The sequence below is a fragment of the Alosa alosa genome, chromosome 17, assembly GCF_017589495.1.
Source record: "Alosa alosa isolate M-15738 ecotype Scorff River chromosome 17, AALO_Geno_1.1, whole genome shotgun sequence".
NCBI lineage: Eukaryota > Metazoa > Chordata > Actinopteri > Clupeiformes > Clupeidae > Alosa > Alosa alosa.
In genome coordinates, this window is record NC_063205.1 from 10,477,241 (window position 1) to 10,765,598 (window position 288,358).

Consider the following 288,358-nt stretch of genomic DNA (forward strand, 5'->3'; position numbering starts at 1 on the left):
AACCGCACTATGTAAGTTTGCCAGATCGGGTAGCGGGTTTGTAGTTCGATGGAATGAGACATAAGAAACTACAAATTTGACTTGCATGATGTCGCAATACATCGTATACTTTCATAAAATCATGCAACATATTCTACCTTGTCTATGGACATCGTTATTTGAAAAGCCGTTGCTGGATAAACAAATAGCGTGCGACAGAGGAAAAGTTCTTTGGTGTTGCTTTAACAGCCTCTGCTATTACCATTTAAGGCCAGCAGACAGCAGTAGGCTAGGTAGCCTAAATGCACACATGACAACACCAAGTGACAAGTGTATTCCCAACAGTAGGCCTAACAAAACACGTACAATATAGGTACTTGTTTTTAGTCTTGCACTGGTTTTATGATAAATTGCCATTATTCTGTTAGTTTGTGGGATGGTGGGGGACCGTATAAGTGCTTGTTCAGCTAGCCAAACAAGTGCAATCAATGAAAACAGTATACCTCCTGTAGCACCACGAACATGGCTCTCCCTCCAGCTGAGGTGAAGGTGCAGGGCGCGTGTAGCTATTTAACCATTCCCATGATGTTTGCGGTGATGAATTTATGTGGGGGTTAAAGTAAGTTTTGTGTCTTTGTATCTGGTTCCCTCTACTGTCATGTTCCATCTCCATTTCCATGTCATACTGGGAGAAGGTACTCTGCATACAGGGAACATAAAACCTCCCAGTGGTCATGCTTTTACAGTACCTCTCCAAGACCTTTCAGTCTTTTAAAGCAGACCCCCCTTTTTTTTTCCAACATTGACTGTATGTCTGGTGTTTTGCAACATGAAATATAATGCTTTTTTTATGTGTGGTAGGATAGTGAAATACTATGTATCGCAGTTAAATTTAGGCTCTCATTATACTTTTACTTTGGTTATTGCACCACACTTAAACTATGATCATTAATCTGGCTGCAAGTACTGTATTCCTCTATCTCTATGGGGAAATCTCTTTTGTCAAACACTGGTATCATGGCACGATCACAAACACCATGATCAGTCTCTGTGCAGACGCACAGACCCTGTTAACACACCGCTTTAATGGGACAGACCGGAATAGGACCCATCGGTGGGGCTAAGAATAGTATCATGTCAATTGCATGCACGGAGTGTGCTCTAAATCTAAGCAGTGAAATGGAGAAAGAGGGCATGTGAGACATGTGATCTAGCTGTGCAAGGCTTTCAGGACTCATAAATTGAGCTTTGAATCATGCTGGAGAGTGTATGCACATGGCTAGGGGGATGGAGTCACTTTTGCTGTTTTGAATCTCCATAGCCTACATTCAATACAGTAAAAAAAATAAAGTGAGAGAAAAGTGTGTACCATATGTACTATTTCTACCCCGCTGTAGCTCAGTGGTTAAGGGATCCCAATGGAAGATGATTACGCACACACAGCGGTCCCTAACTTCCAGGCACAGTGGTCCCACTTGCTTGCCTGTTTTATCGGTGATTTAGAACCGGGCCTTGGTTCCCCTGGGATCCTCGACTTCAGTCTGAGAGTGAGGAGTATGCAAGGTCTCGTGGGGCCAAGTGTTTTTCCTCTCTCCTCTGCCACCTCGCTTTTTTTAAAGCCATATGCTTAAGTGGCTTGTAAACCCTCAGCAAAGCAATGCCACGCTGTTTAGCAAACGCCTGCGTCAAGTCTTCGTCAAATGAATCTCAGATGTGTGTCAGTTTGAGGAGATGCATATGTGTGTGTGTGTGTGTGTGTGTGTGTGTGTGTGTGTCCATGTACAGTATGGTGTGCGTGAGAGTATCTGTGTGTGTGTGTGTCCATGTATAGTTGGTGTGTCCATGATAGATGTCTTGACAGAGTGAGGAGGGTCCACCCCTGCTGCCAGCTGTTGAGCTTTTTATTGGGGAAGGGCTAAAATCAGCCAAAAGACTGCAAGGACGCAAGTCAGTTGCCAAGACAACCGATGAAGACAGCCAAGGCATTGGGAAAGTGTAAGGCTGATCTCTTTTCATGTGAAAAAAAACACAATGTTTCAATGGTACTAGAGAGGACAAATAAATCATACAAATGTGCCAAACAGGAACTGATTCAAATCCTTCTTCATCATTACAGTAGCTCTGATTTCCATATGATCAATTTTCATGACCATCAACCCCCCAACCTCTTCCATCTACAACCTGTTCACAGATCAGACATGACACTATGTTACACCGTGTGTGTGTGTGTGTGTGTGTGTGTGTGCGTGCTTGTGCGGATGCGTGCAAACGCAGGCGTGCACATGCATGTGTTGGTGACGTGTGTTTGTAACACAGATTATAAGGTAGCACAAGCTAGAGAAGGGCTAATTGTAGTGCAGAGAGTTTTTAACACTGAGTGCTTTGAGCACACATTGGCACATTTGCCTGCACACTGCATCTGACACCCGCGTGTGGCTGCCAAGCGAATGCACCGGAGGGGACGGGTAAGGCCCGCTTGCAGCAGCATATAATCAGTTCTGCCTGGCAGTGCAAGCTCTCATGTTGCCCTGACTCCCCCTCTGTCTTTTTCGGCTTTCCAATCCAAGCCAGCTCAGTGGAGGATGAGCCGTAGACACTCCGTGCTCGGTTGGCGATGGAGTGGAGGGTGGAGGAGGAGTCGCAGTTTGTTGTTGATATAGGCTAATCACATGGAGCGGAGTCAGGCTAGTTTTTGTTTGTTTGTTTGCTCGATTCCTGCTTAGCACCTTGGTTGCTCCAAAAGCCGCGGCTAAACATGGGCCACCCCAGCTGTTGAAGCGTCCGTTTTTGTTGGTGCCTCCTGCTGCCATGTTTGTGAATGTGTGAATGCTTGTATGCGTATATGTGTGTGTGTGTGTGTGTGTCAACCAGACAGAGAGAGAGTGAGAGATAAAGAGGGGGAGAGACAGAGCAAGTAGCTCTGAATTGTAGCGAGAGATGCCAAGCGGTTGGCCTGGGAGTGAGAAGAACTGCATAATGCCTGGCCTTGACAAAGTCACACTCTGCCAAGCATGTGTTCTCAAGCACAGTGCTCGCTCTCCAAACACAACAGTAAGGCCTGACTTGTCACCCAGTGGTTTGGAAAAAATTAGGGCATCTCTTGTAACTGATGTTGCAACAGTAATGGTTGCTGCGAAGAAAAATCCCACTCAGTTTTACTGTTGTGCCCTTATAGTAATCCTCTGGTTTGTCCACATCAACGACGAGCAGTTTTTAGTGGGAGAGAGGCTGTTTTGTTGTTTACATTGATGGGTTGATGAACAGCTTTTGGGGCGAGTTCTGGAGCCAGCTCTCTTCGTCTGCAGCATGAGAGGACCTGAGCAAGCCTTTCCCCTCCTTCACCCGCGCTGGCATCTCCACACGCTGTCCAGCTCCCCCGCTGATGGATCAGACTTCGGTGAGTGATCTGAGGGGATGTGTTTGTTCTCCAGCCGAGTCTTTGGATATATGTGGGCCGACTTTGAAAGAGTCTTTTTTTAGATCCGGGATGTTCTGCTCCAATTCCCTGGACAAATCAAAAGCAATATCCAAAGGTCTTGGAAAATGTATGAAGTTAGGGCTGAATGGGGCATTTTCATAGCCTCTGGTTTACATTGCCTCTGTTGAATATGTTTTTTACCAGTATGAAGTATGAAGTTAGACATTTTGTAGAAGGGTACTCAGAGCAGCTGAATAAAAAAATACAAACAACAAATAGAATTGGAATATTCGCCACGGGATGTTATGTTATAATCCAATTGGAGTTAATTTACAGTAGTGCTTTGAATGCCACAAACAACTAGACAAGTATTCCTCTGAGCTGAAAATAAACAAACACATTCCAGTCTGCGTTCATTTACTACTCATGTTTTGCATCTGGCGATGGAGTTGAGCATTTGGAGTGAGAGAATAATGAGGCTTGCTGTCGCATACTCTTCATTGATCCCTCGGGTAGAAAAAGCTGATGTCTTTCCTTAAAGGGGCACCAACACGAGTGAAGTTGTGGCTGCTGGACATTTTTGTTGACCCTTCTGGCTCGCCAACCTTCACCCAAGTCACCTCTCTCTCTCTCTCCCCCCAGACTGAGAGTGTCAGGGCCCCGAGTAGGGCTGTCGGCCCAGAGGGTGACTCAGCCTTTTCTCGCAGACGCGTCCTCTCTCTCTGCTCCTACTTCCTCTATTGCGCTAAGCACCTGTCACCACAGCGCCCGAGCCCTCCGCTGCTCCCGTCCAGCAGCAGACCTGTCAGCCGTTGTGCGGAGAGGCACAGTGACAGGGGCAGTCTTCCTCTCCACCTCCTCCCATCCTCCTCTTCTTTTTCCTCTTTTCTCTCTCTCTCTCTCTCTCTCTCTCTCTCTCTCTGTCTCTGTCTCGCTTTCTCCCTGGGCCCCGAGCCAAGGCAGGACCAAACCCTGACCTGAGCTGTCCCCCAGAGCCCCACCACCCCCTCCCCTCGGCTGTTTAAAATTCCGCTTTCTCCTCCCTCTACCTGCTCTCCCGGTCAGTGCTCCGTTGGGGTGGGGTTGAAGAGTCCGCTGAACACGGCCACCCTAAATGGCACCTTAAGTATTCATTTGCCCTGTCACTTAGCGTGCCGCGCAAAGTGCACCTTTTACGCCTGATATCGAGAACTCTTCTGAGGAGAGGAAAGGAGGAGGAGGGGAAAAGCATTCCTTCCATCTACTCACCCTTTTTTTCCTTCTTTCCTCCCCTCTTTGACAGGTTCAGTGGAGTGGCATCCATTTGATGTTTAAGCTGTGAGTGAGTGTGTTTCTGGTGCAAAGACTTTCCTTGCACTCCCCCTCATTGTCTCTGTTTAGGATGCAATTGCGAGCATTTGTTCTACCCACAGCATTGACAGTGAAGAGAAATCCTTCCAGGGGAAGCGCTTTTCACACCCAGTTGCAAGACACACCGGCTCGCTTCCTCCCACACCCCCACAGTGTAACTTATTCATGTGGCTTAAATATGTGTGGTCAGGAATGTAATCAGCTTTAGTTAACAGCCTCATAATAATTACCAGGAAGAAGCCATTTCAGCTACTAATGCCCTGTGGGCACTTCAATAGTGGTTCAGCAGTGTTCAGTAGTGTTAGCATATGAAAGCTGGAGTAGCTACTCCATAAAATCAAAAGAAGAAATGTAAACGAATAGAAGAAAAGACTACCATCCTCCTCTTTCTGTGGAGACTCAACAGGGAGCCAAGGAGTGCAGTATGGCACAATATATCACACTGTATAAGGGCAACGACCTGTAGCAATCAAAGTCGCGCCGTCAGAAGGCAATACGGCTCCACGCCCGGGGTCACATCTCAATGAAAAGGGACGTGAGAGCAACAGCGCGCCGGCTGGCATTCGCAGCCTCCAAGTGTTTACTCCTTAGAAATGAAAAGAGCCCAGGGAGAGATTGGAATTGAAGCGTCAACGCGCCGACGAACAAGGTGTATTACCTGTCACTCTGCGGCTGCAGGAGAGGAGGTGAGGGAGGTGAGGAGGATCGGGGGGGCTCAGGGGCTCAAGCGTTGCGTTGCGTTGAGAGGAATTCTAATAGGTCGAGTCGGCTCGCCGGCTTCCCAAGCGGGTCGTGCTCAGAGGGAGAGGAGGGAGAGAAAATGAGAACATGAGGTATGACCCGCGCAGCCAGATGGAGCCTAAGTTAGATTTTCATTAGTCCTGGTGCTTTTTTTCTTCTGTCTCTTGCCTCTCTCTGTATGTGTCCTGTCTTTCTGTTAAAATCTCTTATACACACACACACACACACACACACACACACACACACACACACACACACATACACAAAAGCATACAGTATACACACATTCCATCTGTCACTCTCTCTCTCTTAGTAACTACCTGTCTTGTTCTTTCTAGATTTCTCACACTATTTGGCCTTCACAGTACCTTCTAAAAGTATATAAGATACACACACAGGGACACACACACACAGATACACACACACACACACACACACACACACACACACACACACACACACACACACACAGATTTCATCAGCCTTTCTCCTTGACTTTCTTGGTCTCTCTTTAACAAACTCTTCGTTCCTCTCTCTCCCTGTATCTCAATCTCCCGTGAACCGATAAGGCCAAGGCTTTCGATGGCGGAAAGATGGATCGGGGACATTGTGACTGACAGCGTTGCCCTTTTCGTTCTTGATGAGCAGCAATCAGGCCGATCTTGTCGCCCGCCCCGCGGTCGTCTACGTGTGCTCAGGGCCCCTGAATGGCCCCAGAGCAGCCGGTGCCAGGAGTCCCCCAAGCTCCCGCGGACTGCCTCTCAATCATAACCACAGATGGCGTAAGCCCCATGGGGGCAAGGCGATGACTCAGCCCTATTTCCTGGATGCGATCGCTCCAGGTTTTCTCGAGTGAGTGTTTGGTCGCCCGAGACTTCTGGTGCTCCACCGTTGTGCCGCTGCCGTGCTTGTTAATGCTGCCACATGATGATGTTGCCTTTTAATAACGTCTGATGCTCTAAATAATCCACTCCTCCTTCCTCTCTCCCCAGCTGTGTGGATGCTTTATTGTGTGTGTGTGTGTGTGTGTTTGTGCGTGTGTTTGTGTGTCTGTGTGTGTGTGTGTGTCTTTTTATTCTCAGCATGCCTTGTGCGTCGGGGGAGTGATAATCTAGCCATTAAAAGTTAGCCTGGCTCAGCGGTCTTCTGCATGCAGCTCCACGGCTGGACTCTGGCTGGCTGGAAGCTGGACTTTGTGTGGCTCTGTGATGTGAATCCGGAGCTGGGGGGCCAGGACTGAGTCTCCAGTTACTGCCAGCCTAATGGGCCAAAAACCTGTTCATCAGAGAGAGAGAGAGAGAGAGAGAGAGAGTGTGCCATGTACTTTTGTATTTGTGTGTTTGTGTGTGTTTGCATGCATATACTTTTGTGTGTATGTGTGTGTGTGTGTGTGTGTGTGTGTGGCAGAGGTCAGTGGATAGGTTGGCTGGGACGACGAGCCCTCTCTGGAGTATTCCATACCCACGCTAGCTTTTCTAATCCAGACGGGTCTCTGTTGAGCAGAGCTCATGAGCGCCATGTTTAATGAGAGCTGGTTTCATTCTAAAGTCTGCAAACATGAAAAAAAGAAGGGGATGGCAGATCTTTTAATAAAGAGCCATAGCCTTGGGACACGGCCTTCTGATAGTGCTGTACTAGCCACGGAAGAGCAGTCAAGAGAAATCTGCTTTCATTGATATGCCAGCTAAGACCTCCATCTCTTCTCTTCCTCGTGTCTGCTCAACGTCTCCTTTTATCTTTTCGTGTCTAATAGAAAATACGTCTGCCCATACGTCTGGTACATTCTGTTGCAACCTCAGGTCAATGCCCTGGGAGATTGGAGATAAACACACTACAGAGACATTTTTGGCAGTGGGCAAAAAAACTACCATTTTAGCTCTGGCTTTCTTCCAGTTTGCCAAAATCTAATATACTGGCACTACTGCAAGCAAGGTTGTTTTAATATTTATACTGAGTGAGTGCTTGAAAAATACAAGATGTTTTGGCCATTTTTTGGCACATCTTAACGATAGTTGTGGAAACTGGGGCATCCGTTAAGTTGGGTGGCCAGTACATGCAGATCATTCATCAACACTTTCATCAACACAGATTGCAATAATAGTCAGTTCTCTACGACTCAGATATAATTTAGATATTTAAATGCAGACCGAGGACAAATTGGCTCGGTTAATCCACGGCTTGGGCCATGAATTAAATATAATTTAAAAAAACAGGAATGATCTAATGAGTCTTTGAGAGATCAAAGTAAAAGCAGTGTCTCTGACAGAGAGAGAGACGTGCATTTGTTCAGACACACACACACACACACACACACACAGTACCTTACACATACATAGTGAAAGTTAGTCCCCAGACACAGAAAAATACCATCAAATTGCATTGGTGATGTATAATATCTTGTTGCTGGTGCTGCTCTTGTTGCTACAGGCTGAAGTCGTCCCTTATCACTTGCAGGCTTGTTTTTAATCTGAGACCAGAGCAAGGCCACCCAATGCCTCCATCGCCTCCTGATAGAACTCTGAACTTACTTCATTTGCTCTCTCTCTCTCTCTCTCTTTCTTTTTTCATCAAATGTTCTTGCTCCCTCTTTTTATTCTCTCTATCCTTTCCTCCACATTCCTACAATGAAACCCCACTTTCCCTTCCAGCCAAATGAGTTACTTTCACTCCACTCAGTTTCTCCCTATACTCTCCACATTCCTTTTCTTCCTTTTTGTTTTTTTGCTATTTCTTTTCTTGTCCTCCTATTCCTCTCTTTCCTCCCTTTTCCACCACTTTTTTATGCTCTTCACTTACTTCTCCCATCAATCACCCACTCCCTTCTTGATTCCCTGGAGGGTTCCCGTCCACCCCGTCTCTTTCAGGCAGTGCATATTAAGGCTGATACCATTACGCCAAGTCCCAGACTGAAAGGCACACTTTACCAGCGCTTTTCTTCTCAGTGTTTAATCTTGTTAATTAAAAGGCCACATTTATCAGACATTAACTGCACACACTGACTTAATTCCAGACACCCTTGTCCCAATTTGTGCCCCCGTTCATCAGCGTTTGTTTTCTGGGGGAGATAGCTGTGGAAGGTGGGGGGCTTTTCACCGAACCAATTTTGCTGTTTGGCTGTGGTCGGAGGAACTCTCCCCACACGTTGAAATAAGCTTCATTCGCCACGGAGCTGCAAGTGGCTAAAAGCTCCTCTGGGCTTGGCCAGATTCTCTTTAAAGTTGCAGAGCCAGTGCCATCATCTCCTCCAGGACTTTTATGTGCCATCAGGAGTGCTTAATGCCAAGCTCTGACTTAGGAGAGTGGGGAAGGAGGTTTATGATCTCTTCTGAGTGCCTTGACCCCACTACGAGGGTCGCATTCACCAAACCTGCAACAGCTTGTGCCATTTTCACAAGTGCCCCACTCTGTCAGGCTTTTCACCATCTCCCTGTCCTCTTTCTTTACATCAGATTCATAATTCATAAACAAGACGCTGTGAAGAGGAGGAAGGACACATTTCCCAGAGATATGGTGAAGGCATCAAGTCATGAAAAGTGCCACCAGTGGCAGAACAGTACTGGCACGAGATGCCCCACTCTGTTATCGCCTTGCTCTCGTGTTGACCTGCGGCCAGGAAATTAAGACTTCATTCTCTCTCTTGCCGCAGGCACTAGTCGATTAGCGCATCCAATCTGATCCTAATATCACATAAGGCACCAAAGCAAGCACTCGGCGCGTGTGTGAGGGCGTCACTGTAATGTCTTCAGTCAGATTTCCGACGGAAGAGGAGGAGCAGGGACCAGACACACACGCACAACCCGGTGAGAACGGCCCCCCTCGCTAAGGCCGAAACTGCCAGTGTTAATCAGGGAGATGAATCACTCGCTCTTCCTGGCGCCTAATAGACCCACAACGAGGTTGCCAATGGACAGAGGAAATACAGTAATCAGTAATCCGGCCCAGTGACTATGCAAGGAGAAAGAGTGGGGGAGGGGGCTGGGGGGGGGTTGGTCAGTGCTGATGAAAGTGGAGAGTTCTGAATACCAGAGCTGGGTGAGGTGGATCAACAGACCAATAGATAAGACCAGTGGGTTTAGCATTGATCCACTGATTATCATGACATTTCTTACAAGAGTCCGAAAACAGGAAAAGTGAGAGGAAAATGTCTCCATGTGTTAAGCAGGTTGTGGTAATTAAAGTGTTCTCAATTTGGCTGGTTTACCTTGCAAAGAAACTGGAGGAGAGAGAGAGGAGGGAAGGCTATTGGCAGCAAGCCTTTGCTTTTAAAACAAGATGGATTTCAGCTGAGAGCTGAGCGGAAAAGCATGGTGGTGAGCAGCAGCCCAGCCTCTGTGGTTTGGAAACACACACACACTCTCCCCTTGTAAAGAACCCTGTTGACGCTTGCTCGGCTGAATCTAGTCCATCTCTAGCCGTCTAATGCAGCCTCTGCGTGCTTTGCAAACACTGCAATAGAGACATTTGAAAGTGCCCCTGTCCTACATAATGTTACCCTGTAATCTAACACAGAGGACTGTGTTTTTTCTCTCTCACACACCTCTCCGTTGTTTTGAATGCAGGCAGCACTAGCGTTGGCCACATGACTAGCGGCCAGTGTGTTATGTGGGGTATGGGAAGCATATAGCAACTGGCCATGTCAGTGTGGGGGAAGAAACTAGAAAAGGCTCTGCAGAGCATCTCCCATTCCAGTTGCCTGGTCAGATGACTGGGCTGCTCTGTTGCAACATTGCTGAGATTCATGAGGGCTAGTGTGACTGAGCATTTGTTGGATGACCACATATGTATGTAGATGATTTAAGTGTGCAAGGCTGCCATCTAGTGTTGGTTTGAGGTAGTGGTGTATGATGGAAGATGTGCTGATGGGTTTCAAGTGAGATAGAGTTGCCTCAGAGTTTGTTGTTGTTTCCCGTCCCAGGGATAAACATGACTTGAGCATGGCCTAGCCCAACAGGAAAAAGCTCTTCCATCTAAAATATGAATGAAGACTCCCCCTTTGTGTTTTTTCTATTTTTTGTTAGCTCCATTTATCATTTCTTGTTCCCTGTCAGAGCTACTAAGTGACTGTAGGTCATGATGTAACACTGAAGCTCTAGGGCAGCACAACCTCGAGAGGTATAAATATTTGTGCCACGAGTGAATAATTCAGCCACACACTCTAATTGTGACCTAACAACAGTGACTCATGAAAAACAGCACAGTGCAGCAGACTTTTTTTTTCTACAAAATGTTTGCCTGCACAAAAGTGACAAGATTCAGGATAGTATTGTGTGCATTGAGAGCAGATAAAAAACAAAGCATTAGGTCTTTGTCTGCAGCAACATTCAGTTTTAACATTTAGCAGTTGCAATTGGCCTGTTTTTAAACAGATCTTGTCTGCACAAGTTCTGTATATGTAAACCGCTATGACACTGGCTTTGAAATATGGATAAATTAATATTTTTGAACACATGTATTTATATTAATTGTATTCTGAAGAGAGCAATATATTGACATGTTACAGTGTGTTTTGCTCAAACACTACATGATGGAAGATGGTGCTGTGTGCCAAAAAAACAAAAACTCTTGACCTTTACATTCAAAACCAGAATATCTAGCAGGTTTGTGAACTTTAAAAGGTATTTTGCTGATGATGGTTTCTGGGGATTAGTCTGTCATTCACTCAAAATGGTCCTTGGGGTCTAATCATATACAGATAGTGATCTCAGACATAATACTTTTCATGCAAAGCTCTTCTGGTAACGGCAGGCCTACAATGCCTTCTGGGTCAAACATGCTCACCACACACTTTGTAATAAATCTAAGCATTGAGGCCCAAGAGGCCGTAGGTTCTAGTGATCTAAGAACAGTTAAGGGGCGTTGTTAGGCACAATGTGAAGCTGATGCTCAGTGGGAGAATGTCTTGTGAAAGAATAAATATTCCATGCTCTCTTCTGCTATTAAGGTTTTGCACCTACGTCATAATGTCATGTGACCGTTTGTTTACAACTACAGAGGTAGGCAAGAATGGTAGGCAAGGCACTGCAGAGAGTGGTAGGCAAGCCTACAACAGTCGGGTTGCATAGGCTACACATAGTTACAAATAGCTTCAAAATTGAAATATTGACTGGGATGCCGACCACTTGTGTAGGCCCTAACAATTGGTTTTACAATAAGAAGCAAAAGGGCTACGAACGACCGTTTAGCCTACCTATCCTCGTGGTTGTGGGGGATGATCATTAGCAGCTGTGAAGTCTTTTATTCTCAAGATAGCCTAATGGTGTAGCCTACTGTCTACGAAGACGTAGGCTAAAATACAAATCTACAGTAATCCAAAAATTAATTGCCAGAGATAGGCTATGAAGGGAAAAAGTGCAGCATTTTAAACATGGCAAGATTATTTTTACCGGAACAGTTTGTTCTAATTTGTCTCGTGAAATTCGTGCTTGTGGACATCAATCACCTATCTTCTGTCCTTCTATTTCAAGTTATCATGTGTCATTTGATTATATAATCACAACAAATGCTAATAAATAAAAACAGAATAGGCTTATGTGCTATAGGCTAACGTTACAGGTCACAGGTCTACAGAGGCTAACTCCCGTATGTCAAAATAAACTGATTTGATCCTAATTGTTTAGCGATCACACACAACAACTTAACACAGCAACCTCAAGCACCACTGTTGAACCTAGGCTACAGCTTCAGTCATGTAAGAAATAAGCAGTTTATGAATTATCTTTACCCGTTTAATCAAGTCCACATGACCAAAATAACAACATATTTAAAGGCTGAGCTAGCATAACAGCCTAACTAATAAAAAGTTTCATACAATTAACCCTTAAAGGTGTAGGTTTTTGAACGTTCTAAGTTCCGCAACAATTGAAGGTTCTAAAATTCTATGTTGAATTCAATGAACCCAGATATTCTTTAGAACGTTCATTTCCCAACATTCCCGTCACACCGGTGTGACGGTACTCCTTTAAGGGTTAATGAACTCACTCACATCACAGAGTTTTTCTGGGTGGTTATATATCCATGCAGATCGTCTTCGAATAAGCCATCGCTGTTATATGATATAATATGTTACAGGATTCATGACTAACGCCATTAATGTTACATGATGCTGACTGACGCTGGCTATAACATAACCTAACATTTGGTAGTCTGCCTACCAAAACCTGTCGCTGTTCAGTTGAAGTTAAATGATCAAATATTGTTTGATTTTGTGTCAGCTTTCAGAAGGAAGACATGTTCCTTTCTGGTCAAATTTCACAGCTTCTAAGAAAGGCTATCGTCTTTGTGTAAACCGAGTTTTGAACAGAGAAAAAAAGTTAGGCTACCATTAAGCTACATGCAGGTTCTCCCATAACGTTATCGATACAGATCAATGCACCAAATCAGGGCGATTTTAGCGAAACAACGTTCCTGTGACAGGCTATCAAATATTGAACAATGGGATAACGTTTCATCCTCACCTTTATTGATGCCTGAAATGTTGACATTGCTGAAATACAGAGATGTAGCCTACTGAGAGGCAGCTGCAGACAACGATGTTCAATGGGTTCAACTTGTCCCTTGCCTACCAGCTGGATGTAAACAAAGCTATAGAACCTAGAATACGTCACATGAAAAACGTTAATAGGTCATACCAGAGCCATATAAAGGTACCTTTATATGGCTCTGGGTCATACCCTTTCAAGAGAGTTCCATTATCACATCATAGTTGGCTCCACAAGGCTTCCGTTTTAACATTCCATATGTTATCTTAATGCAAAGGAAGTAGATTGGGAACCAAATAGAACGTTCAAGCATTGTTTTTGTTTACCTTGTTGCAGGGCTGCCAACTTTTCAAAAAACCTTGGAGTGAGATTTGGTGGGGCCAACCAAAATTTTGCTGCGGAAATTTTTGTTTGGCTCGTTCAGCATTATACCGTACAGTAAAAAAAAAGTACATTGGTTCTCAGGTGTAGGGACCAGGGTCCCAGAGTTAAATTAACATTGGTATCAAAGGGATCTAGCCTAATGCTAGGACCATGGGCGATGGAGGCATTCTGAAAGTGGGTGGGACATTTCAGTGGGGGGTATGGGGGTCCTCCCCCAGAATTTTTTTTTGGACTAGATGCAATTTCCTGAATTCTGGTACATTTTACCAGGTTATTTAGATACTTCTATATAACAAAATAAAGCCAGCCTACGAAATTAATAAAAAGTAAATCATGCATAATTTAAAAATAACTCAATATATAGGCTACTTGGCTACGCAATAAGGTTTCCATTACAGCACTGCAGACGTTCAATGAACGCATGCAAGCGGATAAAGTAAATTAAATATCAAACTAAAGCGAAAATGTCATGCTTTTGAAGGCCTACCATTGTGCAGTCTAGCTGTGGTTAGTGACGGATGCTGTTAATGGGGAGTTTTACATAAACCTATAGGTTATTATTTATTTGGCGCATAAAACAGCACTGGTATTTCGCGACGGCAATAGTGGGGGTCCAAACTAACAATTTTAAAAAGTGGGTGGGTGTTTTGTAAGAATTTAAGAAATGTTTGTATATTTTAACTTTTAAATGCATCAATCTGGTGCACTTTTAAAAATAAATTCAGAGGTCAGACTTGCTTATTTTTATGGAAATATTTGTGCTGTAGCCTAAGCTATTTTGCACTTCAGAATTATAACCATGCATACACAGGTGGAATAGTTATGGTGATATTGCAATAAGTTCACAACCACAAAAACATATGGTCCATTTCACAGTTCAGAAATGTTCAGCACTCCATGAAATTATGCAGAAGTGGTCACCTGTGTTTTTCAGCTAGTTCATTTAAGATAATATATTGGTCATTGTAATGGCCATAGCCTACAGGCTATTCCTTTTTCAGGATGTACCCATATCTGCATGATGTGAATGTTTGCATATGGCTTATGTCAGGCTTTATATCAATATTTGTGTCTCCTTATTTGATTTTCTTTATATTTTTGCATTAATGTCACTAGAAAGCATGGCAATATAAATATATTCATTTATCTGTGTAAGTGGGATTGGCTGGAACCTGACAATATAAGAACCATGATAGTGGGATAATCTACTGAGCAATTTACAAAAATGTATGTAGGCCTACTGACAAATAGTTTACATTAGAATACATTATAATTTCGCCCCAATGAGGCTATGTAGAAATGTGTTGCAATTTCAAAAACAGAGGCATGCTTTATATCCTTGTATTCGGTACGGTTTGCTGTTTATTGTGATATTAGGTTTGCCACATGTTGTGTGAAGGGTTAGTGAGATATTACAACCGAGAGTAATGGGTGTGCACTGTGTGCAAAATGCAAATATGATTAGCCTAAATTGCACGTCGGTTTAGATTCCGCTCGTTCACATGATGTGTGATATCATGTATAGGTTTAGTTTAGTTGAACCTCATCTGCCAGGTATTTGACCTACCACGTTGACACTTCAGCGTGAAAAATACTCAAAGCATAGGCCTACCTGAAGCCGGGGGGAATGCGCCTGGGATGGCTTTTGAAGTAGCATCGCAAATGAGAGAAAATTTAGAAAATTCCACAGACAGGGGGTGCTCTTGAACCCTCTCACCGTCTCTGAAAGCATAACCATGGCTCAACAGGTAGATCTATAGGCTAAACTCATTTTTCAAGCATCTGACCGACCGGGTTGACACTTCAGCGTGAGAAATCGTGGGTGTGGCGTGTGAGTGTGTGAAACTAATCACATGCGTGTGTCTCACGGCCAATGCGTGAGAGTTGGCAGCTATGTTGTTGAAAGGGTCTATACTTAACATTCATAGGAGTCTACCGTACCTCCAATGTGTGGTGCATACATCAAATACTTGTCAGGGATCTCTCTCTCTCTCACACACACACACACACACACACACACACACATACTGTCTGTCAGTCTCTGAAAGGTGTTGGTGTATGTGTGACAGAAAGAAAATGGCCACAATGTATGAAAGTAGTGTGTGTTTGGTTTTGGATTTACTTCCATCATTGCTGCTACAAGAGATATATGGTACCCAATAAAATAAAAGCCTCAGCGTTTCTTTTTTCCAGTGCAAAACACTGAGGTCCCGAGACGATGCAGGTAGCAGGAAGTTACGTCAAGGCGGGGACTCTGAAATGGGTGAGACCTATACGGTGAAGTAAATTTGAATAAACCAATCACATGCAACCAGTGTTAAATTCTGATCTATCTATCTATCTTTTATTAATTAACTTCGGCCTGACTGCCCACTTTGTGTGTCTGACTTCGCTCTGGCCACAGTGTGCGTGCGCTGTCGGCAAAATACGCTGTCAAACTCGCACCCTGAGTCATTCTCATGCTTTGAAATGTAAAGGGTAATATTTTTATTTCTATCAATGATAAATGGATAACATGTCCCATCATATATCAACATACACTCCATTGGTTTGTTTTTCTTCTGTTTTGGTATTTCAAAACAAAAAAATTATATATAGAAATCACTTTATTCCTGTAGGCCTAGTGTTTGAGCTACTTACACCACTGTGAGAGTTCTTCATGAAAATTCTACACATCACCTGTTAACTCTCCAGCTATTTCTCCAGCGAGCCACAAGATGGTGTTGTAACTCCTCTATGAGATTGAGCAATCGGAGGAATGGAGATAAATCCCTCCCGTTAAAGATAAAATGTAAGCGTAAACTAGATTATACCATGGTCTAGGTTAAAAAGGGTGTCGTTTAAAAAGTGATATACTACACCTATGAAGTAGATCTGGTAAAAAAAAAAAAGTTTAATCGCCGTTCCATATCAATGCATGAATGGTAACTATAACAACAATAGTAGGACAAAGGTCCAAGCTCCAAAAGTCGCTAAATGTCGCTAGATGACGTCACGCACTAATTTGCATATCAATTACGTCACCAGGTCGTGATACCACCCCCCCCCCCCCAAAAAAAACGGTGATGGCCCTTTAATTTCCCTTTACACCTGTTTGCTTTTCTCCTAGGCCTACTCAAATAGGCAACTTTAAGAGCCTAATTTAAATATATTTTATTTAAATATATTTTTAAATATATATATTTAATTTAATATATATTAGGGTAATTGATACACTTTACACTTCTGTACATCTTGTATGGCTACACCAGAATGAGCATTAAGTGGCTGAAAATCAGTCATTTCCAACCTATTCCCAACTGCTGCATTTGCTTTGCACAGCTTGAAGTCTGAAGCCTACTTTCCTTTGTTGAACAGTGCTGGAAAGCGTCTCCCTGTTTCCCTGTCATCGCTGCTCTCGTCTCATTGACTCTGGTTGTAATCTCACCCGAAATTGCTGCACCTTCCAATAACGTTGTCTGAGCTGTTAGATCTATAGAACATCTACTACCGTGGATAACATGGGCTGATACTACATAGGCCAGTCATTACAGTGCATGAAAATGCACTGTACTGTTCTTCCTAGGCAACTTCTTATTATTATTATTCCGCTTACCACTTTTTCCGTACGCTATTTCTCTTGAACAGTTTAACTTAGAAATGTCATTCAAACTTTGTTACGTAGGTCTTCAAACAGATCGGGTTGGTATGACTTTTCAACTTTGAAACTTTTATACTTTTTAAACTATTACAGAAAAACTTTTTAAAAATCCCCATAGACTTAACATTGCCGATTGTGACATCATAATATGGCCGTTAAGCAATTAGAATCCTATGGCAGGTGTTCAGGCCACCTGCAGCCTCAGGCTTTAAGCATACAGTCTGGGTCAATTAAGACTACACATCCTATTCAACTGTTTCCTCTGCCCAAAACTGTTTCAAAATAAAAGTCCTCACTACAATAATCCACTGTTAAACAATGTAACCCATTAAACTACTGAACTTTTTACATTCAACTTTTAAACGGTCTACTTTTAAACTATCATTAAACTATCTATCTATTAAACTAGCTGTCTATCAACAACTTTTAAACTATCTACATTCAACTTTTAAACTTTTAAACTATATACATTCACTAGCTGTCTATCAACAACTTATAACTTGTCATCAACTATGTCAACACTTTTCATCAACTATGACTCCCACCCACTGTAGCTAGTTAGCATGGTTAGCAAAGTTAGCATGTTAGCATTGCTAACATTGTTAACATTTTTAACAAAACTGCTAAAAATGATTAGCTAGGTTAACTAAGTCACATGGTTAGCATGCTAGCATGTTAGCATGCTAGTTAGCATTTTTAGCAAAACTGCTAAAATTATTAGCTAGGTTAGCTAAAGTAACATGGTTAACATAGTTAGCATGCTAGTTAGCATTTTTAACAAAACTGCTAAAAATGATTAGTTAGGTTAGCTAAAGTAACATGGTTAACATAGTTAGCATGCTAGCATGTTAGCATGATAGTTAGCATAGTTAGCATAACTGCTAAAAATGATTAGCTAAGTTAGCTAAGTAACATGATTAGCATAGTTAGCATGCTAGCATGTTAGCATGTTAGTTAGCATTTTTAGCAAAACAGCTAAAAATGATTAGCTAAGTTAGCTAAGTAACATGGTTAGCATAACTGCTAAAAATGATTAGCTAGGTTAGCTAACATAGTTAGCATGCCTACTAAAAATGATTAGCTAAGTTAGCTAAGTCACATGGTAAGCATACTTAACATGTTAGCATGCTAGTTAGCATAGTTAGCATACCTACTAAAAATGATTAGCTAGGTTAGCTAAGTCACATGGTTAACATAGTTAGCATGTTAGCATTGCTAACATACTAGTTAGCATAACTACTAAAAATGAAAACATTAGCTAAGTTAACTAAGTTAAGTAACTTGGTTAACATTATTATCTTTGATAACATAGTTAGCATAACTGCTAGCAAACATTAGAGCCATTCCAACTGTCAGTTATCGTCAATTATCTACCTAAATAATTTAACCATTTAAATTATCCACCTATTTAACCGTTCAATCATTCCAACTATATTAAACCTTATCTACCAAGCAAATCATTTAACTATATTAACTATCCACCTATTTAACTGTTCAGTCATTCCAACTATATTAAACCTCATCTACCTAGCAACCAATATAGTTTGTTTTTACTCTGTATGATATTTTACATCATATTTTTTGCATTTTCATGCACTGTATTTCCTTCAGGAAATGCTTTTCTAGTTACTTTTGTAATCATTGGGCAACGCTTTGGGCGAACTCGATGTACAGTAGGGTAGGCCTAATTCACAAACGAAACAGCACTGAGACTCTTACACAGCACAGTCGAACTCACTGCTCACTCAGAAGAGTAAAAAGGGACGTTACATGCCATCACATAAGAGTCTCAAAAAGTCTCCAAGAACGCCAGAAAAAGTAGCTAGATTTGTCGCTAGTCGCTTTTCACAAAAAAGGTCGCTTGGGGGGTCTGAAATCTCGCTAAATATGGCGACAAAGTCGCTAAGTTGGCAACACTGGCCATTTCCTGTCCCTGGAAATGTATGCAAATAGGGTAGCAGTACACGCCCCCGCACATTTATGCAGTGATCGGGCTCTCTTTTTAACATTGAGGTCTATGGCAGAATCCAAGAATTTCCCAGAATTTGTCAAAGTCTTATTTTTCTGAGCAATGGATGCACATTTCGGACACGGTATCATGATCTCCAAACCCTCCTCCCTATTTCAGTAGAATGTCGTGATAGTATGACCCTCCAGTCGGGAGAAAATCAACATTAATGAAGGTGTACACCAAGTTTATTTTGTACTCCGGCTTGTCTGGCGGGAACCGAGGTGTTCAAACGTAAGTCATACGTCAGTGACACGCCCCTGTGCAGGCGGGAACTGAACCAGAGCCCGTCTCTGACTGAACTCCCTGACATGAACCAGGATGACCCATCTTGCTACGCATTCATTATCTTTGCCTCGTCGGGCATTATCCCTTATGTACGCTATGCATTACATCACACACGTTAACACCTGGGGCACTCCACTGGACTCACATGTCAATCCATCATAAAGACAACTGACAACACACAGCATACAGATGTCTTCTGTTTAATATGATTTCATTTACCTTACATAACTTTATTTCACATTTTTGTCCTGTTTATTTCTGTTTACACTCTTTTCTGTATGTTATACTTTGTTCTGTACAGGTTGAACTTCTGTATAGGTTGAATTTTGATACGCGTCTTACTTTGTCTTTCGTTATGTAGGGGAGACCGGGGCTGGCTGGAACACTTTTCACTCTCGGTTATAATTCTCCGTCTTACAATGCGTTGAAATGGTCAAATTGTGATCAACTGAAAGCTTGGGATCTCAGCTACAAAATGTATACATTCAATGTCAACAAATGATCCCTTGTTTTTAGTTATTTATGATTAAAGTGGTGTTGTGCATGTGTGCCAACCTGCCCCATGCACGGGGTTGGTTGGCACATGTAGTCGGGGTTGGTTGGAACACCTACACTGTAAACCCTAATACGTTCAATAAACATAAAATTTTCGAGGTAACACGTTGCCCTAAATATTTTATGTTATGTATTGTTCAATAAACTAACAAATTTACGTCAAGTGTACGATGTGCCAAATAGTAATGCCTTATGAATTTTAGTACAATAAACTAGTTTTGCATGTTACAACAACGTAAACTTGCGATGAAAGAATACCTTCAATGTATGTTTATGTAACTTATAAATACTTACTATTTTAACTTGAGCTTTTAGTTAAGTGAACATAAAATGTCTTTTTAATTTAATTAAAAGTTCATTAGACATTTCTTATAGTTAAATGTGTTTTAAGCTGATTAAGCTATGAAAGTAAGAGAAACAGTTTTTATTCAGAACACTTAAGAGTTTATTCAAAATCACAGAGAATAGAAATAAGCTCTATATAAACTCTACATACACACAAGATGTAGAATACATCTGCATTATCAATGCAATATCAAGAACACACTATAAAAAACATGTCAGCTTATCTAGACCTTTCCCAAAGTGGGAAAAGGCAAAATGGGCCAGACCCCACACACATCCACAAAGAAATTATATTACAGCTCATAGCATACTATGAAAAGTAACAAATAATCAAAATGCACCTTTATGCAAAAAAATGAACATGGGCATTAACAAGGCAGTCAAAAAGTACCACTCTCAAACACTGGATAGATGCACACACACAAACACTGAAGAGGTGTACACACACAAACACTGAGGTATTATTATAAACATTAACATCCACCACAATACCACCCTTCAAAAACCTGGGTACACAATACAATTGCTCTCTCCCCATCTCACTCACATTCACTCAGACACACTCACTCACATTCACACTTTACAGCAAATTTGTCAGTGTTAATACTTACCTTTTTAGCATCCCCACAATACCACCCTGCAAACAGCTAGGTACACATTACAATTGCGCTCTCCCCATCTCACTCACATTCACTCAGACACACTCACTCACATTCACACTTTACAGCTGATTCGTCAGTGTTAATACTTACCTTTTTAGCATCCCCACAATACCACAGCTAGGTACACAATGCAACTGCCCCAACACACACACACACTTTACAGCTGATTTGTCAGTGTTAATACTTTCCCTTTTAGCTCGGTCTTCTCAATGCTCAACAGGACCTGTTGAATGAAACGGAATGTGTTGGTCATGCACTTAGGATAATTTAAGTGGAGTGCATAGGTCAGGCCAAACAGAAGGCACATGGCATTTGGAATGTCCAGATTGTCCATCACAAGAGTCCCCTCCAAGACGATTCCTACAGAAGATGGAGTCAGAGGATGTGGTGCAACATCTTCCTCAGTGAAGCAGAGGATTCCTATTCCAATGTGTTTGTATACGTCCTCGTCATCAGTGACCTAAACATAACACACACACACACACACATATATATATTTATTTAGAAATACAACACATTAATATTACATCATAATTGGGCATTGTGCATTGGCATTACCAAATACATATTCAGACTGGAAATACAAAAAGTCCAGGTTGAAAATTGTGACCAGCCACCCTCGTGGTCATGTTGGGCTTATAGGTACAAAGGAAAATCAGAGCACACAGTAACATATTTGAGTACTGATTTAAGATTATAAAGTGAAATGAAACCTAGATTACATAAGGAATGGCATGCTGATTTCACATTTTATATTATAATATAAATTGTAATTTCGTGTCCCATTAGGATGAACCACAAATGTCTTACCTAAAGCAAATCTTCATGGCATTATTGGCCTTAGTTATATATCTAACAACTGAAGAATTATCCTTCAGTGATGCTACTTACAAAGCAAGTCTTGAAGAAATCAGCTGAGTTGTCATCAAAGAGTATTGGAAGCCCTCTCAGGACAAGGCATCTGATGTCAGCAGTGTCCGATGTCTGGATTGCAGTGAAAGCAGAGACAACACAGTAACATTAGAGACAGCTGTCATTCAAGACATCCATACACCAAAATCAGTAGTATCACTTCAGCTTACAAACCTTTGTTTGGCGCAACAGACCATCCAGAAGTTGTCCCTTTAGACCTCTCTTTGACCTGATGATTTCAACCAGTTTAGGGCAAAGACGATCCAGAGACTCATAGAATTCCTGTTTCAGGTTTTTTTTTTCCTACCACTCTGCTGAATTCCTGGGAGACCTGAAACACACAGAAATAAATCATGTTTATCAAGACACTGTGAACAATCATTTATGTAGTTCACTTGACACTTCATATTACAGGGCTCTACTCTGTTTTTTGTCATGTACACATAAAAGGAATTGGGGTGATGAAATGATGGAGGGGGATGTACCTGTGTGTGTGTGTGTGTGTGTGTGGGGGGGTGTATATATGTGTGTGTGGGGGGTAATGTATATCAAAAGCTACAGTAACATTATGTTAACTTCACATGGCCGCATTATATTAGGCTTTTACAGACATTAACAGAGACAATCAAACCTTACCTGATTTTCAACAAAGAGTGCCGGCCAACGCTGTATCATCTGGCTTACAGGAGGCTTGTCCATCACAACCTCCTTTCTTCTAAGAGACAACGTGAAGTCCATCTGCTGATTGATGAAGACTGCATCTGGGTTCTTCTTTTTCATCTCATCCACCAGTAGTTGTCGGGCCTTTTCAAGGCCTCGTGGGCATCATGTCCGCCTGGAAAATTGGGTAGGAAATTGACTTCTCCTTTTTTCGGTTTCTTGATGCTCTTGTTTGGTGGCTCCCCACCAACAGAGTGTCTTCCACGTTTACCAGAATTCACCTTGACATCTTCGTGTCCCAGGGCCCTCATTTTTGACCTGTAGTTACCCATCTTATCCACTAGGCTCTGTATCCACCCATCGTAACCAGTTGGCGATGCCGTTTCTTGAAGACAGGGATGAGCTGCAATTAATGCCTTCGCTACTGCTCTAAGGTCCTTTTTTTGGGGGTATGCTTTGAACCTTGCATATAGGGTTTCAGCTATCTTGTGGAGAATGTCATGTTTCAACTCTTTTGAAACGGTCAAGTATGTTCCATCCTTGAGGTAGCTTAAATTCCCTTGTCGGAGTCTAAATTCTACATCTACAGAGAACTTGGGGAGGGAAAACTCATCAGGCCATGGCTTTCTCATCTGCTGTGATGACGTGGACAGCAGCACTGTATCGGCTGTACTTACACTATCATCCAAATTTTCGCTTGCGATCTCCACCAATTCAAGCACAGGAATTATCTTCACAGTTGGTTTATCTGGGAGTTCAGACACATCAGTGAGGTTGCAAAGTTCATTATCAAATTCTGGGTCTCTAAACTGTAAAGTGAAATTGTACTGAAGTGAGAGTGTGATTTTCAGACAGGTGATCAAATCGTCCACTGAACTGGGCCTTGAAGCCAGCATGAGCTTCCTGATGTCCCCGTCGCAGAGGATAACACGCATAGTCATTGTTTGGGAGGCCATCTGTGGAGAAAAATCAAAAAGAACATTCAGCAATGAATAAAATGTCTCGGTGTCACCATTTGTCTCCCCTGTACATTATAAGATGAAAGAGGGAAATGATCATTCAGGTCTGTAAGCTGAAGCACACAAAAAGACGGAACATCTGCACTGCAAAGCTCATATGACCGAAGGTGTTCAGTGTACCATGCCGTCATGATTTTGCATACAAACATTATTTCTGTGTTCACAGCAATAACATGAGTGATTAGATTAAATTCAGGAAGACATGAACATGATCCTGCTGAAAGTACCATCTCTGCTTTGTAGTCAATTCCATCAATACAGACAGAGGGATGCAACAAGAACTGCAGCTGTATTGGGGAGTTTTTGACCAAGCGCTCTCTGAACGTTCTCTGGTAAATCAGCAACCTGTACAGATGTAACTTTAGCCATCGCCACCTGTGGGCTGTAAAAGGAACTGCAGTCTAACTGGTAGCTGACAGCTTTCTGGTGTCTCACAGCAAAGCGTCATTGGTACATTCTTAAAGTTCTGAGCATCCCGAATAACCTTTTTGAAGAACTTATGTTTTCCTTCAAATCGCATTGTCCACACTTCACAAAGTGGACCATACAGCTTAATAAGCTGAGGGTAATGCTCTAGGAAGTGGTGTTTGAGTGGTAGCCTAAATTTTGTGAATGTGCTCTGCAGAAGTTCTCTGTGCTCAGCTACCTTCAATTCAAGGATGTACAATGACTCGGTGGTATGTCTTTGGGCAACAACCAGTGCAACAATGTCCTTAAGGAGCATGAGTATTTCCCAAGTGTTATCGCCCTCAGGAATGTAATGGCCAATGAGAAGAGGAAGGAGTCCTTAATTAGGCACCAATTCTCATGGCCATTACCTCCTATTGTTTCCTTGGTGGAGAAGCCCTTACCAATCTGTTGTGGCCGATCAGTTTTGTCTGTGAATGAGTATGGAAAAGATCGGATAGCCGCATTCAGTACATCTAGAGTGAAGTACTTCTTTGCCACCAAGTCTGCAATGCAAAGAGACATCTCTATGGGAACTATGCCCTCAAACACATCATGTAAAAGGTCAGGAGGATAACCACCTATAACATGGAAATACTCCAATTTTGCAGTGAGTGGACCAGCTCTTTTCACACCTGTATTTTTCCACAATGTTAGATCATGCAAAGACTCTTGTACCTGCACGTTATGTGTATCTTTATCTCTGATTTGAAATGCACCAGAGCGTACCTGTTGGAGTTGAGTGTCAGTCCTGGATGCCATACAGAATCTGCAGAATTTTTCCACTGAGAAGCTCTCAAAAAAGCCTGCAAGAGAGTGTGCACCCAAGTTATCTGCAGACACAAACAACACAGTTCCTTTGACACATGCACCAAGGTGCTCAATGTAAACACCTTGTTGCTCAAGAGAGACTAAATCACAAATGAGTGGGTACAGTACTTTGTCATAGCCATACTCTTTAACTGTTGTTGTATTGCACAAAAGTGCCAGCTGAATTGAATTAAGTGTCGATCTGTATTTTGCTGGTATGTTCGCAATGGTCCAGTATATCGCACACATCTTATGCTTCCCCTTGATGTCCCTAATGGATTAGCAACCTCAAAATCATCTATATACAGGGTCAGGGCAATTGTAAACTCATCACTACACAGAAGGTCATTTCCTCTGAAGCACCTGCCATCTCTACAAGTATTGTACTCATCTGGGACATGAGCTGGCTTTGACATAGCCTTCTGTAAAATGTCTTGCCTACCAAGCAATTTTTGAAGCATTTGCAGGAGAGGAACATAAGCAACTGTTTTGCTGCCTTTCTCCACTACATATTCAATAGGCATTACCACTGGAAATTCACGCAACACATAGGATGCTCTTCTTTTTATGGTCACAAGACATCCATCTTTGTCACAGCAGGTAGTGACAATGTTGCTTTCTGTCACAGCCTCAACCACTTCTTTTACAACTGACTCATCAATGTCAGGATAATAATTCTGGAGAACAGTTTTCACTGTTTTGTATATAAGTGGATGGGACAACTGAACTAACAGACAGAGTTGCTGAATGACTTCCTGGACAGACTTTTCTGGTATGTGCAGCACTGTTAGCATTTTTAAAAACAGAGCTGCCAAGTTATGCTCCAAATGTTCTGCTAAATTGTCAGATTCTGCTTCATATGTGTCTTCAGTGACGTCCTCCAAGCTATCTGTATCAACCATAACATTATGGGAAATATCATTGTCTGTGCTTTAGTGTGTTCTAAACCAGCACCAGCTATTAATTCTGATTTAAACATCCTCCAGTTATGATTTCTGTGCTGCTTACTTTTATGTGCATTGAAAGTTGAGTACACACTGCTCTCAAAAATCACAGCCTTTAAAAAACGGACACTGGACCTTTTGGTGATCTCAAGATGTCTGCTACGAAGATGGGTGAAATATTCCGTTTCTTGGCAAGATTCAAGGAAATCGCAAAGCTGACAACGTAACCTAATTGGGAAAGCTGGGGCAGATTGTTGCGACTGACCTGCCAAATGAAATCGCGACATGTGAGTCCTAAGCGTGCCAAAGGACCTAAACGTGCACAGACACTCCTCTTAAGGACAAGGAAACGGTTAAACTTCTAGTACAGCTACCATGCTTCAGCCTGTAATGCTTTAATATTTGTCCTCTCTTCTCACAATTAAATCGCCAATATTTGCATTTCCAATTCATGTTCCTTTCTTTATTTTAATGTTGCTGCATAATAATTTAGCATGTCGTCAGGAAGACGGAACGTTATTACATATTAGCTAGCGTGAATTACGTTAGCATTCTCACACACAGGCCTATGTAATAGCTAGTGTAAAATGGCGAATGCTAACTTATTTACAGTTACTGGCTAAACTGCTACTTAGCGGAGGCTATCTAATAGCAAACTTATGTTGGTAATCGGATAACAAGATAAGAAACAAAAGGGGGTAAATACCTTGGCTTTTTTTCTGTCTTGCTCCTATTTTAAACAGTCTGTGTCTTGCTCTCTTGTGTCATGAACCGTCCGTGACTTCTATCTCTGTCGTCTGTGGGATGAGCGGGAAATCCCCAAGTTTAGGAGTGGAAAAAAGTGCATTTTGGCGGAATCCAATCAAATCTTCTTTCCTGGGCCACCTGTTGCTCAGAAAGTTGATACAACTGAAAGATCCCAGTTGATTCTACAAATTCATGAAAACCATTCTCCACACTCAAAATTGGCGTGTAATATGTGGGATATTCTGAGATTTGTGTGCAATATACAACTTTTTATAGGTTCAAACAAAATGTGGGATTACAGTGTATGTTATAGTCCTTTGCAGTACTCCTTTTGGTTTTGTTTGAAGTGCTCATCTATATCACTGCCTGTAGGGCTTTGCTGATGTCTTTCCTGTGTGTTTTTCTTCAGTAGGGCCCACCGTCAAGACCAATTTGGTCCCTACCGATTTTTTTTAACTTCAAATGTTTAAAAATGTCTGAAATGCTTCCAAATGTAAAACTATGTTCAGTAATTACAATAACAATGTTAAAATAAAGATTGATGATGTTTTTATGTATAAAATACAAAGTTTATAGATTTGTCACAAAATAGCCATAGGGAATGTATGTGCCAACCAACCCCAAAATCAGTATGCCAACCTGCCCCGCCCACATTAGGTCAAACTTTTTTGCACAAATGCTGTTAGCCTGCTAATATCAGTCACCTCAGGTTTTCAAACTTCATTTAAATTATAGATGAGTCCCCTAGCAATCAATTATAATCTATCTTTTTTTTATATCCCTAACTATTACCCTTCTAGGATGTATTTAGTGGGAGGTGCATATTCTAAGTTTTGACACTACAAAATTAAAAAAAAGTTGTTCTCACCTAAAGGGTGATTTTAGTGTTGGAATTTTGTTGCAGCTCCCTCTAGTAGCCTGGATATTAACAGTGTTTCAACCTGCCCCTGTTCCAAACAGCCCTGGTCTCCCCTATTTTTCTAGGAACTGTATTTATCTAGGAATTTTATTTTTCTAGGAATCGTTCAAACTTTGGATGAACTTGGTCACCCAATACTCTATTTTTACCTGTGCACACACTTATCAACATAGGAAACCATTGCACCAATTAAGTGAAGACAGAGTCAGATAAGCCTACATGGGAGCATCTACACACAGGCAAGTCAGCATTTATGGGTCTCTGTAGTTATACAGTAAACCTACCCCTCCTTCTAATGATCTTAATGATCTGTACAGGTCAGCACACTCTCTGACGCTTGAGGCTCCTGTTTTCTGATGAAGAGAAAACTACAGAAAACGTTCAGACCACAGTTAGAGGGACTGCAGGTGTACAGGGAGAGAAGGACATACAGCGAACAAGATATATTCATACTGGATGAGCATCAAATCTGAAGACGGTGAATATCCCATGAAGGACCTTGGTGCAAAGATGGAGATCAGAGGAGTGAATGGATGGTCCTCTAAGCTGCCCAAAACTCTGTCCCACTCCATTGAGGAGATCCTGAAGAAACCATGCAGACTTTCGGATCCAGGGATACCATCACTGACAGACTATGGAACTACAGATGTGGAAAAAAAGACGAATGATAAATCTCAGAAACTAAAAAAGTGTACAGGTATGATATTTTGGTCTGAACCTTGCCATTTAAAATCTTTTGTTCTATTTACAAATTCATCCAAAGTAACGTTTTGTAAAGTTAGTTGTTAATTTTATGTTTCAAAGATATATGATGCTTTGGACAAACATACTGTAAGAGAAGAAAGAAACAAGTAAAAATAAGAAGACAAGAGTTATTCAGTTCAGTTGATCTACTTTATCCTTGTAAATATTACGAAGTGGTAGCTTTCTAACATATAAAGCCTTTGTTAAGAGACAATTTATTTGAACAGTGTCAGCTGTGTTTACCTCATTTGGCGGCATTTGTTTGGCAGAAAATGTACTTATAAAGAATTTGTACTTTTGTTTGTACATTTGTCTTTGTTCCCACCAATTCCCTTAGTAAACTTAACATGTTTCTTTGTCACATGGAACAGAGTATGTACATACTGTTTAAATTATTACAATAATTAAACAGTTGATGTGAATTATTTCTGAAAAATTAAAAGTTGCCACATAAAAATGTAGTAAAGTTTTATACGGTTTGTCTTCTAGGGCATCAGGTGAGCCACCGACGGATACGGACAGCCTTCACGCCAGCTCAGCTAGAGGTGCTGGAGAAGGCGTTCCAGGAAACACTGTACCCGGACGTCCACACCAGGGACCAATTGGCCTCCCGCACACAGCTGTCCGATGGCAGAGTTCAGGTAGGGGCAGAGCCACAATGATGACTCATCCAGAGCAGAACATAAACAAGGCTTTGATGTCTGTGACAGTTCAGACTTCACCAGAACCTAATTAATGTGGGGAATTTAATTTAATGTTTTGTTCCCATTATATTATTATCAAAGATTCAATATGTATAAAACCAAGTCTCTCTTTTTTTAATCCAGATCTGGTTCCAGAATCGACGAGCGAAATGGAGAAAGAGTGAGGCCCAAGTCCACACCAGAAGTGCACCCACATTACCGGTAAATACAGTTAAATGTAATCATCACAGCTTTTCACATCACAAATGTGCTCATGCCTAAAACTCCCTTATTTTAGATATTGGTGTTTCTCAAAATACCACAGTACCATAGAACATTATAGTCTTAGTAGGGCAATAATAAAAAATAAGCCTCTGAAGCACACGGCGAATGAGTAAAACGTGTAAAACGTGCGATAGTGTGACTTGAGTTTTCTGTCTGGTGTCACACAGTCGGAGCACATCCTACCTCTGTGTCCTCTCACTGGACCTGGGCACCAGCTGTTCCACCCCCCACAGCAAGTGCATAAGCACTTCCTGCTTGAGACATCTCCTCCACCTCTCATTGGCTCATCCTTCTGCACCTCACTGAAGTTCTACCCCTGCCGAGCATCAGGCATGCTACTCGCTCAGACTCCATACCGTCTCTTTATCTCAAAACATATATACAGCTGACAGCTGACAAACCGATCTCATCTTCAACCGCATCTTTGTTTTTGTATAATGTGAGTTGTTTGTAAATATGGTAATGCAATGTAATATTTTTTTTTAGAATACAAATAATAAATTAGTGTTATGTATTGATTGTATTTAGTCACACACTGCATGTATGAGATGCTTCATACAGTAATTATCTGAAGAAGCTTTATAAAGTTACAGTTTATATTGATTTTCTTGCTGATTCTAGCTGAAATTCAATTGAGCTGTAGCTGTTTCTGAACCAAACTCAGTTCCACTATACTACATGCAATTTAGGATTGAACTTATTTTTAGAGTAGAAGATGACAGATGTGAAAGTAGGCTGTCTGATCAATTCTCTTCAGGGCAGTCTAGGAAGTGGTGATACTGATTGTAGCTTGGATGTGGTAACAGGGGTGAAGATAAGTTCAGTTAGGTGTGTGTGTGTGTGTGTGTGTGTGTGTGTGTGTGTGTGTGTGTGTGTGTGTGTGTGTGTGTGTGTGTGTGTTTGTGTGTGTGTGACAAGCCCAGGTATTACTAATGACATTAAGTCTGATTCTGCTACACTTAAATTGAACAGAGACTTCATTAACCATTACCACACATTCTGCAAATATGTGAGGTGAAGTGTGCATAAGTATTCCTCTGTGTGTATGTAACTGGGTGGAAATAATCTCTTCCATCCCTCTTCTAGACCTGGCACTCAAGTAGTACTTATTACTGCGCTAACATGTCATGTCCTTGTTACACTGTATTTTGGTTGTTTTTGTTTCTGAAGTTTGATTGTTATTGTCTTTGAAGTCACTTTAGATAAAAGTGTCAGTTAAATTACAAAATTAATGCAAATATAAATATTTGTCTACATTTAGTTAAACTCAGGACCTTACATCTATTGTAAACTGGCTTGCTATACACAAATGTCCCAACTGCAATTAATGTTATCTCATGTCAGGATAAGGATAATTTTATTGCTTGTTATGCTTAGAAGTGGAACATTTCGTTGAGATCCCTAATTATCGCTGAATTTTTTTATTGCCCTTTCAACGATATATTGAAGCCTTATCTTAATTTGGCCGAGGTCATTCTTCGGTCGGCAGGTTACACATAGGGTAAATAGTGGAACAGTCATCCATATTCCTGAAATAGACGGACCTTGTCAGCTATAACTACTGATAATCAGATGATTTTCTTCAGACAAACAGGCATTGGTTTCACCATAGTATACTTTTCAGTTCATAGATGCGTTCAGTTCATAGATTGAGTTCTTCAATAATCTTCAGTAAGGCAAATACCGAGAATGTATACACGAAATAAGAGGGTATGCATGGTAGCCCTTTCCCAAAAAATCTTTTACCGTTTATTAAACATAGTCTGCCTTTGCTTTTAATGTAGTATGTTATCTCGATGTAGGCTAACGTATTCCTCATAGTGTGTGGTAGTTGTGATTGCAGTTGTGTTACCCTGTCATGGTTGTTGACTTTATATCTTAGCTAACAGAAAACTTAAAATGGAGAGCCAAATGCACACAGAATTGAAAAGAGAAAACAAAAAAACATAATTCTCCTTCTACTTATGCAATCAGAGTCCTGCAATTTAAGTTTAGAATTATCTTGTTGGGTGAATACTTCAGAAATATATTGTCAACCTTTACTGTGTTGAGTCAATGGTTTCAAGACTACCTCTCTGATAGAACACAGTGTATAGATGTGACCGGATTAACTTCTTAGTGTTTAAGGGACAGTAAGGGTGTAGATAAGAAGGTTGGGCTAATGGTAAAAGGTAGTTTGGAGTTGAGGAGTTGGACAGCCACAGGCACAAAGGTTGCCTGCCTCCTCTTTGTTCTGCTGCACAGGCTGCAGAGTCATCATCTGAGGGAGAGGCATTTAAAGGAATGGAACAGGGCATGTGAGGGGTCATATAAAATCCTGCCAGCCAGCCTGATCATCTGCTGCTAGCACATAGAAGAATTATTAATTACTTATGCGCTGTCTGTAGAGCAAGTCATATAAAATCTTCCATGTGTATTTGACTGTGTGCAGAAATACTTGAAAAATCTGAAACTGGTTCCTAATGAATCAAAACCTAAATTTATGATATTTATTAGATCAAGAAATTCTGATCTTAGTGTTTATTTGTTACCTGAATGGGACCCAAATTGAGCAAATTTCTCATTACAAATATCTAAGTGCATGACACACATGCTTGAAGTAACAAAGAAGGTGAAAAATAAATTAGGATACAGGATCAGGACTTGCTTCTCTCTAGAAAACAGAATGACCATTGTTCAATCATCTATAACATCAGGCTATGGTGATATTGTGTGTAAAGGCAGTGCCCTCCACATTGAAATTACTAGACGAAGTTTACCACAGCACTCTTCACTTTATTACTTGGGATGATTTTAGAACTTATCATTGTAAACTTTACGAGAATGTGGGATGGTGGGAAAAACACTGCCTCCTTTTTGTTTATGACAAGTTAACTTTCTACCTTACTTCTCTTCTATAAATTAAATCAATTTGTATTCTCACTCACAGGGATTTATATCCCCTGAACTTCCTCAGATCAAATCTGAGTTTGGAAGATGTTCTTTTCATTTTTTGCACACAATAAATGGAACAAATTACAAGAGGTATTCAAATTAGACCAGTTTGTGTCAGAAGACAAATGTGAGGGTATGATAGACAATATGGTTTTACAGCTGTTTTATTTAAGTTTCAAATTAGATGTGTTGTTGTTTGTTTGTTATTTGATTGTTGTATGATTGTGAACTCAGGGGGTTGCTGAAAAATCTTGCCTGAATAAACAATGGTTGATGATGATGATGATGATGATGATGAGTTACCACACACTCAACTCATAGTCATAATCAAATCTTATCATATTTGGGAGAAATTGTAAGACTCAGAATTCACAGAAGTACGGTTACATGGTTTATTTGAGAAAGAGTTGATGGAGACGCATTATCTGGATAGTTATCTGAGTCAGGTACATAATGTGTGAGGGGGTGCATGTGCATATAGTTGTGATCTTGCCTTGAGACAGTACATAAGTAAGTAGATAAACTTTTCACCCCATGCCTTATCACTGTTTCTGACCTCTGAGCGTGAACCCTGTGTTATTGAGTTGATTGCTTATTATAGGCTACACCAGTCACCAGCTAGCCTGACGTCCAGGCTAGTCGCCAGCAATACAACTACAAAGAATGTTACTACCTCAGTGCTTCTGGTATCTTACTACCAGCGGTGTAGTAGTAAAATAAGAGGTGGGTAAACCATGAATTCTGTGATCACAGTAAGGTGAACTGCATCATGCAATATCAGATTTTTAAAAAAGAACATGTTTGATTGTTTGATGATGGTTGAGGAGAAATTGTAAGACTCAGAATTCACAGAAGTACGGTTACATGGTTTATTTGAGAAAGAGTTGATGGAGACGCATTATCTGGATAGTTATCTGAGTCAGGTACATAATGTGTGAGGGGGGTGCATGTGCATATAGTTGTGATCTTGCCTTGAGACAGTACATAAGTAAGTAGATAAACTTTTCACCCCATGCCTTATCACTGTTTCTGACCTCTGAGCGTGAACCCTGTGTTATTGAGTTGATTGCTTATTATAGGCTACACCAGTCACCAGCTAGCCTGACGTCCAGGCTAGTCGCCAGCAATACAACTACAAAGAATGTTACTACCTCAGTGCTTCTGGTATCTTACTACCAGCGGTGTAGTAGTAAAATAAGAGGTGGGTAAACCATGAATTCTGTGATCACAGTAAGGTGAACTGCATCATGCGATATCAGATTTTTAAAAAAGAACATGTTTGATTGTTTGATGATGGTGGAGGATAATATCCAATTTATAAAAAAAATGAGTGTTGATGAGTGTACATATTATGAATGTGGATAAAACAATTTTTTTAATGTTACGTAAAAGTTGCAATTGGTGAACTCATTCCTATTAATCATGAGGCATCACAGCTACACTTAAATATACTTTTTAAGATTGCTCAGAGTAGTTTTACATACTGTACCTTGGGATATCTGTTACGCACTCTTTTAACCATCTCTTTAAGGCTAATTTTGTCAAATTGTTAGAGCAAACAAGACCTTTCATAATGGTTGCCTCTTAATATGACTTTAATTGGCCGTATCAATTAAAATTAATGTTCTTCCCAAGTATTTTTATCTGTTCCAGTGCATACCAGTTCTTGTTCCTCTATCTTTTTTCAAATCTTTAGATTCTATCATCTCATCATTTATTTGGAATGGCAAAAATCCTAGACTGTGTAAGGCTTTTTTCCAAAGGCCAAAGGACCAGGGTGGAGACCCATGGGGAGACTGTCCTGGGTCTCCATGGAAAATAGTGTCTGTAAGCAGACCTCTCTGACAGGATTTGTTTGGGTGCTGCTCTTTCTGGGATTGGTCATAGGCCTAAGAGAGAAAAACACATCCAGAGGTGCCCAGTGGTGAATCGTTCTCTTAGGGGGTGGGTTCAGTTCAGGAGGACATTTGGCTTTCAGAAATCTTCTCTTTTAAGCACAATAGCATTTAATCCCTTTTTTGCACCATCAATTCAAGATAAAGCTTTTCAAAACTGGCATGGTTTCATGACCTGTTTATAGAGACCACATTGTGTCAAAGCAGTTTGACCTGCCTACTACACATTGTTTTTAGATTTCTCCAAGTGAGGCACTATGTACAGTGTCAGGTACCAATTTTCCTATCTTTACCAGTTTGAAAGGGTCTCAAGGTTATATAATTTAATATCAGGCCTGGACTTCCCACCTTTAGTCACAATCCGGGCAGCCTGGGAGCAAGACTTAGGTTTAGACTTCTTAGACCATGTCTGGGAGTCTATTCTGAAACAGGTGCATGGATCTTGTGTGCACGTCACTCCCTAATTCAGTTCAAGGTAATACATTATGTCCATCTGTCTAAAGTAAAACTTTCTAAATTGTATCCAGATATTTCCCCAATATGTGACAAGTGCAAGAGCACACATGGTTCCCTTATTGATATTCTGGTCCTGCCCCAATCTACAGTAGAAGACTTTTGGTGTTCAGTTTTTGACACTCTTTCTGAAATTCTAGAAATTAGGGTTGAACCAGATCCTCTTGTGTCACTGTTTGGGGTTGCCCCAGAAGAGCTTCAGCTGCCTGTAGCAAAACGTAAGACCCTTGCCTTCGCCTCATACAATACAATTTGGGGCCCCTTTCTTTCTTTTCTTTTTTTATTATTAATGTTTTTGGCAGACAGCAGAACATATAGAGCATAGACATCAGGTTAAAATTACAAACATACAGTCAGTTCCCTGTCTTTTTTTTTTGATAAAGCATAGAAACAACAACACACACACACACACACACACAAAAAAACACAAACAAGAACAAAGTGCCTACAAACTTACATTAACATAGACCTCTGAATATATCAAACAGTTACATCCAATAAAATACCAGTATCAGTTATCTATCTAAGCAGACATATCCTCTAAATAATTCAGAAAGGGGCTTGGGGCCCCTTTCTTAATAGCATTACAAACTCTGACAGTATAGTCGATGAATAGTTGCTTGTGCCGTATGGTTGTCCTTTCTATTTGAATATTGTGGGGGGTTATATGGATTGTGGGCTGGAAGATTGTGTTGAACTCTTAATGTCTTCCTTTTTTTGTATTGTAAAGAAAAAGTCAATAAAAAAGACCTATGAAAAAAAGTTGCAATTGGTGAATAAACTCTTTTGAGAGGTGGATAAACTCTAATAAGAGGTGGATAAAGTCTACTTCTGAAATTTCAGAGGTGGATAAATTGTATTTACCTGTGATTAGCCTCCACTACATCCCTGTTTACTACTGAATAAAGGATTCAAGGGTGACAGTTAAAAAGATGATCTAGGAGAACTGAAGTCTTCAGACAGCTAGATGTTGTTCTAGATAGTTGGCAAGTAAATGCAGGATCTGTCCTCTTGAAAATTAAACTTAGCAATGCTGAAGATTTATTAATCTAGCCTGTTAATTAAAACATAGATGATGGAAAATGACAGCTCCATGTTTGGACATTGGTATTAAATATGATTTGGAAGACATTTTGTTTATTATTAAGCTTGACAGTCAGACTCACGTTGTAAATCACAAGATAATGCCAGAGAGTTTCAATAAGACGTTTTCCAAATCCTATGTAGATCTTAATTGTATGGTGTAATTTAACTTCATCATGAAGCTATGATTACGACCGTTGGTAATCTTACAGTAAAGAAGGTCTGTAGGCCTCTCTCGCAAAATAAACGCCTTATTGCCCCCCTTTCTTCAAATAATATTTTCATAGATAGATAGATAGATAGATAGATAGATACTTTATTGATCCCCAGGGGAAATTCAAGATCAGTACCACATAGTGCCACAAGAGGAGGCTCTATACAAAAATGATTCTACATTGCTCTAAACACATTTAGCAGCAACACTAGGTTTTGTTTTAAGGGGATAGCTTTAAATAGGCTTCTATACATGGTGCAGGCAATGTGTCGATTAATAAAACAGTTGGCTAGCCTGTGTGACCAATGACATAGATCATTTGAGAGATACACTGAAGGTTTATAACATAATGCATTTGTAGAACTGTAGGCTATTGCAATACCTTAAAATACTTGTAATACACCTTAGCCACCATGGTTTTATTGTAAACAACTCCATAGTCTGTAAACTTATTTTTGTTATCGAAGACCGCTAGGCGTCTACGCTTGTCACATCAGTAGAGACGATGTAGTGACGTCACGGACAGAGGGATGAGAACAAGTTAGTGGTACCTCACCTTACGGCAGGCAGAGAGATGGCGTCCGAATCCATATGAATAAGCAAAAAAAGAAGAGGAAGAAAGGATGCTGGGTGGTTCGACTGTTAGGGATAGGCCTACGGTTACTGTAATACGCCATTTATTTTAAAAATGATTGTAATTATTTAGCCTGTGTGTAACTTTCATCAAGATGGAAAGATTCATTTGATTTTAGAAACACTCGCGTTCAGTCTACATAGCAGTGTTGATTTGTTGTCGGCCACAGCTGTTTTCTGCCTCCGCCTCCCTGGCCAGCCAACGCAGGGACGGCGGGAGACGGAAGAGGGCAGAGCGAGAGAGACAGGCGATGGCTGCGGGGGGAGGATGCGGAGAATCGGTGGACCAGTACCGGGCCGAGGTGGAGCGCCTCACCCGAGAGCTCGCGGAAGCAAACCGTGAGAAGATCCGTGCGGCAGAATGCGGACTCGTGGTCTTGGAGGAAAATCAGACTCTGAAACAGCAATACTCGGACCTGGAAGCAGAACAGGAGACGCTGAGACAGGAGTTGGAGCAATTGCAAGAGGTAGCCTAATGCGGTTTCTCCCCAACCCAGAATATGCTGAAATATTCTGATTTCATGTTGGCTAGTGCCGTTTAAACGAATGACATCTGTGCAGCTGAATCTGTAATGTGTACATCCCTGAGGTTGGGGATAGCCTACAACGAGCAACAAGGAACTCCTTTTTAGGCTACATGTATAGTGCCAGGTCGCCTAACAGATTGGGTTGGGTCAAGGAAGTTTTCTACCACAGGCGGCTTAGTAGGCTATCGGCCCAGTGTTTTGTTTAATGTAGGCTACAATAATTTTTGTACATATGATTTCCATTAAACAGACATAAAATCTAGCATTGAAACTCAGTAGGACGCTAGGCACACGACTGTCAGGTACGCCGCTGAAATGCGCATTGTGGTGCAGCGGATGTAACTAATAGCCCACCAGTGCTGGGTGGACATGTCATGTGTCCATGTGTTAGGATGTGTTGACACCCAGTAGGTCCTATATGCTGAGGACTTTTTCTTTCCTGATTAATAAAATGTAACATCCCAGTAGCCCTAAAGAAAACTCCTTTTAACTCCTTTTAACTATTATGCAAGTCACTTTGTTGTGTGGAGGTACAAAAGAAAAACATAAAATGACAAAGTCATAAAAATAGACCTCATTGTGTGGCATGCTCTGCAGTGATAAGCTTTCATCGTTTCCAGCTTTTGTAGTGGGATGACAGCTCAAAACTCACAGCCTAGCCACTTTATAGGGAATTGTCAACACCCTGTTGTGGTTGATGGTGCTTTTGTGTGTATGTGTGACATTGTGTGTTTTGGGGATGGGGAAGATGCACACCCATTATGCACTCCTTTCTGTGCTTTACTTCATGGTGAGAACTTGACCTTTCATACACATGTACTTCATTATAGTGAGTGACCAACCAGCAATGGTTACATTTTTATAATAAATATAACAACCAATACGATAGACTTTCTGGCCCGATGTTACAGTTCATGATTTGTCCACTGGGCAGTCCATTCAAACAACTTCTGATTTTCTTCCATTCTGATCCTTCTTTAAATCTTTTAAGACTGCCCCACCCCATTACTGATGCCCTTGCCTTCACCCAGATGGCGTTTTAACTTTGTTTATGATAATGACCCACTGTATTTATTCATTGAGTTATTACCATATACTTCTGCTCTAGAGGAACCCCTGCGGGTGCTGAGGTGCAAAGTATGCATTTTTTCGAAGGTTATGATAGGATGGCAAAAATTGAAGCTTAAAAACACAGGGGTGTATCTCTGTTGGCCTACATCCAGGTTCAGTATCCATTTTTAGTCTGTGTGTCATGTGATGAACCCACTCTTAGAAATGGTGATAGTAATCCAGACAAGGAAGTTTGAATTGCCATGTAGACTATAACAGTTTACTGAAGTCGGCCTAAAACTTACATTCAACAGAGTTAGCTTTTGAAACGGGTGTTTACAATATGTGCAACAACAAGTATTGTATGTCAGAACTGCGTCTGTTATTTCATTTACATTATGTTGCATAGGAAAAGGAGCATACTTCAAAATGCTGCTCCTGCAGTTAAAGAACAGTCAGGGCTTCCTTGTGTTAATATGCTTTATTACTTCAGCCATCCAAGCGCTCCCCACTTCCCTTGTCTACACAGAAAGTCCTCAACCAGGGCCTCTTCGCCTCCTACAGCAATCACAACTCTTCATTTAATCTGGAGGAACTGTATTGATCCTGGTGCTCACGGATCCATAGACTGACAATGGGCCACTCAGAGTATGGCTCTCAGACACAACAGAGCTGTGTGTTTGTCATCGTGGTCTTCAGTATGTACCTTTATTTCACATACTGCTGTATAGCCTGGGTGGGACAGGCAAGCTGACCGGGGTGACCATGCTGCATGATCTTCCTCTCTGTAGTACAGAAGAATAGCCACGGTTTTGAGTCTTGATTTGAGTTGAGCTTGCTGATTTATAAGCTCCTCTGATGTAGCAGAGCACATCCACTTCATCCAAGATGAAGGCAAGACACCAAGAAGTTATTCTGATCTTGAATAGCAATGTGTGCTAAAATAGTGGCAGTACAACACTTGCTTGAGAATGGATGCTTTGTGGTTATGTCAGTTGATGCATATAAGACTGTGTTGTCAGTCAACTAATGGTGGTCTTTGTCTAAATGTCACTAAATGCTACTAACTAACCTTTGTTGGTTATTAGCTACTAATAACTGTGGAAATGTCATTGAAACCCCATGCCTATTTAGCTATTTAATTAGTATGAGGAAAGCATGCTCATACATTATTTCCAGATCATTTGATAACACCATTCCTTGGTGCTAAATTCAAATTCCCATTCTCTGAAAGGTGAAGCAAGCTCTTTTTGCATTCTCACAAATCTCTACAGTTTTTTGTAATTTAACAGTGGCAATAGCTTACTGTAATCTTGTCAATTTTCTGATATGTTTTCCTAGACAGACTATTTCATTTTGGCGCACTGAAATCTAATACAGGCGGCGTTGGCTCTGGGAATGCTATTTTTAAAGTGACACTGAAGAAGAAAAGGAGGAGCTGATTCCTTGTCTCTCTCCCTGTCTCTCATCCAGTGCATGCTCTGTTAGTATGGCAACAGAAGAGGCCCCTTGGTCCAACCTTTGCAGAAGAAGACTGGCTTTCCCAGGCCCGTCATCACGGGACATGTTTTTAAGCTCATTCCTCGCTCCCTTAGAGATGAACCTGGTGGGTTAGATGAACAGTATCTGACAGAAAAGACACCGCTCTGCTCCCTCCAAAGGAAGTTATATAAAGGCCAGAGAAAAAGGGCTATAATAGTCTTACAGTCACAGAAGAGAATAACCTAGGAATGACAACACTGACACTGTCATTACTCAAATTTATATAGTAATAGTCATCAGTTCTTTTTTGTGGTTTACTCACCATACAACCCATTCACTTTCAATGTCTTCACTGTCACTCTAGCCAACCCCAGGACCTCTTGCATACATCTGGGAGATTTTACTGGCAGTTGGAAATACATAGTTCAATACAAATTAGCGTTGTGTCTGCCACATGTTGGCAGGTTTTCCTTCCATCAAAGGACTCATAGTTATTGATATTACTTCCTATACATTACCATGCATTATTGTTAAAGTCAGTAGAACATTGCTGTCTTGTAATACACCTGTATTCAGACCTATAAAGATGAATGCAGTTCTGTGAAAGGGTTCTTAAGGTTTCCTGCAGCGTTTTTCTCTGTGTGATTGACAGGTGTTTCACATGCAGTGTGATGCATGTAGGCAGTGTGAAGAAGCAGTCATTTGTCCCAGCTGGTGTCTGCTTGAATCCTCTATGACAGACAGAATTGTCTATTGGCATCATACTTAGGGTTGTAGCATGGAACCTTGGAAGGAGTCTCTTTCTCTCTCTCTCTCTCTCTCTCTCTCTCTCTCTCTCTCTCTCTCTCTCTCTCTCCCCTCTCCCTCTCTTTCTGGCTCTCTGTGAGTACACGTGTGTGTGTGTGTGTATGTGTGTGTGTGTGTGTGTGACTGTGTGTGTGACTGTGCACTTGGCAAGGAAGAGCGCCTCATTGCGTAAAAGGATGACAGTTTCTGGAAGGGGTGCTAGCTTATTGCATTTGCCAGCACACTTATTTTCGTCTGTCTAATCGGAAGGACAAGAACATGCGGCTTCTCCTGGGATATTGGATCCTACTAACACAATTTGCAAGCCAGTTAGTCCCATACATATTATCCCAGTTCCTAATTATTCCTATATTATCCTTAATTGATCAGCTCTTGTTATGATATGACTGTTCAGAAATAAGTGCCCTGTAATAGCCTAAGTCATTAGTGACTGCCTGAAGATTAATAGATGACTTCCCCATATGGTGGAGCTGTTTACATCCATTATAAGACCCCAGCCCATGGAATGAAGTCTGTACTGTTTATTTGGAAGGAAATGCATTGAAGGCTACTCTGCCGTTGATTCCTTCATAACCTTTAAACCCAGCTGCTAATATGATCCGGCGTAATGAGCTTATGGGGGGCGCCTGGATCAGTGCTGCCCGTAAGTCCTGAATCATTCATCGGAGACCGGGGGGTGGAGGCTGACTGACTGACAGAGAGCGGGGAAGGTGGGTTGCACTCTCGTGCGCGCGTCAGAGGCTGAGAGCGATAATGAAAAATGCAGAGACTATGCAGTCGTTTGTGCCGCCTCCTCTCTAAAAGCATCGACCGTGCCCTGCCCCCCCCCCCTTCTCTTCTGCCCCTTCTCTTCTGCCCCTTCTCTGACAGCCTGGGTGGGGGAGGGGGGGCATGTGATGTCAAAACACCCACCTCTAGGGACCAGAAGCAGGTGGTTGTGGGTGTGTTTTGATAAGAGATAGAGGGGGAGGAGGGGGGAGTTGCTGTTAACACGATTATTATTTTCTCATTGAGGTGGAGTGTAGTGGAATGTCTGAGCTCCACCGGGTGGCTGGAGGACGATGATGAAGCAGTCTGATGGAGGTGTGTGTATGTGTGTTTGTGTGTGTGTGTGTGTGTTTGTGTGTGTGTGTGTGTATGTGTGTGTGTGTGTGTGTGTGTGTGTGTGTGTGTGTGCTTTGCTGTGCTGTGCAGGCCACATACAAAACAAGCAACCTCATCAGTCTCCAAGGCTATTTCTGAGATGGGAGCACATATGGGAGCAAGTCCTATGTGCGTGTCTGTGTCTTTAAAAATAAAAACACTCGTCCCCACACAGGGAAAAGGACCTCCAGGCCCTCAGTAGCTCTGCGTGCAGTGGGATAACGCCTTGCCTGCTCGGGCATCCTATGAATTATGGATCCCCAGCCGAGTCACATGCTCGCTGGCGCTTTAGGGACGTCTGGAAAAGCCACTGTTCGTCAAGGTGCATAACCTACATAACAAGGAGGCGATCATTGAATAATTGACTAGCTGGTGTTGTCATGCCTTTTCCTTTCGTGAGGGCAATGGTTCCCCAAAATATTTAGGTAAAAGCACCTAGACAGCATTGCCTTGTCTACTGTGGTCTGCTTTTACTACATGGGTGTAAATCTTTCAATAGGAGCATGGATTGAAATCTCTCAAGATGGTTGTAACTCACAATGGCTATTTTCCTAAAGCCCGCAGTGCATAGAACAAGAAATCTATTGCTGTGTGAGAAATGTATTTGCCACTCTATGTATGTGAAACATGATGAGAAATAGGAACAGAAACAGGAAGAGATGGATAGACGAAGACAATGAATGAGAGAGTGAATGTAACAGCAGAAGAGAACGCTGAAGTGGAGAACAGTCTGGGAGGACTAGACTGATTTATTTCTCATTGTCCTTCCATAGTGTGCATGTCTTGGTCTGATCCCCGTGTAATGAAGTGGCAGGAGAGACCTGAGGGCTGAGGCCCAGCTGAGCATGTGGATGGGGGGTCAGTAATCTGTGTTTATGGCCTCAGGATGAAAGCTGCCTGCAGCTCCCACATGCCTCCAGTGGACGTCACTGATTGTTCTTCAGCTCAGAAGAATGCTATATATTTATATTTAGCTATCCTTGTGGGAACAGACACACATAATATCCCCCCTCACACACACACACACACAAACACGCATGCTTACACACTCATACACACATGCACTCATCCATCCACACAAATGCCCATACACACACACACACATACACAGTAATTTAGGGGAAAGGGTTCAATTCTCTGAGGAACAGAAAAGAAGATGAAGTGGTGATGTGATGGAGTGCTTTTGTGTGTGTGTGTGTGTGTGTGTGTGTGTGTGTGTGTGTGTGTGTGTGTGTGTGTGTGTGTGTGTGTGTGTGTGTGTGTGTGATTTAATTAATGTGTGTACGGTATGTGTGTGTGCGTATGGTGTTATGTTTATTCTTCCTATTGTATATTTGCAGTTTTAAGTGTTTTGATTGCAATGCACCGTTCATTAGCCCTGTGTGGTTAGGCATGATATTGGGTATGATTATGACTTTATTCTACAGTGGATGCAGTTGGAGTCCCTGCAGGCTTCTCCTCCCATCTATCCCAGGAAGCCCAGCTCGCTCACAGCCCCCAATCCCAGCTCACTACGGAGCGCTGCGTAAGCCCATCTCAGCCCCCTGTTCTAATGTGGATTTGTGGAAACAGTCCAAGGTAATGTTTAAGAGAGAGAGAGAGAGAAGAGAGACAAAGAAAAGGAGAGAGAGAAATGTGCCGTAACATTGCAGAGGGCTTCATGTGTTTTTGCTGCAGTGAAGATTAGACATGAAAGTGCAGTGGGGCTCCCACGCCTCCCAGGCCCGGTATTGATCAGTGTCTCTTTTGAGCTGCATCCCCCCCCCCCTGCATCTCAACTTACAGGGAGGTGGTACAGAGCGCCCCACTAAAAAGAGATCAGCACATGTCCTGCAGCTATGGAGCAGTAGTCTGGCCCCCATAGTCACAGCGGAAGCAGGAAGCCAAAGTCAGGCGGAAACTTCAAAAGATGGCGCATGAGATAGAATTAGATATTTCATACGGTTTCTCAGCAACTGTGCTTGCATTTCAACTAGTCAACATATAAGTATGACTGGTGGTTACTATAGCAAAGGATATCTCACTGAATTTAAAGCCCAGAGTTCAGAATTTCATAATTGAAAACATCAGAATTTGTGATCAAAACCTACTTAAAATATCATAGTTAAACTACTACTACTAATGTTGGTCCCTACAATGACCAAAAAACCCATCACGCAAAGAGACAGGAAAAAAACATTTGCAGTTTGTTGTTATTAATATGCTCAGTCAGGTAAATGAAGCTTATTATGACCGCCGCTAGCGAAGCTTTTTTTTTTTCCCCGTCATCTACTTCCTGATTTTTTGGTCAACGATACCCGGGACACCGAAACACCGGTGCACATGAAATTTGGTGGGTGTAGACTTTTACGGAAAAATTTAGTTTCGTTTCGGGCCACTCCCCCCTCCGTGCTGGGCCCCCCCGAACTGCAAAAAAAGCCGTTTTTCCTAAATAACTACCTGAAACGTGGCACTGAGGATGAAGAATCTTTTATGGTATGTTGGTCTCAAGGGCCCACATCAACCTGGCCCATAATCACTCATTTGTGATTTGCACCCCCCCGGTAAAAAATGAAAATGCAATATTATTCTGCTTTAATCGCCCCTATCTTCAGTTAAGATGTTCAGAACTGCACCAAATTTTATGTGTATGATTGACCTGGCATTCTCTGGGGCTATGCCAAGTTTCGTAGAATTTCATCCATGGGGGGGTCTAAAAAAAATTAGGTTATGTGTACATTTAGTGACTGTACACTCATTGGCCTGTAGATGGCGGTGCACACATATACACATGCACACACACACACAGGCACCCACATACTATCGGTATTAGAACGGCCGATACATAATTACAAATTCAGTAGGATTAAAAGAAAGCCAAAATAAATATTCATCATCATCATCATGGCTGCATTTCCAGTATTGGCGATAAGTAGTCGTTTGTCCACTAGATGGCGCATCGTTGCAGTGAGACGTAATTTTGTTGGAAGTTAAAATTGGGTTGGAAAAACAATGGACGCTTCCTACAAGGACTGTAGTTTACCGCAGAGAACATCTAATAAGGATAGGACGATATTCACATGAAATGTAATTCCCATTTCTTCTTGAAGCCGAAATAAATCTGAGGATGTTTATCGGACATGCTTGGTTTTTACTGCTAGCGTTAGCGTTGGTTGAGTGATGGAGGCCAATTTGATTGATTGCATTTGTAGAAAACTATAAATGCGGTTATACCAAGCAAATTGATAGCAGCACTGTAATTGTATCTTTCGACTCATTTGTTGCACGTGCTACAAAAATCATTCTGTGCAATGGAAGATTTACCAACGTTACACCGGTCTGATACAGTTTTGCCTATACATGCGTGAGACTGAGACGCCTATTTATTTTGTTTTAAGTCCCATGTAGAAGTGGCTACTTCATTCGCGCTTTCCTTGACTCATGGAGCTGCGTGAATTTTATTACAACTTTTCGCCACGATATGGCAGTTTAAGTAAGATTGTGGCCAAAACTGGTACTGCAATCACTTTCAAATTACTGTAGAGCGGTGGATCCCCTCCCCCTCTCCCCTGACTCGAGGTTGCCAACCCGGATGCCAAAACACTACTGACTTCATGATTAGTAGATAGGTGGAGGGTGGCGCATCAGGCCAAAACACAACATGACATGACAAAACACAACATCAACATCAGTTGAGGGCTGCAACTTCACTTTTTAAATGACAATATCCTGGCCAGACTACTGTTGTCAGTGATATAAGTATTTGAAATGAACATGATTTCTTAATGTCTAGTGACATATCAGGGTCATTTTATGATTAATTGAAATACATTTCTTACATACGGTTCCTTTAAGTCCGCTTGATACTGTAAGGCGTAAGCCATTGGTTTCCAAAGGAGATTTTATTTGTGTCGCCAGCATAGCCTATTGACAATTTATGTTGTAAATAGGCCTACCTTATAAGCCTACCTGTAGCTTAGGGAAGCTAACAGCTTTCTATTAGGATCTAGTTTGTTAGTTAAGTTTTGTCATAACTCCCTGATGCATTTTTGCATTTAGAATAGCCAGAGCGTGGATATCTCATTCGGAAAATTAAACAATATCGGGTGCCTATGGACTAGGCTGGGTGAACCCAGCCTGATCTGCCCCCGCTATTTATTTTTTGATTTCTTAAAGATTGAGCTTGGTCTGGTGAAAGCCAGACTAGCCATGGACCTCAGTTACACAATGCAAGGGAACATGAATCAGCCTATATTTGCAACGAACAATAACGGACAACAGCTCTTCAACTTTGGCCCGTTAAAATGTGTATGAACAGTCTAGCGGCGCATTTCATCAAGGCCCATTTGGACATGTCAGTTATTTGCACCACTGGTTAGATGTAAAACAGCATTTCGTTTCAGACTACTGTTACTTAATTTGTGCATTAACAATAGATAGATAGATAGATGGATACTTTATTGATCCCAGGGGAAATTCAAGGTCTCAGCAGCATACATACAACACAAACACATTCTTTAACAGCAGAAAGAGTAATTAAAATATATAATATAAAAAACACAACTAAGCAATAAGGACAGTAGAAGATAAAGAATATGCTAAATATACTAAAATACAAATTATACTAACTAACACTTAATACAATATATAAAAAATATACTAAAATACAAATTACAAAAATACAAATTATACTAACTAACACTTAATCTAAATCAATTCTAAAAATAGTATCCACATAGTGGTGATTAATCAATCAGAGGCTTGCAATGACTGAGGGACACTGTGATTCTCTGTGCATAAAGGTATGGTAAGGTGCAGGTGCTCTGTGTGAATGAGTGTCATGGTGGTAGTGCAATGGTGATAGTGGTCATGGTGATAGTGCAAATGACCAACAGTGCAACAATGCAGAAATAAAGTAAAGTAAAGTCTATATATCTATATATTTAACTATTTAAGAAAATGTATAAGTGTGGCCAAGTTGGCATGGAGGGGGTTACATATGTGCTGTGTGCTAATATAGCAGAAAACAGTGAGGCATAAAGACAGTGGTACAAGTGGCTAGTGGACAGACAGTCCAAACATGGAGGGGTGAAGAGGCAGACAGACTACTGTATGCAGAGCTCCTCTTCCCTTAAGTTTGAACAGTTCAATGGCCCTGGGGACAAATGACTTTCTCAGTCTGTCAGTTGTGCAAGGCAGTGAGCCAAGTCTCCAGCTGATCAGGCTCTTCTGCTTAACAATAGTGCTGTGTGAGTGGGTGACACTCATTGTCCAAGATGTTGATCAGTTTGTTCAGGGTCCTTTTGTCAGATAGTGAAGTGATGCACTCCAGTTCAGCTCCCACTACAGAGCCAGCTTTCCTTACCAGCCTGTCAATTCGCCCCACATCCTTCTTCCTTGTGCTTCCTCCCCAATAACGTTTCAGACTACTGTTACTTAATTTGTGCATTGACAAAAAGTATTACATGAACTAAAGATGACTAAAATCTTATGTAGAAGAAGAAACATTCACAAAAATCCATCCATCCAAAATGACCTTTGTTTTTGATAGCTGTTGAAAAACGGCATGGAACTGACAGAGATGTTTTTGTTTATAAATAAATAAATAAATAAATAAATAAATAACATTATGCTGATACCTTTTGCTTTTACCAAATACAATGTAGCCTACAGGTGTAAGTGACCTTTCATCAATCCAGTTGCAATGGATGAACTGTGATGAACTGCCTTACTTGTGATTGTTTAGAGATTTTAAAGGTTTTATAACAATGCTACATCTTCTTTGGCTATTCTACAATCTATTCACCTTTTCAGCACCAGTAGGCTACTTTCTGTGCAGCCGCACACACACACACTCAGGCATGCAAACAAGCATACACAAAAGTTTCAAGAGTGGGGGATGGAGTAAAATATGGAGACAAATTGAAGTGTGATTTATTTTCGCGGAACGGATGTACAGGACTGAGCGGCGGTCATATTTTGTACCGCTATGCGGTACATCTAGTTTATTTAGTAAGCCATGTACCAGAGTTAGCCACACACATGCAAGCTAGTTTTCATCTGCAGTCCCTGGCAAGTTGATGTTAAACAAAGAAGTGTAAACAGAGATAACACACAAACATGTGTAAGAAACATAACAGCATAAACACTGACACTTAAGCACAAACAATTGCTGTAGTACACCAGTAACACACTGTACCTACAGTATATGGCAAATGGAAACAGCGCTCTGCCTTTGTCTCATGAGGAGTACTGCACAGTGCAGATAGAGCAGTGAACCCTCTAGTGTGTGCTGGTATATTGCACCCGTAGTGTCTCAGGCAGGAGGCTTTACTCAGACAGTGATGAGGCCCTCCCTCCCCATCTCTGCTTGTGTAGACCATTGGGTCCCCCTCAGGGACTGTGTGAAGGGATCAGTGTGTGTGTGTGTGTGTGTGTGTGTGTGTGTGTGTGTGTGTGTGTGTGAGAGAATATTGTAACAGAGGGAGGGGACAAATGGAAGGAGTGGAAGTCTGTGGTGACATCACCCTGCTGTTTTAGTTTGGTTGCTTCCGTTTGTTGTTGTTCAAAGCAGACTAGTTTAATTCATTTGAGCATGTCTCTGTATACTATGCACTTTGTGTGTGTCTCCATTGTTTTTGTATGTGAAGAAAAAGAGAATGAGAATGCATTTTCTATATTTATAAGGAGAGAGTGAGTACACGTGTGTGTTAAGGAGGAGAACAGTGCATATTGTACAGTATGTTTGTGTGTGTATGTGTGTGTGTGTGTGTGTGTGTGTGTGTGTGTGTGTGTGTGTGTGTGTGTGTGTGTGTGTGTGTGTGTGAGGGTGTTTTATGTGGGGACACAAAAATGATATCATGTATTCCATAGCATAATGTGTGCTGGTCTGCCAGCAAAAAGAGCAAAACTGAATTATAATGTGGCCTTTGAGAGAACCCCTAACTCAAGAAAACTGTTTTGGAGTTTACAGCTCTATTCAAAAGAACATGGTTGCAGGCCAAACTCCCACCATTTATTTCCACCATGGACAACAGAGAAGAAGTCTCTATAAAGAAGTAGTGTCCTTTTTCCCCTCTTTCCTTCTCTCTCTCTCTCACTCTTTCCATTTCCTCTGTTGTTCTAATTCCTGATAATGGAGAGGCAATTCAGTCCTCAAACAAAAGGATGGCAGCCGGTTGGAACTGGGTAAAGTTGGCATCAGTGGGCCCATTAAAGTCTTCTGAAATTCCCTGAAATGTACGGACACACCTTTGTGTGGTTAAAGGATGACGGGCCAGTAATGGACCAATCAATGGCTAGTCTTTCAATGATACCATGGAATACATGATGTCACCCCTTTCTCTGTCTTACCCTCCCTCTGTCTCTCAGACTTTGGTCTGTTGGTCTGTCCGCTGTGTAAATCAGAGTCGGTAGGGGCATAGTCATCAGGGTGCTGTGGCCGTGTCATTTATTAACTGGACTATAAAAGTGCGCTCTAGATCTCCCCAGAATGACTCCCACGGTACCGCTGAGTCACCCTGTGACCGGCCGGACGATGTTGTCTCTCCGCGCCGACCCAAAACACAGACTGGGAGGTCCTCTGGCTTTCTTCAGGAGACGTTCATCTTCAGACACACCCCCTTCCGTCCTCTCCTCTCACTGTCTGTACTGTCTGTGCCCCTGAGGTACAGATTTGATCTGGTGCAGTGGGTCTGCCCCACAATCCTTCTCTAGTGAATGAGAGCAGAGTAATAGAGAGGGAGGTGTCCACTTGTGAATGTTAAACACTGTCCTACAGACCGGTGACTCTGGTCATGTGACGGGGGCTACATTGACCTTTATTTATCGCTCTCCGTGGTGCTGAAACTCCTGAGGTTGTTTGCCGCTATTTATAGACTGTAATATATATACACTCTACTTCAGCCAGGCACTGGGTCCACGTGGAGTCTGTAAGACATCCAGAGTACAGGTTATGAATTTAGAAAGCTACAACACAGTCCATCTTTCCTTGTAGTCCATTATTTACTGTGGGGTGATTAGTAGCACTGGCCAAACTTGGCAAGCAGCTGTGAATTGTGATGGATTAGCATTGCAAATGAGTCACTATAGCAGTTGAATATTAGGATGAGGAGTTGCCTGAACTCGTGTGTGTGTGTGTGTGTGTGTGTGTGTGTGTGTGTGTGTGTGTGTGTGTGTGTGTGTGTGAGAGAGAGAGAGAGAGAGAGAGCAAGAAAGAGGAGAGAGGAAGAGATGTTTGTTGAATCTGATGTAATGTTTGCTATGACAACCTGCGGTTTCTTCTCCCTGCGTGCCCAGTTTCTTTTGGAGGGTCATCGGTGAACAACAAATTGCATTAAATTGTAATCTCATCTCACCAATCTGATTATAAATCCATAAGTGATTTGCCAATTACATTGAAAGTGCATGACGAGTGCAAAGGCATAAAGCTTGAATGTGTTTGATTGTGTGTGTGTGTGTGTGTGGCGGGGGGGGCGCTTATGTTTGCCTGATTGTTGTTTGTATAGAAAATAGAAATTGTGTACAGATATGACTGTATGTTTCTTTGGAAGCATACTGTAGATGTATGAATATGTGTGTGTGCGTGCGTTCGTGCGAGCATGTGTGTGTGTGCACGTGTCTGTGTGTGTGTGTGTGTGTGTGTGTGTGCGTGTCTGTGTGTACACGCACATTGTAAATAAAGCAGCCCACCACACAGGATACGCCTGTAACGAGAGCAGGGCCAGCGATGGCAGCCCGCCGGTGTGCAGTGTCAGCTTGGCCCTCTCTCCTCCCTGCTGTGTCCTTGTCTACAACACACAGTGGGAGGCCTATCCTATCCCACGATGCCTCACTTTAGCCCTCCCTGGATGGAGAGGGTGGCTCAATTCAGACACAAATTCACCCCCCCTCCCCCCTCAGGACCGCTGAGCCAATAACTAGACCTTCCCATTCACACACATCAATCTGTCCCCATCTCTCCAGCCCCAGGGAGGACAGGTCTCGTGAAGGCAGGTCCAGTGGAGCCCCCTGTGACAGACTCAGGTTGGGCGTCAGAGTCAGTAATGGGATTTGCATTGAAATCAAGTGCTCCTCCAGTGGCAGTTGTGTGTGTGTGTGTGAGGGGGGGGGGGGGGGGGGGGGGGGGCTCCATCTGTCTCCAGTGAGGCAGGGAGAATGGAGTCTACTGAGAGGGAAAGAGATGAGTGACCGCTGCCTCTCGCCTAAGCAGAAGGGGTAGGATATAAAGAAGAGGACACATTAATGGGCACAGTCCTGAAAGATAGTTTTGATAAAAGTTCATTTTAAATGTCTAGACATTTTAGACGTCTCATTATACTATCTATCACTATGAAAGTTGAGCCTATTAGTGGACTCCATTTTCAAGTGTGTTCTCCAAATATACACTCTGATCAACGTTTGAGAGAAGATAAAAACAAGGGACAAAACAAACAATGCTATTAGAGTCTCGACCATGTCGTCCTGTATAAAGCATTTGTTGTGAAAGGCTGTAAGGTCAGGAGAATTGATGTTGATGGCCAGAACAGGGCTGGAGGCTAGCCTGCTCCACGGCTGTGCTCCAAATGGAACTCCACTCCGTTCCGGCCGCTGTGGTTGAGCACTATGCCACCTCGTGCCGCAGCACTGTGTGGAGAAATCTCTCGATTCCAGCAGGAGAAATACAGGGAGAGGGAAAAGCTATTTGCACCAGTCCCTCACCTTCTCTCTCTCTCTCTCTCTCTCTCTCTCTGTTGTTCTGTCCAAGATCCCTTTCAATGCTTTCTCTCTTTGTTTCCAGAGAGGCAGGTTCTTTCGCACCTCCGATTGATTTCTTCACTCCATAATATTCCCCGTCTCGCTTCACGCTAAGAAGGCCATCGATTGGTAGCATCGCCCTCCAATGTGAGGCCTCCCTCTACCAGCCCTGTCGTCCATTCCAGTCACGCCGGGGGGATAATGAGCAATGTTCGCCTCCGTCATTAGGGGAACTGACCTCTCCTCTTGTCCTACACACCTCCGAAGCTTCTCTTGTTTACAGTTTATTTGTGTTTTTCATTCTCTTTGTGTGGTTTAAGTGTCTCTATTGGGCAGGATAACAACTCTATTGTCTGAGGCAAAACATAACTGGATTTGGTTGGGTGCTGGGTAACATTTCTATTGTGTGAGGTAACAGATTACATATGCTGGAAGACAGCTCTTTTGCCTGCAGCTGATACTCTCTTACCTCTTCTGGATTGCCACCGTTTAAATCTCCCATTCCTCTTTATCCCTTGACAAGTAAAACACATGTATTCTTCAAGAATGACAAGTTCTATGCTCTCTCTCCCACTCTCTCTCTCTCTTTTCTCCATCTATGGTAGACTTTAAAATCCATTTCCTCAAGTCTGACAAGAAAATAAATGAAATATCCTGGGCATGAAAATGAAAATAATCCCTCACTCTTTTCCTTAATGAAATAGTCGAGACTAAATTCCCCCCCCCTCCTCCTCTGTCCTTCTCTATGTCAGGCCTTCAGTCAGGCGTACACCACCCAGCGGAAGGTTGCCGAGGATGGCGAGAGCAACGAGGAGACGCTGCTGCAGGAGTCGGCCAGCAAGGAGGCCTACTACATGGGCCGCCTGCTGGACATGCAGGCCGACCTCAAGCTCAACCGCTCGGTGACCTCCAACACGCAGGCCGAGAACGACCGGCTGGCCGCCCTGCTGCAGGAGCTGCGCGAGGTGAGAACACACACCTGTGTGTGTGATACGCCATGCAGTCTGTGGTCAAATATACTATGGTCATCATGAATGAAAAATTATTGGTTAAAGGTACACTATGCAAGATTTTCACCTTTACGAAGCCAATTTGATGGTAAATGAACTTGTAACAGGCGAATCGTTCACCTAGCACAGCTATATATCATAGACGTAGCGAGAAAACCAGCCAACTTCAAGAACGACGGCCCAAGAAATCTTGCGAGAATCGTGAAACATTACCTTGTCAGTAGATATAGCTCTTTGGAGATAATTTTTGCCTGTTGTTAATCCTTCTCCTCCACAACAAAAGCATTTTCATTGTGTACAGGGGGGATAAGTCACAAAAAGTTTGCTATTTACAACAGAGTAAAATATAAATATATCGCGACTCCAGAGGGAGCTCTACAGTTGCCAAAAATATGTATACCTGCATAGTGTATCTTTAAATAAAATAAAAGAAAGCACCAGCAAAATGTCATTGTCATTGGAATCATCTTACGTTTCCCCCACCTTAAGGCTTGCATCAGCATCATGACAGCAATGAGAAAACCTCAGAGAGTTTGTTTTAGCCAAGTGCTGTTCCTTATAATAATTATAAATACAGTGTATGCATAGATCTATTATTAAAGGGTGGTGCTAGGAGGGAACTGGAACCCCTTATGCCATAGCAAATGAGCTAGAATTTAGCCCTCAGACATGCAATGGTTTACAGAAGGAGAGCATGACCCTCACCGCAGGGGAAATTTGTGCTGCTCAATTGTTGTGGTGCTGATGGTTTGCAGCAGCTCTCTGTGAGGGGAAGACGTGGATGCCCTGAGCAGAAGCTGACCCAGCAGTGGCTCCGCATGCAGAGTGACGGCCACTGTGGCTTGAGCCGCGCTGTGGGGCACACAGTATTAATCAACTGCATGTGCTTGCACTACCGAGAGAGAGAGAGAGAGAGAGAGAGAGAGAGAGAGAGAGAGAGAGACAGAGAGCGAGAGAGACTGCACACTAGACTACACTAGTGACGGCTATATTTCTTTGCATATGAACCTTGTACTGTCTTGAGAGATGGTGTTCTCTAGATGGGAAGTCTGCTTTTGTTAGATTTGCCTTATTATACAGCAGCAAGGTGCCATCATTTGCTGCTAATGTAATAATGACTAATGTTTAATTATGTTTTAATCATTAATTGATTGATGTTGATTAATGTTTTCTTTCCTGTTTGTGTTTATGGTGTTCTGATGCTTTTAATGATCTGTCAAGTCTAATCTTCCTTCACTCTCTCTATCCCTTTTTCTCTCTCTCCCTCTTTCTCTCTCTCTTTCTCTCCCTCCATCCTTCTCTCTCCCTCTCTCTCTCTCCCTCTCTCTCTCTTGCCTCTCCCTTTCTCTCTCTTTTTCTCCCTTTCTCTCTTTCCTTCTCTCTCTCTCTCTCTCTCTCTCTCTTTTCCCTTTCTCTCCCTCCCTCTCTCTCTCTCTTTCTCTCTCTCTCTCTCTCTTTGCTTCTCCTTGTTTGTCTCCCTCTCTCAGGGAAATGAGATGCTGGAGCTGCAGAGGAGCCGGATGCGGGAGGAGATCCGGGAGTATAAATTTCGGGAGGCTCGCCTGCTGCAGGACTATACGGAGCTGGAGGAGGAGAACATCACTCTGCAGAAACTCGTGTCCAGTCTCAAACAGAGCCAGGTTCGGTCATAACTCAGGCCCTCCTCTGTTAATCTGCCATGCAATTCCAGGAGGCCGTCTATACTGTGTTTCCACTCTCCACCGGCCAGCAAAATAGTAGTCTGTGTACTTACACAGATCTACTCCCCCTACATCATTTACAGTTGTGAAAGGGTTACATTGCCTTACTCAACATTCAGTGACATTCTCTTGACAATTAAGGTCGAACAGCAGAATTACATAAATAAATTTGCATGGTTGGCTTGAGTGACAGTGGGTGTTTTAAGCATCAAAGATGTATACTGTGTTGGTTAAATTCAGTCTCTCCACTATATATTTATATGCTTTAGACTTATGTTCAGTTTAGTTAATGACTTTATTATTTGAAAGTATTGCTAAGGAATGATGCTACAAACCATAGCAACATTGTAGCTACATAGAGCCTGTGTCAGATCCATGGTCTATATAGAGTTGTTAGTATTTAGCATGAACAACATATAACATGTAAAAACCTATGTAGATCCCTTATTCTCTAAACTGCTGGGTCATCCTGGCATGGGCATGCAGTACACAGTGCATGGTCCCGGGTTATGAGTGAATGGTGGAGTGTTACTCCTCACTGCCCTCTGCAGGTGGAGTACGAGGGCCTGAAGCACGAGATCAAGGTTCTGGAGGAGGAGACGGTGCTGCTGAACAGCCAGTTGGAGGATGCTCTTCGGCTGAAGGACATTTCCGAGGGCCAGCTGGAGGAGGCGCTGGACGCCCTCAAGAGCGAGCGCGAGCAGAAGAACACCCTGCGCAAGGAGCTGGCCCACCACCTCAGCCTAGGTGAGGGTGGCTTTGTCCCTGGCAGCACCGGCACCCACCTCTGCTCCCTGACCTCGGCCCCGCCTAGCGGCAGCGCTACCCCCACCGCGGCCACCTCGCCGGGCAGCGAGGAGGGGGGCAAGTGCAACGGGCACCTGCTTCAGGGGGCGGCCGGGGCGCTGCTGCTGACCAGGGCCAATGGGGAGCTCCGGCAGGCTACCGCGCCGCGCAAAGGAGAGCAGCCGTCGATGCCACCGCCGGACCTCTTCAGCGAGTTGAACCTGACGGAGATCCAGAAGCTCAAGCAGCAGCTCGTGCAGGTAGGGCGGCTAGTGCTACCTACTGACCAGGGGTCGTTTACTGTCATTAGTAAAAATGCACTTTAGATCAAATAAGGATGGCAACTAAAACCTCAAGTGAAGGAAGATTTCCCCACCACCTCCACAAGATGTTTACTTATCATACCACAGATGTTTACCATATATTACAGTAATTTTTCTGTGTATTAGCCTCATTGTGTATAAGCCGCAGGACAGTGTTTTATGCAAGATAAAAGAAACAAAACCATATTAATACCATATTAAATGCCCCGTGGAAATGACAGTATACATTGATTGCATCTACACCATACAGTGGTCACTGCAAGTCTTTAAGGATTCCATAGGGCAGGAGCTGTGACAACCTCTATGATTTAAGAGCTGCCCACCCGTATATTACTAGTGTGCTAACAGCAATTTTATCGATAAATAGAAAAAACAGCTATTTTATGTGCTTTTGGGCCATTCCATGAAATTCTTGAGCAATATCATTCTCTTTGTTCAAAGAGGGAGGGGACCTGCTGATGAATTGCTTGCAGCTTGTATTGTGACACTGGCACTGCAAGGACACTGAAAGGTTCTTCTACCAGTAGAACCCCTTTTAATAGACGCCATGCTGGAAGGGAACATCCCAGAAAGAGAGAGAGAGAGAGGAACCAGTGCCGCATTAGTGAGGGGTGTTTACGAGTTAGATACTGCAATGTCTACAGATGAAACCTGACCCTTCTCTCTCTCTCTCTCTCTCTCTCTCTCTCTCACTCTCACTCTCACTCTCTCTCTCAAACACACACGAACACACACACACTTCCTGATGCATTTAGCTTATTAATAACCTCCATGTCTCCAAGACTATTGATTGCCTATTGTAGTAATTAATGTTTGGGATGCTTGGGAAGATCATGCAAGCTGTTGCTGTTCTTAGATACTGTATGTAAATCATGTTTTGTTGAAATAGAACATTCTAGTGCCTAGAGTTGGATAGTGATCAGTCAGAAGTATATACAGCCCTTTTTGTTATAATGTGTACTTCCTCATATTTGGTCAAGAATTACGTCACATTTCAAGTGATAACAAGTGATAGTGGCTTGCACAGAAGGCTTTACACACAAAAACCACTAATTCGTTTGTAAGTTTAACAGGGTGACGTGACAACAGATGAGAGAACTCAGATACAGGTAGTTAGGATACAGGTAGTAGCCTCTGTAAGCCTTCACATTGAGGAAGTGATACATTTAGCTTAAGTGCGAGATTAAGAATAAGCGATGTGATACCCTGATGTGAGAAAGCAGGAAGTGATGTGTGAAAGTCCAGAAAAACCAACATCACTGAAAACAAGAAGAAATGACCTGAATGAGCCCAAGCTTTGTTCCAAACCTCAGTCACTCTAGTTACTGATAGTTTGCATGACAATAATGCGGGTGATTTTCTGCTATGAACGTTTTTTTTTTCACAGTTCCATGGTGTGGTCTGTCTCTGCTTCTACCTCTGCCTCTGTTTCTACCTTATATACTTAAAAAAATTAGCATGTTGTGGTTTGTGCACTAGCAGTCTATAGTGTTGCTTTAGCACAGACCACTCTTTTAGCCTTAAGCCCAATTCACACCAATGATTCGCAACGAGATGAGCTGCAACATTCTATAAACCAGCAACTTGCTGCAACGTTCTAAAACCTTGCAACAGCGACTAGACATGGTGAATGCTTTGCGACGGCTTGCAACAGTTGGCAAAGGCGTGCAAAATTTAATTCACACCACTGCAACACCTTTCTGCAACGGTTTCGTCTGGTCGCAAATCTTTGGTGTGAATTGGGCTTTAGTTGATTGTGGTTGTCTCACGTGTCTCTGGTGCAGGTGGAGCGGGAGAAGTCGACTCTGTCCACCAGCCTGCAGGAGTGTGAGGCCCAGCTGCAGCACACGCAGACGGCCCTGTTCGAGCAGCACACCCGGGCACGCCGCCTCCGTGAGCGCCTGGGCTCCATCCGTCGACGCCAGCGCAGCACCGGCGACAAGAAGGCCCTGGAGGACGAGGAAGAGGAGGAGGACGAGGAGAAGGACCTGCTGTCGTACGCCGAGGGCCCCAGCGTGGAGGTGATGCGCTGCAAGTACAAGGTGGCGGTGACAGAGGTGGTGGGCCTGAAGGCCGAGCTAAAGGAGCTGAAGGAGCGCTACAACCAGCGGGTGGAGGGCGAGGCAGAGGTACGCGGCCAGGGTCAGATGCAGCAGCAGGCCCTGGAGGGGCAGGTGGCCCGGCTGGAGCGCAGCTGCCGCGAGGGCCGCGAGAAGGTCGCCGCCCTGGAGGCCGAGGCGAGAGCAGCGGCCGGCGCGGCCAGCGACAGCCAGGCGCTGCTGAACAGCGCGCAGGACGAGCTGGTGACCTTCAGCGAGGAGCTGGCGCAGCTCTACCACCACGTCTGCCTGTGCAACAACGAGACGCCCAACCGCGTCATGCTGGACTACTACCGGCAGAGCCGCTCGCCGTTGCGCGGCGGGGGGGTGCTCAAGGTGCCGCAGGGCCAGGAGGAGCACCGCGCGCTGCTGACCCCGCGCCTGGCCCGCCGCCTGGCCGCCATCAACGCCGCCACCAACGCCTCCAACTCCTCCAGCGAGTCGCGCAGCCCCTCGGACTCGCCCTCCAAAGACCCGCCGGCTGCCAGCAAAGCCGCGGGCGAGCGCAGCCCGGCGCGCACCACCCCCAGTGCCTCTTCCTCTTCCTCTTCCTCCTCGCCCGCTCCCGACACGCCCGGCGGTGGCGCCAGCAGCGGACCGGACCCGCGTCGGGAGCCCACCAACATCTGCCACCTGAACGCCATCATCCGCGACCAGATCAAGCACCTGCAGAGGGCCGTGGACCGCTCGCTGCAGCTGTCGTGCCAGAGGGCTGCCGCACGTGAGCTGGCCCCGCTGCTGGACAAGGACAAGGAGGCCTGCATGGAGGAGCTCCTCAAGCTCAAGTCCCTGCTGAGCACCAAGCGGGAGCAGATTGCTACGCTGCGGCTGGTCCTCAAGGCCAACAAGCAAGTGGGTATCACTGCACTAGCCACAGATTTCTGGCTAAGGGTCATTCACACCAGGAAAGATAATGCTAAAAATAAATGTAACTATAATGATATGAGCGAGCACGCTGACCAACGAAGGACAGTCTCCTTGTGTTGTTGAATGTTATGTTTAAATGTGAATGGAATCTCAGGCTCTTTTATAGTTCTCAAAATCACTCTGAATGTGATCGCCAACGTTATTGTTCTTCATGTCGTTATCGTTATAGTATAGTATGTGTTGACATCGTTATTCATATTAGCTAGAGCGATATGTTTTTGCCGCTATCGTTATAGTCATCGCTCTTAGTGTGAACGGCCCTTGAGTACTCAATGTAATACTAAATACATACAGTATATGCTTTGCACTTTTGTAGTTTTACTTTTCTACACTTATGTGCTTATTCGCCTTATTCACGCGGCAGCCATTGTAAACCAAAACGAGGCTACAGGGTACACAAACCAAAGGATTGTTGTGTTCTCTGCATTTGCCAGCAGATGGCGAAAATGCATTAATGATATAGTCAGTGTACCCTGTAGCCTCGTTTTGGTTTACACAATGGCCGCCGCCTGAATAAGGCGAATGGCAACTATGTACTGCAACAGGGACTAGCTAATCAAAATTTGTTTATTTCACTCACAGAAACAGTCATTGCCTGTGTGTTCTTCACTAATAGTGAAACTAGTGTAGTTTTCTATCCTATTGAGTAGATTCCTAGAGTAGAGACCATGTAACTTTACACTGATGTTTGAGATCCTTAGGTGCAGCATTGGCCTGTAGTGGGGATGTACATTGGGGAGGGTTAATTCATCAGCATTAGTGCGGTGTAAATGATCTTGCTTGCATGTTGTGTTTTGCTTTTGCCCACTTTGTTTGCCCATAATAAGGGAAATCATTGGACGCCCCCTTTAATCAAAGTAATGCAATCTGATTCAATGAAACTCTTTTTTCTCTTCCTCCAGTTTTATTCTTTGGGATTAAAAGCTCAGACCACGCCATGGCCTCTCTCGGCCCCTTGTGATTTACAATGGAGCGCGTTTATAGATTTCCGCACTGATGTGAAAGCGCTGGGCTGTACGGCTGCAGTGCAATTACTACTCTCATCATGGTGTGCTACACACAGTCCAGTCACTCCCTTCCCAAGCCTACATACAGTACACAGGTCATGCCAGCTACTGATGCCTGCAGTAGTCCTGTGTCAGCATGTTCTATAGGATCCCAAGCCCAACGGAAAATGTATTATTAAAAATAGTGTATGACTTTGGGGTATGTTGTCATGTTCAGAGTGTAGAAAGTGGAGCCATTAGCAGGAAGAGAAGGTTCATTCATCATTCGAAAGATCTGTTCTATTATCCATAGCTGTGGCTATGCCACAAGCTTCAACCATAAGTTATGAAGCTCATGTCACATTTTATGCCTGGTCTGAGACCATTACTCTCCTCAGAGCTTGAAATTTCCTTTGTCTTGACTTGAGTGGATATAATGTACCTTCTAAATGGTATCACTCCGATATGCAGATGCTGATTCATATATGCAGGACATATTTTAGGTTTATGTGAAAAAACAAAATACACAATATTTGAATAATGTTTATTTATATGTTCATTCAAATACCGTTTGGAAGAATGGGGACATTTTTATTCATCATTCCAATAAATACAAAACTAGTGTTTTGTAGAAGGATAAGGGAATAATAGGGAATATGTTGCAGGTGGAATTCTTTTGTGTATGTTTGCCTGACTATTTATATCTCCATCAACTAATTTTAACCATCTGAAGGAAAGCTTAGACCTGCGTTTGCATTGTCATCAGCATAGTCAGCAGTTCTATGGACTAATCAGGCGTTTGATGATGACGATGATAAATGGCTCCCATGGTTCCTTCAGACTGCAGAGGTGGCTCTGGCCAACCTGAAGAGCAAGTACGAGAATGAGAAAACCATGGTGACGGAGACCATGATGAAGCTGAGGAACGAGCTCAAGGCTCTGAAAGAGGACGCCGCCACCTTCTCCTCCCTCAGGGCCATGTTTGCCACCAGGTGAGAGAGGCCACACACACATACTCCACACACACACACACACACTCACACATACACATGTCCCCCTCAACTATAAATCATCCCTCGCTGACAGCTAACTGTAGCCTGCTGGGAGATGCCTTCCCCACCACTGTGTGTCACTCACTGTAAGGTCAAAACAGAAATAGCCAGCAATAGTATTGTGGGAACACTCAAAGAGATGGTGGCAACATCTCTATGGTGGCATTTCTTTGACACCCCTTGGTCTTTCTGTCTTCCTTTAAAAGCTGATGTCTTACTTCTTGACAGATTGTCCAGAGGGCCAGAATATGACTCACCTCTCACAATCTTTTTCAGGTCTTTGTGACTTTTCACTTGTGTCTCTTTCCCACATCACTTCTGTCTCTTTTATGGCTCTGTTTTTTCCCTGTCATTGTTTCTTTCCTTATTGCCTCTCCTCCTTCCAAATGTGACTTTTTCTTGAAATTGTCTTTCTTTCAACCTGTCATCCCCTCTCTATTTTCTCCCTAAATTATGTGTCTCTGTGTTTTCTCTCTCTTCTTACTCTGCCCTGTCATCCCTCCGTTCCTGTCCTCCACCCCCTAGGTGTGACGAGTACGTGACCCAGCTGGACGAGATGCAGCGTCAGCTGGCGGCGGCCGAGGACGAGAAGAAGACGCTCAACTCGCTGCTGCGCATGGCCATCCAGCAGAAGCTGGCGCTCACTCAGCGCCTGGAGGACCTGGAGTTTGACCACGAGCAGTCGCACCGCACGCGCTCGTCCAAGGCCTCGCGTCTCCGGAGCTCCGCGCCCAAAGTAAGTGGACTGAGCTTGGCCGGCCTGGCTGGCTCACCCCCCGGCTCCCCGGCCATGTCTTTGGCGGCTGCGGCCTTAGCCGCGGGTCTCCCATCCCCCACCACTGTCTTCGCCGCATCCTTCGGCAGAGCCCCCCTGCCCCCCTCGCTCTCGTCGTCCGCCCCCTCGGCGCCGAGTAGCCCCCCCTCCCTGGAGGCGCCGGCCTCCCCGGCCTCTACGGCCTCCACGTGGACGCCGCCGGCCACGCCGCTGCGGCTCAGCCACTCGCAGTGGTCCATGGGCGTGCGGACGTACGTGGTGGAGCCCCGCTCGCTCGGCACCCAGTACCCCCACCTGAGCCGGGCGTCCGCCCTCACCCGCCGCTACAACGCGCCCGAGTCGCACGCGGCCTCCTCCGCACCGCACCACAGCCCGGGCTCGCTGCCCTCCTCCCCCTATCGCTCGCCCGCGCTGGACACCCAGCGCCTGTCATGGAGCTCCCTGCGCACGCGTCCCCACCTCCACCCCCTCATTAGCCTCTCCCGCTCCTCCGTCTCCTCTGCCACACGCTACACCCCCTCCAGCAGCTACAGCCAGCTCTACTCCCGAAACTACACCTCCAATCACCACCGCTACTAAGACTGAGGCCAGGTTGACATAGAGAGGAGGACTGACTGGTTTCCTGTTGTGTGCTGTTTGTTTTGCGTGTGACAAGCCTCTTTGCTTTTCTGAATGTAATAGTGACTTTTTCTATTTCATTGTTTTGTTGCTCAGGGATTTTTGTATTCGTAAGGCGCACTGGTGGCCCTGCCTTCCCCCACAGACTGTTGATCGGTCTTCTTGAGGACACTGTGTATTGCTGCTGATTCCTCTCTGTGTGTCCCACTCTCCCTATCCTACTTGAAAACGATGAACATTCTGAGAATGTGGACTTTACAATGCAAGCCTCCACTGACAGAGAAAGCAGAGAACATTCAGCACGGACACTGGCCAGGCGGCTGAGGCTATGACTATGCTTATGACTTTACATAACGGTGAACCGTACTAACACCCCTATAAAAGTGTTCACGTCTTAGTTCAGTGTCATACTACTACACACCAATACTGTATATGCACTGAGGGATCCAGCACTGTGCTCTCTGACCCATCCTATCCTATCTAGTTACCTTTTCTACTGATGAGGTTTTATAACAAGAGTGGTTCACACTGAAATCCGTTTGAACTTACTAGGATCGTTTTCAGTCTGAAATTCAGGAGAATATGCTGGAGACATCATCTGATTTTTTTAAATATTACACCCTTAACACCTTACAACCGTTCAATGCTAATCTTTGCAGTGTAACTTTGAGATGCTCATTCTGGTTTGTCATTTGATTATTTAATTTTCAGTGGAATTTCCCCGGCTAGCACATCCCATAAGGAAAATAGATTTCAGTCATTGATTCAGAGGGACTATAGTATACTAGCATGTTACATAGTATACTACAGTTCCCAGATTCATTCAAGACAGTGATGTAGGCCAATTAAAAGTGATCGTCCAAGATATGGATTTATAGAGTGCTGATTGGTGGATCTCCACATTATCAGTTGTAGCTTACTCTTAGTGTGGACAGCAGATCGTCCCTCTGTTGGCCAGTCCCTCGGCTGGTTCTGCTGTGCTAAGAAGGGGCAGTAGTTTTTGATTGAATGTAACTTTGTGATGGAACTCTTCAGCGACATCCCACACCACAACTCAGGGAATCTCACACATGTTTGAAAGGTGTGTGTTAGGAATGATGCAGTAGTGCAGACTAGCAATGTACAGTCAGTCAGGCTGACACCACAGGAAGGGTTATATGCAGTAAAGACCAGTGAGGGTCACTAGCACACATAGAATGTGTCTGACACATATTGTTTACGTTGATTTTCAGTGAGGAATTAGCCGTCGGTTTAGGGTTGTTTGGTGTTAACATTCAGAACTTTGCTTTCATACACGTTTTTTTGTTGGCTGGAGCATACCCTCTCGAGTGGACAGCCAAGTGATATCTTGCCAGACAGGACAAATTGCTGTCAAGGGCACTCTTTATATGTAGGGGCAGATTTGTACGACAAAATAGTTGGGTAGAGTCCCGTTGACCGTCCATGGTTTTAATTGTCCCGTTTTTTTGAATACCAGTATTTTTGTTGCATTGCAAAAAACCTATTTGGATGAGTACATAGTAAATATGTCTGTGCCGATCACTTGGAATTGTATTCCATATAGCAACTACAGTGTAGCATACTGCAATGTACACACTGTTACAGCCAACTCTTAATAATGCCAACATATGCCTGAGCACTGTTGTACTCTCACTTAGAACTGCTGTGCATTTTACATGACAATGTTTTGAAGTCGGTCCAAACTGACGTGGAGCCACTGAGCATTTGACAGTCAATTCCCTCATGGGCCCCTTCATTCTTCCATTTAAGACATTCAAGGCTGCTACACACCTCTCAACGCTATTGTCAGACCAATGGCACTGGGTGATGGTTTAACAATAACAGAACCAAGACTTCTCACATGCTGTTGCTCAAACCTTGCCAAAGTCACCAACTCTGGCCCTTACACAAGCCTTAGTACATGCAGTACCATTGCAGTACAACACTTGGCCTTACTGAAATCACTGGCCTTAGAGAATGTGTATTCAGCTATGTTAATGCACATCACACTGTTCACCTTTTTTTTACTCCAACAAACGCAACACTGGCCTTAGCATGTTCACTACATATTTTTAGACAGACCCCCCCCCATATAACCAGTATTTTTCCACTGACCTGATGGAAGAAATTCTAAGTGATTCCTTTTTAAAAAAAATGCAGTATTAATGTACCTGAGGGAGTTGAAAGCCTGCAGTTTTTACAAACGTAGGCAGCCTTGCAATCAGCCCGTATGTTTGGTGGTGGTTGGAGTATGGCTTGTTTGTGGTCCACTACGATAGGTTGGGCTCAAGATTGGGTGGAGCTTGTAATCTGGACAGGAAGTGTTCTAGACGGAAACCAGTGAAACCTCCTCTCTGTCAACCCTTTCTCCGTAAGGCCTCTTCCTCATACACAAACACACACACACATACAGACACTCACATACACTGTCTCAGACACACACATTTACAGTATACACACACACATCCACACACACACACACACACACACACACACACACACAGCAAACCGTCACCCAGTGTTCCCCTACTCAGACCCCTAAACCGCAGCTCATCTCCATCTGATCCCAATTCATGACGTGCCATAGCATCTCAAACCTGTCAAATGCTCTCAGGGTCCCTGTGGGTTATAAAATGTGTCAGCTCTATTCAATGAGCCGAACTTTCATCTTTTATTTCTTGATTTCTCATGCTGGGTTGAAATGAAAAAGCATTTACTCTGTTTCAGTCTGACCATCGAACAGGGTGTATGTTTGAATGTGCTGTTTTTTATATCTATAAATTATACATCAGACCACTTTTTGTGCTAATGTCTCACAGTCATCTTGGACAGACTGTTATTTCCCTCTATTCACTGAATGTGTCAGCCTGTTAAACCATACGCATATGCATGTATATAGGGTACAAAAAAGATATAACTCAATTGTGCATAGTGTTGTGTTAATCCACGTATATTCTGTAAATACCTGGTAAAAACAGAACTACACTTTTGTCTTTGTCTTTCTTTGTTGCTTTTGTCTGCTTTATTTACTTATCTTTAAATTAGATATAAATCATAGAATTTGTTTAATTTCTGTTTTACAGCACCTCCCGCTAACAAATTATACTCCGCATTATTGCTTCCTCTTTGACAGATTAGTGTTATCTCCACAGTTTTATCTACCCAGTAACATCTAATCTGTCTACTGTATCTGGACTTGGCATTTTACCACCCTGCTCCATTGTGTCCACAGCAGTGCACGTTCACAGTCCCTGCCCGACAGAGGTTTTGGACAGAATATGTTGAGGGTTTTGTGTCTCCCACATGGAATAAATCGACAGGAAGGGAATTTACGATAGACAGTACCAACGACCAGAATGCTTATGGCAGGGTTATAAACAAAAGTGAAGGTACAGAGGATTTAGATAGATAGATAGATAGATACTTTATTGATCCCCAAGGGGAAATTCAAGGATTTAAAGGTGTGTCATGTGACAGCTAGTGTACAGACAAGAATACACGTGAAGGCACCTATAACCTCTTTACTGACCACAAGCAGGCCCATAGTGTGTAGTCTGCAGGGGTCTCCTGCTTAAGCTCTCAGGAACCTTGTCAGTTATATAACCACTCACGCTCTATGCACTGTATAGTGGCTATTTAAAACAGCAAGCAATGTTAAGCATACAGTTTTGTTAGCGACTATATACAGTAACCACACTATATAACCACGTTTACATGGACATTATTTTGTCATTCCGATTAAACTTTTCAGATTGAATATGACTCGCTCCAGTCTCAACGGCACGTCTACTTTCTCCATACGCATATCAGTTCTAAACTTCTCTCGCTTTCTCTCTCATCCCTGCGCACAGGGCTCTCTTAAAGGAGCCACACCATTTTACAACATAGGTTATAGGCTACCCCAAACATCTAAACTTGATATCAGAATGTTTTGTCAAGTGTACGCTTGTAATTGAAAGTAGCCTAATTATACAGTAAATGACTTCAGTCATTTTTGGAACTAGATATCTGTTTGAATTCAGTTGTTGTAACCCCAGTGTCTATTACGTAATGGCCTATTTTAAACTTCCGTGATCAATTTATATTCCCGTAACAGTGATCAATTTGTGCCCCCCTTGGAAAAATGTAATGCTCGTCCGTGAATTGGTGTCTTCCGCCGGGTCTGATTGTTATTCCAATTGAGCCGTTATTCCGTTTCTTATCAGATTAAAAATGTCCATGTAAACGTGGCTACTGTTTCCATAGTGCTTGCTGTGTTAAATGTTGCATAATATCCACGTAAGTTGCGGTGATCCATAAAGTTCTTGCTCTTGTCCTCCACATTATCTCTGTCCCCGCCCTGCTTGGTGGATCGATGTGGTTTCATGTCTGCCCTTCTTCCTACAGCGCTGTATGCATATCTAATCTCTCAGTCTCTCCTAGATCGTCAGCAGCCTTCTGCCACCACAGTGCCGCCATACCCCTCACAGCTAAGACGGAGCCGGGCCCTGCAGCTCCGCAGGTAACTCCACAACACTGACTACAAATGGGAGTGAAAAGTGTCAGGACCCTTTTATGACACTTTGGCAGAAGCATTTTTGATACAGATACAGATATTAGTTGTCAATCTTAATAAAAAATGTTGTGGCATTAGCAGGGATATTTTCGAAGGAGAAAGTGGTAGAGGAAGGAGGAGGTAGAGGAGGTGCATGAGAAGTGCATGGTAGGTGTGTTGGGTTGTTAAAAGTGTTAGGAGAAAAAGTACCTGTGGAAGAGTTGGGGCTTCAAGAGCTTCTTGAAGATAGAGAGGGATGGCTCCTTGTCAAGATTTTGCTGAAAATAATGTAAACTGTAAGTTGTACTATTTACAACCTTACGCAGAGGATGGAAGTGTGGGTAACATACAAGCAAACATACTTGTGTATTGTGTTTATGGAAATAGCATTGTGTTGACATAATGAAAATAGCATTGTGTTGACATAATGAAAATAGCATTGTGGTTGTTTTGTCAAGTGGAACATGTTTATTTCCACCTTTTCTCCCCTCGTGGCCTGTCCCATGGGCCTCTCTGCAGACGCAGCGTCGCCGTCGCTCTCCAGGACTCGCCAGGCCGCTGGTCAAACAGTAGTAGCAGCCGCAGCCCTCCCTGTAGCCCCCGCTACTGCCTCCCCCAGTTGCACCAGTTCCGCCAGCTGCCACGGCCCCTGGGCCCTCGCCCTGCCTTTGTCCCTCCCCCGTCACCCCCACCTTAGGCCCTCTGGATGACCTACCTTTAGAACAAAAACACACACACACACACACACACACACACACACACAGCAGTGCCTACATTCCTCATCCAGCCACGCTGGTTCCCAAACCCCCCTCACCCTGTAAGCAACAGCCAGTCGGTTGCTGAATGTGGTTGGATGAGTATCGACTCTGCTGAAGGTGGAACAGAGACCTATAACAGGCAGGCAGAGTTGGCTGGGTTTGGGAGTAAGGCTTGACCTTTGAATCTGGCGTGTCAGGCCAAAGGACTTTCCATTGCTGGAAGAGAGAGGCTATCATCACTAACCTATTCATATATTCATGTATTCCCATTGTTGTGTACTCTTATTTATTCATAACAGAACATTAATTGTTTACACGGTTGGACACATTTTTTGGACCACAGTTGTGTCAGCTGAATGTATAACTGTACAATCACTACCGGTTGAATGGATTAACCAACTATGGCAATGCACCAATTAAGCATGTGATGTTATACCGACAATGAAAGCAATCCAAAAGGCTCAATTTGGATTTAGATTAGTGAATGGGGCAATGGGGATCAAGATTCATTGTGATTAAACATAATATTTAGCTTCTGTGAAAGATTTGGGAAGTTTCATTTTGGGAAGTTTATATTTCTGATTTTATATGACAACCATATTGTCTGGCAAAGTTTTTTGTACAACTTTCAAATAGATTGCATTGACTTTATTATTTCATTCCATATTATGCTTCATTGTCAGCAGTAATCAATGTCACATTTCAGTGAAGTATTACAAGTTACTTAAATGCAGTGAACTACCTCTTTAAGTATTCTATTCTCTATTCGCCTCAGCCTCATTCTTAATGTCTCTCTCTCTCGCACACACAAACACACAAACGCGCCTACACACACACTTGTAGTTTCTCTCTGTTGTGTACACCTTCATTGCAAAACAATTCCAATAGCTTTGCTGACACACTTGAGTTGGTTGTTAGATTTATCCTTCACATGACTTCAGATTGAGCCATGCCACATGCCTGTTGGTTGTGAACGTAATGCTTTTGTGTTTTAATAACAATCCACCATGGGGGAAGCCCATAGAACAAGCACAACAACAACAAAATAAAACAACCGTAAAATGCATTCCAGTTCCCAGTTGTGATATTGACTGTTACACTTCAACCACAATTCAATGCTGCAGATGGATATCTCCCCAAATTTGCACCATTCTGTCTGAAGACTTTCTTCTTTGATTATTGAAAATCTTACTGAAAGATAGACTTCCCTAAACAAATACATTGTTTAAAAAAGACACTTAAATGAGTGAATATGTATAAAAGCTTATATCAAACCTTGAGACAGTTATGAGGTCTGAGGTGGAACTTCCAAGATATATGACGTGTATGACCAGCATACACCAAAGCATGACTACAACTGCAAGAACAGATGATAAGATTGCTTGCTCCCTGCTTCTCCTTGCCTGCAACAGACAATAAACGTGACAAACTGCCAAAGACGCTGTTAAAATCCCTTTTAATTGTGTATTTGGTGAAAGTGTCGACATTCAGCGTTTTTTGTTCTTTTTGATTGATTTAAAGGTCATCTGAATCCTTTGGCCAACATCAGCACTGTCCTGCTAGATCATAGTCCTTTTTTTAAGGTGCCTGTCTCCCAAATATCACATCTAGTATTCATTTGTATGTTTCACTCTTTTTTAAATGTTGCTATGAGTTTTTACTGATAATCATCGAACACCTGATAATCATCATGTAGATCAAATAGAACAAAATAGTAATGTACCAGACTGAAATCTGTGAGAAACACAAAGATTATTTGCACAACATTAGCCAGCCATGGCGTGGACTGAGAGAGATTAACTTCACAAAGGACAAGGGATGCCATTTCAATACAAACCACACAGGAAATAAATGTAAAAAAAGAAACACTGGGTAAGCAATACAGTGATACTCTTAGACTACATCCACCGTTTTGTATCTCACATTAAAGTATAATGCCTTGAAAATTAAAAATAAAGAAAAGTAACCATAAAAGTGAGTCAGTTGACTTTGTGTGTCAGTTTCATTTTAGAAGATGTCATGTGGTTGTGTATTTTTACCTGCTGATATTTTACTTGAGTTCAGGTATCAGTAAAGCATGTATTTAAGAGCTAAAGGCAGAGGGCTACCTGTTGGCCTGCAACATGGCATCACCCACACATCTTTGTAAAGGCTGTAAGAGCAGGGATGGGCAGTATTTCTGATACATTTCTGATGCGATTTGTGTAAAAACCAGAGGGGGGGATGATTTTGAATAAGTTTGTAACCCCCAAAAAAAATAAAATAAAAAATGAACAAACAATTCATAGCCTAGTAATGTCATGGCTAATAATACTATTTTTGCCACCTTTGTAACATTTTAGTTTTAGTTTACCGTGGTGTAGGACTTTAAACAGCGAGTGTGCTTGGTATGATGATCAGCTCCTCTAATGCAGGGTAGGACTACGTTTTGACAAGCATACAAATTCACCTTGTTCTTGCCCCATCTGAAATGACTTCTCTACTTTTGCTGCCTCCATCCTTTCTGTATTTGTTGTGTAAAAAAACGTTGTATATGATGGCACTGAAGTCTTAAGTTAGTGAATTGGCTAACAGTGTTAGTTGGTAACCAAATAGCCTACACATTGCGCTACACGCTGCATAGGCTATGTGCATTCTCTCTCCCGCTGATTTGCGTTCAGTAGCCAAGTGCGTAATATTGCAAAAGTTGAAAAAATAAATGTGTTTATTGTAGCCTATAGAAAAAAATAGCCTATCATACTGTCAGTTAATTGCCTACAGTGCAGTGAAGAGTTTGGAGAGTAAAGTTATAGGGCAACTTGAAGTTTTATGAAAATAATTTACGAACCAGAACATAAAGACCATGAAGCTTCTATTTCTTGCAGCTGTTAAAACACCCGCTAGATAGTTTAAATACCCACCAACATTCGTTTTTGAAGTACAGATTATTTCTAAAAGTTATTTGTCTACTACTGGCTGATTTATCAAACGAGTGCTTTCTCGTTCGTCATCCGCAAACTACATATTGAATAAGCGATGCCAAGCAATTTCTGTAACACTTTTTGTGACATTCAGCAAATATCTTCTCATTTAATGTAAGTTCCTTCGGACAATAGGCCTACGTTCTACTCTACGTGCAGTTGTCCTCCATCTCAGGTTTTTCTAAAACATTATTATGCTTCACTGAATCCTTCTCGTTTTTTTCATTTGTCCAGCTAACTTTTCCATTGAACCTAGCCATTTATGATGGATTACACACTCGACATTCTGAGGGACATTCCAGAATTAGAGGACATTTTGGCATTTACACTTTTTAAATAATTATTTTCTATTTTAACATTTTATGTTGAATATTTAAGAAATATAGGTCATAAACTACTAAATTATATGATTTGTCAAGCTCAGGCATCAACGGTACTTTTTCCACCTCATATGTTTTATTTGCTGTGTACATGTAGTTACGCAACCCTGTAACAAATACAAAATAGCATGAAAAAAGTATATATTTTTAAATATTTTTCAGTAAATCCTTTTTCATTCAATAAATGAAGTAATTTTACACTGAATAGTCATATGATTTCAGGTAAGATTGTTAATATATATTATATATGTTAATTAGACTAACTATCAAAGGCTTAATTATCTTCCATTTGAACAGTGACATGCAGTTTTTTCAATAATTCCAGTATCTATTCTCAAATATGCTCAGATACATTGTGCATATAATCATATAAGCTAAGGACTATAGATGTAATTTTTTGTGTGATAGCAAAATTACTTACCATTATTTATCCTTATTTTAATAAAAATGTTTTTGTAACAGGGTTGCAAATTGAGTCATAACATCATAAATCGGTATAAATCCATTAGAAATTCTGATATTAGGCCTATCTATTGCAAATAATCACAAATATCTAACCACAATGTGTTTATTTTCAGATGTAATTTAATCTCAACAAGCTCAATAGCATTGTGTTGACATAATGAAAATAGCATTGTGGTTGTTTTGTCAAGTGGAACATGTTTATTTCCACCTTTTCTCCCCTCGTGGCCTGTCCCATGGACGCAGACGCAGCGTCGCCGTCGCTCTCCAGGACTCGCCAGGCCGCTGGTCAAACAGTAGTAGCAGCCGCAGCCCTCCCTGTAGCCCCCGCTACTGCCTCCCCCAGTTGCACCAGTTCCGCCAGCTGCCACGGCCCCTGGGCCCTCGCCCTGCCTTTGTCCCTCCCCCGTCACCCCCACCTTAGGCCCTCTGGATGACCTACCTTTAGAACAAAAACACACACACACACACACACACACACACACACACACACAGCAGTGCCTACATTCCTCATCCAGCCACGCTGGTTCCCAAACCCCCCTCACCCTGTAAGCAACAGCCAGTCGGTTGCTGAATGTGGTTGGATGAGTATCGACTCTGCTGAAGGTGGAACAGAGACCTATAACAGGCAGGCAGAGTTGGCTGGGTTTGGGAGTAAGGCTTGACCTTTGAATCTGGCGTGTCAGGCCAAAGGACTTTCCATTGCTGGAAGAGAGAGGCTATCATCACTAACCTATTCATATATTCATGTATTCCCATTGTTGTGTACTCTTATTTATTCATAACAGAACATTAATTGTTTACACGGTTGGACACATTTTTTGGACCACAGTTGTGTCAGCTGAATGTATAACTGTACAATCACTACCGGTTGAATGGATTAACCAACTATGGCAATGCACCAATTAAGGATGTGATGTTATACCGACAATGAAAGCAATCCAAAAGGCTTAATTTGGATTTAGATTAGTGAATGGGGCAATGGGGATCAAGATTCATTGTGATTAAACATAATATTTAGCTTCTGTGAAAGATTTGGGAAGTTTCATTTTTAGGAAGTTTATATTTCTGATTTTATATGACAACCATATTGTCTGGCAAAGTTTTTTGTACAACTTTCAAATAGATTGCATTGACTTTATTATTTCATTCCATATTATGCTTCATTGTCAGCAGTAATCAATGTCACATTTCAGTGAAGTATTACAAGTTACTTAAATGCAGTGAACTACCTCTTTAAGTATTCTATTCTCTATTCGCCTCAGCCTCATTCTTAATGTCTCTCTCTCTCGCACACACACACACACAAACGCGCCTACACACACACACACTTTGTCTCTGTTGTGTACACCTTCATTGCAAAACAATTCCAATAGCTTTGCTGACACACTTGAGTTGGTTGTTAGATTTATCCTTCACATGACTTCAGATTGAGCCATGCCACATGCCTGTTGGTTGTGAACGTAATGCTTTTGTGTTTTAATAACAATCCACCATGGGGGAAGCCCATAGAACAAGCACAACAACAACAAAATAAAACAACCGTAAAATGCATTCCAGTTCCCAGTTGTGATATTGACTGTTACACTTCAACCACAATTCAATGCTGCAGATGGATATCTCCCCAAATTTGCACCATTCTGTCTGAAGACTTTCTTCTTTGATTATTGAAAATCTTACTAAAAGATAGACTTCCCTAAACAAATACATTGTTTAAAAAAGACACTTAAATGAGTGAATATGTATAAAAGCTTATATCAAACCTTGAGACAGTTATGAGGTCTGAGGTGGAACTTCCAAGATATATGACGTGTATGACCAGCATACACCAAAGCATGACTACAACTGCAAGAACAGATGATAAGATTGCTTGCTCCCTGCTTCTCCTTGCCTGCAACAGACAATAAACGTGACAAACTGCCAAAGACGCTGTTAAAATCCCTTTTAATTGTGTATTTGGTGAAAGTGTCGACATTCAGCGTTTTTTGTTCTTTTTGATTGATTTAAAGGTCATCTGAATCCTTTGGCCAACATCAGCACTGTCCTGCTAGATCATAGTCCTTTTTAAGGTGCCTGTCTCCCAAATATCACATCTTAGTATTCATTTGTATGTTTCACTCTTTTTTAAATGTTGCTATGAGTTTTTACTGATAATCATCGAACACCTGATAATCATCATGTAGATCAAATAGAACAAAATAGTAATGTACCAGACTGAAATCTGTGAGAAACACAAAGATTATTTGCACAACATTAGCCAGCCATGGCGTGGACTGAGAGAGATTAACTTCACAAAGGACAAGGGATGCCATTTCAATACAAACCACACAGGAAATAAATGTAAAAAAAGAAACACTGGGTAAGCAATACAGTGATACTCTTAGACTACATCCACCGTTTTGTATCTCACATTAAAGTATAATGCCTTGAAAATTAAAAATAAAGAAAAGTAACCATAAAAGTGAGTCAGTTGACTTTGTGTGTCAGTTTCATTTTAGAAGATGTCATGTGGTTATGTATTTTTACCTGCTGATATTTTACTTGAGTTCAGGTATCAGTAAAGCATGTATTTAAGAGCTAAAGGCAGAGGGCTACCTGTTGGCCTGCAACATGGCATCACCCACACATCTTTGTAAAGGCTGTAAGAGCAGGGATGGGCAGTATTTGATACATTTCTGATGCGATTTGTGTAAAACCAGAGGGGGGGGATGATTTTGAATAAGTTTGTAACCCCCAAAAAAAATAAAATAAAATGAACAAACAATTCATAGCCTAGTAATGTCATGGCTAATAATACTATTTTTGCCACCTTTGTAACATTTTAGTTTTAGTTTACCGTGGTGTAGGACTTTTAAACAGCGAAAGTGTGCTTGGTATGATGATCAGCTCCTCTAATGCAGGGTAGGACTACGCTTTGACAAGCATACAAATTCACCTTGTTCTTGCCCCATCTGAAATGACTTCTCTACTTTTGCTGCCTCCATCCTTTTCTGTATTTGTTGTGTAAAAAACGTTGTATATGATGGCACTGAAGTCTTAAGTTAGTGAATTGGCTAACAGTGTTAGTTGGTAACCAAATAGCCTACACATTGCGCCACACGCTGCATAGGCTATGTGCATTCTCTCTCCCGCTGATTTTATGCTCAGTAGCCAAGTGCGAATATTGCAAAAAGTTGAAAAATAAATGTGTTTATTGTAGCCTATAGAAAAAAATAGCCTATCATACTGTCAGTTAATTGCCTACAGTGCAGTGAAGAGTTTGGAGAGTAAAGTTATAGGGCAACTTGAAGTTTTATGAAAATAATTTACGAACCAGAACATAAAGACCATGAAGCTTTATTTCTTGCAGCTGTTAAAACACCCGCTAGATAGTTTAAATACCCACCAACATTCGTTTTGAAGTACAGATTATTTCTAAAAGTTATTTGTCTACTACTGGCTGATTTATCAAACGAAAGTGCTTTCTCGCTCACATCCGCAAACTACATATTGAATAAGCGATGCCAAGCAATTTCTGTAACACTTTTGTGACATTCAGCAAATATCTTCTCATTTAATGTAAGTTCCTTCGACAATAGGCCCACGCTCTACTCTACGCAGTTGTCCTCCATCTCAGTTGCATCAGTTTTCTAATTTTGAAGGTTCTAAAACATTATTATGCTTCACTGAATCCTTCTCGCTTTTTTTTTTTGTCCAGCTAACTTTTCCATTGAACCTAGCCATTTATGATGGATTACACACTGACATTCTGAGGGACATTCCAGAATTAGAGGACATTTTGGCATTTACACTTTTAAATAATTATTTTCTATTTTAACATTTTATGTTGAATATTTAAGAAATATAGGTCATAAACTACTAAATTATATGATTTGTCAAGCTCAGGCATCAACGGTACTTTTTCCACCTCATATGTTTTATTTGCTGTGTACATGTAGTTACGCAACCCTGTTACAAATACAAAATAGCATGAAAAAAGTATATATTTTTAAATATTTTTCAGTAAATCCTTTTTCATTCAATAAATGAAGTAATTTTACACTGAATAGTCATATGATTTCAGGTAAGATTGTTAATATATATTATATATGTTAATTAGACTAACTATCAAAGGCTTAATTATCTTCCATTTGAACAGTGACATGCAGTTTTTTCAATAATTCCAGTATCTATTCTCAAATATGCTCAGATACATTGTGCATATAATCATATAAGCTAAGGACTATAGATGTAATTTTTTGTGTGATAGCAAAATTACTTACCATTATTTATCCTTATTTTAATAAAAATGTTTTTGTAACAGGGTTGCAAATTGAGTCATAACATCATAAATCGGTATAAATCCATTAGAAATTCTGATATTAGGCCTATCTATTGCAAATAATCACAAATATCTAACCACAATGTGTTTATTTTCAGCTGTAATTGAATCTCAACATTTATTGTAGCACACTATGCTGCAATGACGCTGTACTAACAGAAGAACATCTGGCAATTTGATTAAAATATGTAAATAATGTTTAATTATACAAATAAATTCATTTTTATCATTTAACTGAGCATATTTAATTATAAATATATCATAGTTAACAAAAAATACCCTGATAACTATGATAATAACCATGTTACTTTAATTAGAGTAACAGGGTTGTGAGTAACAGGGTTGCGAATTAATGCTAATATAGCATCTACCTTATGAACAGAAGCTAGCTGTGAAATTTTGCTATTTTACCAAGGTCAAGGACCAATGTGGTTATACAAATACAGAAAATAAAAATTGTTCAACATTAATCTTAAAACATGAGTAACAGGGTTGCATGGTTAAGCTTTACATACTCAATTATCCCAGAAAATTTTGAAAAAATATTAAAATTGGAAGAGGACACTCACCTTTGGTCTACCCATGTTTTTTGAAAATGATTGGATGATGTCATTTCTTGTTTGTAATATGACATAATATTTTAACCCTTTATCAGACAGGCAAAAATGGTATTGGTAACAGGGTTGCGTGCACATTCGGGGACACAACTTCATGGCACAATAAATAGTATAATAGTTCAAAATATGTTATAATCAAAGAAATTATTTTTTACAGATACAATAGATGCGTATCCACAAAATACTGCAAAAGATAATATATTAAAGACTTATTTTAGCTGTTCAATTTGGTTTAAAAGTTGGTCATCAGGAGCCGGGGACAGGATAAAAACCCCATTTTAAGGGGTGTTCCAGAACTAATTTCAGAACTTCAGAATTTCAGAATCCAGAACTAATAAATCGGTATTTTTAATCATGTAAAGGAACTACTTTTCCCCAGCAGATTATTATGTTTTGCTTTATGACAGTTTCACTTGCAGGTTATGTGAACATTTTTGTTATTTTGGACTTGAATATTTGAAATATCAGGGGGGGACACCAAATGTCCTCTAATTCTGGAATGTCCCCTGAAATGTCCTGCACGATCAAGGCCAAATTAAGTTATCACGCAGCCACTGTGTCAGCAGCATCAGTGCTGACGGTGACGGTGCGTTTCTGATGTCAGATTATTATGTAGGCTAGCCTACTAGACTGTTCTCATGTTGCAGCGCTTTACTTATATGAAGTAGCATTAATCAATCTGAGGGGCAGAGGGGGATAAATGTTGTCCCCCCCGACGATAAAAATGATTTAGCAGAGGTAGGGATAGGAAAACCAGAGGGGGGGAAATCCTCACCATCCCCCCCTACAAATCGCACCCTGGATACATCTATATATAAATTACAGGAACGTATGTCTGTCTTTGGGCCCTATTTTGGCGATCAGAAACGAATGGTCAGATGCGCAAAGTTTATAGACATTAAAGACGTGGCCAGCCCACAATCACTCATTTAATGGCGTGATTTTATGATCAACATCCTTTAAACCAATGAGAATAACATCTGTCATTCCTTTTAACAGCAAGCAGCGCAACTTCAAACAGTGCATTGGTATTTTGATAATCAGCGGCGCATTTGAAGGAATCGGCACACAAAACCATATGGAACACAGGGATTCACCGTGGTCTCAATGACATAACAGTTCTACACAGCTAATTACTTTCACTATTGACTGACAAGTAGTTACTATCGAAAACATAGCCTGACAAAAGTAACACTTACCCTACCCTTACCTGCACTTACCCTGTTCAAATGACTGAATAAAAATACAAATCCTAAGGATATTTATCCTGCAGAGGAGTTGCTGCTTACATCTCGTGCGTCTTCAGCTGTGCTTTATATGCGCCTTTCGTTATTCGCCACCCGGCAGCCAGAACGAGGCTACAGTGTACACTTACCATCACACTTCAGTCTAGCAGATGGTGGTAATGCACTCCTGCACTCCGTTTGCAAACTGCCAAAAAAAAAAAACCTTTCAGAAGAGTAAGAAGGGTTCGCTGGCCAGCCAGAGTCGGCCAGAGTAACCTTCTTCTTCTTCAGTGAGTTTTTTTTTTTGGCAGTTTGAGGGTGTAAGATAGCGATTTGTGCTGGATCATGCGCCAGACCACACCTTATGTCGTTAATTGCCACACCTCTGGGCACCAGGTTTAATAAAAGTGGAACACATGGCGAAAAAATCCTTACATTATTGAGTGTAAGATAAGAATAAGCCTTGCGTCATGGTTTGCGCCACCTTGCACAGGGTACACGATAGGGCCCTTTGTCTGTTTGATAGTCTGTTATTTGCATATCTCTCGAACCGTTTGTCCGATTGTTTTCAGACTTGACTGGTGTCTCGCTATGGTCACGAATAAGATCAGTACCAAATTTAACGTTGTTTGGATAAGAAATGCAAAAGATATTGGTAAATATATTGGTAAAAGAAGCACACATTGGCTTTCACCGCTTTACTGTAGCTGCTCCCTCTCTCACACAGCAGAGGATAGAAGCAGGGCTTTGGCAGAACTGGATCAGTGTAGGTTGCACAGGTAAAGTTTCGAATGGACCATGGTACAATGATAACTGCCCAAAATCTTATGCTAGCGTCAAAAGGTGTTGTGTTAGCTTGCTAATTGTTTTGTTTATTTATGCACTATTTTGATGTATCATTTCAAGTGCCCTAGTTGTGTGTATTTGCACTGTTTGATCACTACGTAGATCTCTAGTAAGCTTGTTATTGTTTGCTGTGCTTCACGTGTGTCGAGATGTCATGTAAACACACACCTGATGTCTTTCCCCACTAATGATTCCATTAGCCAGCCATTGGCTAAAGCACTAATTCCCCTCCCCATAAAAAAGCCATAGATGTAGACTCACGGCGCCCCGGCGATCGAATGGCTGCCTTGTCACTACTCTGGCCTGTGTGCAAGCTGTATTGTGGACTGAGCGACCCCTAGTGGCCCTGGAGTAGACTTTCTCCTAAATTGATGCAGCTCCTTAGATTTATTATATCCCTGACTCCCTGATAAGCTTACTAGCTATTTATTACTTGCTATTTCAATTCTACTTTTATCATTGAATATTTAATGATTTTATTATTGTTTACATTGTAATAAATTAGAAATATTCTAAGCGAGTTCTAAATATCTTAAAAACTCGCTTCAGTGTTTTGTGTTTTTGTGGCCGGGGGTTCCAAATTGACCGGTGACATAACTTTTGGCGTAGTCCGGCAGGACCCCTTTCCACGACAATACAAAAATGAACACTAACTCAGGTAGCACGGCTACCCCATCTTTGGTTAATACTATGGTAATGCCCTGGTTTATAGGGATGCCGTGGGTTCCGAAGTTCTCAGGGGAGGGAAGCCAGGTAAAATATGGGGATTGGAAAATACAAATTGAAGCTATGCTTAGGGCCCAAGGATTGACTGAGACACAAAAAACAGATTTCATTATCGGTGCATTAGAGGGGGTTGCAAGGAGAGAAGTGTTACTGTTGGAGAATGAGAAAAGAAACACCGCAAGTGGAATTTTAAAGGAACTAGACACCCTTTATAGTAAAACCGTGCCCCTAGCTCAGATTAGAGTGCAGTTTTTTAAGTGTGTACAGAGTGAGGGGGAGAGTATTGGGGCTTTTGCGCTTCGCCTCCGTGAACTGTTTCTCAGGTGGCGGGAGAAGGAACCTAGGGGCTCTGCGCAGGACGAGACAACAGCTCGGGACCAATTCATCTTGGGCCTTAAATCAGTCACCATCCAGAAGGAGCTACAGCGCCTGGTGAGACAGGAGGAGAATTTTACTTTTTCAGCTGCCTGTGCGGAAGCCCGGGCACTCAAGGCTGACCACTCGGGGGAAGAAGCCATGGCCTCCAGGGTGAGGGCCCAACATCAACGGGAGCCACCGGGAAGCGACCTGGAAAAGTGGAAAGAAACCTTCAAGGCCGAGGTACGGATTCAAGATCAAATATCAGCCCTTGGGAGGAGCATAGCTGAAGAAGTACGACATCAGCTGTCACCAGCTCCATCGAGCCCAGCAGCTGGAAGTAGAACACCTGCTAGACTTCCATCAGCTGGGGCCAGATACAGTACCCCGCCAAGAGCCCAACCAGCCTTTCACTGGGACAGTCAAGGTAGGCCCATTTGCAACCTCTGTAACAAAGCAGGCCATGTAAAGAGAAATTGCCCTTTAAACTAGAACCCCCAGCTACCGTCAGGCAGGTGGCTGGGAGGTGTCTGGAGAGAAGAGAAGAGGAAGTGCAAAAGCCTGACATTGTAGGAAGTTGCCCTGGGGTGGAGGTGGAAGTAGCTGGGGTTACGTTCCCATGTATATTAGATACAGGCTCCCAAGTGACACTTTTTAGTGAATCATTCATTCAGAAATGGCTAGGGCCAGGGATGGATTACTGCACGGGCCTACCGGGCCCAGGCCCAGGGGCCCAAGGGGTCAGGGGGCCCTGAAGCCCAAGCCTTTGCATGGAATCATTGCCTCAATATCAACAAATCAGGATGTAGGCTATGAATCTGATTGAATTTAGTATTGGCCTTCCTGTGAAAAATACGGTCCTTGCGGTCCGTACCCACACGCAGGATGAGCGGCTAGGACTCACTGAGGTGAAGTGATGATGGGGTGAAGACACAGCAAGCAAACGAGGATTTTGATGGAGAGTGCAGATTTATTTACAGTGCGAAAACAGTGCAAACAAATAGCAAACAAAAAGACTTGACGACAAAACAAAACAAAACAAAATTAACCAACCGGTTTCTTACTTCCAATTGCGCAATGAATTCAGCACTTCATCTACAACCTCACTCCTCAGACTCTCCCACAAGACGCTCTTGTGTGTCAAATGAGCCTGTCTAAGTAGGCCAGCCAATTATCCAATCAGGACTCGGGCTAAACCAACTTAGAGGGGTGATTGATGGTCTGTACCAATGTCTGTTAAAATCTTCCCTTTGATCAGGACACATAGATACACAAGACATACTGTAGACGTACCCAACAACAAAATTACATGTAAAAATGACAAGTAAAAGGTGAGTGCATGTGAGTAGTTGCACAAGGCAGTCTTCTAACAGTTTAAAAAAAGATACATATTTAGGTGAAAGGAGAGGTCTCCTTTTCACACTTCCCCAAAATGCACCAGAATACAGAAAATTACATCAAACAAATTAAAAATGTTCTGGGGGATGACCCCCAAACCCCCCCTCCCACATATACAACAATAAGTGGGGGGCCCTTAATACATCTGGGCCCAGGGGCCCGAAAGTTCATAATCCGCCCATGGCTAGGGCACATTAAGCCACGAGAAGCAGGAGACTTGAATTGGCTTATCCTCAAGGCTGCTAATGGCCTCTCTATACCATACACGGGCTACGCTATCCTGGATTTTACTGTAGCTGGGGTTTAAGTACCTGGGAAGAGGGTTGTGATCGTCAAGGATGAATGTTTGGGTGGGGATAAGGGCGTCTTAGGAATGAATGTCATCACAGACTGTTGGAAGGGCCTGTTTAAAGGGGGGCATCCAGGACCCACCTCTTTTAAAGCAACTGTGGCACCGGCTGCAAAAAGGGAATGGGAGCTGGCGTTTGTAGTATGTCATCGCATATCCCAGGAGGAAACGGGTGACGGACGAATTGGGGTAGCCCGCCTCAAGCGACAGTGCCCGGTGGAGATCCCTCCAGCCACTGAAATGATTCTGTGGGCCCACATTCGAGAAGGACAACATCCAACGGCAAACTGTGTACTGGTGGAAGGGACAGGAGAGGAGTCCGAGTGGCAGGTGGCAAGGACCTTGTGTTACAGCAAAGGAGGTAAGGTCCCTCTAAGAATTAAAAACATTAATCCATACCCTGTCACTGTCCCCCAGTGCTACCCACTAGCCTATGTTTTTTCAAGTATGCCCCCAACAGGTGCATGGTGGGCGGGAGCTGGCTGTAAGGCTCACAGACCCCGGGACAGTTGAGGTAAATGTACACAATGTTGAGGCCCCACCGACAGTCAACCAGTCTTCCTCACACTTGCACTGGGGGGAAGGCCTCTCAAAGGAACAGCAGGCCAAAGCAGACCAACTACTTAAACGCTGGAGTGCTATCTTTGCAGCCAATGATGAAGATTTTGGCCGGACAGACGCGGTTCTCCACACAATTCCTACGGGAGATGCTGCCCCCAGCCGGGAAAGGTACAGGACCATTCCTCCAACCTTGTACTCAGAATTAAGAGCCTTGCTGGATAATGGGGTGATAAGGGAAAGTGCAAGCCCTTGGGCGGCGCCGATAGTCCTCGTAAAAAAGAAAGATGGGGCTTGGAAATTTTGCGTGGACTATCGGCGGCTTAATGCTCTAACTCACAAAGATTCTTTTCCCTTGCCAAGAATCGCAGTGTCTTTAACCTGCCTCCGGCAATCCAGCTGGTATTCCACACTTGATCTGGCCAGTGGTTACTGGCAAGTGGAAGTGGATGCCCGGGACAGAGAAAAAACAGTGTTCACCACCCCACTGGGCCTATATGAGTTCAATAGGATGCCTTTTGGACTCTGCAACGCGCCTGCGACTTTCCAGTGCTTAATGCAAAGGTGTCTGGGTGGTATGATCAATGAGTCTTTGTTGATCTATCTTGATGATGTCCTTCTTTTTTCCCCAGATTTTGACACCCATATAAAGCATCTCGAGACTGCCTTTGAGAAACTGTGGAAGTATGGCCTAAAACTCCAACCACATAAGTGTAAGTTTTTCCAACGAAAGGTCAATTTCCTAGGCCATGTAGTGAGCAAGGAGGGAGTAGCGACAGACCCTGAAAAAACTGCCGCCGTCCAACAGTGGCCACCACCTGCAACTGTGAAGGAGGTTAGGTCATTCTTAGGGTTTGTAGGCTATTATAGAAGGTTTATTCCAGCCTTCTCTAAGATAGCCGCCCCCTCCATGGGTTGCTGGTTGGCACAGCTACCCTAGGAAAGAAGGACCAGCCAGTGCAATGGACTCCTGAATGTGATGCAGTCTTCAGGAAGTTAAAAGATACCTTATTGAGTGCCCCCATCCTGGCTTTTGCAGACTTCTCAAAACCGTTTAATCTCTACACTGATGCCAGCTTTGAAGGGCTGGGAGCTGTACTCGCCCAGGTACAGGAAGGTCGGGAGCGGGTTATAGCCTACGCTAGTAGGAGTCTTCGCCCCCCAGAAAGAAACGATAAAAACTATAGTTCTTTTAAATTAGAACTTTTAGGTCTTAAGTGGGCGGTAACGGAAACATTTAAAGATTACTTGTGGGGTGCCACCTTTACTGTCTTCACCGATAACAGCCCCTTGGTCCACTTAGATACTGCACGCCTGGGAGCAACGGAGCAGAGGTGGGTGGCTCAACTTGCCAACTTCCAATTCACCCTCAAGTACCGTCCAGGAGTTGCAAACCGCAACGCAGACGCACTATCTAGGTTGGGACCAGGCCATCATGCACAGGCCAAAACCCTGCTGGTAAGTGAGGAGGGGCCAAAAATTCCAGGGGCCACAGACGATTGGCTGGTCCAGCAAAGAGCAGATCCAGCACTTCAGGAAGTTTGCATGTGGCTTCAGCAAGGAAGGCAGCCTGACCGGGCCACTCGTCAAGCCGCTCCCGAGATGGCACGTCGTCTCCTTTTGGACTGGGGTCGTCTACATCTGGGCATGGAAGGACTCCAACGGGAGGTGAAGGACCCAGTAAGCGGGCAGATCCGCAAGCAGATGGTAGTCCCGCAGTCACAGGCGAGGCACCTGTGGGAACGTTACCACGCAGCGCTTGGCCATCTAGGGGTGGAGAGAATTGAAGCAGCCCTACGACAAGGCTACTTCTGGCCCAGAATGGGCAAGGATCTGAAGGACTGGACAGCCGAATGCCCCACATGCACCTGCAACAAGGATGGCCCACAGGTGAGAGCCCCGATGCACTCAATCACCACGTCTTACCCCTTAGAAATTGTGGCCATTGACTTCTTGTCCCTGGGGAGGTCGGCAGATACCTATCCTTACCTGTTAGTGGTGACCGACTTGTTCTGTAGGTATGGCTGGGCCTTCCCAACCAAGGACCAGACAGCGGAGACCACAGCCCGAGTCCTGTGGCGGGGGTTGATTCAGACATGGGGGTGCCCAGAGAAGATCCTTTCAGACCGCGGGGGCAGCTTTCGAATCCTCATTAATGGACCACCTCTGCCAACTATATGGCTGTATAAAGCTTCGCACGACCCCTTACCACCCGCAGGGTAATGGGTCATGCGAACGGTTCAATCAAACGTTGCTGTCTCTTTTAGGCTCCCTGGAGGAACGAGAAAAGGCCCATTGGCCGGATCATCTGCACTCCTCTTGGCATATAACACCACCGTCCACGCCAGCACAGGTATGACTCCATACTTCATCATGTATGGCAGACACGCAAGGCTACCAGTGGACATAGCCATGGGAACAGCACCACAGCAGCCTAAATATGACTTAAATGACTGGGTTTATGCCCACCACAGAATATTGACTAATGCTTTCCACCGGGCCCAGTCCCATAGCCAGAGACGGCATGAGCAAGACAAACTGCGTTACGACCGCAGGAGTCGAGCGGTACCCCTGTTACCAGGTGAAAGGGTGCTGGTGAGAAACTTTCAAAGACGTTTTCAAGAAAAACTGGCCCCCCACTGGCAACCAGCACCCTTCGTCATAGTTGCCCAGGTTCAACCAGGTCACCCAGTCTATAAGGTACGCCCGGAAGGGCGGCCAGGACCGGGAAAAGACAATCCATCGTAACAATCTGCGCCCCTGGACCTGGCAACCAGGACCAGCACCCAAAGAGGGAGCCCCCACTGCCCAGCCCCCTGAGCCCAACCCGTTAGATCACTTGAGTCATCCTATGTACGGTCAAGAACAGTCCAAGCACCAGAGCCTCTGGGTTCCAATCAACCCGGGCCTTCCACTGCATCTATCGCACCCCAGGGTGAGGAAAGACAGACCCCCGGCGCTCCCAGCGTGAGTCCAAAGGCACATTGCCAACAAGGTATAGGGAGTAGGTCCTTAGCTGTCAAGGTGTTTGGGACGACCACCAAAACAGGGGAGGGGGAGTCAAAGAACATTATGTTGAGGTAAGACTGAACGTCTTCTGGGGTGGTTAATGGGAGTCGAGTGGCCACAATGCACATGGGATACAGGGGTTAGTCCTTTGGCTATTAAGGTGCTCGAGATGACCACCAAAACAGAGGGGGGGAGTGTCAAAAGGTTTTGTGTTAGCTTGCTAATTGTTTTGTTTATTTATGCACTATTTTGATGTATCATTTCAAGTGCCCTAGTTGTGTGTATTTGCACTGTTTGATCACTACGTAGATCTCTAGTAAGCTTGTTATTGTTTGCTGTGCTTCACGTGTGTCGAGATGTCATGTAAACACACACCTGATGTCTATCCCTACTAATGATTCCATTAGCCAGCCATTGGCTAAAGCACTAATTCCCCTCCCCATAAAAAAGCCATAGATGTAGACTCACGGCGCTCCGGCGATCGAATGGCTGCCTTGTCACTACTCCCCACCAGCGTCGGATCCAAGACGCCTCTCCCTTGAGCACGCTACCTCCTATGCCACGCCGTTTGCCTCCTCCGGTTGAACCTGCTGCCACCTGCCTGCCATCGCTCCTGTGCTGCGGTTCCCTTGGCTACCGAGAATCATTACTGCACGACTGCATTCCCTACTGGAAGGGCCGTAAGATTTTTATCTGTGTGAATGCGTCTGAAGTTTGAATAATCCCGCGGTCTCTGGTTTATTATCCTGTTCTGTTCTCCTGCCAGCAACGAGAAGAAGACATTGGCTTGCTGAACGACCCGGAAGTTCCAGAGTGGATCGCGGGCCTTGGAGGCGGATCTGGACTGTGTGCAAGCTTTATTGTGGACTGAGCAACCCCTGGTGGCCCTGGAGCAGACTTTCTCCTAAATTGCTGCAGCTCTAGCTACTAGCTATTTATTACTTCCTTGCTATTTCAATTCTACTTTTATCATTGAATATTTAATGAATTTATTATTGTTTACATTGTAATAAATTAGAAATATTTTTATCTTAAAAACTCGCTTCAGTGTTTTGTGTTGTTGTGGCCCGGGGTTCCAAATATACACTGGTTTGGTTCACCGGTGACACTAGCACATATGGATATTAGCTAATATCTACTATGCTGATGGAAAGATCCACATCAAACCTGGTATCTTACTCACTATAAGGGCAAAATGCACAAATACAATGTTTGCCCTGGACCTCCTAAGCAGATTGATGGATCTTCATTAAAGCACAGTTATTCATTAAAGTCCAGATTAACTGATAGGTATTCAAGGTCATGGGGTCAAAGGTTAAGGTCTAATTATTTGCCTCATACAAGGCTATGGCTGACAATCAACATGTTAAGTCCAATTAGTGAATAACCTTATCTTACTGAAGTGCAATGTTGTTGTTTTAGGTTTTTATTTATGTCATAGATGCTGATGCTGATCAGTCTGATTAATAGTGTGAGGCTTGAAATGTAACTTCTAGTGATACTTCAAATAAAAAAGTAAAAGGGGAGCTAGTGTGCAGATATTTTTTGAGATTTTCTACGGCAATACTTTTTTACCCACCACCTGCCCCCACATAACAACACTGTGTGATGGGCTTTCCAAACTCACAGCTGAAGATTTCTACAGCCTGAAATGAATGGGATTTTGTGGATTTAGGTGAAAAAGGTGTTCACCTAATATATTTTGGACTGTACCATCAAGGGAAAACTGATTTAACCCGAACCATATTTTTTTCTGAAAGCTTATACCCTCAGAATGTGATCTATCATGACTTGAGACTTGTCCCACCCTCCTCATTAGTATGCTGTCCATGCATATCATGACTTAGAGCATCACTCACAATGGCTGTCCCAGCCCATTTGGTCATGATGGCCTCATTCAAGTATGTGCACCCCCAGGAATTTGGTGCTTTTCAGTGGCAGGTGTTGGGTGTGACCTGAAAGTCCATAGGTTTTGTGATTGTTGCTGTAGGTTGCATAGTGTGATGCTGCCCCCAACACGCATTACTTGGGGCCTCTGACAGAGGGAAGTCCAGTAGCCAGTTAATACATTGGCCCTATTGCAAACTGGAAGGGGTCCAGGTGGGGGAGAATGGCTTTGATATGTGACATGACAAGCCGCCAAAGCACTGGTGGGTGTCAGTGCCACAGGGCGTAGTCAAAAGCAGGATGGAGCAGTTTTCTTCGCATGATGGTGGCAGCTTTGAAGTCTTATTATATGTCTGTGAAGACCCAGTGAGTCCTTCAGCGCCGACCTGAACCTTTGCCTTTACGGGTTATGTCCTCTTCACCACAGGGCTGCATCCAGAGGGATGTTGCTCAGGGCCGTGGCCCTGCCATAGGCTTTGTGAGTTCCATTTAGGTATTCCTTTTTTGCTTCCTTGAAACAGGTTGATTCAACCACCTAAACCCCCTGTCAGCCATGGCTTCCAGTTTCCGAAAAGCTTTTGTGTGGGTCAAATCTAACATGTAAGAGGACATTTCTCCTCTCTATGTCTGTCCCTGCCTGCTTAAAACATTTCCCAGTCTGTTGTGTCAATCTTGAAGAGCATCGAGGCTGGCCCGCTCATTTGTTCGCTTTTATACATAGGGATATGGTCTGAAAGTCCAATGGGGGGGGGGGTGGCTTTGTATGCTCCTTTGTGTGTACCAGGTCCAGGATGTTATCTCCTCTTGTTGGAAAATCAACATGCAGCAATACAGTTTTAGATCAATGGTCTTAAGATGGTGAAACCGCCTTATACACCCAGTTCACTAAGTGTTGAACTTTTGTATTATACCTTTTGCATCCAGGGTGGTGAGCAGTGTTTGCATACTACTACAGCACCATTTAACAACATGAGGTGTGGGCTGCCGCATATGATCCATGGTGCAAATCGCTACCTTACACCCTCTAAAAACCCTTACGCCACTGACCAAGAAAAACCTGGTCTGTAGCGATAGCACAGCTAAAGATGCACCGTGACGAGATGCAAGCAGCCCTTAACAACCACTCCCAAACAACAACGATGACAGAACAGATTGTTGGGTGTGTTTGAATTCCATTTCTACATTCCACAGTGGGGAGAAGTTCACCTTGTCTAAATTTGCTTGAATCTGCTTGCACGCAAGACGTCTGTGTATGGAACACAGGGATTCCACTAAATCTTGCTTTACTAAAACCTGTTTGTGACTAGCCTACATGCACCTGCACTCGCCTATTATTTAAATCTCATAGGCAAAGTGAAACTATCTTCACCGTGGTCTCATAGTCAATGACAGAAAACAGTTCTACACAGTTAATTACTTTCACTATTGACTGACAACGAGTTACCATGTGTGTCTACAGCTGTGTTTTATATGCGCCTTTCGCTGTAGACCAGATTTTTCTTGGTCAGTGGTGTAATGATATTTAGAGGATGTAAGCAGGGGTGTCGAACTGGGGCTGAAAGTGGGATTGATTACCAGGGCCCCAAAGGGGGAGAGGGCCCTTGAAAAGTCTGGAATATATTCATGAGGGGGGACATGGGTGCCCATCAGGACTGCCTATGCATAGGGCCCAGGACCTTGTGCTACACCCCTGGGTGTAAGATACCGATGTTAATTGTCATGCGCATGGCAAAAAATTCCTCACTCTATTGAGTGTAAGATAAGAATAAGCCTTGCGTCACACCTTGGACCGGGTGCACGATAGCACCCATTGGGCTCTATTATGATGGTCAAAAGCGCTATTCTCATCATGCCCCCGTCTCTTGTGGGGTGTGGCAATTAACAACCTAAGGTGGGGTCTGGCGCATTATCTAAAAATCGCTATCTTACACTATCTAAAAAGCATTACGCCACTGACCAAAAAAAACCTGGTCTTTAGTGAAAGGCGCATTTGAAGCACAGCTGAAGACGCACTGTCACGAGGATGTTTAAAGGATGTTACGCCTAAAACACACCCATGACTGATTAAGAAACATAAGAAACATGCCACCTGTATAACACAATGATGTTGAAATCACATGAATATTTCATGTAAACTTCGACAATTTTATTGGAATTACTTGATCAAATTTGTTAATCACAGCATGAGTTGTGTAAACTGAAAGATGCTGGACTAATTCTAGACATTAATGTGCAACAGATGTACATGATAAAATCAAGTAAATGCAGAGATTTCTTTTCAGTGTTTGGTCCCTAAATCTTCTCCATTGGTTTAGAGCATGGGTGGGTTTGTACCACTTGGTTCCTACCTTTACTTGTTTTCTGTTACTTTTAAAATAATAGAACATATTAATCATTCCATAATTATTGGCTTCCCAATTGTTCAATGTACCAATTGTACCAAATGGTGTTCAACTACGTAGCTTAATTGATTAGGTCTACTGAATGATTGTATAGGATTATAATAGGATAGGATAGACAGACAACAGACAGACTGAGGAAGTCATTTGTCCCCAGGGCCATTGAACTGTTCAATGCTTCACTTAAGAGAAGAGGAGAGATAGACTTCTCCGCATAGTCTGTCTGCCTCTCCACCCTCTCCATGTTTGTGTACTGTCTGTCCACTTTTTTACCACTGTCTAAGAGCAGAATAAATATGTCTATGAAGAATGTATGAACAACATACAGATATGTGCAATGTAGAAGCAGTGCCATTATAGTGCATTAGTAGTGGCAGCACCATTATAGTGCAGTGTAGAGACACTGATGATACTTTGATCACAGTTTCATTGTGAGCCTTCTTAGTGTTTTAAAAATAGCGCGATCATGTATCAAAATAGTAGTGCTGCCAGGATTCCAATTCAAAATGTAATTTCACCCGAAAATGACAACGCGGACAAGCTTAAAAGTGGCGCTTCGGACGTAATTGTGCTTTTAAACTTAAGTTTGACTCAGGTACATTCACAAAAACACCGTAGGATGTATTTTTGTGAGAGTTACGCTTTAATTAACACAAACAGTTTACCTTGACTGGCAATTAAAATAGGCTTCTCTCACGTTGCGCTTTGAAAGTTGAACTAAGTTCAACGCTCAGTTTGTTCAACGCTAGCCGGGTTCACATTGTACACAGCATGTGCTGCGCCACTAGGCTGCTCTAGGTTGCACCGCAGCAGACGCAAGAGCGGCTAAGGCCCATTTAACACCGGGTGCATGGCGTGAGCGTATCAGCTGCGTGGCGTGTCGGTTTTTATTTAGGCTCCCATGTTAACAGGTTAGAAGCTTGTACACCGCCTGCGTGACACGCACATCTCAGGCGCCGCTCGAGCTGCGCAGTAAACGCGTGCATGCTAGGAATAGGACTCACGTCTATTTTTCATGGAAGCGTTTCCATTCAAAAGAGTGAAGAAAAAAAATGATGTGAGGAAAAAGAGACGTTTTAATTGGCAGAGAGGCTGCCGCAGCACCGCATCAGACACGCTTCTGGTAAGCAAAGACATAGAAAACGCCACGCAACCGCCACACAACTGACACACACGCCTAAAGGCCCATTCACAGCAAGAACGATAGCGATAACTATAAATAAATATCGTTCTCGTTAATGTGAATGAGACGTTCACACATAAACTATAACGATAACGACATGAAGAACGATATTTTTGGGGATCGCTTTCAGAGAGATTTTCAGAACGATAAAAAGCTAATAGACAATCAGAACTAATCGAATTTTAACATCACATTCAAAAGGTGCTCTAAGCGATGCCACACGTTTTTTAGGCTAAAACATTTTTTGTCACTTACAGCAAACATCACCTCACCATCCGCTAGCTGCCTGTGTCCTGAATACACTGTAAAAAACGCGATCTCTGTGGACAGCCCAGGCTCCGAAACGGCAACAAAAACAACCTGGGCAAACCTAGCCCATAAAAACATAACAAACTGTTCCAGCAAATCACAGACGAGATGCTCTTTAGGGGAGTTTCAATTGCACGGGAGAGAGGGGGAGAAAGTAGCGAGCTAGCTCTCTGTTTCGTTTGAATGTCAACAGAAGTGACGTTACCCAGCATCACTTAGAGCGCCTTTAACACAAGGAGAGACTTTGTTTATCGTTGTTCGGTGTGAATGCTTTTATCGTTATCTTTATGTTCTTGGTGTGAATAGGCCTGCTTGCACTACGCTTTGCAGGCCACTTCTTGCGCGCAAGCCATCGAAAATAATGGATTTCATAGCGCAGCACTGCTAGCCTGACAAGCCAGACCCACAATAAAATGTAGGGTCTGGGCACTCACTGTTCGCAGTGCTCAGTCCGAGGGGCGGGATAATCGGTTGACTTTCAAATTCCCTTTGCACGCAATAGGACAGCGCTGAGTCCCATGCGTTTTCAACCAGTGGAGCTAGTTGGCTAGTTCAAACTTTTGCCAACTTAAAACAAGCTTAACTCGCGTCACACTGTTAGCCAACAGCAACATCCATCTTCTTTGTTTTCAAGTAGCAGGGAATTCAAGCCAAATGGTTGCAACTCTGCCATCAATCATTAGGCTATATTAAGCCCGTCTAACGACTCTATAAACGATTTGATTGGCCTGATAGAAGTTTAATTTTTCGAGCTCACAAGCCAACGGAGAGTTGCTAGACTAGCACTGGAAGCAAATGTAATTTGCTGCCGCTAGGGTGCGTCTAGATTTCTAGGCTACAACACTGCCGCAATGTGAACCCCCCTTTACGCCACTGTACCGCTGCCGAACCATAGAAAACAACAGGAAACCGCGAATTCCACTGTTGTAGAAAGAAATGGCTCTACATTGCCAGCAACCATTCATCCAATGTTGCAAATGCACATTCTGTTTAGTAATCTGATATAATTTTAAAAGGCTAACTGAGAAAACATAGAACCCTTTTGCAATTAAAGCACATAATGTAATCTGAAAACTGCTGCCCTGATTAAAAAAAAACAATGCAAATGAGCTGGTATTCTCTATAATGGAGTGGAATGGAAATTTGTGTCTCCAAAATTTTGACTGGTAGTGTATTTTAGCCCACCCCCTAAGTAAGAGTAATGTTGAACGATGTTTGCTACCTGTTCCATAGGCTATTATCGAGTAAAATGTCTCGTTATAGCCTACTCTATGATGTACAATGAACGGAGGCGTGGGGTGTGAAATTGGAATGGGCGGTAGTTACCTCTCCTAGTTAATCTCAGGATCTGCAGGCGTTCGTGGTGACACTTCGATATTTACGTTTGGAATGGGCTATTGACGTTGGTTCTAGGCTAAAGTAGGGGAAAACACTCTAATAGACTACGGCTTATTGCTTACCTACCTAGAGGTGTGAATCACTTCGCAATGTTTGACAACATGGAGAAGCCGTCTGGGAAAAGTTTGCAGGATGGGGAAGATTTCAGACGGATGGCACTCAGGAGGCGGCGACTAAATGGTGAGGCTATAGCATAGCACCAGTATTTTGTGCTTAAACACACTCAGTATTTTGTACAGGTGAGCAAATAGCCTTCTTGCGAATAGAAAAGTATTGATGCCAAACCTCATGAATGATCGCATGTCATGAAGAAGGTTGTGTATAGACCTTGTGACACTATCCAGTCCATAAGACAAACGAATTTAAAGGTTTATTGCTTAGCTTTAGACGCACACAATATATATAGAAAACTGCAATCTCTGGGCGAGAATATTAAAGTAGGCTAATATTGTAGCACTGTTAAGAGGAACACAAAAGCGTGCTTGTATTTGGGTGTCATGGCACTGAATTTAATAGCCTTAGCGTTCTGTAATTGTGCGGCTAGAGGCGCCCCGATGGTACTGCGTTACCCTTTGTTACTGCTTATGATTAGGACTGACTGAATCCCCTATCTGTCCAAACAGAGTGGTACAGTAATCGGTCAAGCTCATCATATGCTGATAATGATTGATAAGCTACTTATTTTAAAGGATTGCTCCAGAAACTGTGGCTATACTGCTTCCACAAATTAGCCAGGTTTTATCCAAAGATCACTTTGGTTGTAATTTGGAAATGGATAGATCTGAGTCATGTTTAATTGGAGTGACATTTCAGTGAGACACTTTGTTTTGTATTTTAAGCTCAGAGAATCTAGGCCATTTAAAGAGCCACTCAGTGAAACACTGGCCTGAGGCTACACATTCTGATTTTCTAAACTTCAGGGCCTCTGTTCAATCCCTTTCCCCAAGTGTGCAGTGTCTGTGTCAATCTATCAAACTGGAACATTGAATTGGTTTCAAAAGTACACTCAACATGTGTGGTTTTCATGGTGGAGCAAATTACCCCAGTGGGGTCATCCACAACATTTCAACAGTGCCACAACATCTGCGTACAGTTGAGCATCTCAAACAGAATGTCCTCAAACCTGTCCCTCTGGATTTTTGCTGACCCTGTTGGTGTTGCAGAAAAGTTGACATGAGATCTGTAAATTCTGAAAATTAATTTTATGCAGATACCAGTACAGACTCATTCTGGGTGTGGGGCACCATTGGGGCCTGTTCCTCCATGATCTTTGAATCACAAGAGTCAGCTGTTTGGTTTTACTGCAAGTATAACTATTCCCAGATCATCTTTCAAAAATATTTTGTCAGACACTGACTTCTACATAGGTAATGGTTGTAATACACATGAGAAACTGTTGTTACTCTATAAAGCTATAGCATCTAGTGGTGAGGTTGCTGAATAGCAACGCCATACCGCTTTGAATAGTAGGCTATATTCCATTTATGCTTTTTGCCACCACCTACACATAGTAGCTTTAAATTGTCACCATTTCCTCAAGATCTTATACAAATGCTTAATTGGTTATATAAAAGTTATTTCTATATTAGAGGCATCATAATGACCACAATAATTGTTTTCTACCTTTTTTTAACCTTTCACATAGTATGTAAATAACTTAGGGCTGCACAATTAACGCAGTCGTAATCACACCAATGCAGTTACCTAATCGCAAACACTACAAATAATCGGCCACAGTTCATTTTGTCACATGTTTTACTTTTTATCCATTTCATCATCCTTGACTGTGCCTCTTCTGGTTGGTGGATGTGTGTGCGTGAGAGGCAAATACATTTTGATTGGTGAGCTTCACAGTCATCAGGGGTGCTTCTTGTGCTCCGGGCGTGCTCACCAATCAGGGGTGGCACAAATTAGAGAGACATCAATTCATCAATTCATTGATATTCGCAATATCTGTCAGAAAAATCACAATTACCGGTAGATATTTTCCCAAATCTTGCAGCCCTATTGCAAATCAGCTCTTGATTGATTTCGTCTGAATGAACTTCCCCTCAAACCCTCAAACTCAGTGGGCACAGGCACCATTTACATTTCACACTAGGCTATTAAAGTTTCCTCTGTGTCAGTAATAGCCGATGCAACATCCTGTTCTAGAAATAATGGCTCTATCGTTCACGTCAATGGTGGCTGAAGTCCTACCAGTGAAATGAAAAAAAAAAGTGCCTGCTTTCTCTTTAGATAATACTGCCGTTGAATCAGTTGAACAGAACTTTAGTTTGAAAGCTATGGATGTGTTTTGCACTTTGAAACGGTTGGGTTTTAACCACCGCTGACCTGCATAATAGGAACTAGTAGTCGTTGTGCATCAGATATGTAAGAAAGAACATAAGATGTATAATTATGTCTATGACTTTATTGCTTTCCTTTATTTACTTAATGTCTATATTTGAGCACTACTTACCCAGGAAATGAGTACATTACATTACATTACATTTGGCTGACGCATTTTTAACTAAAGCGACTAACAACATGGTAACAGTTAAGTTTTAAAGCAATTCTCTCAACAATTTTAGGACAATTTAAAAATGGTAGAGTACAGTAAGAATAAGTGCATCAGTGAGTGCTGTTTATAAACAGTTGAGTGTCAGTTCAAGACGGCTGGTAAGTGCTAGGATCAGCAAGACTTGTTGTAAGTGGTGCTATGAGAGGAGATGTTCTCTAAAGTGCTGGGGCCGTATTCACAAAGAATTTTAAGGCTAAAAGTAGCTCCTAACTGGCGAATTTAGGAGCAACTCCTAAAAATAATGGGCGTGTCACTCCTAACTTTAGGACTCCTAATTTTTTTCACTAAAAGTAATTCACAAAGCATTTTAGACCTAAAAGTAGCACCTAAGTCTGGGACAGCTTAAAAGAAGTCGAGAGGACTCCTAACTCACTAAGACCTATTCACAAACCCTTTTTGTGGCATTTCACGTCGCAATCCGCATGTTTCATTAGGCTACTAGGCTATTTGTTTTGCCTTACTCTTTATTTATTTAGGCTAGGCCTTTTTATTCAGTTCAGTTTATTCATCATCTTCCGTCCTTCGCACTACCTGTGTAGCGCACGCATTCTCAGACCTGTCACCTGTCACTCATCATCGCAAGGGAGGTGTTTGGAATCATTCCCGCGTTACAATCGTCAGCCAATCAAGGTGGTCACTTCAGTCAAGCTCGTGCATGAGTAATGACGTCATCCATAGCAACGAAGGCTCACTCTTAGTTTAGGAGTTGTCATTTTTCCTTACTAGGGTTAGGTCTGAAAGGCTTTGTGAATAACTTTTAAGAGAAAACTCCTAGCTAAAATCTTTTAGTGCGATTTAGGAGTACTCCTAGTGGTAAGATAAAAGTCTTTGTGAATACGGCCCCTGGTCTTCAGGAGTTTTTTTGAAAATGGAGAGGGATGTCCCTGCCCTTGGCAGTGAGCACACACACACACACACACACACACACACACACACACACATACAGTATATACACACACACACACACACAAACAAACACAGACATACACAGATACTGAGAGGAAGGGGGGGGGTAAAAAGGGAACTAAACTGTTAATATCAGTGTAGAGGAGGGTTGAGGTCAAGTGGCGTAGATTAGAGTAAGTGCTTTGGACTAGAGCACACAAAAGGACTGCAGACTCTTTAGTGGCTATTTCTTTGTGACTGAGAGTGACCAATCATACAATCACCGGTTAGTGTCTTTTTGTTTGTTTGTTTTGTATTATGTTAAGGCTTGTGAACGGTGTGTGTGTGTGTGTCTGTCTGTCTGTGTGTGTGTGAAATTAATACAAAATGAAGGTAACACTGCTGATTCTGTCTCTAAACATTTTTCTTTCTTTTTGTTCCTTGATATATTTCTGTGACATGCATGTCTGTGTTGTGTGGTTATGATATGGCTTAACGTGTGCATTTCTGACCCTGTATTTGTTGTGTTTGATGTATGATTTAACTGATAGCTGATTCTAAAGGTTCCCCTTGTCTCTACCTTAACATTGTTTTAGAGTAGTACACAACACTGCTGAAACGTTGAAGCTTTTTCCACTCCTACACAGCCACTTGTCTGACATCAGTGTGGTTATTAGTGCTGTATATTACAAAAAGTCTATTTGTAATTTATCTAATTGTTGTAATAGATGCCACTATTATAGATGCTGCTGCGATGATCATGCATTATATTTTCTGGGGATTTTCTGTGAATAATTGTGGCTCTTCATAGTGTTTTACAGCAGAGAATTTTGTCCAGTGGACTTCTCATTTTTTTAGATGGTAACTCAGTTGCAGAAGTGAGATTAAGGAAGTGCTCTGTCAATAAATGACTAGCAAGATGCACTGAACTAAATGGCTTTTTACTGCTCTGGGCCTGTGAACCTTAGCGATACTCCAGGCTGAGGTTTAAGAGAAGACATTGTATCAAGGGATGGTGATTGGAGAGCAAGGCTCACTGGCTCCACAAAGGAATGCAGTGTGCCTACAAATAGACCATTTCACATTCTGTTAGTGGAAAAATGTGCTCAGATGCACTTAGTTAGCACACTTTGAAGCACTGTTTAAAGCTGTTGTACGGTACTGCGGAGCTTAAGTATTGGGTCGCGCTCCAGGGGCCAGGGCTTGCATGTCTTGCTTCTGGTTTCACATTGTAGTGTAGGTGTTGTGGCAGTCACAATTACAGAACAAAGGCGCATGAGCTGAAGCGAAAAAGACAGTCGGCTGAAGATCAGTCTGATTCTTGGATTCGGTTCCTTTCACGCCCTAAAGGTCATTGCATTCATGCTTTGCATTGTTGCCAGCTAAGTGGTTGGGCTTCTCTGTGTAGCTTGAAGGGGGAGATAATTAGAATTTCATACAGTGAGTCTTTTTTTAAGAATTAGTCAAGATAGAGAACATTGTGAACCTCAGGCCACTATTCTCTCTCTCTCTCTCTCTCTCTCTCTCTCTCTCTCTGAGGATGTGCAGGTGCGATGAGAGGCAGGGAAATGTGCACATAGCTCAGAGTGTGTTCTAAGTTCTAAATGTGCAGTATGTGTAGGCTGAGTGATTTGTCTAACTCTGTGTGATCACCGTGTCCTACAGGTCCCAGCAGTGGAGCCCCCTGTGCCGCCCCCCATAGCTGCACCACTGGGAGCCATGGAGGATTTCTAGATGGATTGGGGACCCTCACAGGTGGCCACCCACAGCTCACAGCTCAAGGTAATAATGCCTAAAGAGCTCCTCAGCACACATGTAAGTTATAACTGCTGTTTCATCTGGCCGAGTGTCAACTAGTGAACAGGTTCAGGTATGACGGGTGAACATAAATAGTTCAATTTCATGCCTTATGTTGACTGTATGGACCTATACACTATGTCTTTGGACAGTTCAGTTGTACTTCAGTTGATTTGACTAGTGTTATGTGATATTGTGCTATTGTGGCTGTCATGATATGCAAAGTAATGATGAACCTAAGATGTGTGAGTAGGTTTTAAGTAAAGTCATTTTTATTTTAAAAACACATTTGTATTTATATTCTGTGAGAATATGAGAATTATTTGAGAATGAGAGTTATTTGACCTGATGGTTTGACCTCATTATAAATTTGTTAATGAGATCTTTAAGTAGAATTTGTATCTTTAACTGCAGAGTAATCCTCTTTATATGGAGACTTGAACATGTCATCTGATTTTAGTTTTACTAATACTATACTTTTGCTACTCAGGTCAAAATGTCTTTTACAAAACCACAACATGTCCACTAAGGGGTGCTAGAATAGCATGAATGAGTGGGATTAATGTGTCAAGTCATGTAGAAATATAGCCCTTTATCATGAAACTACATTGTACATATTAGTTTCTCTCTTTTCAACATACTGAGTTGCACCGCAGTACAATTAGTAAACTGCACAAATCAATTGATAAAAGTAATGTATTGATCCATGTGATAAACGTTTACTGTTGTGGCTTTGACTGAGGAAATACACCAGAGGCCAGTTGCATTCATTGCACACTGAGTCATTTGTCAAAACTGTTGTGACACGCCATGAGGAAATGTTGCGCCCTCTTCTGGAAGTATCTGTTAATCCGGTAATAATGACCACTACAGGACAGCATTGTTTTAGTAAATGAGAACTGCATTTCCCTCAGTTAATTCATCACAGTCCAGCAGTATTCAGTTTGCTCTCTCAAAACATTTCAAACATACAAATGCCAGACAAATAAAGTCTTTCTAATCTCAGAATCCTAGAGAAGAATGTAAATCATTTTGGAATTCAATAATGTGCTGGTTGTTGTTCAGAATGTTACTTGGAGATACTGTAGAAGGGCATGTTGAGCTGTAGAACAGTGATGTTGATATGTATTCTTACTTGCAGTGCCATCAGTGCCAGTGAGGCTAAGGAGACCTCTGAAAAACCAAACCGAATCCTGGCAGAGTGATACAAGGAGCCCTGGCACCAAGATGGAGGTCGAGGAAGATACCAACGAGGCCAGTCCCTCCAAACTCACCAATATGTCAGACCTCATCAGCCACTTTGAGGAAACCAGGTGTGAATGTGTGTGTGCGCACATTCGTCTCTCTCTCTCTCTGTTTGGGTGTGTGCGTGTGTGCACGTGCGCGTGTGTGTGTGTGTGTGTGTGTGTGTGTGCATGCTTGTGTGTGTCTGCTCATTTACTAATGTGTCCGTCTGGTGTGTGCCCATTCAGAAGTAGGGCAAAGACTGTCCTTGGGGAACTGCTGTAGCACTGGTCCACAGACAGAACACACACACACACACACACACACACACACACACACACTCACATACACTGACACACACACACTCTCTCTCTCTCACACACACACACACACTCTCTCTCTCACACACACACACACACACACACACACACACACACACACACACACACTCGCCCTCTCTCTTTTTCTCGCTCTCTCTTGCACACTAGACACACCCCTTCGCTGCACTCAGCTCAGCACAGTTTCACTTCCTCTAGTGGTTTGTGTTTTCTGCCATTTCTCTTTCTCTCTCTGCTCTTGTCTGTGTGTCGCTCCGCACTGACTGTTGACGATCTCTTTTGTTTTCCTGCCCGCTCGTCTCCCTTTCTCTCTCTCTTTCTCTCTCTCTCTCTCTCTCTCTGGCCACCACTTACAGCCTGAACGCCAATGGCTCGTCCCTGAAGCCCTGCGAGGACGCCAGAGGTGACCCCGACTCGGAGGAGAGCCCGCCGAGACGCTCGCAGCCAGGAACTGGCCAGTCTCAGGATGCGCACCAGTCTCCGGCCGGCAGCAACGACGACAACGACGACCTCAACTACGACGACGCACTAATGCAAGCGGAGGAGGTGAAGGAGACGCAGGAGGCAGCGGTGGCGGCGGCAGCGTTGGTCAAAGGGGCCCCAGCCCTGGTGAATGGGGAAGCTCCTGAGGGCCAGAAGAAGCAGAGGCCCAGCGGAGAGGAGGTCCCAGCTCCACCAGCTCCTGCAGCAGCAGCAACAGCAGCCACCAACGGCCCAAAGCAGGAGCAGGCTGCCCACCAGCAGCAGGCCTGCAGAGAGGAGCCAGCCCCCGAGATGAAAGTGAGTAGACCCAGAGTCAGACTCCACAACCACGCTGGTTACCAATTGGTTAAATGCTTGGTCGAATGCAATGTGTTGTTCAAATGTTATGTTATACTATTATTTTATTTTATTTTATTTTGTATTTATTTTCTGGGGTGTTGTGTCTTTTTGTTTTTGTCTGACTGGGCTGCTGTTAAGAGACAGTATTATCTCAGTCGTTTTTGTTGAGTTCATAATCTTATAATTTTACAAGGAATACTTCTTTGTAAGTGTCCCAAATTAATTTAGTTTAGTTTATTAGAGGTGTTGAAAACCACACATTTGCCCTTTCGCATTTCACAGGAACTCACAGTTAAAAATAGCTGACACAACACCTCCGTTTGTACTTTATGGTGCTGTGCAGACTGTACAGCATTTTCACTGAGGGCTCAGCACAAAATTAGGAGTTAGCTTTTGTGGTGTTTTTATCTATTGTTGGGGTATGTCATTAGTATGTCATTGGTTTTGCTGCTGCTTACCTCTTTCTTTCTTTCTGACTTTCTTTCTTTTTTCTCTCTCTCTTTCTTTCCCTCACTCTTTCTCTCTCTCTCCCCTCCCTTCCTCTGTTACTCTCTTTTTATCGTTCTCTCTCTATCTCTTGCTCACTCTAATACATTTGTCTGGCCCTAATGTTTCCACACCCACCCACATAGGAAACCAGAGAGCAGAAGCTGCATAAGATAGCCAATGAGCTCCTGCACACAGAGAAAGCCTATGTTACACGGCTCCACCTGCTGGACAAGGTTGGTACCTACCCTCTTACATGCATGTGTTGTGTGTGTGTGTTCTTTATTTATGTTAAGTCTCCTCATACACTATTTTTAAAATACTCATATTCCCATACCCATATTCTCTGGTTGCAGCTGAATTTCCTGGACCAGTAATTCACACTTTGTTAACTGATAGTAATGCAAATAGTAAAAATGTATATGTGATTTGTTTATTTGTTTGTTTGTGCCAGTTGTGGGAGAAAGTGTAGTTTTAGTTTGTTTTGGTAGTTACATGCTGACATGCTTCATCTCATCACTGCTTTATGACTTGCACGTGTGCAGTTATTCTGTGCTAGGCTGACTGAGGAAGCTACAAAGGGCTCATTCCCAGTAGAGGTGGTGAATAGCATCTTCTCCAATGTGGGCTCCATATACGCCTTCCACAGCCAATTCCTGTTGCCAGACCTGGAGAAGCGCATGGGCCAATGGTGAGCTCTGCTCTCTGTGCTTCAGTCTTTGTCTGTCTGTCTGTCTGTCTGTCTGCCCCTATGGGACTCTTACTTGGTGATCAGAAAATGGGTATAAGATGTTTGTTGTGTGTGTTTCTACACATTACTTATGTTCGTGTGTGTGTGTGATCCTCAGGGCTTCCACTCCACGAATTGGTGACATCCTTCAACAGCACGCTCCTTTCCTGAGGATGTACGCGGAGTATGTGAAGAACTTTGACAGCGCCATGGAGCTCCTTAAGCAGTGGACCGAGCGCTCGGCAGCATTTCGAGCGGTTCTCCAGGAGGTGCAGGTATGACAGGTGCCCTTCCTAGAAGCAGAAAGACAGGATGAGTGTGGAGGTGTGTGGAATTGATGTGCACTCGTTGTGCACTGTTGCAGGGTCTCCAGGAGTGTGGGAGTCTCACTCTGCAGCACCACATGTTGGAGCCCGTTCAGAGGGTTCCACGTTACGAGATGCTGCTGAAGGACTACCTGAAGAAACTTCCGGAAGACGATTCGGATCGTAGAGATGCAGAAAGTGAGACAAGTCAAGAGACGCAGAATTTCGCCACCCTCTTGAAGTTTCTTTGTGCTCTCTGTGTTGATCTTGTTTGCTAACATTTTCTCCATTAAACTGACCCTATAGAATCGCTGAACATGATCTCCATGGCTGCCACTCATTCCAACAGTGCCATTCGCAAGATGGTAAGAGCCTCTTTTATGTCTTTTATAACCAAAGCTGATTAGATAAAGACACCCCCCCCCACAATGATGCCATGTAGCTGAAGTGGTCTTGTGATATCTTGATCTCTTCAATATCTGTTTTCTCAGGAGAACCTCAAGAAGCTGATGGAGATCCATGAAATGCTGGGTGGGGAGGAGGACATCGTGCACGCCTCCAATGAGCTCATCAAGGAGGGACACATCCTTAAGCTGGCAGCCAGAAACACCTCAGCCATGGAGAGATACCTTTATCTGGTGAGAGCTGCTTTGGTTCTGCTTTGGTTTGGTTATGGTTTTTTATTTACCTTATATGTGAGGACAAAAGTAGCCACATGGTATACAGAGGCCAAGTAGTAGTAGGTCCTGAAAAAATACTTACTCCGTGTTCATGATGTGTTAGAACTGATACTTCTGCATTTCTTTAACTCCATTTTATTTCATGCATATGATAATGCTGTGACAGTCATGTGATGTGAGGTGAGATGAAGACAGTCCATATAAATAATGTTGTGCAAAGCAGAGTGGTTAGACCTCTGCTAATCTCAGTGCTGCATCTAAAGCAGACATTAAGCGTCAGACGGAAGCGAAGGCAGCTATTGAAACTTTGGTTCCATATTTAACCTGTTTGTTGCTGTAAATGTTGCTTTCATTTTCACTGTGCTGAAAACACTACTTTGTCTTTGTCTGAGACTTTGTATCTAAAAAAACAATAATGTTAATATCAACTTAGTTTTTGGGCTTTCTATCTTTTAGTCTGTCTGACACCATGAAATGTCCAAGTTACTGTCACATTTTTCTGAAGAATTTGTGTCTATTCTTTATTTTTTCTGAAGAATTTGTGTCTATTCTGTTTTTTCCCTCACAGCTTGCGGCTCTTTTTAATCATAAAATCAGTCATATACTGGACCCTTGAAACTCCCTCATCTCACATTTTTATGTACAGTGTAGTACATTTTAATGACTTTTCCCCCTCACAAACATTATTCCAGCAGGCATTGAGAAGTCTGAGATACTATTTTTTATGAGGAATAAGGTGATTTGATTATGATGTGTGATTTGTTGTGGTGTCTTATGACCCAGTTCCCTCAGACCCATAGAGAATGTGTTTTCCCTTCCCCTGTTGTCCTCCCCAGTTCAACAACATGCTGCTGTATTGCACTCCCAAGTTCAGCTTGGTGGGGCAGAAATACACAGTCCGCACGCGAATCGGAGTTGATGGCATGAAGGTCGTGGAGACCTCAAACGAGGGCCACTCTCACACTTTCCAGGTGTCCGGCAAGGAGAGGACTCTTGAGTTGCAGGCCAGGTCAGTTTGTAGTCCTGCTGATTTCGACTGCTTTTTGACTGGCTTCAATGTTTTTCTTGATGTTTGTCAAGCTTCAAAGCTTGTTTTTATCATTTCAGGTCAGAGCAAGACAAAGAGGACTGGATAAAGGTATAAAAGCATTGAATTGCTCTATGTTCATGGAAATGTGCAACAATTCTGTCTCTTTGTACTTAAAAGTGAAACTGTTGGTTTTAGGTCCTCAATCAGACCATAGAGATATTTCAGCAGAAAAATGAAACGCTGAAACGAGAAGCGGATGAGGATGAGGTGTCGGTACGTAGACCATCTTAACACCTGTGAAACTTGGTTACATAAAGGCTATGGACCCTTTCAAGAGTGTTCCATTATCAGCATCATAGTTGGCTCCACAAGGCTTCCGTTTTAACATTCCATATGTTATCTTAATGCAGAGGAAGTAGATTGGGGCCCAAATAGAATGTTCAAGCATTGTTTGTGTTTACCTTGTTGAAAGGGTCCATAGCTATATTTAGTGTGTATGTGTGTGCGTGCGTATGTGTGTGTGTGCGTGTGTGTGTTTGTCTATGTATGGTGCAGAAAGAGGAGCTGGGGAGACGTGCTCCACGCTGGATCCGTGACAATGAGGTGACCATGTGCATGAAATGCAAGGAGCCCTTCAACGTTCTGACCCGCAGAAGACACCACTGCCGTGCCTGCGGCTACGTACGTCTCAGCATACCCTACACACACTCTTTCAGCTTCAAAATAAAACCAACAAACCCCTTGTCCTCCACTCCATGCATATATCTTCATTTAAACACACCTGATCTGACATCAGACTCTCCTACTGTAGTTCGGTGTCAGTTTAGATCAAATATGACTGTTTTCGTTGTAGGTGGTTTGTGCCAAGTGCTCAGACAACAAGGCACCTCTTGAGTATGACAGTAACAAGATGAACAAGGTGTGTAAAGACTGTTACTTTGTCCTGACGGGGCGCACGGAGGGAGAGGAGAAGACTGAGTACAAGAGGAACGATAGCAAGAAGAAGGGCATTCTGGAGGTAAGAGGAGAGCATCTACTGTAACACCCTGCTCCCCATCAGTGGTCTAACATTAACAGCTCAAGTGTAGTATAATATAATAAAGATCTTGGTGAACCATCTCTGAGTATACTCCTTATGCAGACATGGCTTTGCACAATGTAATCACGGACATACGCATGGGTGTCTCAAAAGTATACTGTTTATGCTGTTATGGACTCGTGTCTGCACACTTGGTGCACAAAAATATGTACAGTATGTATGTGTTGACAAATATTTTTGGTGCTGCACAGGCAAAATTGTTCACTAAAGTACTTGTTGAACAAGAATAACAGCGTACCAGTGTAACTAAGTTTTTTGGTTAAGTTGAAGAAGTGCAATTTTATTAAGATTGGTTCAGCTAAGGGGAAGCAAAGAAAGGCCAGTGTGTTACCTGTTAATCACCATTCTACCTCAGTCCACTATATACCATTTGAATGGTTATGCTATTTAGCAGACACTTTTGCCCAAAGTGACATACAAATAACATCAATACAATAGTTAAATTTAACAGTAGACAATTAAAAAATATTTTGTAATGCTTTTTTAATGCTTGAATGTGTGTTTGTTCTATAGATTGAGGCTGCTCAGTTTTCAGGCAACAGCCTGGTATGTGGCTTCCTGCATCACAGTGAGAAGGCCAAGCCCTGGCAGCGGGTGTGGTGCATCATCCCCCAGAAAGAAGCGCTGGTGCTCTACCTGTACGGAGCCCCTCAGGTAAGGCTCAGAATAGCCCAGGCTCAGCCCCTGATGAGACTATGACATTACACATCAGTTTGTGAGGATGACCGTCAGAGTCGCACAATGGGAAATAGAAACGAACTGTGTTAAAGCACCTCTTGTTCAATCAATTCAAAGATTATAGTTAAGACAATGAAGGAAACCCATACTGATACAATGTGTCTTTCCAGCACTGTTAATACTGCATAAAGCAATATCTGTGAATGATGGTTATTTGAAATTTGAGCATTCACTCTTCTTGGTTGTAGAACTTACATGAAAAACCTTTGCAAATCATTCGCATCATACAAATACCATGGCATCTAGTTGGCGTTATGGACATGACAGTTTTACATGGAATTGCCCTATTCCATCTCTCTACTGAATCTGCCCTTGCGTTGTAGGATGTGAAGGCCCACTCCACCATTCCTTTGGTGGGCTACAGCGTGGAGGACAGCCCCCGGCCTGGGGACCCTCTGTTCAGCTTTCGTCTGTGCCACGCCAAGTCCGCCCACAGCTTCGCCGCTGAGAACGAGGAGATGAGGCAACGCTGGCTGCAGGTGATCCGGCTGGCGGTGAAGGGGGAGGTTCCCGAGAGCCCCCTCCCCAACAGCCCGGGTACGCCCAACGGTGCCATGGAGCTAGGCTACGACTGCTCTGAATAGACCGGCAGTGGCACGCTATGGCAGTCTCAATTCGCTGTGAATAGACAATGTGTGAATAGAGCATGCAGTGCTGTAGCAGACCAGCTATAGCTTGGCATGCTATGCACCAGCTCACATTGATGGGACAGAGTAAGGTATCTCAGACAGAAAGGACCATGGTAAAATATGGGTAAAAATACCCCAAAATCACCCACACTCTCTCCCAGATATACTCACGGTTGCACAAAGTAACTGAGAGGATACATTACATACACACACACACACACACACACATATAGAGGAAGACACTGCAAGATATCGAGCTTCAGAAATGCAGATCTCAACTGCATGTGTGACACGTTGCAAAACTCAATGTCTTGGCTTCAGGCTTCTACTGTATGATCCAAATGGAAACTATGTCAATCCTGCGCCAAAGATCTTTTAAACCAACTTTGTTAAAGGGCTCTCCGTTTGAGAAAAAGGCTTACAGTGGCATAGCACTGAAGTGGCCACTGGGCATTTAGTGTCACAGGATGTACTTGTTGTTGTTACACAATGCTACTAGGACACTGATGACAGAAGTTGCTGTTTCCACTCTTTCTAATTTGACACCTCAATGCCACTTCCTAAAATGTTTTTTTAACAGTGATGTTCAATTCATAGTACATTTTTCTAGCTGATTGTTAATACAAATTGAACCAAATGTATAATATATGCTCTGTAATATATGCTGTTTTAGAGGTTGTCAGTAATTTTAATAAAAGTTTGTTCTAAATTTGTTTTTGTAGCACAGGCAAGTAACCCTGTATACAGTTTAGACATCTACATAACTTACTTCAGTTCATGCAGGAAGCAGGAAGTCTCTAGTTGCTCTAGTCTCAAAGCCCTTTCCTGACCTGTGCTCTTAGTAAACTTCTGCTGTGTGTGTCTTTTATAGCATTATCTTTTTCCACCATACAAATAATGATATGGCATAGGCAGCATGTGTTATAGTAGTAATCTAACCATTGTTTTTGTTGGGCATTCAAGTACTGAAGTTACGCTACGCTTGTGTGTTTGTGTATCCTGTTGTGCAAAGTTAGTGTGGCTGGTTGCACGACTTGACTGCAACCGTCCCTGAAAAAAAAAGGAACTTGCAGTTCATGAAGGTGGCTTCCGTCGGACCGTTACCCACCAGCAGTTTAGTTTGTAACTAACCTGCTATAGTCTGTGCTTAATAACTATGCAAAATCTATTTGCTAATTTAATACTATGGGAAAGATCCTAAGCACAAACAGCGCTGGGTCAGCCAGAAGCTGTCTCACGCCATGAGGCAGTTAGTTAATGCAAGAGAACTTTGCTTATAGACTTTGCTCAGCATTTAAATTAGGGCCCTCTGGTTTCATGTTTTCTATCATTGGTTAACTTGGGTACTCCATCTTCTACTCAAAATGACCTAAATGCTTACAAAAATACTTTGAACCAAAATTGTATTATCAATTAAATATACAGACAATATTATACAATACTTTCACTGAGGAACATTGTGCAAAAGCACGTTATGCCTACCGTAAATTATCCTGTAAGCCATTTCACAACTCTAAAAATATTTGTAATGTCACAAAGAATAAGTAGTAAAACTATTGCTTAGTTATTATGTATCCTATCGTTATCTTATTGCATTAAGTTCAGTGCTTTAAACACTTTAAAATCTGAAGTGGTATATTTACCGTGATCAATTCAGCATTGTTTTTATATGAGGTTTACACTATAAAACATGACCTCAGAATAATATGAAGGAAATTAAAAAATAAACAATAAATAAACCAACTGTTAAATAATATATTCACTAAAGTCAAGCAGTTCTTAACTATTTAAAAAAAGCATCCATTCTGACTGATAATAAACATGCACAAGAAGCTTACTGAAATGAAAATCAGCTACTCATCTTGTCATTCACTTGAATAATATTGCGTAAGTAAATTAAGGCACACTGCGCATGTTTATCATTTAAGACAAATCACTGTTCTTGCAGCTGCATCCAGAGATGCTTTTAAGTATTCATTAACAACTAGTCTCAAATAGTATTCAAACAGCAAAGAATTCTTTCCCTATTCTAAAATCATTCATCCAGAACAGAACAGAGGCCAACAGTCTTCTGATGGATGTCACAGGCTTCTGATTTTTCGACAGGACTTAAGGTCATAACGATCTCAAGCACTTGTCCACTGCTCCTGTAACAAACAAAATCACCTTTCATCAATCCAGCACTTTAACCCAGAGCATAAAGGCATTGTTGGGGAAGGCGAACAAACATCTATGACATTTGACTGTCATCGTGAGGGTGCTGGGACGTACCAACCGGTTCAATTTTCACTTCCAGGTTCCACAGCCCTGGTGGTGTCGGAGGAGGTGTTGGTGACACTGTCATTGCTCTCCAGAAGGCTGGCAAAATGGGCCTCGTAGATACTGATGTTCCTCTTCATGATCTCCATGCACGGACCCAGCAGCCTCTCAAAGGCCATCACATCCATGACTGCAGCATGAGCACAGAGCAAGGCAGTAGGCTTAATGAGTAATGCACATGGGTACAGGTTGGGAGTAAATGTGTGTCTTTACTCTAAAAGTGTACTCTCTGTGTATTTCTAAAAGGCTGCAATCAAAATAAAGGTCATGCACAGGGATGGATTACTGCACGGGCCTACCGGGCCCTGAAGCCCCCTTTGCATGGAATCATTGCCTCAGTATCAACCAATCAGGATGTAGGCTATGAATCTGATTGAATTTAGTATTGGCCATCCCCAAAATGCACCAGAATACAGGAAATCACATCAAACAAAATATTTTTTTTCTGCGGGAAGACGCCCAAACCCCCCCCTCCCACATATATAACAATTAGTGAGGGGCCCTTAATACATCTGGGCCCAGGGCCCCGAAACTTCATAATCCGCCCATGGGCATGCAGTGTGAAGAACGTAGAAAAAAAGTATCTTTCTATGGGCAACATTACACTGATGCACTGTAATATATAAAAAAATATATTTGACAAACATCCCTGTCTGACATGAACAGTCTGAAGAAGACCCTCAAGGATTGAAACGTTGCTCAAATAAAGTTGTCTAGGAGCTTTTAAAACAGTGTGCAGGCCTCTATCCTCCTTTCACAAACATCCCTTAAGACAGTGGTTCTCAAACGTTTTCGGTCATTCCCCACTTTGGAGGTGGGGAATTGTCAAGCCCTACCTGACCCTAGCAACTCTGCAAAATGGTAATGTTATGTATTTATATGTATTTATATGTTTTTTATTTATATGTTATGTTAAAATATTCTGTTGCATTTTGGTTCCACGTTGCTTTTCCCTTCTCAGTCCGCTGGATAAGATGCTATTTTTAATTCAAATGTCGGTCTGTTTATGACTCCTATGTTTGTGTGTGACTATTTTGTTTTGAATCTATGATCTTCCTTTTCAAAAAAAAAAGAAGAAAGGCATAATTATAGATAGAAAAAACACATTTCCTCCTGTTCATCGCGCCCCACCTAACATGTCTCTATTGCTCACTAGTGGGGCCCCAAACCACTGCCTTAAGACATAAATGAAGATGCATTGAAAAAATAAAGAGATATTTCAATACACTTGAATCAAATGTAAAATCTTGAGCGGAAAGCCAAGTGAAGTGAAACCCTGTGTAAGCCTCACACTAGGTGTCATGGAGGGAAGTGTCAGAGCAAACACACTGGGGAGCTGTGTGAGATACCAGAGTACAGCACCTAAGCACTTGACGTTCCCCACGGCATACGCCGACGCCGCTCGTGGTTTGTTGGTGACCAGAGCCAGCTCTCCAAAGTACTGCCCTCGCGTACATGTGGCAATCTCCACCTCGTACATCTCACCCTCCTGCATCACATGACAGGAAACACAGAACAGCGAGTCATCACTGGGGTAAAGGGGTTGCGGTAAGGCTGACAGGGCTACAACTATGCTCCTGAGCTCTGAAACAAGAGTTTGAAAGAGGACAAATATTACCACGTGGGGGTTTTGTTATGTTTTTTTCCCCGACTAAAGTAAATGCTCACTTGCTGTGTAGGTCTCCTGATTGTGATCCTGACCTGTCCAGACTCAACTATGTAGAAGTCGTCTGCACTCTCCCCCTGGTGGTTACAGTGAATAATGTTGCATAAACGTCATATTTATTTTCACTATGGGCCATCATTGAACTGAATGACTTTTAATCCAGAGAATATCTATATTATGTGGATGAGTGGATGTGTGAGATGAACCCACCTCAGCAATGATCTGCTGCCCGTCTGTGTACTGTCGTGGGACAAGCACATCCACCACTTTCATCCGTTCATATGTCTACAGAGAAGGAGAGAAGCTGTGGGTATTCTGTATTCTCTTTAGGAGCTCAGTAACAATTTGCTCGAGGGTGAAGAGGACAGCATTCGTGTTTACCTCCAAGGATGACAGCAAAGGGACTGTCTGGATGAAATCATCGTACATTTTCCTCTTCTTGGCATTGTTTTTCACAATTATCCGCCTGAAGGTCTGCCTGTCCTGGAACCACAGAGCCGCAGTTTGCTCAGCACAACTTCATAACTCAGCAAAACCCCTTCCTTTAGTGAGGTGAATAATTCTGGATATATCCACTCTCTCAACCCCTGGGTTAACATCTCAGTAGAATAAACGTTTGCTCCGCATACTGGACAAAGCAACAATTATCCCTCAATTGACATAGATCTAAAAGTCCAGCAGAGGGTGTCATTGCTCAATATACACTATTCAGATTCACAAATGACCATGATCATAAGGAAGAAATGGCAAAGTTTCAGAAAGGAAATGAAGGCCTGTCCCTCACCAAGCACCACAGGGCTCCAGAAGTTCTGGCAATGATAGTGGTGGCTCGCGGCGTGTTGTACATCAGGGCGAGCTCCCCAAAGCTCCCGTGGTTGTCGTAGGTGCCAACCAGGCGTGTTATCCCGTTATCCATTACATGGACATCATAAATCCCACTAATATATTCATTAGTATATCCATCAACACAAGAGCATATTCATTATAGTCCGGCAGCCCAGAGCCTTTTAATCAAACGAAAAAGAGTACCAACATTTGAGCACAGGGGCATCCAGGGGATGATCTCTCATATGCAGATATGGATGTCTGCCGGAGCCCCACTGCTGCATTTGGCCCCTGGAGGCCTCCAAAAGGGCTGAAAAAATGTGTTCGATCAAACATTCAAAAGTAACATCTCAAACCAATTTGATATGAACAGGCAGGTCACACAGAGTACTGAATGGCCCCTGCCAGACATATCCACTGTGAAGGGCCCGGCAGACACCAAAAAAAGGCCCCTCAGATTGCCTGCAAAGGGAGGTACTGAAACCAGACACATCCCACAAATGTGGCCCCGATATTCAATATTATACAAATGACCTAACTTAAAATGTTGAGAGTACCACTTCAAACAGTTTCTGAACCAATTGTGCACATCCACAAAGTACAACAATCAGCATACCAGACAAATGTTCTGCCGCTTAAGGTCCACCAGACACCCCTGAAATGCAGTCCCCTCATACTATATCGATTCACCTTCAGTACATAATGAAAGAACCACATGACACTAAAAAATTTGAACATTCACAGAGCACAAGTGCACCATAATTTAGGTTAGTTCAAACATTGCCATTAGACTTACAACTCATTTAGAGTAATTGATTAAAGGGCTATAGCTTATGGCCTGGGAAAGAAAGATTAACTGCAAAGTTCAAAGTTATATTGTATGTGTTACTGTATATAAGTATAATTATATAGCATAGTTACTGTGCTAAAGTATAAGTATAGTAAGTAAGTTCTAGCTATTGTATTTATCATGGAAAAGTAATTTTTTCTCCCTAATTTATTTCAAAAAGTGAACCTTTCATATATTATAGATTCATTAGAAATAAAGTGAAATATTTAAAGCTATTTTTTGTTTTAATCTTGATGGTTAAGACTTACAGCTCATGAAAACCAAAAATCAGTATCTCAAAATATTAGAATAAAGAGGTTATAATTCAGAATTGTTGACCAATGGAAAGAAATTAAATAATCTGGCTAATTTGCCTAATCTAAAATAGTTATTTTATACAGTCAATACTTGATAGGGCTGCTTTTGCACAAATTACTGCATCAATGTGGCTTGGTATGGAGGCAATCAGCCTGTGGCACTGCTGAGGTCTTAAGGAAGCCCAGGTTGCTTTGATAGTGGCCTTAAGGTCATCTGTATTGTTGGGTCTGGTGTCTCTCATTTTCCTCTTGACAATAAACCATATATTCTCTGTAAGGTTCAGGTCAGACTAGTTGTCTGGCCAGTCAAGCACAGTAATACCATGGTAAGCAAACCAGTTACTAGCAGTTTTGCCACTGTGTTGTGGTTTGTATATGTTTAAGGCTATTGCCATTATTCTTTCTTTTGATAAGGCTTCATGTTATAGTGTAATGTTTATTGACGTCATTGGAAGTCACTTTTGACAAAAGTGTCTGCTAAGAACCATAAGCATAAGCATGTACACTCTAATAACGAAGGTGTTGAAATTTCTTAACACATCTCTTTCCAGATAGGGACAACACATTCATTTTAAGACTGTAGTGTTGCTTGATTTTTTTTTTTTTGTTAGGAACAACCACACCATTTTACAAACTGTAGTGTTTGTACACACCCGTCAAATGCACAAAGAATCACACTTTAGTTGAGGTGTGTGTGTGTGTGTGTGTGTGTGTGTGTGTGTGTGTGTGTGGTGGTGTGTGTGTGTGTGTGTGTGGCATTTCTTGATAACTAACAGGTACAAACAGGTTACTCTAATGTCCTTCTTACCAAGAAACGAAAGGAGCTCTTAAGTCTGTGGTTGAGGAGTGTGGAGTGTGTCTACTTAAAGAAACATGCCACCGTTTTATAAACTATTAGTGTGATTAAGGAGTACTCCAAACGGTAAGATAAAATGCTTCGTCAATACAGCCCCAGATTCAGATTTTGTTTACAGATTTTACACAACATCCCTACTTTTATTAGTTAGTATCTTCTTTTTCATTTTTTTGGCCTTCAGCATCTTCAGACTTTTGTATATATACACTGATTTCTGTTTGATCTTTTATCTACCTCTAAATTGTGTTTTTCCACCTTTAAGTAGCATACCATTCCTAAACAATTGACTTTTTTACATCCTGACATTTTTGTTCTCTTTATTGTGATTTAATAAACTTTACAGACTTTAACCATATTTATTTCTTCTGGAGTTAACAATGAACTTGGATTAATGTAGGAATTAAATAGTGATTGTGTGGCCTGAGGGAACACCCAGTGATACCCTTGGTACCATCAAATGGTAGCCTATAGCGATGTGGTCAGGATACACACTGGTATACCGTGGTCTGCCTTACCAGTGACCATGTCATGGTCTGCCTGATTACAGAATTTATAGTTTACCCACCTCTTTTTTTTTACCACTACACCCCTGTTTGTGGATGTGCACAATTGGTTCAGAAACTGTTTGAAGTGGCACTTGGGGTTGATTGGGATGTGCTTTTTCATTTCAAGGTGGTTTCATGTGGTACCTCCTTCATTTTATCTAGGCCATATCTGAGGGGCCGTTTTTGTCTGCCAGGCCCTTCACAGCGGATATTTTGTCTGGCATATCATGTTCATATCAGATTGGTTTGAGATGGTACTTTTGAACACATTTTTTCAGCCCTCTTTGAGGCCCCCAGGGGCTAAATGCCGCTGCGGGGCTCCGGTAGACATCCATATCTGCATATGAGAGGTTATCCTCTGGATGCCCCTGTGCTCAAATGTTGGTACTCTTTTCGTTTAATCAAAAGGCTCTGGGCTGCCGGACAATTAATGCAGATGTCAAATAATGCTAATTTGGCAAATTTTCCCTATACCCACAGTTCTGCACAAATTAATCCCATATAGATATGGACAATTGCTGAGTCTGTTCCTTCTGTACCATCAACAATGTGTGAACTCTACCTTTGAATCACATAGAAATTATCCCCATCTTCATGCTGCTCAATAATGTGCTCCCCTGCAGCCACAGGTCTTTCAAACATGGCATCCAGGACCCTAAAAAACTCATCCTGCAGAGATGGGGAAACATATTTCTAAACTTATTTCTATGTTGCATTGACCCCGTAGACAATTTGCTGCAGCAGGTTACAACAAACAAGCACTACTTCCTTCAAAGAGCCTGCGGGCCTAGACACATTTTCACAAGTTAAGGATTTAGGCTTATCATAATTTATTGAGTTGGGTAACAACATTTGGGATTTATTCAATCAAGTAACCTTATCAACTGCTCCGAGACACAGTGTCTAGTAATGCTGCTTTTCTGTAGCGTACCTGCTCCAAACTTTTAAAGAGAACAATATATTTGCAGGCCTCTAGCAGTCTTTGCCTCTGTTCATCTGTTTTAAAATGAATGACCTGCAAATAAAAGTGAGATGTTGTAATTTGTGCATTGAGTTTATCGGTAGGTATGGAATAGGCTGGGTGAAGAATCACTGAGACATGGTGATAACTGACACAACTCAGATGGTCAGAGTAAAGATCTTACCATTGGCTCTCTGCTCTCTTCTTCATTGTCAGGGTCATATGACTCAGCACACACTACAAAACAGAGGAAACAAGGTAAACATATTCACAGAGTAAGGGAATAAACATATTGCTGTGTGAACCTTATTCGCCTTATTCACCCAGCGGCCAAAACGAGGCTACAGGGTACACTTGCCACCACACTTCAGTCCAGCAGATGGTGGTAATGCACTCCGTTTGCAAACTGCCAAAAAAAAAAGGAAAAAGAAGAAGGGTTCGCTGGCCTGCCCATAGATATGAGAGTATTGGGCTCCAGAACGTACGTAAATAGTGCCGCCATCTTGGTGGGGGCAACAATAACTGGAGGCCAATGGAGAAATATGTGACTCTGACTGGAAATCCGGCAAATCTCTCTGATTGCCGGCAAATGTTGCCCATAGACAGTAAACGTGTAACCCCCAGCAATATGGCGGACGCGTTTACATATGCCACCTAATAGAACTTAAGCCCAATGCGGTATCTAGCTTTCTAATATCTATGGGCCAGCCCATAGGGCCTGCCAGAGTAACTTTCTTCTTCAGTGAGATTTCTTTTTTTGGCAGTTTGCAAACGGATTGCATAACCACCATTTGCTGGACTGAAGTGTGATGGCAAGTGTAGCCTCGTTCTGACCGCCGGGTGAATAAGGTGAATTCTTACCATTTTATGATCCCTTCAGGCTTAAAAGGTTAATCCAAACTAGAAAACAACATTGAGGCAGTAATTGGAAGTATGACAAATAAAAGTTCACAGTAACATTAGTTAGGCCAATTGACGGTATAATGTTTTCACACTTTCCTCTTAGTCTAAGCGAATTAGCCCGGAAGAGGGTCAAAGGTGGCAGTAAATAAACCAAAAGCATATTTGGTATCATTTGAATCATTATTTTATGTTGATTAAAAAATTGGTGCCTACAACACCAATCCTTACAGGAAAAAAGTTACAGAGCTTCGAATGGACCATGGTACAATGATTACTGCCCAAAATCTTATGCTAGCACATTTCGATATTAGCCAATATCTCCCATGCCAGTGGAAAGATCCACATCAAACCTGGTATACTTACTCACTATAAGGGCTCAATAAACGGATTGTGTACTTGGTCTTGGGGTGAAAGGTCAAGGTTGCATGGGGTCACACAAATTCACATACAGTGTTAGTGCCTGGATCTCCAAAGTAAATCGATGGATCTTAATTAAACCTTACGCAGTTATTCATTATAAAGTAAATTATATTGACAACAATGTGTGGTGGACTTTCCAAACTCACAGCTGAAGATTTCTACAGCCTCTTACGTAAATTCTTACTTTTAAAATCAAGTAATCAGTAAAGTAACTACGGAGTAATCAGTATTCCGATTACTTTTTCAAAGTAACTGTGGCAACACAGCACATAATATATTTCTGTATTTGTACCAGGAAAGTAAAACAGATTCAACCATTCATCAGTTTGACTCTGCCTGCTATTCGGTTATTAAGTGATGACGCAATAATGGGATAATAAATCTCTTTACAGGTCCAACGGCTTTCAGAGCCGCTCTCCATAGACAGTAAAATAAACATTTTTTTCCACTATTCAGAGTAACCTTTAAGAAAATTGTCACTCTCACTAAAGCGGAGGTGATAGTGACAAGCAAAGAGCAAAGTGGAGCGCTCTATAATCTTTGGTGGAAGTTGCGAAAGGCTGCCTGCGCTAGTAAACATTTTTTGAAGGAAAAGGTCTTGGGCCTTTGACTTGGGACTTAACTGAATAGCCTCATATAACTTTGAAATAATTTGACCTTTACCTCTGACCCCATGGCCTTTAGTGCATGTAGGCTTTATTAACTCATTGAATGCCAAGCTGTTTTCGGGAGCTTTGTACTAGAGTGCCAGCAATCTAGACCATTGTTGATGGTTTTTGTAGAGCCACAGCATATTCCGTGTTATAGCTATGAACACATACAATAGCTCGATTAAAAGGTGAGACTTTAAGCTCTCGGTGGGTGCAAACCGTGTATTTCTACACGCCTCTGTTCCTAAGAAATCCCAAGCTAAACAGTGGCTAGTTTTCATCAAAATCGCTGTTCTTTTTCTAGAAATGGAGATATAACGTCTTTCATGAAATATGAAGTGTTGCCTGTTACTTACTTGTGTAAACTTTCCGGGAAGTGATCAGCGAGACCTGGCGAGACTGCCACCTAGTGATAACCTACGAAAATGGCCTGGTTTTGACCTGACGTGCATCGTCACTGATTAAACCAAAGCGGCAACCGAGTTATAATAAAATGTCTAGATAAAATGTCCAGATTGTGCATTTTCATGAGTTTTTGATCGTCATATATTTCATTTCCATTCATCACAGAGTTCCCAAAATCACATATAAGATGTGTTAGAGTGTCTAGTTTCGTAATCTACATTATCTGGGGGTTTGTTGTGCAAAAAGTGGAATTATTGTCAAAATTAGAAGAAAATGTGAAAATCACTTTTCAGGCTATAGTCTGAAAAGTGATTTTCACATTTTCTTCTAATTTTTTGACAATTAATTCCACTTTTTGCACACAAAACCCCCAGATAATGTAGATTATGAAACTAGACACTCTAACACACCTTATATTATATATTAGCAAAATATGTAAAAAAAAATCAAATTTTACATGAAAATCCAGCGGGACCCTATTTTCCAAACACAGCGTACTGTACTATTACCATTAGAAGCTGCTACCAGGAGCTGTTAACGTTCCTGCCTAAATTAACGTTAGCCGCTAACTTATGTTAGAGTTCTAGCCCTTTCTACCGGAGTATGTTTAGTTAACTTACCACTCAAACCCAACCCTGGAATAAACTTTAAGTGAACTCAACCTACCTGACACTCGTCTTGCAAACCTGTTGATGACTGGGGCTAATAAATAAATAAAATTAATGTTAACGATCATGTTACATAGAATCAACATTGGTGTTTGGGTTCATATTAACATTAGCTTCTAACTGGCACATTTCTTGATGCTAACAGTTGTCTTATGCAAGCTAACATTTAGAATTACGTTACGTTACCAACAAATTCCTCGTCCTCATCCTCGGAGCCGATCTGCATAGCTTCGTTGTTGAACTTCACCTTTTGCCCCTTCACTTTACTTTCGTTGTTCTTCAGCTCGGCGAAGTACTGCAGGGCGAAGTCGCATATATTCCTTGGATGATTTCGGATCACTTCAATAGTGAAACCCAGCAATATCTCCTTTAGCCCCTCTGGGATTGGAACGTTACTCATTGTGAAGGCACGGTTAACGTATCCCTAGTTAGAGTTCTAACGTTAATCTCGTTAACGTTAACGTTAATCACGGCTCTTCAGAGTGCTGCAGAAAGTTCCATTCACATGAATGGGCCTTCCCAACGTTCGGGCCTAGAACTATGTTAAATCTATATCACCGGCAAAGTATATAATCACCGCTGTCAATGACAACGGGTTGATTAACGTCTTTTATATCCCTCCGCAAGAATTCCGTTGTGTTATTGCAATGGAATTTCATTGAAAGGGAAAGTAAGCTAGTAAGACGTTGCCACGCCAAACTGTCAAGTTCTATCTGTGTGGCTTAACTATTTATTTTGTCAGCGGAAGACACCGCACCATTTTAAACATTCATTGTGTTAGGTTTCTTTTCGGTTTTGGCAAAAGGCGTGTAATAAAGCGGGATAATGTATTGTCCGCCGGTAATTGTCAGAAAATAAGTTCCTTCAGGTCGGGACCCTTATTTTCGTGGGTTCTGTTCTCCCTGTCGGGACTTATTTTCTGGTAATTACCGGCGGACATTACATTATCCCTTACCTAGTACACCACCAAGTAGAATTTTAGTAGCAGCTAGGCCTACTTTAAATGAACGCAATGTTGAACTATAACGTTAACTCTTATTAACACTATATTATTTTTTGCTAGCACCACAAACTGGAGGTTTAGGAAGTTCTACTGAGGTAAATTATTGCCAACAAAAAAAGAAAGAAAGACTAGCTAGTTGGAGTTTTAGGATGAGTAGGCCTAAACAAAAACAACTGAGAGACCTCGGTAAAGACAGAGAATGTCTAAGGTAAAGATGATGGACGTCAGAGATTCGACACATTCACAAAATCCATGTAGGCACATGCAAGGCCTTACAGTAAATCATTTAACAACTTTTGCTCATGATTAATGATTTATGGTAATAAATAACATCCATTTATCCTAGCCTACTTGGCCAATGTAAATCCCAATCCAAAATAATTATTTTGGTTATGGGATTTGGCAGATGCAGCCACATAGGCTATTTGTAAATACAAACAATACAAAAGATACATTTTACAGTGAACTGTAAAATGTTGCTAAGACGACATTAAGGAGAATAGCAATGATAAACAACAATGTCAATTCAATAAATAGCATATTTAAATATTGACACAAATACAAAAAGAAATACATTTATGCTTAATTACCGGTAACTTAGTGCATGTTGAACAGATAGACCCTAGGTCTGATATAACAGAAGACCACTTTTTGACCGCATTGATTTGATATATTTCATTAACAAATAATCAAATAAAAGCATAAATACCTTTGAACTTTTTTTAAATGTCCAAACACTCCTGATGCACACACAGAAATATTCTCCACATGGCATAAGGCCAATTTTAGCAGAACATCCACTCCGTTCTTATTATAGAATTTACAATATTAAAAAATCTAATAATTCTAAGAAGCCACCTGACCATTTGGCCTTCTCAAACACATGTGATGGGCACAAAACACCCACTGTGATTATATAAAACTTTAGATATATAAAAAAAGAATCCAATAAACCTATGGAGCGAACATGCAGTCTATTTGGCTATTGATGTCATGTACAGAGAGGAGATATATCCTCTCATCCTCTCATCTAACTCTGGGGTTGATTGCAGATAAGCTCATTTTTCCAAAGTGTTCCTTAAAGTATAGGCCTACCTTTTTTCGGGTCATAGTCCACAGTCACATATGACCACATTTTATGGCAATGCTTCATGCTTCTCACCTCTACATCACTAACATCTGCCACAACTAGGGTGTGCTGTTGTGAACCTTGTCACAATCTCCATCTGCAAGAGTGTAATTCAATTCAAGGCCAAAAACTGTGTCTCTTCATCTACATATATACCAGCTATCTATGGGGAACACCAACCCACCCAATCTATAACCGTCACCAAAATGTCACCAAAATATTAACAATAGTTTGATGATATATCACTGCGTCGTGCTAAAATTCTGGATTGTTCAAAACATTTCTCAGAGTCAGTAGTCAGTCAGAAATCTCAGAGAGCTTTATTCACAGTACCGGAGACCTACGCCGTGTCGCTAACAAGCGCAGTCTAAAGATACAGAGAAGTCACACCCCTTCAAAGCACCCCTTGTTGTATGTCAAATATTCACTGACCCCATCACCCAAACTCATCCAACATTGTACAAAAGGATGTATCCCTTAACAGCCGACATCAGTGACATTTATCCAAACTTTGACTTAACATACATGCAGGCGCCAACCTCCTTAATGAAGATGGCAGCTCCATCTCAGGGCCCCTCCAAACCAGCACATAGGCCCAATCACCTTGAGAAAGATTATCAAATGCTAAACATCTCTCATCATCCCAATTTCTGTTCACTTCTATGAATAACTTGCTCACAAACAAAAGTAAAAGAGCACATGAGTAAAATATACAGAACACACATGTATGGTTTTCTTGCACACATATTTGAAAGGTTAAAATGTCATATTTTCAATTTTTTGAGCTAACCACTGTACTGACTCAAGTTATACCTCAAATGTTGTTGAGGGCAGCAAGGAAGTTTCCCAGTGGTGTGCCCCAGACTGGATAGTGTTTACTGAAGCCGCTTCATCTAATGTCTCACTTCAGTAACAGACAAAATAACATCAACAAGCAGCACTTCAGGAGTGTACTCGGGTTAAATATATTGTCAATAGAACATAGAACATATTCAGGTCAGTTGAATAATATCGACAGAAAGTCAGCCTTTAAAGATGGGCCCCTAATTTAAATGCTGCATTGGCAAAAAGCAAAGACAGCCAGTCTCATGCATGAACTGAAACTATCACGTGACATGTGGGAACATTTAGCTGACCCACCAATGTTTGAGTTTAGAATCTCACCCATGATGTTCAATCAGCAGATTTTGCCCTGCTATTACATTAGCTTTAGAATTTGTATTTTGCCCGACATTTAAATTAGGGGCTGATTTATGGTTGAGCACAATTAAACATAATAGTTAAAAGTGAACTTTATGACAACACGTTTACCAAGCTTTTTATACACCTGACTGGGATTTAAAACACAGGCTTTCTCCTGATAAGTCTCTGTGTGAGTGTGTAGATTTGTTTGAATCATGTCTGTGTGAGAGATACAGAATGACAAATAAACAAAAAAACCTATTTGTTGCACAATTGAAGTTCATGGAGCATCTGTAAAGCATTCACCATGCAGATTCAGTTCAGATCTTTGGTAGCCGGCAGAAAATAATACTTTTGATTCACCCTGTTGATTTTGTTCTCCAACTCCTGGCTTGTGAAGAGCGATGACCCCCTTCCATCGGCCTGGCAGACAGATAGGTGACAAGGATAATGTCTCTAATACAGGTGTTTGCATTTTGTTAACCACCTGCAAACATTAAAAATAGATTTCACAGTTTTCAAAATCCTTAGTGAAACAAACTCAGAGGGAAATGTTGCACCCATAATAATGACAGGTTATCACATCTTTAGTTGTGTAACTAAGTAAAACAAAAAACAGCTTGTTATAGCGTATGGTAATGCCCATTAAAAACAAAACGATAACCTCACCCAGTGCCATCTAGTGGCAACACTCGGGTGGATTGATGAACTATATTTGTAAAAATATAATGTAGGCCCCTATACTGTTTAATGTGCAAAAAATAAATACATAATGAAACGTAGGCCTATTATTGATCATTCATCACTGTGGCATCTTGGTGAGACTGATAACCGTATTATCTATGGGCGGTAGGTGCTAAACGCACTGATATGCTATTGGATTTCCTAACAGGAAGTACATGTCATGTGACAGTAGTCGTCTACTTGACTGAGAATCAGCTGATCAGTCCTGGACGTATTCGTGATTCAATACTGCGGGATTTGGTGCCTGAATAGCACGGCAAATATATCAGTAGATTCAGCGTTTTACCCAAGAATTACTACAGGCAATTGGTGCTTTGTGTTTATTAACCGTTTTAACACTAGAAATTTGACATTATCTATCAAGAACCATGGCGCTAAGCGACGCAGATGTCCAGAAACAGGTAAGCGAGCTAGCTGACAACGTTAGCCAGCGATGGCTTGGAACGAGACATTTAACCTTCAGAAAAGGATGCTTGAAAGCTCCGTTATCATACAGTGTCCGATGGTTAAATCGCTGCTGGCATATATATATGTTTAATCGATATTGTGGCAAGGGAGGGGTAACGTTATGGTAATGTAGCAGATATGTTTAAAAACGGCAATGCCTTGTAACCAGCTAGCTAACGATATGGCAGTACCGTCAAGTCAGTGGGCCCTTCTGTAACGTTAAATATATAATGTTTATTTACCCACTCGTATAATCACTCCTACCCATAAAGCGGCATTGAATAGGATCTTTACTATTAGTACTTAACTGCCCTTTGAAAAAAGTCACATGACTCGCTGTTGTGGGTTGGCCTCACTTGATCATGGGGTGGTCAGCCATAAGATAAAGCATATTTATCTTTCTTTTTCGTGAATGTTAACGAATGTTTTTGTGTCAGAATTCCTCCAGGAATAGAAAAGGAATAACCAGGAATTCTTTACCACATGTGATAATTACCTCTATAACCCCAACTTTCAACCTAGTCTTTAATCTGGCATAGCACACTGCCTGGATGATTGTCGTAAGACTAGCAAATACTACACCTTAGTGAAAGGTGACCGAGTTAATTGTATGGTTAGGTATCAGATTCACATTCATGTGCTAATTTGCAGTTTGAAGATGTCTTTCACCCCAGGTATCTCAAGACATTTCAACAACATGTTTGATTCATAAAAATGAAGTACTATATTTGATGGCTGATTGTTTTTTTTCTCTCAAATAGATCAAGCACATGATGGCCTTCATTGAGCAGGAGGCCAATGAAAAGGCGGAGGAAATTGATGCCAAGGTAAAAAGCAGCACTCCCTCATGAGTGATCTCTCTATCACACAAACACTGGTAGAGGGATTCCTATTTCCATATTTTTTATTTTGAACAACAGTTTTGAGTTTTCTGGACATTGGGCCTATATTTTATGTACACAGTTCCTTGGCTTTTATCAAGCTAAAGAGAATGTCTTCCATTAGATGTTGTGTATCACCCAACCTTTACGTTGTGTTGTTGCAGTTAGCACTCAAATTTGATCATGTTAAGAAATAATAATTAATTTGATGGTGCACTGTAAGAAATGCCGAGGGTGAAATCTGTAGTGCTGCCCAGATGACTCACACACCCCAATGTCCCCATCTGCAGGCCGAGGAAGAGTTCAACATCGAGAAGGGACGTCTGGTCCAAACGCAGCGCCTAAAGATCATGGAATACTATGAGAAGAAGGAGAAGCAGATCGAGCAACAGAAGAAAATGTGAGTCATACACAGATCCCCAAACCCCTCCCCCAGCCAGCACCACCCCTTATGCCTCCCCTTACAGCAAATGGAAATTCTCACTAGGCCTGAACTATAATTAATAACTTCCTATTTGTCACACTTGGCCAGTTGAGTTGTTGAGTCTTTGCTGTTTCTCAGGTCTGTGTTGTGTTGAATGACCAACATTATTCCACTCTCTCACCTACAGTCAGATGTCCAACCTGATGAATCAGGCCCGCCTCAAGGTCCTGAAGGCTCGGGATGACATGATCTCAGTAGGTGTTGCTCATAGTACATCTGAGCTGCGATAACTTCATGTCAATGATGAGCTGTTATGATAAGGCTCTCTTTCTCTCTGTGTGTGTAGGACTTACTGAATGAGGCTCGTCAACGACTTGGTAATGTGGCAAAAGACCCTGCCAGGTACCCAGCCCTGATGGAGGGACTTTTGCTCCAGGTGAGAAGACTGTCTGTTACTCTTGCGTAAAAGAGATCTATGAACATACAGATTTATAATTAAGATTTTTGTTGTCTTTAATTGTGACTTCTTAGATATGTCAAATCATTTGTACCTTATTAAATTATTTGTATCTGTTTCCTGTACCTTATCAGGGCTTCTACCAGCTACTCGAGCCCAAAGTGACCATCCGGTGCCGTAAGCAAGATGTGGCTATGGTACAGGTCAGTGATACTGGTCGTCACATTACTTTTTCTTTTAATATCCATTGGAATATTTCACTAAAGACCTACAGGGATAAAGGGAAGGAGATGTTGAGTATACAGGGTTTTTTAGACTGTCTACCTGGTATGGAGTAAGTCTGAAATGATTATTGCTGATATGTTTGTTCTCAGGCTGCTGTGCAGAAAAACATCCCCATCTACAAAAATGCGGTGAAGAACAACATTGAGGTCCGCATTGATCAGGATCACTTCCTCTCTCCGGAAATGTAAGGGATTCTTCTTCATTGTAATATCATAATTTTAAGACTCTGTTTACTGTAATTTTGTGTCTTTGAATGTAGTGTGTCTGTTTGTTTGTGTGTTCACAGCTCTGGAGGTATTGAAATCTACAATGCAGATGGGAAAATCAAAGTCTCCAACACCCTGGACAGCAGGCTTGATCTTATGGCCCAGCAGGTAAACCCTACGGCTGGCTGTGGAATCTAAACACTAAGGAGCATCTACAGAATTCCATTGGCTAAATAGTATACATATTACTCAAAACTCCAAGACTTCACACATGTTAGACACATTTAGGATGGGTTATACTCCTCTTGCTGTAAGTTGCTTTGGATAAAAGCATTTGCTAAATTAATAAATGTATGTAATGTAAATGTATACCATACTTGCTCCAGACTTTTACATAATTATATAATACTGTTTTTACTATACATTATGTAAGACAAATGAAACTAAGGCAATTCATATTTAATGATCAACTGTAGAAAATGAGTATTACATGTTTTCTCTGTGAAGGTGGAGTAGTTGACCTGATGAAGGTCCATGCAGCTCTATTTTGCAGTGTCAGTGGCAACTATACTGTAGACTGTGCAACAGTCTGTAGGAAATCAAACAAACATGTGACTCTAAACGTGGTCTCTCTTCTTTCAGATGATGCCTGAGATCAGGGTGTCGCTCTTTGGCCCCAACCAGAACCGGAAGTTCATGGATTAATGTGTGGTACTGCCCAACAGAGCAGAGCAAATGACCGCATACCAAGGGCAACGAGTCCAGTATTTGGTGTTGTGTTGTTTGTTTTTGATTTTTTTTATTATTATTATTTTGGCTGTGTGAAAGACCTCATCCTCATGTCTGTCTGTGTGTATGTATATAAATGTTGATGTTCCTTATGAAACAGAAGAAAAGACCAAATGTGTTTTAGTGCTACTTCTACTGTTTTTCTTCTGGTCTGTCCACTTCTGCTCAGTGATCAGCTTATGTTTACACAACTCATCAGTCCAGTGAACAGTGACCATTAGACACAGAGACACGCTTATTCTGCTGTTGAGCTTCTGTAACTGTTGCCTGGATACCTCCTATTCAGACACACTCACAGCAGTGCAGAATCCCAGTGCTTCAATTGGTCATATTGAGATGAGTACATTGCAAACCTTTCTTGCCCTTGCTGTAGCCACATACACATAGCACTTGAGCAAGGCATAGAAAAAAACCTTACAATTAGGTCTAGGGCAACGAAAAACAAGAACCATCTTGCACAGGGAAACTAATTCTCTTGTATCAGTTCCCTAATTGCAGCATAGATGATTTTACACCCCCAAAGCATGTACACTGTGCACTGATTGTGTTCAATGGCGGTAAGATGCATTGTAGAGAATAGTTGGTTATTTCTTTGTTATGGAGATAAGATGAAGAGCATTACATTTTCTTGGTCTTGCACACTTAACTGAGTCAGTCCAACTGGATGGTTCTGTCATTCTCTGTAATACAAGGTATGTGCTGTGTCTCAAAATTGGGTATGCATATTCATATATTTAAGGCTGTGATGTTTTATTTTTCTTGGTCTAAATGCTTCCGAGTGGATTATATTGATGTTCAAGAAATATATATAATTAAGAGTAAAAGTTTTGTGTTGTCATTTTTTTTTTTGCTACTCATACTCAAGTGTTCTATATCCAAACTGAAACACACATTTGCACAATGTTGGGGAAGCCTGTGATTATAAATGCCCATCCTATTTCCCCCAAAATTGAGTCATTTTATGGTGTAGCAGTGGTCACAGGCTTGATTGTTGTAACATTTTTTGTTGACCCGTCTCCAGCTAGTGGAGGAATTCAGCTGACAGATGACTGCTTGAAATGAGTTAGTGTTGTCTATACACAAGAACATTGTTTGCCAGCCAGACTAGGAAAAGCCTACTATGGAGCTTACTGTTTGCCAAGGGATAGATTTGGTCCCTCTAAATTTTAGGCAGGAAGTATGTAAAGGGAATGCCTTTTAGCCGCAGCCTATACTCACTCCATTCCAACGTGCAATGAATGAATAGAGTTAAACATGGAGTGAATTTCACTTCTCATTCAATCTTCACTTGAAGGTCCTTGGAGACGCATCATGGTAATGGTAAGTTTTACTCTGAAAGCTCAGGATTATAACTGGGTTGTACTCTGCAGTTTTTATATTTAATAGTGTGTTTTGAAATATTTTCATCAACATGTTTCAGTATGATACTTGCTGTGTATAGGATATACAGTTTTATCTGATTTTGATAACTCGATAGCATTTTTCCTATTTGCCATTCACTAGTAGGCTAGTACCTTTGGATCTGTTTGTAACTCTACAGTGCTGCCTTTCCAATGAATGTTAGACACATCTGTATGTAGGCCTGCATGTGCTATAAGTATTGTGGGTGCACTCTTGTGACGGGCACGCACACACAATCAGAAAATTCTTAGGAGGAAGCACAGCTGCGAATTAGTAGGAGTATTCATGATTAGGCTACCCACCTGGCATATAGTCTCTTCCTTTTTAAAAAACAATTATTTATGTTTGTTTTATTAGACACCACCTATTGTTTAACAAGAGCATATGCTCATCTTCCCAATTTACACTACCATTATGGATGTAGTGGAGGCTAAACGCATGTAAACACTTTACGCACCTCCTGAAATTCGGAAATAGCGTTTACGCACCATTGCGTTTATCCACCTTTTAAATAGTATACCGTTCATAAACAATTCTAAATTAAGCTTATGTCGTTTTAGAATCGTCTATAGTTTTATATTTCATATTGTTGAACCTGGCCTGCGCAACACAGTTTGTCCATATTGCTCTGCATTATGTTGTCAGTGACCAATCGTCTTGCGGCAGGAAGCAACAACGATTAGTCACACCGCATGTCATGTGGGCCTAATTGAGTTAATGGATATAGGCGTACATTTCTGAAGCGTCAAGACAGCATCCCTCATACTGATTATGCCAGAAAACGGCCTCGACTACAAGCCAAGTGAGTGAGTCCCTGAAACAATACAAAACTGAGGTTAGGCTACTTTTGAGCGGTAGATTTAATTCATGCCACTGAGTCAACAAGGCACGGTGTTGACATTATTAGCAAATATGATTACTAGGTTACAGTAGCATATGTTACAAGTAAAATTCAGGATTTAAAGTCAGATAGATAACTGGTTCTTATGTCTATCTCTTGGCATTAAGCCACTGCTCCCTTTGCTAGTAATGTTAAATAATATTGACCAACCACGGGAAACCGCGTTTGCGATGTAGCCTGGAATAAATTTAATTTCTCATAATTAGCTCACCAATAAAATACAATCTTTGGTAGGCTACAAAGTCATCACAACTAATTGTGGATGATGCTACATGGCTTCACATCCCATGAAGTCCTTAGAAAAATAACTGAGCAAGTTTACTCTGACTGGCTGCCATATGAAACTAGAATGCATGTTCAAGGAACTGCAAGAGTGGGCTTGATCAGGTGTAGTTTGACCAAAACAATGTTTTAGTGGTTGCCAATCTGCTGCTAGAGTAGTTGAGATGGTTGCTAGGGTGTTGCTAGGGTATATTTAGTGGTTGCTATTCCAAATAAAGTGGTTGCTATGCTGGTTGCTAGGGTAATCATGTTGGTTGCTATGGTGGTTGTTAGGGTCACATTATAGTGGTGGTCGCTAGGTTGTTGCTAGGGTAGTTAAGATGGTTTCTAGGGTGTTGCTAGGGTACATATGGTGGTTGTTATGCGTAATAACGGGGTTGCTATGGTGGTTGCTAGGGTAATCATGTTAGTTGCTATGGTGATTGCTAGGTTGACATTATAGTGGTGGTTGCTACAGGGTCCCCGTGGATCCTTAAAGTCTTAAAATGTCTTATATTTCATTTCTGATAAGACCTTAAAATGTCTAGAATTGTATAAGGGCAGGCATTACATTTTGATCTGGAGGATAATGATTGTTGTTTAGCTTATATTCATATGAAGACATGGGCCTACTAAGGCTAACGGCTTAGAGTCCATATTAACAGGGTCTAAGCATAAGCATTTGTTAGCCTAAGCATGTTACAAAAAGCTACTTTTGTGTTTACTGATTCTCGCACAAATGTATGACTACTCAGGTTGTTGCTTATTTTATGATATGTGTCCTAATACCCCTGGTTAGATAATTGCGTAATACCAGGACAACAACATGGCCTTCGGAATCCTCAGGCTCCCACTCTTCTCTTTGATGGCCTTGGCCCTAATGAACCCCTGCACTGGTGCCCCTGATACACGTCAAAGGGAGACGCTGATGCGACAGGAGGCCTCCAGGCAGACAGGGGGCAGTGTGGTTTTGACTCCTGCTGAGCTGCAGGTGGATGCATACCTGCATAAGTTGAAGGTGAAGGAGAGGGCATCTGTTCCGTTCCCTCCTTCCATACATTTCTTCAAAGCTCGCGCACGCATCCAGAAGAGTCCTGTCTTTAAACTCTTACAGAAAATGCCAAAAGGTATGTTTATCATTCTGTCTCCCAGGTGGCCTAGTCTATGCTCACCACTGTAAACATCTCAGATATAAGGTGAATGGGAAGCAACTGTTTGCGAGTTATTGTTGTTTTTTATATTCCCTGGCCTGTACTGGCATTGCTATGGTACCAGCATTCATGATTCATCGTCCTCTGTCTTAATTTTTGCCACCTTCCAGTCATATCACACCTCAGTGTTTGTGTTTTTTTGGAGTATTTAAAACATCTGCATCAGTGTCCTTGGATCTCTTGTGCTCAGATTGCACCTGGAAAAATAAAGTGTGACCTGGTCTGTTGTTTACCAGGCGGAGCTCTCCATGTGCACAGCACAGCCATGGTCAGCCCTGAATGGCTGGTGAGGAATGTCACCTACAGGCCCAACTGCTACATCTGTTTCACGTGGGGTGGCTCAGTGCGGTTCCTGTTCTCAGATGGACAGCCCTACCCACAGTGGGACTGTCTCTACTGGCAGCTCTTACAAAGCCTCAGAGCCAGCATGGTTGACCCTGCTAAGTTTGACAAAAGGTTCAGGATGGATGGATGAATGCATTAATTAATGGATTAGTGAATGGATGAATGCATTCATTAATGGATTAGTGAATGAATTCATTTATGAATGAAAAGAGATGCTTTTCTGAAACTGCTCTAAAAAATGCAATGCAGTCAAGTAAAATACTATACTGTACTGACATATACCTTTCTATTCTGGAGGTTTACTTGTTATGTTCATGTTGGATGGTTTCTCATTCTCCAGCCTGATCCAAAACCTCACCCTGTTTACTGAGGACCCAGAGTCTGCATACCCAAGTGACGACGCTGTGTGGGCGAGGTTTGAAGATGCTTTTAGGATCATCTCTGGACTTGTCACCTATGCAGCTGTGTTTATGGACTACCTTTACCAAAGCCTGGAAGAATTCTATGCAGACAATGTTATGTATGTCGAAATCAGGAGTGGTTTGACCAGGGTTAGTACATGATGGCTAATTTGTAATTATTCATCATGCAAGGCTATACATAGTTTCTTTGGCCAATCAAACCAAACACTAATGCATAGTAACTTGATTGCAGACTTATGAGCTTGATGGCAGCATCCATGACAAAATTTGGTCCCTAAAAGCCTATAGGGATGTGAGTGCAAAGTTTTCAACTAAACATCCAGACTTTTTGGGGTTAAGGATCATACTTTCTACACACAGGTCAGTGAAAGATTGTAATTAAATTAATAATAAGATTTTAATCAGATTTTTTTTCATCTCAATGGATAGTGTATTTTAACGGTCATGGAACACAGGTATGGAAATACACTTTACACAAGTCTAAGTCTTGCCACTTCATCAAACATTCAGTAGATTTGGCTCTGGAACTAATAGAGGCAGCATAATTAAAAGAGATTTAGGCTATTCTATTAAATATGCAGTCCACAATTTTCAGAAAAAGGGTTTTGTTAGTTGAGCCCAACAGCCAATCAAATGGCACCTCTCCCTTAGGCGCACTTGAGGCAACTTGCTAATTAATTTGCTAGATGTTTTATAGTTCATTCTGAGCCTCTGTGTTTACCACTGTGTGTACAAACTCACATGCGTCTAAGCAGTGAGCACACACAGAGGAGCAATTCACACAATTCACTCAATTTGACAAAAACTGGATTGGATTAGGGTTGTGGACTGTGTCTTTTAAAGAGATACATATTCATTTTTTTAAAAATTGTTCCACCGCGCTTCTGGAGTCACGCCTGGTACTTCACGTGAGAGGACCGATCATGTGGAGAAGGAGAGGGTTCGGAGCACACAGAGATGGCTTAAATTTTTTATTTTGGTGCAGTAATTGATTGCTGCACCAAAATAAAAGAACCTTAAGGAAAGAACCCTTTCCTTCTCCAGATACATATTCATATTGTGGTTGTTTGACTGACTTGATTTAGTGTACTGTGATTCTGTACAGGATTCAGAGAGTATCTACAATCAAGGCTGCAATCAAGGAGGCTATTGAAATGCAAAAGAATTTCCCAGAACTAATTGCAGGGTTTGACTTGGTGAGGGGCACCACCAACGGACTACCTGTAGAATTTGTTATTTAGGCTGCTGCATTATTCATGTTCATGCAGTATATAAATTCAAACTAAGACATGGTTTTGTCGTACACATGGTCCAACAGGTGGGGAGGGAGGATGATGGGAGGCCTCTCTGGTACTTCAGGGAGGCGCTGTCTCTCCCTGCTGAGCTTGGTGTAAAACTACCCTACTATTTCCACGCAGGAGAGACTGGTGAGTTGGTCTTTATGTGCTGAATCATCCGAAGCTGAATCAGTGACTTGTCTATGTATGTATGTGTATACTGTATACATGTACAGTGTGTGTGTGTGTGTGTAAAGACTTGGAGGGTACAGATGTGGATGCCAACTTGATAGATGCCCTGCTGTTCAACACCAGTCGGATTGGGCATGGTTATGCACTGCCTCACCATCCTTTAATCAAAGAACTTTCCAGAAAGAATGGTGTAGCTGTAGAAGTATGTCCGATATCAAACCAGGTAGGGGAGGAGTTCATCCTAAAAATCCTTTCATTGAATTTCATTTAATTAGAATTGTATTTATTATAAGTTTGCCTCACATTTAATGACAGGTGCTGAGGCTGGTCTCAGATTTCCGTCATCACCCTGCTGCAGTTCTTATGACTGAGGGATACCCAGTGGTCATAAGTTCTGATGATCCCACCCTGTTTGGGAACCCTGGACTCTCCTATGACTTCTACGAGGCCTTTGTTGGGATTGGAGGGATGAGAGCAAACTTGGGCACCTTAAAAGAACTCGCTATGAATTCAATCAAGTAAGCACTTCAGAGTTTACTTGAAGGCTCTAGTTTTTCAGTCATGGAATGAAAGATGAGACACATAAAACTAACCAACTGTTCCTGCATGTTTGACAGGTACAGCTCTCTGTCCCCACACTTAAAGAAGAAATTGATGAACATGTGGCAGGATAAATGGAAGAAATTTATTTCTAACCAAAAAGATTAAGAAACTGATCATTGTAAAGACCCAGATCCGCTCTGACCCACTCTGAGGAGGTCTTCCAACCATATGGACCCTTTCAACAAGGTAAACAAAAACAATGCTTGAACGTTCTATTTGGGCCCCAATCTACTTCCTCTGCATTAAGATAACATATGGAATGTTAAAAAGGAAGTCTTGTGAGGCCAACTATGATGCTGATAATGGAACTTTCTTGAAAGGGTCCATAGACATTCCATATGTTATCTTAATGTAGAGGAAGTAGATTTGGGCCCAAATAGAATGTTCAAGCATTGTTTTTGTTTTTATTGATGAAAGGGTCTATACTGCAAAATGTGAAATCTAAGGAAGAATAAGGCAGCATAATCTTTAATTAAGATATGTTCTTTGCCTGACATGACATTTCTTGGTTCGTCTTATGTTTGTTTCAAGCTGTTTTGTTCTTCTTGTAAGTAGAAATGTTCCTGTTCCTGTTCTTATTCATGCCATACACATTTATTTTATGACATTGCCTGAGATGCTTTTGTCAAGTCTGCAATGCTTTTTATAGATGATATTCTAGTATGCTCTGAAAACTTGATGATTGAAAACAGGTGGTGATGGGGTGAATGACACAGCAAGCAAACATGGATTTTGGTGGAGAGTACAGATTTATTTACAGTGAAAGAAAAAAGGAGTGACCTGGGCCCGGCAAACAAAAACCACTATGACTTAAGGAGGAGGGAGGTCTATAACATTATTATTCATAATTAAATAACAACAGCATTGCAATATAATAATTTAACAGACCGCACATAGCTAAAACCCCTGCACAAATTAATAACTTTCCCATGTCCCAATCAGGGAGTAAATTACCCAATTTCAGGGTGCCCCAGTTTCATGAGGGAAGTGAAAGTGTGTGTGTGTGAGGGTGTTTCTGTGTTTATGTGTGTAGGAGAAAAATAGTCAGTTTAATATTACGGGAAGGGTTAGGCAGGTTGGTGAAAAGGAGGGACTACCTTTTCACAACATGTAATTGTTTTATTTTACTTTGAAAATGTATTATTTTTACTGTCTGATTGATTTTGCTGCTTTTGTAACTTGTTTTTTTTTTTTTCTAAATAAAGATTATTATTGTATTGTTATCATAATCATTATCCTATAGAGCTGGCACGTACCTGAGAGATGTAAGAATAACAGTGGAGTAAAACCATTGCAAATGAACCCCAGAACTTTTAATGCAATTGCTCCCAGGACATCTTGTCTATAGTAAAGCTTAACCCCAAACCTGCACAGCTAAAGTCAAATAAAGAACTACCTACACTTGTGACAGCAACACATTCTTACCCTCTTACCCTCTCTCTCTCTCTCTCTCTCTCTCTCTCTCTCTCTCTCTCATTAACTGGCCACTCTAGTAAACAAAATAATATGTTCTTTATTCACTAACATAATCAGGAAAAAAAATCAACACACCCAACCCAAATCTCCATGTGCACTGATTGGACTGGTGTGAGGCTGGGTAGCCAAAGGCAAGCTTCCTGCCCTTCGTACACAGTTCCACTATAGCATCTGATTGGTTGATCATTCTTTTATCACGTTGCTTAGTGAAGGGGCCAACTCAAGCTGGCTTCTCTGCTCTGAAGATGGCAGAAGTGTAACCAGAGGCTTTCTAATAAAGAGACACAGCACTCAAAAAATCCTCCATAGAAATGCATGGGGTTAGTTTGTAACACCAATATGGCAGTTGTCTACGCACATCACACCCCTTCTGCGGTAAAACGTCAACATGTGAATACATTGAGCCAATCATGTGCTGTGTTGTAAATACATTGAGCCAATAATGTGATGTGTTGTGAAGACGTGCCAATCATGTGTTGTGATCTCACCGCTGGAGCAAGATTGGTGTCGTGAAGCCTTGCGCACGCGCATTTCTGTCGAAACGGATGCCCAATGAGTGCCCAAAAAGCGTTGCAATATGGCTGCTGAGTGGAGGGACTCATATATATAATAATGGCTAGATGTCTCATCCGCGCTGCTGGCCAATGGAGGTCGACGTCCGCACCTCGCGGCCATCTTGCCACAGTCAGCTCGTTAACTCATAACGTGTTTCAATGGTGCATAACTTGCTCAATTTTCTACTGATTTTCAAACGGTTTGGTTTGTTATAAACGTCAGAGATGAAGTTATGACACTGCATACTTATGAAAATTATAACTTCAAAATGTTCAAGCATCCAGATTATAGCTATGTTAATGTTTGTAAGAAACCAAACCGTTTAAATCCGTCAAGATTTCAGCGAGATAAGAGTATTTGTGTTCGTGCAGATCACTCACCTTACATCAGGTACCACAGAACCCACCAGATAGCTTGCCTGTGACAAGATGGCCGTGATGCCGTTAGAGACTCCACCATAAGACACATAGCCTTTATTGTATATCTATGGAGGGATGGCGCTGTTTCGCTAACTAAATGAGGGGGGAGATTTTAGCGCAACTAGTAGCGGACAGAACAGGGCCCTTGGCCTCTTGGAGAAAATGCCATTGCAATTTTCAGGGGATTAGTCCAACCTGTAGGGAGAATGCTTCCAATATTAAGGTGCAGTTGAAAATTACTGTTGCACCAATCTGGACATCTTGCCGTGCCAACATTGTGATAAAGGTTGCCTAAATGCCATGTATTTGCTGACAGCTTACTCATTTATTATGCGTTGTGTGTAGATTTGGACTTTTTATTCCACTTTGTTTAAACAGCGAAGAGGCCTCATTCATCTGTTTGGAACTGGCTGGTGAATGTGACACGCGTACGCCTGGCTAGATACACCATGGCCCTTGTGTGCATTTACGTAGGCTAATGGCGTGATTGCGGTTCATTTGGAGAGGCAGACTGTAGGTGAACACTTCCTTTGATTCCTTTAGGTCTGCCCTGCACTCAATAGCCTAGTTTGGAGTTTACTTACTTTGCCTTTTAGTTGGGTCATCTATGACAGTTCCGTGACCGTGGAGAGTGAAGGTTCGTTTCTCACTGGATTTATCATCTATAATGGTTAAAGAAAAAATTTAGCAGGGTGCTCCTTAAAAAAATGTGGGGAAATTTTGTGAGAGCCCTATATCCAAAATGGCTGCTGTCAGCCAAGCTGGAAATTAACTTTTTAACGGTTTTGCCCAGTGCGGCATAATACATGATTTCTGATTTCTTTTCAAGAAATTCATATATGATGTAGATATACTGATTTCACCTATTTTTGACCTTCAAATTCAAGATGGCCGCCAATTTTTGGCTCTTTAAATGTCAATTTTTCAAAATGTATTATGATTTATTTATTTATTAACTAAAAAGACCCTCCATCTGAATCTGTTGAATCTCCACACTGACTCCTCTCATCATCACTGCTACTCTCATCTGAGCAGTCATGAGGTGTGAGCTGCTAGGGTAGTGTGACACACTGGTCGACACTTTCCGTTCACTAGTTTCCAGCCGTGACCAATGGAAGAAGGATTCTCTTGCGGGTTGTAATGGAGCTGGCAATATGTAAGGTAGTTTGTCCTTCCCATATGAAGATTCAAAGAGTCATCATCAGGTGGGAGATGGATTGTACACTTATTCTTCAGTTTGTGCCATTTGGAAAATCTGGCCTGCACGCAGCTCACATCTGCACTCTCAGCATAAATGATAGAGGACAAATGCCTTCATATCCGCTCCGACTTCATGTTTTAATTCCAGACTCTCACCCACTCGTCCCAGGAGCTCTCTTGCCTCAGAATTGATCTTCACCTTCTCCAACACCTTCTTCTTCCAATGCCCATAGAACCCTGAGGTGTGGTCACTGCCAGTAATCGATGATATCTGCAACCTCTTCCTAGAGCATGGCACGGCATGCCTGTGTGTGTGTATGTGAGTGCGTATGTACATATGCCTGCATGTCTACTGTGCGTGTGTGTGTGTGTGCGTGCGTGTGTGTGAGTGTGTGCATGCCTGTTTGTGTGTGTCTGTGCTTGTGTGTGTGTGTGCATATTTTGAATTGCGGGGGGTACTGAGGGGTACCCCCAATGAATACCCAGTACCCCCCAAAGAGACAGATATTTTTTCTCAATATCAGAAAAATTATCATTACAGTTACAATACAAGTCAACTCCTATTTCCACTGTAGGAACATTTTAATGTAAAGCGATTTCAGACACCCCTATTGTGGACCGTCCTATTTTTAACCACCGTGCCGCTAGAAGCAACGGAGATAGAGAACGACTTCAACTTGTAGCACAACTCAAACCTGGCATATCTCCTATGCTCTTGTCTAGACCAGAGATTATGAATCTGTTTCTGAATTCTGTTGTGTACAGTCACTCTGAAAAATCAATCTTTGCAACCGGGGTACAGGACAGTTGTCTAAATATGTTCAAATATGCTCTACAGGAATTCAAAACTCTTTGACCACATTTGTAATCCTCCAGTTCTGACCACTGCATTCCTGCATGACAAGTTCAATGTCCTTTACCTCCAAACATCTCTTTGTCTCTCTGTTCTGTATGGCAGACCCCTGCATGGTAAAGAAAACATATCCAAAACCAAATATATGTTGCATCTTGTTCATGGATGTCTCATGTATTCCATTTGAAACTAATACAGCTAATAAGAAATCAATCATGTTCAGGTTTATTGAGAGCCTCACCTGTTTGAAGTCCCAGTGCATATTAAGGCCTGTTTTTTTGGCCTTCTTGCATTCATGTAGTTGTGGCAATTCTCCCGAGCCTGGATCCACCAGACAGCGGTTAGTTTGGTCCATGTTGGACTGGATTTCTCCAATGTATATCTTGCCACTTGAGTGATAGTAGCAAGCCTGCAGCAAGATATGCGTGAGATGGTGTTATAGGCCTCTCTTCATTGCATCTATATTAGCATATTAAAAAAATATACTGATCTGCACATACCTGAGAGGTGTAAGAATGACATTGGTATAAGATGGGGGTGTGTCCTGGAACAGGGCCTTGATCCACACATGCATCTGTGTTCATGTCATTCTGCAACTGACATCAGAGACAAAGGTGGTGACTCCTTCACAAAAGCCTTTCCAATAGTCTCTCTTTTAAAAATAAACTGTGTATGGTTGTATACATTATTACACAGTCTAAACATAGTGCAAAATCTGTGAACGTCAGTGCAAAAATCTACCTTTTAGAGTAAGAAGTGTAACATAATGCTTACATACAAAACTTACATTGCCATAGCCGAGAATGTTGAATGGCTTTAAGCTGGTATAGACATTGTCGAGGTACCACTGGAAAGGCTTGCACTTCAGTTTTTCCCTCAGCTTTTTTCTTTCAGACACATCACCAATATCTATACCATGGTTCTACAGTGAGACAGAAAATATACAGAGGGCAGCAAAACACTAAGTATATACATGTATTTCAATCAATCAATCAATCAATCAATCAGTTAAATGCATAGTATATTTTATTGATCAATTCCATTTTCAATTTCAAAAGATTCCATTTTGTATTTATTTATAAAAATAACTTTATTTGGTCATTCACATCATAGTATTTTTCCAGCCCTTATGTGTTTTGTTTCACCTGTAGAGGGAGCCTCCAGGCAATGTTGACATTGTGCTTGTAGTCGTCCAGCCACACCTCAGCCACCCGGAGAGCGTTTCTCTGCATCAAGTATTTCAGCTCTGGCATGTAAGGTTTATGCGCTCTCTCCAGGTGAGCAATCTTGGAACAGGGAATCACCTCAATGCTACCACCACACGACCACACCTGAAATCAGTCATTCCCATGAGATGAGTTCAGGGCCAACTCCTCAGCGTTCGCACAGTATTTTGTCTTTGTTGTCAGAGTAAATCATGTAATTATCTCCGTTTTTTCATTTGGCACCTGCTGAAACTTACTCTAAGTCCGAATTCAACATTTTCTCCGCCATACATTTTCATGCCTGGATCCAGAGCTCCAATCTCCCCAAAGAAAACACGATCTGCCACCAGTACCCCCATAATGGATGGACTCCTGTTAACACAATTTTGGAAGTTATGTAAAACCATTTTATACCATACCATAACACTTTAGTTTAAATAACACATGTTAGCCATTAATATAAAGTAATATGTGTATGTATTAGTGCTTAATAGGGTATGAGTTAAGTGTCATCCCTCATCACACATTTATTATATAATTATTCAGCTACTTCTTATTCTTAATCTTACTGAATAGATTAATCCTAATAAACAACTAGTTGGTCTTGATCTAAGGTTATTGAAATATAGTATGGATCAAAATAGACACTTTAGAGCCTTCTAATACATTGGCATGCTATATGCTACTATTCTGTCAATATAAGTCACATATTCATAATAAACACACATATTCTTAAACAATCAGAATACCTGTGTGAATTACTGGGGTATCGGACATTTTGAATTGAGACTTAATAAGATCAATTTGATCATTGAAAGCACTACACATTTATATGATTATGCTACATAATTTATGATGCATAAAAATGACTTAGACTGTTGGGGGGAGATGAGGGAGTGGGGTAACTGTTCCACATATGGCCGCCATGTTCCCTAAACCAAAGATCCTTAATATACTTCATCAACCGTCTCTGCCTAAACTAAAGTGTTATCTATGAGGTAACAGCTGGTTATTGAACCATGGAACCCTAGATGGAGGTACTTAATGCCTATTGTACTTGTGTCTGTTTTTGTTAGGTTAACAAGGTCAGAATTCTGGGTCATTGTAGGGAGCACACTGGATGTAAATGGTTGATAAAACAAGAACTCACTTTCCAGGAAGTGTCTCATCATTTCTGGCATACCACTGTGGGAGGAATGCCTCGTACTTGCACCACATTGCCCAGTCAAAGCCTTGGGCTGATGGCTTGTAGTTTGTCAACTTCAGATCATAGCAGCTCACTTTATCAAACACAGGTGATAGCACCACAGTGTGGTCTTCCTTGATTCGCGCCAGGAGCGGCTCTGCCCTAAGTACACAGGGGGGAAATATATAGATGCCGCTACAGAACACAAAGAAATAGGCCAGATACTTAGTGAATGGACCAACAATGCATCACAATTCAGTGAACTGATTATAAAATTGTTAGAAGAATGTCTCATAATGCACAACATAAGCGAGTACATGAACTCAGAAATGGACATCATCACATTTACAATGACATGAGTTTAGTTATGAGTAAATGTGGCCATGGCCATGTAGGAATAGCCTGGTCCTACCAGACTCTCGTACATTTCGTAATGTACTGAGAGTCTGGCCAGGTCCAACTTTTCGTCCAGCTCCATTGTATGTTCGCGGAGAACCACCTCCTCAGACTGTTTACGAGTGTTCGCAAACGTTTGGCAAAAACCTGTTTGCAAATGTTCGCCTGTGTTTACTAATTTGAACGCACCTCTGGTTAACCTACCAGCCCTTGTTGACCTCAATATGGGCATCCAAAATGGCAACCACATCACCACCGGCAACCTTCCACCCCGAAATTCTCGTCTGACTTAGGCCTAGCTGGCTGGAGTGCCTGACCTGTTTCACCAAGCCAGGCCTAGTCACATGAATGAGACTCACAAAGGCATTTAATGGCTCTTTCAGGTCACCTGTCAAGATATATGATTTTACAGTTACACATACTCCAAACTACATTAATCATACATAGCCATCAATCACACAATAATCATAGGGCAATATAGCAACTTTCAAGAGCATGTGTATACTGCACAGGCCAGGCTAAACACTGAGCCATTTTATTTGTGTTCCACATGAAACAGCTATTTGGCACATGAGAATTGGCATATCTGGATCCTAGATTGTGTCAAACTTGATATCATGACAAATAAGAGACAGCTTGAGAAACCAACCGTTGGAGCTGTGGTCATCCACCAGGATGATCTCTCTGAGGAGGTGGGCAGGGGTCCTGTTGATGATGCTGTAGATGGCTCTCTTGATTATGGACAGGGCCTCGTCAAGGTAGATCAGCACAACGCTAATGGTGGGCAGATCTTTTGGGTATTCCCGCTCCAAACACCTGGAACACAGTCGAAAACAGTTTGTTTTCTTACAGTTGTTAGTGCATGACTGAAAAAATAGCTGAATCCTTGCGCTGCTCACAACTGACCTATAATGTCGCGTTTCAGGTAGCTCCCTGTCCAATGGCAAACGGTTGCTCAGAAAGGTATTGTAGCCATATCTCTGAAACAACTCCTCAGCCTCCATCTGTTCTTCCTCGGTCAGAGCAGCATCCCAGTTTTTGAAAAGAGGTGAGTTTGGGTACTTTTTGACCCTCTTCTCCTCCTTCACTTCATCCACCCGTCTCTCCTCGCGTTTGTGGAGGGAACTGACTGAGATCACAACAGTTATCATTTTACTACACTGTTTCAAATGTTTAACCCTGTCAAACACGTTAGGCCATAACTTTGTATCAAATCAGTGAAAAATGCAATGGTCATGATGTTTGTTGACACACACACATGCAATGCAAGATGAGAGCAACCTTACTTTCCATTTTCCAATTACATGTCAAATACATTTACTACACAGAAATCCCACACATACTTGTAGGCCACAGAAATATCCATTGCATACAAATGTGTGCACTACAAAAACACTGCACACAAGAAGGATCAAAGTGGAAAAGGGTGTGTCAAATGTTCATTACATTTGGTGTATAAGTGATCTACAGTTAGGTGAATATTCAGTGTATGTAGTGAATGTACACTGTAAAAAGTAAAACGTGGCTATTGTTCATTTGATTAGTATTTTCTCACTACAGTAGCCTACAAATATTAGATTGTTTACTTCAATTATAATGATAATGAACCTATTGTACTAGTACCATTGTACTGTGACCATTGACCTGAAGAATAAGTTTAAACTGAATGGGTTTTAAATGTTGAGTCAATGTCGAATAGCTTTATCGATTACTTCAATTTCACATTGAGCCAATGATTTACTTTTTACAGCATGTACAGTATACACACACCATCTCATGTTCACATTTTCACACAGCCTTGTACTTGGCCAATGTACTGAAGAAAACAATGATTAGCTATCTGAGATAACACTCAGGGATGGGCAGTATTTATGTCATTTCTATATTATCTATATAAAAAATGGCTGCGTATTTTGTATCAAAATACTTTATAGGTGTGTATTTTTGTAGTTTAAAAATACTGCAAAATATTTTTGGTAAAACCAAAACTTTTGGTGATGTGATGACATCATAAAAGTGCAAAACAACAAATGTAGCCTCTGACTGCAGGCTTGTGATCAGAATACTGAGATCAGGAAGATGATCCAGTGCAAGATGAGTAAAGTGAGATAAGTAGAAAATTGAGCTCACGACTTCAAGAAAAATTCACCACTAACACTTATGCTAAAGCAAAAAGGAGCTTTTAAGCAGGCAGAATTCGATGCAAAAATGGTTTTATTGATGCTAGCAGCAATACCAACAGCAATAAACCGTGAGTGTATCTCGAGAAGGCACACTCGAACAATGGTTGAGCTCCCATACTTATACCCCTCCAAAATGCTGACACAACACTACCCCGAACCCACTATGGCATTATGAAAGGACGTTGATCGGTCTTATCTTTACAAGTCAGCAATATTGCTGCCAAGGGTACAACATTTTCACCTTCAGTTTACAGAAAGTTCAGGGGTGTACAGAGTGATCACAGGTCATACATCGTACATGGCTTAAATATTGTTCACTCTCCTACTGGATGTTATGAGTAGAGCTCACCCCTGTTTACACCTTATCTTGCAGCTGCAAGGCTGACTTTGGTTTTTTCAAACGGCCCATGCTAAGGCAGCATGAGACACAGTGTGACAAAAAGAGACAGAGTGCACATTCTGGTAGGGTGGCTTCATTATGTTTTTCATATTTTTCATTGGGGGCAGCCGTGGCCCACTGGTTAGCACTTGTAACCGGAGGGTTGCCGGTTCGAGCCCTGACCAGTGGGCCGCGGCTGAAGTGCCCTTGAGCAAGGCACCTAACCCCTCACTGTTCCCCGAGCGCCGCCGTTGTAGCAGGCAGCTCACTGCGCCGGGATTAGTGTGTGCTTCACCTCACTGTGTGTTCACTGTGTGCTGTTTGTGTTTCACTAATTCACAGATTGGGTTAAATGCAGAGACCAAATTTCCCTCACGGGATCAAAAAAGCATGGGCGTAGATTTAGGGTGGGACGCTAAGGACTAGTCCTAATCAAAATTTTAAGATGACAAAATTGTCCCCACCAATATTTTAGCGAACTTATTTGTGCTGCTGATCATTCCGACAGCCAGCACGACAGTACTAGAAACGTCATTTGATTGGCTGAAAAACCGAGGGGGAGGGGGAAGGGTTATCTGACACGCACGCTACACGCATGGAGAGTGCTAATGCACAGGCTACTTTGCACTGGCAGTCAAGCGAGCAGGTGTGTCAACGACAACGGTAAGTTACCAGGGCTGTCTGCCAATACATACCCCATAAAAGGTCAAAGTAAAACATTTTGATATTCCCTTTGCCCTTCGGCATGTACATGTTTGCCCCTTTTTGTGGTTTGTAGATCAGCTATGCCACCCAAGAAGAAGAAAGGGGACATACAAAGCTTTTTCATTATGCAGGCTAAGTAGGCAAACTAGCCATACAAACTGGCAACTGGTGACCAGGCTTTCAAATTCGGATTTTACTGTGTAAAATAACATTAGCTGTTAGGATCACCCAGGATATTGTCACAGCTAAACCTAGCTTCTGTAATCTTTCAACCAATGTTAGGAGTCATGTTGAATAGGCTATGTGCCGCACGGACAGTCGCATAGGCTATAGCACAGAATAGAAGTCATGGGTTGCATCTTGCAGTGTATTTGTGAATGTAGCCTGCACAGTGCAAAGAAATAAAAGATAAACTAGGTGCATTTCCATAGAAATGAACATTGCGAGACACCAGATATTCCTTCTATGATCTCATCCCATAAAGCTTTTCTTTGAATTTTTGAGTTTTTTGAACATTTATTTGATCTAATGACATCGCAAACATGATGAATTGAATCCACATATCCTTGCACTTGCGAAAACTATTTTTCATTAGCCTAAAACAATGAGGTCGCAAAAACAATGACTTCAGACTTGACTTGCGACTCCACTCAAAAGACTTCAGACTTGACTCGTCGGACTCGAGCTTCGAGACTCCTGAACAAGCTGTATTTCATGAAATTATTGTTTTTTTTAATCTAAATGTATTCATTTATTTCTATTTTATTTTATTGCTATATACAGAATACTTTGGAAAACGTATAACGAGCGGCATGGCCCCTTTGCCATAATGTGCAACGTAATCAATAGGCCAAAATTGAAATTGTGTATCTGTGCCGAATTTCGTAATTCAAGTCCAGTGCAGAACTGAATAAGAAAATCATAACGCTATGTATCTTGAAGTTCCAGTATGTGAGAAACTTGATGTGCCTTAATATCTCCAACCTCAAGTATGCAGCTAATAAGGAAATATAATTGTTATTTAATTAAACAAGGTGAACTTCTCCCCACTGTGGAATGCAGATAAGGATGCTACAAGAAAGGGAATTCAAACACACTCAACACCTTACCATCTATTGATGTCCTTATGTAAAGTTGCACAGGTAAACTTGCTCATCTTTACTTGCGTACGACTTCACACCAGTGCTTCAGGGCAGCCGTGGCCTACTGGTTAGCTCTTCGGACTTGTAACCGGAGGGTTGCCGGTTTGAACCCCGACCAGTAGGCATGGCTGAAGTGCCCTTGAGCAAGGCACCTAACCCCTCACTGCTCCCCAAGCGCCACTGTTGTTGCAGGCAGCTCACTGCGCCGGGATTAGTATGTGCTGTACCTCACTGTGTGTTCACTGTGTGCTGAGTGTGTTTCACGGATTGGGATAAATGCAGAGACCAAATTTCCCTCACGGGATCAAAAGAGTATATACAGTATACTTATACTTATATACTTACTTATACTTCAGACCAGAGCTGATGCTTCAGCAATAGCCGTCACTGAAAAGCTGTGAGTGTCGTTGAACACAGCTGTTCTCACATTAGCTGATTGCGATAAACATAAACCATTGTTGCCTAATTACCAATTATTCATTACACCTGTGTGTAGTATCTACTTTTTTAGTGTTTTTCACATATAGTATTTCGCAGTATTTTTAAAAGACAAAAATACACACCAATAAAGTATTTTGATACAAAATACAGAGCCATTTCCTTCAACCCAATAAAATACAAATGACAAAATATTTTGTATTTGAAATACATATTACATGTTTCAGTAATACTACCCATCCCTGAGAACAGGCAGATTACATCTTTATAGTTGGCCATATGATGACATACTTAGGTTAATACTGTATTTCACCAGTTAGGGCACCAAAATGGCCAGCAGCGGCACTATGTAGCCTATCTTGACATGTCTTTAAGGCTACGTTTATACGTTTTTTATTCGCGTTTAGACGAGCATTCTCAGGGGGAAATCTTTGTTTATATGAAGACGCAAGAGTATGTGATATTCGATTGGATATGCATTCCAGACTGCTGGGTGGTGGTGTGATAGAACCCCCGGTGCGTCCACACGCAGACATTCTAATTTGACAGTTTAGCCAGAGAGGTAATCAAGGATCTTTGGTTTAGCCGTTTAGACGGAGACGCAACCCGGGTCGTCTTCAAAACTCTACACTCTGGAAGGAGTCTTCAGATTTTTGCGGCTTCAAGCCCCGATGGCGGGGTCGCCGTGTAAACGAAAGGCACTTATGATAAAATATTTTGTCGTCTTCCTTCTCAATCGTTCTTGTATAAACGGCCCCTAAGTTTTGGGTTATACAATATACAGGTAGTGGGCTCTCTGTTGATTTTAATGAGTAGACCTAAGCCTAAAGTTACAGCATTTCTATCACAATTGACCAGACTTCTACTGCTTTTCGGTCTGCTTTTAACAAAATTCTGGCTATGATTGTTCCTTGTATTGCATCATGAGCCATCACTGCGCCTATTGCATTCTACTGTTGTTAGCCTTAAGCCTAGCTCATTCATTATGTTATACCACATCGCCGTCCATTAGAAGTGCAATGAGCTGCATTGAGCATAATAAACTGCATTTAGAATTCCAAATCTATATTTCTAGATATTTTGGTAAAAGTAATACAATAGTAGTGTAATGCCTTACAATTCAGATACAGTAATATTATAATGTAACAAATTACTTTGAAATGACAGTAAAGAGTAATACATAATACATTACGATTTTGAAGTAACTTGCCCAACACTGATGACAACCATCACTTTCTATGTGTGTGTATGTGTGTGTGTGGAGGGTCAATCAAATTCTATGATTGCCACTGATGTGAATGATCTCACAAATCACACAAACCAAAGCAAATTTTAAAAAATCGTAAAAGTATCGAAATCGAGATTCTTCACTTAGTATTGGTATTGAAACAATAATGTTGGTATTGTTGTGTTGGGGATGTGTCCCCACCGAAGCTGAGACTAAACCTACGCCCTTGGAAGTTCCCCATTACCTGTGAAAAATGCCCATCTGCATTCATGTAATGACAACAGTCAGTAGCCCACTATAACTCCTTCTCGTACTGTTTGGTCTTTATTGTCTTACAGATCAAGTAAAATCGTACAGTTTGCCCTCTAAGCCCAACGTGTAATCATTTTGTTGTGCAGTAAAATGTCTCATACAGCATCAAACAACTAAGAATTTTTAGCCGACTGGTCACCTGATAAAGTTTTACGCTGTAGCCCAAGTCAATGACAGATAACGTGAGGACGACCACATAGGCTACAAATAATTTCGGTAGAGTTTGCAATTGCAAATCTATGTGTCAAGACGAACGTTTTCTGTTGTATAGGTTTTGTTAGGCAACATAAATTAACACATTTTGGTCTCTTTATTGTCTTAATTGATTTACTAATTGCAGCACAAGTCAAATTTCATTCAACATGTGCGTGTAATTTTTTTTTTTATAATTAAGTGTTCCACGTGCGCTAAAAAGACATAACGCTGTGAAAGCGGTAAGAGAAAATTCACCCGGCGGTTTCGTGTAGACGTACCCTTAGAGTTATGGTTAGGGTTGAGGTTAGGATTAGGGTAAGATAGGATCAGGTTTCATGTGTCATGACAGTGTCATGTGTTCATGACAGTGTCATGTCACTCTTATATCGATACTGTCAAGTAAAGTGTTACCAAAAACTCTTTGTCTCATCATGATGTTTACAGACATTAGTGATAAGTTATACCACAGTGGCTGCTCACACACACACACACACACACACACATACACACAACCACATGGTTACTTGCACCCACACTTTGTTTAAGTTTGCCTGTTTTGTGTGTTATTATTGCTCAAAAAGTTGCCCCATGGATCTGCTAAAGCAATATCAAACATTCTGGACATGCATTGACCCATGTATCTGCTTAAGCAATATCAAACATTCTGGACATGCATTGACAGTCAGAGACAGAGACTTAATTCTCTGTATGTCAGTGTACCATGAGTTTAAAGCTGTTATTTTAAGGTTAACGGAACTGCATTGGGTTGCTTTAAAGGGGTGGTTCAGGATTTTGGACATAAGACCTTATTTCCAAGTAAGCAAGTGTGATATTTATCAGTGGAGACCGTTTTCAGCACGTTTCATCCAGTCCTTCTAATTGCAGAGTTCGCAGGTGCTAGGCTAGCGCCAGTCAACGGTATGTGCTAGCCTGCCACTAAAGACAGTCTTACCCACTCCAAAGTACAGGAGTAGTCAGGTTAATAGGGCATAGATCACTCTGAAAGTAATCCCCAACAAAATAACATTCTTCATGTTATTGTTGGAATTGTGGCACCCCCAACCAGCCTTGCAAATTGTTGGCTGTATGGGTATGTAAAACTCTTGCTGGCCTCTTGCTGGAGATGGCCTCTTGCTTAGATTTCTTCTACTTACTTAATGTGTTGTCCCAAGTATACACTGAGTGTTACCTGCTCTGTTCTCTCCCTCCATTCTCCACTGTGCCTGTTCTGCTTATCCAGGACCAAGGACGCAGAGGACAAGAAGGGTGTGCGATATATGACTGGAATGGTCAGATAAGATCATTTTTTATGTTTGAGGTCCACATGATGGGGCCCTTACACAAACGGAGTTGTGTTGATCCAGCATCTTCCACACCTCCCATAACACTCCCGACTCCAGCCAAATGTTGCATCCTCCTTACCATGTCCCTCTTATAGGTGTACAGAGTCGGAGGGCTACCCATCCCTTCCACATTGTGTCTTTTGTGTAGTTCACACACGTGTTGTTCAAACTTGAGACTGAAATCTTTTTTATTTTTTTGGAAACCTAAATGAGTGTCAGACCTCCTTTTTATGTTGCAATGTTACCATACCTTCCTCCCAGTCTTTTTTGCATTTGTTCCTGTTCTTGTTTGAAACACACATTGAAAACTTCTAGATATTTTGGTAAATTCTATTGAAAACATGTATCAGTCATCCTTTTCATAGTCTCACCAGCCGGCTGAAATATAAGTTATAAGTATTTTATTGAAATAGGTGATTGCTTATTGAGTTACAAGTGTGTTATTGAAACAGTGGGTGTGGGTATCTTGCAGTATTAATCAACATTTTCCAATTTAAGTTGTTATTGATTCTTATTTAGCCTATGTGTTTTTGACATGTTTATGGCTTAGTCTTAAAATGTTAAAGGCTGTGTTGTGGCCACCTTTATGCTATTTCTCTAAAAGAACTGAATAGATTTAATGCATTGATCAAACTTTTAGGCTATTAGGCTACTGAATGCCAATATTTATATATTTGATAGACGTTTATTGCTAGTTTTACAATGATCAAAGTTGTGTGGTAGATTTGGGGGCACCTTCATCTTCATCTCACCAAACGAACTGAAAAGGACACTGGATCTAATGTCCACACACAAAAAGGATACAAAATGCATAGCCTACGTTTTGACAATGTAAGTAAAGTATAGCGTGATACAGGCAAATGTAGGAATGTCCAGCAAGGAAACAAACGTTCAATGTTAGAACTACCAAAGAACATATTTTAGATCGATGTTGCAAATTAATTATACTCGCAATATATAATTGACACTATAATGCAAGCATGCTAACACGTAATAACACTCGTTTTTGGTTTGTTGTAATGTTTCCCGTTCAATAACGCACTCGATGCTGTCTATCCCATTGAAATAACACGACACGCAAAGAGCTGTTTGGAACTGTTGAAGCGTACGTGAACCACGTGACCGTTTGGCGGCGACTTCAAAGAGTGTCGCAACTCTCTTTTTCTATGGCTCTGGATAAGTGGAGCTAGGCGGAACGAAATTCATCTGGCGAGAGTCAGGTTAGCATTTGCCCATTTGTTGAAGGAATCAGGATTCCAATGATTCAAATTATCTTTTATGATGTACAACAAGGTCTCTATTCAGGAAGTAGTTGATCAGGAAAGTATATTTTTTTGATTGCAGAAAGTATGTTTTTTTTTTATCAATATTATTTAGTTTGGAAAATATTGTTCTTCTATTCAGATCATATCTATCTCTCTGTAGTTATCAGTTCCTCTTGGCCAGATAGATAGATAGATAGATACTTTATTGATCCCCAAGGGGAAATTCAAGACAGACAGACCTGCAGAGCAAATCCCAAATTTGCCAAAAGGTTTGTTTGTATGGGTATTCCCATGCTCAAAAAACTATACTATTACACATTATTCTTCAAAAGATAACATAAACATATTATCTTTTCACGAATTTGTTCAAGAATCTTTTTTGTATGTATTTTTGACCACCCCTAATAACAACATGTAATAATGGGACTATGACTGTTCGGTCCTCACAGAGCAATTCAGAGGGTTAAAGTCTTCAACAACACTATGGCACAAATCAATGCATCACCTTCTGTAACCTAACAGGCACCAAGCTACAGTATGTGCAACAACTCATGCGAGCTGGAATGATGCTCTTCGTTCCATGAACAAGTATGAGCAGAACGTCTCCTTACCTAATTTGTTGATTTGGGCCTCCATTCTCTCTAGTCTCTCTAGAACATCAGTGCCCTGCATGGAGTATGCTGTAAGGTGATCATTCCTATGCTCCCCCACCACGCTCTCTCTCTTGGAGAGGATCTTCAAATTGACCCAAGTCAGACAGAGCAAGGTGGCAGCTATGACCACACAAGGCACAAGCCCTCGAACACAGCTCACCCTCACCATCCCTCTGTCCAGTTGTGTGCACGCAGGACATGCACCAGGCTCCCTCTCCAGTAGAGAATGGAAAACATAGTGAAGACGCAGATAAGATCTTACTCAGACTAAAGGTCCTAACTCCTCCCCATCCAAAGCAATAGCTACTGAAGGCTGTACAGCTGCCACTATTTTACATAAACCTAATTCCTGAAACCTGAACTACAATATTCAACTATGCTCAAAATGCCCCTTATATAAAGACATGAATAATAGTGTATCGACTAACTGTCTAACATGTAACAGCATACTAATGCATTTACATGCAAGGCTATAAAACTGGTAAAACAGGCTCTGTTGTCTTGAGGGACTCTAATAGGATGTAATTCTTTATCACAATCAACCCACACACATACATTTACAGCGAGCCTTGGGGTGTTGGCATTTCTGAGAAAAAAACAACACAAAGGGCCCTATCTCGGCGATCTAAATGCAGCGCATAGTGTATTCTTATCACGGTGCAGAGCATATTCCTATCTTACCAGGGCTTAAAATTCATTTTTCAAAATGGGGGGGAATTCCCCCCTTAGGTTATTCATGTAGGGGGGATTTACACAATTTGGGGGGGAGGGGGGGTCGATTCTGATACCAAGTCAAGAATTGCGATTTCAATACTTCGATACTTTTTTTAAAAAAGTGTTTGATTTTGGGGCCCCCACCACCCTGACGTCATCAGTAATATATACTGTAGTGGGAACAGTGGACATCCTAGATTCTGCTTGACTCTCTCCACACACACAAACACACACTGAAAATGATAGCTTATGTGATATGTTTCTATCATATATTTTTGAATTCATATAGAGTGTATTTATTTAATAATGCATTTTTTTAAAGTATAGCATTTTACTAGTAATTACTAGTAGCTAAACATATTTAGTAATTTGAATGCCTCATATTGACGTTTAACCTATAACACTTAGGCATATCTTTAATGTGGTGTGTAGGTCCAATTGAGTGCACATTGCTGATGAGTAGGTGTAATTGAGTGCCTGTCACTTTAAGAAAATACGTGAGAGTAATTCTATGGAGTAATTAGCCCCCCTTCAACCTGACGGTTTTAGGCTATAGTCGCTAGTGAATAAAAGTTGTGCATAGTGCGGTATGTGTATGCAAATCATTATGTTTTCTATGTCATTAGATACAATAAACATGTCGAAGACAATCTTTCTGGGATCAAGTGTTGACGTGACCTGAGCTAGCAGGATAGTTACCAAGGGGCTCTTTCCAGATGTAAAAGTTTGCCATGGTAGCGTAGCCTATTTGCGTAAGCGCAAAGTGGTTCTCTCTCTCGCTCTCTCTCCGTGTGTGTGTGCGTCTGCATGAGGCTATGTTCAATTCAACTCGGTAGTTGATCAGTCCGGTCAATAGCACCGCATTCACGCCACTTAATGATTGGCTATATTAACGTCATCAGACAGGCTGTAAAAGTGTATGCGGGAATTTCTCGCATTATGATGGCTAGAGTTGCGGGACTTGAACAAATTATGCGCAATACCCGCAATCCCGCAGTGAAATTTAAGCCCTGCTTACACTCGAATTTTTCGCCATTGCACTTTTCTTTTATTAAACAATGCACTCAGGGGTGTGTCAATTAAAGACCTAAGGCGTGGTCTAGCACATTATCTAAAAATCGCTATCTTACACCATCTAAAAAGCATTACGCCACTGACCACAAAAAAACTGGTCTATAGCGAAAGGTGCATATGAAGCATAGCTGAAGACACACTATCACGGGATGTAGGCAGCAACTCCTCTGCAGGATAAATGTCCTTTGGTTTTTTATTCAGTCATTTGAACATTATTGGGGTAAGTGTTGCTTATTTCAGGCTGTTTTCGATGGTAACCCATTGACAGTCAACAGTGAAAGTAACGGTAGAGAGCGGTACAAAATATGACTGCTGCCCAGTCCTGCACAGTCTCTCTGCAAAAACAAATCACACATGTCAATTTGTCTTCATCTCCTACTCCATCTCCTACTCTAGCAACTTTTGTGTATGTAAATTAGTGTGTGCATGTGTCCGTTGCTTTTGTGTGCTTCTCTGTGTGTGTTTTCGCTTGTGACTGTGTGTGTAGGGGTAATGGGGTGTGTGTATGTGTGTGTGCGTGTGTCTGCTGTGTGTGTGTGGGTATGTTTGTGCATGCGTGCATGTACGTGTTTGTGTTTATGTGTGTGTGTGCTTATATGTGGGCCTGTGTGTATGTGTGCGTGTGAGTCTGTGCGTGTGTATGTGAGTGCGTGTGTGCATATGTCTGCATGTCTGTGCGTGTGTGTGTGTGTGTTTGCATGTGTGTGCATACCTGTTTGTATGTGTGTGTGTGTCTGTGCTTGTGTGTGTGTGTGTGTTTATGTGTGTCTGCTTGCCTGCATCTGTGTGTGTGTTTTAGGTGTCTGTGTGCGTGTCCGCTTGTGCGTGGGTGTGTGAGTGTAATTGGGTGTGTATGTGTGTGCATGTGCCTGCTTGTGTGTGTGCGTGTGGGTGTGTTTGTGCATGCGTGCGTGTACGTGTTTGTGTGTGTGTGTGCGTGCGCTTGTGTGTGTGCCTGTCTGTGTGTGTGTGTATGCATGTGAGTCTGTGCGTGCATGCCTGTGTGTGTATGTGCGTGCGTGTGCTTGTGTGTGTGCCTGTCTGTGTGTGTGTGTATGCATGTGAGTCTGTGCGTGCATGCCTGTGTGTGTATGTGAGTCTGTGCGTGCATACCTGTGTATGTGCATTTGTGTGCTTGCGTATATATGTCTACATGTCTACTGTGTGTGAATGTGTGTGCGTGTGTCTTTATATGTGTGTGTTTATGCGTGTGTGTTTATGTGTGCATGTGTGCGTATGTGTGAGTGTGTGCATTCCTGTGTCTGTGCTTGTGTGTGTGTGTGTGTATGTATCTTTATGTGTGTGCATGTATATTTATGTGTGTGTTTGCGTGTGTTAATGATTGCGTCTGTGAGTGTGTGCAGTGTACAGTCACTGCTTAGTGTACGGTCACTAAATGTACACATATATGAATTTATTGTGTGGTCCCCCATGAATGGAATTCCACAAAACTTGACATGTTTTTGTTGCAAACAAAATCAACCTAAGCGTGCTCAGATGACGTGATAGACGGGGCACTGTTGCTCACCTGTCCATCATCGTAAAGCCCAATTTGATAGGTCCAAACAGCTCTGGTTCGAGCATAGTTGCTCCACATCGAAGCAATGTCAGACCAAACTTCCCAAGCTCAAATGTTGTGAGCGGGGCTAAGTTCAGCTGGCACCCAGGCTACCTGTCAGCCTGAGATACCTGCGATTACACTATACATCAAATGAGTGGTTATGGGATGGGTTGACAGTCCTCCTAGACCCTACAGTTCTCGAGATATTCACAGAAAACTTTGTCCGGCCTACCCTTCTTTCGGGGGGTCCAGTCAGGCGACGGATCAACACGAAAAACACCGGTTCTGTGTCATCCTTGTGGGGCTACATGGCCACCCAGTTTTGTGCAGCCCGGTCTTTCAGTGTCCCGGGAATCGTTGACACAAAATCACTGAGAAGAAGAAAAAAAAGAAAAGAAAATCTGGAAGAAAAAAAAGCTCTGACTAAACCTATATGACCGTCGCTTCGCTGTGCTGTGTATAACTGTTTTGTCATTGACTATGACACCACGGTGAGGTTAGTTTCACTTTGCCTAAAAAAAAATGTAAATGTAAATGTTGTGTATACAAGGAATTTGGTCTCTGCATTTATCCCATCCTTGAATTAGTGAAACACACAGAGCACACAGTGAGATGAAGCACACACTAACTAGCCAGCTACAGCGGCGCTCAGGGAGCAGTAAGGGGTTGGGTGCCTTGCTCAAATGACAAGGACCAACCCCGTGATTACGTTGTTTTTTCGACTGCGAGTGTTCATGTGCTCTGCAGTCGTAATGTGTGAAAAACATGGATGCCACAACATACGCTCACTAATATTAAATAAACAACTATAATTGCTTAAAAATATGGTGTAAGACGCTCGTGAAAGAAAGATGCAGCTTTCAAGTGATAAAAACGCAAATTCCCCAAGTTCACATTAAAACTGTTGGACATGAAAGGCCACATGGACTACAAACAAACTACAATGTGACAACAAAAGTGATGAGCCCCTAACTGGGCAACTAGTGTAGCAAAATCTAGTTTCCCGCCTCTGATTCCATAGGAGTTAATACTGCCGTCATGCCGGTCGTAAACTCGGAGGACCCAACTTTAAAAGAGTGTTCATGAGATCTGAACACAATCCGCAAAAGTGGCGTTGCGTTCCCACTTTTTATTTCGCGTTTAGACGAGCGTCTTTGGGTGGAAATCTGCATGCACACGGTGACGCAGAAGTGTGAAATTTGATGTAGTATGCATGCATGCCAGGTGGCTAGGTGGTAGGCCTACTGTGAAGCACTGCCATACAACAACACCAAGAGCGCGCGCATGTGTTGAAACTTCCTTCTACTTCTCTCCGTAGTAGCACGAAATAGCCCACAGTCGAAAACCTAAGCTAAGGCAACTTGAATATCCGACTGATGGAAATAATCCGACATGTTTGTTGTTGTTTGGCTGTACTGCACATGGATATGACGCCAACACGTATGCGAGGATAGCCAGCGTGAGCAGCTCAGAACACACTTTTGCGTTTTTAACCCTTTAGACGGGAACGCGACGGTGGAGCATCTTTAAGATTTCCACTCTGGAGGGTGGGTTCATTTTTTTGCGTTTTTAAGCCCCAAAAACGCTGTCGCCGTCTAAACGAAAGGCACATCTGATAAAATATTTTGTCGGTTTCACCCGGGAGCGTTGTCGTGTAAAGCCGGCCTTAGTTTAGTGATAAATTACCTTTCCTATTTGTAACAAGAGTGAGATTTGTCTCTTGTATTGTTGCAAGGGAGGCCGCTGTGGTTGAGAATATGATAGAACAAGACTTCCGCACAAGTCTCCGAGCAAAAAATCCGACCCAACATTTTTTTCTCTCTCTGTCGGAGGTCCGAATTTCTGAATATTCGATGTGGCATGAAGGCGGAATAAGTCATTTAGAGACAGACGAGACCAGGAAGTGACATCAAACACGTCAAAATATGTCATACCGAAAATGAGATTCCGGAAGTAGGTACATCATTTAATTTACTCTTTATGGAAGATACAGCAGGGAAAACTTGTTTTCTTTTACAGTCTATGGAACAAAATGGTCGCAATAGGTATTACGATTTTGACCAGATCACCCGGAGACTGAAGGCAGGATACATTCAGAAACCTATATCTCACTGAAAACAGCATAGATGGGGTTTTTCCAAGTTTGTATGTGTGTGGAAGTAACAGAGACACAAAATAACACCAAATCCCAGACAAAAGTGATTTTTTTATAATATGGACACTTTAAGAAATTCATTCATTTTAATTTTGTCACAATTATAAATTTGCCTCACATTTAATGACAGGTGCTGAGGCTGGTCTCAGATTTGCGTAATCACCCTGCTGCGGTTCTTATGACTGAGGGATACCCTGTGGTCATCAGTTCTGATGATCCCATCCTGTTTGGGAACCCTGGACTCTCCTATGACTTCTACGAGGCCTTTGTTGGGATTGGAGGGATGAGTGCAAACTTGGGCACCCTAAGGCTGGGATCACATCAGCCAGCGGCAAGCGGCAGCGGCAAACGTAACACAACGCTCAGACCATAATAAGTGTTGTCTCGTTCCTAAGCAACATAAATGGTTTGTCAATTGAATACGCTCGCATTGCGCTTTGAAAGTTGAACCAAGTTCAACGCTCAGCTTGTTCAGCGTTACCACCACTCCACTGCCGAACTATAGAGAATAATAGGAAACCTGCCGCTGGCTAATGTGATCCTGCCTAAAAGAACTCGCTGTGAATTCAATCAAGTAAGCACTTCAGAGTTTACCAGGTAGGCCTACAGCTTTTTGTCTCCAGAATTAATGGAATGAAATTCATGGAATGCAACATAAAACTCATTTTCAGCGCTTTGCCCAAGGGCCGAAAGGATAAATTGATGAAAATATGAGAGGAGAAGTGGGACAAAGTTGTTTCTGCTAATACTAAAATAGACTAATAGGTACAGTTTTGGAAAAAAAGTGGCAGGAGAATTGAGACTAAACTGATATGTGAAAATACAGGATTGACAGACTACTCTCCACACATGAACCTAAATTAGACTTGAACAGTAAAAATAGTGTTTTGAATTAAGGACAACACTCAATAGTTCTTTTACACTCATTTTTCTAATCATCCCATGGACGTTTCAGGCCAGATGCCCTTCTTTAGCATGACTAATGATAAATGTGCTTTATTACACCTGTTTCCCCCTGACTCCTTATTCCTATGGGTTTCCTTTTCATATCATTTAGTAGGCTATGCAAAACTGTGTGAAACAGAAATGCGCTCAGAATCATACTCTAATGTGAAGTAATGGATTCCATTCTTGAGCTAATGTAGGTTTTCAACATCACCACTCAAATGAAAAATAAATGTAGCACTGTTTTTAAACTTAGGATAGGCTACGGATAGTGATTGTAAATTCAATACAACTCAAATTTACTTTATTGGTGAGCTCATGGCTTAACCCCGATGTTGGAGGTAATATCGTTCCTGAAATTTAAAATAGCCTAATTCTTTGTCAAAACTTCTCTGGGATGTCGTAGGACAATGTCCTCACTGTTCATTAACTCTGCCTATTCTTTTCTCTCTATGTCCTAACAGGATCTGATGCGAGCAAACATTAGCGATAAAATCCGTTTAATTACTTTGTTTTCAATTGGAGTGTCCTGACGGCAAAGGAAACAAGCAGCGCAACGTTTTGAGAGAACTTTCTTCGGATACCCGGTGAAATAGGTTGCTTAGAACTTCAGCTTAGAACTTCTTATAACTCTGGAAACTTAAACAACTCCTCTATAGCAGTGAAAGAAAATAATAACATTTACATCTAACCATAAAGATCTGAAATGATACTCTGCCAGAAGCTCTTTCAACGCAGAATACCTCAGGATCTTTGCAATGAGGAGACAGACTACACATAAAGATATTACATTACAGTTAATTTAAATTAAGTAATGTACACAGACAATTGTTACTTTTTCCAATTATGCAATATAAATAAAATGACTTAAGCATCATTTGCATTTGTACGTTTTTCATTTGTAGCACAACTCAAACCTGGCATATCTCCTATGCTCTTGTCTTGACCAGAGATTGAGAGTGAATCTGTTTCAGAATTCTGTTTGTGTACAGTCACTCAAAAAAATCAATCTTTGCAACCGGAGTACAGGACAGCAGTTGTCTAAATATGTTGAAATATGCTCTACAGGAATTCAAAACTCTTTGACCACATTTGTAATCCTCCAGTTCTGACCATTGCATTCCTGCATGACAAGTTCACTGTCCTTTACCTCCAAACATCTCTTTGACACTCTGTTCTGTATGGCAGACCCCTGCATGGTAAAGAAAACATATCCAAAACCAAATATATGTTGCATCTTGTTCATGGATGTCTCATGTATTCCATTTGAAACTAATACAGCTAATAAGAAATCAATCATGTTCAGGTTTATTGAGAGCCTCACCTGTTTGAAGTCCCAGTGCATATTAAGGCCTGTTTCTTTGGCCTTCTTGCATTCATGTAGTTGTGGCAATTCTTGCAAGCCTGGATCCACCAGACAACGGTTAGTTTGGTCCGTGTTGGTCTGGATTTCTCCAATGTATATCTTGCCACTTGAGTGATAGTAGCAAGCCTGCAGCAAGATATATGTGAGATGGTGTTACAGGCCTCTTCATTGTATCTATATTAGCATATAAAAAAATATGCTGATTTGGCAATTACCTGAGATGTGTAAGAATGACATTGGTATAAGATGGGGGTGTGTCCTGAGCCTTGATCCACACATGCATCTGTGTTCATGTCATTCTGCAACTGACATCAGAGACAAAGGTGGGGACTCCTTCACAATAGTCTTTCCAATAGTCTTTCTTTTAAAAACTAGATGTACCACTAAAACTAGATGTACAAAATATGTTTGAAACTTTTGTGTATGCTTGTATGTGCATGCCTGTGTGTGTGCATGCCTGTGTGTGTGAGTGTGCGTGCCTGTGTGCGTGTTTGTGTGTGTGCGTGTGGATGTGTGTGCGTGTATGTCAATTTGTCTCCATCTCCTTATAGAGCCTGACCGATATGGGATTTTGAGGGCCAATACCAATTTCCCGACATACCGTTTGAGTTTTTCAAAAACTGATAACCGATATATCGGTTATGTATTTGAATAGGCCTAACTATCGAGTTTCCTAATAAAAGGCTCTTCATATACAGTAATTAGTTTTGTTGTATAGAATAGAAAGAATAGTAGGCTAAGAATAAAAGAGGTCTTTGTTCCGTACATTGCCACAAATTGTGAGCAGTTTATGCTTAATGACTCCCCCTTTATGCAAACAAAACATTTTACAAATATGATCAGTTACTTTACTTTAAGCCTTTGAAGCCTAAACTCTTCCTTAGTTGAAATGCAAGAAATTGAAGACTGAAACTAGGATGTAGTAGTGGGTGTTTGGGAATGAACGTTAGCTCAGATGCTCACATTTATTTTGTGTAGACTTTTTGTGGTCTTAATGCAACATTTTACAAAGCACTGACTGGGCCACCAAGGACTGTGAGTGAGTCAACAGCAGAAAAAACTATTTAGCAAGCAGAAATGTCCCAGCCCGGTGTTTAGGATGCATCATAGACAGGTTATCTTTCATGTCTATCTTCCATCAGCAAACCATCGTGTTGGCGAACATTAGCATTGTGGCTAACTAACTTAGCTCCTGTCAGTATGATCAGAAAATAATGAGATGACAGTCGAAAGAGACAATTACAGTGCTGTTATCATTTTGCTTAATATTACCGCTTTTATTTCACCAACAATCAAACTAGCCTCCATCACTCAACCAATGCTAACGGTAACATTATTTTACCTATGGATATAACGTACCTGCAGTAAAAACCAAGCATGTCCGATTAACATTCTCAGGTTTATTTCGGTTTCAAGAAGAAATGGGGATTACATTTCATGTGAAAATCATCCCCCTATTAGACATTCTCTGCCGTAAGCTATTCTTTTCTCTGCCGTAAGCTTTCATTTGTTCCTCTCTCAATCAAACTCATTAATGAGCAGCGATGAATGTATGACCATGCATTTTATTAATTGTATTTACCTCCCTGCTGAAAAAAACAGCCTGACCAGCTAAAGGTGGTTTGCTGGTTGACCAGCTTGTTAACCAGCTTGTTTGACCTGATGGTTGACCTGCTAGACCAGCAAAACTCTCGCGAAAACATACCTTCAGCTGGTTTTGCTTGTCATACCACCTCAAGCTGGTCATTTTAGCTGGTGTTGCTGGTCTATAGTCCTGGTTTAACTGGCCATGCCAGCTTATGTTGGTCATTCTAGCAAACCAGCATGACCAGCTTGACAGGCTGGTCACCAGCATGACCATCTTGCACCAGCTGTATCCCACAAGACAGGCTGGTGACATCAGCATGACCAGCTTCCTCAGATGGTCACGCCAGCATATCCAGCTGGTGGCCCAACCAGCTACACCAGCAAAGACCAGCAAGAGCTGGAAGAAAACCAGCAAAGACCAGCTAAAACCAGCCACCAGCATAAGCTGGTTTCTAGCTGTTTTTTTCCAGCAGGGCTGTGACTGTATGCAGTGGTTAAAGTGGGATTTGGCAGGTGGGGGAACCCTAAAATCCAGTGTTGGTGCAACGGGGAAAAATGACTCACCATTGGACAACATATTAAGTATTGTGGTGTACTGTAGCAACACTTTTTGGACAAGAATGAATATCTTCTTGGTAATCTCTGTACACACGAAAAATTAACTCATTATTTAATTTAACAATATCATTGGTATGAAAGAATATTTATTATTAATTTATCTCAGGTGGCAGAACTGCGTTTCTCCCCGTTCCTCCCCACTTTAACCCCTGACTGTACAGTATGTATGTATGTATGGTTATGAATGGAGGAATGACTGCATATTTATATGCATATTTGAAAGTATGGAGATTTATGAATGTTCATGTATGACTGAATGCATGGATGCTTATGGAAGTAGGAATGAGTGTCTGTAAGGTATGTATGGGAGAACAAGTATAGAGGATGTTAATTTTGCAATTTGCACAGCTCCTTGAGTACATTTGAGCCCAAATGTTTACTGTACATTGTCTTGTAACTGTTTTAACCCTGTGCTTGTTTTGTGTCTGTTGTAACTCTTGCAGCAATTTCTCTCAGCGTCCAAAACAAATTTCTCCTTGGGGAGACAACTAAATATATTTTGACTTTGATTCTTGTGTTGTCCTTGTAGGAAGTGATTAACAAGTCTAGTAATGCATGTGTGTCTTGCAGCCAGACGCTGCGCCATCTGTGTACAGTACATGTGTGTGTGTTTTGCGAGAAAGAGTGTGTGTGAGACAGTATCATCCTCTACCACTCAACACCACCATCTACAGGCCGATGGGTGTACAGTCACTAAATGTAAACATAAATTCATTTATTTTAGCCCCCCATGGATGAAATGCACGAAACTTGGCATACCCCCAGAAGATGTCAGGTTAATCATACACATGAAATTTGATGCAGTTCAGAACATCTTCATCTGAAGATTAAAGCAGTATATTATTGCATGTTCATTTTTTTACTGGGGGTGCAAATCACAAATGACTGGTTATGGGTTAAGTTGATACGGGCCCTTGAGACCAACATACCATAAACATTTTGTCATCCTCGGTGCCACGGTTTAGGTTATTATTTAGGAAAAACTGCATTTTTTGGGTTTCGGGAGACCCAGCGTGGGGGAGGAGTGGCCTTCGGGGACCAAACAAAATTTTGGTGGGGCTACATGCCCACCAAGTTTCATGCCCTGGTGTTTCAGTGTTCTGGGAATTGTTGACCAAAAATTCAGGAAACAGATGACGGGAGGGAAAAAAAAAGAAGTTTGACAATCCCTATATGACTGCTACGCGGCGGAGGTCATAATAAACTCTTAACTGTGTATGGTTGTATACATTATTATACAATCTAAATGTATGAATCTCTGAGCAAAAACTTACATTGCCATAGCCGAGAATGTTGAATGGCTTTAAGCTGGTATAGACATTGTCGAGGTACCACTGGAAAGGCTTGCACTTCAGTTTTTCCCTCAGTTTTTTTCTTTCAGACACATCACCAATATCTATGCCATGGTTCTACAGTGAGACAGAAAATATACAGAGGGCAGCAAAACACTAAGTATATATTTCAATCAATCAATCAATCAATCAGTTAAATCAGTGGTCCCCAAACTTTTTCTTCCGAGGGCCAGCTTACTATGCCTGGCTGTAAGAGAGGGCCAGACTCGGAGTATATCAGTAACCATAAATAGCTTAGTGCTGTGAACAACAGCAGTCTACCTTAGTTGAATATTCCATTACATTTAATCTATAGGCTATTGCAATTTAATACCATTGTTAGCTGTGTTTATATTGCCGTCATGCCATATCAGTGTAAAATGTAACTTAAATTAAATAATACTAATAAAAAGACTTTTGCATTCCCAAAAGTATTAGCAGGTAGTCCCAAAAGTATATTTCAATAAAAATGTGTGAACTCTGAAAATGAGAAGTTCTCAAACTATGAGAATTTTATGAAGTGCTGAAGTGGTCTGAAATGACCACCATTCTAACTTTCACTCACCTGAACTTGTGAACATTGTATGAACATTATCCCAGAAAGTCCCAGAAAAATTACTTGAATATAAGTTAGTTAGTTATTAACAATTCATTGATAAACTTTTAGAATACTTTGAGCACTGATGCAGTCAGCATAGGCCTCTTACATTGTTTGCAGATAGGCCTACACTTCATTCCGTTTTTGATGGCAAACGCGAAACAGCGCCAAAACAACCACCAGTGGACAAAAAGAGTATTACATGTGTACTGTTAAGACTCGCTATAGAGAATGAATGGGGGAAATTGCGGAGGTTATAGTTTGACGATGTCGTACTCCCGTGCGGGCCGGTTGCTATATACCACGGACATGTTTTGGGGGGCCACCCAAAATGAGGTGGGCCGTAGTTTGGGGACCACCGAGTTAAATTAATATATATTTTATTTGATCAGTTCAATTTCAAAAGATTCCATTCTGTATTTATTTGTAAAATTAAGGGCCCTATTATCGTAGTTTAAAATGCATGGTCACCGGTGAAAACCGTATTTAAATTTAGTGGGATGTCCAGTTCACATTGGAAGTGTTTTCATTATCAAACGTTATGCGGATGGCACAACAAGGCGATCCTATGGTTCTTAATCAAATCAACATCATTTAAACCAATGAGAATGACATCTGTCATTCCCTTTAAAAGCAAGCAACACAACTTGAAACAGCACATCGGTATTCTGATAGTCAGCGGAGTATAAAACCTAGCAGAGTATAGCCTACACGCATTTGCACTCGCCTATTATTTGAACTCATTGGCAAAGTGAAACTAACTTCACCGTGGTGTCAGTCAATGACAAAACACAGTTATACACAGTTAATTACTTTCACTATTGACTGACAATGGATTACCATGGTAAACATACTGTAGCCTGGAAAAGGCAACACTTACCCAAATAATGTTCGAATGACTGAATAAAAAACATTTATCCTGCAGAGGAGTTGCTGCTTACAGTACTCGTGACAGTGCGTCTTCAGCCGTCATATTTGCCTCTAGCCCATCGCCTAATCACTTTTATCCATCATTACCAATTTGCAAATGATGGTGAATAACTACTCAGTGTGAGATGATTTTCCGCCAGGTTTTGAGTCACGAAAATAGGACCCTAACTGTATTTGGTCATTCACATCATAGTTTTTATCCAGCCCTTCTGTGTTTTGTTTCACCTGTAGAGGGAGCCTCCAGGCAATGTTGACATTGTGCTTGTAGTCGTCCAGCCACACCTCAGCCACCCGGAGAGCGTTTCTCTGCATCAAGTATTTCAGCTCTGGCATGTAAGGTTTATGCGCTCTCTCCAGGTGAGCAATCTTGGAACAGGGAATCACCTCAATGCTACCACCACACGACCACACCTGAAATCAGTCATTCCCATGAGATGAGTTCAGGGCCAACTCCTCAGCGTTCCCACAGTATTTTGTCATGGTTGTTAGGATAAATCGTTATTTTTTTCCTTTATTCATTTGGCACCTGTTGAAACTTACTCTAATTCCGAATTCAACATTTTCTCCGCCATAAATTTTCATGCCAGGATCCAGAGCTCCAATCTCCCCAAAGAAAACACGATCTGCCACCAGTACCCCCATAATGGATGGACTCCTGTCAACACGGTTTGGGAAGTGATGTAAAACCATTTTACATCAAGACCAACTAGTTGCTCATTAAGGATTTACTAAGAATAAATTACCTATTGATTAAGAATAAGAAATTGTTAAAGACCTAATAAATGTACAATGATACTTAATACATATCTTGTTGAGCACTAATACATACACATATTTGTTATGTATTAATGGTTAACGTGTTCCTAAACTAAAGTGTTACCTTTATACCTCATGATGCAACAGCTGGTGAAATGAGCCATGGAACCTCAATGGAAGTACTTAATGTCTATTGTATTTGTCTGTTTTGTTAGGTTAACTAGGTCAGTATTCTGAGTCATTGCACACTGGATGTAAATGGTCGATAAAACAAACAAGAACTCACTTTCCAGGAAGTGTCTCATCATTTCTGCCATACTGTGGGAGGAATGCCTCATACTTGCACCACATTGCCCAGTCAAACCCTTGGGCTGAGGGCATGTAGTTTGTCAACTTCAGATCATAGCAGTTTACTTTATCAAACACGGGTGATAGCACGACAGTGCGGTCTTCCTTGATTCGCGCCAGGAGCGGCTCTGCCCTAAGTACACAGGGAAAAAATATATAGATGTCAATACAGAACACAAAAAAATATTTAGTTTAATTAGTGAATGGCCAACAATCACAATGCAGTAAACTGATTATTAAAGGAATACGCAACCATTTGGGGAAATACGTTCATATTCCACCTCCCCTCGAGTTAAACAATTTATTTTTACCTTTCTCTAGTTCATCCATTCTCTGAGTCTGGCGATACCACTTTTAGCTCCAGCCTATATAGCATAGATCATTGAATAGGATTAGACCATTAGCATCTCGCCAGCCAGCATCACGCTTAAAAAGACACCAAGATTACCTGTAAATTTAAAACTTGTGGAAAGTGTAATTTGGAAAAGGAAATGTGGCAATTTTCTAGGCTGATTTGACATGGAACTATACTCTCATTCAGGCGTAATAATCCAGTCACTAACCAATTCCTCTGCTGCAGCTACAAACTTGTTGCTGGAAATTATAGCCTACGGGGATTATTTTCAGGTGCTGCATGATATCATTGTGCTGCTGCGCCCATGGTAGGCTACGTTTGCAATGGTCCTTGATTATTACGCCGGAATGAGAGTATAACCAGAGACTTTCTAATGTGGAGACACAGCACTCAAAAAATACTCCATAGAAATGCATGGGGCTAGTTTGTCACGCCAATATGGCCGTTGTCTACACATATCCCACCCCTTCCTCTGCAAAACGTTGACATGTGAATACATTGAGCCAATCATGTGGTGTGATGTGAATACATTGAGCCAATCATATAGTGTGTTGTGAAGACATCGTGCCAATCATGTGTTGTGATCTCGCTGCTGGAGCAAGATTGGTGTAGTGAAGCCTTACGCACGCGCAGTGCCCGATGAGTGCCCATAAAACGTTGGTATATGGCCGCCGAGTGGAGGGACTTGCCTAAAAGGACTTTGGTATAACCAACTCCATGAAGGTTTTAAATCACTTGCCTTCATACCGGAACATCACCAACCGTCCTGTATGTCCAACCTCTTACGTGTATGCGTCACTTAATATTCATTTTTATACAAACCAAGACGGCGGATTCCTAAAGAAACGCAAGCACCCACACCATAACTGTATCTAAATTAGCTATGTACCAAAAATTACATTTTACCGTGACTCGAAGAGCTGTAAACAGTTTTCGGCTAACTGTTGATGTGCCGTGAGAAAGGTTGGGAATAGGCACCCACCAGCCCAGCACTTTACTCCGAGCACAGCTATGAAGGGGTTCAGAACATACTTACAAGACAGGAGCTTCTACAGTGTACATCAACACTAAATAACCCCGGTGTTCCCCATGGGGGTCAATCTTAGGGCCTTTATTATTTTATTATTTTATGAACCTTTATATTAGGGCTGTCAAAATTAACACATTAATCGCTGTGATTCATTTTGAAATAACGCGTTACAAAATAATTGTTAGGAAGAGGTGGCCTGGCAACAAGCTCGAACTAAGTCTAGGGAAATTAGATGTGCTGCCCAGACCAGAGTCCCTAACCTAAGTGTGTGCAATGGTGGGGCAGTCAGTGTGTACAAACTAATAGGAGATAAAATGCAAGAGGACACCAGCTTACCTCCAAGTCCTGGACCAGCCCGCGCTTTGCCTTCTCTAGGCGACCAGCCCATACGTAATTCCTACTTCCAAGAATGTTCATAGAAAAATGTGGGGAAAACCCCAACACAAAAACAAAACAACGAAAATGTGTCCAAACACAAAATATATATCCAATGGGAAAAAGGGAATATTCATCAAAAGGGTCCAGGGTGGAAACCATAAGGTGCTGGTAGGCCCCAAGCAGGCCTTTCCTCATGCCAAACTGAGTTCCCTCCATTAAAGCCACTTCATGGCTTTTATAGCTAGCTCACAGCTACCAGGTCAAAGAAGCAAACTGGTGCCCCCTTGTGGATGAGATGTGTTTGTGAAAGTGTGCTGTCTCACAAAGTGCAAATCACAGGCAGCACATCGTAACACGCGTTACAAAATATTAATGCATTGTGAACCTATTTCCTTTGTGGGGGCTGTAACGGAAGCCACACAACATTTGAGGTCGGCAAGTTCGGTCTGGCAATGCTCTGTTGTGGTACACATTTTTCCCACATATCATCGTTCGTTTGGTTTTTCCGACTGTTTCCCGAACATGCTCGTAGCGTGAACGCGCATGCACTGCTCTTAAGATGCTCTTAAGGGGAGCTGTCCACGTTAATAGTTCTGAAATATCCTCTGATTTGACGGTGATGTCAGGTGACTGCACGTCACAGCTATAGGCCTACCATTTAAACTTCGGATCTACACATTAATTCACATCAATACGAAAATAGAAACACTTTGACATCTGCATGTAAGCATCCCAAGTAGGTTATATACCACACAGAGACATACATAATTGTAATTATTTTAAGATTAGATTGTTGCACCATGCAATAATTTTTTCATGTGTCAAGAACACGCTTGAAGATAAGAAAGAAGTCGAGTAAGAAAGAGAGGAAATGTGTAGGCTTTTTTTGATGCAGTAGGCTACAGACTAAACCACATGTTGCTTTCTCTGCTTTTTACCTCATAGGCCTAATAAAATATAGCCTTCACTTAGCAAAGATAATGTCAAACTAGTCTGGCAACGTCTCGTTTAATAACTTGATTGCATTTTTGTCCGCTTTTCATCACATTATTATGACCATTAAATGTAGGCTATTTTGCACGCTAAAATCTGATTCATCACAGGTAAACACAATAAAGAATGGGAACGTAAATTGGATTATGTATTCTAAGTTGTAATTCCTCTGTATGTCCTGTTGGTGACGCAGTGAGAACTACTGTTAAGACGCTCTTGGCGGGTAATCGAGTACTCTGGAGCACTCGTGAGATCTATTTAGTGTTTTCAATGACGGTCTTCAGCTACGATGGTTTCGGGAAACAGTCGGCAAATCATAAGACGTTCGTGAGAGGGACTTTACGACGCTCTTAGGCTTAAGATGCTTTCGGGGAACTGGGCCCTGGGCTTTACGATGATGGACAGGTGAGCAACAGTGCCTCGTCTATCACGTCATCTGAGCAGCTTGTTTGCAAAAAAAAATGAAAATGCATATTATCTCCATGAGGTTTTATTACTGAAAACGATTATTTCTGAAAACTTTGGCCAACGTTGATATGTGGGAAAACTCCAGTTTCACTTTCATCAAGGGAAAACAGCGTGTTTGCATTGTGATATGTTGTTCCTACATTTGTTTGAAATCTCTGATTGGCCACCTGTTTGCTCGAGGGAGTCTGCGTTCCTCAGCTGTTTATAACGTGTTTGTAGCATCAGTGTTCGAAATTATTTGTAGCATCGGTGTTCGGAATTATTTATTAAAAAGAAGGAGGGGTGGCCCCAGCCGTGGCGCGTGGATGGTTTGTGTGTTCTTCCTACAGCTCACGGTAAGCTATTTCGTTGCTCTAATTGGTTAGGTCTATCCAATTGAGGGCAGAGGCATTCTCCCCGTGTCAGTTGAAACACGCCCCATAATTACATCCCAATGGAGCAATATCACTCATATTCTGAGTATGACGCGTCAGGTTAAGAGATGGGCACAAATGCATCAAAAATGTATTTCCAAATAAAATACCAAATACCCACTTTAAAAATGTATCAAATATAAGCTACAAAATACAGCAGCCAAATAATACGTCTTTCTAAAGGCCTTTTTCGTCTATCCCTTCACTTGTACACTGGAAAAACATCTGAAAGCAAGAGACTCCTTCCATAATCGTAGCTTAGCTAGTGGTGTCTCCTCCATTGATGCCTTTAAGCACAAGTAACTTTCCAAACAGTGTTGCATTCAGACGACGCCTATGGGGCCTGCTAATCAGTTCAGCAAAGGGAAATAAACGGTCTACTGGAGCAGAAGGCGGAATGATGGTATTGAACTTTACACTAGCCACTTTTTACCACTGTCTTACTACTTCACTGTTTGTATGCTATATTAGCACATATGCATAATCCCTCCCTCCATTCCACAGCCGGATTGTGGCCACACTTATACCTATACTTAATACTTTATAATCAATGCTTGTATAATGGCTGTAACCCTATTACGACAACCCATTCTTGCACTGATAGTTTTTATGTTTTTACATTACCTTGTCTACTCTCTTAAATGTCCATATTTATTTTTTATGCTGGTCTCTAGACTCTATTCTTGCACTGTTGGACTTACTCATTTGCATCATCACCATGACACTCACTCTCACAGAGCACCTTACCTTACTATGCACAGAGAATCACAGGCTCAGTCCCTGCCTCAGTCATTGCAAGCGCCTCAAGCTTAATCACCCCTAAGCACACTATGTTGATACCCAGAGGAAACTTTTGCTTCTCATTTGTATCCCTTCTGTTGCTAAGGAGGCAAAATGGTGATTCTCTTTTAAGGATCATTTAAGTATTACTTTTGTCACAATTATTTCTCCTAATTTTGCCTTAGGAGAAATAAAACAAGCAAAAGATGAGACACATAGCAACAAGTAGGAGTCACATAAGAGATATTAGTTTGAGAAGCAGGAGAAGTACAGGAGATCTCTTATGTTTTGAGTGTAGTCTCACTTACAACTTGTTTCTCCTTAGGAGAAATAATAGAGCAGATGGAGTCACATAAGAGATATTAGTTTGAGAAGCAGGAGAAATAGGAGAAATAATAGAGCAAATGAGGAGACATTGCAATGAGAAACTGTTGAGAAGTAGGAGTTACAATTGAGATTTCAGTTTGAGGGTCAAAAAAATAGGGCACTCCATAGCATTTCAAACTTTTATTTTATAAAACAAAGCAAAACAGTTGTACTTTAAAAATGGACTTTAAGCAATGGGAGCTTGCACAGTTGCACTTTAAAATGGACTTCAAGCAATGGAAGCATGTTAATGCCTTGATATGTTCTTTTTAAAAATTGTGTATTCTTATTTTTTATTTTTGTGTGTGTGTGAGTGTGTATGTGAGTATTATTTTTAAAAGCTGCACAAGCAAATTGCATTGTACGGACCAACTGCACAATGACAATTTAAGTCTATCTATAAATCATACAACATGGAGAAAAGAACTAATAAACAATAACATAAACAAACTGAACTTGTGCCAAAGCGTGCCATACTGTGTACAATGGTGGATGAAAACGTGGGCTGGTCAATCTGCGTCTTTTATCCTGGTGGTGGAACCAACCAAAGGGAGGAGGGAGAGAAGAGCAGAAAATAGAACATTGTTAGTTTGTGAGCCACTCAAAAATACAAAGTAAGACATTTGTTTGACCGTCTGCTTTCATAACTGTGGGAATTTTGATACAGCACAAAGATCAGACACACCTTATTAATCACTTAAACACAGAATGGGGGATGTGATAGCTACCACTCACATTTGCTATATGTTGCCCAATTGAAAAACAGATTGTATTAATATATTTGTCAAGCTTAAACAAGTTTGTTGAATCCCCTCACCTCATCTAGTGAGTAAACTGTATTGTCAGGCTAGGATTAACTTCTATCCAGCTTACCACTAGGCAAAACCTTGTTTTGGTTGGACTAAGCCTATTCAGTGTAAAAAAAAAATGGGCATCTGAAAATAGTTTAGTTCAGAGTCCTGATGTCAAAAAAGTAATTTGGGCAATTTTTTCCTAGATTCTGCTTGACTCTTTCCACACACGGAAAATTATGGCTTATTTCATATGTTTCTATTTCTTATACCTTCGAATTCATATAAAGTGTACAGTTAATGTATAGTATTTTTTAATCTGCATAATTACTATTAATCTGCTTAATTGCTAAACATATTTAGTCATTTGAATACTTAATATTTATTTTTAAACTATTACACCTAGGCAAATTTTAATGTGGTGTGTAGGCCTAGGTGTAATTGAGTGTTTGTCAATTTAAGAAATACGTGAGTAATTACTGTAGCCTTCAGTCTCACGGTTTTAGGCTAGTGAATAATAGTTGCACATAATGCATAAGGATATGTGGATGCAATTCATTGTTGTCTGTCATTAGATAAAATAAATGTAAATAAAAAACTATCAAGTTCATAGAAGGGATCATGTTCAATAATGATTTTAGCACTAATTACGAATGACAAACATGACCTGAGCTAGCAGAATTAGTTAGCAAGGAGCTTTCTCCAGATGTAAAAGTTTGCAAAGGTTGCGCTGCCTATTTCTAAATGACATTAAACCCAATAGTAGACCTACGTACATCTCATAGCCTAGGTAGGTTAGCAACACAAAGTTGAGAGGTGCAAGTGAGCAAATCAACTTGATATTAGCCTATTATTATGTGCTACAACAGAATCACTTAAGCTAAACTAGCAGCCATGTCTCGCTGTTTATGGCACGACAGCTGCGCATGTGTGTGAGGAGAAAAGACGCACACAGCCACAGGCTTGGGAGGAGGCACTAGAAGCATGCCTTGTGCACACAAACAAGAACACGGTCATTCTTAAAAGTATTGATACTAATAAAATTAGGTATTGTGACAACTGCTAATAGCTATTGCGACACTTTTGTAGTATCGATTGCACCGTGCAACACTAAATTAGACGATCTCTGACGTTAATCAACCCCCTGTTGAATTTTCACATTGTTGTTGTTTTTTCCTAGCCTAGAAATCTAGACGCACCCTAGTAGCGGCAAATTAATTTGCTCAGCCTGTACGTCTAGTATCAAACCATAGGGATTTCTATTGGCTGACGCCGTGGACGTCATCCAATAACAGCTCTATTTTGTTAGAGAGTCTTAAAGCGCGGGCTTAACAGGATGGCGACAGTCCTGCGACAGTGAACAACAAGGAAGGTGGCTATGGCAAACGAAGAGCGTTGTTTGAATCGGCGTTAAGCGTCAACTTTGGAGGAGTTGGACTTGTGCTTTTCTTTGAAAGTTGAGCAACACAATGCACTTAAGTCATTCCTTTCAAGAAGGATGTATTTGCCGTTTGCCGACCGGATAATGGATATGGTCGTGAAGCGCTGGCCTATTGCATGCCTAGGCAGTTTGAAAGACAATTCTCTGCCCGCCCCTTGGATTAAGCAAGGTGAATGGCTCGATTCCAGACTATACATTTCAATGATATAGGATGGCCCGCCAGGCTAGTTTTTCCCCCCATTTCACCTTGCTTGCAGGCTAGTATAATTAAAATTGAAGACCTTCGTTTAAAGAATTAAGACTTTGGCAACGGAATTTAAGACTTTTTCAGACCTTAATTAAGGAACATGACATTTAAGACCGTTTAAAGACTTTTAAGACCCTGCGGCTACCCTGCATTATGTCAGGAATACCAAAAGTACTTCTATACGGCTCTGGGCTATACTTCCCTGTCCATAACTCAGAATTGGCTGTGCCACATTTTATTTTTCCTATGAACAGCACACAGTTTCCAACAAGAGCTATGGATCAATTCATACCGGATTTGTCCTTTAAGTGATTTGTAAACAAGGAGTGCTTTAGGGTCAATCTGGTAAATCAAAGACAATGACTCAATATTACATCTAAATTAGCCCAAAACATTTAGCTCTGATCACTCAAGAGACACTGACAATTGTCAAGAACAAAAACAAAATACAGAAAATACAGTATACACCAGGGGTATTCAATTAATCTTCAGCGAGGTCGTTACGGAAAATTTCCTCAAGCAAAGGTCCGGAGCATCATAATGTTTAGGCTATGTATATGTATGTATGTATAATATATATACAGGGGCGAGCCAGAGGGGGGCTCCGGGTGGCACAGGCCACCCTTGAGATTCGATTGGCCACCCCAGGTGCCACCCCAAATCCTAGTCTACGATTGGCCATTAAAATGGTGTAAGGCGGGACCTTTCTTGATGCACTTGCAGCAGTGTGAAGTGTCAGACGTCAGAAATGTAAGTGGCAAACACACTTGCCTTTCTTTACCTGCGGCAATTGAACTGGCGGAACGAAAGGTTTCCCCGATCAGGAAATACTCCTTAATACGCAACTTTGTGTAGGCTTAAAAAAAGTGACAGCTTTAAAAAAAAAAAAACATTTATTTCACTTGTCTCGCTGGATTGAAGGCAGAATGTGGGCTGTTGCGCAAATAGATGAATGAGGGTCGGGAGATTCCATTAACAAAAACCTAAAGTTTTGCTAACATTTTCTCCATTATTATCGTAAAATATGTCTCCATGCAGGGCAGGGCTGGTTCTAACCTAGGCTAGGCTACTATATTTGGGTGGGCTGGTAGAAATTTTGGGTGGGCAACATAGCAAAGCTGTCAAATTGGATCAAAACTAACATAAACACAAAACAATCAGTACTACCTAGCTTGAGTTGCTGCAGCCAACAGCCAGGGATAGGCAGTATGTCTGATACATGTATGTAAAATACAAAATAGTATGTTGTCATTTTTTATTTTATTTAGTTGGAAAAAAATGGCATCATATTTTGTATCAAAAAACTTTTATAGGTTTGTAGTTTAAAAATAGTGCCAAATTATTTTGGTAAAACCAATAACCTACTTTTGGTGATGTGATTATAAAAGTGCAAAACAATAAATGCAGCACTGGTGCTGACTTGTAATTTGAGTTGTTGAGTTGTTGTGATCAGAATGTTGAGTTGTTGTGATCAGAATATTGAGATTCAGGGAGATACGTTTCTTGAGAACTTTAGTCATCCAATTCAAACACATGAAAGTCATCCAATTCAAACACATGGAACTGGTTATGTGGTTGCCCTGCAAGAAGTTGCACCATGTGCAACGTGCACAATGTTTGCACACATCCACAATACACTCCTTCATACCAACCTCAAGTTTCTTGAGAACTTTAAAGTTCTCAAGAAACTGATGATTAATCATCTAATCCAGTGGTTCTTAACTGGTCTGGCTTTGGGACCCACAATTTCCCATGTTCATGAAGTCACGACCCATATATATTTTATAGCGTTCAAGACAACATATTTGGTGAGCTACATGCTAAGAAAGGCGAAGTGCCTGTAGACCTATTTGTTTGGAACATGCTGTTTGGCATTACATTTGTGAAGTCTCCAACTCCTGGTGTCACCTTAAAGTACTTGACAGGTCTGTCTTTGACAGGTGTACTTTATTATGAGGTATTTTCACTCATGTTCCAGCAATTGTGAACATCGCACACTGTGGATTCTGCACCATTTCGTCTCAATTTAAGTCTATTTGAAATGGGCGATTTCTTCTTTTTTTTTAACCACAAGCTCCGCGACCCACCCAGAATGGTTCCGCGACCCACCAGTTTAGAACCACTGATCTAATCGGAAGACATGTAACCGGTTATGGTTGCCCTGCAACAAGTTACCCCACGTGAAAATTTAATTAATAATTTGCCCAGACTTGTTGTGATCATAATATTGAGATTCAGGAAGATGAAATTGCTCACATTCACAATACACTTCTTCATACCAACCTCAAGTTTCTTGAGAAAATAAACAAATAGACAAAAAAGCAGGTCAAATTATTGTAACAGCTACAAAAATAGATGGCCATAGAGTGGGGGAAATGTCTTGGATGAGTATATTTTGTATATCTTCATTTACAGTAATATAATAAAATTAATTATATTTTAATGTCCCCATGATGGAATTTGTTTTAGAACAGCATAGCCCAGTGACAGACAACTTAGATAATGAGAGTAAGGTATTTTTTGTGTTTTTTTGTCCTTCAATTTATGAGTATGGTGTTTGCATCTGGTTTCCCTAATGTATTTGTGCTAATTTCACATCTTGAGCCTGTTTCTGTTTATCTGGATGTTTTGCCTCATGCCACCCTTGAATCAGTGCCTCACTAGTGCCACCCTTGTTAAAAATGTCTAGAATCGCCACTGTGTATATATAATATTAGGATGGATGGATGGAGCCTAGTTGTAGATAGATAGATACTTTATTAATTCAAGAAGATTGTAGCCCTAGGCCTAATGTTTAATGTGAAATAAAATAAGTAGCCTAAAAGGCAACATTCGAAATGAGGAGAAATAAGGCAAGATAAGAGTGATTGGGGAGAAAAACTGAGTAGCCTTGGCTATTTTAAAGATCTTAACGTGAACTTCAAATAAAATTTGAGCTGAGACAAGGCTGGTTCCTTGAACCCATTAATCAGCAAGTTTAATTTAATTTTTTTAGTTGTTTTTATGTTGACCCGAAATCCTGGAAACCCAGGAACATCACGTTGTTGGGCAGTGAATGCATGTGGGCTTAACTAGATTGTGGTGGATCAATCATATTGCCTTCTTAAATCGTAAAATATTCTGTGGTCTCAGTTCACTGTTGAATGGGCCTAGCCTACCCTATACTTGCTCAATATGCTTTGTCTAGTAGAGGTGCTTCAAATTGGCGCTTTTAAAAATCGCCTGTCTCAGAATAGAAGAGGTCCAGGGCAATTCTGCGCAAAACTGTCACATCCATATTTAGCCTAGTTGGCGTTACGGACGTGACAGTTTTGCGTGGTATTGCCCCCGTATCGTTATATAAAGCTCTGTTCTCGCTGTCTAGCTTCCTCCTCTTTGAGCAATCGATGATTTGAAAATAACTTACTTATCGTTAACTTAGATATCCATCTGATTGTTTCTCGTCCCGTCTCCTCGCTCGTTTCAGGCTATCAGTCTCTTCCCCATAGTAGGCTACTTTACTCACTGACTCGACTTTATCAGAATTCACAGATTTCACTGGCTGAGTAGCAGCAAGCGAGATGATGGTTCCTGAAGCTCCTGAAGTAAATGCTGTTATCCTAACCAACGAAACATTTAGCGCAGCTTTGAAATCTTACGTGAAAATCTAAATTAGGCTTTTATGGTCTGGGTCCGGATAGGATCACGTCACGGTCCGGACTCGGATCCAACCTTTAAACACACCAATATTCTTTGTGAATGAACCAGGTATCGTAAATTAATAAATGTTATTCCTTAAAATACAGGGGGCATAAGTAAGGAACCCCCCATGTTAAAATCCCAGGCAGGCAGATTTTTATTTTTAAAGGCCAGTTATTGAATGGACTCAGGATACTATGCATCCTGATAAAGTTCCCCTGGCCTTTGAAATTAAAAGATAGATAGATAGCCCCACATCACATACCCTTCACCATACCTAGATATATCATGGTTTTATTTCAGTTAGGCTAATAGCTGGTTTGATTTGCATGCTACAGATTCTATTAATTGCAAAAGAAATGTTGACTGGTAAGTTATTCATGACTGCAGATGCTGACTTGCCTATTTCTCGATCCCTCGACCAAGAGCAACGCTACTTCCTAGTTTACCTGGGTTACAAGAATGCCCTTTCACTCCTGTTACAATATGCTGTAATTTATAGCAGGTTAAACAAAAGTGAGAACATATTGTGGGGAAAAATATACTTACCATTTTGGTACGCTGTTAGTTCAGCAATTTGATCTGATGGTCTAGCGTAGTCTTCCAATGTTTTAAGAAGCTGCCGGCCTCTTTTCAGTGGAATTGAGCTGGAACCAGTTTAAACCAGTGGCAATAACGTTAGCTTCGTCATCTTGACTGACATCCCAAAGACATTTTAAAATTCCGTGCATTTTGGCTACAGCATGGCTTAACACCATTCAAAACATACAGACTAAAGCTGTATAAGGCAAAGTAAGCTAGCAACGTTAAATTGTCTAACGTTAGCTTTATATACAAGCGGCACAGCCAGTGATGTAACTTACAAGTAGCTAACATTAACTAGCTAGCTAACTTTATGTGCTGCTTCGTCAGGTTGTTCAATGATATATCGAGTCTAAAAATATGCAAGAACGTTAGCAAATTACCAAAATAATAATGTACCTTCTCTGAGTTTTTCGTGGTGGCAAGTTCTGCACAATCCGTCATACCCACACACCGTTTCACTTGGTTTCACTGGGCGCCAAATCTAGACTGCATTTTCTGGTAGGAGTCTTCAGCACGCGAGTTTGTCATGTCCGACCATCATAGACCTCTGGAGTCTAACTTGATTTCTCTAACTTGCTAACAAGTCGCAAGTTAGCTCTGGGGTAGCAAAAATCAAATTGTGCCGCCTTCAGGTACCATTGATTATAATATCTACTCAAAGGTTGAGGACAAAAGTGCGTTCAGGAAAACGTCTGCGTCTCCGATTTCGTCGTCTCCCCTGCGCCGAAATTTAACAGGTGATCTCCTTATATGGGCATAGATGGTAGCTTTTTTTGTAGGCAAACTTCAGAGGTCTGTCAGCATCGTCATGTGTGGTGGTCACATCACATGGTTAGGCCTACTGTTTGCAAATGTGAACTTGAAAATATGTGCAATTAAAACAAATAAGCCAATGAAAATCATTTGAGAATTGTTGTACAACAGCTAGAGCTCTTACAGATCAGACTAATTTATAAAACAAATAGGTCTGGATGAGCATTACATTAGTTCACTTAGAGAGCTCTCTGATGGATAAGCCTGAGTAAAATATGAGATGTATAAATTGAGCAAGTCTGAGTATTGTATAAGCCTTTGCTGAGATCTCTTTGTAAATCAAAAAAACTAAACTGAGATGACTAGAATGAGAACGGTTCAAGCTTGTGAAGAGATCTCTTTTACAGAACTGATGGAGCCTAATCTGAGATTTACCAAACTGAAATGAGAATTGCATGAGTTTACAGAGAGAGCTCTCTGGTGGATCAGCCTGAGTAAAATATGAGATGTATAAATTAGACAACACTGAGCATTATTTAAAATATTGATGAGATCTCATTTGTATATTAAAGGGAGTCTACACTGAGATAACTTAACTCTTTTGCTCCAGAGACAAACCTGAGAAGCGGGAGACAAAAGCAATAATCTCATTTTTATATCACTGTGATCTCATTATTGTCTAGAAGAAACAACTGAGAAAGAGAGGAGCTCTCATTTTAACATTTTCTTTCCTCTGGGTACTATTTTAGACTTGATTTAGATTTAGTGTTATTTAGTATAATTTGTATTTAGTATATTCTTTATATATATAGTATATATATAGTATATTCTTTATTTAGTATAATTTGTATTTAATTCTTTATCTTCTACTGTCCTTATTGCTTAGTTGTGTTTTTTATATTACATACTTTTATTACTTTTTCTGCTGTTAGTGCATGTTGTTTGTGATGTCTGTATGCTACTGAGACCTTGAATTTCCCCTTGGGGATCAATAAAGTATCTATCTATCTATCTATCTATCTATCTATCTATCTATCTATCTATCTATCTATATGTATCAAAAAGGATGGCAATAGCAAGTCCGAAACAGCGCCAAAGTTCCCTAGTGGCCGAGAGTGGTAAGTATCCCGAGAAGCCCCTGGCTGCAGCTTGCAGATCGGGGCTGGGCTCAATGTGGGTGGCGCTCAGCCCACCTTCAGCAGGTCTTCTCACGATGACCATTTCCGTAGGGGTCCGTAGGCCTACCTGGTTTCCTACTGTCCAAGTTACATATTTCTCAACATAATCTGTAGGAAAAATGCTTAACTCTATAAAAGCCTATCCTCAACTTCAAGAGAAAAAAACAGGGAGGGTACGAGACTCTCGCTGTAGACCTAGAGTAGGCATAGTTATAGGCTGGGTAGGGTATCCTATAATGCGTAGCCTTTAGCCTACATTAAAGGTGCTCTAAGCAATGCTGGGTAACAAACAGAGAGCTAGCTTGCTACTTCCTCCCCCTCCCTCCCTTGCTGCTCCTGTGCAATTGAAACTCTCCTAAACGCGCATCTCGTCTGTTTTTATGGAGCCTGAGCTGTTTTTTTTACAGTGTATTCAGGACACAGACAGCTAAATGTTTTAGCCTAAAAAATGTGTGGCATAGCTTAGAGTACCTTTAACATGCCAAACTGATTATAGTTTATATTAAACTCGTCGATTTAGGCTACTGTAAACTTTTTTTACAGTAGCCTAAATCAAAAGTAGTACAGATTTAGCCGGTTCCCACTACTGACCAGTTATACTGTGAGAGCCAGGGCGCTTTAACATGGTGAGTCTTGAAGTCTTCAATAATTTGTTTATACATGAAGCACACAATATGCCAATTGAAACGCATTCCACTCAGCTAGCTAGTTGGCTACTACCAAGCTCATAATTCACTTTTAATTGCAAAAAGAACATGTCTACCTAGCATCATGTCATTACATGCTTCTATTTCCAAAGGAATGAAAGCTGTTTATACCAACTTAACATCATGCTTATTGTTAATATTGTGCTATTTGCTATACATGTGCCACAAACAATGTTAGAGTTTGTGAACTAGCCATAGGTTGGAGGTGGTAAAAAAAAAAGATCATTATGAGAACGTGTGGACACAATGGGTTTAAAGTGAAAGTGCACCATTTACAAATGACCATCAAAAGGAGTAGTATTTCTTAAGAATTAATACTTTAAAACAAAATTACTGTGTCATTATTATCATTTTAATAATTTAAAAGTGTTTAACTTTTACCTTTGTGGTTACTCATTAATTTTGTGATTTATGTTGTATTTAATATGCCATTTAAAAATCTTTAGTCTTTAGGGAGAAAATGTACTTTTTAATCACAATTAATCTAAATTAATTCATTTCAAAATATGAGATTAATTAGTTTTTTTTTAATCGTTTGAACAGCCCTACTTTATATGTTCTACAGTAGCTTGGACAAATCATTAAAAAAATCTGATTTTTCCTAGAATCTCTTTTAATCAATAATTTGATCAAATCAGCTGGATGTCTAAAATAAATCTTAAATTTCCCTCCTTTGCAATTCTTTTGCAACACATTTGCATAAAACACTTCACTGTTTTAAGATTCCAGAAATGTATTTGTCAAATGCAAGATTGTACAGGTAGCACTGGACTTGGTGTTCCATAAATCCAAATGGATGCAAATGTAAATGGATACATTCTTTAGATACAGCTAAGCTTAGTATTTCTGTCAAAAAAGGAAAAATATTTAGATATCTAATTCAGCTTGAAATCTGATTAACTTACCAGCCCTTGTTGACCTCAATATGGGCATCCAAAATGGCAACCACATCACCACTGGCAACCTTCCACCCCGAAATTCTCGACTGACTTAGGCCTAGCTGGCTGGAGTGCCTGACCTGTTTCACCAAGCCAGGCCTAGTCACATGAATGAGGCTCACAAAGGCATTTAATGGCTCTTTCAGGTCACCTGTCAAGATAAATGATTTTACAGTTACACATACTGCAAACTACATTAATCATACAGAATCATCAATAACACAATGATCACAGAGCAATATAGCAACTTTCAGTGATCTGCCTCTTCTTTGTTTCATTAGTTGGTAAGAGGTGGAACCTCAAATGTACACAGAGCATGTGTACACTGCACAGCCCAGAATAAGCCGGGTCTTACTTGTGTTGACTGATGAAACTGATAAAACAGTTGCATGTGGCAAACCTGGTATCATGACAAATAAGAGACAGCTTGAGAAACCAACCGTTGGAGCTGTTGTCATCCACCAGGATGATGTCTCTGAGGAGGTGGGCAGGGGTCCTGTTGATGATGCTGTAGATGGCTCTCTTGATTATGGACAGGGCCTCGTCAAGGTAGATCAGCACAACACTAATGGTGGGCAGATCTTTTGGGTATTCCCGCTCCAAACACCTGGAACACAGTCGAAAACAGTTTGTTTTCTTACAGTTGTTAGTGCATGACTGAAAAAATAGCTGAATCCCTGCGCTGCTCACAACTGACCTATAATGTCGCGTTTCAGGTAGCTCCCTGTCCAATGGCAAACGGTTGCTCAGAAAGGTATTGTAGCCATATCTCTGAAACAACTCCTCAGCCTCCATCTGTTCTTCCTCGGTCAGAGCAGCATCCCAGTTTTTGAAAAGAGGTGAGTTTGGGTAACTTTTTGACCCTCTTCTCCTCCTTCACTTCATCCACCCGTCTCTCCTCGTGTTTGTGGAGGGAACTGACTGAGATCACAACAGTCATCATTTTACTACACTGTTTCAAATGTTTAACCCTGTCACTACTTAAACACGTTAGGCCATAACTTTGTATCAAATCAGTGAAAACTGCAATGGTCTTTGTTCACTAGACACACATGATGTTTGTTGACACACACACATGCAATGCAAGATGAGAGCAACCTTATTTTCCATTTTCCAATAACATGTCAAATTTACTACACAGAAATCCCACACATACCTGTGGGCCTATTAGCTAGTAATCATGTGCACACAGGAATATCTATTGCATACAATAGCTAATCATGTGAACACAGAAATATCTATTGTCTATGTGTGCACTACAAATACTTGTGAATGTGAATGATTGAGTTTGCATGCCAATGAACAAGTTTAACGACTTTTGTTGATTTGGGCCTCCATTCTCTCTAGTCTCTCTAGAATATCAGTGCCCTGCATGGGATTTGCAAGATGGTCATTCCTATGCTCCCCCAAAAGGATCTTCAAATTGTCAGACAGAGCAAGGTGGCAGCTACATAGACTAATTTGGTGTATAAGGATGCAGAATCCTGTTCTGCTAAACAGAATTACAGTTAAAAAGTGTTTTGGTTTGTAATATTAAGTTGATAACTTGCACAAACCCCTCTGTTACCAGACTCAATGAATGCAGTATACACACACCATCTCATTTTGACATACCCTTTGTTAATGCTTGTTCAATGTTTTTTTATTGACAATGTTCAGAGGGTTAAAGTCCAGTTCAACAACTATACTGTTCTCACAGAGCAATTCAAATTAAAGTCAATGCAAAATCACCTTCTGTAACCTAACAGGCACCAAGCTACAGTATGTGCAACAACTCATGCAAGCTGGAATGATGCTCTTCGTTCCATGAACAAGTATGAGCATAACGTCTCCTTACCTAATTTGTTGATGTGGGCCTCCATTCTCTCTAGTCTCTCTAGAATATCAGTGCCCTGCATGGAGTAGTTTGCTGTAAGATGATCATTCCTATGCTCCCCCACCACGCTTTCTCTCTTGGAGAGGATCTTCAAATTGACCCAAGTCAGACAGAGCAAGGTGGCAGCTACGACCACACAAGGCACAAGCCCTCGAACACAGCTCACCCTCACCATCCCTCTGTCCAGTTGTGTGCACGCAGGACATGCACCAGGCTCCCTCTCCAGTAGAGAATGGAAAACATGAAGACGCAGATAATATCTTACTCAGATAAGGTCCTAACTCCTCCCCATCCAAAACAATACCTACTGAAGGCTGTACAGCTGCCCCTATTTTACACAAACCTGTACAGATGTCAGATGGATCAAGGCTGTAATAATAAAATAATTTGATTAATAATATACTTTGTCCCCTCCCAATGTAAATACATAAATTGATATACTGCAATAGCCTATTACTCACCAATGTCCAAAATAATCACTTGTAATCACAAACTAAAGTTGACAATTGTTACCTAATAAATGATATAGGTCTGCTAGTCAACAGTCCTCATCATTGAATGTTAAAGCTGCAGTTGGCAAGATTTTTTTGATCATATTCACTGAAACCGACACTATGCTCCGACAGAACAACATGAATAATAATTGCTCTTGGGTGCTCCTTGTTGGTGCCCCCGCCCAATCCCAATCCTCCCCACCTTTCTTATGCAGCCCTTGCCACTTAATCTACTAACCCCCATAAATGCACAAATAGGCTGACACCAGGCATAATTTCACTGCATTTCTTACTTCCAGTAACTATATGCATGTGACAATAAACTTCCTTGTATCCTTGTATAAGCCGGTTTTAGAAAAAATCTGCACTTATACCTCCACCTAGAGCCTGTTATTTGGTTTGCAAAAATCCACAGCTCCCCTCATTCTGGAGGAGCCAGACCAGCATCAAGATGTACCATTAGAATGTGTCTAGACACCCATACACAGTAAATAATTGTGCAGCAGGATGCAGAATCCTGTTCTGCTACTTCTTGAACAGGATTCTGCTACTTCTTAGGTGAAGCTACAAAAGTGTTTTGGTTTGTATTCTGATTCTGGCTCCCTATTGCATAATGTGTGGCTTTTCAAATAGGGGTCGATGAGGTATTTCAAATGTCCTTGATACTATGCTCCATCTCCCAAAGCTCTTAATATAAATACATAACATCCCACTCAACCCTTAAAACTTAGGCCAAAACCAAACTTCATGCAATCTTGCTGAAAATAAATCACTTTGTCTTCAAACATAACACAAGAAGCCCTCAAAACACATTCATGTATACAACATATTCAAATTTCATAATTCCCACTTCCTTTTCCTACTTCCCACTGTAGTAAAATTATCTTAACTGAAATTCTGTGGAAAAGTATTATAGTATTTAAATGTACTGTGAAATATGCAACTGGTACTAAAGAATGGTAAACAGTAAAATAATGTCATGACTTTACCAGTATGTACAGTAACAATAAAAAAAAACTTTTACTGAAGAAAGGTCTTTGGGGGTCCAAAACATCCCAAACAAGTGAACTGACTCGTGATCCTTTAATCTAAACCTAGAGGTTATGATTGGTATGTGAATCATTTTTGACTGTTGTGTTTGCAGCTGGAGAATTGAGTACTAATTGGGTTTGAGTTGTGATGTCTTGAGTTAATGATGGTATATGCCAGTGCTTTCTGAATGAGAAAACTGTTGGTTTTTAACTGTTAGCTCATAAGCCTGGTAATAGTGTGTAAGCAATCGAGAAAAACTGTAAATAAAATGAGGCCACTATGGAGGACAACATTTATAAACTGTTATTTATATAAAGATCATGTTCATGTTAAGCAGTAGAGACAGAAAAAAACATACACGTGTCCAGACACTGACTTCCTTACAGTTACATACAGTACAACTTGTTTCTATCACAAAGTGCTTCATTCACACCTCTAATTTAAAAGTAAATAACATGAGACATCTTTTGTAGTATACTAGTTGAATATCATAATGTTGACAACAGACTAACTGTGTTAAAACTAACATCTGACTCCTAATAATGTTTCCTATACACCCTTTCAACAATAAAAACAAAAACAATGTTTGAACCTTCTATTTGGTTCCCAATCTACTTCCTCTGCATTAAGATAACATATGGAATGTTAAAACGGAAGCTTTGTGGGGCCAACTATGATGCTGATAATGGCACTCTCTTGAAAGGGTCTATAAATGTTACATTACATTCAGATATGCGGTCAGCTGAGGAGATTTTTGTAAAAATCATTTACAGTCAGAAACCCTAAAAAAGTCCATAAAATATTAGAACTGCAATAGACAGGCATAAAATGCTTTCTATTAACAAACAAACAAACAAAACATGTAAACATATAAAATGGACACAAAACACAAAATAACCAGAAACCATTTATCTGTCATTACGGAACATACACAGAATTATGATTTCCACCAACTTCAGTCAGATACATTTAAATAACCACATTCAATTTCCACATTCATAAAACGGCACCTGTGCTGTTACCTGAGTTATCAGGAAGTAGTAATTCATCTGCATTTGGCAGCATTGTTTACCATTTCAAAAATTTCTATGTACCAAGCCTGCCCTTAAAAAACAACTGTTTGCACAGGTTAAACAAGGCACTTTTCCATTGAAAGAACTTGTGGCTCATTTAAAGGTGGCCTTTGTGGTGGAAGACAATAAGATTTACCAGCGGTTATGTGGTAAATAAAGCAAAATACATTACAGCTTACAGATAGCTTGTTGAGGTAACACTCAGCTGAATGGACACAGGCAAAACGTCAGAATTCAACGGCAGAATTCAACGACAAATTGGTTTTAATAACAGTGTACTAGTATATTCCTGTGTCAAGTAATTGTAGGTGAAGCCATTCAAGTAAGTAAAATTCAACTGTCAGGTAACATTATCCAGTTTAATGACTTAATGTTGGTTCCAACACCGGAGAAATGCATCATTATTTTTTATTGTGCCAGAATGGGTTGAGAGTAAAAGATTAGTCATGTCATTTAAGTTCACAGTCCCTGCACAGCCATGGAAACAGAAAGGCTGAAAGGTCTGGCTGGGGAACTGTTCGTCCCTGTAAATGTTCATGCCACCTGCTAAGTTCCTGCAGTGGCAATGTGTCTGATTTATCAGGAATCTAAAGTGCTTCCTAACGCTTCCTCCAAGGCACATTTATACCCACATTTAAGGCTGATTTTACAATCTGTTTTCCAACTATAACTTCCTCTTACAAAAGGGTGGTAAAAGGAAATGGCTTATACATCCATTTAGACACAATCAATGAATTCAATCAATTGACAATGATGAGCATTATACTGTATCAATAAATATTTACACACAATATAATTACAGTTAAGAACAAAATTATTCATACCCCTGGCAAATATTGATTTAATGCTGATTTTCGCTTATCAATATGTTTGTTCTGACTGAAAATGACACTGTCACATACCAAAAGTTTGTAAGACAATGTGGGAGAAACATGGAATTAAAAAAATAAGCGTTTTCATCTTTTTTAACATTTTTATGAGGTCTGGACTGTGGCTCTGCCACTCTAAAATGTTGATATTGTTCTCAGTTAACCATTTCTTGCTTTGTTTGGCTGTTTATTTTGGATCATTGTGTGGTTTAATCCAGTGGTTTTCAAAGTGGGGCCCGCGAGGGGGTGCCAGGGGGGCCTCAGCAAGTTGGAAGTAAAAATAAAAGCAACAAATAAATACATTTGAAAATGTTAAAATATACCTATTACTATGAGGGTTGTTATACAATGCCATTATAATGTGTCACATATCTGAACATTATATTTTCCATGATAATGACTGGGAATAATAGTTGATAGCTCTCATATAGCAGAAAGCCCCAAATACAATTTTTACACACTGGATGCTCCATCACGAAGTGTTTGTGGCTGAAAATAATTATTAGGATTAGCTTAATGTATTTTTACATTTGCCTTTGTATTCTCGATGGGTTTAATAACACATCACGGGGGTCCTTGGCCAGAACCTAGTGGTATTTGGGGGGCCTTGTCGTGGAAGAGTTTGGGAATCCCTGGTTTAATTGTCCAATGTTGCCCATTGGAGCAGGTCTCTCGGCAGACTGCCTGATCTTTTCCACAAAAAAATCTCAATGTAGCACCTTGTTTTAGTGTTACCATTTACTTTGAGAAGTTCACCAGGTCCCATTGTCTGAAAAACACCCCAAAACTACTACATTTCTATAGCTATTCTCCACATTGTGGATGGTGTTTTGGTGGTTGAGATTTTCAACTTGGTCATCTTGGATGCTGATCATGTGTCACTCTTCTCCAAACATGCACAACTCAGCTAAACCTTTATAAGGGCACACCTGGACAAAGAATTTAGCTTTAGCTGGATTTTTTTTGACCCAGGGACATGGCCTGAGATTGGCATAAAAAAGAAGCATCAAATTCCAATGACACCATGTCCATTTCAATTCTGGGGGTTAGAAAAGTATTCTTTTGGGATGTTTTTCAACCAGGGGGACCTGGTGACCTCCTCAACGGTAACACTAAATCAAGAGGCTACACTTTGATTCTGGAGGACAATATCAGGCAGTGTGCCAAGAGACCTGCCCCAATAGGCATCATTGGACCATTAAACCATTCAATGATCCAAAACATACAGCCAATCAAGGCAAGAAATGGTTAACGGAGAACAATGTCAACATTTTAGAGTGACCCAGCCAGAGTCCAGACCTCAATCAGTCAAAAAAGTTAGCACAAGGCCAAAGTAATGGCAAATAATCATTCCTGCCTCAAAACCCAGATTGCTGCTAAAAAGGTGCGGTCTACAATCATTGTGGAGACATGGAGAGGCTTGGTAAGTATTATAAGAACCATTTCGAGAGCTTTGATGGCAAATAAAGATGTTTCTATTGATTATTTAAAAAGGGTATGAATAATTTTGGACATGCCATTTTTCATAAAAATGTTAAAAAAGATAAAAACGATTATTTTTTTGATTCCATGTTTCTACCACATTGTCTTACAACCTTTTGGCATGTGGCAGTGTAATTTTCAGTCAGAACAAACATATTGGTCAAGAGAAAATCAACATCACATCAATATTATAATATAATATCAATACAATAATATATGTACAGGCATTGCTAATACCGATATCCAATTAAACAATTGTTTTATAGGGGGGGGAAATCAAACCAGAAGGAAGGAGGTGATCAAAGTCACCTAAAAGAAAAACACATGGCCACCAACTGCATGCTCATCATTTATTAGGGAAGAATCAATGATGCTGCTTGTTCATAACATCATAACACGTCACATCACATCACATCACAATCACTCAGGTCAGGAACATTTCTACTAGATGGAGCTGTCACACTTCAAAGCAAATCATGATTAATATGTCTGCTTACATGTGAACAAACTAAGGTGCATGGAGGATACAGTGGATATTTTAAATGTCCACCTCCACCTTTCTAACTGGTAGCCTTGTTAGGAATATAGGTTGGCTTTTATATAGATTTATTCAGATTTAGTCCTTATATTAAAAACAAAAGAGAATAGATCAAAAGGAATGATCCACACTCAATGTGTACGAAGTGTAATGTTATGGTAAAATGTTCTAATCGAAACTAAAGGTGCGTAGGTCAAAACAATGACCCACACTCAGTGGTTTTATTCAGACGATGGGTAACAAATGAAGACAGAATTATGTTACAAAGGTGCGTAGACCCCTTTAAGTGATCTGCACTCAATGTTATAATTCAGCATGGTCTACCAGGTTACCAACTGACCTGATGTTTTTGGTCTTTAAAGGTGTGCACTTTTTAATTTGGGAGCTGAGGTGTGACAGGAGGTTATTCAACCTCAGCTGTGTGATAGCACTGTCATTTCCTGACCACCCCCCCCCCCCCACACACACACACAAATCAAGCATCATCCTTGACCCTGTAGCCAGTAGGCCTAATGAAGGGCTTCAGTTTGAGGGTGAGGGGTAACTTAGGTGTGAAGTTGCCAATACCTCCTGGGCTCTTAGCGTCAAGAATGTAAGGATACACACGAGAAGGATGAGCAAATGAATACCACCTTACCACCCTCAAAACAGCCCTAGTTGTTGCCTCTCAGTTGAGGCGGGGCCAGACCTGTTTAAGATCCAGGTCTGAAGTAAGGGTTGTGGCATCCATGGGGGAGGGGATGATAATATGGGCTGACTGGTTTGGCCACCTTGCACCTGCTGCCAACACTGCTGGGGACCTTGATTGCTCCCTCCGCTGCATACTTCCAGGCCGACGCACCTGGTACAGATTAGTGGTCCAGAGAAGCCAGCTTGTCTCTCCCGGGGCTCTGCATATTGGTCTTTCCAGAGCCCTGCTTGTAGGTCTTCTTGGCGGAGTGTTGCTTGTCATAGCTCGTCTGCTCCGCAGCTGCTGACTGGGGAGGGCTGTTGACCTCAACTGTCTTCTTGGAGGTACGGATCCTTGTGCGGCACCTGTTTTGGGCCTCCGTAAACCAATCATGCTGAAGGGCCTCATCCGGAGTCATACGCTTAGTTGGGTCCCAGCTGCATAAGGTAGTGAAATGTCAAAGAATTCATATGTGAGCATAATTAGAAACAATTACAAATGCCACCATATCCCTCTCAGCCTACCCTATGTCTGCCCTGTGTTGCCCTATGTTTACATGTACCATGTCTCATTTTGGATTCTATGTTTTGTACTGCACTGATACATACGCAAGGCAGCCCCTGATGAAGTCCAGAAAGAGTGGATCAGAGGTCTTCAGAATGCTGGCCAGATCTTTGGAGCCAGTTTTTCTGGTCTTGCCCTTGCTATTGGTGTAGGGCCTTGGTTTGCCAGTAGGCTCTGGGGGAGAAAAGGCTCATAGTTTACATAGGGACAAACTCTCATGGGGCCATCTTCTCCTCAGGTCATGTCCTGTAGCATGACTGCACCTGATATCAGGAACTCACCAAAAAACTTTTTCATCCTTGGCGCAGCCTGAAGCATCTCCTCCGGAGGCACTCCCAGCACCTGAGACACAAACACACCTCAAAGATCATGACATGCAACTGCAGCACTCATTCACAAAATAGAGAACCTGCGTTACATACACAGAACAATTGCTGTTAGACAGTACCTCCATGATGAGGGCAAGCTGGTCCTTCTCATTCTCTCCAGGAAAGAGTGGCACGCCGGTGTACAGCTCAAGAATGATGCAGCCAAGGCTCCACATATCAATCTCTATGCCATAGCTGCAGCCCAGGATGATCTCAGGGGAGCGGTAGAAGCGGCTCTGGATGTAAGAGTACACTGCGGACAAGAAGGCCCAGAGGTAAGTGGTGAGATGAGAGGGAGACTAGACTGTGGGAATGATGAAGAGGATGTACAGGGAAGGGCTGTGCCTCACACACCTCTCTCATGATCGAAGCAACTAGATCCAAAATCGATCACTTTGATGTTCAGCGAGCCGTTCTGGGTGACAACGATGTTCTCCTGCAACAAACACCATCAATTCAGCATTGAGATCATGAACAGTAACAGTGGAAGGACATTCTTCATCATACAAACATTCCACTGGATTTTTCAAGCAGATGGATGGAGAGGAATGATAACCTACCGGCTTTAGGTCACAGTGGATTATCTTCTCATGATGAAGCACCTGCAGACACTTAAGGATGGAGTGAGTGAAGCGACGGACTGTGGCTTGGCTGAAGCCCTTATAGCGGTTCTTCTTTATAGTCTCATAGAGGTTATCCCTGAAATCATGAAAAAAGTAGTGACTCTTTAGATGTACAGTTTATAGTCACATTGCATGTGCTAAGTGCTCCAATAAAACAACAACATATCAGCAATATCCATTTAGCCAATGTATTTTGGTTTTCCTCTAGGCCACTAAAGCTAAGTGTTTTTAAAAAATAATTACATTACAGTAATCAAGTGCCAATTCTGGCATATATTTTGCCATTGATTATTTGACCTCATTCTGGAGGCTCTAATCATCTTCGGTTACCATCTTTCTCACATGTGGTAAATGAGAAGTTCTCTTAGATAATAATAATAATAATAGTTTATTTTATATAGTGCCTTTCTCAAACCCAACGTCACTTAACATACTAGAAGGAAAGCATAACAACAGACAGACAAACAATAACAATACAACCAATCAAGCTATGTGTGTGGAGCTATGTGTTGGGTGTAGAGGAGAAGTGAGATGTGCCTTGAAGAAGGGAAGAGATGGACAGTCACAAAGAGGTTGGGGGAGGGAGTTCCAGAGTTTGGGGGCCAAGGCACTGAAGGACCTGCCACCCAGGGTGGAGAGTCTGGTGCGGTGGATAACTAGGAGGTTTTGGTCAGAGGATCTGAGTGAGCGGGAGGGAGTGTAAGGGGTCAAGAAGTCGCAGATGTAGGAGGAAGCAAGGTTGTGGAGGGCTTTGAAGGTGAGTAGTAGTACTTTGTATTTAATCTAGGACGGAGCTTGTAGCCAGTGGAGTTGATGGAGAATGGGGGATGATGTGTGAGGATCGTTTGGTATGGGTGAGGAGCCTGGCTGCAGAGTTTTGAATGTATTGCAATCTTTGAAGGGATTTAGTGGGGAGACCAAGGAAAAATGAGTTGCAGTAATCTAGATGGGACATGATGAAGGAATGGACCAAAGTCTGTGCATCACTAACAGAGAGGAAGGAACGTAGGCGGGCAATGTTGTGGAGGTGTTAGTCTTAGTGAGTGATTTGATATGAAGATCAAAGCTGAGGGTGGAGTCAAGTTGAATGCCAAGGTTTTTGACAATCGGGGTGGAGTGGACAGGTGAACCATCGATGTTAAGAGTGAGACTGTGAGGATTGGAGAGCATGCTTTTAGGGCCAATCAGTAGAATTTCTGTTTTATCTGTGTTGAGTTTGAGAAGATTGTTTTGCATCCATGATTTTAAGTCAGAAAGGCAGTCAGTGAGGGAGCGTGGTGGGATGTCAGAGGGAGAGGGAGTGGTAAGATAGAGTTGAATGTCATCTGCCTAACAGTGTACATTAAGACAGTGGCTGTGAATAATCTGGCCAAGAGGGAGGATGTATTGAGGAAGAGGAGGGGCCCAAGAACAGAACCCTGGGGGACACCACAAGTGACGGGGGACTTAGACTGATGTGGACCAAGTGTGACAAACTGCTTTCTGTTGGTGAGGTATATGAAACCAATTGAGGGCTGTGCCAGAAACACCAATAGCAGACAGACAGGAGATTAAAACATTGTGGTTGATGGTATCAAAGGCAGCACTAAGGTCAAGGAGGATCAGAATTTTAAGTGAACCAGAGTCAGCAGACAGGAGGAGGTCGTTAACTATGCATAGTAGGACAGTCTCTGTGCTGTGATATGAGATGGAAGAGGCTCATACAGGTTGTGGTGTGTAGTTGTGAGGCCACCACCCTTTCCAGTAGGGAGGTTGGAGATAAGGCGGTAGTTTAACAGTGATGTTGGGTCGGAATCAGGCTTTTTTGAGAATGGGTGTAACTGCAGCAGTCTTGAGGGCAGCAGGCACAACACCAGAGTTGAGGCAAGTATTTACAATCAGTGTAATGGGTTCAGATAGGGATGTGGCACAGGCTTTAAGTAGAGGGGTGGGGGCAGAGTCGAGCTGATATGATGAGGAGTTGGACTTGTCAGTGATAGTGAGGGAGTAAATAGTGATGTCAGTGATAGTGAGGGAGTCAATAGTGGTGAAATGGGAGAGCTGAGCTTAGATGCATTTCCCAACCGACCACTAGCCTTACCCCTGGAGCTCAAAGGTGATGCATAGGTGATCACGGAACATAAAGTGCTCCTTCATGTGGATGATATTGAAACGGTTGTTCCGATCTTTCTTGCGCAACAGTTCCAAGATCTTGAGCTCCATCAGGGCTTGGTGCTTGAATCTGTGCCCAAAGCACATGAATGATTAACATAATAGAAATATGTATTTAACTATAGAAAGTATACGAAAGTAAAAAGGAGTCTTTTTACCTTCTTTTGTTGTGAAGAATCTTAAGAGCAACCAGTTCTTTGGCCTTATGATCCATACATTTCAGGACTTGGCCAAATGATCCCTTTCCAATTACCTCCAGAACTTCATAGCGGTATTGAAGGTGATCATGCAAAACCTTGAATATTCATAAAGAAACAAATCATGAAAATGCACACTTAAGTATTCGGTTATTAAGTCATAATTCAATAATAGCCTGATAATTCTCTTTCAGAGCCGCTTGTTTTTCTCCATAGACAGTAAAATAAACATTTTTTCCGCTATTCAGAGTAGCCTTTAAGAAAATTGTTGAAAGAAACGTTTTTGAGAGAAAAGGCTGTTGGGCCCATGATGTCGGACTTAACAACCGAATATGTGTACACCTCATAAGGAATGATACAATGATGCCTACAGTATGACATCTGCACAGTTCTAAAGACAGGATACCTTGATGTACGCGCCATTCTCATCATCAAAGCCATTATTTTGAGGAGCCCCTTCAACTGCTTCGATCTTCTGGGCATCGAGACCAAGGTAGTATATATCCGGAAAGTTAATGATCTCTTCCTGCTCAAACTCCGACAGCTTATCCCTGAATATTTTCAGTGCCTCTGTGAAAAAAACATTTAACAAATAAAACATCAGTCGACAGTAAGACTCAGTCTTCACAGAGATATCTGCTGTCTATTATCACCCAATGCACTTGAATTTCTCTGTACCTCTTGGTGTTAGGGACAGTGACTTTGCTCCATTGTAGGGACTTGTACTTTTCCTGTTGTTGATGCATTCTGGAAGATTCTCCACTGTGGACCTGAATTTCGAGGTCCGAGGCCTATCGTCCTGTTTAATGGCAGATTCAGATTCAGTCAAACGGAGTTCCACTTGGGCGTACCTGTCTGTCTATAATGAAAGCACTTAAGTAATGGACAGTCCTAGTGAAAACCCTGACAGTTTTCCACATGCATCTATCCTGACATGCTTACAGCGCTGGGTGGTGGGATCACAGGTGGAGTATTGTGGATAACAGGAGCAATACGGGGCAGGATGTCCTTATGGCTGCTGGTCTTCTGGGGGTTACGACACACTTGCTTATTCTCCAGATGAGGAAATGTGCCAAGGAGGTGCTGAGGGGAAGAGACACAGATGCAGATGAAATGTGAAACGGGTGATAACTTTCCTGCAGTATGTGAACACTCCTGTGGTGTACAGGCGCAGGGAACAGAGTGGCAAGACAAAGGAGGGTTTGAAGCATCTAGTCTGCTTATCCAGCTGACTGGCGCCCAGGTGTGCCACAGACACTAACTAGACCTCCTGAGAGGCAGGTAGGGTTACCTGGAGTGAGAAAGGGATAGGGACAAAGGCAGAGAGGTCCAGCACTGACAGGTGCCGTCATCTGCTGCCAGCACACCCTCAGTAAGGGGCCTTACCCTTGGCAAGCCTGCCTCATTATCAGCACTAGTCGGCTCGATGAGGCCACAGTGTCACCCCCAATGCCCTCAATTTCTGCTTCTACTGTAGAGCAGTACTGCCCACTTGGGTGTGCCCTCATACAGTCAAAACTGTAGTACGGCTCCAATGCTGGACTTTTTGCTTTACATATACATAATAGCCATTGACTTCATATGCCATATAACAAGCAGAGCAAAGTGGTCAATAGGTTTTACCCTCACGACGTGGGTAATTTGCTTTACATTTTATTGATTAAACTACTGTGTAACAGTCTGCAAATGTCCCGTGTGTGTGTGTGTGTGTGTGTGTGTGTGTGTGAGGTGGTAAGGGGTGGGTTTGGTTGGGTCATGGGCAGAGACACCAGTAGGTAAATTCCTACTCTCCCACCCCCCAACTGCACACACTAGGAGAGTGCATCTCAGGGGACACTCTGTGAGGATGGAATGAGAAAGGCCTCACCTGCTGGTAGGGTCTACCAGATAGCATACGTATACCAGATTTCTGGGGTTTGCTCGATCGAAGCCGTTCCCCAGATGTCACATGTAAGCCAGTCACCGAAGTCCCAGCGTGGGGTTTGGGACCAGGGGGGCACTCATCCGGCTGTAAAAAATAATAAACAATAAGGGGGCATACACACACAAGCACATTTAATTTTCACATCATCGTACACTTTCCTAAAACACAGACTTCAATATCTATCATCCTTACAACTGAGAGTTTTAGGTTATCCATCAATAAACTTTTTGGCTTATGTGGCTAGCTAAATATCACAAATCCAGAACGAATCTACAAAGCATGAGTGAACAAATGAACGCAGACATTTAAAATAGATAGAGGAAAAAAGACCCAACAAAATGATGATATAAAGAACAGTAGGCCTATAATAAACAGTAATCGAATTGCATCACCTTAATAATATCAGGAAACATGTCCTCACAAATCCTCAATGGACTCGAGTTCTCCCAATCCAATATCTACATCACATCGAATTAACGGTTCTTTCAAGTAGGCTACAGCGTGTTTTCTATCAGAAACAATGAATCCATGTAGATTGGACATCGCGGCAATGACAGAAGCGCACTGTTGATGCTACACAAGAGGATACAAAAAGCTACTTCCTAAAAATCACCTATCGCTACTCCATTGAAAGACGAAAAGAGGGTCCATTCGTTTTGACGTGTTTTCGAAGACGCACCTGTTCGTGACTTATTACTTAGGCTACATAGCCTACTTATTCTGTCGCAAATAAGATAGGCTACAGACTTATTTGTCAACTCTGCGAAGTAGGCATAAGCTTACAGCTTCTTGTGGTAGGTGGCACATAACGAAAACAACAAAAACCTCGTACTGACTTCATGCTTTACACGAGTCTCTTTAATCCAGGCAAAACTCGTGTACCATTATGCGATCTTAATGATCTGCTGATAGCGCAGCTACAACAGACCGACACACTGTGACCACCGTCACGTCACGTGGAAAGCTGGACACGAGCGCAAGTCGTTTATAACCAGATCCTGTTTTAAACGACATAATTTGGGGTCTGAGAAAGATCCGCTCTGATAAAAAATATAAAGATGGGGAATCCACAGAAAATACACAAAGAATGTATTTACAGCTACCACATGGAAACTAGAATTTATATTATCAAGAATTACTCCCGTTACGACTCACATTACATTTCAAGGAAGTAGCCTACCTACTCAGGGAATTGCAAAATCACCCCACAGAATAAGACATGAGTGAATTCACCATGGCAAAAACTCAACTACGGCTAAATGCAAATGCTAAGTCCAAGTGCACTGTTCAACTATAATGTATAGTCAGTGACTTGTGCATTAAAAGGTAAGCAAGACATGCTTTGATTTTTATTAAAATAAAGGAATTTAACTGTTTTCTACACACTCAATCACAGTAGGGGTGCTTTCTGTTCACCCTCCATTTGTGCCTAATTCACTCTGACTTTCTTATTCACTTTGATGCTCTTGCAGAGCACTTGGCAGTGCAGTGAAGTGGCATCTTCTTGAGGCCATAACACTAGAAACGTATGCAGGTGAATAATCATATAACAAAAATAGAAGACATCCTCAGACTTGCCGTTGTGTGGTGCCATCTTGTGCTGATGGCTGATCATATAAACACTAGTTACAACTCAGAATGTAAGTTTTCGTAGTTATCTATCTGGAGAGTAGGCTATTGTGGCAATCTTTTACTTTTAAAAAATCGTGGGAGTTAAGAGAGGAGGTTTCCCAGGCCAGGGACTACCCAGAGGGGCTTAATCCCACTCAAAATGAATCCCACAGCACATTTGTTTGTTGCCAGTGCAGTGAGGACTAGTCACAGGTTGTAAGAACTATATAAGCAGAAAGAACCGAGCTGAAGGCGACACGTCACTAAGATCAAAGGGGAAAGCCGGCCTATTGGTTAAGCGGTCATTTATTACAATGCATGGGTACAGCTTGGGTACCAAACACATTTGCCCTAAAAGACCATTTTAATATTCATTCCAAAACATCAAGCAAGAAAGCATTTAGCCCCTTTACTAGGTACTGATTAGCCATTACAGTCCATTTTGGTTTGCCATTAAAACTTACCCCATCCACAGACTCTTTGCTCACAGTGGACCTTGCCTTAGTTGAGCTGTGTAGCTCAGTCCAGGGAGCCATTTCACCTTCTACTCTATAGAACTATAGTGACTCTGAGGAGGGTTACAGGGGCTGCCAGTTCACACTCTGCTGGTGTTGGCCTTCCCTCTGCTGATAGCTGTGCCTGAGTGTGGGGTCAGAATCAGTAGCAACTTGACTGGCCTGAAATACACTCCATCCTTTGGGAATATTACACTGGTGGTGATAAATCGGAGGATGGCCAGGTGAAAGACAGGCACCCAGAGTGTCTTTTGAGCTCTATTGCCCCAGCTGTGGGCAAAAAGCACCCAAATGATGAGGCACAGATCTTAGAAGTGGGTAAGATCCTATGATATTGGCCCTTAGGTGAGACATGCAGAAGTAATGGATCAGAAAGAAGATATTTTAGTCCCACAAGCACAGCAGGTGTCTCCCATGTCACCCGAACAGGCCAGTCGAACCCCGGCCCACTCATCGAACAAGCAAATGCCCTGCAAGCTGTCCAACACCATGTACAGCATTTTGGCTTAACAAGCGACTTCTGGCCCAAACACGGTGTAAGTGACCAGTCTGCATTGTCTCACGTTCTGACGGCTCTGTCAGCGGCCACCTCATAGAGCTAGGCTGTTCACTCGCTGGCCTCTGTCCATGGGCCGGGTGGACTGACAGCCCGGTCTGGCTCTGTGTCAGCCAAGTAAGCAGAGAGAGGTTGTGTCAGCCTTCCAGCCCTCACTCCGAGCGTGACGACTGACAACCTGGTGCATGTGTGAGCAAGGGCTTCTGTTTGGCAAAGCTGAAATGTGTTCTTGAGTGTGTATACTTGGAGCTGAAGTGTTTTAAAGAAAGTGTTGTAGCATCCAAGAACAGAAAGAAATAAGATATTCGGCTCTGGTGGGCAAGATTACTGTTAAGACAATGTGCCAATGTGCATTTAACTAAGTGTGCTTTTATTCACATACCTTGCTCAGAACTGGCAGGGCTTTGTCTCGTTCGTTCGGCTTTCTCGCAGTTTTACGGCTAAAATGAAACAAATGCGACCGTCATTTCAGTTAGGTTATGGCCATGATACCATGAATTTAGGCTAATTCATTCACTGGGCTTATATACTTCAATGTAATTGAACGTGGACCTGTTTCACGGACATCCTCCTAGAACTTAATTCTAAACAAGATTAATATTAACATCATACCACAAATATTCGTAGGCCTACTAGGCTAAATTATAACCTCACCGATCTACCTACTCAACTCCTACTCAAGCGAGTAGGACGCATTTCACACTGCTCCTGCTTCACCTATCCTTTTAGCAATTTCCACTCTTTTTCATTTTTTTATTTCATTTACAAGCTAGTTTAGCAAAAACAGTAAAACCAGTACATTTAGATCTGAAACTTTAGTGGTTAGTTTTTTACTTTAAATGAGCCAGCCAAGTCAACGAGCAAAAACTGAACGGCAATTCACCTTGAAGTTGGATTAAAACAAAATGCGCTCCTCCGGCCAGAGACCCAGGAGATCGTGCCGAAAATGTACTGAGCTAGAACAGAGGATTTCTACTTTGGAATCAAAGATGCATGCCCTTCCATCAATGACAGATGAACTACGAGAGGCATCTCATGAAGTGAGTACAGCAACTACTGGAAATGCAGAGAATGTAACCCAGCAGTCTAATATCACTGCTAATAGAGCAGATGAATGCATCGACCTCACAAAGGGAAATGTGAGTACAGAGCCTTGGCACAGGCAAGGTGCCAGACCAAAAAACAAAAAATGTAATACAAGAACTGTAATTACCTCAACACCAGTAAATTCAGATGTTAACTTCAGGCCTCCTATCAGAAATACAGACAGATCAGCAAACTACTACACTACTGGAATACATGCTGAAAGCGGAGCATCTGCAACAAACTTCCCAGAACCTCAGCAGGCAGATGGAGACTCTGGATCAATTTTCAACCCCAACCTCCTTGATTTCCCATCACCACCCACACCCAATCACGTCCCCACCCAATCAAACTCCCCAGGCCACACAAACCCCCCTAATCTCCCATCACCATCCCCACCCTTCATCCCACCACCCACTCAAACTCCACAGGATCCCCTGAATACCCATCACCATCCCCACCCAAGCACATGATGTTCCCTGCAAGAATGGAGAGACTGCTACCAGTAGCCATGCAGAGTTTTACTAGCCCAAGATCATTAGCACCAAAGAAGCGAAGGGCACCTCCACCCCCTCGTCCTCCCCCTCCCCGTTTAGAAGGATCTCTTAAGCAGCAGCAACCTCTTAGTTCATTTTCTCAGCCGGCATATAGCATGGAATGTGCAGTGGAAAATACAGATGGCAGCAGGAGGGGACAATTATATGATGACTGTATTGCATGATATTCTCAGGGTCCCTGCAATATAAATGGTACTGACAGTAGTTTTGAGAACATGCCGGGACCCAGCAAGCCCATGACATTCTCTATTCCTGTATTGACAAGAAATAGAACACAAATGCATCGAGCTTATAGGGTAACCAATCTCCTACCCGCTAACCCTACCCCCTAACACTTACAGCAAAACTAGCACTCCTAAATATCAGATCTCTTTCAAACAAATCATTCTTAATTTATGATCTAATTTGCACACACAACCTTGATTTTTTACTTTTACCTGAGACATGGTTAGATCAAGCAAACAGTGCTGCTACTCTCATCGAATCAGCTCCCCCAAACTTCAGTTTCTTGAGTGCTACCAGAGCAAATAAAAGAGGTGGGGGGATAGCCACAATTTTCAAGACGTCTTTTCAGTGCAATCAGTCGTCATTCGGTGACTTTACTTCATTTGAATATCTGTGTGCATGCATTAAGTCTTCTCCTCAGATTTTATTACTGACAATTTACAGGCCTCCAAAACATTCAGCTAAAGTTTTTCTTGAAGAGCTATAGCTGTTAAAGACCTGGCCTTATCTGATCATTTTTGCGTGTTCTTTGATGTGTCTATGTCCCCACACACTCAAACCACAGCTATGATGGTAAAAAGGAGAATCATAAATGATCAGACAAGTGCTCTCTTTGAGCAAGCACTTTCACTAAAGTCAAGTCAACTGTCAGACTCTGAAGACTTATTTGATCACTTTAATGCAAAAATGGCAAACATTATGGATGACATTGCTCCATTACAATTCAAGAAAGTTAAGGACAAACAGAAAGCACCATGGAGGCAAAATCCAGCAGTTAAACTTCTAAAAAGAGAGTGTAGGAAGACTGAAAGAAAATGGCGTAAATACAAACTTCAGATCCACTATGAAATCCATAAAGAGATGCTCCGCACATATAACTCTGAAATATGCAAAGCAAGACAGTCTTTCTTTTTTAACATTATCAATAGAAGTTCAAATAACACTCGTATTCTATTTTCAACTGTTGATAAGTTAACAAATCCCCCCTCACAATTAGCGCCTGAACTTCTCTCAACTAATAAATGCAATGAGTTTTCATCTTTTTTTACAGAGGGAAACTAAACTTGATGTCAGAGTTCAGCTTGATAGACTACGAAACACTTGAAAAAACGGTACAGAATCTCAGCCCTTCCACATGTGTCTTAGACACTCTGCCTACCAATTTCTTCAAAACTGTTTTTCACCTCATAGCGGCTGATGTCCTTCAAATTATAAATGTATCACTGCTGTCTGGCACTTTTCCTAAGGGTCATTCCACGTCAGTTCAACCAGGGCCCACGCACTTAGGTCTCAAAAAATTCTGAAAAAATTACCTATGTTACCCAGGAGACACACTGTAAAATTACTCTTATGTAAGATCAATACTTTCCAAGATACAGCCAGTTTTACAGGGGGAGGGGGTGTCGATTTTGCTCGGCCTCTTTTTTTTGTCAAAGTTCACAAGCCCACAGCGCAAGAACTAAACCATGTAGGAGGCTCAAATTGTGCATGCTGGTACATAAATAGGAATAGTATGTAGCAAAATCATCACGTTTGGTCTGTATAATCCTGCATGGTTATAGCTGTCCCTCAAAGTTGATACAAATTTTATTGGAGTTTTTGGATGGGCTCTGTTTAAGCCTTCAGAAGACATATTTTTACTCAACATAGGCTCTTGATTTATTTTTCTTACTGAGATAAGTAGAAACACTCTCACAAAAAAACAATGAACAGAAAATAAATACCTTCAGGGTCTGAACAGCAGACCTCACAAGTCTGAAAAATCATTTTGGTTATCATTTTCAGAGCACCCAAACACCTTGTGGGAATATACAAAGATTTTTTAAATAGGTTTTTCTTTATTCTCCATGATCCCTTCTTTTTGAAAACACCAATTTGACTTGTCTTATGCAAATCTTTCTTTTTTATTTTCCATCCTGAACATGGGCAAAATGCCCCATTGACATCAATATGTTTACATATTGTTCTTACACCTTATGTGTAAGAACAATATTTATACATTAATACAATGTTTACATATTCTTACTTACACCCTGCAAACCCAAAAACTATGGTTCCCAGAACGTTTTGGAAACCATAAATTGTTAGCTGGGTAGGCTTAAGATGCTTTCGGGGAACTGGGCCCTGGCTCGTCAGGCTAGATAAACACCACAGCTCTGCATAAACTTGGACCTCAACCCTCAAAACTTCGGCAAACATTCAGCTGGACGAAGATGGCAAGGGGCCTGTGCAAACACACACAATAATCTGCTCTCCCACCTATAGCCTACCTAACGGGGCTATATCCAGGTGCACTGCATTCAATGAGATTCCCTCTACGTCACTACAAGCGACACACCTCCCGACGTCATTCCCGGGGATACCCCTTGACACCACACTACGTTTTTGTGCACACAATTTAATTTCTTCGAGCCCACATTTTAATTATTCGTGGGTGCGTTTTAGTAGATAGAGATCTCGAATATACTATAACGTACTCATGTTTACATGTGTCAAGACAATATTGAGTGCACGTTTTACAAATTGTGGCCACATTTAAGTAGATCGTGCACACAATGTTCTATAACCATGTTCACAAATTGTGCTCTTGTTTTAATAAATCGTGCTCTCGTTTTAGTAAATCGTGCGTTCGTTTTAGTAAATAGTGCATTTGTTTAATAAATTGTGCCCTCGTTTTACTATGCTTAAAATGAGAGCTCAATTTAATAAAATGAGCTCACACTATAGTAAAACGAGAGCACAATATAGGAAATTGTGCACACGATTTAGTAAACCGCGCACAATTTAGTAAAACGAGCGTACGATTTAGTAAAACGAGTGCACAATATAGTTAAACGAGAGCACAATTTAGTTAAATGAAAGCACAATTTAGTAAAACGAGCGCACATTCTCTCAACATGCAAAACATTTTGCGATGACCCCTCTAGGGCTCCGTACATTAGCCCTCTAAGTTTGGCAATGTTTTTGAGATGGTAACAAGCTGATTTAGTTATTGCTTTCATGTGCAGAGGCGGACAGAGTAGCCTACACAGCTTTATTACTTGAGTAAAAGCTACAGATACCCTTTGCTCAATTTTACTCAAGTTAAGTACAAGTAAAAGTACAACAGTCAGATGTCTACTTAAGTAAAAGTACTGAAGTACTTGTTTTTAAAAGTACTTGAGTATCAAGAGTACAAGAGTAGCCTACATTTTCTAAATATTGCATTACTACTGCCACAGTGCTTACATTTATGTACAGAAACGTCCTACATGGAGTTATGAACAATGTAGGAGACATGAAGGTGTTTATTATTATTATTATTATTATTATTATTATTATTATTATATACAATCTGATTATTATGTAATGTTAAGTAATATAGTTTAATGGTTTATATTTGGGTTACTTGGGTTATTATATTTTGTTACTTTTGTTGTTTAATTTTCATATCACCGTAATTGGGGGCGGTAGCATTTAATTAATTTAATGGCAGGTGCACAGGCACGGGTGGAAGTAGCCTAACTAGAGAGAGGGTGAGTTACGGGGAGGCCGTATTTCTTGTTGACCGCTGTTACACTGCTCCGCTGTTGAACTCTGTTTAGCCTACATTTTCTTTTTACTTTGAGCACGTTATTATTACTGGATTACTGGATTAAGTTGGACTACCTTTTTTCAATAAACCCGTCAAACGCATCTGGATCTCAGCGGATATTTTGTTTGGTACAGTGCGTCATACAATCAGCTACACCCATACCTTAGCCTCTCAGCGACTAATTGGCTTTTTGGATACAAGTCGCTACAAACAATGTTAATGTTAATACCTTGGAGAATCTAAAAGGAATTGAAAGTAAAATCAAGTAATTTTCATCTTTTTACCATGTTGCCAGGGATGGGCAGTATTTCTAATACATGTATTTAAAATACGTATTTCAAATACAAAATACTATTTTGTAATTGAAACACTTGAAGCGAAAACTATCATTAACTTGTTCAGAAAATGTAAATAGTCTGGTGAGGTGGGGCCACAGGTTGGCACATTCCCAGGATGGACCTGATTGCGTCTCTTATCTAAATCTGACCATGGAGTTGACCGAGATTTTTCTTTTTTCCTTTTTTTTAGTAACTCACGGTTATGGATAGAAATGTAGTGGAGTAAAGAGTACAATATTTGCCTCTCAAATGTACTTGAGTAAAGTCATGAGTACTCCCCAAAAATTATACTCGAGTAAAGTACAGATCCCTCAAAATTGTACTCAAGTACTGTACTCAAGTAAATGTAGGCTACTCCGTTACTGTCCGGCTCTGTTCATGTGGCTGTTTAACTTTAGATCACTGTCAATTATGACACCAAGCTTTTTAACAGTATTGTTTGCTTTAAGCCCTTTAATTTCAAGGAGAGTGGCAACCTTAAGTCTTTCCTCCTTTTTACCAAATATAATTACTTTATCTTTGTTCAACTGAAGAAAATTTTGAGACATCCAGTTGTTGATCTTGTCAATACACTGACAAAGAGATTCAAGAGGACCATAGTCATTAGGTGACTATGATCGACCCCTGGGGAACACCACAGGTCAAGGATGTTGGCGTTGAGGTACAGTTGCCAATGGCAACAAACAAACTCCTTTCTTGATATGATTTGACCCAATTGATGACAGTACCCTCCAGAATTATTGGCACCTTTGCACTGGCGCCTTAATGCAGGGGCTTACCTGGGCTGAAGCCCAGGGGCCTCGACCAATGAGGGGCCTCCTAATAATAATAATGAATCAATAATAATAAACGGCCGTGTCCGTATTCGCGGCGTCAGTACTCTGGAGCTAGCCTACATAATTGAGCGCACTGCTCTACAATGACATCGATGCAGGCCCCTTTGTCTTCTCTTCTGAAGTGTAACAAAATGTAACAAAACTTAATAAATCCCAAAGTAGAGGAGCTACAGGAGAGGCTGAAACTGACTGACAAATTTACAAACTCTGGAGATAACGTGGGTTGGATTGAAGCGATAAACGAATGACGTGGATTCCTGTAACTGTCCATGAAAACAGAAGGCATAGCAGGTAAATATCGTAGCAAATAGCCTGGCAATGAAACGGCTTTAAAAACATGTAGGCCTTCACTTGTCTCACTGGAGTGAATGCAGAACATGGGCTGTTGCGCAAAGAAATGAATTAATGATCTGCATCTCCGTTCACCAAAAGCTAAGTTTGTGCTAACCCATATTCGCACAAATAATATCCTATGTTATGTTTTCTGATTGTTAACGTGAGATATGTCTCCATGTTGGGAAGTGTAGTGATAATGCATAAGGTAGCCAATGTTCACGTCACATGAGCCAGCTGCTTGTTCTGTAGGCTAAAAGTATTTCTGTCCCTCCCAATCTGTGTTAGAATGGTGTGTTAAGTAGACAGCATTTCAAAAAACCTCCTGGGGAACCCCCCGACACGACAAACACATGCACTTTTGAAAAGCTTGAAACGTCCATATGTGTAGCCTAACCCATCTTTTAACTTAGCCTATAGTGTTGTTAAAGTTCAACGCTGTTGTTTTCGTGCAGTAGGCTAACCTTTTTGATAAGCGATGTCATGGGTAGGCTGACGTGATTAAGGGCTTTCTGTTCCTGTTTATGTAAATGTTTTACATAGTGTAGCGACCGGCTGTCAATCAGGGAGTGCCCGTGCTATGCATAACCCCGGGCACGCTCATGGTTGGCAGCCTGGCGAGAGGGGGGGGGGACCCCCCGGGGAATATAGGCTACGGTTCGAGGAAGTTCTGCCTCTTTGAGGTTTTGGGCCTGACACGGGCAGCTGTGTGTTATATGCTGCATTGTGTGCTTCGGTGACAATAAACCAGTTCATGAAACTCTGGCTCTTGGTGAAACGCTACAATAGGCTCAATAATGATAGGCTACACTGCATGTTAGGCTATATCAACCAAAAGCGCACGTTATGTAAATAGGCGGGTCAGATCGCTGGCCGGGTATCATAATTAGTATTTGCGGTTTGGGGGGCGGCCTTAAAAACATATAGCCCAGGGGCCTCAGGTGGTATTAAGGCGCCCCTGCACATTTGGTAAAGTTGACAAAAACGGGTATAAAAAATAATCCTTTGGCAATTTATTGTAATCTCACAATAAAAACAGATAGGAAAAATCCAGCCTTAAAGGGAAGCAAATTTATTTTGTGAAAAAATCTCCTAAATAAAAAACAAAAACATGTTGCTCACAACTATTGGCACCCCAAGAAAACTCTTATAAAATGTAACAGAAGATTTTTCCTAATGTCAACTTCTTTAAGTTCATCAGTGTCTGTGAACTTTCAGAAGTAGTTCATGACTTTCTTTTTCACAAAGGTATGAAAATAAAGTGACACAAAGGCTAAATCCCCTAGTCATTTTTCAACATTGGAAAGGATACACTAAATGTAAATAAAAAGAGAGTGTGTTGACATATGTAAGTCAGGAAATGGCTAAACAAACTGGTACTTTGTTGAAAATGCCTATATTTACAGTTAAACCAATTATTAAAAACTTCTAACCAACTGGAAATGTGATGTTATGCAAACATGCTTGGATAAAGACCCATGGTTATCTTGCCCCCACGCATAGTATGGAGGATGGTAAGATAGGCAAAAAATTCCATAAGAACCACTGTTGGAGAGTTACAGAAAAAGTTATCATCTTGGTCACCAAGTCCTTCAAAAAATCTTAAAAGGTGACCTCACTGCTTATAGATTAATTAGAAGGCATGTCAGGTAAAAGCCTGTCCAGTCATTTAATTACAAATGTAAGCAGCAGAAGTTACTGAATGGTACAGTGACTTTGTCTGGAAGTATGGTCTATTGTCAGATGAAATTTGCGCTCTTTTGACTTTAGGTGTTTAGGTGTACATAGAAAATAACTATACTGAAAAGAACCCCATGCCTAATGAGAGTAATGGAGGGGCTGTGATATTGTGGGGCTGTTTGTATTCCCAAAGGCCTTGGGAACCTAATTAAGGTGCATGGTATCATGAACCCCAAGAAAAACATTTTCAAAGGAAATCTGTCAATCTCTGCCAAGATAATAAAAGTGGGTCATGGATCATTCATCAGGTCACTGAACCAAAACAAATGTCTAGATCAAAACACAAATGGTTTACTGAAAACAAAATCAAGCTGTAGTAATTGCCATCTCAGTCACCTGATCTAAAATGCATAGGGTGAGTCAAAGAAGAGAATACACAAGTGAGGGCCTTTTGTAAAGATGAATGGTCTTAAATCCCTTGCTTTGTATTCTCCAACTTTATGGGGTGTCATAGGAGAATATTACAAGTTGTTTTATTTGCAAAGGGAGACATATAAATGCTTTCTATTAACAAAAACTCCAGATACATTCAAATAACCACATTCAATTTCCACATTCATAAAACAGCACCTGAGTTATCAGGAAGTAGTAATTATTCTATCTTTATCTGCATTTGGCAGCATTGTTTCCTGTTTCAAAAAGCCTGCCCTTAAAAACAGCTTTTTACACAGGTTAACAGAAGGTGCTTTTCCATTAAAGGTGGCTCATTTAAAGGTGGCCTTGTGTGGTGGAAGACAATGAGATTTGCCAGAGGTTATGTGGTAAATAAAGCAAAATATATTACAGCTTACAGTTAGCTTGTTGAGGTAACACTCAGCTGAATGGACACAGGCAAAGCATCAGCTCACATTGGTTTTAATAACAGTGTGCTAGTATATTCCTGTGTCAAGTCATTATAGGTGCCATGAAGCCATTCAGGTCAGCAAAATTCAACTGTCAACATTACCTTGAGTTAATTCTAAAATTATCCAGTTTAACGACTTAATGTTGGTTTCACCACTGGAGAAATGCATCATTATTTTTTATTGTACCCAGAATGGGTTGAGAGTAAAAGATTTCTTGTCATTTAAGTTCACAGTCCCTGCACAGCCATGGAAACAGAAAGGCTGAAAGGTCTGGCTGGGGGACTGTTCGTCCCTGTAAATGTTCATGCCACCTGCTAAGTTCCTGCAGTGGCAATGTGTCTGGTTTATCAGAAACCTAAAGTGCTACCTAACGCTTCCGCCAAGGTAAATTTATACTTACATTTAAGGCTGATTTTCCAACCCGTTTTCCAACTATAACTTCCTCTTACAAAAGGGTGGAAAAAGGAAATGGCTTAAAAATCCATTTAGACACAATCAATGAATTCAATCAATTGACAATGATGAGCAAATACCGTATCAATAAATATTTACACACAATATAATTACATATGTATGACACACAATATGCACAGGCATTGCTAATACCGATATCCAATTTAACAATTGTTTTATGGGGGGGAAATCAAACCAGAAGGTAGGAGGCAATCAAAGTCACCTAAAAGAAAAACACATGGGCACCAACTGCATGCTCGTCATTTATTAGGGAAGAATGGGATATGGGTGGCTATGGGGAACTGTTGTTTTAAGTGAATTATATGGCTGGTGCCATGGGGAGAGATGGGGGTATTGGGGGGACTAATGGGGAGGTCCCATTGAGTCTGTCATGATGGTCAAGCGCAGAGGGGCCCAACAGGCGCAGTCTAGGTGTCATTATCTGCAGTGCTGTAGGCAAAGTCCCAATGTGATGGCAGTTTGGGTAAGTACAATATGTGGCAGAGGCGAGGATGAATCAAAGTTTCATTTGGATTTGGTCTATGATGAAGTGTTTTTTTTGGAGTTTGGGGGGGGGGGGGACGTCAAATTGTGTCTATAATGATGGTTTGGTAAAAGCTTAAGGTCAATGATGCTGCTTGTTCATAACATCATAACACGTCACATCACGTCACAATCACTCAGGTCAGGAACATTTCTACTAGATGTCACTAGATGGAGCCGTCACACTCAAAGCAAATCATGACTAATTTACGTCTGCTTACATGTGATCAAAAGTGCATGGAGTAGAAAATAGATATTCTAAATCTCCACCTCCACCTTTCTAACAGGTAGCCTCATTAGGAATATAGGTTGGTTTTTGTATAGATTTATTCAGATTTAGTCCTTAGATTAAAAATAAAAGGTCAAAATAGATCAAAAGGAATGATCCACACTCAATGTTTAAGAGGATTACTGTGAGTAGGTGAGCAGATCAGGGTTAAGACCCGCTTCCTTGTGTTTTAATAATAGATGCTCAACAATACTTGAGACAGATCTTTTGGAAGTTGATTAGAAATTAGTCAGAGATTATTCTGAAGCACTTTGCAATGGGTAAGATGTTCTAATCGAAACCAAAGGTGCGTAGGTCAAAACAATAACCCGCACTCAGTGGTTTTATTCAGACGATGGGTAACAAATGAAGACAGAATTATGTTACAAAGGTGCGTAAACCCAGCGCTTGATCTGCACTCAATGTCTTCAGCATTCAGTGTCTTGTACCATCAATCTGGAATTTTAGGCAGTACTCTCTGCATCTTTGGTAGAGAATTACTGTGAGTAGATGAGTATATGAGGGATAATATCTACTCCCATGTTTAAATAATAGATGTTCAAATATATCCATGCAATGATAAAGGAAGACTTAATTATGTTACAAAGGTGCGTAGATCCCTTGAAGTGATCCACACTCAATGTTATAATTCTGCTTTAGGTGCATGGTATGAAGGTTTGGTTCAATTATTTATCCAAATAATTTCCTAAGAATCATTGCAAAGTTGCAACAGATAGGCTAACAGAATTATAGTGAGAAAGTTAAGGGTTAAGATCTGCTCCCTTGGGTGTTAATAACAGATGCACAAGTACATTCATGCAAATGTAGAGGTTAGAAATACAGCTCAGTGATTTAATTCAGGCTGTCGGTAATATATGCAGGCTGACTTACTTTACAAAGGTGTGTCTGCACTCAATATTTCAGCTCAGGAGCACCAATATACTTGCATTACTATCTTTGAAATCTGAAAGATTGAAAGATGTCAATGAGTACTAAAGTGCAACATTAGGAGCATGGTAAGAAATTTAGAAAGGGGTGGCCGAATATCCAAAGTGTATCCAATTAATTTCCTACAAACCATTGCATGTCATTCAGCATGGTTACCAAATGACATGATGTTTTTGGTCTTTAAAGTTTAAAGGTGAGCACTTTTAATTCGGGAGCTGAGGTGTGCCAGGAGGCAGTGTGATAGCACTGTGATTTCCTGACCACACACACACACACGAATCAAGCATCATCCTTGACCCTATAGCCAGTAGGCCTAATGAAGGGCTTCAGTTTGAGGGCAAGGGGTAACTTAGCTGTTAAGTTGTCAATACCTCCTGTGTGTCCAAATATTCCTGAAGTTTGGGTGGATCCGGGCCCTTAGCGTCAAGAATGTAAGGATACACACGAGAAGCATGAGCAAATGAATACCACCTTACCACCCTCAAAACAGCCCTAGTTGTTGCCTCTCAGTTGAGGCGGGGCCAGACCTGTTTAAGATCCAGGTCTGAAGTAAGGGTTGTGGCATCCATGTGGGAGGGGATGATAATATGGGTTTGACTTTGGTTTGGCCACCTTGCACCTGCTGCCACCACTGCTGGGGACCTTGATTGCTCCCTCCGCTGCATACTTCCAGGCCGTCGCACCTGGTACAGATTAGTGGTCCAGAGAAGCCAGCTTGTCTCTCCCGGGGCTCTGCCTATCGGTCTTTCCTGCTTGGCCCAGCTTGTAGGACCTAGCAGAGTAGAGACGGTGAGACTTATCGGCCACCAGCATGATTGACCTCTTGGCCACCGGTTTAATGGACTTCCCGGCCACCAGAGGGATGGATTTTTTGGGCGCCTGCTTGGGAGACTGGGGAGGGGTGTTGACCTCAACTGTCTTCCTGGAGGTACGGATCCTTGTGCGGCACCTGTTTTGGGCCTCCGTAAACCAATCATGCTGAAGGGCCTCATCCGGAGTCATACGCTTAGTTGGGTCCCAGCTGCATAAGGTAGTGAAATGTCAAAGAATCTATATGTGAGCATAATTAAAAACAATAAAATGCCACCATATCCCTCAGTCTACCCTATGTCTGCCCTGTGTTGCCCTATGTTTATCATGTCTCATTTTGGATTCTATGTTTTGTACTGCACTGATACATACGCAAGGCAGCCTCTGATGAAGTCCAGAAAGAGTGGATCAGAGGTCTTCAGAATGCTGGCCAGATCTTTGGAGTCAGTTTTTCTGGTCTTGCCCTTGCTATTTGTGTAGGGCCTTGGTTTGCCATTAGGCTCTGGGGGAGAAAAGGCTCATAGTTTACATAGGGACAAACTCTCATGGGGCCATCTTCTCCTCAGGTCATGTCCTATAGCATGACTGCACCTGATATCAGGAACTCACCAAAAAACTTTTTCATCCTTGGCGCAGCCTGAAGCATCTCCTCCGGAGGCACTCCCAGCACCTGCGGCACAAACACACCTCAACGATCATGACATGCAACTGCAGCACTCATTCACAAAATAGAGAACCTGCGTTACATACACAGAACAATTGCTGTTAGACAGTACCTCCATGATGAGGGCAAGCTGGTCCTTCTCATTCTCTCCAGGAAAGAGTGGCACGCCGGTGTACAGCTCCGCAATGATGCAGCCAAGGCTCCACATATCAATCTCTATGCCATAGCTGCAGCCCAGGATGATCTCAGGGGAGCGGTAGAAGCGGCTCTGGATGTAAGAGTACACTGCGGACAAGAAGGCCCAGAGGTAAGTGGTGAGATGAGAGGGAGACTAGACTGTGGGGATGATGAAGAGGACGAACAGGGAAGGGCTGTGCCTCACACACCTCTCTCATGATCGAAGCAACTAGATCCAAAATCGATCACTTTGATGTTCTGCGAGCCGTTCTGGGTAACAACGATGTTCTCCTGCAACAAACGCCCATCAACTCAGCATTGAGATCATGAACAGTAATGGCAGGACATTCTGCATCATGCAAGCAGATGGATGGGGAGCAATGATAGCATACCGGCTTTAGGTCACAGTGGATTATCTTCTCATGACGAAGCACCTGCAGACACTTAAGGATGGAGTGAGTGAAGCGACGGACTGTGGCTTGGCTGAAGCCCTTATAGCGGTTCTTCTTTATAGTCTCATAGAGGTTATCCCTAAAATCATGAAAAAAAGTAGTGACTCTAGATGTACAGTATATAGTCACATTGCATGTACTAAGTGCTCCAATAAAACAACAATAACACATCAGCAATATCCATTTAGCCAGTGTATTTTGGTTTTCCTCTAGGCCACTAAAGCTAAGTGAAAAAATGACATTACAGTAATCAAGTGCAAATTCTGGCATGTTTTGCCACTGATTATTTTGACCTTATTCTGGAGGCTCTAATCATCTTCGGTCACCATCTTTCTCACAAGTGGTGAACTAATGAGAAGTCCACTAGCCTTACCCCTGGAGCTCAAAGGTGATGCATAGGTGATCACGGAACATAAAGTGCTCCTTCATGTGGATGATATTGAAGTGGTTATTCCGATCTTTTTTGCACAACAGATCCAAGATCTTGAGCTCCACTAGGCCTTGGTGCTTCAATCTGTGCCCAAAGCACATGAATTAATAACATAATAGAAAGATGTATTCAACTATAGAAAGTATATACATGGAGTCTTTTTACCTCCTTTTGTTGCGAAGAATCTTAACAGCAACCAGTTCTTTGGTCTTATGATCCATACATTTCAGGACTTGACCAAATGATCCCTTTCCAATTACCTCCAGAACTTCATAGCGGTATTGAAGGTGATCATGCAAAACCTTGAATATCCATAAAGAAAAACAATATTTCATGACAGTGCACACCTAAGTATTGATGCAATAATAGGCTGATAATTATCTTTCCGGGTCCAACGGCTTTCAGAGCCGCTCGTTTTTCTCTATAGACAGTAAAATAAAAAAATGTTTTCCGCTATTCAGAGTAGCCTTTAAGAAAATTGTACTCACTTGTTGACTCAACCTAATAAAATACTATTTTTCGTGGAAGGCTGGGCGTTTGATTATATCACCCTTGATTATATCATCTGGCTGCACAGCTACAGCAATTACTCTGTTAAAGTTAACCGATTTTGTTTAACCCTCACTAAACTGAGGTGATGGTGATAAGGTTTACAAGTTGCGTAAAAACCGGCTGGCTGTGCTAGTAAACGTTTTTTGAGGAAAAAGCTTTTGGGCCCATGACGTCGGACTTAACAACCGAATATGTGTACACCTCATAAGGAATGATACAATAATGCCTACAGTATGACATCTACACTGTTCTAAAGACAGGATACCTTGATGTACATGCCATTCTCATCATCAAAGCCATTGTTTTGAGGAGCCCCTTTAACTGCTTCGATCTTCTGGGCATCGAGACCAAGGAAGTAGATCTCCGGAAAGTTAATGATCTCTTCCTGCTCAAACTCCGACAGCTTATCCCTGAATATTTTCAGTGCCTCTGTGAAAAAACATTTAACAAATGAAACATCAGTTGTCAGAGAGACTCAGTCTTCACAGAGATATTTGCTGTATTTTATCACCCAATGCACTTGAATTTCTCTGTACCTCTTGGTGTTAGGGGCAGTGACTTTGCTCCATTGTAGGGAACTGTACTTTGCCTGTTGTTGATGCATTCTGGAAGATTCTCCACTGTGGACCTGAATTTCGAGGTCCGAGGCCTATCGACCTGTGTAATGGCAGACTCAGATTCAGTCAAACACAGCTCCACTTGGGCTTACCTGTCTGTATATAGTGAAAGCACTTAAGTGATGGACAGTCCCAGTGAAAACCCTGACAGTTTTCCACATGTATCTATCTACCCTGACATGCTTACAGCGCTGGGTGGCGGGATCACAGGAGGAGTATTGTGGATAACAGGAGCAATACGGGGCAGGATGTCCTTATGGCTGCTGGTCTTCTGGGGGTTACGACACACTGGCTTATTCTCCAGATGAGGAAATGTGCCAAGATGGTGCTGAGGGGAAGAGACAGAGATGCAGATGAAATGTGAACGGGTGACTGATAACTCTCCTTCAGTCTGTAAACGTCCCTGTGGTGTACAGGCAAAGGGAACACCTAGAAGGGAGTGGCAAGACAAAGTTTGTAGGTGTAACGGTAAACCACAATAAAATTCCCGAATTTAACATTCACCATGGTGCAAAAAACGTGTGAGGAATTATTTCCCAGCAATAAAGTAGGCGCACACAGGCACAGCATTCAACGTGGGTATTTCTTATGTGTTTGAAATCAGGTGCCACTGCTTTGCATATTTATATTCATAAAAAATGCCTGCCTGCTCCTGGGCTAGTTTAAACTGTAGCCTATGCTTTTCTTGTCTCCCATGCCTGTTTCATTCATCCCGACCTGGAGGGACAAATGAAACATTACGCACGTTTCGCTTTTGTTGAAATAATTCCTGAACGATTTTGTTCAGAGCTGAACATCCAACTGTAGTTGACAGAGGACCGGTAAAATATTAGTGACAAAATGTGACAAAATATTAGTCACATTCATTGATTCGTTCATTGGGTTTTTTGTTTCCTTCTTTATTGTAAACAAACCACATCTGCAATCATCTCCGATTGTACAACCTGTTCAACCTGTCATTGTCCATCAATATCTTCAGTAAACCACAATATCTCTACTCCTGTCTGGGGCTCGTGTCTGGCCTACACCATTATGTCTGTCACATCCATAGAGAATTGGCGCAAGAGACAATACAGTTTTTACATGGTCCTTCGTGAGCCGGAGATGACGGATATAATGGATCAGAAAGCCCTTGATCAACGGAAATCTGCAAGACCCCGGCATCCACTTGCACGTCTGAACTACCAGACACAATATGCAGGATATAGTTACAGCTCCACCGATCCCCGCACAGGCCAAGGCGCTCAAGCAGTGGGGGACTCGCAAGCTGCGGGGCTATCCGCTCCCCTGGTGCCAGACTTCGACTCTGCCATGCCCCTGGTGGCAGGAACAGCAACTGCTGTCCCAAATTGAAATCCCTCAGAAACGCTTCAACCTGTCCAACATAATCCTGTATCCAGCAATCCTTATGATATGACTAAATTGCAATGTGATATGAACCAGTTAAGAGAACTTATTCATGATTTAGGACATAATGTTTATGCATTAGAGGGTAGAATGCAGCGTTGTGAACAGAACCCTGTTTGTATGTCATCAGCCTCTGAGGCTTCAACGCCTGGTCACCAGGATATTCCTTTAGTTCAGGAGTTAAGTGCTTGTTTAGGTGAACACAATATTCCACTGTACACAAGCAGAATACTGCGCTCAATCACCTCCTCCTCTTAGCCACCTATCAGCATTACCACCACCTCCTGCCTCCATGCTTAGAAGCCCAGAGCCTGCACAGGTTATTCTTATTAGTGATTCCCCAGTAGCGTTAGGTGAGCAGCCTCTTCCTTCTCCCCCTCCTCTTCCCCATCCCACTCTGCCTGCCCACCACGACATTGCCTTTGGGAGACAGTTGGACCCTTATCAGGCTAGAGTACCCACCTTGCAAAATCAACCCTTAGTGCCTCCTATAAATGCTGCTACCTTTCTGCCACATCCTCCCTGTGACCCGGTTCTACTACCTCCTGGGCCACGGTACACCCAACCTCCTGTCCTACCCAGATCAGGGCAACTCCAGCTACACCCAGAGCCTCCTGTGCATACTGGTCCCATCCAGCAACCCGCGTCCTCCTGCGGGTTCCCAGTTAGCTCCTCAACTACCTCAGCAGCAACCACTAGGTGGAGCTCTACCTGCCCGTTCCTCTCATGGGTATTTCTCTGCACCAGCGGGACTTCCTTATGTTCAACCTCAGGCCCCTGGTTACGTGCCCCATCAACCTCAGGCCCCTGGTTACGTGCCCCATCAACCTCAGGCCCCTGGTTACGTGCCCCATCAACCTCAGGCCCCTGGTTACGTGCCCCATCAACCTCAGGCCCCTGGTTACGTGCCCCATCAACCTCAGGCCTCTAATTATGTGCATCATCAACACCTAGGTCCACCTCCCCTGTTTACTCAGTTGCCTGTAGCTTCAAGGGTACATTCATCACGCATTGAAGCATCCTCCTTTCTTAATTTTGTCCACGATGACCCTTTAGAGTTGCCATGCTAAAAATGGCTCTCCTTAATCTGCTCCCTCAAGATGAACCTGAACAGTACAAGTACCATATATTGCTTGATCATCTGAAGCTGGAAACTGCATGCCGTCTAGCTCTTGCTTATGCACAAAGCCACCTTCCCTATACGCGTGCTTTGGCTGCTCTTCAGCAGAGGTATGGACAGCCCCATCAACTAGTTTTAAAAGAAATCAGTGCAATGCTTAATCTCCCCCCTGTTCATTCAGGTGATGCCAAACACTTCAGTGACTTCGTCTTGAGAGTTCGGGCTCTAATAGGCATGCTCCAGTCTCTGGAGACAAGTCAGGGCGATGCAGAGTTAGCCCGTGTCTCACATGTTCAGCAACTCCTTGGCAAGCTCCCTTCAAACTATGGGCCACGGACCGGCACCGGTCCGCAACATGGACATTGCTGGTCCGCAGAGCCGCGGAGTGAAAGTGTATGATGCATGCATGAGTGAAACATCCCCAAAAAATGGCACCCATATAATTGCTGTTGTTTTGAGAACTATTTCTCATGCAAGCATCATGCAACCATGCAAAAGCAATGAAACTATTGTAATTATATTTTACATTTAAGCAGTCCTCTGATGTGCATGTTTTGAAACTTTTTGTGAACTTTTGTGATAATTATATGGGGGGCTATGCCATGTCTGCTATGACTGGCCCTCGGGTCAAAGAAGTGACTAGGCTGTTGCGCGAACAAAATATGACGTCAAATACCACGGACAACCAGCAACAGTGGATACTGTTTGTGTTTAATCCAGGGTCTGACTTTTAATAATTTAAAAAAATATTAATAAAACATCTGAAAACATCATTGCCTGCCTATTGACATTGACTGATACACTGCCCTCTGGTGGACAGAACAACTTAAGTTTGATACCAATACGGGTCTTACTGAAGGCATTTAATGGTAAAAATATTATTAATAAATATTCAAATATATGCAAATATTAATATTAATAAACAAACAAACTTATTGTAAATTGTAAAAATAATTTGGGGTGGTGTGGCAAAACTGTAGCCTAATCAACTACGGCTAAATGCAAATGCTAAGTCCCTATGCGAACTGTTACTGTTACTGTTACTGTCTACTGTAGAGCCGTACTGCCCACTTGGGTGTGCCCTCATACAGTCAAAACTGTGGTACGGCTCCAATGCTGGACTTTTTGCTTTACATATACAGAATAGCCATTGACTTCATATATGCCATATAACAACCAGAGCAAAGTGGTCAATAGGTTTTACCCTCATGACACGGGTAATTTGCTTTAAATTATATTGATTAAACTACTGTGTAATCTGCAAATGTCCCCTGTGTGTGTGTGTGTGTGTGGTGGTAAGGGGTGGGTTTGGTTGGGTCATGGGCAGAGACACCAGTTCTAAGGTAGATTCCTACTCTGTGAGGGGTCGTCCACCCCCAACTGAACACACTGGTGGTACGGCTCCAATGCAGTACTTTTTGCTTTACATTATATATATATATATATATATATATATATATATATATATATATATATATATATATATATATATATATATAGAATAGCCATTGACACCATAACAACCAGAACAAAGTGGTCAATGTGTTTTACCCTCACAAAGCAGGTAATTTGCTTTAAATTATATTGATTAAACTGCTGTGTAACAGTCTGCAAATGTCCCCTTTGTGCGTGTGTGTGTGTGTGTGTGGGTTTGTGGGGTGGTAAGGGGTGGTTTTGGTTGGGTCATGGGCAGAGACACCAGTTTTCAGGTAAATTCCTACTCTGTGAGGGGTCGCCCATCCCCAAGTGCATCCCAGGGGACACTCTCTGTGAGGATGAATGAGAAAGGCCTCACCTGCTGGTAGGGTCTACCAGATAGCATACGTATACCAGATTTCTGGGGTTTGCTAAATCGAAGCCGTTCCCCAGATGTCACATGCAAGCCAGTCACCGAAGTCCCAGCGTGGGGTTTGGGACCAGGAGGGCACTCATCCGGCTGTAAAAAATAATAAAAGGGGCATACACACACAAGCATGAAAAAAATGTGCACATTTAATTTTTACATCATCATACACTTTCCTGAAACAGACTTCCAGCACTGTCCTCACCAGATTCAACCCCATCCAATAAAGACTTTTAATATCAATCTTCAATCTACAATCGCAGTAGACACATTGTGCAATATTTTGTAGACTATCCTTACAACAGAATTTTAGGTTATCCAACAATGGGTTGTGATAAACTTTTTGGCTTATGTGGCTTGCTAAATACCACAAGTCCAGAAGGAATTACAGAATACAATTAGCTGAGTGATCAAATGAACGGCAGACAGACATTTACAATACAGGAAAAAAGACCCAACACAATGACAACTATAATATAAGGAATAGTAGGCCTATATTAAACAATTCACAAAGCCTATATCACATCGAATTAACGGTTCTTTCTTTCAAGCACAGCGTGTTTTCAATCAGAAATCATGAATCCAAACATGTAGATCGGACATCGTGTGGCAATGACAGAAGCGCACTGTTGATACACAAGAGGATACAAAACTCAACTACAAAAACACCTATCGTTACTCCATGGAAAGAGGGCAATCCACTGACGCGTTTTCGAAAACGCCACCTGTTCGGGACTCATTAGGCTACTTACTCTGTCACAAATAAGATAAACTACAGTGCTTTCTGTTCACCCTCCATTTGTGCCCATTCACTCTGACTTCTTCTTCACTCTCTACAAGTGCTACTGCTTGGATGCTCTTCCACAGCACTTGGCAGTGCAGTGAAGTGGCATCTTCTTGAGGCCATAACACTAGAACCGTATGCAGGTGAATAATCATCTAACAAAAATAGAAGACATCCTCAGACTTGCCGTTGTGTGGTGCCATCTTGTGCTCATGACTGATTATATAAACACTAGTAACACAACTCAGAATGTAAAAGTTTTTGTAGTTATCTATCTGAAGAATATTGTGGCAATCCTTACTTTAAAAAAGGACTAACGTGGGAGTTAAGAGGAGGTTTCCCAGACGGGCTTAATCCCACTTAAAATGAATCCCAGAGCACAGTTTGTTGCAAGTGCAGTGAGGACTAGTCGCAAGTTGTAAGAACTATAACCAGAAAGAACCGAGCTAAAGGCGACACGTCACACAAGTCAAATGTCACTAAGATCAAAGGGGGAAGCCCGAAGCCGGCCTATTGGGTAAGCGGTCATTTATTACAATTATAGGATTGACTAAGAGCTAGATTAATGGGTACAGCTTGGGTACCAAACACATTTGCCCTGAAAGACCTTTTAATATTCATTCCAAAACATCAAGCAAGAAAGCATTTAGCCCCTTTAGGTACTGATTAGCCATTACAGTCCATTTTGGTTTGCCTTTAAAACTTACCCCATCCACAGACTCTTTGCTCACAGTGGACCTTGCCTTAGCTGAGCTGTGTAGCTCAGTCCAGGGAGCCATTTCATACTCTATAGAACTATAGTGACTGAGGAGGGTTACAGGGGCTGCCAGTTCACACTCTGCTGGTGTTGGCCTTCCCTCTGCTGATAGCTGTGCCCGAGTGTGGGGTCAGAATCAGTAGCAACTTGACTGGCCTGAAATAAACCCCATCCTTTGGGAATATTACACTGGTGGTGATAAACCGGAGGATGGCCAGGTGAAAGACAGGCACCCAGAGTGTCTTTTGAGATCTACTGCCCCAGCTGTGGGCAAAAAGCACCCAAATGATGAGGCACAGATCTTAGAAATGGGTAAGATCCTGGCCCTTAGGTGAGATATGCAGAAGTAATGGATCAGAAAGAAGATATTTTAGTCCCACAAGCACAGCAGGTGTCTCCCATGTCACCCCAACATGCCAGAACCCCCTGGCGCATGTGAGCAAGGGCTTCTGTTTGGCAGAGCTGAAATGAGTTCTTGAGTGTGTATATTTGGAGCTGAAGTGTTTTAAAGAAAGTGTTGTAGCATCCAAGAACCGAAAGAAATAAGATATTCAGCTCTGGTGGGCAAGATTACTGTTAAGATGATGTGCCATTGATTGTATTGCTGAAAGCCTGCAATGTTAAACATTGGGAGAAAATATAATGGACTTCTATGGGATGCCAAGTTCACAGAAGTGGGTATTATTATTAATAATATTATTATTACTGTAGGTGGGGTAGTCTGGCCCAGTCACCAAATAGTTCTTCAGCTCAGTGAACACTAGGGATACAATGTGGGGCTCTGAGCAGCTAAATGAGGTTCCCCAGGGCAGTTTGGCCAGGAAGGCCCAAGCCACAGCCTGTGTTCCCCTTTAGAATAATATTGTTCACTATGCAAGGTATAATCATAGTCTTTCCTTATTGCGTCTTGATAGGTTATTTTTTTAGCCCAGCCTATATAAAATATTCACATATTCTATTTCATGTAGTGCATTCAAATCACTGACTATGTGCAGCAGACTAGATTAGTCTACATTTCACCAAATTGTTGGTGAGGAAAGTCCATTCCTATTTCAACCATTTAACTAAGTGTATGCTTATGTTCACATACCTTGCTCAGAACTGGCAGGGCTTTGTCTAGTTCTTTCTCCTTTCTCGCAGTTGTACGGCTAAAATGAAACATATAAAGAAATGTAGTTAGGTTCTCGGAACATTTCAGTCAGATTATGGCCATGATACCATGAACTATTTAGGCTAATTAATTCACGTCATTGGGCTTATATACTTCAATATAATTGAACGTGGACCTGTTTCACGGACATCCACCTAGAACTTAATTCTCAACTATTAATATGTAATTAATATTAAATATTAATATTAAAATGAATATTAACATCATACCACAAATATTCATACTAGGCTAAATTATAACCTACTCACCGATCTGGGGGTCGTTCCCCGAGATTCCCGGAACTCATGTTTGCCTTAGAAAAGAAGTCTTCGGCGTAGTCTTGCTCATGAAAGCGACAAAACTACAATGAAGCAATCTCTGCAAGGTGATTAGGCCTATTTGATTTGCCTACAATGTCATAATGAACCGTGCGTGACGTCATAAAGCAACAGACAATCCAACGTCAAACGGAACCTTTGGGCAGAGCTCTGGGCCGAGTCTAGCGTTCTAAGTCAGTTCAGTTAGAATTCCAAGTCGTCATTATCGGTATCATTCTAAATGCCAAGCAACACATCGCACACCTGGGAACTTCATCTTCATGAAACAAGACTGCCGACTTCGATTGTTATAAGACTTTTTGACTCAAATTAATTTTTAATGTTCCGTTCAATCCATAAAGTATACTCTTTTGATCCCGTGAGGGAAATTTGGTCTCTGCATTTATCCCACTCCCTGAATTAGTGAAACACACTCAGCACACAGTGAACACACAGTGAGGTGAAGCACACACTAATCCCAGCGCAGTGAACTGCCTGCAAAAACAGCGGCCTCGGGGAGCAGTGAGAGGTTAGCTGCCTTGCTCAAGGGCACTTCAGCCACGGCTACTGGTCGGGGTTCGAACCGGCAACCCTCCGGCTACAAGCCCGAAGCGCTAACCAGTGGGCCACAGGCCACGGCTGCCCCTATAGGCTACAAGTGGCAGACAAAAAACATTGACATAACATATTAAATTCAACATGCTGGTATTAAATGAACCGACAACACATACAAAGTTTGACATAGGCCAGACGCGTGGAAATTCTTTAGGAATCCAGCAGAGGGAGCTGCTTCAATACCTTTGCTATTAGCCTACTGTGTTCAATGGTCTGGCTATTAGATATTCATCCAGATGATGGTCTACTTATGGGGGCATAAAGTTCTGTAGGCTGCTGAAAATATCAGAAGACTGGATGCCAGCCATCAGTGAGCCGCAGAATTTGGATGAAGGGGTTTCACCCTGGCCATACGGGAGAGTCCTAAACGTAGGCCCTGACCGGGAGACTTTACTGCAGCACCTTAGGACTTCTTCCAATCTGACCTGTGGGCACAAATACAAGTAAACAAATTAAATCACATCTTTCAAATGCTGAAACACCTGCCTAAACTGGGAGGCATTTCAACTCAATAACAAGTATCTAAGGCCAATCATTTAATGATTTCCCTCTAGTTTTACCTGGAGGATTCCACTTGGGAATTCTACCTCCAGCTGGACTTGTGGAGAGTACAGGGCTTGACATGGGGGGAGTAGCGGGGGTTTTCTTCAGGGCGGGTGCAGTGTTGGTTGTAACTGGACTTAGACTGATGGTGGGGCTTGCCAGACCTGTTGCTGGAGGGAGTTTTGTAAATGTAAATCAGGTTTCTAGACCAAGTATACTTGTGTATACAAGGAATTTGGTCTCTGCATTTATCCCATCCGTGAATTAGTGAACACACAGAGCACACAGTGAACACACAGTGAGGTAAAGCACACACTAACCCAGAGCAGTGAGCTACCTGCTACAGTAGCGGCCCTCAGGGATCAGTGAGGGGTTAGGTGCCTTGCTCAAGGGCACTTCAGCCGTTCTCACTGGTCGGGGATCAATAACAGTAGTTGGGAATGAAGTAACACTTTAGGTTAATTTAAAAGGGACACTTTGTAATATTTCTTTTTTTTGTTCCACCTTTGAGCGTTACCTGTCGTTGTGGCTGGTGTTTTAGATTTGGTAGCCTTAAGTTAGGGGTCTGCTTTTCCTTCTTTGGAGGGGGTGTTTTCTTGTTGCCCTTGCTCTGTTTACTCTTTTTCAGCCCTTTCTTGATGGTATATTCCTCATGTTCTCCTCACTGAAATCTGATTCACTCTCTGAGTCTGAATAAAATAAATAAAACAAATCACATGAGTGACTGAAAGAATATAGGTAGTCTCATTTTTTAATCATATTCTGAGGTGAAGAACAGACCGGGTGTGTTTTGGGGGAGGTAGTCCTCATCTACAGCACTATCTTTATCTTCCTTCAGGGAGGACGTCAGTGCTGTGTTGGCACAGTGCTGCCGACAGTACTGTGCCAAGGAAGCAGGCTTTCTTTGTTTGGATGATTTAGGGGATAACTGTTCGTTTGTGATCATTTAGCCCTGAGGAATATCAATAAAGGTAACAGAAATCACTTTTATCTCATCTTTTATGAACTGTGTAGGACAACAAGCACTTCCTGAATAGACTGTATGCAAACACTGTCTCTATGCACAAACAAGTGCAAGATTTTCTTCTCTCTCATTACCATGGTTATTGCTATCCACACTGCAGTTGGACAATGGTGGTGCCGAGTGTTGGGCTTGATTCTCATTAACTGTGAACAAAACAAACACAAATATATAATTATGTTTTTGACAATGGGGAAATCGGTATGTATACACAAAACACAGAGAGAGAGAAATAGAGAGAGAGAGAGAGAGAGAGAGTTATCATAATCATTAAAATCTACACATGATGAATGTGAACATTATTCTTTGTAAGTCCTCGGTAGTCTATAGATCATTTTGGTGTTGGTCTGCAGTCAGATTTAATTTCAAGTTTCTAAAAGCCCAAATCTCCACCTTCCATAATGGCACTGCTAACTCAGCACAAAACAAGATGGACACTGATAACATGAAATGATTGGACAGGTGTGAGGCTGGGAAGCCAAAGGCTTCGTACAGTAGCCTACATCACAGTTCCACTATAGCCTCATCTAATTGGTTAATCATTCTTTTTTCACGTTGCTTAGTGAAGGGTCTCAAGCTGGCTTTCCTGCTCTGAAGATGGCAGAAGTGTAACAGTTTCACTGTGTGTTCACCACATAATGTGTAGATGGCGCTGTTTCACTAACTAAACGAGGGGGGAGATTCCAGCGCAGCACAGCAGAATGAAAAGAAGTGTTAAATGATTAAGTGAATGTTTTCATTAAAATGGCAACTAGCACAGAACAGGGCCCTTAGCCTCTTGAAGAAAATGCCACTACAAGCCTTTGCTGTAATTTTCAGGGGATTAGGTCAACCTGTAGGGAGAAATGCTTCCAATATTAAGGTGCAGTTGATGAAAAAAGTCAGTGAAAGGAATCTTAGAGCATTGAATAGTGCATCCAGAGAACACTGGGGACCTTCAAGGTCATAGAAACCTGCATTTCTCAGGACCCGAAGAGGGAGTCCGATTCCATTCTTTAAAAGTCCCAGCAGAGGATACAATCTGAGGCAACTGAGAAAGTATGGCCTGCCATAGCAGCTGTTGATTCATTCAGTTCTACTCTGCAATCATCAAATCCATACTGTCTGTGTACATCCCGGCCTATAACAGTCTGGTTTGGAGTATCCCCAAAACAGGATAAGATTGTAATGAACAGTTAGGCAGATAGAATCAAGCATAATTTGTATAACTCACAAATCAGGAAGTTGGCAAAGATGAGGACTCTTCACACCACTGGCAGCTGCTACTGAACAGCATCACTACCAGACATCTGTCTTCAGGCTCCATGCCGCCACCATCATAATATAAATAAACCTTAATCAACTTGTTTGCACCACCACACTGCACTGTATGTTTATTGTTTGTCTGTCACATCGTGTGATTTTACTTACTTGTCCTGTCTGCATATTGTACACAATCTACAATATATTGTCTTTTGTATTGTATGTGAAGTATATATTTCTGAATGGCAAAAGTCACCAACTGGTTGCCGAATTCGATTTTCTTATGTGTAAACATAGGCCTACTTGCCCATTCTGGTTCTGATTAGATTAGATTCAACTTTATTGTCATTGTGCAGAGTACAAAGCCAATGAAATGCAGTTTGCGTTTAGTTGATTGGTTGTCACCGCCACCAGGATGCAGAGTTCAGTAAGGTGACATCCACAGGAAGTAGCTAATTGTAATAGAAAGCTGAGAACAGTTTAGTCTTAAACCTAGATACAAAACCGACTATAGACCCTTTCAAGAGAGTTCCATTATCAGCATCATAGTTGGCCCCACAAGACTTCCTTTTTAACATTCCATATGTTATCTTAATGCAGAGGAAGTAGATTGGGGCCCAAATAGAACGTTCAAGCATTGTTTTTGTTTACCTTGTTGAAAGGGTCTATAGTTGGAGCACCTTTTGATGCGATTCTGAAGGTGGTTCCTAAACAAAGCCACACAGCAGCTTTTGGCTGCTTCACCATGTTTATGTATTTCTGACCGCCAGATATAACCAACAGATTTTTCTTCAGTGTGAGATGAATTAGATGTGTGGGCATGAAAGCATAATGAGCCCCATTTGAAGATGAGGTCAAACTACAGTTATTCAAATACCTTTCATCAGTGAAAAGTATAATATGATGGCACCCCTGCAGAGGCATAGACACACAGACACACACACATACAGCAGGCCTAGTTAGGAGGAGGACACAGTTAAGTTACATGGCAACAATTCATGTGCTGTTTTTGCATGAGGTTTATTTTGAGAGTTAGCCGTTGGTAGGCCTATTGGGCATTTAATTGTTTGAGCACCCACCGATGGAAACATAAATCGGCGCCTATCCCGACACTCTTTCAACTACATGAAACTTAATAGTGAACCATCAAATATACCCTCCAGATTTAAGTGCTCATCACTGTGCTCATTGCTCATTTAGCAATTTAATCAAACTGCTTAAAAGTAAATTAAATCCCAAACCAAACTGAAAACCTTCTGCTTTTGGTAGCCGCTCCAAACGAAACACATCTCACAATAAAACGCATCTTAGAAAAAAACAAATCCTTAACTTGCTGTTATCTACGCTAATTTGTTATTGTTCATGAAGTTGTGTCTGGCCAGTTATTATTTTATGAGTAGCCTTTTACTTTATTTCAATAAAATTCTACAACAGAAGCCTCATAAAAAAAAAAAAGGCCTGCCTTGAATACAAGCCTGCCCCAAATAAAAGTGCTTTGAGCAGCCTAAGTAAATATAAGACCCCAGTCACAATTTAAGGATTTATGGTATGTTTGTGTTTGATTAAAACTGCACCAACAGATTTTTAAGCTTCAGTAGTAGGATTCTTCTGGTTTTCTTGACTTTAGTTTAAGTTTAGCTAGTTAACTGTACACTCTGAGGCACATGTCTATAAAGTAGCCCTCTGGAAGTACTAGTGTAACTAATAGATAGAGTAACCCAGCAACACATCTGCTGATAAAATGTGTACAATAGTGTAAATCACTTTCTGACATCTAGATAAATGTAATCTGGATGGGAAGCATGTAATGTGATTGGGTTAAGGGGTCTAACTGTGCATGGGTATGAGGGCCTGGTTAGAGGCATTCACACTCAACACCCTCAAATTCCAGAGGTAATAAAAGCTTTAGGGTGGGCACCGAGTTATCAAATAAGATGAAAAAGGCAGAGGTCATATCTAGATCATACACATCTCCCCAATCTATAGTGCAGCAGAACTGAAGAGAGTATGTCTGTAAATGCCATAAATCTAACATTCATCTTGTTTGCTATATTACTTGTACTCTGTCTAGTTTCGTAGAGTGCTGAAGCAAACTTATAACTAAGTCTAAAGGGAGAAAAGGCCACATTTTGCATTAGCTAACTTTTGTGAAGTGCTGCCTTTTCTTGCTTCTTTGTACTACATTGCTTACCTGTGTACATGCCATTAGAAGTCCTGGGCGCCTGTAGTCCACTTTGAGCATCCCTAGTCAAGTAGTGGCAGCCACCATGGAGACCAAGAATGATTAGAATTCCTTTACAGAACTGCAGTTATCAATATATCTTCAAAAAATGAGACATTTACTCAGGCACCTACAGGGCAGTGTAGATATCTGTGGGGACAGTGCAATGGTGTTTTAATGAGCCTGAATATGAATGTGGTCACTTAGCATTTGTAATGTTTTAACATCCAACAAGGAGATTGACCAGTGAGCCCCCTGAAATGAGAGCCTCACACTGCATTCAGTTTCTGGACAGCCTTTCTACTTTATTACAAAGAGAAGCAGCCTCGCATGTGGTCAGAAAATACAAGAGCGATCTGTTTGTTTTTTTTTCCTTTCATAATCATTTTTTTATTGATTTTCCTTTTCCTATGAAATGCTGCCAGTGAAAACAGCCAGAGTGAAGTGCCTCAGTCCTGCTTCGACTCCGATTCCATTCGTCTGTCCCCGGTTCCCCTCCCCATGCCCTGCCCTCCCCTCCCCTCCCTTGCCCCTGGCCCATAGCGCTCCAAGCGATCACATGGGTATGGGTGTCCTTGCTTCACAGAAGTGTCGTCGCTTCTTTGAGATGGTCTGCTGGTCAGTCGTGGTCAGAGAACGGTGTGTGTGGCTTCAGTGTGCCGCCCTTCGTCCAATGGCGGCCCACCCAGTGAATCCTGTTATATCCACATATTGCGCCTGCGTCCACCTCCTTAAAAACGAAGTACAGTCGAGGTGGTATTTTTTTCTTCTCCTATTTTGCCTTATTTTTCTTCTCCAAAATAGATGTCATATATATATATAATATATATACACATTCATACATACATATATTTATTCATGTGATGTCCAAAAAAAAGTTTAAAAAAGGAAAAAAAAGAAATGTACACATTTATTACAAAACTTGTAACAAAGACTAGACAGTGTTTGGGTTTTTGTTTCTTCATGCGTCGAAGAATGACGACAAAGCTCAGTGAATGTTGAGCCCTAGAGGTAAAAATGGAGTGTGGCCAAGACAGTCTCTAAAACAAGTCTCTGACTGTTTCCATTTTTGTTTTGTTTGTTTTTGTTGAAGCTGGGCAGCAAAATAAGAAATGTGACTAGATGAGACGAGACGAGATGGGTGAGGCACTACATGCACAGGTTCAAGGGGTGGTGTTGATCAGGGGGTGAAGGGGCAAGTCAAGAAGAAGTGTGGATGTGTGTTAAGAGGGCTGCTAGTCTTGGTAAAAGAAAGTGCGCTCACATTTAAAATGAAAAATAAAAATCACAAATATTTTTGTGTTCTTTTATTACCAAATAGTACTACAATGAACATTGCATTCTCTCCAGGCCTCCATTTTGTTTGTCCCAGGGTCATACTGTACTCGATGGAGGTTGCTTCATTTCCATTCGCTCGCTATGAACGCTTGAACACTTCAAAGAATGAAGTATAAACCTTGTTCTGTTATGGTCAGAGTGAGTGTCTCAGTCTGTCATCCTGCCTTACAGGCATAGGTGTAAACCCAAAAGGAAAAAAATAAAAGAGGAAAATGAAACTCAGACGGTCCGAAACGGGAAAGGAATAACAGAAGAAAAGGATAAAATGAACCTTTTTTGCCTCGTCTTTTTTTTTTTTTAAAAAAGAGAGAAATGAAAAGAAAAGGAGAAGAAAACAAACGAGTGTGTGTGTGTGTTTTTTTTTGGGCAGCACATAATTCTGAAAGGCAGGACCCCACAGCCAAACATGGCAAGATGGGGCTCCCAACCCGAGTCAATTTAGCTGATCCATTGAGGAACATGTGTTTGTTTGTTTGTTGTTTTTTTTTTTTTTAAAAAACAGGATGCCTGAGCCACAGCGCCATCTATCTGCCAGTTCAGTGAGTGACAAGCCAGGACAGCCATACCCCCTGCCGCCGTGACGACTGCGAGCAGGGCGGACAGCTCAGAAGGCCTGCTGAGCGGGGTTGTAGTTGAAGGTGGATGGAACATGAGGCCGCTCTTCTAGCTTGTCGTATTCCAGGTGAAACTCCTGTCAATGGGTCGGAGAGAGAAAACAAACGACAACGCTTTGGTGATTGGCGGCAGAAGTGGGATTCCCCAATTTTCTTTCAAAACATTTAACACGCTTAAACAAAGTGAGCTTTAAGGAGAGAAGCTGGGTTGAAAGGTTTTTATTAAGTAAAAATGAAAAATCTAAATGTGTTAATTAAAAAACAAATTATGCTTTACAGTTAACATTTTAATAAAACACACATAGACCATACAGTATATTACACTGTGCAATGTCTGCAGACAAATCCTTAAAAAAAAAAACACAGTTCACAGTGATTTTCATACAAATAATTTCTTATATTTTGAAGTAACGATAGATGTGCGCTTTGGTATGCGGTATGCCAGAAAGCCACGTGTTACTTACACACACATTAAGAATGAGATGGTGAGAGTTAAAAAGAGGACCGTCAATACCTTTACCTTAGCTACCTTCCTCCAGTTAAGACAGTCGAAGAAGTAGTACGTCCCCCGCTCGTAGGTGTTGGTCTTTAATGTAGGCTCCATCCCCGGCGCCCGTGTGATCCAAACTCGCTCCTCCTTATGGTACCTCCAGTCCCGGTTAAACCTGCAAACACCAAAACAAAACGTTGGCAAAGCTTTGGCATTCACCCATCATAGACTACTTCATCCTTCCTCATTCAAGTCATTATATGTGTGAGGGGGAGGGCAATGACCAGCGATCCCTAAGTATGTTTTAGAGTAGACCTAGCAGTCAGTGTGGCAATCCCCTGTGTGTCCACAAGGGGGTGCATGGCACTTAGAAATGCTAATGAGTATGCACATGGAGATTCATACACAATACAAGCCTGCTCATATTCTCACTTTTACACCAGCACATGCTATATAAAGCACATGCATACACCCCAACCCTTAACACTCAAAGAGTCAAAAATATCAGTTCCTTAAGTCTCCTAAAGTGCCAGTTCAAGCTTTGAGCTCCCTATAACAGTCCAACAGACTCTCCACATGAACAAATCAAATCATATCAAGAGTTGGAAGAGTTTCCAGAGGGCTGCTAATAGTCATCTTGCTAAAGGTTCTTGTCTGCGTTTACACACCTACTTGCATTTACCATAGAAGCAAAATAAAGTATAGTGGCCCTTCAAACACTGAATAAACAAAAATCTAGGTTGCTCTCCAAGCAGATCGGCAGTGTAGTAGAACGTTTCAGTATACGTGGCAAGTGCATTCTGGGACGGATGCCCACAATACACCTGCCAAGTACTTGTGGTGGCACGCCACTGTGTCAACCCAGGTCCCCGGTGCCAACACACTGGCACTTCCTGCCACTTCCTGACAGCCTGGAAACACTGCTGCCACTGATAAACTGCCCAGGAACCAAGGCCTGCAATGATGCTCAGGAAGAGCATTTGAAATCTAAATAGTGCAGTTAGTTTTCAATGTCAAAAGCAACAATATTTTTGTTGTCTACACCCCTTGGCATTTCATGTCAACATTGTTTGATATTGTGTTAAGTCTACTTCGACTAAAGTTTTGATGCTTTACACAATCTTCCTTAAAAAACATAGGGATTGATTTTTATCGGTCCATATCCTGTCTTTTCGGTTTGTAAATAAATTAGTGGTGGAAATGTTTTCAAACTCTACTGTGAGTAAGTCATGTTTATATACGTACAGCTCTACTGCTGCTAGTAGTTGTAGGAGGTCGCCTCCGTTCATGTAGTACAGGTAGAACAGCAGATCTTCTCCGTACCGCGACAGCTTTATTGCAGCCAGCTGTGGAGGAAACAGCCACACGTCAGCAAACTCCTCGTTCTCTCTCACACACACACACACACACACACAAACACACACATACGTACACAGCGCCAAGCACACCCGTATAGGTTTACTCCAAAAATGCACGTGGCGGCGGCAGCAACAGTTCTCTTTTCTCTCTCTCTTCTGAGCTAACATTGGTGCCTTTTCAACACAAACATGCTAATACAAAAGGTGGCACTCAACTTCCATCTAGAGGTGGGGGAAGAGGGGCCGAGTAACAGCTTACTGCTATCCACCCGTTTGAAAAGTGCTTGTTTGGTGTAGCTAGTGCACACAAACAGGGCACAAAAACCATAGGCAGAGTGAGAACAACAACAACGTGTTAGCTGGTCAAACGGGCATGTGCTGGCGCATTCACCTCCTGGTACAGATATGCAAAGTGAGGAGGGAGCTTGTGGGTGGTTTTGGCGACGCCATTTTGGCACTAACGTTCACACCGCCAACAGGTGCACCTGACAGACAGTCTACCTGGGGACAGGTGTTTTGGAAAGGGGTGAAGTAGCACCTACCTTGTCCCTTATGTGAATGTTGGTTAAGTATTCAGACGGAACATGGAAGTCTGGAAATATACAGAATATAAACAGGAACTGGTTAATGTCTATTCTAGAACATTCTAATTCAGACATGGCAGAGTGGGGCAGAGGCTTACCGATGTCCTGAGGCCGACAAGGTGCAGATGCCCAAGGAGAGGCAAATTTGGGGTAGAGATTTCTGTTGGTAGATTAAAACAGAGGGAAAAATGATTAACTAGAATTGTGTTGGACCCTAAACAGGCAACATTTTTTAACTGAAAACTGACTGACCACCTCTATTGTCCTTTTTTCTGTGTACTTTGTTAGATTATATACACGTTTACATTTATCTGGGCTGGGGAAAATGGACACATGGATCACACAAAATTATCTCACACTTTTGACCCTTTGATAAATGCCCTGGGAGACTAGTGTAAGACGAATAGTTGTGCATGTAAAATACACACATTACTGTGTTCGCATGGGGAGAGGAAGAGACGATAAAAAGGGAGATAAGACATGAAACCTTTGATGCGAGAGAGAGTTTTAAAGGTTCTGGTAGTGAGCATCAAGTGGCATTTGGGTGCACTGTAGCATGACCGAAGCTTTGCTGTGGGTATTTGAGGTGGCAGTTACAATCCCACAAACGGGTGTGAGTACGAACAAATATCAACAATACAGCTGCTCTGAAAAAGCTCAAACCCAGGCCGAGAACAGTGTTCTTATTTATTCATACATACATACACACACACACACACACGCAATCTCAGAAGAACAGAGGAGTCTGAACGGCCTACTACTAACACACACATACACACACACACACACACATACACACACACACCACAGCAAATGCAACATGTTCAACTGAACATACAGGCTGTGAGTTGTCTGTGGGTTTCAATTTCTGTTTTAAAGAAGGAATGTCTATTCCAAGGAAGACTACATATACTGGGCCCCAGCTGTGGCGCAACTGGCTGGGGCACCTGCACTGTATGCCGGCGAACCGGGTTCGATTCCCGCCCCGTGGTCCTTTCCGGATCCCACCCCGACTTTTTCTCCCACTCGCTTCCTGTCATTCTCTACTGTCCTGTCACATTAAAGGCATAAAAAGCCCAAAAATATACTTAAAAAAAAAAACAAATATACTGGTATTTTGTCTTCCTCTCTCACACAATCCCTCTGATGACTTAAAAAAGAATTTTGAATTTTTTTGCATAGATCTGTTTCTTGAGGTCACCAAATGCTGTCAGTAAGGACAAAAAACAAAACAAACAGTAGCCAGACAGCTTTGTCGCTGCCTGGCAGCTCTAGCTGTTGGCTGCAGCAACTCAAGCTAGGTAGAACAGATTTTTTTTTTCAAAACAATCGACAGAATTCTCCTTTAACTTTGTGAAATGACTACCAAGCACAGCTTCCCATTCTTTATATTACTCCTAACCAAAGAGCTGATCAGTGTGTCAAGATAACAAAGAAGAGAGACCCGAGAGAAAGAAGAAGATAGATGAAGGGAAATGGACCTCTTAAATTCGCCTACAAAAAGGATCCAAAGCTGCCATGCTATGTAAGGAGATCCTTCAAAGGTCTATTGGAACAGCCGAGGAGAAGGACAAGATGAGAATCCATTGGGGTGGAGCGGGGAGCCTACTCACTCTGGCGAGTTCAGGTTGAGGCCTAGTGTTGTCAGGTCGCTGCCTAGCGCCAAGTGCACCATGCCCGGGTCTGTCTCAGCTGCCCGGATGAACGTTAACAGGCCGATCATGCCAAACTGGTCTGTCACCATGCCTGGGGGAATGTTCGTCACCCGACCTGCAACAGAGCAAAGAGGGAAGAAAACTGTTAGTTGTTACCAAGCAAGTTCCAAGAATGGGAATTCCAATTCCAGGGAATTATGGTGTGACTGCTAGGCAGCTTCTAAACTAGGTCAACCAATTTTTTTGCCAATTTTTAATAATCAGCGTTGGCCGACACCTGAGCATATTAAGACGATTAACAGGCGGGCACATTTGCGGGCAGGTCAGTGTTGCTGCTGTAGAACACGTGCGACATTGCCCTTTGAGTCAATCAAATAGTCAGAGTTCCAAACTTCTTCTGGGTGGTGGTAGTGTAGTGGTTAAGGAGCTGGGCTGGCATGCAGTAGCCCAAAAGTTGTGGATTCAATTCCCAGCTTTCATCGTTGTGCCCTTGAACAAGACACTTAACCCCAAGTTGCTCCGGGGACAATGTAATTCCTTGTAATATAGTTGACATACACTGCCCTTCAAATGTTTGGGGTCACTTTGAAATTTCCATTCCAGTTGATTATAGCTGACTGCTTCTTCACTATATGGTTCTTGCATAGTTTGGAGATGTCCTTTGGATCACTGTCCTCTTTTGGAGGGAATTGGCTCAAATCAAGCACTGTGGCATGGCATTGCAAACTGTAGTGAAAGCTTTCCTTCATTGAGATTCCTTTTCCTGTACACATTTCCCCACTTTGCCACCACCAAAGTGGTCTGCATCTCAAAAATGTTCCTCTTTGTGATCTGCCTTAGATTAGGCAGTAAGTCATTTTTTTTTCAGTCCTCCTTTATCGACTGTCTGTGTTCTTTTGCCTATTTCAATCTTTTCATGTTATTTTCTTTACAACTCTGCCTAGAACCTTGATAAAGGCTGTTTGCCGAAACGTCGGTCTTGAATAAATCATATAGAGATCAGAGTGTGCGGCTACTCTGTCCTTATTCTGACAGCCTCCTGGCCAGCTCCTCTACTTGGGTGTGCACTACTTGGTGGGGTGTGCCCCACTACTTGGGTTGATGAGGCCAATCACATCGTGTATAAAGTCGGTAGGTGGGCTTAACATAATGATTGATGGCATAGTTGCAACGGTTCGGCGTGAATTCCCTGCTACTTGAAAACAAAAAGATGGATGTTGCTGTTGGCGAACAGCGTGACACAAGTTAAGCTTTTTTTAAGTTGCCTAAAGTTTCAACTACAAGTAGCCAACTAGCTCCACTGGTGGGAAAACGCATGGGACTCATGAGTTGTAGCGCCATCCTATTGCGTGCAGAGGGTATTTGAAAGACAACCGATTATCCCGCCCCTCTGACTGAGCACTGCGAACGGTGAGTCTCCAGACCCTACATCTTGATGTGGGTCTGGCTCGTCAGGCTACCCCATAATAGCTGATGCTCCAGATACTCAACTCATCTAAAGGCGGCCAGTGGTACTGCTTCTCTAGTCAGGGCAGCTTATTGTAATGATCAGTTGACCATTTCAAATTATAGTCAGATTAGCAAACACAATGTGCCATTGAAACACAGGACAGTTGGCAGCTGATAATGGACCTCTCTGTACACTCCCTCAGTGTTGATATTGCATAAAAATGATCAATTTCCTGGTAAAATAGTAATTTACAACATTAACATTGTTTAAATTGTATTTCTAATTGATTTGGTGTACAATGGCCAAAAATGTTGCTTCAAACACAAGGAAAGTGACCCCAAAGCTTTGAACGGTAGTGTGTGTAAGTCACTATGGACAACAGTGTCTGCTAAATGAATAAATGTAAACTTCTGGACGGTTACCAGCTGTCTGTTAAAAGGAGGCATATGATTGGCTGGGAGATGTAGGAAAGGTTAGGCATGGTGTGCTGTGATTGGAAGAGGAGAGGCTCACCATCAGGTAACACCTGGATCCCTTTCTTCTGCTGGTTGTTGTTCTGTGCTGTTGAGCTCTTGTCCCCGGGGAACTTAGGACCGTCTGTGCTGGATACGCTCTTGCCCGATGAGTTCAGGTTCTGAGGAGGAAGCAGAGGCATACTTAGCAAGACCCAGGGCAACTTTAAGTCACTGAACATTTAGATATTAAACCTTTAGACAGCTAGACGTGGAATGAAGCAAGGTGTAGTCTATCCACGGGGACAAACCCTTTTTGCTGGCCTCTGCCTCCGCTTTTAACATAAAAAACGGTCAATGTTCACTACAAAAGTGTGTTATCAGTGAGTTATTTTCACACCAATACAACCTTGAGTTCCTACTTTTGTTGAAGTATACAACAAAAGAAGGTCTCTCTTTGTCTCTGTTGTTGCAGACAATAGAATGTATTTATCTATAGAGTGGCTTTTTCTATACTGCAAGAGTGCTCAATTATTTTGCTGAATGACTCTTTTTGCACAGCACTAACAAGCAGACCTTGCATGTGTCCGTAATGGCATGGCCTTCAGAGAGCTGACGGATCTCCCTATTTGAGTACTCCTTGTCCCCGCTCCTTTAGGGACAGAACCACTCAAAAAAAAAAAAAAAAACAGACACTGCTGTGAATTAAGTCTGAGGTGTTGTGATTCAGCTGTGGCTAAGCCAACTCTATCATTTGTCTCTTGGTAACTCTGCACCTGAGCACCGTCTCTATGTCCAAGCAGAGCAAGCAAAGCCCAGGAGAGACTAAAGGAGTCAATGTGTGAGAGTCTGTCTGTGTGTGTGTGTGTGTGTGTGTGTGTGTGTGTGTGTGTGTGTGTCTAGCCTCCAAGCTGTTAATTAGCATGGAGAGGAGTTGGGAGTGTCGTCATTGATTTTTCCTCCCAAGTGCGGGGATGAAAGAACAGACAGAGAGGAGAGAAGGAAGAGAGAGGAGAGGAGAGGAAGAGAGAGGGAGAGGAGAGAAGGAAGAAAGAAAGAAAGGGGGAGAGGAGAGGAAAGGAGAGGGAGAGCAATAGGGACAAAGTGTATGCAGTGATCTCAAGTCTGGAAGCGAGACAGACTAGGCCAAAACACAGCTTATAGTGCTTCAAGAACTGACCACAAAAACAGCACAAAAAACAGCAGGAAACCTGCCATCCGAGGGATGCTTGGTGTTCCCCTTGTGATTCTCTCTCTCTCTCTCAAGTAAAAAGTTAGTCTTGTTGTGGGAAGATATAGAAGCAAAGGAATTCATAATCAATATGCCTTCTCACTTTGAAGTGGAATGGCAGACTATTTATATACATTATGCATGTTCTCTCCCTGCATTTCTTTCTTTCTATATATATATATAAATAAAAATCCCACACTGTGCTTAGCCTCTGCAGTATAAACACTAGTTTTAACACCTGTGAACAATATAGGATTTTTCATCTTGGGTCTGTTTGCCCTTGTGTAATGCTGTGTCTTTTGGGGGATTACTTAAGACCTTGGGTTTGTTTCCACCATTCCACACAGAGACTGATTTCTTATTGTGAGCAAGACAATGACTCTGGTGTGTGTGTGTGTGTGTGTGTGTGTGTGTGTGTGTGTGTGTGTGTGTGTGTGTGTACCGATTTGCTGTCGTCATTATTCGACGTTGGGTCCTTGTAGTTGGGCCCAGGCAGTGCAGGGAAGTCCTCGTTGTGGATGGAGAAGTCTTGAGACTGTTCGTTCGATGGCTTTGTGACCATTCCAACTGAAGGGTGAACAGAGAAGATGGACAACATATAAAGTCTGAACCATTGCATCAACCAGGGTATGGATGGATGGATGTGTGTGTGTGTATGTGTGTGTATGAGTGTGTGTGTGTACCGTAAGGGGCTCTCCCAGCCAGTGGGTTAAGCAGTGGAGTTGGATTGGCGTTTCCTTCCCTCCGACTCCGGTCCGCTAACGCAGGGAAGTCCGAAAGGTCCAGCCCCGTGACATTCTCACTCCCGTCTGGACGCCAGACACACACAAACAGAATCAGAATGACTCATTATATGGAAGACTGGAATCTCAACCATTTTAGCAGTAATACACAAGTACTTTATAATCTATCATATTTGGAGTACTGTGAAGTCTGCTATTGTGGTAGTTGCTATTGCTTTTACAATGTGCCTTCTTTTCTTTTAAATAAATCTGTCTAAACACACACCCCCTTTCCAACACATTACATTTCCAACTTCTTGGAGCACAGATTTCACACGCATCTAAAAAGTGTCATTTACCCGTTCCGTTGAAGATGTTGCTCGATAACGAGCTGTTCATTCCGAACGCTGGATTCCTGTTCATCCCAAACCCCGACATACTGCAGAGGAAAACAAAAACAGGTATGTGTCAGCATTCTAAATGGCAGTCAGAAGGACAAACTGCTGATGCATATGTACAACATAAAGGTGATGGCACACATAAATACAACACCTTTTCCACATAAATACATCACTTTCATTTCAACCAGAGGTTTCCAACTGACTGAGTGACAGGGACCTCCACCATTCTGACCAAGGGAGAAATCTGGAGGTCCACTGCTGAATATAAAAAAAAAACTAAATAGTGATTCCCACGGCGACATATAATACATGGTCAGTGACCTGCAGCAATGCTCTTCATTAACCGCCAGTGGGCCATGGACTGGTGCAGGTAGTTTTGATTTGTGTGGGTAAAAGTGAGTACACCCCTGTGTAACATCACGAAACGATTCAAAACTACATCACCCTACTTTATAAACAGTAGGGTGCTTTTCACGTTTGTTGGGCACAATGGAAGCAGATGTGCACACACACGCTTCAGGAGCACACACACTTTATCCTGAACAGGCCAGCCATTAGCTCAGAAATTGGCACAGAATCCTGCTGCTCAGGGTTACTTTAAATCACTGATTAAGTTAATAACCAGCATTTAATTAATTTCCTGTATTCACCCTAACTCTTTCTCTCTGGACTGTTCAAGTTGGCTAAAGAATGAATACAAGACAGAAAGAGAGCAGTCCTCTTTGTCCAAGAAAATAGTTAAAAGCTGACAGAGTTGTAAAGAAGGGTGCTGTGCTCCCACTGTGTGGAAAGCAATGCCATAAGGATAAAGTATTAGGCTGGTTCAAAGCCATCCCAGGGGACTCTTTCAAACATAAAAAGAAAACCTAAAGAGATAATCTAGGTCTCTCCACTGCTCTCCGTCTCTTCATTCATCAATACGGGAAAGATAGAGAGATAAACAGAAACAGAAGAAACAAGTGAAGGAGTGAGGGAAGAAAACAGAGAGAATGTGTAGAGGGAGATAGAAGAGAGAAAGCCAGAGATACACAGAGAGACAAAGAGGGTAGAGAAGCAATCAGCATTCTCCAACACCACAGACATAACCATACAGCAGATCATACACACACACCTAAAACCTATGGCTCCAAATGCTCTCAGAAGTCGGGCTTCTGGCTTTTTTTCTCTCCCACACACACACCCCCCCCCCCCACCCCCGTACTAGGGTCCAGGTAATGCATCAAAGAGCAGTGCTGAGATTCATGGTAATGGGCTGTGCTGGAGTCCCATCCCTGCGTGTGGACCAGTCGTTAAGGCCAGATAAGGCCGCTTAGCAGCGCTGGTAAAGCCTCAGCTAAAATACAGAAAGGGCTGCTCAGATAAGGATGGGCTTTGGAACCACGCTCTCCCACTCACACACACACACGGAAGATAAGACCCTATGAGCTTACCGATATTTAACGAAGGAAGATAGAGTGTGTGGGTGAGACAGTGTGTGTGTGTGGGTGAGACAGTGTGTGAGTGTGTGTGTGTGTCTGGAAATGAACAGTATCTGTGTCTGTTCTAATAGACTCATCCCTCAAGCTCCCTACAGACCCAAGACAATTCAGCGACTGACTGAGACCTCATTAAAAGACTGTTACATCTCTTGCCCTTACTGAGAAAAAAAAAAAAAAAAAAACAAACACACAAGCTCTTCCTTATTCTGCTTCTCTGCATTTCCAGACACCAATCTGCAGTGAGTCAGTCAGCATCCTCCCCAAAGAGCAACAGTCTCCGACCCCGTACACTTCACATCAATAGGGGAGGCTGGGATTAGCAACGCCTGAGGCAGAGTCTCTCTCTCTTCCACTGTGGCCGGCCTGAGACAGTACGGTTTCACAGTGAGAGTAACCTACAAGCCTTACCTTTGAATGAGAGCAGGTATGGTTACACAGCATTGCTGCACCTAGCCAAACTGAGCCACCGTCTAGATAAGACTCTCAAATTTTTGATGTCGTCATAGAATATTTGAATATATTTATATTTGCCCTCCAGTTCACAAACAAGTGATAGTCAGATAGTGAAAAAAAAATCATGCATACTTTCAATCTAATGAACGAAGCACTGTCTGCCCGTGGCTGGCACGATGCCACCCAAGCGCCTGGCACACGTACCTGTTGATGGTGAGTGGCTGGCGCGCCTGCTGCTGCTTGGGCATGCAGATGATGCTGGGCGAGCTGCGGTTGGGGCTGCCCAGTCCCGAGCTGCCCATGCTGTTGCTGCGGCCGCTCATGCCACCCATTCCCTGGCCCACCTGCGCATGGTTCATCATGTTCCGGGTGTTCATCGGAAGGATCCCCCTGCAGGACGAGCACGACACACACACACACACAGATACATGATGTCACACACATATATGCACATATGCCCATACATATTTCTACAGACACACACAGGCACACATTTTATCCACTTGGAGTGATGGAGTGTGAACCAAGACCAAATAGCTACATTAACAATCCCCTCAATCCCAAGTCATTACTGGCAACTAGCACTAGGCTATGTGTGACTGAGTGCCGTTGCATGTGGAGACTGGAGGAAGATGAAGGAGCAGCACAGAGGAAGACAAAAAAGGGTGAGAGAGAGAGAGAGAAGAAAAGAGCACAGCAGAGCATTAGAGACAGAAAGAGGGGAGAACCATGAGAGGTGTAAACAGAAGAGTGAGATGAAAGAGTGAGGTGTGGAGAGGAAGACACAGAATACCAGTACAGACGAAGAGCAAGAGAAACGATAAAACCAGAAGTGAGCAAAAGAGCATCGAGGATAGGATGGGAGCGGAAAAAAGAGGAGGGGGAGGAGAAGAGAGGAGGGGGAGGAGAAGAGAGGGAGGGAAGGGAGGGAGGGGGGAGGGAGAAGAGAGGAGGGGGAGGGAGAGAGAGGAGGGGGGGAGAAGAGAGAGGGAGGGGGAGGAGAAAGAGGAGGGGGAGGAGAAGAGAGGAGGGGGAGGGGAAGAGGAGAGGGAGGGAAAAAAGGTAGGGAGAAGAAAGGAAGAGGGAGGAGAGGAGAGGAGAGGGAAAAGAAGGGAGGAGAGGAGAGAGAAAAGAAAGGAAGGGAGGAGAGAAGAGATGGTAAGAAAGGAGTGGCGGCAGAGAGAGTAGGAGGGAGGAGAGGAAGGAAATGAAAGACGAGACAAGAAGAGGGGAGGGGAGGGGAGGGGAGTGATGAGGGGGGACTCGGACCTGCTTGGCGAGGGTGGGGTGTGCAAGGAGAGCGTGGGCACGCCGGTGGTTGGTGTGACGTGGCTGGGGAGCTGGCTGCCCTGCGTCAAGCTCCTGTTCAGCTGAGGGTTGGTGTTGCTCATGCCCCTCATCGGGAACCCTAGTGCACCTGCAGCGGAAGCACAGGAGAGAGGAGAGAGGAGACGTCACCTCAAAGACACAGTAATTTATACAGCAGCACAATTCATGCACACTGGGCATTCTCAAGTGCTTTACAAATGTGCAGATAAAAAGAACATAGAACAAAATAAAATAACGAGATAATAATAAAAAAAACAAGCATGATACCTCAAAGCAAATTAAAGAGCTTAGAACAAATAAAACATAAAAAGTAGTGAGCAAAGACAAATCTAATTAAATAAGTGTTTACTTATTTAATTAGATTTGTCTTTGCACACTTCCATTTGATCTTTTTATTTAGTGTTTGAGTCTGTTTAATTTCTTATTAGTAATTCTAATACTAATATTACTCAAGCATACTAAATTTCTAATACAGCTATTTCAATGTCACACCATCCATTGAAATAAAGCACTTTCAAACAAATGTTGCTGGGCTTAGCTATACAGTCCACCCCCACACTGATCATGTGCAGGCTCAATGATTAACACATACAGTTTGGCAACAAGCTGTAATTGTTACTTAGCATGTGCATCGTAATACAGCGAGTGTGTTATATAACTCACTATTCCGTATGTGGACTAACGAGGCAAACATGGAGCACTGCAATAATGTTTAGGAGGTCGCAATAACACCAACCGTATGAATACACTGTGACATGATGGTATCTCGGCAGCACAGATCAATTAGGCTAATGTTTACCCTGCTAGAAACCAGTCAGCCTGTCTGGTCAGAAACAGTGGAGGACTGCAGTGACATTCTGCATTAGATAATAAACAAACATGTTCTTTTTTTATATTCATGTGTAGGCTAAATTTTAGAACCTAAACTTTAGGTGACCGGTCCTGACGTTAAAAAATAGTTTGTTGTGTGCATCTGTCCAGAGAGAAGCATGTGTAGACTATAGTTGGCTTCTTTCCTGTGATGAGCATAACTGTAACCTAGTCGACTTATTCAGATCTCTGTCTGAACTTCAGCTGTTTGAGGGGTAGAATGAAGCGCACCAAATCAATAAATGGAAGTTTGCTTCAATAGCAGTGCTTTAGTTTGGCAGTCCTGGGAGATACTAGTGTTTTTTGCCATTTGAATAACACTTCATTTGAGTAACACCTGGTAAAAAAAGTCGGAACATGATTTATTTATATTGCAAGATATACAATTTTATTGAACTAAACTAAGTACCGTTGGGTACCAGTACCGAACATCAGGTGCCGATTCCAGTACTACTATTGGTTCAATTGTGAGTTACCTAACTCTAGTGAAGACAGAGGCTGATGTCGCTGTGGGAGGCATGCCTGCTGGGGGTTTCTATGGCAACGGCCCACACACCTGCCTCCGCATCCAAGGATGCAGTAGGAGGTTGTGGGTGTGTGTGCATGCGTGCGAAGCACATTGGCGAAGCAGGCCTGCTGCACTGCAATTTGAATGAGAATGTAGAGACAGAGTGCCATGTTCCTCTCATCGGTAAACAAGTAAATAAAACACAAACAAGGCTACAGAGGCAGTAGATTGCTCAGTATGTCCTCATGATTCAACTCATGAGTGTGTGACCACTCAGTATGAGAAGTGGGGGGTGTGAGTGGGAAGGGGCATGCTTTGGGGCTTGGTTATGACAATAACAATAACAATAAGTTAAATGCACAAGCTGGAGAAGTGGAGTTTTGGAACACCACAGTGGGCTTCTGGAACACCACTCAACAGGGTGATGGAGAGAGCAAAGAGGGAAGAGCGAAGAGAGAGAGAGAGAGAGAGAGAGAGAGAGAGCGAGAGCGAGAGAGAGAGAGAAAGTGCTTACTTTGCCCGTATAAACTGGCGCCGAGCTGCGACAATTGACCTGACGACGATGGTGATGGAGATGCCAACATCTGGGGAGAGAGAGAGAAAGAAAGAAAGAAAGAAAAAAAGAAAGAAAGAAAGAGATGGAGACAGAGAGAGAGAGAGAGAGACAGAGAACAAAGACAATGTGAGTTCACGTGAAACATGGGTGAAGAGCATTACTAAATAATAGGCTATGCTTTGCACAGGTTTACACAGGTATAATAGAGTACATTAAGTATATATACTCTTGATCCCGTGAAGGAAATTTGGTCTCTGCATTTATCCCAATCCGTGAATTAGTGAAACACACTCAGCACACAGTGAACACACAGTGAGGTGAAGCACACACTAATCCCGGCGCAGTGAGCTGCCTGCAACAACAGCGCCGCTCAGGGAGCAGTAAGGGGTTAGGTGCCTTGCTCAAGGGCACTTCAGCCATGCCTACTGGTCGGGGTCCTCCATTATAGATCAGTGGTTGAGACACATAAAAGGCTGCTTTTTAAATCGGTCACACATACAAAACAATCTGTGGCTGTGCACTCTTAAGATAAAAGTAAGGCTCCACATTGCAAAATCCCCATCTAATTTATGGCATGGGCTTAACAATATGAAGTCTCTGCTGAAATTAGCTTAACATTACGCTACGGATTTATGCATTTGTGATGCATTTCAAACACATCAAGTACAACAAAAGCAAGCTTAGTGGGGAAAATAGCTTTGTGTAAAGGAAACCACAAAATCTACTGATGATGTTTCCTGTCCCAAATTGCAGACACAGGACAACATGAGACTGTGTGAGAAACCTTGCTGTTGTCTGAGCACACACACACACACACGGATGTGTCATCTAAACTGGCTTTGAGACAGATGAAAAGAAAAGCACCAGAGGGCTGGCTCCAACATCAGATGCAGCCTAAACCTCAATTCTCACATGCCACGGAGGTGACAAGTCTCAACTCAAAGGTGCAGAAGCACACTCTCGCTCTCTCGCTCACACACACAAAACACACACCCACGTATGCTTGGTGAAACAGCATACTCAAAGCAGTAATGACCTAGACCATTTAAAGACTGAGTAAATAAGAAACACATTATGATAGAGGGACCAAAAACATAACACATGCTATGGCTATAATAGCTATTTGCTGACAGTTGAGTTAACCTCAATTCCTGACAGGTTCACAGACTACTCCTGACAGGTTACAGCTGAGCCTACAAGTAAGCTTATATAGCAACCTGGTCACAATGCACTGATATTGTCAAACATACTATACATTGATAAATGAATACATTTTTTTAATAAGTGATGGGATTTAAAACTAAAGCAGTAGGTCTACACTCCAACAACAATCCAATGGTAACTGCAAATGTTCCAGCAGAGGCTTTGATGTACAATTAAACATGAACACCACCAAAAAAAAAAAAAAAAACGAAATGACACCTGAAAGGAGCAAGGTGACCTCAAAACACTGTGAACATGCCTATGTGTGTGCATGTGTGTGTGTGTGTGTGTGTGTGTATATATAGCCTATGTGTGTATTCGCCACCTGACATATGGCTTACTTCCTCTATGTGCATTCCGAGTGAGTTAAGTGTGAACACCCCAGTGGAAGCAGCAGAGCTCCACAGGAGAGAAAAGACAAGCCTAGCAGACAGGCCAGCGTGCAGCGCGCTGTGGTCCACTGAGACACACACACAGAGAGAGAGAGAGAGAGAGAGAGAGAGAGAGAGAGAGAGAGAGAGAGAGAGAGAGAGAGAGAGAGAGAGAGAGAGAGAGAGAGAGAGAGAGAGAGAAAAGAGAGAGAGAGGGGGGGGAGAAGGAGAGGAGAGAAAGAGAGGAGGATGAGAGGAGAGAAGGAGAGAGAGAGCGCTCTGCTGACTGTCAGATTAGCTGCAGCCCATGGGCTCTGTACTGTAGCTCAGTGGCATGCGAATCCCAGTAGTGATACAGAGCCTCAGACACAGAGAAGCATCCCTCTGACAGTGCATGAGTTGGGGAAGAGACAAGCCCTGTGGTGCAATCAGGACATCAAACGGTGGATCTACCCAACCAGCACAAGCAGAAACTAGGCTATTCAAGAACAATGGATGGAACGAATCACTAAACAAACATATAGGGCTGTTAAGTGATTCATTTTGTCGTCAATTATACTGTAAACCGACAATTAAATTATTTTCCATATTTTTTTTCTGTTTGCTATATAAAATGCCAGATTTTATATGTGTCAGATTTTTAGCGCTATTGAGCTCTTTCATCCGTTGTGTCTCCACTGCAAACAGGACCTAAAGGACTTACCAATGCAGCCTTTGCTCCATGATCACCATTATAATTAGATGAACTAAAATGCCATGGCAGCTGCAGCAAATACGCTCACCACACTGATGCACTGTTGTTAAATCCATAATTAGCATTAATGTATTCAGCTACAATAACCTAAATATTCTTACTACGCAAATGATCACCATGGAGAACAAAAACACTTCAAATTTCTATTTTTCATTCTGTCGCTCACAGGCTACATATATACCATCAAAACTTTGATTAGTTAAAGGCTATTTTTCAGCTGATGTTAGTTTGTTCATTTAGTGCATCTGATCTTACAGCTAAATGAATTATTGTTTACATTTAGCTTATGTGCATAGGCCACTTACGGTATGTCTATGTACGTCCTTCGGTCTGTTTAATACAGTATATTGATGTATATTTACATACATCCTGACAATGTGCACACTATTCTTCTTATCAATTTACATTTATCCATATTGGTTTTATATTTTGCTGCTTATATTTTCCTTTTCATTTATTGGACCCGTAACAAGTACATTTCCCTGGTGTGGGAATTCTTATATTATTTTACCTTATCTTAAAATATGGCACTTGTCTTCCACCGACACCTTGTTTAAGCTTAATTTACATCACACGCCAATGCAGGAGCCGCCAAGCAGTTTTAGGGCCACTCAAGAGGAACTTATTTCACCCCCAGACAAGTTCCTGAAAGTGATAGTGCAGGGGGCAGTTCCTGATTTTGGGACATAAAAAGGTGCGCGCTGTGGAAACGGCCCTAATGAGGATGCTGTGAAGTACAGCTAGCAGTGTTTAAGTTGACTAATACAATAACCATCCAATTAGGGCAGTGCAGAACTGAGGATGCGCTCTTTGACGTCCAAAACACCCAAGTTACTGTGGAATCAAAACAACTCTTTAATGAGGTAGGGCTAGGAGCACTGTAGTGACAGAACTGGAAGGGTAGCAAGTAATGCACTATTCCATTGCCAGCAGCAAATAGACCGACTCAGCGTAATGATTACAAGACCCCATAAAATACCTCAGTCTACACCAGGTCCTCAAGATAAGAGGAGTCTCCACTGTGCTCTAGCACAGCTCCCACTCGTGTTACCTCCCCATTAGAGCCAAGGAGCTGTGCCCAAAAGCATAACGCTCACATCACAACGCTCACATATGCTCTATCAATTAGGCTTTCCTCAACACCCCTTCCTGATTTGTTGGATCGTGGCAAATAATCTTCCATTGCAACAACTTTCTCAAAAATAAAACCCAGAGTTGTACATTTAAAAAAAAAAAAAAAAAAAAAAAACAAACATCATCTCCTGTGACTAGAAAAGCACATAGGCCTATATTGTGTTACCTGTTCAGTAACAAACTGTCCAAAGAGCTGCGGTGGAGGCATTCACACACCACTCCACACCAGACACATTGTCATTACAAGGCCATGAATGGGAACAGGTGTTCTCTTGCCCACTCAATCTGCTCCTCTCACTGTCCTTCAGTAGGAGAGCAGCATTGTCAGACATGAGAGATGGAGGTGGCCGTCCCTGGCCACCTATGAACCTCTATTTTGCCAAAGCCCTTACTTGTTCATTCAGTCTGACTTTCTGTGGGGGGGGAAGATCAAAGAAAGATGACACTGACATAGGCGTGAAGGGATCGCTTATTTGCACACTCATATGTTCTCATTTATTTTATTCTTCCCAATGAGGCAGGGGTGACGAGCAAACCAAATCGCCTGTAAAAACAAAGTTAATCGTCATTTTCGTGTTATGTTTTCAAGTCAAGACGTCAAGAGGGATCCTGTGTGGCCTTGATCCCCACTCATACTCCCACGGGTATGCATTTCCTTTTGATATTGACTGACCTTTTAGCCTACACCATATTGCCTTGAACAAAGTGTAAGGTTCTGCTGGATATAAAAAAATAGTTTTTCTCCAGGGGCCTCAAGAGAGAATCCCTGAACGGATTGTCAGGCAGTGTTGGACGTAGCTTGCCAGACTGGAGAGAGAGTAGGGGTCTGTACCAGCTGATGTCCTCCAAGTCCAGATATGACTAGCTTTCAACCGGCTTAACTGATTGTCATGTATCAAATCTAGTTAATAGATTGTCACAGCCACTGGCACCATCCAGGCTGATACAGCTCAAACAAGACAAAGAGCCAGTGAACTGCACAGCTAGACTTGTGCTCATATTCCCATCAAATAGTGCTGGGCGGTATACCGGTTCACACCGTATACCGGTGTATATTTTCGTTATGATATGAATTTTTAATATACCGCCATACCGGTGTATTTGATTACACAACGTTTGGAACGCTGCGCCGCGCGACAGTGTTTCAGACAGGACTTTCTTCACGCGCACACATGGTGCCAATGCGAGGCACAGTGAGGGTAAACACAAAACACCTTAAGTTTTTCCCCGGAAGTATGACCCTTAAGGCTTAATTTCTCCTTAGGTAGGGTGTTTATTTAAGGGTGTTGCACAGAATACCTTAAATTGTTTCTTTAGTTAAGAAAAAACGTTAAGGGTTAGGCTACTGCATTTAAAGGGATTTACCGTCACGAAAATTCTATTGAGATTGTTTAACAGCTGTAACTAGCTGGCTTGTAGGTGATGTTAGTTAGCAACCCACCGAACACAGTGAAGTTTAATGTTCTTATCGTTCATCTCACCTTAAGAATATTCGCTGAAATTATCCAGGTAGCAAGTAAAGCATGTTATAGACATGCACTGAGCAATACTAGCTGGCTAGTTAATAATGATCCTGACGGTCATCAGTGAACCAAAACGAACTTTGTTAATGTTTTGCCTAGCGAACCGAAGCTCATGGCAGGCTAACAAGACATCCACATGAAGTTAACGTTAGCCTACCACTAACGTCATGTAAGCCACACAATAACAATAAGGCATGTTTCTGATAGGCATATTTGACAGAGTAAGCATATTAGCAGAGAGGTTTTATTTTAAATTGTATAATTTTCAAAAAGTATAATTATTGCAAGTTGCACTACTTTTTGTATTGTTTTATACAAAATGTTTGAAATTTGCACAGTAAAAGTTCTGTATTTTGACTTCAATTGTCTTTGCATTCTGATTAGATTCTTCATTAGAATCATGAGTGGCTCTTTGTAAACAGCATCATTTTCTGGGGCCATGCAAAACTGCATTACCACTAATCAGTGTGGAGTTATTCTACATCATGACAGTAAAATAGACCATCCTTACTCAATGTACTGCAGCAATTCCTCTCCCAACTTGTAGAAAATGCTGTGAACATCTAATTATGCATGGAAAAAAAATTCCGTCATATACCGTGAAACCGTAAGAATTTTGAAAAATACCGTGATATACATTTTTGGTCATACCGCCCAGTACTACCATCGAAGGACAACACATATCCAATTTTTCCTATATTTTATGATGGGCATTACCAGCAGATAACCGCTGTGCCAATTCTGACTGTGGCTGCATCGACTGCTCGACGCAGCGAGGTCTTTTACAAGTGTGAGCATTAGTAGCGAGATTTACACTGACAGGGCATCCCGCATCTGCAACCCCAGGATTTACTCACGAGAAAAAAAGTCAGAGAAAAAATAAGACAAGGTCGCCTCGAATATGCGTCAATGAAACCTATCTAAATGCGGTGGCATTTCGGTTTTGCCTGAGAGTAATAGCAAGCCCCGCAAGTCTCAGCACCTAAGCCTTTACACAGATCAGTTGACAGGGAACAGCAGGTAATCCTTATCACGCATGCTACCATTTATATCTAATGAGGTTGTGACCTTTTGAGGGAAACGAGCAATAGCAGGACTTATAGAGGTGACCTCCGATTGACCCTCCAAAACAGTCCACGCCTATGAGGTGGCCAGCAGAAGGTGAAATGTTCAATATATTTTTTTTTTTTTTTTTTTATTTTTTTTGGGGCTTTATGCCTTTAATTTTGACAGGGCATTGGAGAAGGTGACAGGAAGCGAGGGAGAGGGAGAGGGAGAGGGGCCGGACTCGAACCCGGATCCCTGTGAACATGTGGATCCGAATATGGTACGGCCGTTGTAACCAGTTGCACCACAGCGCCCCCCCCTCCCAGAAAGGTGGACAGTTCTGTGTGCCAGACCAAGTCAACTTGCCTGAGTGAAGGTCATGAGGCGAGAAGCTACTTCAACACAAAAACAAAGGCTGACCCCACACAGTGCAGATATTTAATAGTTGACAGCAAATAGTGAAAATTACAGCCTTGCATTAGTGATGACATTCAAAAAAACATGCAACTAAAAATAAGATTTTCAGTTAACATTTTTTCCCCCACAAGACACAACGCTTTCCAGACACATCATCATAACAGCAGTGTACACCTGAATCACAACAGCACTATTTTTCAACACAGAAAACAAACTTGCCTTTTGGGAGAAAAAGGCAATGAAAGAGCCTCCAAACCAGAAAGGGAGGTTTTTCCATGAACAGCTTGCAGGCCCCCTACACACACACCCCCCCACACACAAACACCCTCCAGACGCTCATTGCCTTGGACGAGGCCTTCCCTCCCCAAGGTTTTGGAACATGCTGTGGCACACTTACGTCTTTTTCTGATCGATGTTGGAACATCGATGGCTGGCCGTAGTACATGCTTTCATCAGGGTAGTCACTTTCGACCCCCTCTACAAACTTCTTTCTTGTAGCACTAAACATGCTGTTTGTCACCTGCAGGGGGGAAAAAGGGAAGAGGTTTGTTTTTTTTTCTTTTTCTTTTTTCTTTTTTAACCGCGGCAAGAATCATTGATGCTCATTTTCAGTGGGGCACAACGACTCCTGCAAGCCTACGACGGGGCAGGGTGGGGTTGGAGGAGTTAACTACCATGGCCAAACTGAGCATCCAACAGGGATGCTGGCTTAACAGCCAGGGAAAGACAGAAAGAGAGGCTCTGGCTGGGCCCCATCGGCAAGCATAGCAGGGCTGAGACCAGAACAGCGTGCTGGTGACAGCACTCGTGGGGGACGAGGCTTATCTCCAAGGAACACATTGCCTCCTCGCGGGCTTCTCGACACAAAAAAAACTTAACCCCACTCCTCCCGGTCCAGCTTCCTGCGCTTGATTTAGTAGACCAGCACCGGAGGACGGCAGGCCGTCCGCAGCCATTACAAGCACTAGAAGAGTCTAATGAGCTGCTTCTGTGTGCAGATAAAGAACAAGTCATAGAGGCAACAACAACAACAACAACAAAACAGGCACACACATTAGCCTATACTGCAGCTCCTTGCTGTGCGTGCAAATTACTGTCAAAATAAAACAGATGCAAAAAAGCATGACTGCAAGATTTTCTTCCCCACCGTTTCATTTCACTTTAGGAATCAGGCATTATCTGTTATCCAGGCTGCCTGGCTGTAAAGAAAAGCAACGCTCTTTGTTTAGCCGACGTGCTGCACACATGACAACGGATGAGGATGGGGCTGTGGAGAAGCAAAAGAGACAAAGATGCTACCACTGACGTCTCAGAGAGCCTAATCACAAAATCGAATTCCATCATCATCACACTGCAATGCTTCTGGACTACCTAGCTTGTGAAACTCGACACGTCGCCAAACCAAACCACCGCACGAGTTCACAAACTCTCTCTAAAATATTAACAAGGGCAAGCCCTGGTTCACCCTTTGTCTGGTCTATAGTTGCGGGAAGTGAGTGGATTCACTCTGAACCAGATCAAGGCTCCGTTTATTATTGGGGTGGAGTGTTACTTATGAAGCGGAGGCAAAGAGTTTAATTTTTAATCAGACTCGACCTTTGAAAGAGCATAAAGATGAAAAGGAAAGCCTTGCTGGCTAAGCATTAAATCTGGGGCAAGAGCTCCATGACACTGTAATCAAGAGCTTGTTGGGCTGAGCTGCGGGACTTGGGGTACGTGTGTGTGTGGGGGGGAATATAAAAATATAAAGACAGGGGATTTGCATTATGTTACAGTGGCGTTTTCATTTGCAGAGTTTGGCAGTGATGTCTGTGGGAAGCCCAACACTGTTTGTTCTTACGCATTTCACTTTTCCCCTCACATTTGTGGTGCACATTTGCATCTCCTTTAGTCTAAAGGCTTTAGATCAAGAATAGTTGGAAAATCTGCAGGATTGAACACCACAAATCACGACGCAATTCTACTTCAGACATGTGTCCCAAGCACATCATTATGCAAGGTGATTTGGGAGAAAAACATTGCCTATTTAAAATAGACAATTTTGGGACAATGTATCCTTAGTACTGGAAGATAGGAAAAAGATCTGCATCAGCTTTAACACCCTAGGCTCTGGAGGACTGAGGGAGGCACTGTGCAAAGCATCAGAAGACCGTGAATGGAGAGACAGGGGAGCTTGTTGAGACGCTTGTGCTTTGTGTCCCCACAGCTTTGGCACAGGCCTCTGTGGCAGGGGAGCTTAAGAGCAATGCTAGCGCTAACAGCCAGGGACAGATGGCTATGTTTATTTATTTATATTCTCTGAGATGTCAGGGATATCTGGGGTGCAAGGGATTACCGAAACAAACAAAAACAGAAAATAAATGCTCCTCTTCACTGTGAGGTACAGCTTCACATAATCTCTTTTCAAGACTAGATGTACCGCATAGCGGTACAAAATATGACCGCCGCTCAGTCCTGTACATCCGTTCCGCGAAAATAAATCACACTTCAATTTGTCTCCATATTTTACTCCATCCCCACTCTTGAAACTTTTGTGTATGCTTGTTTGGCATGCCTGAGTGTGTGTCGCGGCTGCACAGAAAGTACCCTACTGGTGCTGAAAAGGTGAATAGATTGTAGAATAGCCAAAGAAGATGTAGAATTGTTATAAAACCTTTAAAATCTCTAAACAATCACAAGTAGGGCAGTTTATCACAGTTCATCCATTGCAACTGGATTGATGAAAGGTCACTTACACCTGTAGGCTACATTGTATTTGGGAAAAGCAAAAGGTATCAGCATAATGTTATTTATTTATTTATTTTTATGTATTTATAAACAAAAACATCTCTGTCAGTTCCATGCCGTTTTCAACAGCTATCAAAAACAAAGGTCATTTTGGATGGATGGATTTTTGTGAATGTTTCTTCCTCTACATAAGATTTTAGTCATCTTTAGTTCATGTAATACTTTATTGTCAATGCACAAATTAAGTAACAGTAGTCTGAAACGTTATTGTTAATGCACAAATTAAGTAACAGTAGCCTAGTCTGAAACGAAATGCTGTTTTACATCTAACCAGTGGTGCAAATAACTGACATGTCCAAATGGGCCTTGATGAAATCGCCGCTAGACTGTTCATACACATTTTAACGGGCCAAAGTTGAAGAGCTTTTGTCCGTTATTGTTAGTGCAAATATAGGCTGATTCATGTTCCCTTGCATTGTTTAACTGAGGTCCATGGCTAGTCTGGCTTTCATCAGACCAAGCTCAATCTTTTAAGAAATCAAAAATAAATAGCGGGCAGATCAGGCTGGGTTCACCAGCCTAGTCCATAGGCACCCGATATTGTTTAATTTTCGATTGAGATATATACAGGCTCTGGCTATTCTAAATGCAAAAATGCATCAGGGAGTTATGACAAAACGCTAACTAACAAACTAGATCCTAATAGAAAGTTGTTAGCTTCCTAAGCTACAGGTAGGATTATAAGGTAGGCCTATTGACAACATAAATTGTCAATAGGCTATGCTAACGACACAAATAAAATCTCCTTTGGAAACCAATGGCTTCGCCTTACAGTATCAAGCGGGACTTAAACTGTCATATCGTGGGCGAAAAAGTTGTAATAACATTCCGCGTAGCTCCATGAGTCAAGGAAAACGCGAATGAAGTAGCCACTTCTAAATGGGACCCACTACACAGTAGCTTAAGGTGTTTTGCTAAAGCAGCCATAATGAAATGAAGGTGTCATTGTTTGGATACTTCACACACGCGTGCTTTTAATTTCACAGACTACAACTACCAAGCTGTAATCAAAGCACATCGATTCCCCTCTCACACCCTGCACGCACTTAAAACAAAATAAACAGGCGTCTCAGTCTCCGCATGTATAGGCAAAACTGTATCAGACCGGTGTAACGTTGGTAAATCTTCCATTGCACAGAATGATTTTTGTAGCACGTGCAATAAATGACAGTCGAAAGATACAAACAGTGCTGCTATACATTTGCTTGGTATAACCGCATTTATAGTTTTCTACAAATGCAATAAATCAAATGCCTCCATCACTCAACCAACGCTTAACGGTAACATTACCTAGGTCCTTATTGATATTACAAGATTAACGTTATTCTGCAGTAAAAACCAAGCATGTCCGATAAACATCCTCAGATTTATTTCGGCTTCAAGAAGAAATGGGAATTACACTTCATGTGAACATCGTCCCTATCCTTATTAGATGTTCGCTGCGGTAAATTACAGTCCTTGTATGAAGCGTTCCATTGTTTTTCCAACCCACTTTTAACTTCCAACAAAATTACGCCTCACTGCAACGATCGCCATCTAGTGGACAAACGACTACTTCGCCAATACTGAAAATGCAGCCATGATGATGATGATGATGAATATTTATTTTGGCTTTCTTTTAATCCTACTGATTTTCATTTTTTACCGGGGCAAATCACAAATGAGTGATTATGAGCCAGGTTGATGTGGGCCCTTGAGACCAACATACCATAAAAGATTCACAGAGAACTGTGTCTGCCCTACCCTCCTTTCGGGGGGTCCAGTCCAGCGGGGGCTGCAGATGAAAACGAAAAATGACGGTTCCATGCTATCCATGTGGGGGTACATGCTCACCAAGTTTTGTGTACCCCGGTCTTTCAGTGTCCCGGAATCCTTGTTGGTGTATCGTCACTAAATGTACACATAAATTATTTTATTGTAAGGCCCCCATGAACGAAAGTACACAAAACTTGGCATGCATTCAGAGGGTGTCATAATGATCCTACACTTTTAATTTAGGTGCAGTTTTGACCTTGTCAGCCAGAGATATTGAGATGAAAACACCTAATTTTTTGCTTTTTAATTTTTAACTAGGTGGCGCTATACATGAAATAAGTGGTAATGGGATGGGTTGACATGCCCCTTAAGACCAACATACAAAAAAAGGTGGACCTCCTAGGCCCTACGGTTCTCGAGATATTCACAGAAAACTGTCTCCGCCCACCTACAGGCCAGTTGGTGTAATATAACAGAAATTCATTTATTGTGTGGCCCCCATGAACAAAATTCCACGAAACTTGGCGTGCATTCAGAAGGTGTCAAAATGATCCTACACTTCCAATTTCGTGCAGTTTTGACTATGTTAGGTCACAGATACCTACAATTACAACACCTCATTTTTTACTTTTTGTGTTTAACTAGGTGGCTATACATGAAATTAGTGGTTATGGAATGGGTTGACATGGCCCCTGAGATCAACATACAAAAAAAAGGTGGTCCTCCTAAACCTTACGGTTCTCGAGATATTCACAGAAAACTGTGTCTGCCCTACCCTCCTTTCGGGGGGTGCAGTCCAGCGTGGGGGCTACAGATCAAAACGAAAAACGATGGTTCCATGCTATCCATATAGGGTTACATGCCCACCAAGTTTTGTCTACCCCGGTCTTTCAGTGTCCCGGGAATCATTGACGGAAATTTGGACATGCGAAAAAAAAAAAAAAAAAAAAAAAAAAAAAAAAAAATCTGACTAAACCTATATGACCGCCGCTTCGCTGCGCGGCGGTCATAATAATATATCGATAATGACAATAGCTCCCATTCACAGTTTTTTTTGTTTGTTTGTAAGCTATTTGGTGTGTGGATTATCTCATTTTTTTTATACTCTTGTATTGGATCCTGTACCCCTCCAATTTTGGCCTGGGATGTGTGTGACCTTAGCCAAAACTGCTTCTTCCAGGATCGTGATGCCTACAGCCCAGACAAGTGCTCATTCCTTTCAGATTACTGTGCACATCTGGCTGTGCATAAAGAGGAGATGGATCACTCATCAAACACAGTACTGATTTTCTTACATGGGTGAAAGATGGGGAGAGAAATTACATGAGACAAGCCCAACATGCTGCAAATGAGGCGAGTCATGTTGACTGAGACAGGTGTAGTGGTGTTGTATTTGACTTTTAAGAAAAAAAAAGAAACATGTGATGCATCACTATTGTAACTAATCAATAGCTCATGGATGAAACATATATGCTAATAGTTTAAAGCTAATAAACAAATACACTAAAAGGAATCATTTACAGATTAAGGCAGAAATTAAGGCCTCACTCAGCCTCTCGGAAGGGTAACATATTAAATCACGGGCTAGTTAGCAATGTAAGCTCATACGGTCTAGTGGTTTTATCAAGAAATACGCAATCCCTTCCTCTGTTCTCTTGTGACCAAGCACACTTAACAAACACATCCAGGGCATCAGAGACACACCAGTTGCAGGAGGCTCAAGTGTGGGAGAGGACACTGGAACTCATTAGATTCATGTGTCTAAGATGGACACTTCCTGAAGTACACACAGCCATGGTAATCAGACTCCTACAGAACTGCTAGGCGACTGAAGTGAGGCACCATGAAGTTGCACTGAACAGCAAGCTTAATTGATTCAGAAATCTGTCTGAATGAAATTAAATTAAGTAACCTTTGGTTGCTTTATTTTGTAAACAAGGATTAGCCTTCTTACCAGTACAGCAAAGACAATCATATCTACACAGACTGCATTTTGTTGGTGATGGTGTGTGTGTGTGTGTGTGTGTGTGTCCGAACGCGACCATGTGAGGCAGCTGTGGGTCTTTGATTGTACTGGCACAGATGTAACATCTGTGGCGGCAAAGCAAAATGGCAATTAAAGTCTTGTGATCTTTGAAGGTTGGACTCCAAAGTAAAACAGATGCAGTTCAATAAAGGGGCCCATGGAAGCAGTGTCAAACAGCCCGCGAGAGCTTTCAGGAAATATGATGCGAGTTCCTGAACTATAACATGATACAGAGTCCTATTCTTAAAATATTAATACCAAATCTCACTTAGTAAGTCAGATTAAACCAGTGTGGTACCATCCCCCAGCAACAGCACTGCCAGCTTGTTCTAACTTCATGGCACACTGACGGAGCCTTGTTCTCATATTACAATACCAACATCTCCATGAAATATGCCGTTACATGTTACATAAAACAAGGACTGTTTCTTATTATATAATGGTGATGAAAGGCAAGTCTTTTGGAGACAAAGTAAAAACGCATCAACTGCTTTAGGTTTGCGAAGCAAAAACAGGCCTTCAGGCCATCACCGTCATCATACACAACCCAACTGACTAATCAGACCTAGTTGAAGCTGGAATCACAACTTGTGCAGATTTGCCAGGCCTACTGTTATGAGACTCATAAGCAGCTGTTTCTTAAAAAGTTCAAACATCAAATTCTAGAGCATGCTGCTTTCTGTATTTCGGTGAGCACTGAACTCTCTCTGTATAATTGATCCTGTTCAAACTGACCTCACGGTTACATAATCACATCGTCTCTGTAAAAGCCAACTGCACCTCCTTCTCAGTGGGTGGAAGACAAGGCCTCTGCTGCTGAAATGGCACAGGAGTTGGTACAGACTCTACCTCACACAGATCCCCATCAGTAAACCATCAGCCACGAGAATTCTGCTGAAGTCCTTGGCTGAGAAGTGATTGGCTGTGCTTGGACTTCCTTGCTGAAGTTCTTGGCTGATTGTGTGCTCAGCATGTGTCAGATATGAAAATGTCCCTCTTGTGGGGTGGTATTCAATAGGAACAGTAGGAGTGCCACCTAGTTTCGTTCCTAATTTTAAAAGCCAAGTGTCAGGATCTACACTACTTCTACCAGTTCGGTTCGTTGTCTTGTGGGGTGGGATCTGGTTCTATAAATGAACGGTAGGTGTGGCTGTGTGGCATCCAGTTTTCAAAAGCAAAGTGTCTTGCTGATGCGTTACTTTACATCTCATCCCTGGGTTCTCTTTTATAATATGGCGAAAATTACGAATATTCTCCTGGAATTGGACAGTAAAACAGTTTTCATAGCAGAACCCCCACAATAGCTTGCCGTGTAATTGCTCAAGCTTTTTTCAATAAGTAGAAAACACACACACAGTGATGGGAAGATTACTGACAATCACACCCACAAGTTCAACCAAAACAAAAAACAGACCAACAACACTCTATACATTATCCACTGTTCCTCACCGCAGACTGGGGGTTAATAGGGAGGGCCTTTCTTCAGCCAATGGCAGTCCAGTAAATGAGAGCAGCCACCAGCCATTGGCAGCCGAAGACAAATAAAGGCGAGAGGGGGGTGGGAGGAGCAGACAATGTTGCCATCTGTGCAGCAGATCTGCAGACAACATCATCTCCTTCCCACACACACACACACACACACACACACACACAATACGCCCAGTAGTGTGCCCTATGCTACAGCTGTGATGCAATGACAGCAAGGCATTAGGTCAGAGTGAAACAAAGCTGCTGGCAGCTGTGGGAGGATAGACTACGTTCACATCCATTGTAGGCTGTGAAACAGAACTGCCAAAATGCATTAGCAATAATCAGATACATTCATCTTTTTATCTTTCTGATTAAGCCAACAATATACGGGTGAGTGAGGTTAGAAGTTGAGAGGTTAGAAGTAGACAGTTAAGGTTACGTCTGTAAGCCCAGAAATCTCATCGGACAACAATTCAGCACTCAAGTACTGAAAACAGCACCCGTCTTTATTCACTTATCTGATAGGCCTGCCACACGGTGGACCGCTCTGAGGCCTTGGCCACAATGGGTGAGCCTACACACGGTCTCCCAGCTTGCTGAAATTCCACCTCCACACACATCACACAAAACCCACTCGTCCTTTCAGGAACACTGCACACTCAACACGGAAGGGACGCAGTCCCTAGACGCCATTGTCAGCCACAAGAACTCGGTGTTCTCTACCTAACCTGAATCTAACCTCCCCTTAATGCAAAATGGTGATTTCATAACTAGGGGATAAGGCATAGGAGACATTTATCCTTCTTAATGAGTCACCTTTTACTTCCCTAGGTCCAACATCATCTTCCTTCTAAAAAGTGGTGGGCTATAGAGAGTAGAAGCTAGGGCTGGGTGGCATAATTTGACAAAGTCCTGGGTGGGGAGCGTGATCCAAAAGCTGGTGGGGAAGTGTGTGTGTGTGTGCATCTATTAACAACTGCACAATTATTCAAACTCTCAAAGCCTCCTCAGTCTAGTGGTGCAAGTAGAGGTTATGGAAAAGTACTTTAACAACCATTTTATTTTCGAGGTCACTGCCAGAAAGTCAGTCAGAGGGCGAGTCATTTCTGGTACGATAATTCACCTGGGAACATTATTCTGTAAAGATGACAATTTAAAAAATACGCACTCTAACCACATTAGATATTCAAAATATCATAAAGAGGTTAAGTTTAAGCATGGATTCTTTCTCTACTTCCAAGGCAAACAGTTTAACCTTCTAAAGACCAGTTGCAGAACTGGTCCCAACTTCAAGGCCAGAGCTCCAAAGTATTTAGCGAGAGTGAATATCTGCATCCGGAAACATGGCCCTACACTTAAGCTGCTCTTCATTAAAAATGTAAACAGATGCAAATGTATTCATGGCCCCACTCGCGCATATAATACCCACTCAACATCAGCTGTGCAGCTCTGTCCTGCGGATGAGTAAGGACCTGGCAGGCCCAGGAGCCATGGATGTGGGCACACTGCCAACAAAATGCTTGCCCTCCATCCACATACACAGACGGGTCTGTGACAGAGACATGGGTGTGTGTTCAAAGTGGGTGTGTGTGAAGGCTGCCAGGAGGTGAGACAAATACAAAACACACACACACACACACACACACACACACAACCCTAATTTCCTCCAGCTACTGCACTCTATGCCCCGTCTTCTGTGAGACCAGATGTGCTGTGCCCCGATTGGCCCAGATGTTGAGCTTGGTGGGTGGGATGGAGGGTGGAGGGAATGAGGGCTGAAAGGCAAACGATGACCCAAATCTCAAAATCTGGTCAAAGAGAAGAGACTCTTCCCCTGGGCATGATGAAGCCTACCCGATAAAGGAGAGATGGAGAGAGAGATGGAGGGAGAGAGAGAGAGAGAGCGAGAGAGAGTGAGCGAGCGAGCGAGAGAGAGAGAGAGGAACAGAGGGTGAGAGATTGAAGAGATGAGATAAGAGAATGTAAGACAGAAAGGATGAATAGTAGGGCGGAACAGGATGATGGAGCAAGAGTGAGAAGAGAGATGGAGAAAGAGGGAGTGAATGTGAGAGAGGGAGGAAGGAAGAGAGCAATAGAGGGTGAGAGATTGAAAGAGAGAATGTAACACAGAACACAGAAGATAGATGAATAGTAGGGCATAACAGAGAGATGGAGCAATAGTGAGGGAGAGAGGGAGAGAGAGGGAGGGAGAGGGAGAGGGAGAGAGAGGGAGAGGGAGAGATAGAGGGAGAGAGAGGGAGAGGCTCATCTCACACTACATGCCTTTTCTCGCCTTTTCAGGCACACTAGCTTTTCCTCCTGCTGCTCCTCTGAATCTAACAATGACCAGCTGGCTGCAAGAGAGCCTCCACACACAGTCCACACCACAGATGATCTTGTTCCCTCAGTGCCGCTTCAGTACCCCAAAGTCAGTGGGGGTGTGGTGGACATGGACACACCACAGGGCGTGTTAGGGCCTGAAACCCAACAGGCCTGGCATATGGGCAGCCGTGGCCTACTGGTTAGCACTTCGGACCTGTAACCGGAGGGTTTGCGGTTCGAACCCCGACCAGTAGGCACGGATGAAGTGCCCTTGAGCAAGGCACCTAACCCCTCACTGCTCCCCGAGTGCCGCTGTTGATGCAGGCAGCTCACTGCGCTGGGATTAGTGGGTGCTTCACCTCACTGTGTGTACACTGTGTGCTGTGTGTGTTTCACTAATTCACGGATTGGGATAAATGCAGAGACCAAATTTCCCTCACGGGATCAAAAGAGTATATATACTTATACTTGAATATGGGCTAATGACCACCACCTGACCAACTAACCAATTGTATTCCTCCCCCAAATCAGGCTGCAGTGACAAAACCCAAACTGATTTGCAGGATGGGCATATTTGACATTAGGAAAAGCAGGACACAGCACAGTGCTATTTCTTTGCCTGGTGGTGAAGAACTGTGTCAGCGCAACACATAGCAATGAGAAGCAGAGGACTCCTCTCCCTCCGGCACAGATGATGAAAGCTGGACCGCTTCGCCGGAACATGAATCAGCGGCGACACGTGGAGCTTTCCCCTGATTAAGAGCCAGGGCTCAAGATACCAAACCCACTCTCCATCTCTCTCTCAAAGTCGACCACTGTTTGGCACTGTACCAAGGAGCAGCAGAGCCTGGTGAAATGAATATGGCTCTACTGTAATGATCCACATAGCCTTCTTGGTCTCGGGGATTCACACAGGTTAGCAGAAGAGATTGAAAGATATAGGAGTTTTTGGAAGGTAGGCTAAATCACTTGGTCAAGGCTTTTGTGTTCTGATAAGAGAATTAAGGGCCCTGTCAAACAAGTTGCGTGACGAGTCGAGCAAAATCAAAACTGTCCACGGAACTCTATATGACCAGTGTGTGTGCAAATGAACAAAACAATTGTCAGTCCTTAGCGTTAAGTGTCATATTCTCAGTGCTTACACTGAGTGCAGAGTAAAACGTCCAGACGGGTCCAATCATGAATCCATTATGGTGGTCAAAAGATCATGTTAAATTACATTAAATTACAAGGCCGACAAACTCCATTTCAGCTAACCTGACATTTCTAAAGAAATTAGAGTCAATGGTTATAACCTTACATGGCCTATGTAAGTGCTGACTGCCCTCAGTTCTGTGCAGAGCTATGGCACTTCCATCAGAACAGAAATGATCTATGATCAGAGAATAACAAGAAACCAAGATAATGGTTGACACATTTCTTGGCACTGCCGAATTCTCTACACAGGAAATACCCCAAACACTGAAACACAGTGTGGTGAAGCCTAAATCTCATTGCCATGGCAAAGGTTGGTCTAGCCTGCTTCTGTTCTCCTCTCTGGACAACACAAATTCTTTATTGTTATACAGGTCTTGGCAGCAGTGGAAGTTTAAAACACTGGTCTCAAACAGCCACATCTGATAGACTAATTCCTATTTCAAGGGTCATAGCAAACTTTCCACAGTGGAAGTTTTCTTTTCTCTCCAGATAGTTCTCACACTAAATGTTATGAACTACAATATTCCAGAAAGGATCTTTACTTCTCAATCTCCCTTCTCCTTACCATTCCACTGCAATGCCAATCAACCACTTGGCTTTGGAAGGCTGCCTAGTTCCAAAACCGGAGAGTGCGCTGCCCTGAATGCCCAGCACAGCGACCACTGAAGCACGCTGTCTGTCATGCAGTGACGTCAATCTCTTTTGACAGGAGAAAGTCCCAGGTGACAGGTTTATATTTCTCTACCTTCTTGGAAGATACTCATGAATTTCTGTACACCCGAGTAGGCCTATATTTTCATTCGCTGTCAAATTCTCGTCCAATATTAATGGCTGCTTCAGTGCATAGAAGTGTGCAAAAGGGAAAAATCTGATATATCTGCAAGCCCTCCTCATCCTAGCAGGACAATGATACAACATGGATAGATACATTCAATCCAACATATGGCTTGAGATCACAGACACTTAATTATTTAGCAGGCCTGTTGCCGCTGGAGACTAGCTCCTCAGATGGGAAAGAGGGCGGTCAGAGGGATTCTCTAGACAGTTCACATACAAGCCAAAATCCCTCTTGACAGTGAAGGACCCGTTCAACAGAATCTCAGGACCATGTGACACTGCTCTTGCCTAGTAACTTGAGTGGCAAATGTAGGTTAAACCTCAAGATTTTGCCTTCAAAAGGAGGGTGCTCCAAATATAAGTGAATAGTGATCGATTTGATGAATGCATGGTCAAGTCTGCAAAATGGGCCTATAATATTTCCATACAATTAAAAATGGTCTTTCACTGAGAACTAAGCTGTGCTGGATTGCCTTCACCCCATCAATAAACGGATCCCTTAGCCGCTGTGCCGGAAGTGAACAATCCTTCACATCCGCTGGACTTGGTCCAATGCTTGAAGGCTGTTCTGGCAGACCTAAAGACTGGGTCAGAGCAGACACGTGCAGTGTCGGGAAGGCGAGGTTTTAGCAAACAATGGGCTGCTCTTGACTGCAGAGCACTGACCAGTCAATGTTTCATCCCAATTGGAATTGAAACACAGTTTTTCCTCTATTGCAACTTGTCTGGACATGGCTTTGGGCATGGAGGGTTCTAATAAATTACACTCTAGAGCTGAACCAGAAAAATGTCAACAAAGGAGAGACTAAATTTAGCCAGTGATAGAAAGAAAGAAAGAAACATTGCTACTCTGACCACTTCACATAGAGGGCCACTGGATTTACAATGGGAGACTGAAGTGCCACACTCGAACACCAACAACGTTCAAGAGGCTGAAAAAATTTAGGCCATCACCTCCTTGGCTATGAGGACAAAGACCATTAGGAACTTGGTCGAACAGGGCAAGTTGAAACAATGAGGCATCCCCAGGGGGAATAACTGGTTTGAGGGTAGGCTTACTCACCACTGATGCAGAGCAGCATCGCAAATTACATTTCACAATCACAATACACCATAGGCGGAGTGAAGTCAGTGGGCGGTGAATGTTTACATGTGCACTACGCAAAATACTGGACATAAGTAAACAAGTCCACCTTAGTGAAAATGCCTCAGTTCACACCCTCAAGAACATTTATAAAGGGTAGATGGGGACAAGCGTTTATATTCATACGAGGCAGGACAAACAGGTCAACTGTATTCATTCAATGGGCATGACACTGGCACAACATCTGCTTGATAAACCTGTAACAAACACTGGTTGCATTGACTCTTCTTGCATTTGACTGTGAAGTCACAAATCACCATATTAAGCCAAGTGAGCACAAGGCATTGCTTTCAGTGGTCCTATGGATGTAGCTTTAGGTTGCTTAAAATTAACAGTCTTAAACAAGGTGCTTTCTGCCATCGTAATCCCAGACGTCAACACTAAATTAAGTGGAAAAGATGATACACAAATTTCTTTCTTTTCAGACTTTTTCACACAAGCACTTTAAGGAGCAGACATATTGTCAGGTAGGCCTTCTACCTGAAATAGGTGTTTGCAATGAATTTCTCCTAATCTAGCTAAGTAAGAGAAAACACTGTTAAATGTTGTCTTTCAAAATGCATACAAACATGAACACTTTTCCTAGATGTCATCTCTCTGGGAGGCCTTCACATTCAGATAACTGAATGAAGGTCAGCTAAGATTTCCATCTCCCAGGGCCAAGAACAAAACAACCTTGTGCAACCCTGTGTCTCATCCTTACCAAAAGCCCACAGTGGAGGGCTCCCAGTGGGGTCGGCCTAATACAAGCCTTGCCCGGCTAACGCTTTGTTGGTTACAAAAAGTACCTCAGCAGGGACAGCCAACAAATCCAATCCCTCTCAAACGAGCTTGAAATAGAAATGGTGTTCATACAGACTTAATGATCGATTGATTTCAACCCCCTACGCAGAGCAACCTCTTGCAAAGTCAGGTGGATGGAACGCGATGTGGGGAGCTGTGTGATCGTACTGATGAGGATACTTTGAGAGAGGACACACACGCGCACACGCACACACGTGGGTAATTGACTTCAAATTGAAAGTGACTTCTGGAACATTTTGCATTTCCTTTACATAATATTGGAACAGGCTAAGGCTCAATTGTGACTCTTCACTCATGACTAAATTTTCAGAATAAAAACTTTGCTGAACGAGGTAGGCTATGCTGAGCCTACAAAGAAGTCAGGTTAACAAGTATTCCAGGGATGGCAGTGTCCCCCAATCATATTTTATTAGTTGTGTAAATATATTGCCGTGTTTATTGCTGCTGAAATTCTGCCCTGCATGGCAATGCTGGAAGAGAGAAAACTCATCTTAAGGCACCTGAGGGCTTTCCCTTAACACAGTGACAGAAAATCTTCCCACACCTTTGGCCATCGTGCATTATTAGTCTGCCTTGATCAGGAAGGGATGTATAACATCCATTAGCTGATGGGTATATCTGGATGCATCAACAAAAACAATTAAACGTGTGTGTGTGTGTGTGTGGGTGGGTGAGCGAGAACCAGAAAAGTCCATTAATACACCAGTCACCATTTACTGATGTTTTGACCTGCACAGAGAGAATGAAACAAACTAAAATTGACCAAAAACCAACATGGGCTGTCCCTGACAAGAAAAAACAAGCAGCATATATTCCACACTGTGTTCAGGCTCTGTAATCTCCCAGCTCCATATACCCAGCAAAACCACCATTGAATTCAGGACTTAATAGTCTCTAAAATGAAACTTGGGCATAAAATTTAGGACATCTTTCAGTTAGGGGTATGTGACAGTGGGCAGTGAAAGGATGGGGTGCTGAGGATATTTTCCTGGCTCCGAGCAATCAATCTTTTCACAGAGCAATCCACAGAGACAGAGAGAGAGAGAGAGAGAGAGCGAGAGAGAGGAGGAATTCTTCCTTTCTTAAATCACCAGCGAGAATCCCTTGGGGACAAACGGATGCTGATGCTCGTCTAAATGATGTCAGAAGTGATATAACGAACATACAGGGACAAGACGGATGAGAAGCATGGGGTCTCTGGGAAGCTGGCAAACATCTCTTCCACTCATTACATGGTGCCCTCCTCGCTTGGACAAAAGAGCCGCAATTCATCTGCTCTGCTGTGGGAAAGTCTTTAGTCACAGCTGCAGCTGATTTGGATATTTAATAAATTAGGAGGGTAGAAGTGGATAGGTTGCATGCCAACAGTATGCAGAGAAAGTGAGTGCAAGTGCGTGTGCGTGTGTGTGTGTGTGTGTGTGTGAGTGAGTGAGTGAGTGAGTGAGTGAGAGAGTGAGAGAGAGAGAGAGAATGAAGAAGACCAGCAAGGAGACTAATCACAGATTTCTGTGAATACTCCTTAACCAATTTAGAATGTAAAAACAAAGCTGTGGCAAAACACATCATCAGTGCTCTGATGCATGAAACTTCTAAGACTGCCTGGTTTGCTGCAGTCACACTGTAAGCCTTCCAGGGAACAATCGCTTTTCATCGTTACATTCAGATGGGATTCCCTACCTGGCATTCACCTTGATTTTTCACTGTACTGTTTTTAGATCAAAGACAGCAGTGTGTCCCTCATACTCCCACTAGCCTAATATAAAAAGTAAAACAGCCCCCTTTGAAACTGACAGTACATGGGTAATGGCAACTATGCATAACAGACAAAGACATGTTGTAGACTAGTCTTGGCACAGTTGATTGCACACAATCTATAAAAAAATATTTGTTCATCATGCAGAAATATAGCTTTGGTGAAAAAGAAAAGCCGAGATAAATGCACTACCCATAGTTCTCACTAGTCTCACATAGTTCTCTCCTTAAAATTTGGTTCAGGTTTGGCAGTGAAAGCTAATGTAAATATTATGTCCAATAGAGAGAAGGCTTACACAGGGCAAATTTCGAGGTAAAGATGACATACTTCAGTTGTCATTCCTCAACTGTAACAAATTCCTCAAACACAGTATCCGTTGACTAATCTCAATACCAAGGAACAAGTAGGAAGCCGAATGCCTACTGCCAAACTCAATGAAATAGTCTTACTATCTACTGCTAAATAGGCTATCAGTCGAGGCCACAGAGGTATGACTTGGGAGAACAAGTACAATAGGTACATAATTATAAGAAACTAACTATTATTACGTTAGCTTACTCCCACTATCACATATGATTAAAACCGTTATCTTACCGTACTATATTAAAACGTTAGTTTCTCTTGTTCTTACAAACTTCCGTGAATTACAACCCCACTGCCACAAGTACAACCAACAGAGCTGCCTCATAAACGTTTAAAAACCGGGGTCTCTTCACCATCTGTAACATTACTTTAAATAGTGGTGACGTGGTTATTGGCAAGTCGGAGATAACGTTACTGTATTTAACATTATATTGAATCATGTAAATGCTAAATCAGCAAAAAATGAATTAGCGTAACGTTACCTAAAGCTACCGATCTAACGTGCCCCAGGTGGGTTACCACCAAGCAATTCACAAGGCTATTACCTGATGTAATGAGCCCGCTGACTAAGTCAACCACTGCATCAATCAACACATGTCCACCTAAACTGTTTTCAGTAATGAAGCAAAAACGTTTACCAAAAAGCTAACCTTATCAACAGTTAACGTTTGTCAGATAGCCATTCAGCCCTAACGTTAACGTTAGTCTGCCAGATGAGTAGCTAGCGTTAGCACACAGCGATATCTCCCCCCTGTAAGGTTAGCCAGAAACTCTGTAGGTTGTTTGTTAGCTATATGTGACCAACCACGTACAGACCAGGATTTACCAAATGTTAGATTTCAATAAGTTGCATTAGGGATGGCTACAATAAAGTAACTTAACAGCCTAGTTATGCAGAGTGGCTGACTGCAACCCCGTGCCAGTGACAATCTGGTAACGTTATAGCCACAAATCATACTACAATGTTTCAATGGACACACATTCAAAAGCCAAAAGTGTAACATTATATCATTTCTACATAATGTTGTCTACGTTAAGTGGCAAACCATAGCTTTCTTGCAATACACTGAGCTAGGAAAACGGATATTACCTGGCTGGACGGGCTGGAGTTAGCTAGGTCTCGTTAAAATGACAATTATTTGGCTAACGACCTAGCGATCAAAACGTTAACATTATTTGGCTGTTGCAGCTAAAATTGAACACAGAGTTGGCACTTCTGCAAATTTCAGTAAACATTAAACTTGATTACACACAGATAAACAGTCGAATTACGTTGGGTTCATTGCATTCTTCAAAATGCATAACGATATACCAACCAATCAATTTGAGTAAGATTTTGATTAGGAACTTCATGGCTTCATAATCAACATAATAAGCAATAGCTAACATAGCACTTGCAATGGTGAGGGACCAGGTTGGATGGCTAGACGGCTAAGTAGCCACGACCAGTAAAGCTAATCTTACCTACCAAAGGCCCTGGTGGGTTTCTGTTCCCAAATCTTAGCATGATAGCCTAGCTTACTATTTCGCTCCCTTTTTTTAAATCTAAGCTAGCGAGGTAGCTTTAACAGCTTGACTACAACGAAGCCCTGCTATCGTTAGCCGCTGTATTGGGCCTGTTATGGCTCCGTCCAAGGTCCTCGGTCCCTCTCGAATTATACAGCCGAGACAAAAACTACAAGCGATAAACCTACCGATCGGTTGTGGCCCACCGACCGGACAAAATAACACAAAATTTACATTATTAAGTACCGAAATATTTCGGGTTCTCCGTGCATCTATATCCTTATTGACTAAAATGGATACTGTTGCGGAAAAAATCGGAGAAAAAAAAACTCACCGCATTAATTTCTCTTCTTCTCGTAGATCCAAGATGGCTGTGTGTATTCCACAACTGAGGATGCTGGGTGAATGGCCTTTACCCTCTGACCTCACCTCGACCTCCAAAGCAATTTCTCAGGCGCAACTTTTGCATTTGCCAACCAGTATAAAATCGTTTAGATAGCAATACTGATATTAATAATTATAATAGTAACAACAATGATTATTTAGCCTACAATAATTATAGTCTAACAACAACAATAATGGCATCATCTGCAGCAGCAATAGGCCTACTAGGCTACTATAATAAAACATCAACATTAGTAGTGGTAGGGCCTAGTAATAGTAGTAGGCTAGTAATATTAGTAGTAGTAGTAGTATTGTAATTCACTATTAGCTGGCTTACCTGCTTGTGTAATAAGATCATTACAACTGATTAGGCCATATGTAGTCCTCTATGAAGACCCAGCTCTTTAGAGAACATCTACTCTCATAGCAACACTTACAACAAGTCTTACTGATCCTAGCACTCACCAGCCGTTAAACTGACAAGTAACTGTTAAAATACAGCACTCACCGACGCACTTATTCTTACTGTACTCTAATGTGTTTTTTTTTAAACTGTCCTAAAATTGTGAGAATTGTTCTAAAACTTACTGTTTACCATGTTGTTAGTCGCTTTGGTTAAAAAAGCGTCAGCCAAATGTAATGTAATGTAATGTAATGTAATGTATGTAGGACTCTTTTCCTCAGTGGTTCCATGTTGGTGGAATGAGTTGCCCAGTGCTCTTCGTTTCTGTGATAGTTTTGGGTCGTTTAAGAGGGGTCTAAAGGCATATGTGTTCAACATGCACTTAGTTCTTTATGTGCATCTTATGCGTTATGGTTTGTATAATATTGTTTTATTTCCATTAGGCTGTTGATTAATTTGACATTATTGTTTATTATTGATATTCTCCTTAATGTAGTCTTACCATGTTATTGTTTTTATATTATTGATTGAATGGACTTTATTGTTTATTATTACTTTTTTCCCTCATTTTCATTGTTTATTTCATTAGGATATTGATTGAATTGATATTATTGTTTATTAGTGCTATTCTCCTTATTATAGTCTGACCAACAATTTAATCTGTTCCCTGTTAAATTCAAATATTATATTGTTTTGTATTTGTATGTCGCTTTGGACAAAAGCGTCTGCCAAATCCCATAACCATAACCACAGTAGTAGTAATAGTAGTATTGTTGTTGTTGTTGTTAGCCTATTATTATATTGTAACACTGTGGACAAGCTCAGGGATAGAGATGGGGGCTAGAGGTGAAGTTTCTGTTGCTGTAGGTTTTATTTGCCTATTCATCTTACAGCCTAGGCACCAGGCAGCAGAAGATGTCCACCCAAGTAATTGACCACCCCTCACCCCAATCATAAACCCATCACAAATGGTTGGCACTATCTTTGACACTGGATGGAGCAGGAGACACACAAACACTTGTGTATGCATGCACACACACACACAAACAGGGGGGAAAAGGGGGAACACTGGGGACATGCAGTCCAACAGGGGGTAAATGCCCTTGGCGCTATTCTATTTTAAAATCCTAGCTCAGTTATATTAGATAGATATGTTTTTAGTTTGTTTTCGTCTCACATAATGTCTGGCAGTGAATTATATGGCTGTTGACAGGAAATTTGAATACAATTGTTAAAGCCTTCCTGTAGGCGTATACAAACCAAAAGAGTATATATACTTAAACCAGTGAACCAGACCTTCCTAAATGGCACCTCACTCAGTGTACTCCTGATTATAACCTAATTATAAAACATATGTCAAAACCATATAATTTTCGGAATAAGAAATAGTAATGGTAGATTGTCAATTTCAATGAGTCTTTGTTGAAGAGGATAAACTTGACGCTTTGTAAAGTTCCATGTCACAGTTGAGCATAGTGTAAATGATGGGCTCATCTTCTGTGCATATGATAGACGTTCCTGCTTCACCTACTCTCAGTGTTAAGTTTCAAGTATGACGCTTTTTTACTCTAAAGCTTTTCAAACAATAGACTTGTATTCTCCCTTGCTATGGGCCTCCCATTGGACTCAGTCGGACAGCATATTGTGGGATAAAACCCTTGACTGACCCTCAAGAATTCACTGTAAGGTGACGCTATTAAATGTGTAAATAATGCATGCTGTGTGAACAGGAGATTTCAACGAAACATAACCGTGATAAGTACCTGTCCGGCTCATCACCTGGAACAGTGTCAGCTCAGTAGTTACGAGCGCTGTCGAGTTAGTGAACCAGAGATGATTTGATGACTTCTTTTGCTGGGACTCGCTGCGGAAACCTTTATTTATTCATATGCTTTCTGCTCATACGGACAGCTGGAGGCCTTGAAGTTTCAATTCCCAGTGGGGGGAGGCCTGTAGTTGGCTAGAAAGCTCCATTTGTGAAATCTCGATGATTATGACACTGTAGCTGCAAATGGTGCATTACTGTAAATAGCACTTTTTAAATGGTGCACAAACTGATGAGACATCTTAGTTCTAAATGCACACACTTATTGATTTGCTGTTTGTGTGGATAGAGGATTACAAAGAAGTGTGTTACTAACAGATATATTAATCTGAGCAAAACCCTTTATAGAGCAATCACTTGTATTTCATTCACCACTTAAACAGAAAAAAAATCAGCAGACAAAAATGTTGTCCATTTCAAAGTGTTAGTAAAGCCATGACATCTTTCCATCATCGCTATTTGTATATGAACAGAAATATACAAAAAACTCAAAACCACAATTTCCATATTTGTCCATACTCTATGCCATCCCGTTTACTTCCTCCATTTCTTCCTCTTCATCTTGCTGTTTTTGTGAGCGAGTGACTTGATGGGAAGACAGTAGATGTGCATAGGAATGTTTTTGTAGTAGCTGTTGACCCATGGCCTGTCAGAGGAGGCAACACACAGTGAGGCATTGCACAACTCACCTGCAGTCATTTGACATTTTCTGATGACATTTCATGATGACATTTTCTGAACCATTTCCAAGAATTGGATAGTATCTCTATATAGATTCATGGCGTTTCAAAGTTTGGATTCTTATTATCAATGAGACTGAGGAAAAACTGGTTCTATTTTTGTCCTATTTAGAATAACATGTGAATTAAAAATAGCTTGGAGCCCCAAACAAATTTGATATCTCCACAATCTCTCACATTCTCTCTTCCTCTCTCTCTTTTTTCTAACCCCATTCAAGCTTATAGGATTGACACATACTTTGCCGTTCTCTGGTTGAGGCTGAGGAAACAGAGGTTCTTCCACCGCAGGCGGTTCTCCTCCTGCCGGACCTTATCGAGAGCCCTCTGCTTTTCCTCTTCCCGCTGTAGGCTCTCTCGTAGTTCCTGTTCAATGCGTGCCAACTAGAAGAACCACAAAACACCAATTACAAACATGATCAACATACGTAACATAAGGTTATTTTAGAAAATTTTGTACAAAAATATGTGTTCTAAAGCCACACTCATTCTCATATTCATTATATGGTCACACATCACAACTCCATCGTTACAAATCATACAATAACAACGTGGTAACAATTCGTACGATCCAATCGTTAAAATAATATTATCCTAGCCTGGCGGGCAATTCTATATCATTGAAATATATAGTCTGGAAACGAACCATTCACCTCGCTTAATCCAAGGGGCAGGCGGAGAATTGTCTTTCAAACTGCCTAGGCATGCAATAGGCCAGCACTACGACCATATCCGTATCCGGTCGGCAAAACGGCAAATACATCCTTCTTCGAAAGGAATGACTTAAGTGCATTGTGTTGCTCAACTTTCAAAGAAAAGCACAAGTCAAACTCCTCCAAAGTTGACGCCAATGCCGATTCAAACAACCGCTCTTCGTTCGCCATAGCCACCTTCCTTGTTGTTCACCGTCGCAGGACTGTCGTTATCCTGTTAAGCCCGCCTTTAAGACTCTCTAACAAAATAGAGCTGTGATTGGATGACGCCCACGGCGGCCAGCCAATAGAAATCCCTATGGTTTGATACTAGACGTACAGGCTGAGCAAATTAAGTTGCCGCCGCTAGGGTGCGTCTAGATTTCTAGGCTAATATTATCCTCTTCTAGGCTATCCTCTTCAAAGATGCATTGTTATAATACAGTTTATAACAAGTTTATCACTATCATATAGACATTATAAAGTATAATAGTATGCATACTAATGAGAATAATGACCTGTAATTTTAATAGAGTTTTTCTAGAAAACAAATTACTAGTTGACTTTGGCATTGGCCATTATTAAAGCTAAACTGTATACCCTGAATACACAGAAGCATCCAGAACCCTTTCTGATTACAGGCCTTTAGCATGCTGTGTTACAACATGTTGTAATACACCCAGTCTTATAAAAAACATTTAGGGTCCAGGGATAGGGTCCAGTACAGGCCTCTATGAGCTGGCATGCAACTCATGAAAGAGACAGTGCATAAGGGTGTCTGCCCAGTGCCCACACAAAAAGCACATCTGTTCTGGCCTCTGACAACCTATCCCTGCCCCCAGATGACTAATTTCTCACTAGACAGCAGTCCACACCCTTTTATAAAGTGTCTTAATGGGATACTGGCAACCACTGAGCCCCCAGCCCCAATCCGATATCAGTCCAACTGTGGAGGACCAATGGAACAATCTCAATAATGCCAGCCATAGAGATGGCAGAATGGTCATTAAGTTATGACTATTTCAGAAAGGACTTGTGATGTAACTGTCTTTTTTCTTCCGGAACACACTCTGTGTGACAAATCATCATGAGAGAAATGTTACTTTTGCTGCAGCAGCCGCCATCTAATACCAACTTCTTTCATGATGTTAGTATTCCATTTTGAGGTTATTATCTGCTAAAATCCAGTCAAGCTACTATATTTGTCTGATTGACAAACCCATCCCTCTGTCCATGTCTGTACCTGTTCACATTATCTGATTGCTATAAAGATTTAGCCCTGGGTGATATTTCTTCTCTGTTTATCGACAGTCAGTTTGTGATGTTTCATCTAAACATAACAAACTTGAGGATGTGCTCTCTACTTTACCTCAGCCAGTAGGCACCTGTTGTCCTCCAGCTTTCTCTGCTGCTCATACAGCATGAGGACTGCATGGTCATCCTTCTCTCCTCTCTGACTTTGGGATAGGTTAATTGGTGGGAATACACACTCCCTATCAAACAGAAAACAATCCAGGCTCAATTCCAAATGCTACCACATCATGCAGCTGGCTGCAATTCATTCAATAAAGTGATGGCTTGCAGAGTTTCTTAAAACAAGTACAAGACAAACACACAATGACCTTATTTGAAAAGCATTATATATGCAGCTGGCATTTCAGGAACAGTAAGTCTCCCAAAAAGAGAACAGACAACAGATCCCTCTCCAAACATAGTCTGCCTACTTTCCACTGAAGCCTATTGCACTTTGGGGGAAGCAGCATTGTGAAAAATCAATGCAATCATTTTTCCTCAGTTTAATAAGCAAAGGCTCATCCTACTAGACAGGACAATGTATATGAAGACAATGAAGATGAAGAAAGAGGGGGATAGAGAAGGACAGCGGAAAGGAGAGAGCGAGAATGATCAGATAGGATGCTCTCTCGTCCTTGAGTACGCCTTGGATCAAGTGACCGGGGTTCAGGATTCACGGCTGGAAAGAGCGGTTTACTTTACAAGTTTCCCCTTAGGTCAGGCACACAGGGTTGGATTTCAAGTCATCATAACACCTCAGCCACAAACAAATAAAACCAACACCATGCACATGTTTTGGCTATTCGCTGAGAGCTGCATCACTACTGTGTAACTACTGAGAGCATACAAAACAAATTTGATCATCAGTCCTGACCTAAAAGGCATTTCAAATAATACAAACAATATCCTGAGGAAAGAGAAAAAGAAATACCACCATGATCTACGTGTCAGCCTGGAAAGATCTGAAATGGCTTCACTCACATTAAATAAGAGTTATTCCCCTTTCATTTGATAGCACTGACAAGCGTCCATTTCATTATATTCCCTTGGTTGCAAAACTGACCGCCAGAAGGGTCTGGTTGATTTTCCTATTACTCATGGGAAAGGCCATTTGCTGTGGGGATATTGTGCCAAGCTGTCCATCCTTAGCCAGGTTCTTATCTGCACTGGATAACAAAGGTATTGCTGGCAGCTAATGTAGGAGGCCAAGGGCTTAGATCATCATTGGCTGGGCTTGTATTTGTGTCTACAGATTGTTATAGCACTAATGGATGAGTTCACTTGCCTTTTGTGTGTGAGTGTATATTATGTTGTGTCTGTGTGTGTGTGTGTGTGTGTGTGTGAGTGAGAGAGAGAGAGAGAGAGAGAGAGAGAGAGAGAGAGAGTAGGAGAGAGGAGAGAGCAAGGGGGAGAGAGCGTAGCCTTAGAGAAAATGTCTTACTCTGGGAATTATTGATTAGTTTCAGTGGCGATAATTTAATGGCATTCCCTGAGGACTGAGCTGCTCTTGAGTGAAAAATGATGTCCTCCAGCACCCTCCTGGGGAACAACAATGAGCCACTCAATGGTGGTCATAGGGGCAAGACGAGGAATGCTACAGTAGGTAGCACTGTGGCTTTGGCTAACAAAGCTGACTTCCTGCACTCTGAGTGAACTTTTTATGTTCCAATTGGAAATTCACCTTATTTCTTATAAACCCATCTAATGCATATATATATATATATATATATATATATATATATATATATATATATAATATATATATATATATATATATATATATATATATATATATATATATATATGCCTAGGCCTTACATTCAAATGCACCAAAGAAGTTAATGCTTAGATTAGATTCTCTAACCTTTTTACTCTGAGTTTCCCTTCTGATCAGAAATTAGTGTGAGGCATGATGAGGCAAACTATCACCCCTCACTCACCACATGAGCTCCTTGGCAACCAATAGTTTGAAATGATATCTGTCGAGCTGTGACTCATGTTGACCTAGGATAGGTTGCACGAGGCGATGAAAAGAGACCGGAAACAACCGAGAGAGAAAAACGAGGATAGAGTGACAGAGAGAAAAATGCGACTGAAAAAAGGGAGGAGAGAAACATGCTTCTCACCTGACATCCTTTGGTCCGTCTCGACTCTCTTCCCTCTTCTCTTCCCTTTGCCCCTCAAGGTGAGACGGCAGCCAGGTCGGCACTCTGGTCATGACCTCCTGCCGGACCAAACCCCAAAAGATCCCGTCACACCAAACAGCACAGCACAGGAGCCATAAAAGAACCCCTCAGCTGGACTGAGGACATTAACCATAAATGGTGACGCCAACCCCTGTGGCAGAGTGCTGTCGCCGCTGAACCTGGACTCCTGGCAGCTGACTGCAGTTTATTTACTTTAGGCTCCCGGCCGGCTCACGCATGAGGCTCCCACTACGATAGGTCACCCTGCTCCATCCCATCAAACTCCACTGCTGAGTTGACTCATCCTGGTTGTAATATGTGTATGTGTGTGTGTGTGTTCACTACCACTACTGTGTGTGTTCCTAAAACCTCTTTCAGACTGCAAGCAACTACTGACAAGGGGCCATATACAGTAATAGTAATGTAATTCAGCAATTATAGGCAAAATAACCAGTGAGATTTCCTTTCTGTAAGGAAAATCCCTGTATCTCACACAGGCCACTAAAAAAACACACAATTAACATTCAGTATTAACATCATCATTTAAAGGCGCAGTCAGCGATTGAATGCAATTTTAAGCCCATAACATTTTCTGTCACATTCAGTAAACATCTCCTCATAATCCGCTAGCTGCATCCTGTGAGTACGCTATCAAAAAATAAAGTCTCTATAGGCAGCCCAGGCTCCGAAAACTGAAAACAAACAAATTAGGGGCAGCCTGTCTCCCAAACAAAAACATAACACTATATGAAGTTTCTCTGAGGTCACTGAAAGAAGGGGTGAGCTACCTCTCTGATGTGTTTTGTTTGGTCCTCCAAAAGTGTCCCATAAACATAAACATAAACAAACACAATGCTTACAGTTGTTATATTAATTACTGACTGCACCTGCAAGATGTCTCTCTGGTCTACACCAAGTGGAATTAACGGAATGCCCAAATGTCAACTTTTTTTGTTATTTCGCATCTATCTGAATGTAATGTGCTGATGGTGTGTTAAGGGGTGTTAAAGAGCTGATACATTTAATGGCACTGTTTTATAAAATTGGGTTATTTACCATCTCCCCTAGAGCTAGATAAGTTGGCAAAAGGATTTTTGCCTCAGTGCTTGCATTGTCTTAGTCCGGCCTCTTTAGCAGAGTGTGTGGAATCTTTGCAAGATGTCGTCGTAAGTAACAGTGAGCCAACAAACAAAAAATAAATCCCTAATGACTTCTCGCGGCCTGCCTATTCACAACGAGTACAAATGGCAATGCAGATTAAGATGAGGCGATTTCCTAGGCAGATATTGACTTGGGACTATATTGGGGTGAAGCACAGGCGAACCACTGCTACTTGGGAGCAGAGATATCACGCAACACCTGAAAACCCCCACCTTCCGTCAACATGGAAGGAACGACGAAGGATTCCATTCACTAAGCTAAGCTAGCGCTGGCGCTGCCAGACTAAGACAATACATGCACTAAGACAAAAAATGCTTTTGCCCACTTATCTAACTCTTGGGGAGACGGTGAGTAACCCAATTTCATAAAATGGTGGCTTGTTCCTTTAATCAACCGCAGAGGCAGTAACTGAAAACACACAATGCTTTAGATTCTCAAGACAGGATCAAGAGCTACAGCTTGACTGCTCACAGCATGAACCACTAATCAACAGTTCCATCTGAGTGAGCTGCATCAAGGCCATGTTGGATGTTCAGCTTGACTGCATACTGACCTTTCCATATAAACTGCCATAGGTTGCAGGAAATGTCACAACCTTCATGCATGAAATGTTACACTCAATACAAGGAAAGTGGCTGTGCTTGGCAAGTTTACAGTAACCTGTGGGGTTTAATGTGTACTTTCATGTTGCCTTGTATTAGAGGGAGTGAATATGTTGGTTTTATTTCTTTCCCCATTACATGTGGCTCTTAAAGGGGAAATAGTTCAGATCCATTATCAAAATAAGGAGGCCAATGAGAGTTCCTGTATTAATGTAGTAAATCCTGGGAATGTGCTCATTACTGTTTAGTGGCATCTGTGATTCAGTGCCACTGAATCACATCCACTGTGTGAATGGATAATAGAGGTGAGATTAAAAGGCTCTATTGCATTCATCTTAGTAGGAGGAAAATGTCTGATCTGGGATTTTCAATACTCTCACCCACAGGGTGTCTTCTGTTTAGCTTTTGTGTGATGGGGTGAGGGTTTTTTTTCTGTCAAAGAGCACATTCATTCCATTGTGAGAAAATGTGTCTAGGGTGTATGTATCAAAAGGATATTAATGCTGTTTTGAGATTAAAGTGTTTTAGTGTGTGTGTGTGTGTGTGTGTGTGTGTGTGTGTGTGTGTGTGTGTGTGTGTGTGTGTGTGTGTGTATCTGTTAATGTCAATGTACGTTGTGTGTGTGTGTGTGTGTGTGTGTGTGTGTGTGTGCGTGCACTTGTGTGTGCGCGCATGCACATCTCTCTGTTAGTGTGTAGATGAATGCCTGCTTGAGTTGGTGCTGTAATCAGGTAAATATTGAAATGGTGACAAGTGCCAATTTGTGGAGTGCAAAACCTCCCACTGCAATCAGTGGAACTGTCAGCTGTCTTTTGTTATTTTGCTATCTCTTCAACCAGTCACCATATACTACTGATAAGTTGTATCTTATCACACATTTGTTCTTTTCAGAAGCATTCACATTAATATGTATAATAAGTACATACACAAGACTTGTTTTAGATCAATGACAATGCAACAGTGTTATTGGTGAGAGTGAAATAAAGGAAAGAAAAGTACATTTCTTGTTTCAGTACAGATTTTTCCCTCTGATATGCCTCTGTAAGAATCGATATTCCCATTGGTGCTACTCATAAACTCCAAATCATCACAAAACATTTGCAGTAATAGTAATTGGTATACAACACAATTACAAGTAGGGTCATTAAGCTCTATTATCTCTACTTCATTTTCAAGTTGTTCTCATTCTTTCTTCTCTCTTTCATCATTTTTGCACAGCTAGTCTGTGCTGCACCACCAGCTCTCCCAAAGACTTACCATGTTGTCTCCCTCCAGCTTCGCGTGGGTTAGCTGGTACTCTGCGAGAGAGCCTGGCATTGCTGGGGCTGGAGCTCCCTCTGCTCTGCCACCTGCGACTTCCGTCCCTGTCTGTGTGGCACTGCCAGGCCCCGCGGAAAGGCAGGGGAGGCCAACTCGGCGCCACCTCCTCGTTCTTCAATAATGCATAGCCTCTATGGTTTCTCCTTCCAGGTTGAGAACGAGGGAGAGAGAGAGAGAGAGAGAGAGAGAGAGAGAGAGAGAGAGAGAGAGAGAGAGAGATGGAGGCAGATGAATTTCCTCCTGTCTGCTCCCCTTCCCCCTTGTCAATCTGTATATGGTCCTGGTGCCTAATTAGTCTTTCCATGTGTCACATGGGGCTTTGCGCTTGAATAAGTCATAAGAACCAAGGGTTTGTGTATCATGTCCCAACATGTTTGACTTCACATGCGGACAGCTCATCTGTTAACAGTCACGTTAAAGTAACTTTTTTTAGTTCTCAAGACCATATGCTTAACTCATGAGGTGAGGTGAGAAGCATTCAATCGCATTCATATGTTCATCTTTGCCAAATGCATTTGTGCATTAGTTAATTTCTGAGGGAATAATAAGTTTATTCACTATTGATGTGTTCTCTCTTTCATTAATGATTCGTCTTTCAGTCTATGACTAGAGGTGTACTGAAGTGGATCATTCTAGTTTGTGCAGTGCAGGAGTACTTCAGTCCTCCTCAGCAACTAAGAAGCGTACTCAAAATCAGTTTTGTATGCATAATGTCCCCTAATATCCAGCAGGTTTCCTACCAAACTGAAGTGTCCCATTTCTCAGGAAGGAGCCTTTTTATGAGGGTGAGTGTCAGAATTTCCATCTTAATCAGAGTGACTGAATTCCCAGACAGAATCCAAGAGAGTAGTTATTTATTACCTGTAATGAAGTGTGACTAAATTAAGTGTACTGATTAAGTGTGTGTGCCAGCCAGCATCTCTTTCTCTGTCTCTCTCTCTCACACACATGCACACAAACACACGCAGGCACACAGACAGAAAGACACACACACACACACACACACACACACACACACACACACACACACACACACACACACACACACCATAACCACAAACACTCACATTTTCATAGGGTAGCTTCCACTGGAAAAGTGCAGGAAACCCCCACCCTCTGGTGAGTGAGGGGCTGCAGAGCCTCTGAGCCAACAAGCCCGTCTGGGTGAACATGGAAAGAGCTGTGTCCAGTTAATCCAGGTGTTTCCATTTAGGCCCCCGGTCTGCCCACCTAACCCTACCCCCACAGAGACACACATAAACAGTCACACACACACCCACACACTTGTGAAATGACAACTAATCCTAAAATTAGTGGTGTGTTAGTAGGCACATATATGCGCTCACATGTGCATGTGTGTTTACACACACAGGTGTATGTGTGTGTGTGTGTGTGTGTGTGTGGAGGTGTAACCTGAGCAATTCTGCTACGAGTTGAACAAAGGGAAGCCTGTCTGCTGTGGCATCCATGTTCCTGTGGGAGGTATGTGGGTTGTGGGATCTGGGTGAAGATATAGGTATGCTATGGGAGTCACAATACAGTACATTTGAGCACAAGTGGTTGTATATGAACCCTTGCTCTACTATACATTCTGGACACTGGCCTGATATGCTGAATTCACAAACCTGGATTGAGCACTTTCAAAGTTGCTGTTATGCCATTTTGGGTTTTCTATCTTGGAAGTGGCCAACAGGTCTTTGAACACTAAAAGTATTGGTGAGATTTTGTTGAGGCTATTTGAAAAGGAAAATGCATTTATAAATCACTAGAGTATTTTGAGGTAAGTGCCCACCCAACAAAAACATTACATTACATTCTAAAAAAAACCCAAAACAAAACATTATATTGAAGTTAGAATATTTTTACATATACATGATTAAATTGCCTACCATTAGGAATAATATAATTATAGGTTCTGCATAGAGGTTAGCCTATGCACGTCCAGATGTCTGATATTGGGGGGTGGGGGTTGGGGGTACCTCGGGGTATTTAAAGGTCACCAGTGGTGACTTGGCTGACACATTTCACCTGGCAGTGCTTTCAAGGAGTGAAGGAATCCTCCTGGCATTTAACTGTGAGGGCCGAACAGAAAACACACACACAAACACACACACACACACACAAACACAAATACAAACACAAGCACACAGACACAGACATACACACACACACTTCTCATACTGTACACACACAATCACACATGGCAACAAATGTAAAGAACTGAGAGAGACGAGGTGAAAATGGAATACTGGCTGAGTAAAAATGAGGTAGGTAAAAATGTATGAGAACCTAACCACAATTTGTGCTTTTACTGCATGTGTGTGTGAAGCATATACACACACACAGACACACACACACACACACACACACACAGAGGGAGAGGACTGCTCTTTCTTTCTCTCCACTGTGAGGGATTCTGGAGATGGAAATGTGGCAGGAATGATACGGCTGTCAGTCGGGATTACCACTCATTGTTGGCTGGGCTTTATTCTCCATTCTCCTCTCTGCTCCAAATCTATCTTTCCCTCCTTCTCCTTTCTTTCCCTGATGAGGACACGGTGGGTAACACTGACTGGGGAACACTGCCACACACACACACACACACACACACACACACACATAAAAAACTGCCAGAACTCTGGAATGTCTTTGATATCACAAGACCTACCACCAATGCAGTGTGATCACGACTAGAGTAAAACAATGGGCATCACATTTTGTTTTCTTGCCAGAGTGTGGACCAAACTATTACAAGAAGCTCAGAAACGGCAAGGGCTGAATACATTTTAATAGAAGATCTAAAGGTAAAGTTCAAAACAAGTGAATACAAAAACCGCATAATATTTCATTCAATCGTTCATTCATTCTTTCATTCATTCATTCCACCTGTCAGTGGTAAGGAGTGGTTCAAAGTGCTCATCGTCTCTGGGTTATCATGCTCCTTTCTGTCCTTTCAATCCAAGTTTGAGGGGAAAAAAAATTCAGTCCCGGTGTCCAGTCGCTAATTGCAGTGCAATGTGTCTCAGTGATGTCTGGTAAGAACTAGGGACTCGGCTGAGTGCAGAGTTATATTTCATATAATATACATTATTATATCTCCATCCAAGTTTCAACTTCATAATCCCTGAAGAAGGTTACATTCTGTTTACATTCTGCAAATCATCAGTCATCAATTGCAGTCTTATTTTTAAAACAGTGCAAAAAGAAAGATTTTGCCATTGCCATTGCCAAGGATGCCATTCTACACATACAAGTAGTATTACACTCATAAATAGACAAAAAGGGAAACTACCAGTTGATATAACTTCTGAGGAAAAAGTAATTGCTGTACAACAATGTCATAATGAATCAGAACTTTAAGTTGAAAATATTTAACAATAGACTCTCTGTCTCTTGCCCTCTATTTCTGTCTAAAACGTCAACAGCAAAAACATACACACTGTCCCAATGCATATAATAGACAGTAGGTAGAGAATGGGGGTGCAGGGTCAATCAAGCTGGTTCTCAATTACAACGGCGATAGAAGTGAAGGTGGTAATCTGTGAACGATGCCCCCATATGGCTGGGGTCGGTACTGCAGTCTGCCCCCTAGGGGGAAAAATACATACAATAGTATTTGTGCCACACACATCTTACACAGCTGTTGACACCTTCAAATGATTTAAATGATTGACACATGACCTTTGATTGTTCAAAGATATCTAACATGCATCAGTGTCAATTGAATTAATTAATTGAATACTAATGACAAGTATTTCTTCTGACATTAGCCTCTCTTCCCCTCATTATGATGCATTAACTACCCTACTGTAGATCCTTCTATATCTCAAATGAACACCACCACTGGACTTCTTATGAGAGAGAAAGTGGACTTACAGCTTTTGCAGCGCGGAAGTGGTAAGAACTTTGATGGAGTCGAGCAACTGGTAATGTCCATGTATGCAGATAACCCTGAAGCAAAAGTTAGGGAACATTAGTGATTTTTAATAGCTACCACCATTAGTGAGTATATTTTCAGTCAGCTCATCATTCATGACTCACAAAACTAAAGCAGGTCTGAAATTGTCAAGCACAAGACTATTCACCTCACTAAATATCAAGATAATGACAAGACAGCGCTTTGAGTACAGTATGTGATAAAGCACTCTAGAAATAAAATGTATTGTTATTTATTATTATTTAGGGTAGACATTGTGGCCATTTCCATATTACACACCTGCATGACTACACAGAAGTGTATTTCATTCAGTGTTTGGGACCATCTTAAAGGGAACTTGTATTTCCAGTCATCTAGCCAAAAGTTAGCTGATGACACACAAGCTCATAAAATGTTGCTGTAACTCAGTCCAATGACTTCAAAACCCATCTGATTTATGGCAACCATTTAGGGCACACTTAACATTCCCCCTAAAATCCTGACGGTTCTTCTCATCTCTCCCATCAGAGATGCCTACCTTAGTGCTGTTATGATGTTCTTCCACATTACTAGGGGTCACGGTAGGGTCACATTCATTGGTCTCATCTGCATGGCATTTGTGCACTACCAGGGGCTCTGTGGAACTGAGAGAAGATGCAAATGTGTACTTGTTAACATGAACCAGATTCCTAAAGGAATATGTAAGCTCACCAGGTTTGTGAGGATTTTTTTAATCTTACTTTTGGCAGCGTTTTTGGTCAATCTTTTTCAAGAAACATTTTTATCAGCAATAAGAGACACACTATAGTTGTCGGTGTCCCGTGTAATGAAGGAAACAGAGGTTTTTTTTGATCTGGCGATTTGGTGATGGTTTATTTAAATGTTCGGATGCCATCACAAACAAATGGGTAGACTGTATTCCAATGTGTCATGTACAAAACTGTTTATGGCAGAAGAACCAAACAGCCATTTAACAATAACACGTGGAAATTCACTTTGAAGCATCTCTATGGCTCCATAGAGTAACCTTAATGATGTTCCAGAACACTCCTGTTTGAACAGGACTATTAACTCAATAGTCACTGTGCCAGCAGAGAGCAAAATGTGACATTACATTTTCCAGAACTACTCTTACAGACTGGAGAGAAACGTTTTCCATCGGGTTGTTTTGATTTGTGATAGGCAAAAGAAAAACCAAACAGTCCTTCAAATTAAGTCTGGATGTTTTTCTGTGATAAATGTCTGCTTGGATAGAATATTGCTACAGGATACAGGAGACTTATGATGAGAAGTGATGAATTAAATAAACACATGAGCTAATGTGACTATGCAAAGTGTATCTGGGTGAAAGGTGAGCTATGATTCAGGGACTAGACTCAGACTAGAGGTTTGGGATGAACTCTAGGTCCATAGACAGTTTTGAACAAATGCAAATAACATCTGTTTATTGGAGTCGGGTTTAATCGTAATCTTTCCAGTATAAGTGAAAGGCCACACACACACAGTCACACACACACACACACTCGCACATACACACGCACAGATTCAGGCAGGCACGCACACACACACACACACACACTCCCCATTCCCATCACAGCCTCTCTGTCAGCAGACTAAAGGGAGATCTGCGGCTGCTGAATGATTCAGATGGAAAACAAAGTGGTCACACCACCAAGCCAACACTCACTTCATCTGGAGAGTGATGCTCATGTTGACAGGGACAAACTTGCTGATGGGGATCCTGTAGCTGTAGTTCCCAGTCCTGTAAGGAGAAGAGAGAAGAGAAAGAGAGAGAGAGTGAGAGAGAAAGAAAGAGAGAGAGAGAGAGAAAGAGAGAAAGAAAGAGAGACAGAGAGAGAAACAGAGAGAAAATTCTTTTGATTGGATTTTGATAGATGCACCCAGAGAGAGAAAAACATAAAAACGAGATTTCTTCTTCGTGTAGCCTTTTCTCCTCAACATAATTGAACTTAATTTAACATCAATGTAAAGTTTTGACCATGAGAAATAGCCTTCCTCTTGTCTCAGAAATGACAGCAAAATGTTCCAGTGGGTATGTCCATTTAAACTTTAGTTTTCTCCAAAACCATATGGACACCAAAGCCCAGATCTGTGCTTCCAGTTGTGTTGTGCCTTTGCTGGAAGGCAGAAGCGCTCTTTTCTATGCTCTCACTCTCTTTGCCTGTTTTGAACTCTGGTATGATAACTCACAGGTGGTGTGAAATCACTAGATTCTCACACTCTGCTGCCACCTCTTGGTCAATTAAGCAGCTGCAACACATTTTCTTTTCTTTGTGGTAAGGCTTATATGTTACAAATGCTTTACCAGACCAGCAAATGTCCAAATTAGCAAACTAAATGTATCATCAGTTCTACCATAGCATTGTATCTTGACCATTTCAGAAACCTGGGATTGCAGGAATTGCAGCATATCCAACCAGATCTACATCAAAACAGGGCTAAACTCATCAGTGGGTATTTGAGAAGGCCCACAGTAATTAGCCTAGGAATACCCATACGACCTTTTGGCAAATTTGGGATTTGCTTTGCAGGCCTTTCTGGCCAAGAGGCCATTGAAGCCCATTTCCAACGTCCCTAAAACACTGGCACGCAAATATAATCGCTAATCCGGCATGGACGTGTATTTCTTTGGAATTGAGTGAACAACTGCATTTAAAACCTACGTGTACAAGATTGCTACACTTTTGTCATTTTGTATGCATACTCACCGACACATCCCCTGCAGGCAGTAGCGGTCATCAATGATTTGCTCACTTTGCATGATGATTATGGCCTGGAGTGTTGCGTTTGTCCCTGGGGGGGGGGGACACAAACACAAACACTTCAATTCAACTCAACTAAACACAATTCAATTCAACTGAATTCAATTCAATTCAACTCAACTCAACTCAATAAAACACAATACTACTCTAAACTCAATTCAACTCAACTCTAATACACACACCAACATCTCATAAATACACAGACATGAGTCACACACACACACACACACACACACACTTTTCCTGTATTCTTGTATGCACATGGACTCCAGTCTTTCACCTGGAAGAGAGGAAAGCAGCATAAGAAAGAAGCACTCTGATCTCTTCAGCTTGCATTAAGCCCTGATGTACTTTGCATGGATGAGAGGAGTGGACCACTGAGCTGACCTGGTGGTGTGGCAGGTGAATGGGGTTCTAAGGTTATGGAAGGGGAGGTGGTATGGTGGCTCTCTCCTGGGTCCAAGGGGCAACAGTAAACCTGGTCACAGTCCGGCAGAGAGCAAAAATGGATCTCTGGGGGCAAAGGTCCGAGTGGTTCTCCTGTTGACCCTACTCAGAAGAGGCAAAGCCAATGACACGGGTAAATTTCCATCATTTTCACGTAGCAACTTAATCATTTTGAGATTTGTTACTAAGTTGCATTTGAAATTGTATATGGTTTTATTTAGAGGATACATTGGCCAAGCTACTGTGAAATTAGCTAAATATGAGATACAACACAGAAAAAAATAACAAATGTTTGGATTAATTTGTGTTTACTTCTGTTTTGGTAAGTGGCAGTTGTCTTAGAGATAGGATTATGATTTAAGGTGAGTTTACAAACAACTGGCCTACCTGGTTGGGTTGGGTCAGGATTAATTGGTAAGATAACTCCACTGTTAAGTCAAATACACAGACACACACAAGGCATACGTTAGTATTCACTCTATATAATTAATGCATACTGTATACTTTAGCACATTCGCATGATTCCATCATTCAGAGCACAGGCACAAACAATGCAATAAAATATTGATCTATAGACTGTGTCAGGGTATCAAATCAGCCGAAAGGCTGCCATGAAAATGGCAAGCAGTAAAGAAAGCAGCCTTAACAGACCTGTCTCCACAGCCTGGAGAGTTGTTGTCGTCTAACGTGAGCATATATATAGCAGTGATGGAGATGACGCTACAGAAAAAAACACAAAGAATTGGAAACATTTTGCTTTTATGATTACAGAAACAAAACCAGACAACACAAAAACAAGTCTATAAAACAGAAAAGTCATGAAACATTCTACAGCAAACTATCTTCCCAGCAGCATAAATAAGAAGCTGATTACAGTAATGCACCATTTGATCAAAGGTCCCATCATAACCTCCCACAGCGGTGACACTATCAGTCCATTGCCCTGACTGAGACAATGTAAGCTTAGCTCTACTGTGGAATGTGAATATGGCAAAATCATATCACGATTATATCGTATTATCACTCTCATTTTAGCACGTCTTGTCTATGTCAACACAAAGGATTGGGAGTAACGTCCTGTACAGATGGTAGAATTGACAATAAATTTGAACTTTTTTGTATTTCAAAACAAGAACAAGGGGTGGGTGCAAGCTATTTTCCCCTCTGGAGCATCAATCTGTGTGGTTGTGTGGCAGAGGTGTCTGAATACGGCTTCACAACGTAAAAGTCCCACCATGTATTGGTTCTACCTGTGCACTTAGCATGAGCGTTTTCACTAATTAGCTCATCTACTTGGCTGAGGAGTTGTGCCAATTAGAGTCAGCTGGTTTAGTGAATGGTTGGAGTAAATATGTGGCAGGAGTTTTACTTTCTGAAGCCGGACTTTTACACCTCTGTTGTGTGGTCATCTGCACGACTCACAAGAAGGCCATCAGAGCCACCACGGTCAGGATCCCAGCTTGAAAAGCCCGGTGGTGACAGCAGCTTTTGTACTTCTCACTGAAGTAGTTCTAAAACAGAAGGGTGATGACATCAGACAGATTTCACTTGAAAGGCCGAAAAGTCAAAATGCCAACCGGGGCGGCTGGATGCTGCGTGACGCATGCTTACTTTGGCTGACGCACACGAGGACGGCTTCCGTTGCGGGGGTGGAACAGTGTGGATTTTGTGAACTTTGCTGTGGAATGAAACAAAAAAGAATCACCCCATTGTGTACAACAGCCCCTGCTGTGCTATGAAATAACCTTTGTCACCACATTTGTTTATATGCAGAGGATGAAATGGACAGATGTCAGATATAAGGAACACATTTGCACCACTTGAAACACAAAACATGAGAAAAGAAAAGCAAGACTACTTTTACAACTGTGTGGTTGGGATAGGGGACATATTATCCTTCAGTTTAAGCTGTATACTGATCAAGCATGATAGCACAATGACCTTCACCATAAAACTGATGTTGTGCAACAAATCTGTTGAGTTTCATTGCACACCGAAGAAGAGTACAGGAAATTGTACAGTATTCTAAGAACACAGTGGGGAATGTGGATGATAGTTCTTTGTAGTAATCACATTTCGTTAAGCCTCTAAACAACTTTTATTCATTTTCATGCCAGATCTATGGAAAACCTCAGCTTGAAGACCTCTGACCAGGTTGAGAACTCCAAACACCTAATTTCCAAAAAGCCCATTGTTAGAGTGACCAGGGCACCATTCCCCATAATAGTGACCAGGGCATCAATACCCACGGTAGTGATCAGGGCCCCATCCCCACGGTAGTGACCAAGGCACCATCCCCACGGTAGTGGTCAGAGCACCACCCGAGAAAGCCTACCCTTTGGCACTGGCCGGGTTGATTGGCACGGTGGGTTGTGCATTTCCGGGGGGGTTGACTTTGGCCAGCCGAGTGTTCCACACCTCTAGCTCCTGGATACGCGTCTCCAGGTTGCCCGTCAGCTTACACAGCTGCTTGACCGCGCCAACATTCTCCATGAAAATCTGCTCCTGAAAACCATGGCAACAAATGTAACATATTTAGCTCTTCTATTCCTTGTTTTTTGTCTTCTCAGCTGTAAGGTATGCTGAAGCCAAGTCAGCAAAGTCAGTTTTTAGTGTTGATGAATGCTAGATGCAACCTATACAGCATTGTGCAAGTTAGGGGTGATTGGTCAGTGTTATTGGCCAGTCTGGGTCCATTTACTTTGTCCACCATGAGGAAGTTCTGAATTTTCTCTCCATCCGTGCAGGTTATGTCCCCCACCTCCTTGACAGCGTTTGGTAGAACCTCCTTCACCTCCTGAGCAATGACACCTAGAAATACAGGTATGTATCAGAGCAGTCTCATGACCTAATCACTACCTAACACTGAAAACCCCTACCCACACGAGGACTAGACTCCATTGGCCGTCTGAATGGTCAGTACCTGTTTCGTGGACGTGCTCGATGCCCATCTTTTCGGCGAACTCTCGCTTGTAGTCGTACTCCACAATCCTCATCTGAGCTATCCTCCTCAGCTGCTCTGTCGAGTCCACCTGTGTGCAAAATTATAGATGGACCAGGTAACATGTTGATGACACTAGCTTTCTAGTCAGTACAAATGGAATAATCTCCCTCTCAGCGTTTGGGGTGAAATATCTTCTTCTAGATCATCTAACATCTTGACCTAGATGCCAAAAAGAGCACTGTTGCCTTGGGCTTACCTCGAGTATGTTTTCCTTGGCACGTCTGTCAGAGGGATGCATGACTGACCCCATGATTTTGGCATTGCCACAGACCACCAGGGCTTCGTCAGGTGTCTCTGTGTTGATGCCCACCCTGCCCTGGCACACCACGGAGTCGGGCGCCTGGCCCCTCTGCCAGTGGACCTCACTGTCATTCTCAAACTGGCCAGGGTTTGAAGCCTGTTGGAGAAAACAAAAACACAAGGACTCAAATCACTCATTCCCCTTTCCTAGACATATGCTATGTGGCAAGTCAGTGAGAAACCTTCACTGAACAAACATTCCCCTCAATTCACTAATTTTCAAACATTTCAATTGGGTTTCAGCAAAAGCCTATTTAGTTAGTTTTCCTAAGCAATTGTCATGTACACTTCTCATAAGCCTTCAGAATGAAATATATAAAGAAACTCACCCTGACTATAATTCTCTCTGACATGTGAGCCACCACCAGATGGCTTTCTCCCCTCACTGATGCATACAGCCCCACCACCATCAGAACATATCTGCCAAAATTCAACATACAGTCACATTCCAAGTCATAATAAAAAAAAAATCTAAAACTAAGAATAATCTTTTTATCGTTGTTTTATTTAGTATTTTGTATTTTGTATTTAGTGGTGCTTGCCTCTGGTCAGGGTTGGGTTTGCCCTTTTTTCTCATGTTGTTGGCTGTGGTCTCACTGAAATGCAGTCTTCCCAGTGTTACCTTGGTGATCTTATCTCCTGGCAGATTAACGCTGCAGGTGGAGTGTTTGTTAGTCAAACATAAAACACACACACAGACACACAAACACACACACAGACACTCACACAGACACACAGACACACACAGACACAGACACACACACACACACACACACACACACACACACACACACACACACACACACACACACACAGTGTTGTCTCTCTAATGATTGAATCAAACTCAAGTACAAGAATGGGAAAAAGTTTCAGTTTGACTTACTTGACAGGGAAGAACGGCTTTTTGCTACGATCTGACTGTGACTGCTCAATCGTGATGAGATTACTGTGAGCCTCCAACTTTAAAAAAAGAAAAAAGGAATTAACATCAATATGCTAGCTGCTATTTGATATTCTTTTACCATGATGAGGCTACGATTTCATACTACACACACCTTCATTCCAAAGACTTTAACATGGAAGCTGTCGATAGATGCTGGGCCTGTGGGGGTTTTGACATACTTGGGGTCACCCACCACTCGCACATGAACTGTGACCTGGAAGTGGTTCTTCTTTTGGCACACAAAGGCCTCATCGGCGGAGGAGTAGTTGAAGCCTTTATCTGTGTCCACATGATAACCAGGTGGTGGGCTGGCAAAAAGATACAAATAATGCTATTTTTTCACAACTCTCACTCTCTGATTAAAATTGATCCATGGACTGAGAAAAAAATCCTCATCACAGCTGTACTGTTGTACAGATGGAAATCAAGTGTCATTACTTTCATAATAAAATAAAAAAACACCAGTGACAGTGTGTTGATTGTAGGCGTTTTTACACTGTTTTTTTTCTCCCTCATAATTATTGCACCTTTATCACGACATGCCTGTCCAATTGTGTTTCCTCTGGGTACTCACAGGTTTTCGTATTGGTTGTTGTAGAGGGTGCACCACTGGTCAGGCTGGTACTTGTCCCATGCCAGCAGCTGGTACCCTTGCCCAGAGCTGCCTGTGGCCGTATCGCTGTCATAGGTGGACATCTCACACCCACCACCTTCTGTGCCCACTGAAAGTGAAAAAGTGCATACGATCACAAAAAAGTGAATAAAAGCACTCGCGCAAATGCATTAAAACATTAACAGATATTAGTCCACAATTTTCACATTTATATCTCTTTAGCACATCCTTATGAAAGGAACCTACAGTGAAGTGCAGATGTGCAATTGTTTTTCAGTATGGATACTGAATGCATGGCCTTGTTGATGTTAGCACTTTGAGTTCTGGCAGTGCCATCATGCAGCTTTGCTGAGCTTGTCCCAGTTATACTTCTGTAACATCCATAACGCCAATAAAATGTGATGGTATGGTATGATGTGAATGATTACATGACATTTGAGCATTTGCTATTTTTGGCTGAAGAATGTACATGAAAAAAAAAAATGCACAAAAAATGAATGTTATCATTCACATCATACAAATGCAAAGGCATTTCACTGGCGTTATGTGACAAAAAGTCCATTTCCGCCCCTTAGCAAATACCAGCTTCACGGACCACTAAGCTCACTCGGTGAAATAAAACTCAGGAGGAGAAGAGAACTCACTGTAAGCACCCTTGGTCCAGACCGAGACGCCCCATGGTCCATTGTCTGCAGCTGCTTCAAATGACTCTGACCGTCTCCTCTTGTTACTGTCTGTCAGAACAGGCCTAGCATGGATAGTCACTGAGTGAGACTGCAGTTGTTTGAAAGAAGACATTTGTTGAACTTACAATAAAAGATGACTTCAGTGCTAGGTTAGCACTTACATTATCTACAAATATGACAAGCACCATTCCTTTACCTTTGCCTTTACTTCAACACTTCATACTTCAAAATATGTTTTTGCTTAAGTTCAGAATGTGAAAGTCAAATGAGTATCAACATGGATCTTTGGTAGGGCACTATTTTCAAGGGCATGATTCTTCACCTCCTCATCCGAAGTTGTGAATGTCATTCACTGGGAATAAGCTTGCTGCTTGTGCATGCAATACTGTCTTAGACTGGAATATGATGCAGGACAACATAATAATTACAACTTACAGTGCCCACCAACGGTGAACTTTCACCTGAGCGCAGTTTGAATACAGCACTCTGGTCTTGTCTAAAATACACACAAATCAATACTCCTTTTTTCCTATGTCAGATAAACCTGCCCTAAGATATCAACAAGCCAAACTCATCCTCTCACCCTAGTTGCTGGATGGAGGAGTGTTGGAGGAACTCTGGCCCCACTGGACTCTGGACAAGACAAGGGGAGATGGAGGGAGTGCAGGGGGGGTTAGTCCTGGGGTAGGCCCCCTGTGGGCCCATAACCTGGGCATGCTGAAGGGTCTCCTGTCCCGGAGCTACGGGAGAGCGCTGAGCCTGAATGTAGCTGTCTGCTGGGCTCAGGTACTGCGGGTGGATGGGCGGTTCGTGGGTCTGAGTGGCGGGGTAAGCACTGGCTTGGAGGTTGCTGAGGTGAGGGTGGAGCTGGGGGTGGAGCTGTGGGAGGGGGTGGGCTGGGTTGTGGCGGAGTGGCGCGCCGTAGGGGGCATCTGGCCTCTCTTTAAACCTGCAGGACACTGCAGCGGCCCTGGCTGTGGCAGGGTCGAGGGCTCCCTCAGGCAGTCGCCCCGGCGACCAGCTTGTCGTCCCAAGATGGACGTCTGAGGAGGAAACAGGAAGAGAATGAGGTCAAAAACCCCATAAAGTCCAGCTCTTTTTTCTGAGCCATCGTCTGATCACCCATATTATTTCAATAACTATTACAATGAGCAACACAAATCCAATTGTTTTAGATTCACTGCTACAAATATGGCAATAACTGACAAAAGGTCAGAAAGAGCAGGTTTTTACATAAGTCTCATATCACCACTGACTGACCCATTCAAGATACAAGTCTCAAACATTCAGGGCACACAATAAGAAATGAAACAAACTTTCTCTCTCACCGGTCATTTGAGGAGGAGAGCAGGGTTCGGAACCGGAATATGGTGGTGACTCAGGAAGCATGCTGGGAAAAAAGACAATAGGGGAAACACATCTTACCAAACAACAAGACTCAGCACATTGGCGTATTTCCTACTTCTATCACCAGAACTGACAGAGTTGGCGCTGTTTAGGATGTTGTTGACAACTCTGTACATTCACATTTAAAACTAGGTCACTGCAGAGCCATAAACTCTAGATCCCCTGACAGCTCATTTAGCAATAACCAAAGGGCTTATATAAGCAGCAGTGTGACTATGACATTTGCCCAAATTTTATTAGATGCAATAAATATTGTTTTAACAACATTATGATAGTCTGTGACATCTGTTTCAGTGCCATGCAGTCAAGGTCATATGTCAGAAGATAGCTGACAAAATTGTAACAACGATTATGGATGTCATTTTTTCCACTCTGGATATGCTATTTGCTTAATTATGTAATAACATGTAAACATTTTCAGGATGAATAATCTTTCAAATAGCAGGAATTGCAATCAAAGTTTATCCACAAAAAGATAAGATTAGTGGACCCTATGGATCCTGCAATGAAATATCTGTGTATGCATGTACGACGAGATAATATATTTCATATTTATAGGTCCAAATCTTACTGCTATAGATTATATGTGTGCACTTACAAACTGTTGTGTTCAACTTCATTGCTGAGATACTGCTCTAGCATGCTGGTGTCCACCACATCAGTGACATCCTGCCCTGTGGGTATAACACACACACACACACACACACATACGCACGCACACACGCACGCACGCACGCACGCACACGCACAGACACACACACACGCACACAGACACACACACACACACACACACAGGCACAGACAACAAAGTCTGACACAACAAAGTCAGACAACTATCACCCACATCAACCTATCAACCACAAGCCACATCTCTCACACTTTCCAACTGGTCTACATATTCAGGGTCCAGGTCCCTTCTGCCCATTGGTCACTCCACACACTCTCTCAAGACACAGCATCAACAGCCTGACCAGAGGGCATCTTCAGCGCCAGGGCATGCCTGCTTGCACAACCCCGATGATGCAGGCAGCCTCTGCCACTGTGACTAATCAGTAAGGTTAGGGTACTCTATTGGCTCCAGCGTGTACTGGTGGTTTGAAGTTCTAATTTATTGCCGAGGCAGGAGCAGCAGTTATACAGCAGTGGAACTAACCAAAGACCTGCTGTTTGTGTGAGCTGCCAAGTCACCTAAGCTAGTGGCTTATTTCAACCTTGCGCTAAACCTCAACATAACTTCACAGTTAAATCAGAATCAATGCTGACCCTGTGGTGCTCCATGGGTCTACAACATAGTAGAATTAATGTTAAATTAAAAAATAAACATTGTACTTGTTCAGGAACTCATTTGCTAGAAGGCTTCCTGATTTGTCCATGCAGTTGGACAAAGTTGAAAGTTCAGTTACAGATTAATGGTTTGATTCTCAGACCAATTTTATCCTTCTCAGAAGAATCAGTTTTTATTACAGCAGTATGATATTTTAGGTTTTCGAACAGCATTCATTTGTGGAAAATCCTGCATATAATCTTACACCCTGTATAACTGGAGTCTTTAAACCTGGATTTAATTGCCTTGTTAACCTGATTATGGTCCAGTGACCTTGGATTTGACAGGCTGTTGCCAGCCAGTGTAGAGGTTATAATAGTGCATTCCCCTAACCCCAGGAATGTTACAGCAACTAGGGTTGGGTATCGTTTGGGTTTTATCCGATACCGCCGGTGCTAAATCAATACTTTTAAAACGGTGCCTGAACCGGTACTTTGTTTTTAAAATGTTTTACATTAAAATGGTCTAAAGCATGAATTGCTTTTTTTTTATTGATAAGACAAATTTGAACATGAAATTGAACTGTTATATTCGATTTCCTATCAATATCTCATTGCTCCTACGAATAATACATTTAAATGTTAAAACAGCTTGCCATGCATGCACACACAATGGTAAACTCTGCTATTTCAAGTTTACCCAGTGTAGGCGGTTTGCCGTAAGGTAGGCTATGTTAAAACCGCTTGCCATAAAACTGCCAGGTCATGGACAATTTATATATTTGCAAGCAAGCTAATCTAACAGGGACTCTACTTTCCAGTTAATTCAGTGTGTTCCCAAATGCTTCAATAAATTTCATGTCTTAACCCATAACACACAGTAGTTTTGAACATGTTAGGCTACATGTCGGTGTTGAAGTGTTTAGATTCCCAGCGCTAGCAACAGCAACTATGGCTATGCGCTAACACCAGTCAGCTGAGTTTAACATAGTAACATAGTTGAAATAAAGTTTTCACCTTACAACTTTGCTGATAACATTTCAAATAAATGTCGGTTAGCGCATTAGCAAGGATATTGTGTAACGTATAGGCTAGCCTACTGTTGATGTTGTTTCATAGCCTTTTGCTTGTGTGTAGTTAGGCCCACTACTAGATTTTGACAGGAGCTTGCAATATGCTTTAAAGTAAGCTACTTGGGCTCACGCAAGCTGTCAAACACTGTCCACTCGCCTATGTGGTGCACCCCTCTGGTTTATACATCCAGTGTTTATCATATGTTAGCTAACAGTATCTGGATGTGTTGCTATCAGAGCAAAACGTTAGAGATAGCGCATGACATGCAGTGATGCCTCGTATAAAAAAAAAATAATAATAAAAAAAACGCTATTTAAGGACCGAAATGAGGAACCGAAATCCATGTTGTTATTCCATGCAGTTACTACAGTTTGCG

At 42.0% G+C, this 288,358-nt stretch overlaps 12 protein-coding genes and 3 long non-coding RNA genes across 27 annotated transcripts in view; 5 read left to right on the forward strand and 10 right to left on the reverse strand.

Annotated features, from left to right (window-relative positions):
• Positions 1-21,003: 21,003 nt before the first annotated feature.
• Positions 21,004-22,046, reverse strand: LOC125310117. Its single transcript, XR_007196239.1, has 3 exons — positions 21,935-22,046; positions 21,740-21,832; positions 21,004-21,308 (listed from the first exon to the last, which is right to left on the reverse strand). It is a non-coding gene; the product is annotated as an uncharacterized LOC125310117 (long non-coding RNA).
• Positions 22,047-22,590: 544 nt separating this feature from the next.
• Positions 22,591-26,879, reverse strand: LOC125310118. Its single transcript, XR_007196240.1, has 4 exons — positions 26,347-26,879; positions 24,616-24,692; positions 24,291-24,392; positions 22,591-23,376 (listed from the first exon to the last, which is right to left on the reverse strand). It is a non-coding gene; the product is annotated as an uncharacterized LOC125310118 (long non-coding RNA).
• Positions 26,880-27,762: 883 nt separating this feature from the next.
• Positions 27,763-32,232, forward strand: LOC125310119 (retina and anterior neural fold homeobox protein 2). Its single transcript, XM_048267278.1, has 4 exons — positions 27,763-28,003; positions 28,540-28,691; positions 28,878-28,955; positions 29,186-32,232. The coding sequence occupies exons 1-4, from the start codon at positions 27,763-27,765 to the stop codon at positions 29,405-29,407; spliced, it is 693 nt and encodes a 230-aa protein (XP_048123235.1). The 3' UTR covers positions 29,408-32,232.
• A 3,946-nt stretch (positions 32,233-36,178) lies between these two features.
• LOC125310189 (protein bicaudal D homolog 1-like) lies at positions 36,179-96,188 on the forward strand. Of its 4 annotated transcripts, none has more exons than XM_048267367.1 (9): positions 36,179-36,757; positions 51,766-51,978; positions 53,511-53,663; positions 54,275-54,769; positions 56,617-57,783; positions 59,685-59,836; positions 60,422-60,632; positions 65,712-65,790; positions 96,080-96,188. In XM_048267367.1, exons 1-8 carry the CDS (start codon positions 36,542-36,544, stop codon positions 65,760-65,762), a joined length of 2,658 nt encoding a protein of 885 aa, XP_048123324.1. In that variant the 5' UTR covers positions 36,179-36,541; the 3' UTR covers positions 65,763-65,790; positions 96,080-96,188. The 4 variants fall into 4 exon arrangements, with proteins under 4 accessions (XP_048123324.1, XP_048123323.1, XP_048123322.1 ...); XM_048267366.1 differs by lacking the exon at positions 96,080-96,188 and adding an exon at positions 70,630-70,878; XM_048267365.1 differs by lacking the exon at positions 96,080-96,188 and adding an exon at positions 66,343-68,555.
• fgd4b (FYVE, RhoGEF and PH domain containing 4b) lies at positions 90,893-105,005 on the forward strand. Of its 2 annotated transcripts, none has more exons than XM_048267368.1 (17): positions 90,893-91,146; positions 96,080-96,196; positions 97,353-97,524; positions 98,130-98,553; positions 99,228-99,317; positions 99,627-99,772; positions 99,930-100,086; positions 100,176-100,314; positions 100,423-100,481; positions 100,608-100,754; positions 101,633-101,805; positions 101,904-101,934; positions 102,022-102,099; positions 102,382-102,507; positions 102,680-102,844; positions 103,439-103,579; positions 103,987-105,005. In XM_048267368.1, exons 1-17 carry the CDS (start codon positions 91,056-91,058, stop codon positions 104,245-104,247), a joined length of 2,517 nt encoding a protein of 838 aa, XP_048123325.1. In that variant the 5' UTR covers positions 90,893-91,055; the 3' UTR covers positions 104,248-105,005. The 2 variants fall into 2 exon arrangements, with proteins under 2 accessions (XP_048123325.1, XP_048123326.1); XM_048267369.1 differs by lacking the exon at positions 90,893-91,146 and adding an exon at positions 94,616-94,700.
• A 673-nt stretch (positions 105,006-105,678) lies between these two features.
• On the reverse strand, positions 105,679-116,181 carry LOC125310191 (cAMP-dependent protein kinase type II-alpha regulatory subunit-like). 2 transcript variants are annotated; one of them, XM_048267372.1, is made up of 12 exons: positions 115,843-116,181; positions 115,655-115,690; positions 112,795-112,847; positions 112,581-112,664; positions 112,212-112,318; positions 109,062-109,215; positions 108,659-108,760; positions 108,488-108,562; positions 108,280-108,354; positions 107,974-108,100; positions 106,568-106,741; positions 105,679-106,439 (listed from the first exon to the last, which is right to left on the reverse strand). In XM_048267372.1, the coding sequence occupies exons 1-11, from the start codon at positions 116,054-116,056 to the stop codon at positions 106,572-106,574; spliced, it is 1,197 nt and encodes a 398-aa protein (XP_048123329.1). In that variant the 5' UTR covers positions 116,057-116,181; the 3' UTR covers positions 105,679-106,439; positions 106,568-106,571. The 2 variants fall into 2 exon arrangements, with proteins under 2 accessions (XP_048123329.1, XP_048123328.1); XM_048267371.1 differs by having other exon boundaries at positions 106,564-106,741.
• Positions 116,182-119,890: 3,709 nt separating this feature from the next.
• atp6v1e1b (ATPase H+ transporting V1 subunit E1b) lies at positions 119,891-124,027 on the forward strand. Its single transcript, XM_048268044.1, has 9 exons — positions 119,891-120,115; positions 120,923-120,988; positions 121,333-121,442; positions 121,654-121,720; positions 121,813-121,902; positions 122,058-122,126; positions 122,298-122,392; positions 122,495-122,582; positions 123,057-124,027. Exons 1-9 carry the CDS (start codon positions 120,083-120,085, stop codon positions 123,117-123,119), a joined length of 681 nt encoding a protein of 226 aa, XP_048124001.1. The 5' UTR covers positions 119,891-120,082; the 3' UTR covers positions 123,120-124,027.
• A 1,319-nt stretch (positions 124,028-125,346) lies between these two features.
• Positions 125,347-129,986, forward strand: ada2b (adenosine deaminase 2b). The gene is made up of 10 exons (XM_048268366.1): positions 125,347-125,406; positions 126,566-126,893; positions 127,214-127,433; positions 127,663-127,873; positions 127,977-128,104; positions 128,850-128,940; positions 129,063-129,171; positions 129,279-129,436; positions 129,529-129,731; positions 129,831-129,986. Exons 2-10 carry the CDS (start codon positions 126,593-126,595, stop codon positions 129,919-129,921), a joined length of 1,512 nt encoding a protein of 503 aa, XP_048124323.1. The 5' UTR covers positions 125,347-125,406; positions 126,566-126,592; the 3' UTR covers positions 129,922-129,986.
• A 4,043-nt stretch (positions 129,987-134,029) lies between these two features.
• On the reverse strand, positions 134,030-178,123 carry LOC125310913 (probable polypeptide N-acetylgalactosaminyltransferase 8). Of its 2 annotated transcripts, none has more exons than XM_048268703.1 (11): positions 177,871-178,123; positions 138,013-138,235; positions 137,756-137,922; positions 137,311-137,494; positions 136,675-136,872; positions 135,782-135,896; positions 135,465-135,650; positions 135,107-135,241; positions 134,820-134,915; positions 134,561-134,728; positions 134,030-134,428 (listed from the first exon to the last, which is right to left on the reverse strand). In XM_048268703.1, exons 1-11 carry the CDS (start codon positions 178,082-178,084, stop codon positions 134,309-134,311), a joined length of 1,806 nt encoding a protein of 601 aa, XP_048124660.1. In that variant the 5' UTR covers positions 178,085-178,123; the 3' UTR covers positions 134,030-134,308. The 2 variants fall into 2 exon arrangements, with proteins under 2 accessions (XP_048124660.1, XP_048124661.1); XM_048268704.1 differs by lacking the exon at positions 177,871-178,123 and adding an exon at positions 146,908-147,101.
• On the reverse strand, positions 154,166-177,637 carry LOC125310937 (probable polypeptide N-acetylgalactosaminyltransferase 8). The gene is made up of 11 exons (XM_048268736.1): positions 177,630-177,637; positions 176,731-176,907; positions 176,474-176,640; positions 176,001-176,184; positions 160,871-161,065; positions 160,369-160,483; positions 160,054-160,239; positions 158,244-158,378; positions 154,980-155,069; positions 154,723-154,890; positions 154,166-154,590 (listed from the first exon to the last, which is right to left on the reverse strand). Exons 1-11 carry the CDS (start codon positions 177,635-177,637, stop codon positions 154,471-154,473), a joined length of 1,545 nt encoding a protein of 514 aa, XP_048124693.1. The 3' UTR covers positions 154,166-154,470.
• LOC125310914 lies at positions 166,204-172,895 on the reverse strand. Its single transcript, XR_007196384.1, has 3 exons — positions 172,854-172,895; positions 172,422-172,519; positions 166,204-166,243 (listed from the first exon to the last, which is right to left on the reverse strand). It is a non-coding gene; the product is annotated as an uncharacterized LOC125310914 (long non-coding RNA).
• A 5,723-nt stretch (positions 178,124-183,846) lies between the features above and the next one.
• LOC125310615 (dual specificity tyrosine-phosphorylation-regulated kinase 4-like) lies at positions 183,847-190,839 on the reverse strand. The gene is made up of 13 exons (XM_048268210.1): positions 190,287-190,839; positions 189,838-189,978; positions 188,913-189,053; positions 188,649-188,769; positions 188,377-188,540; positions 187,932-188,068; positions 187,703-187,843; positions 185,560-185,698; positions 185,354-185,435; positions 185,080-185,252; positions 184,913-184,973; positions 184,676-184,805; positions 183,847-184,504 (listed from the first exon to the last, which is right to left on the reverse strand). The coding sequence occupies exons 1-13, from the start codon at positions 190,305-190,307 to the stop codon at positions 184,249-184,251; spliced, it is 1,707 nt and encodes a 568-aa protein (XP_048124167.1). The 5' UTR covers positions 190,308-190,839; the 3' UTR covers positions 183,847-184,248.
• A 12,292-nt stretch (positions 190,840-203,131) lies between these two features.
• LOC125310998 (dual specificity tyrosine-phosphorylation-regulated kinase 4-like) lies at positions 203,132-215,434 on the reverse strand. Its single transcript, XM_048268802.1, has 14 exons — positions 215,352-215,434; positions 215,023-215,080; positions 212,344-212,484; positions 208,209-208,349; positions 207,941-208,061; positions 207,670-207,833; positions 207,018-207,154; positions 206,796-206,936; positions 206,363-206,501; positions 206,180-206,261; positions 205,906-206,078; positions 205,739-205,799; positions 205,502-205,631; positions 203,132-205,340 (listed from the first exon to the last, which is right to left on the reverse strand). The coding sequence occupies exons 1-14, from the start codon at positions 215,387-215,389 to the stop codon at positions 205,013-205,015; spliced, it is 1,854 nt and encodes a 617-aa protein (XP_048124759.1). The 5' UTR covers positions 215,390-215,434; the 3' UTR covers positions 203,132-205,012.
• A 6,899-nt stretch (positions 215,435-222,333) lies between these two features.
• Positions 222,334-261,372, reverse strand: LOC125310559 (CCR4-NOT transcription complex subunit 2-like). Of its 7 annotated transcripts, none has more exons than XM_048268086.1 (15): positions 261,278-261,372; positions 243,377-243,499; positions 236,489-236,558; positions 234,537-234,684; positions 233,472-233,657; positions 231,295-231,374; positions 230,897-231,022; positions 230,656-230,780; positions 229,044-229,164; positions 227,039-227,195; positions 225,524-225,585; positions 225,384-225,433; positions 224,729-224,829; positions 223,508-223,658; positions 222,334-223,070 (listed from the first exon to the last, which is right to left on the reverse strand). In XM_048268086.1, the coding sequence occupies exons 2-15, from the start codon at positions 243,485-243,487 to the stop codon at positions 222,984-222,986; spliced, it is 1,575 nt and encodes a 524-aa protein (XP_048124043.1). In that variant the 5' UTR covers positions 243,488-243,499; positions 261,278-261,372; the 3' UTR covers positions 222,334-222,983. The 7 variants fall into 7 exon arrangements, 6 of the variants coding, with proteins under 6 accessions (XP_048124043.1, XP_048124044.1, XP_048124042.1 ...); XM_048268087.1 differs by lacking the exon at positions 261,278-261,372 and adding an exon at positions 261,190-261,210; XM_048268085.1 differs by lacking the exon at positions 261,278-261,372 and adding an exon at positions 260,906-261,062.
• A 12,942-nt stretch (positions 261,373-274,314) lies between these two features.
• Positions 274,315-288,358, reverse strand: part of LOC125311052 (myelin regulatory factor-like protein) — a 16,256-nt gene continuing 2,212 nt past the window's right edge. Inside the window, exons 3-26 of the mRNA XM_048268862.1 lie at positions 286,244-286,319; positions 285,567-285,628; positions 284,822-285,281; positions 284,197-284,300; positions 283,514-283,661; positions 283,052-283,247; positions 282,880-282,956; positions 282,539-282,649; positions 282,326-282,416; positions 281,893-282,093; positions 281,616-281,724; positions 281,394-281,503; positions 281,028-281,197; positions 280,304-280,370; positions 280,115-280,203; positions 279,344-279,412; positions 279,080-279,120; positions 278,633-278,794; positions 278,484-278,525; positions 278,192-278,276; positions 277,150-277,224; positions 276,001-276,106; positions 275,423-275,497; positions 274,315-275,134 (exon numbers count right to left, since the gene is read on the reverse strand). Of these exons, the coding sequence (XP_048124819.1) occupies positions 275,051-275,134; positions 275,423-275,497; positions 276,001-276,106; positions 277,150-277,224; positions 278,192-278,276; positions 278,484-278,525; positions 278,633-278,794; positions 279,080-279,120; positions 279,344-279,412; positions 280,115-280,203; positions 280,304-280,370; positions 281,028-281,197; positions 281,394-281,503; positions 281,616-281,724; positions 281,893-282,093; positions 282,326-282,416; positions 282,539-282,649; positions 282,880-282,956; positions 283,052-283,247; positions 283,514-283,661; positions 284,197-284,300; positions 284,822-285,281; positions 285,567-285,628; positions 286,244-286,319 (2,810 nt within the window). The 3' untranslated portion in view covers positions 274,315-275,050. The remainder of the gene's footprint in view (positions 275,135-275,422; positions 275,498-276,000; positions 276,107-277,149; positions 277,225-278,191; positions 278,277-278,483; positions 278,526-278,632; positions 278,795-279,079; positions 279,121-279,343; positions 279,413-280,114; positions 280,204-280,303; positions 280,371-281,027; positions 281,198-281,393; positions 281,504-281,615; positions 281,725-281,892; positions 282,094-282,325; positions 282,417-282,538; positions 282,650-282,879; positions 282,957-283,051; positions 283,248-283,513; positions 283,662-284,196; positions 284,301-284,821; positions 285,282-285,566; positions 285,629-286,243; positions 286,320-288,358) is intronic.

What these genes read in the sequence shown, in the direction of transcription:
- atp6v1e1b (XM_048268044.1), top strand. Translation starts at nt 120,083, where the DNA reads ATGGCGCTAAGCGACGCAGATGTCCAGAAACAG. An exon ending in CACTTCCTCTCTCCGGAAAT is followed by an intron (nt 122,393 to 122,494) that starts GTAAGGGATTCT and finishes GTGTGTTCACAG; the next exon opens with CTCTGGAGGTATTGAAATCT. An exon ending in TTGATCTTATGGCCCAGCAG is followed by an intron (nt 122,583 to 123,056) that starts GTAAACCCTACG and finishes CTCTTCTTTCAG; the next exon opens with ATGATGCCTGAGATCAGGGT.
- LOC125310559 (XM_048268083.1), bottom strand. Translation starts at nt 243,993, where the DNA reads ATGACTTGTTCTTTATCTGCACACAGAAGCAGCTCATTAGACTCTTCT. An exon ending in CAACATCTTCAACGGAACGG is followed by an intron (nt 231,023 to 231,294) that starts GTAAATGACACT and finishes TCTGGCGTCCAG; the next exon opens with ACGGGAGTGAGAATGTCACG. An exon ending in CTCAACCTGAACTCGCCAGA is followed by an intron (nt 225,586 to 227,038) that starts GTGAGTAGGCTC and finishes ATCTACCAACAG; the next exon opens with AAATCTCTACCCCAAATTTG.
- ada2b (XM_048268366.1), top strand. Translation starts at nt 126,593, where the DNA reads ATGGCCTTCGGAATCCTCAGGCTCCCACTCTTCTCTTTGATGGCCTTG. An exon ending in TAATTGCAGGGTTTGACTTG is followed by an intron (nt 128,941 to 129,062) that starts GTGAGGGGCACC and finishes ATGGTCCAACAG; the next exon opens with GTGGGGAGGGAGGATGATGG. An exon ending in TATGTCCGATATCAAACCAG is followed by an intron (nt 129,437 to 129,528) that starts GTAGGGGAGGAG and finishes ATTTAATGACAG; the next exon opens with GTGCTGAGGCTGGTCTCAGA.
- LOC125310937 (XM_048268736.1), bottom strand. An exon ending in GGATGACAACAGCTCCAACG is followed by an intron (nt 176,185 to 176,473) that starts GTTGGTTTCTCA and finishes TTATCTTGACAG; the next exon opens with GTGACCTGAAAGAGCCATTA. An exon ending in ATGTTGAATTCGGAATTAGA is followed by an intron (nt 160,240 to 160,368) that starts GTAAGTTTCAAC and finishes GACTGATTTCAG; the next exon opens with GTGTGGTCGTGTGGTGGTAG.
- LOC125310998 (XM_048268802.1), bottom strand. Translation starts at nt 215,389, where the DNA reads ATGAGTTCCGGGAATCTCGGGGAACGACCCCCAGATCG. An exon ending in ACTGCCCCTAACACCAAGAG is followed by an intron (nt 207,834 to 207,940) that starts GTACAGAGAAAT and finishes GTTTTTTCACAG; the next exon opens with AGGCACTGAAAATATTCAGG. An exon ending in TCCACTGTGACCTAAAGCCG is followed by an intron (nt 206,262 to 206,362) that starts GTATGCTATCAT and finishes CGTTTGTTGCAG; the next exon opens with GAGAACATCGTTGTTACCCA.
- LOC125310615 (XM_048268210.1), bottom strand. Translation starts at nt 190,307, where the DNA reads ATGTTTCCTGATATTATTAAG. An exon ending in TCCACTGTGACCTAAAGCCG is followed by an intron (nt 185,436 to 185,559) that starts GTAGGTTATCAT and finishes TGTTTGTTGCAG; the next exon opens with GAGAACATCGTTGTCACCCA. An exon ending in AGCTTGCCCTCATCATGGAG is followed by an intron (nt 184,974 to 185,079) that starts GTACTGTCTAAC and finishes TTTGTGTCTCAG; the next exon opens with GTGCTGGGAGTGCCTCCGGA.
- LOC125310189 (XM_048267364.1), top strand. Translation starts at nt 36,542, where the DNA reads ATGGCTGCGGGGGGAGGATGCGGAGAATCGGTGGACCAGTACCGGGCC. An exon ending in TCAAGCAGCAGCTCGTGCAG is followed by an intron (nt 54,770 to 56,616) that starts GTAGGGCGGCTA and finishes TCTCTGGTGCAG; the next exon opens with GTGGAGCGGGAGAAGTCGAC. An exon ending in TCCTCAAGGCCAACAAGCAA is followed by an intron (nt 57,784 to 59,684) that starts GTGGGTATCACT and finishes TGGTTCCTTCAG; the next exon opens with ACTGCAGAGGTGGCTCTGGC.
- LOC125310191 (XM_048267372.1), bottom strand. Translation starts at nt 116,056, where the DNA reads ATGAGTAACGTTCCAATCCCAGAGGGGCTAAAGGAGATATTGCTGGGT. An exon ending in TCTTTAAAAGTTTGGAGCAG is followed by an intron (nt 112,319 to 112,580) that starts GTACGCTACAGA and finishes CCATCTCTGCAG; the next exon opens with GATGAGTTTTTTAGGGTCCT. An exon ending in GGCAGCAGATCATTGCTGAG is followed by an intron (nt 108,355 to 108,487) that starts GTGGGTTCATCT and finishes TGTAACCACCAG; the next exon opens with GGGGAGAGTGCAGACGACTT.
- LOC125310119 (XM_048267278.1), top strand. Translation starts at nt 27,763, where the DNA reads ATGAGCATCAAATCTGAAGACGGTGAATATCCCATGAAGGACCTTGGT. An exon ending in GAAACTAAAAAAGTGTACAG is followed by an intron (nt 28,004 to 28,539) that starts GTATGATATTTT and finishes TTTGTCTTCTAG; the next exon opens with GGCATCAGGTGAGCCACCGA. An exon ending in TGTCCGATGGCAGAGTTCAG is followed by an intron (nt 28,692 to 28,877) that starts GTAGGGGCAGAG and finishes TTTTTAATCCAG; the next exon opens with ATCTGGTTCCAGAATCGACG.
- fgd4b (XM_048267368.1), top strand. Translation starts at nt 91,056, where the DNA reads ATGTTTGACAACATGGAGAAGCCGTCTGGGAAAAGTTTGCAGGATGGG. An exon ending in CCCACAGCTCACAGCTCAAG is followed by an intron (nt 96,197 to 97,352) that starts GTAATAATGCCT and finishes TCTTACTTGCAG; the next exon opens with TGCCATCAGTGCCAGTGAGG. An exon ending in GAGAAGCGCATGGGCCAATG is followed by an intron (nt 99,773 to 99,929) that starts GTGAGCTCTGCT and finishes TGTGATCCTCAG; the next exon opens with GGCTTCCACTCCACGAATTG.
- LOC125310913 (XM_048268703.1), bottom strand. Translation starts at nt 178,084, where the DNA reads ATGGTGAGGGTGAGCTGTGTTCGAGGGCTTGTGCCTTGTGTGGTCGTA. An exon ending in ATTGAGGTCAACAAGGGCTG is followed by an intron (nt 136,873 to 137,310) that starts GTAGGTTAACCA and finishes CTGTGTACTTAG; the next exon opens with GGCAGAGCCGCTCCTGGCGC. An exon ending in ACATTCTCGGCTATGGCAAT is followed by an intron (nt 134,916 to 135,106) that starts GTAAGTTTTGTA and finishes CTCTGATGTCAG; the next exon opens with TTGCAGAATGACATGAACAC.